At 37.9% G+C, this 288,358-nt stretch overlaps 3 protein-coding genes across 6 annotated transcripts; 1 reads left to right on the top strand and 2 right to left on the bottom strand.

The window, feature by feature from the left end:
* Positions 1 to 29,256: 29,256 nt before the first annotated feature.
* Positions 29,257 to 67,028, bottom strand: LOC149776926 (uncharacterized). 4 transcript variants are annotated; one of them, XM_089941647.1, is made up of 7 exons: positions 66,929 to 67,028; positions 62,515 to 62,683; positions 54,193 to 54,655; positions 43,179 to 43,394; positions 42,052 to 42,162; positions 36,947 to 37,253; positions 29,257 to 34,920 (listed from the first exon to the last, which is right to left on the bottom strand). In XM_089941647.1, exons 2-7 carry the CDS (start codon positions 62,649 to 62,651, stop codon positions 34,469 to 34,471), a joined length of 1,686 nt encoding a protein of 561 aa, XP_089797773.1. In that variant the 5' UTR covers positions 62,652 to 62,683; positions 66,929 to 67,028; the 3' UTR covers positions 29,257 to 34,468. The 4 variants fall into 4 exon arrangements, with proteins under 4 accessions (XP_089797773.1, XP_089797774.1, XP_089797772.1 ...); XM_089941648.1 differs by having other exon boundaries at positions 66,937 to 67,022; XM_089941646.1 differs by lacking the exon at positions 66,929 to 67,028 and adding an exon at positions 66,790 to 66,928.
* A 67,078-nt stretch (positions 67,029 to 134,106) lies between these two features.
* On the top strand, positions 134,107 to 167,498 carry LOC149776925 (uncharacterized). Its single transcript, XM_089941645.1, has 4 exons — positions 134,107 to 134,227; positions 142,809 to 143,539; positions 146,581 to 146,732; positions 155,200 to 167,498. The coding sequence occupies exons 1-4, from the start codon at positions 134,180 to 134,182 to the stop codon at positions 155,382 to 155,384; spliced, it is 1,116 nt and encodes a 371-aa protein (XP_089797771.1). The 5' UTR covers positions 134,107 to 134,179; the 3' UTR covers positions 155,385 to 167,498.
* A 2,365-nt stretch (positions 167,499 to 169,863) lies between these two features.
* On the bottom strand, positions 169,864 to 235,958 carry LOC149776924 (protein moonraker-like). The gene is made up of 20 exons (XM_089941644.1): positions 235,905 to 235,958; positions 232,244 to 232,320; positions 223,830 to 224,269; positions 221,727 to 221,882; positions 216,497 to 216,708; positions 212,012 to 212,236; positions 210,545 to 210,728; positions 209,563 to 209,622; positions 207,085 to 207,269; positions 201,233 to 201,378; positions 196,751 to 196,876; positions 195,900 to 195,933; positions 188,884 to 188,972; positions 183,739 to 183,790; positions 182,289 to 182,372; positions 181,539 to 181,709; positions 179,785 to 179,863; positions 178,463 to 178,547; positions 176,536 to 176,802; positions 169,864 to 172,873 (listed from the first exon to the last, which is right to left on the bottom strand). The coding sequence occupies exons 1-20, from the start codon at positions 235,911 to 235,913 to the stop codon at positions 172,573 to 172,575; spliced, it is 2,982 nt and encodes a 993-aa protein (XP_089797770.1). The 5' UTR covers positions 235,914 to 235,958; the 3' UTR covers positions 169,864 to 172,572.
* Positions 235,959 to 288,358: the final 52,400 nt, after the last annotated feature.

Below are 288,358 nucleotides of genomic sequence, written 5' to 3'. Positions count from 1 at the left end.
AGGGAAGGGTAGCAGTTAGGGACGAAGCCAGTACGAGTTCTGGAGGGACAGGACGACCTTTCATCGACCACCGAATGGTTCAGATAAAAATGCCGCGGTTCAACGATAAGGAGGAGTCTATCGACGATTTTCTCGTACAGTTTGAGAAACTCGCTCACGCTCATAAAGTTCCTGAGCAACATTGGGCGATTAATGTCTCAGCCTTTCTGCAAGGTGCAGCTCGTGAAGTCTGCCACGGCTTAGCTGCAGACGATGCTGACGACTATAATGCGCTCAAGAAGGCCCTTCTTTGTCATTATCGGCTGACCGACGAAACGTACCGTAAACTTTTTCGGGACTCGACGAAAAAGGCCACGGAGACCCACTCTCAATTCCACAACCGTGTTCTTGGGTTATTTGAGAAGTGGGTGAAGATGGCCGAAGTCGAACGATCGTACGACGGGCTACGCGAGGTTATACTCAATGAACATATCCTGAGTACTTACCGTCGCCAGTTGACAGTCTTCCTAGCAGAGCGAGAGCACCGGACGCTCGAAGAGATCGCTAGCATGGCGGAGCGATATGAGCAGGCACACTCGAAAAGTGGAGGTTCCGGGGGTGCGGACCGACCCCGACCCACTGAGTCACGCCGTGTGGTTGAGGTAGAGCCGGCTGTCCGTAACCGTCAGGGCGAGGGGAGGGTCGGAGGGGTATCTACATGTAAGGATGCCAACCATAGACCTGGACAGGCCTCACCCACGAAAGCGGGACTTGCAGGTCGGCGAGGGCCACCGACGTGTTACAACTGCAAGCGCCCGGGGCATATTGCCAGGGACTGTCCCAAGGGCAGGCAGACCCAGGTGAATGCCGTCGCTAGGAAGGAGCGCGAGCCGGAGGCAAGCTGTAACCCATCAAACCTTGCGTCTGCTACTGTCAACGGAGAAGGTGCCACCATCTTGTATGACACTGGGTGTAGCGTCCCAGCCCTTGTTGACAAGAAGTACGTTAAGCCCAATGATTACACAGGGGAGGTAATTGAAGTTCAGTACACGAACAGCGCGCGTGACTCACTGCCAGTGGCTGTCATTGACGCTGTCATTGACCTCGATTCACCGTACGTGAAGGGGAAAATTTAAGCTGCGTGCTTGGATGGTCTATCACATGACGTCATACTGGGATGTCGTTATGTGTTGCCACAACCGAACCCCGAAACCTGCACACCGATGCCGGTGAGTGATGTGGAAACCAAGTCCAAGAGTCGACAGACGAAAGCGAAGCCGATGGAAGTTACATCGACACCGGTGAGTAACGTTCTTCCGGCCGAGTTGAGGAAGCTGTAACAGGAAGACGCAACTCTGGCGCAGTTGCACAAACACGCTGCAGCAGGAACGGAGAAAGAAACTCCGAATAGCGTGGTGAAGTTCGCATACAAGAAGGGGATCTTGTATCGCCACGCCAGGAATGGTAATGAACACTTTAAGCAAGTCGTTGTGCCAGAGGAGAAGCGAGGTGAAGTGTTGAAACTGGCGCACTAGAGTCTCATGGGTGGACACATGGGAATTGCCAAGACGCGTGACCACCTTGTCAAAGAATTCTACTGGCCAGGGGTCCAGGGAGACGTCAAACGGTTCTGTCTCTCCTGTGACAAGTGTCAGAGAATGGCACCGAAAACGGATCATCGACCCGTCCCCTTGGGGAGTACGCCCCTTATCGATGAACCATTTAGACGCGTCGCGATGGACTTGATCGGACCGATAAAACCCGCGTCGTCGCACGGAAATCGGTTAATCTTAACGGTCGTAGATTACGCTACACGCTATCCGGAGGCCGTCGCGCTGCGTAATATTGATTCGGAAACCATCGAGGGAGCGCTGTTTGGGATTTGGTCAAGAGTCGGAGTGCCCGACGAGATCCTGACCGATCAAGGGACACAATTCATGAGTCGCGTGATGGCAGAGGTAAACCGACTGATGTCGATTAAACATCTTACGACTACACCGTATCACCCTCAATGTAACGGGCTGGTCGAACGGTTTAGCGGGACATTGAAGTACACGCTCAAGAAGCTGTGCGAAGGCCGCCCCAAGGATTGGGATTGGTATATTTCTGCCATGCTTTTCGCATACTGGGAAGTACCACAAGCGAGTTTAGGGTTCTTTCCCTTTGAACTCTTGTACGGGAGGACAGTACGTGGCCCAATCGCCGTACTGAGACAACTGTGGACGGACGATCACGCTGTGGAGGAGGTACGCACTACCTACCAGTACGTCGCGGACTTGCGTAACAAACTGGAGGAAGTTTGTCCCCTCGCACAGGAGAAACTCAAGCGAACGAAGGCGAAGAATTATAACAAGCGTGCAAAACCACGCCAGTATGAAGTAGGGGACAAGGTGTTGTTGCTGTTGCCCCAAGAACACAACAAGCTGCAAGTTTCCTGGAGAGGTCCAAACGTTGTCACCGAGAAGGTCGGATGTCAAACATATCGGATACGGCTACCAACGAAGGAGAAATTGTACCATGCCAATCTCCTTAAGAAATACCGGGAAAGAGACACCGTCAGCGATTTTGTTATCGCCACGATAGTCACCGAGGACGCCGAAGGCGATACGGAAGGTGCCAACACTGTTCCGAGCTGTCCGTTAACGAGGGCTGAGACTCCCTCGGACGTGGAGTGCGACCCCATGTTGACTGCGGTACAGCGGGAAGAGATTGAGACGTTGCTGGCCGGGTATTCCGATGTGCTTACGGAAATACCCGGGAGAACGTCGCTTGTCCAGTTCGGGTTAAAGCTGGTTGACGACCGGCCAGTCCAACGGAAACCCTACCCCTTGCCCCACGCAAAACGACAAGTCGTAAGGGAGGAGATCGAGCAGATGATTGCTCTGGGAGTAATCGAACCCGCCGACTCTCCGTACAGCTCGTCGGTAGTCCTAGTGCAGAAGAAGGATGGCACACATCGGTTTTGTGTCGACTACCGGAAGCTGAATCAGGTGACGGAATTTCAAGTCGACATGCTACCTGACCAAGAACATATTTTCGCTTCTGTATCGAAAGCGAAATATTTCTCGAAGTTGGATTTGTCCAAGAGCTATTGGCAAATTCCGGTAAGGAAGGAGGATAGGGCAAAGCTCGCTTTTGCTACTCCCGACGGGACCTACCAATGGTTGGTCATGCCGTTCCGGGTACAGAACGCGTCCAGCGTCTTTACTAGGATGATGCGGAAGCTGTTGGAACCCTTGCGCGATAGGGGTGTCCACAGCTTCATGGATGACCTCTTGTTAGCCACAGAGACGTGGGGTGAACACCTCACTCTGTTAGCTGACGTTTTGGAGCGGCTACGTCAGGCGGGATTGACAGCTGGCCCTTCTAAATGTCACCTTGGGTTCCGGACATTGGACTATTTGGGACATACCCTGAGCCAAGGCACGCTGTCCCCAGAAAAGTCAAAGGTGGAGCAGCTGCGAAACACTGCACGGCCCACCACAAAAACTGAGGTGAGATCATTCCTGGGATTGGCCGGGTATTACCGGAGGTATGTGGCCAATTTCAGTGCGATTGCGGGGCCGTTGTCTGACCTAACCAAGAAACGGGCCCCGAGTAAAGTTATTTGGACTGATTCGTGTGAGCACGCTTTCCAAACGCTAAAGGATAGGCTTACATCCGACGCGGTTGTCCGTCTACCAGACCTGTCCAAAGACTTCGTGCTTCGTACTGATGCATGTGACATGGGACTTGGAGCAGTACTACTGCAAGAGCACGAGGGTACGCTTTTTCCTGTCGCGTACGGCAGTCGGAAACTGTCTGCTGCCGAGAAGAACTACTCCGTATCTGAGAAGGAATGCCTCGGAATCGTGTTCGGAATATCACGGTTCGAGCAGTACTTGTACGGACGCAAGTTCATATTGGAAACTGACCACCAACCTCTCGCCTATCTCGCGCAGGCGAAATTGTCGAATGGACGCTTGATGCGATGGTCGCTGTTCTTACAGCAGTACCAGATGCAGATTAGATACGTGAAAGGAACCGAGAACGTAGGCACTGATTTCATGAGTAGGAGCGCTGAAATGTCATAGATCGCTTTGTAGATAACCGTATGTTGTGTGTATATTCGTGTCCGTAGTCAGCGCGTAGTGTCGCTATAATTTTGTTATTTTATTACGCGCAGTAACGCGCATTTGCATTTCAAGTAATTTGTTGAATAAAATCCCGATTTTATTCTCAAGCATGGGGGGATTGTCACGTTTGCCTGCCCGCGATTACGTAAGTCAGGAACAAAGGAATGGGTTAGCACAATGAGTATGTCGACCCTGCACTGTTATGGCGATTTTTGTTTCTACAAAAGCCGCCTAGTTAGGTGTTAACACTCGCATATAGATGTTAGAAGCTTTGTTCTAAGAACAAAGGACCCTCAACGCTATTGTAAATCTCCCCGCTTTGACAGATGGCCTGAGGTTCGTCTGTTAAGTTGGACCAACGGGGGGTGGAATTGATATCCAATCAGAACTGAGGAAGGGTGGGGCCATCAATTCGAACCAGAACTTAACAGTCATTTGAATTGACAACGAAAGTAGTGAATGGGGCCACTTTACGTACAATGGGAATTAGCGTTACAGACCCACCCACCCCCCCCCCCGGCCACTTTACGTACAATGGAAATTTAACATGGCGAAAAATCGTGGGCCACTTTACGTACAAGGGGAATTAACATGGGAATAAATCGTGGGTCACTTTTACCGACAAGGGGAATTTAACATGGAACTATAGTGTGGGTCTGTTTAGCGACAAGGGAAGTTAACATGGGGGAATAGAGTTTGGGCTTGTCTAGGGACAAGGGGAATTGAACATGGGATTTTTTTTTTTTAAATTTTTTTAAAATTTAAATTTAAATTTAAATTTAAAAAAGGGGTAGGCAATTGAAAAGTCATTCTCTTTTCGAGAAATATGCGTGGCCCTGAAAAGGGCCTTTTGTTTTTCTTCTTCTTCTGCTTCTAATTTCTTCTTTTTCTCCACCAACTTCTTATTTTCTCACCTACACTTCTTTCTTCTCTTCCTCCTCCTCTTCTTTCTTCCTCTTCTCATTTTCTTCATCTTTTTCAATTTTTTCATTCCATTTTCTTATTCTTATCCTTTCCTCTTCATCCTCCTTCTCCTCCTTTATTTCCTTCATCACACCACTTATCATGTCCTTTGCTTTTCTTAAGTTATTAATCTCCATTTTTACTCTATGCGGATTATAAGAATAGTGGTCTTCATTGAGTCGTACTAGCATTTGTTCTATCATGCCCAAATTGTCAAGGACGTCTTGCAATGTTTGAAATTTATCGAGGTGGTTCGAAGCCATCTTCTCTGTAGAATGGTTTGAACGACGAATACTGTGGGTTCTTATACTTAAAAAGCGTACGTGAAGGAAAACATCCCCCTAAAACATAAAATTGATCTTACCTAGATCATGACCAAACAACGCGCGGACGTGAAGGAAAACATCCCCCACTTTTCTCATTTCATATAATAAAACCCAAACTATACTCTCCACATACGCTAAGAAACAATAAAGAAACTACTATTCACACAAACTTTACTGAGCAGTTACAAACACAAACACAAACACTCGCACTATTAATAATGAGTTAGTGTTTATATTCACACTACTCTACCTACACACATTGGCAAATTGATAGTTATTTCTTTTCTTGAGTATTGTGTAGCTATGAAAAGGGCTGGGGTTTTTTTTGGAACTTCATGGACACCTGGTTAATGGTGGCACCTTCCAGGCCTGGCGCCACATACACATCTTGTTCCCCAGTTGCTTTTTACTTTTTTGGGGTAGAGAGCAGAGGCAGGATATGTGGCTTCAGAATCCCAATTTTCGGTTTCTGGGATTCTGAAATTTCTTCTTCTCGCCTTTTCCTCCTCCTCTTCTTTGTATCTTCTCTCCTCCTCTTTGTATCTTTTTTCCTCCTCTTCTTTATATCTTCTCTCCTCCTCTTCTTTGTTTCTTCTTTCCTCCTCCTCTCTCATCCTTCCTTCTTCCATAATGGCCTCCGCGGCCAGTTCGTTCAACAGGCGCCTGGCATATTCCAGATGCACGAGTTTCAATTGATAGTGAAAGCGCGGACGTGAAGGAAAACATCCCCTAAAAAACATAAAATTGATCTTACCTAGATCATGACCAAAAAAAACAACGCGCGGACCTAAAAGAAACACTCACTCACTTTTTAATGCTACCCATCACTATTTTAAAAATTTTTTATAAATCACTTCAATAGACTATTTACATACGCAAAGCAATCTAATCTAACCCCAAATCTACACCTCAAACACCAAAAAAGACATTATTTTAATCTACTATCCTCACCAACGTACGTGAGCACTTACAAACACACAATCCTATACACAAACACATACCCTCACATTTTTTTAAAAAAGAGTTAGTGTTTATTTTCACACTACTCTACCTACACACATTGGCAAATTGATGGTTATTTCTTTTCTAGAGTATTGGGGTAGCCCTGAAAAGGGCTGGTTTTTTTTGTTTTTTGTTTGCTATGGCAATCTTTTTTTAGTTTCTAAGAATGCGATGTCCTCTGAGGATAGACTTTCTGGCGATAGGTCTGCTTCTTCGGAAAGAGAAGAAGAACTCTTTGGTGTCGATACGGCAATCGACAAAGCCTCTGTCAGGTTCAGGTTGCTGCTGCTGCTGTTGTTGTTGCTGCTGTTGCTGCTGTTGCTGCTGTCTCTGAAGTCTGTACTTCTCTGTCCATTCTTCTTTCTCCCTGTTCACTTCTTCTCTGAAGAGCTCTTCTATCAGGTCTTCAGTGACTTTTAACATTCTCACATTCTCTATTTCTTCTGGCTTCGGTATCAGACTGTGTCTGACCCTATGCAAATTCACGTAGGCTTCGTTGAGCTTAGCTAGTTTGGAACACATCTTTGTAGGAGGATGAGTCGACAATGGATGGTTAGACTGGAAACAACCCCGGTTCTTAAAGTCAAAGCGCGGACGTGAAGGAAAACATCCCCCACACGGTTTTCGAGCCGCAACGTTCAGTGGGTGTCATAAGAGGGATAGAGAGAAGTCAAAGAGCATGAATCAAACATTCTTATAGCCAAACAAAAGACAAAGGCATTTTTTTCAAAACACAACATTTTTTATTCAAAAATCACTTAACACTAAACAGCAACTCTAACATTTTTTAACAATAATCCAACATTATAACATCAAACATTTTTTTCAAATTGACAAACATTTTTTTCTCAATTTACAATCTACCTTAAACAGGGCTGACAACGTTGTGAATGAAATTGTGATTTCCACTGTTGGAAATCATTAGGCCATTGATGGACATTACGTTTCCTAGCTTGAGACAAAAGATAAGCATAATGGTCACAAAACCATCTATCTACTTTCACATCGTTTCTTGAAGAAGAACGAGGATCAAAATGAGTCACTAAATGTTCTAAGGAATAGCCCAGGCTGCGATGATGCAGAAAATACACACAGTATTGTCCACACACCAAGGAATCTGTGCCTTGTAATTTCACATTATTGAATCGGGTGGTCTGAGCATTTCTTCTCATAAAGTCGATGATATCGTCTTCCAAAGGGGGCAATCCGTACGAATCGAAATATTCCACACATCCTTCTTGAGGAAAGTAGACGGCTACCCAGTGGGTTCCTGGGAGATGACTGTCGTCCGTGTTGATCACGTAAGCTAGATGGTCTTGAGGTTTGCGATGAGGGAGTTCATCTTTAGCACAGACGACAGGATTCCAAGAAGTTGTATACGAACTGTGGTTCAGAAGGTAATAAAGTTCCCAGGTATCCATTTGTGTGGTTCTTTTTTTCTTCACAGGTAATAATAAGTCGTCAATTCGATCCTGACTTTTTGCTTGAAAATGTCTGACAAATAACCGTTTCTTCGTTTCGTCTCCTCACTCTGATTCAGGAGAGCTTCGATACGATGGATCTCTTGAGTGGTTAATGGTGGACAAGAATGTTCACGCAAGTCTTTATACCACTGATGAAACACGTCTTCGTCCGAGATGAGACTCCAAGCCTCGTCCAGATACTCGTCCAATTTTTCTTCTTGACTCAACATCAGGCATTTATCGTGTTGAATTTGACTGGGATGATCGTCTTGACATCCATAGCAATTTTTCTTGATCAATTCCGTCATTTTTTCGACCAAGTGTTTGGCAAAACAGTAGACTAAATTGGCTTCTTGTTCTGGCCATCTCGACTTCATCATGATCACTTCTTCATTTTCCACGGTCTCCTCACATTTCATCTCCAAAGTTTCTCCACTAGGTAAAGAGGGATAACAGTCTTCCATGGCTTCTAATAGTCTAGAATGACTTCTCTCAAACTGTTGATTTCTATCGTATTATCAAATTCTGCATACAGGATGACGTTCACTGTGTTCCCTGCATCCAGTGGACTCGCAAACTGAATTTCCACACGAATTTGGCCGGATTTTATAGGGTGGAAATGTCCCTCGTTGCTGCCTTGGTCAGGAGTGAAATCGAAAGCCCACAAAACGTAGCCTCCTGCATAATCGTCGTACGTAATGCCGTGACTGGTGTTGGTTCCTAACTGTCCGGTAGCTTCGTACAGGGACAAGTACGATCTCAAATAATTCTTCTCGGCACCAAAGTTAGGCTCGAAAGGTCGGGTACACAAGGTCTTGCCATCGCGACTGACTTCAATCTTGGACACATTGTAATGATGAAAGTTGAAAGGATTTTCGTGGTAGGCTCCGTTGAAGGCTGAATTCTTGACGATACCAACAATCAAACGCTTGGGTAACTGTCCTTGGAACAGATGATCTTCGATCATGGATCACTGTCCAGCAGGAATGGTGAAGGTTTTCACTTCCACGCGTCGGATCGGATACTTGGCGGTCGTTCTGCTCAACGTCTGACTGATGTCGTTTCCCACTTTAGGTAACACTTCTACGCGACGCACGTAGAGTCTGGCTTCTTCGATTTTGGTTTTGTAAGTGGAACCATCAGCAGCCATCAAATGGAAAGCGGCACTGCTGCGATTCAGTCTCAGGCGGACATCCACCCCGTTCAGCAAATACTTTTCTTGTAACCACATGTCCAAATGCAAGCGATCCATCAGTTCTAAACTACGACTTCCAGCAATTTTCTTTCGTCGTTCTACAAATCCCGATAAATTTTGAGCATCCCCAGCAATTGTAACGGCGTTGAACCTATTCACATGGTCAGGTTTCCATACCACGCAAGCATCCAGATGAGTGTTCTTGGCTTCTTTTCCGTACGTCAAGAGATTTTCCAGGTAGGCACGGTAAGGGTAAGTATCCATGCTGCTGCTGACTAGTTTGTTATTCAAGTACAAGTCCACCTCGCTAAACAAGGAATGCATGAAATTGTTGACGGGAGCTACTGCATCATCATCGGCTAGGTTATCGTTGGGTGGTTCGAACACTTTCACTTTTAAGTATAGGTAACTGCTATTCAGATCGATGTAATCTTCGGGCTGTCCTTTGATTTCAAACTCGATGGGAGCGGAATCGGTCAATGAGGAGACGGGATGAAATTCCACCCACTGGGATTCTTGCATCGTCATCATGGTGGGGGGCATGGCAAACATATCCAGTTCCGTCTTGGAACAAGCGCAAGACTCTCGGTGCATCATTCTTTTTTGTCTCTTTCTCAATAATCGAAAACGTCTAAGTCTCGAACGGTTCTTCTTTTCTTGGCCTTTCTAGCTTGAAGTCTGGTGAAAGGGTGTTTTCTTCGTCGTTTCTTTCTGCTTTGTCCTTGCTGAATGCCTGACTCGGTAGCGTGCAGGGCATTGATAGGTGTGTCTCGTCGGCCTAAAATGTCTTTACCCGTTTGCAGCAAGACATTTTTGCCTGCCCTCATGAAGGCTTCTTTAGGGTTTTGTTTGTCGATGATGACATTTTGGAGAAATTCTTTGCCTTGCGTCAGTGCCGCATCTTTCAAGGCGTGGAATCCGCGTGTCACCATCGGTTTTAACACCGGGGCCACCGAACGAAAGGCGGATTTTAACATATCTCCTAAACCGTGTCCTCGCTGTCGTGCAACCCCTCGGTACACTGGATACATGACTTACGAGTCGTGAGAGAACCGTTTTCGAAAATGGAGTTTCACCGTGACTTTTCCTTTGGTGAATGGAATATTTTGTCCCAAATCTTCTTTTATAGTAATGTTGACCGTGTCCAAATACGACTTGCTGACGGCAAATAGTGAGGATGGACAAATTCGCGGTGGACGTGGTAAGTGTTTCCACCTTCCTCGTCAGCGTTCGCGGCAGAATCCACTTTGAAAGGAATGACACGCAGTAACGGTACGGAGGTGTGTCCCACCACGTTGTATTCCACCACATCGGAATACACGAACATCAAATTCAGTCCTTGATTCAGTTCTACTTGGGTACGAAAGAACTTGCTAAAAGACTCGTTGTCGTAAATCACTGCTAGCTCACCTTTTTGCTCAAATTTCTTTCTCATCTCCATGTCTCCGCCCAACATGTCAAACAATTCAGGACAAAATAAGAAAGACATGATTTTACGCCCCTCAGGAAATTTCATCAGGAAGCGACGAGCTGTTTTGTGGTACTCCAGGGTGATGACACCTTTTTTGACATCCACCAAAGCTCTCAGAAACACGCCATTAAACCTGGTGGCTATGGTGCTGACCAAATGTTGACCACTAAAATAATAGCCTGGGGGAATGAACAAGTGGTAGGTCCACGTTCGAGTTTTGTCATTATAGGTTTTCTTGTCATATTTGACATTATTCAAGTTCTGTTGCACTTGCTCGTCATGAACTTCCACATCAAATTTATTTTGATTGGGAAGGACATTGAGGACTTGGGTCGGGTGAATCATTTCTACTAAAGCCACTTCCCAATGGGCTTCGTGATCTAAGGGGATGGCCTGAGGTAATTTGGCCGTGTAACAGCACAACGTGTTGTGGGGAAACACCTCCATGGAACTGTCACTGGGTAAGGTTAAGTAAAATTGGTTTTCGTGACTCATAATTCCAGAGTTCTGTGGCTCTCCGAGGGGTTACTGGACGTCAGAGGCGTGTCTCCGTCTAAAATGGGGTTCTGATTGTGGTTGGAGTGGTGACTGACACTGGCACTGGACACAAGGTTCCCGTTCGAGGAGAATTTCAGGGAGCGATTAGGAAGCAGGTAACCGATGCAACTGCTCAATAAAATGGTCCACAATTGTTTGTCTCCTTGTTGCAAACTCAAATTGGCGATGGCTGCCCCGATGACACAATACACCACGAAGATTTGGCAGAAAAAGACGATTTGCGTTTTAGGCACACGTTCTCCACACCACACCCACAAGGGTTGTTTTTGTAAATCTTGCACAGAAGAACTAGGTGAAGGAGTGGTCGACGTAGCTGCGTCTGTGTGAAAAGGCATGATGGTCACTTCTTTTTATAGTCGATGACTTGCGAAGCGTCGATCCAAGAATCAAAACTGGGTGGATATCCTTTCCAACGTACTTTGACTTCTTTGACACGTCGTTTGCCCACTTTACGGGTTCTGCGTTCGAGAATGCTTTCGATGTCGTACACGTCGTCTTCTTTTTTTGGTGACACGTTGTAACTCGGGCAAATAAAACGTTCCTTTGAGCACTTCTCCGTTCATGTCTTCCAATTTATAGACGGCAGGATGACGGCCATGCACTCGTCCAGTGACACGAAACAATTCGGTCGTCCAGTTGGGTAAGTAACCTTTGTCGAAAGTGCGTTTGGTTTTGCCAATGCGCACCCAATCTCCTACGGCCAAGTCTCCACTTTTCTTGGGGACAGCCCTCGTCGGGGACGTACCAAACAGGCGCTCAAACACCAACACTTCGTTGTCGGGAGTCACTTCTTGCGGGGCACGTCCGATGCTTCGATGGTAAGATTGGTTGTACGCTTGCACCAGGTGAGGTAAGATGTCGATGTACTTCAGAGTGTGGTGATGCGTAAAATATTTCCACATGCGTTCTTTCAAAGTGCGTTGAAAACGTTCCACGATGCTGGCTTTGGTTTCGGGATTCTCGGTGGTAAAAAAATGAATGTCACGTTTCTTTAATTCTTTTTGGAAAGCTTGGTTCAGAAATTCGGTGCCTTTGTCCGTTTGCCATCGAAGAGGGTGACGACCGCTTTGTTTCAACACCCGTTGCAGGGCTCGCACTAACTCGCTGCTCGATTTGGAAGTCAAGGGCACGACCCAGGCAAATTTGGAAAAGACGTCGATGACACAAAACAAATATTTGTAGCCGCGATTGTAGCTGGCCAAATGAGAGACATCGGCTAAATCGGCTTGCCATTGATGATCGATGCCTTCCACTCGGGTGCGACTTCTGGCAAACTTGCGTCGAATGGGTTTGTGTAAAGTATAGGTAGCTTGTTCTTGTAACCATCGTTGCACTTGAGGTAAAAGGAGACTTTTCAGTCGAGTTTTAGCAGCACGATACAATTTTTGAACTCCTGCGTAACCTGCAGGATGCGAGGGATCGTAGTAAATGCTGGCTAAGACTTTTTCCATTTTTTGTGTTGGTTGGTGTGTTAATAAGGCACCCACTCTTGGAGGATGCTACTTTTTTTCTCTTGGGGTATTTTCTTGGATTGCAATGCTTTGCGTGTGCGACCGGCAATAGGTGTCGAAGAGGAGGATGTCTGAGCGGGGGATATCGGTTCTTGTTTCACTTCTGTCTTCACTTTCTTTTTCTCTTGTGATGAAGAAGGGGTGGCCATCATCTTTTTAATCCATCCAATTCTGGAGGTAGGTGGTGTTGTTAACTTGCGTACTTTTTCTGGTGGAGTTTGAAACCCTTCTTCTTCTTCTCCTTTTCCTTTTTCTGTCTTGGTCACTGGTAGTGGTGGTACTGGTACTGGTACTGGTGACGGTGCTGGACTTTTCATCAAGGTCTTAAAATCTTTCAAAGTGGGTAGAGCTGTTTCGTCTAAAGCTTTCTGGTGAAAGAGTTGCAGTCGTTGCAAGAGTTGACCGTACTTTTGCGATTTTTCTGTTTCGGACAAATCTTGGCGATCCATCAAGGACTGCAATTCGTGTTGTAACTGGGACATCTCGCTCAAATTGGGATTGGGAGGTAAATGCGGGGTGCGTTGTTCTTGCCACCGATGGTATTCCATCCATCGTTTGTAAGGCACTAAAGCCAGTTTTCGTCCTTCCATGGGGTTGTCAGGGGTCGATTCTGAGATCTTGGGACTTCCGAGGCCTTTTTATCTTGCTCCCACCAGTCCTCCCAACATGGTTCCCAAGACTCCATTCAGTATGGGACCTAACAAGAGGGGTAAAATACCTCCACGTTGGACCAACATCTTCTTTTTTTGACGAATGGGAATTTTCTTTTGAACCATTTGGCGAAGAACGTGACGATGTTTGCCTAAGCATTGTTTCTGGTGTTTGGACAAAGGGATCGTGCCTTTCAAGACGTTCAAACAACATTCGCACACGGTATCGGTGACCTCTTTGGAGGCCGATTGAATGAGTTTTTTTCGTAGAGGTGGAGAAGCTTTGGACATGACAGATAACATGTCCCCATGTTTGACTAAACGTGGTGGTAGTCCTTTCTTTTTCTTTCCTTGGGGTTTTCTGGAGGGTGACATCTTTGAGTCTTCAGGAGCACCAAAAAAACACTGATACCCCCGACTTGGTCACAGGCCGTTTTTATACTGGAACGCGTCGCCACTGATTGTCTTTACGTCGTATTAGTTTGAGGACAGGCATGACACGTCGTGCAGGGGTACGTAACGGACTAAATCGAGCCAGTTCTTGCTTGGACAAATCCAGTAAACTCTGTAACATGCCCGATCTTTCTTGAACTTTGATTTTGGGAGAAGGTACTTTGTGAGCAGCAGCCACTGCTACTAAATTGGAGGGTCCTGCCACTGGGGAAGTTCTTTTTGGGGTCATCAACGGAGAAGTTCTTGGTGTGATCAACGTCTCCAAGTACTCTTCAGTTCTTGGTGTCATCAACGGAGAAGTGGATGAACGTGAGGCTGCCGGAGACGCAGTCACCGCCGTGGCCGGTCGTGGTTTGCGAGTGTAAGGTTGCGTCCTGGCCGAAGAAGAAGTGCCTCTCTTGCGACTAGTTTTCTTCTGTGGACTTTTCTTTTTCTGGGGACTTTTTCTCTGTTTCTTTTTCTGGGGGCTTCTTTTCTTTTTCCGGGGTGGTGTCTGGTCAGAGGAGGGTCCCGCCACTGGAGAAGTTCTTCTTGGGGACCTGGTCTTTTTCTTCTTCTTGGAGCTTCGTTGGACTTTTTTCTTGGGTATAACTTTGGGGGCATTAGGATCCCATCTTAAGAGTGAGCGAATGATGACCCCTCCTAGAGTACCTCTCCCTCCAGGTTTCAAAATGATTTGTTTTTTAGTTTGAGTGTCGATGCGGGGATCGGCCAGTTGGACCAAAGCGACTTTGTTTCGATCGAAAAAGCGTTTGGTTTGATGAGGAATCTGAATGATTCCTTGGAGTATTTGACGTGCCGTCACCGTGAACCATCGTAAGACTTCTTTGAGACTAGCTTCTAAGACACGAATCAATTTGACGGGAAGATGCGACTGAAGGGACGTCATGTTCACACTGTGTGAGACAGACGAAAAAGGGTCTGAGGTTTTTATAGATTTTTTTATGTGGAGTGAAATTAAGTCGAGGACGGAGACGTGTACAGGACAGGCCCTTCGTCTTGGCACCAGTGGTGAAACAAGTGGGTACGAAATCGCAAATCCTCGGGGGTCGTAGGTTTCAAATCGACGAGTAAATAGGCGTGTGGCGTTTGAGTGGCATCGTCGTACGCCTGAGTCAGCCAAGGCGTTCCTAACTGTTTGGCTAAGACTTGCACTTGCGATTTATCTCGAGGGCTTTTAAACAAGACCACGTAATGCGCATTGAGATTGATGGTGCGATGGGCTTTACTTTGTTGAAACAAATTTTGGGTGATGTAAACGACACTGGCATTACGGTGATGCCCTTTGCGCGTGAACCACAGTTTAATTTCTTCTTCGTCTTCTCCTAACATGTCGTCGAAAATGACCATATGGGTTTGACGGGAGTCAGAGACGATGCCGTCGTCTTCTTTAGGAATGCCTTCCACAAACACGATGTAATCGCCTTGACTTTCTCGCAAGAGGCTGTACGCCGATTGCCACTCTTTGTAACACCACACGATCCGCTGAGGGGGCCGATCGATCAAATGATGTTTATGTTCGATCAAGCGTTTGACGAATTCGGTTTTGCCAGAACCGCTAGGTCCAGCAATGAGCATGTTAAAGGGATGGCGAAGATACAAAGCCTCCCAACTGGCACGATCTAAGTGTTCGTCGATGACTTTGACAGTAGAGGAAGAGGGAGCAGAGACAGCAGAGGTAGCCATTGTGTGAGAAATGTCACTTGTGACACGAAAACAAACAAGACAAGAGTTTATATACTTTTTTTCAGAACACGTTTATTGAATGTTTCAAACATGAATACGAAAGACAAAAATACATAAAAGCCAAAGGCTTAAGTACAAGAATAAAAGGCACATGATAACCATTAACGTGGAATAAACACAAGTGTCTGTACAACAACATGTTTTGGGTAATGTTCTAACCAGTTCTATAGTAGGGGGTAAGGTCACACAAGTGTCCTCCCGAAAGGGTCTTTCAGGTCTGTCCACGACAGTCCCGTCCTGGGTGACGGGTTCTTCTGGCACCGTCACTAACACGGGTTGAAAAGTAACTTTTTTCCTTGAACAACTCTCGTGCATACTGGGCCACTTCTTGGGTCCAAGCCTCAAAATCCCATTCTTTCCAGGCACGGACATCTGTCCAATGGGGATGTAAGTCACAAACTACACACACATCGTCATACACGTCTTGGGTAGCTAAAAGTTGACGAATCTTTTTTTCCCGTTGAGGTCGAGAAGTATCCAAATGAAAACGCAAGGCTTTGAGCAAAAGGAGTTTTTCGTGACCATTTAAGGCCATTGAGGTGGTAAGTACTGATCGTAAAGAGTCCACAAAGAATCGGCTGGTAAACGAAATCCCAGAAAACAAGTCACTAAGACACACACCACTTGTCGACCCAAATTGAATGGATAGAGTTCTTGTAATAATCGATGGTAATGATCCACGGTTTGAATATGGTCATTGAGTTCCTTCCACGGAATCTGTTGGATTACATACGACATAAGTCGTGGCATGGCAGCCTGTTTTTATAGTCTCTTTGTTTCGGAAGCAATACACGTACTTTCTAGCCAGAGATCTTCGTTTTCCAGTGGGGAATCTAAATGTTGCATACTGTAACCGAAACGTCAGACTTTGTTTAGAAGTTTCCTCTTCCGCTAAGTAGATTCCACGTAAAATATGTCGGTAATCCTTTACCTTGTCTTCCTCAATGTGTTGTACTAGGTGAATCTCGAAGTAACCAAAATGATCAACACGTGGATGATCGGGGGGCTGGAAGTATTGAACAAGATCTGACCATTGAAACAGTTTCTGACCAATCAGTTCTCTTATACCATTCAGGTACCAGTGGTTAAAGATCTGGTGACGTAACGGATGCAATTGTTCCTTACGTTTCACTTGTATTTTGACCAGCTCTCGGTAAATCCTTTCTCTCAATTCCACAGGCAAAGCACGAATGTTCTCTTGTAAAGTATTCATGAATAAGTCAGTCCGTACAATTCACAATCTTCTCCTAGAGAGCAAAAGTAATCCACATAGTGAGTAATTTCTGACCACTGCCATTCAGGGTAACGTCCAAGAATGTCACTGAACTCTTTTGATGTAAACGGTCTAAAGCGATATAATAGGATGAATGCACCCTTGACCCAAAGAAATCTAACACACTGGTTGACTTTTTTCACTTTCCTCTTATGAATTTCTCGACACAAAAGTTCTACAGTGACCCATTGAGATTTCACTCTGGCACGTCCCTGCCACACTTCCTTGTAAATCTTCTCTTGTAGTTCTTTAGGTAATGATTCAATATCGTTTTTGAAATGAAGTTTAAATACTGGTCTCAGTGATGTCCAACATTTGACTCCTAGCCAATCTGGTTTCTTCTTCGTCAACGACATGGTAAGTTACTTCAATGTCTCGGTCCTACTAAGGGTAAGTAATGACAATTCGGTGACCATCGAGCATGTTCTACGTAGGCCGAATCTTGCGGTTCCCAGTGGTGAAGTGACACACCGCAACTGAAGCACTTGACTTTATCTCCTTCGCCCAAGTAGAAAAATCCGGCTCTGGCTAATTCTTCGGGGGTCGGTCCTCCCAGATACTTAGACCATTTTCCTTTGAACGATTGAAGACGATTTTCAAAGTCGCAGTATTCCGACAAACGCACAGGGAACGAATATTCGTCTTTCACAGGTTCGTTTCGATGAGGGTTGGGTGACATGGGCAGGAGTTTGCTCAGGGCTGGATGACATCCGTAGGGGGGTAGACGTGAAGGTGAACATTCCCCTTTAAAACGAAACCCAGTAAAATGTCCAAGAGGACGAGCGGCATCACTTTCGCATCCCTCAGGTTTGACACGCACAGCATCCCTTTCCATGATAGGGGTCGTAAGAACAAAGTTCCCATGATGCTTTACGGCATCGCTCAGGTCACAACGTACAGCATCGTACCCATCGCAAGGCTCACAATCTCATTCCACTTCAGAAGCCTCACACTTGAAATGTGCCTTTCTAAACAACTTGTTTTGTGTTTCTCTGAAAGTATTCATCTTGTTCGCTCGGTCTTGGTAGTCACAATGAACTATCGATCTTGCCTAGGGTTCCTTTTTTATATACAGACCAATACCGACGTGTCCATACGGTAAGGTGAAATGATTGGGAAGTCGCACTCGCTTCTGGTACACGATTTGATAGACTTTTTCCAAGGGCCGACTGACGATGTGGTGAGTGGGTAAACGTACAATCTTGTTCGGTTGATAGGTGGTCACTTTAAAGTTTCCATCCTCTCCCGATTGCAAGGCTTCTTTCAATACCCCAAAGTTGACCACTCGACTGGTACGATAATTCAGAGTCAGTCCTTTCACTTTGCACGTCGTGTGCACTTCTCCTTGTTTGTCCCGGTATTCGTAGCCGTAATTTTTGGGACCGCCACTGACGAAACTTATAATCTTGTCGTCGGGATGCTCGTCTGTCCAGGCTCCTAAACGGTCTCCTTCGATGTCAGGGTGCTGTTGACTCGGGTGATGGATGTAAATGCAACTGTCCGTGTCAAAGTACAGGACGCGTTCTCCTAACAGTTCTAAAGCTTCGTACAATTTTAAGCGAGCATGAGCTGTCACGTAAGCCGCAATGATGACATTTCCAAAAGGGTCGTCTTGTACAAAGTCCAGATCTTCTTCGTAATTGACCAAGATCAAATCCTCTCGAACGACGTCCACGTGTTTCATGTATTTGGTTTTGTCGTGAATCATCTGGAAGTAGCGGGAAGGTTCGGTCAAATAGTCCGTCTTGGGTAAACACGGTCGTTGTGCCATTTTACCCCACAAGCAATTTAACATCACTTTGGCAAACGATCGCCTGCCTTCGTTTTTCTCGATTTGGTCTAAAGTGATGCCTTCTTGTTCATAGTATTTCTCTTTGAATTGTATTTGGTCTTCGGGAGTGTGACACCAGGAAGGATAGCCGCTGGCTTCTTGTTTCAGTTTCAAAAAGGCATCCACGTAGTCGGCGAAAATGCCTTTCTGACTGGGATCACCCTTGTGGTATTGTTGTGTCTTGGGAAAGTGGCAAATTTCGTACACTTCTAACAGTTGGTATCCCATGTCCAGAGCTTTGAACAATTCTACGCTGACCCAGGTTTCCGTCAAGGCCCGTTCTTCCTGGGTGTGCTGACAAGGCTGATCTTGGTTGCACGTTTCGGCACAAGTACGGCACAAGGGAAACATCAGTTTGCCCTGACAATGGTGAGGTAAGACGGGATGGTATAGGTTCGTGGGAGGCAAAACTTTACACTTGATCAAGCCTTCGTATTGTCGAATGTTTTTCAGGTCGATGTGTTCCGTCAGCAATTGCGGGTGCCCTACAGGAAAGCGACAATATTTGCACACGTAGGGATACAGCGAACACACGTCCAAGTATTTGATTTCTTCTCCTTTCTCTTCGTCGGCTTGGTACAGCAAACAGGTGGCATTGGTCCTTCCTCCCTACAAACTATCCCTCGGGTTCAGCGGGTCCATGAACTGGTAACTTTCCACGAGACGTTTAAACTCGGGATCGGTTTTCATACGGTGATCGTACTCGTGTTCCCACATTTCCACCACTTGGTATCCTTGCTGTTCTAACTTTAGGCGTCGCTGACAAGTGTCCTGGTACAAGTCTTCCATGGTTCGTTGTAAAAACTGATTTTTAGTGCTACGGTCAGGGTAACAGACGGGACATCCGTGAAATAAGCAACCGTTAAACTCGTACACGATCTTGGGGTTTTCTAAGTCCCAGCCATCGACCGAATACGTTCCGATGGTCTTTTCGCCCCTTCCGTTGCGGGCATGCTGAATCCACTTGTCTTCCTTGTCGCACAAGTAATGTAACCAACGTAGGGCTTTGACCGAGTATTGACGTTTGACAAAGTGGGTCGTTTGAGGGCTGATGACAGCCACGGTGTTTTCAGGCATGAATCGTTGTCAATACACTAAGGAACACGCTTTGGCAATGGTACAAGCTTCTTTCAAAGGATCGACCCCTCCGTGTTCCATGAACAGTTCTCGAAATTTTCCACAGCAACGCCGTAAAATGTCCACGTCGGAACGACAATACTTCAGCATTTCTTCCTGAAAGTCGAAAGGGTCCGAGGCGTGAGCCTGGTACCAAGCGTAGAAAGCTTCTCGTTGTTCGGTACGCATGTTGTCGGGGTCGTAATAGTGAGCCTCAGGTAAATGGGGTAGAACGGCGTGTTGATTGGCTTCCGTATTGAAAAAGTGTGGAAAGTACCCTTTAGCCATTTCTGTCATTCCAAACGTTTTAGGCATTCGACTCAAAGGCATGGCCAAATAGCTCATCGAATCTTTAAACTGCACTTGTCCCACTTGCATGAAAATGATTTTGGCTCCGTTCAAAGTCACTTTAGGACGCTCGGTGCCTTGTTCCGTATAGTATCTCAAAAGAAACTGTCCATCGTATCCGGAGAAATTGTGAGCCATCACCGTGACATGACGATGACAATCTCCGTAACGTTCGATGTCCTCTTGGCTCCACGTCTTGTCGATGGGGTCTAAAACCCATTGGGCAAAATCGGCTAGCGTGTTCGGTCCCCGAAAGATTTTTTCACGTCCTCCGGGAATCTTGCTGCAGAGAGGGCAATGACTGAAGATAGGTTCTTGAATGCACTTCTCGCACGCTCGATGAGCCACGCAGAAATTAGGAATGTGAATGCCGGTCTCTTGCATACATTCGAAATCGAAAAAGATGAAATTGCCTTTCTTCTTGTGACCGTCCTCTTTCTCTGGTTGGGGTTGGTATTTTTGCACGTAGCATTGGTGTTCCAAGTCCACGATGTGGTGACAAATGTGACATTTTTTCTTTCCTCGACATACGTGTGCCTTGGCAACATTGGTACGTATGCCTTGTCCACACGTAGGGCACAATCTCAGGAGTTGACAAGCACATTTCTGCTGTGAACCTTGCGTCTTCAGATGTTGTTGGTAACAGGTAGGGCTGACAAACGTGCGCAGACAAGTTGAACAAGGCACTGGTTCTTCGCTCAGACAGGGTGGAGAGGCCAAACATCCTGGGCATTTCATTCCACAATGTCTGTGTTGCTCTCGATTATTATAACCAGGGTCACATTTCTCACAGTAATATCTGTATCCCAGGAATCCGGTGATACTGGTAATGGTATCGAAATGGTCATCGTGATAATAAACATGAATGTATTTTCCGTCCTTAAAATCTTGGCCTCGAAACAACAGAGGTCCGCGCATTTCTTGAGGGTGCACTTTCAAGGTGTATCGTGGAGCTAGGACATCTTGCAATTTTTGCATCTCAGGAATGCCACAGGGTGTGTCTTTGGACAGGTCAGTTTGTTGCAACAGGAGTTCTGCTTCGTTTCGTTGTTTGGCTCGATCGGAACGTTGAATAGTGTTCCAGGTTCTTTTCCATTCTACCGTGTCTTTCTTGTTGGCATAGGTTCGTCCCACCACGATGGCACGGGCTAAACACATCTGGTCATGTGTGTTGTTAATTCGGACGTGACTCTTTTTGGTGTTGCGAAGGTCGTCCACCAATAACATCTCTTTGTGTCCAGTCCCTTGAGGAGGAGAGACGTGGGTCATGTCCAGTGTGGCTTTACCATCGGTGATGTCAAACTGATCATTAGATTGTTGTACGTGTTGAATCTTGTCCATGACTTTGGAAGCGGTCAATTCTGCAGGGGTGCTAAACTCGATCCAAACAGGGGATTTCAAACCGTCGTGTTGTATGGAAAGTCTCAAGCGATCGTCTTCTTTGGGTTGACATTGTCGCTTGAGTGCAGTGAGCAAAGAATCCCACACCCCAGTGATGAACACTTCTGCTTTCTCTAACGGCACTTCAGCCTTGAAATCTTTAAACTTCACCGTGTATTTGTAAGCCGTGGTTCTAAATTTTCTAGAGGAGCGCTTTTCCGTCTCTCGAATGGAATAGTACTTTTCAGGGTTGACTAAGGGTGGTGAACTTGGTTTAGAGGGTTCGGATTCTGGTTCACTCATGTCCTCTTCAAAATCACTGGCATGAATTTGTGCCAAGACTTCAGCTCTGGTACGAGGCGATAGATCACGTTTCTGCCTCTTACTTTCTTCTTCTTTCTTCTCAAATGAATAGGATCGTTTCATCTTGAGTGCAAAACGTCAAATGACTCAAGTTTAAACACCATAGACTAATTTATAGTCATGGCAGACCAGCATATATAAAAGGGTGTGTGTCTTGTCCTTTCACTATTCATTTCACTCTCAAGCTGATCACAACGATGGAAGAGACTAGCCAAATCGAACGTTTCGTCAGAGCTTTGCGAGGGGTCATTAGAAAATTCTCTTCAGACCAGCCCACGGACTACTCTCCTTCCTTTCGAGATAAAAGTCAAGATACTTGCTATATCTGTCAGAAGAAAGGGCATTGGTCTTCAGAGTGTCCAGACCGTCAAAAAAGAAAAAAAAACAGGGACTAAAAAAGACAAAAGTAAAGATACCTGTTATTATTGTCAAGAAAAAGGACATTGGTCTCCAGATTGCCCAAAAAAGAAACAAGAGGAGTCAGAAGAAAAGAGGAATTCTTCAGAAGAAGAGAGGGATTCTTCGGAAGAAGTGAGGGATTCTTCGGAGGAAGAGAGGGATTCTTCAGAGGAAGAAAGCAGACAGGTGAAGAAAAAGAAACAGGAGAAGAAAAGAAGAAGGGAAGAAAGCGAGGAGGAAGAAGTGGAAAAGTGTGACGGTGAAGAAATTTAAAAAACAGACTAAATAAGGAGAAAGAAGAAGTCAATGAACTTTTTATTAAAGTGTTGTATTGTGAATTGTGAATTGGATTGTAACAATGGATAAAAGAATAAATTAATGATATAAGGTAAGTGTCTTTGTGTTTTGATTTTAAAATAAGAAGCTACACTCACGCACTCATACAAAGACACGTACTATAGGGGGTAAAATGGGTTGGTTTATTTTTTTCTGAGTTATTGGCAAATTGAAAGGCTATCTCTTTTCGAGAAATGTGGGTGGCCCTGAAAAGGGCCTTTTTATTTTGGTGTAGGGGTGAGTTTAAGCAATCAACTTTAACTGCCTTAAGCCTTTGCCACGGCCAAGGCCTACTTCTGGACTGCGTAACGTTGATGATGATGATTGGGTTGAAATCACTAAGGGTGGTACGGTAGGCTTAGTCACAGGGTTGACGTGTTTAGCTCGGGAAGGTCGTATTCTCTTCGGTCGTAATAAAGAAGTCTGATACATTTGTTTCAGACTTCTTAACTCCGCTAAAATGTCCAACAGTACCGTGACCGTTTGATTTTCACCCTCTTGTTTCTTTGCTGCTACTTCTTCTTGCTGTTGTTGCTGTTGTTTTTTTCCTTACCTCTTCTTCTTGCTGCTGTTGCTGTAGGAGAAAAGCTTGTTCCGCTTCCTTTTGTCGTTGTATAAATTTCTCCAATTCTTCTTTCTGTCTCTGTCTAAAATTCTCCACTTGCGGTAATGAAGAAGGTAACGAAGGTTCCGGAACAAATTCTTGCGAGGAGAGAAAATCCACAAAATCCCAATTCACCTCTTCTGAAAGTAAGTCCGGGTTCCCTTGGGCAGTCTCCCCTGCTGGTGCACCCAAATGGATCGTTTTCTGAATTTCCGTCATGTTGAATCACTGTCACATAGATTGACTGTACACAAGCACTAGCGAATCTATATAGACCACGTGACGTCACAGACTGCCCTCTTCGGATTGGATGTGGGCTGACTGAATTTTGTAACGCGTGTTTGGATTGGTGAATGAACTCAATCCGTTTCAATCCTTCCTCTACCTATAAATAAGCGCAGTTCACTGCATTGATTCACCTGTTCTCGTCGCTTCAAGATGTGGACCACAGTTGAGTCATCCACCCTTGTGTCTTCCATGATGTTTAGGACGGACATGCTCATGTATGTCCGATCCAAGTGGACCGTTGTCCACAGGACAAACACCAGCCTGTGGATACGTAGGATCTACGTTGAAAGACAAGGATGCCTGAAAAGAGTGCTGATTTACGGGCCAACAGTGAGACGCAGCCTAAGGACAAGAAGAAGACCAATGCGGTGCCCTTTATGTTAATGAATACATTAACATAAACCCAAAGGCCCTTTTCAGGGCCACCCATATTTCTCGAAAAGAGATAGCCTTTTCAATTGCCTACCCTTTTTTAAATTTAAATTTAAATTTTAATTTAAAAAAATTTAAAAAAAAAAAAAAATCCCATGTTCAATTCCCCTTGTCCCTAGACAAGCCCAAACTCTATTCCCCCATGTTAATTTCCCTTGTCGCTAAACAGACCCACACTATAGTTCCATGTTAAATTCCCCTTGTCGGTAAAAGTGATCCACGATTTATTCCCATGTTAATTCCCCTTGTACGTAAAGTGGCCCACGATTTTTCGCCATGTTAAATTTCCATTGTACGTAAAGTGGCCCGGGGGGGTCCGTAATGCTAATTCCCATTGTACGTAAAGTGGCCCCATTCACTACTAACGAATTAGTGATTTGAAAGCCGTCGTACTGGTAAAGCAGAATATACTCACTCCGAGGGAGCCACTCGTGATTTGGCGGGAAAACTCTTAGTACATTCTAAGGACAGAAAGCTTCGTAAAGGAAGCTTTTGGGGACAGAGTAGTCGAGTCCCGAGTCTCAGAGAGACAGGATAGCAGTAGGCGGAGAACGCCGGAAGGAGAAATAGAGAATAGAAGTAGGCGGGGAACAAGCCTCGTTGAAGGAGAAAGAGAGAAAGAAAAGGAGGAGAAAAGAAGACAAAGGGGAAGAGGACAGGAAGAATCGGAGAACGCCGGAAGGAGGAAAGCAATTGGCGTAGTAAACACAGATGAGTAGAACCAAATACAGGAAAGCCATCTCACACTATATCACGTGATGAAATAGGTTGTCACATGGTCGAGAGGAAGTAGATTGGTTGAGAAATTAATATTGTTTAATTTGTATTAAATTGTTATTCTTTTGGATTTCACCTTTGTGTTCTTAATAATTTAATTGTCGGTATTGCTGACTGGGGGCTCGGAGCTTTACCTCTCTCTATCACTAATTTCACTTCCTACAAAAACGAGCCAGGGTGGAAATTCCACAGTAATTCAAATAAATATTGGGAGCACCCCACCCCAACGCATAACAGGGAGTCACATAGAACTTCACAAGGTCCTTATTAGAGGTTGATTCAGACATTGTGAAATATTAAAGGAAAACAAAGGAACAACTGATTTATATCAGTAGTTAGTACTGTTTTCGCATGCACAATAACAACGTAAAACGATTTTTTCAAGAAATTATGTGATACTTTCAGTTGTTTGTTGTTTTGTAATGTTGTGTTAATCTCATTTGACAGTTATAACACTGCTAGGCAATTATTTACTTCAAATGATTCTAAAAAGAATTTAAATAAAATGCAACGAAGAAATATGTCACAGGATGAAGCCGGGTTGGGATTGGATTAGGGAAGACACCAAAAGCAACTGCGTTTACAAGATGTTTATTTATAAACGCAATTTAAATATAACAAATCTGACACCATTATAATCAAAAGATAAGGAAAATTATAAAGTTCCTAACATGGAACTATCAACAATTAACTCAACAAGGAAAACAAAACTCCACATTAATTTAACGAATGGAATTTCAAAACAAACGTGAATTCCTATCACTGATCAACAAAATAAAAGTGACCTACACCTCAATATAAAAAATCTTGAAGGTATCGTTCAAATAACGATTTAGAAAAGAATGTAATTACGTATCGTTCAAATAACGATTCAGAAAAGCAGTGTAAATTACTAACCTATCGATCGTAACCAGATATTGAAATATGAATGAATGAAATGATGAAACCTATCAATCGTTCACACAACGGCATTGCAACAGGAATGAATAACATTATAAACCCATCTATCTTTCACACAACGGCATTGCAATAGGAATTAATAACATTATAAACCCATCTACCTTTCACACAACGGCATTGCAATAGGAATAAACCTATAGATCGTTCACACAACGGCATTGCAATAGGAATGAACAACGTAAACCTATCGATCGTTCACACAACGATATTTTCATATAACGATATGAATGAATAAAACTATTCGCCTATCGATCGTTCACATAACGTTATAGCAATACGTGTAATTATTCGCCTATCGATCGTTCACATAACGATACAGCAATACGTGTAATTACTCGCCTATTGATCGTTCACATAACGATACAGCAATACGTGCAATTACTCGCCTATCGATCGTTCACATAGCAATACGTGTAATTACTCGCCTATCGATCGTTCACATAACGATATAGCTATACGGGTAATTACTCGCCTATCGATCATTGACATGACGATATAGCAATATATTTATGAACGTATCGATCTTTCATATAACAATTTAATAGGGATGAATGACATGAACCTATCGATCGTTCATATATCGATAGTACTGAACGGAATGATGAATCTATCGTTCATATAACGATAGTAATGAATGGATTGATGAACCTATCGATCGTTCATATAACGATATAACAATAGGAATGAATGACATGATCCTATCGATCGTTCATATAACGATAGTAATGAATGGAATGATGAACCTATCGATCGTTCTGATAACGACATAGCAATAGGGATGAATGACTTTAGCCTATCGATCGTTCATATAACGATGCAACAATAGGAATGAATGACATAATGAAATGATGAACCTATCGATCATTCATATAACGACATAATAGGGATGAATGACATAAATGCAATTGTGGAAATATCGTGGAACACTACAACTATCTTGGCGCCCATTTGACGACCAAGATGTTAACTCTGGTTCCACGCGCTCTAGTAATGGTCAGAGAAGCACCCACGCATGGTCCGCTCCTCTCGGTCTGCTGAAGGATCCCTCACCTCACAGACCCGTTGGTCGCTAAGACCTGGTCCCTCGCACAGAAGAAAACCAGTCCCCTCTTCCGATCCAACGTCACCAAACACAGCGCATACTTCACAGTAACCCCCACGGGGTTCTGTGACTCCACATCAAACGATGTACAAGGCATGGCAGGCATGTATATAGCAGCTCTACAGCTGGTGACTCCACATCAAACGATGTACACGGCATGGCATTTAGACAGCTAAAATGATAACTAAACCGTGTAGTACATATAACACGGTTAAGTACTTCTTCAGTCATATATGTAGTACATGTGCGCACATGAATTCATTATCCAATACATTAATTGTTTAATGCAAACATTGTATAATTAAATACAAGTTGTCTGTTCGGTTGCAACAAATAGCTAACTCGAACCAGACCATAATAGTTATAATATAGCGTTGTATAACCTAGGTATTGACTCTCCGTAGAATTTAGAATAAATATGTTTCCTGCTCATTAGCTACTGCATTCAATGAATATGTTTGCAGATAGAAGTCTTTTTGAAACATTAAGGTTCTAAAACATCTAAAGTATAAAAACAATTCTGTCATATAGACGAATAATAATAAAGAATTTCATTACCTCTACAGCTGGAGATTTGCTCCCGTAAATGGGTGAGCGTCCTGACAAGACTTGGCGTAATGTGATGTTTTTCGAGAATTTGCTCTATAAGTACACTAGTTGTGACAGATGCGCAGCTAGGTACCTAGTTTCCCCGCTGCAAGCCATTTGTTCGTGCAGCATGTTCTGAGTTTCGCTCAGGATTTCGAAATAACTAAGCCTAAAAATATACCACCCTCTGGTGACGCTGTACGCGGCAACGAAACCAGAGTACATTTTTGACAACATATACATATTGATATCACTCCTACCCAATTCCGTGACAAAATACAATACACCGCTTTTGCCCGTAACGACAACCAACTGCTAATAAGGACAAGTTGTACAAATGAAAAATTGCACAAATACTTTAGGAAGGTAAGCCCTTCCAAATAAATGTAATTGTTGAATACTACAAAATATGAAAGATAATTATGTTACAAATCTATAAAATGGTTATAAAATAAAACATAAAGGTAACATGCATAAAATCCTTAAAACATATGGTCCACTTCTGTTGTATAAACCACATTCCATTAAAAAAGTCCAGGATTTTATCTCATAGTAAATTATCATAAAGATAAAAGATTTTTCATTGAGCTCACATCAAAATCTTTTGTCCTATATGATGGAAGTCAAAACACTTTACAAGAATGTGTTCCCCTGTTAGTGGATACTGACAGAGTATGCACTCTGAATAAGGTTCACCTTTCAGGAGGCATGCATTAGTCAAGTATGAATGTAAAATACATTATTAGAAAAATGCCACCTCATCTCTGTTCTATGTTTTATAGTTTGATATTCTGAAGCTAGTTTGTGGCGTTTCCATTCCAAATATTTTGCCATGCATGAAGAAAATGCTGATTAATATAATAGTTTAGGTCAGTATATGAAATATTCCATTCAGAAGCAACTGACTGTGAAGCAGCTGGTTTATCTGCAATTTTAGTACTCATAATTCCAATGTAACCAGGCACTTTTAGTACCCATAATTCCAGTGCAACTATGCAGTCGACAGTACAGTATACTTTTTCCAGATTATATAAGTAAAGCAAGTTTTGTAAATTTTTGGATTTATAAATGTGTTCTCAAATTTCAAGTTTTGCAATTCTTTCAGTGTGGAAAGTGAATCCAAAAAGATAATGAAATGTGAAGTTTGGGAGGTTCTTATGTAGTTGAAAAACTTGAATATAGTTATGATTTCTTAAGTAAAATTGGAGATTTCATCCATTAACAGGTTTGAGATGGTACCAGGGAGCTTTCAATGGCAGCACCAATCTTGTCCCCACTTTTTGAACCTCATTTATACAGCAATGTATGGTCATGATAGAAGACTATCATTTCATTGAATTTATTCTAAAGAATAAGGCATTTGTTGATGATATTTTGAACTCACAAAGATCAGATATTATTTCAAGGAGTTTTAACAACCAAAGGAGTAATTTTGGAATGCAGAAGTTTGCAGGATTTCCATCTATGATCATAGATAATAACAGTTTGTTAGAGACGATGAATTTGTACGCCATAAGGTGGAATGAAATTTGGTTTCTGAGTGTACATGGTTTGGTATTTGGGCCTAAAGATCATTTCATATGCTACATTAGATGGATTAGAAAATAATTTGGTAGAAGAGTTGATTTTATTGGTTTAATATGACTGAAAACACTACAAGGTGAAATATGTTATTCAAACAGTACATTATGTAAAGTAGAACACGGAAAGTCTTGTGGCATTGCTATGGCACAAAAATGGGCATGTGTGATGAAATGGTTCAAAGAATGGTCAGTCAAATTAGAGTGAAACCATAGAATACCTGTCTTAAATGAAGTTATGAGAGACCACGTGTCTTGAGAAACAATTATGTTTTGGTGGAAGGGATGGTCTTTCAAGACAGGTTTTATTTTTTCATCATAATGAGTGCTTAATTTCTATAAAATGGTATGAAGTAAATGCAATGATGACCTTTTGTCATACAAAGGGCTAATACATGTAGTATCAAAATGTCTTTGTTTTGTTACTGGATTGTCCTTGATATTACAGTATTGTATTGTCTTTGATATTGAATTCTCCTGGATAATTTATTGTAGTCTCCTTCATATTGTATAGCAGTTTCCATCACATTGTACAGCAGAGTCATTTGTATTGTATTGTCTTTGATATTAAATTCTCCTGGATAATGTATTGCACTGTCCTTTATATTGTATTGTATTATTTTTTATATTGTATAGCAGCTGCCTTCATATTGTATTGTCATTCATACTGTATATTATTCTTCATCTTGTTTTGTATTGAATATTATAAATTAGAACATATATTACTAAAAACATGCTATATATCAGTAATATACCAAGGTCTTACAAAAATGCAAATGTTTTAATTGCATGCTATAATTAACAATGAATATAGCATGCATATTCTTCAATTACTTTATCACAAATATAATATACATTTATAAAAGGAACAAAATATGTACATCAGTAAAGCTCATTAATGGATATTGACTGTCAGATTTACTATATACTGACACTTTTCACCATTATTATCAATTGAAAAATTGACAAACGGTTGCATATTTTAAAATATTTACAACAACCATTTCAGTAATGCAACAATTAGCTGGTTGAAAGAAAATGGCAGACATAAACACCTTGAGGTGTGTCTAAATACAGTCACTGGCTCATGGTTAATAGGTCAACTGCATTACATATATTTATGTTTTTCATTTGCATACGTACTTCATGGTATTTTGCTACCAGTAATACAGAAATGAACATAAATTTTTATTAAAACATAAAGACAAAATCACCATCTACTAGATATTTATACCATTTTAGGTCATAATGATTGCCTAATTTCTGTAATGTTATGAAATACAGGTTACGATGACCCTACTGTATAACCAAAGTTATTACTATGCCTCTCATGCCACATGAGAAGATCTTTATACTGTCCTGTACATTGTACTTTATTAGCTAGGAAATTATTTTATATTGTTCTTTATAGTGTATTGTATTTTATTATCCTTGATAATAAACAGTATTGTCCTGGAAAGTATATTGTATTATCCTGTCCATCATGCTGTATTATATTGTGCAGGATATTAAACTGTCTTGCCCTGGAAATTGTATTTTATTGTCCTTCATACTGTATCATATTGTCTGTCCTGTATACAGTACTACATTGTCCTGGAAACTGTATTATTCTTTATATTGTTTTTATTTTATTATCCTGGATAACAAGCTGTATTGTCTTGGAAATAGTACTGTGTTGTGCTGTATATTATACTGTATTGTCTTGGAAATAGTACTGTGTTGTGCTGTATATTATACTGTATTGTCTTGGAAATAGTACTGTGTTGTGCTGTATATTATACTGTATTGTCTTGGAAATAGTACTGTGTTGTGCTGTATATTATACTGTATTGTCTTGGAAATAGTACTGTGTTGTGCTGTATATTATACTGTATTGTCTTGGAAATAGTACTGTGTTGTGCTGTATATTATACTGTATTGTCTTGGAAATAGTACTGTGTTGTGCTGTATATTATACTGTATTGTCTTGGAAATAGTACTGTGTTGTGCTGTATATTATACTGTACTGTATTGTCCTTTATAGTGCACTGCATTGTACTGGAAATTGTATTATATTGTCCTTCATACTGTATTATTTTTCCCTGGAAATTGTGCTGTATTGTCCTTCATACTGTATTATTTTTCCCTGTATATTGTAATGCATTTTCCTGGAAATTGTATTTTATTGTCCTTCAAACTGTATTGTATTTTCTTTTATATTGTTTTTCATTGTCCTTCATATTGTATTGTATTGTACTGTATTATCCTAAATATTATACTGTATTGTCATGGAAATTGTATTTGTATTCTCCTTCATACTGTATTACAGTAATACCTCATGCATTCGCGTTTCTGGATTCACGGATTCGAGAAATTTTTATTGGTACCCTCTATGTATATGTTTGCTTTATTTTATTGAATTGTACCTTCGTTATATGACTTCTGTGACATATGAAGTTTACCTTGTTTGCCTTCCTGACAATGACAAAGAAAACTAAAGTCATTAAGTTTACAGTCCCATTCGTTACTTGGTTTTACCTTATTATGAGTGCAAAAGAAAATGGCAGCCAGTGAATTAGTATACTGGTAATACTAGTATACATGTACCCTACTGTAAATGCGCTAGTCTGGCAAATACCGATTAGGCGATACTGTACTCTATTTTTACGTCAACCATTTATTTCTCTTTTTAAGGGTAATGTATTAAGCTAACTTTTAAATGAAATTAAAGTGCTTTGGGAGCATGATTTGGGTCATATTTAGGGCTTAAACCCTAGAAATAAGCATTTATTAGCATTTTTAGTGACTCGTACCAAACATTCACAATTCCTCCTGATCCGTGACTAATTCTGGAACCTAACCTCGCGAATGTTTGAGGTATTACTGTATATTGTATATTGTACAGTATTGTCTTTTATATTGAATTGTGTTGCCATTCATACTGTATTATACTGTTTTGTATACCATCCTGTATTGTTTGTTATATTGTAGTTTATTGTCCTTCATACTGAATTGTATTGTCCTCATTATTATATAGTACATTATATCACTGCACATATACGAAGTACCAGTAATATATTAAGACTTTTTTTTTTAAATGCGGATGTCATGATTGCTGGTTATGATTAACAACACTCTTTAATTACTGTATTATTATACCAATACAGAATATATTTTTTAGAAAAACAAAAACAAACAGGAATGTAAAATAAAATTATCCTTATTTTTAATGTGACAAAGATGTTGTGTATACATCAAAGGTACTCCATAAATGACTTTCAACAAAGGACTTGTGATGACATTTGATAACACAAAATCTTAACAATTATACAGGGAAAATGCCAAAGAAAACAAGATTTTGTTTCAAAGATAGCAAATTAAAAAGTTAAGTAGAAGAATTGATTGGAAAAGGATTTCTGGTGAAACTTATACTATATTGGCAATCTGCAGATAAATGAAAATAAATAACAGCAAAAAAACACATATATTTACATATCACTTAGAAAAGAATTGATGATAAATAGGCATAACTATCTAAAATAGCTCACAGAAAAGTATCTCTTTATGCAGATACCCTCCCTTAATTTTTATCATTATTTTAACAAGAGTACCATGAACAGCCCATCATATGCCTTCCACATGTTTAAAAGTCCTCTATGTAGGTCTGCCACATGTTTTAAAGTCCTCTATATAGATAATTGAAATTTTTATTGCAGAGACAATTTTTCTTCTTTCAGAGTGACCTTGACCTTTGCCCTTTTTACCCCAATATGAATACACTTCTTCCTTACCCTAAATGCAAGTCATCTACAAAGTTTCAGCCATGTATGTGATGCAGAAATGATTTTAACAGTTTTCTTCTTCAGTCAGTGTCCTTGACCTATTACCTTCTAACTCAAAATAATCACTGATATTGATCTTTGAACTTTTGACTCTAAAATCAATAAGGTTCTTCCTGACACTAAGTGCAAGCCAAGTGCAGTGTTTGGTAGCCACATATTATGAATAACTCAAGTTATTGTGCAGACATTTTTCTTCTTTCAGCCAGAGTGACTTTGGCTTTTGAAAATAAATTAGGACTACCCTATTACTAAAGTGTGCATTGCCAGGAGCCTCACAAACTATAGTTTGCTTCACAAGGTCTCAAGCTGAGGAACTTATTCTGAGAAAGCAAAGTTCAGACAATGGTCATTCAGGGGTCATAACTCCTCTATATGATGACATGGATTGGTGGCTGTCCAACAGAGTTAGGGACTGATCAATATAATGGTGTACAAACAATTTGGTTCAAATCCAAAAACATTGAAGATATCCAGTGAAAACAAAAATTAGAAGGAATAAATAAGGGCTATAACTCCTTTAAATGATAATGTGGAAGACTGCACATGAAACTCATTTAAAGTCTTATCACGCTGCATGCCAAACTCATGTAGATGATGTAATGGAATTCTGGAAAATGAACTCATTCAAAATGTGATCAATATAAAACCCCATGCCATTTTGGATTAAATCAAATCAAAACTTGGTGAAATTATACTTTGTAAACTAAGTGGACCATCAGGGGCACATAACTCATTTAAATGATGTCATAACGTGCTGAAAATCGAACTTGCTAAATTAAGTACTCAATAATAGAGAGCTGCATTCCAAATCTGGTTGAAAGCCAACAATCCAGGGTAAATTTTAGAGGCAGAAACAAATTTTAGAATGGCAGTCAGGGGCCATTACTTCTCTAAATGATGAAATAGGAGGCTGGAAATATAATTAATTCTACATTTCATCAGTATAAACATGCATATCAGATCTGGTTAAATTCCAACACTTCACAGTAAAGATATATTGTGGAAACCAAACTGTTGATGGAAAAAGAGATGGATGGACTAACAATGAATGGACAGATGTTATTACTATAGGTGCACCACTAACTTTGTCCATTAGGAACCATAATAATACTAATAGAATCTTTGCTGGGGTTTGTACCAAGACAAGGAAATCACAGTGAAGGGGTTACATTATTTGCCTCCCCATGAGGCTTGCTGAGTGGTAAGAAATAGAACGTAACCCCGAGACTTGAATGTCCTTATCTTCTTTAAAGTGAAAATAATTTGTCCATTTTGCAATATAGTTCACATGGAAATATTTACATGTGGTGCATTAATACAAATATGTTAATGAGGTTTGTGGCATGACCATTCCATCTGAAGTACACAATTTTTATGTGTGACCATAAAACTAACAACATGAAACGATTGATAGCATTTAACATATTGATGTTATATGAAATTAACAATAATTAATATTTATTACAAGAAAATGTTTCATTTTCATCAGTTCCAATTTAGAAAAGTTATACTGTAAATAATAAAATGATACTGGGTACACAGCTCTGTATTTGCCATAACAAAGAGTAACTTGTAGCATGAGTGACCATGATCAATGTAAGAGACTTTCCAATTAAAACTGAGCAATACAGTGAAAATGTATTGGCACTGATGGAAATAAAGCCATGTGTGTTTGTGTATACGTGTGTGTGTGTGTGTGTATAGAAAGTCTGAATATAAAAATTCAAAAAAGTATAAAAATTATGTTTAAAAATCATAACCTCTTGTTTGGCAAGCATTAGACACAGAATGAAAAACAAATGTGGGTGTTTATATACGAGACTAGGGATAAATTAACTTCATGGAAGAGATTTTAGGTATTTTTCCCTCCCTTTCTCTAGTAAGTTCTTCAAAGAAATTTGACTAAATTCCTTCCAGACATAAACTGGATTCTTTACTCTTATCCATGAGGGTGACCTTTCAAAATCTTCCTCCTTCAGATAAACAGGAATGACTCTTGAGCCTTCGTTTTTCTGAAAAGTGTTATACATAACTATTTCTGCTTGAAATTTAGACAGATTGTTCTGCACAAAGGCTTGTGTACAAAGGATGAAAACCAATCTGCAATCTTCAAGCACATAGTCTAATGCCGATACGTGACTGGTACCTGATACCACATACTCATCATACAAGATCGTCTTTGCTGGGGGGTTGAGATCTTTAAGAACATCAAGCTTAAGTTGTCGGAAGTTCATTGCTTCATTCCTGTCAGCTTCACAGTGTAAAATGAGGACATCATACACAGTTGCAGCTGAAAAGTATGAAAAACAACTAGAGACAAAAAGATCTTAGATTTTAACATAACTTCTGTTAAACTACCATAATATACTGTCTGAAAGTCATGACAACAACTTCCATATAATTGAATTTTTACTGGGAATAAACATGGGTGTGCCATCATACATTTCAGATACATGTATAACCATTCAAATTTAAATTTTAACAATAAATATAACAAGGATATGAGCAGTAATAAATAATCACAATTTCCTGAAGCCAACAACATAATGTGACCAAAACCAAGATCAAATTACTATGGTAATGATATTTTTATATACCTATTCATTTTTAGATAATTTAATTAAAAGAAATTGCTTTACATTTCATACTTTTTAATACAAACTGCATCTCAGATCAGAAATCAAATTATGTTTCATATGTTAGTATGTACATGAATGTCAGTTTTAAAAATGATTCACTTATAGTTTCAGCCTCGTTTGAGAGTATGGTGACAGTATCAGAAAATATATTGTTTTCCTATTTTTAGAAAATAACAATAAAATTCTGTTTTTCTTGAGTAAAGTACTTACAGGTATATAACATACAAGAACTTTTGATATGGATTGTAAATGGACTTCATTTTAAAGTGGATATGGGGATTCTGTTAAGGTATGGTACAATGCATTTGTTTGTTAAAACATGTGCCCAACTGAAATCATAGCCCCAGATCTGCAACTGAACAATAAGCCAGCAGAGCAGTGTCTATTATGCTTGCTTAAAAATATTAGATAAATAAAAATGCATAGACCTTCATCTGCCAGAATTTTATGTGCCTGAAGATCTGGGTCTATAATATAACTAGCTGGATGACAATCACACACATTTAACTGCAATCCCTTCTGAATGAGTACCATATTTACTTTCTTATGAGTCAGATCCAGCTTCAAACTGCATAGACCCAGTCTGTGATGCATAATGCACCATGCATAGACCCAGTCTGTGATGCATAATGCACCATGCATAGACCCAGTCTGTGATGCATAATGCACCATGCATAGACCCAGTCTGTGATGCATAATGCACCATGCATAGACCCAGTCTGTGATGTATAATGCACCATGCATAGACCCAGTCTGTGATGTATAGTGCACCATGCATAGACCCAGTCTGTGATGCATAATGCACCATGCATAGACCCAGTCTGTGATGCATAATGCACCATGCATAGACCCAGTCTGTGATGCATAATGCACCATGCATAGACCCAGTCTGTGATGTATAATGCACCATGCATAGACCCAGTCTGTGATGTATAATGCACCATGCATAGACCCAGTATGTGATGCATAATGCACCATGCATAGACCCAGTCTGTGATGCATAATGCACCATGCATAGACCCAGTCTGTGATGCATAATGCACCATGCATAGACCCAGTCTGTGATGTATAATGCACCATGCATAGACCCAGTATGTGATGCATAATGCACCATGCATAGACCCAGTTTGTGATGCATAATGCACCATGCACCATGCATAGACCCAGTCTGTGATGCATAATTCACCATGCATAGACCCAGTCTGTGATGCATAACGCACCATGCATAGACCCAGTCTGTGATGTATAATGTACCATGCATAGATCCCGTCTGTGATGCATAATGTACCATGCATAGACCCAGTATGTGATGCATAATGCACCATGCATAGACCCAGTTTGTGATGCATAATGCACCATGCATAGACCCAGTCTGTGATGCATAATGCACCATGCACCATGCATAGACCCAGTCTGTGATGCATAATGCACCATGCATAGACCCAGTCTGTGATGCATAATGCACCAGCAGATTTGGGTCTGTGCAGTTTGTTAGGAATAATCGTTAGAACAACCAACATAGACCCTAATCTGCTGGCACATTATGTGATGACAGATCAGGGTTTGTATTGCTTGTAGCTGGGTCAAACTAATAAGTGAGTATACACAGTACATATTTAACAAGTATGATCATTTTTCACCAATTGTTTATGTAAATTTCCATAAAGATTGTCCTACATGCTATGGCAGATGTCCTCTCCAATCTTTTCTTCCTTTCCATCATTATTAACTTGATGGGTCTGAAGTCTTTTTCCTTTTGTAATGGCTCAATGAGCTGCAGTAGGGCTTCCACTTTTTCTGCCTGGAACATTTCCTTTTCTTCTAAACCTGCTAGAAGGAACGGAACATCATCAGGGTTTGCTTCAATTATGAAGGACTGCAAAGCCTCTTGATTTTGAATCCTCTCTTTAAAGTCCTTGCTGCGCTTTTTGTATAACTTCTTTAAAAAACTGAAAATCCATCTAGTTTCATATCGTAACTGAACCTGAAGAAAAGAGAGACTTTTGTTGTCAGGATCTAATACATTCTGAATCCTACCACCACCCACCCATTTGATCTTGGAAGAAAAATGACCATCAAAGTGATAAAATTGTGTCAAAATTTATCTAATAAAGTACAGTGGATTGATGGACTCATGCAGATAAAACATTCAGTACATATGCACTGTATACAACAATATCCTGCAAAAAGACTGATATTCATTATGAGAAATGACAACCTCAAAACTTGTTGCTTTCATTTTTATATTTTTCTGTCACTAGGTACATTAATAGATCAAGAGAAAGATTTAATTACAGTAGAATGTAAAAAAGATAAAATTCACAAAGCATAATGTAATTCCATATTGTTTGTGGTCTGAACCCATTTTCATTTAAATCCATCATTGAATCAACATCACGCAAGTAATCATGAAATGTCTGCTCATCCTTGAGCCAACCTCTGACTGTCAACTCAGCAACTTTAAGTTCACTACAAACTTTTGATCTATCTTCAACATTAGGAACCCTATCTATGTATCAAAGCTTTTTATTCACCAAGGACACCTTCGCTTGATTTCTTTACTCCCCACGATCAAATTTACAAATGGTTAGGATACATTACTGATTAATATATATATATATATATATATATATATATATATATATATATATATATATATATATCGATAAAAAAAACAACAATAAAGCAATAAATAAATTACAGTTTGTGTGTGCCTCATAACCAAGAAATGTACCATATGGCCTTGACTGGCTTTTGCTATTTTGTATCAGTGGTATTGTGAACACAGTATTGGAATCCCATGGAAAGTGAACAAATACCTTTACAATGATCCAGGTTCATGTAGTGGCGTGAGTTCAGTTTCAAGGTTTTTCTCTATCACTCCACAGATTTCCATATATTTTGTCCCTCATGAGAGAGAGAGAGAGAGAGAGAGAGAAAGCAGAAAGGACTTGTGAGTGAAATTCTATACCATGTTTAATTCATTTAGGAAATGGGTATTATTAACATTTTCTTGATATCATGTTATTATGGGTACTAATGATTACTCAATGGAAATTTGTCACTGAAGAGTATAGAAACAACAGCCTACCATTAACACATATCCAACTGTTGAAACATATAAATGCACAATAGGCAGACCACAATTTTATATACCAACAGTACTGGTATCTCAAATTGCTTTATACCAACACAATAAAGCCATGTTATTTCTAATATATATATTTGCCATGGTCGGTGTGATATGTAACAAATTAAATTGATGAATGGGTCTAGGTACCATGTTAAATCACTATACTGCAGTGGTTTTAATTTCCCTGCATGGGGCATGGTTGATTTTTAATTGTGTCCATTTAATAACAGTCACAGAGATGGATGAGGCAAGGTGAATTTGGGATCTAAACATCAGAAAATGACATAGTTAAAATGATGTAGAGACAACTTTGAAATAAGTGTCATAACATAAGATGAAACTTTCCAGAAATCAGTTCATTAAGAAAGTGATATCTGGATAGGCACTTGTTAATTTTCAGTGGTTAGATAAATTTAATCCATATTAACTAAGCTAAATAACTGGTGTGTATTTCCCAGGCAAAATTTAATCCTTATTAGCTAAGCTAAATAACTGGTGTGTATTTCCCAGGCAAAATTTAATCCTTATTAGCTAAGCTAAATAATTGGTGTGTATTTCCCAGACAAAATTTAATGTTGTTTTAAGTATTCTCCATCATAAGATTAGTCAGAAGAAGGTGAAATCTTATCTCTGAGTAAGAATAGCAAGTATTTTGTTCTAGTTAAACAAAAGTCCCGGGGATGGGTGTCTGGAAGTATTTGAGAGACAAGGAAATAAAGATAGAGACTATTCTGTTACGATAGAAGCGAGTGAGTCTTGAAAGCACAAGGGAAATAGCTCTATATATGCACCATCCAGAGTGCAAACACCAAAATTATGGCTGATGACCCGAAAGAGGCTGAAGTGAGAAATACACTGACTCTAACCTGTCAATACACTGACTCTAACCTGTCACCAACATTGAATTTGTCAGACCAGCAAGTAACCAGGTTATGCAGGCATTCTGGACAACTGAGTTTGAGTGATCGCTTTATCTCATGATGAAATTTGTCTTATTGGTATAAACAGAATGGCTAATTGCATTTTATGAACTTGATAATTTCTAAGAAAGTGTATCATTCAAATGCTATGTCCAATTTCATTTTGTCTATATAACTGTTGTGTATACAGGGGCTTGTGTTGTTCTATTCTATATCTCTGCTCTGATCTCTGTTGTTGTTGTTGTAGGGTTTAATGCCATTTTTCAGCACACGATAGGCTATACATGGCGGCCAGTATTAATGGTAGAGGAAGAACCCGGAAAAACCCCGGAAAGAACCACCGACCCACGAGAAGCTACTGGCAAGCTTTCTCACATACCCACATTGGCTGAATCCGAGACTCAAACCCACGCAGACAGAGGTGAGATGGTAGTTATCCGTAACGGAGAGCGCTTTAGACCACTCTGCCACTTGGGGACCCGATCTCTGTTTATTCCATCCATGCCATATTTTTACTATCCACTTGATCTGGGCAATAACATCATGGGCATTCATCCCCTTGAAAACTATAACCAACCCCAAAACCTCATTACAATATGTATACAGGTACTCCCCAAGATATGTAAGGGTTATATTCCTGGGACATATACATACATCAGTGTGTATGTAAGTGGAGTTTTACTAGGCAACACATGGCTTTGACATCGTGGGGAAGAGTAACTTTAATAAAACATAATAAAAACCCTTAAAATTATGAAAAAATGTAACAGAAATGATTTACACATCTACACGAGATGAGAAGCAGAACTATATACTGTGGGTGCACTCAGTTTGAAGATCGAAAGCTGTGTGCATGTTTGCAGTTCATTGTGTATCTGCAAATTTGCAAATGTTGCAATTTATGTACAAAATATACCTGAACATTTGTAAAAAATACCATATATACTCACATATAAGCCAAATAATTTATGGAAAAAAAGGACTGGAGGGGGGGGTCAGCTTATCCACAGGCCAAGGTCTAAATTTTAAGATTTTTTTGTTGACTACCATAATGGTTGCAAATCTTTGGACACAAAGAAATATTTTTTTCCATGTATGTGGGGAAAAAATACATTCTTAGCATCCCAACTTTTACTAAACTGTTATAAACTGCTGTGATTGCTTTTGTTATTACTTTGCATGTGCATATTTTTTTATTTCTCCAACATGAAATTAAATAAAGGTAAATAAAGATTTCATAATTCATGGGCCAGTTCAAGTTTACCTGGGAGATCAGGCTGTACTATAATGAACAGTACTTACAAAGTGCAAATCAAGCCTAACATCACTTTAACCCTTGTTTATTCCCAAAAATATTTGAGGCAGATTTAGCTTTATTCATTTTTTTGACCAAATTGCATTTTTCCAGATAACAATTCTGCTAGTCGGTAATATAAGTTGCTTCATTTACGTTGATCCACATGCTCACAAGTTACTTAAAAGTTACTCTTTTTTCAATGATATAAATGATGCTACAAATTGAGATAATCTTTATGAAAAGGTACACACATTCAATTGTGCAAAGCATAACTGGCATAACTGTTACATGTTCATGACAGATTTGGTAAAAATAAAGGGTAAAATTCTGAATACAGATCAACTAAGATTATCACCAATCTATTTTACTTTTGTGTTTTGGCTGAACAACATCATAATTTTCCACACAACTGAAAGCAGGATGTTTAGACATAACCTTTGTTTATAACTGGCGGATTAGTCTTTTGTTTTCCGACAGCAATACAGGCCCAGTTAATCATTAAAACCATGAAACTGGCTTAGGTTAAGAGGGAACTTTGACTGGCAAATAAACCAGTACAAGGATGTATAACTGCCTTTCACTCCATAATTTTAGCACGATTACCATAATTTTGTAAAACAGGGTGTAAGGTGGCTTACATCAAAGCAAACTACAACTCAGTTTTTACGGTATTAACATTATTTTTGAAGTGTTTTTTCTGTAACTGCATTATTGTAATTTGGATTTATCATCAGAATTTAGGGCAGTTGTGCCCGTGATTCGAATCCAAGGGATGTACTTTATTCAGAAGCATGTACTTCATTCAGCGCTTGTTCAAACCTACCATATACATTCAGTGGTGCCATTATGTACATACACTCACTAGCCTAGCTTAGAACATTGAATCAAACCCTATTGTTGTTCATTGTTGTTATACTGGGATAATATTTTAATGAGTTAGGTATTTACAATCTGAAAGCAAAATAAAAACATAACTTATGGTGCACTGATTAAAAAAGTCTAATGCAATAACACATAAATAAACAATAATCGAGTCAAAAGGGAGAAACAGTGTTACAGCAACCTGCGAATGCTCAATTCTTGTTCTCGTTGAATCAAGTTATACACGAATCTGAATTTGGCAGATTCAATAAGAAAACAGAAAATTAAATAAATTTCTTGACTTTTCAAAGAAATTTTTACCATTTCTATGTAATAATCGTGCATGCCAACCCCAAGAGAGTTATACGTGTAACTTTTGCTACTGTAAGTTTGCCAAAATAAATTCATATAGAACTTATCATGTGCATCTTGTGATGTCATCTCTGACTTTTGGGTCAGCTTACATGCAGGTCATGAGCTTTTTAGTGTTTATACAAATTCAGTCTGGGGGGTCAGATTATATGCGAACAGGTTTATATGCGAGTATATACAGTGCTTTTCTACTAATGACCTTTGCTAATATTTTACGCTGAGTTTCATCTGATGCTTCATATGCCCTTGATTTGCATATATCCTTAACGACAAGCTCTCTCATCACATCAAAATCCGTGTCAGTCATGACCTGTAAAGACAAATGTAAATCTCTAAGTGACCATAGTGAATCACAATGTAACCACAGCTGAACTGACCTGTAAAGACAAATGGCCATAGTATTGCTAAAATATGGTCTTAAACTAAGTAATAGAAAAGAGTGAAAAGTAATAATAAGTTTTGTGAAATTCAACAAATAATTTATTTCCCTAGAATATAAAGTGAAAAATGTATAAAGAACTTACAGCATTGCTAATCCCAAATAATCCTAGAATTTCTAACACAAGTCAAAATGATTCATGTTCTAAATAAGCTTTAGTGGTATTCCAAATAAATACAACACTGGAAGTGTTGATGTGCCTGTGGTGGCTTGTGTCATGGTGATGAACCAACAGTCTTCTGTTGGATCACAATAATACAATCCAAAAATATATCCTTATTTGGATTTCATATTTAAACAGATTGCATCTACAAAACAGTACCTGATTGCAGTTTCATTTAAAATTGTAAATTCATTCCTTGATTTAAGATTTCTATATTGGTTGAAAATAATGAATTATTCACGGAACAGACATCCAAGGTTCAAATGTAAATTGAATTCACCTTTAGGACATATATATGTATGTTCAACTTTTCAAAATGTTCATAATAGTTTAAAATATCCAAAGTTTCAACCAGGATTTCTATCAGTTAAAGAATCTGCACAGTTTTGATGACTGCTTATAAAGCTTTTGGTGCTAAATTTTGCTCAATATGGCTATATTATAATATTTTTGTAAAGAACATGTGAAATATGAACAGAAAACAAATTCTTCAACCACACTCAAAATCTATCAAACAAGAAAAGAAAAAAGGTAACATAATTCTTCATTGCCTGAAATTGGGTACAACCATTGTTCAGTACTGCCCATCACAGCCTTGACATGTACAACTGTCTTTCCTTGCTTAAACTGCACCTTTGTTTGTATGCCACCAGAGTAAGATATATTAACATATGACAAATACCATTATAGAATCCATAATGAACCTTAAAATCGAATAATTTACCTTCTCTACACTGTATAATGCATCTTCCATCTTCTCCTCTGCTTTCTGATATACTCTTTTTTCATCTTCTGAAACATCCTCATCATCAGCAAAGCTTTCAAATTTCTGCTTCATATGCTCCAGAAGTATTTTGATCTGTTCAATGCCGTTTTTCATTTCCTCCTGAGAGCAGCACAAGCTATGAGAATGTGCTACTAAATTACGTACTTTCAAAACCTGTATAATAAACAAACACACACATTTCTTACACATGTCAACTGAAAACATTTGCCGTATTACTCTACTGTTGTCAGGTTCTCAATATTATGGAATAAAGTCCAAAAACAAAAGATGAGGACACACTGTTCCAATAGGGAAATCACACTATTATGAGGTGATGTTTGTACTAATTATTAAATCGTTTTGAGTAAAATATTTCAATATTTTAGATCAAAATGTAGAATATTTTATTTCAAATATTGTGGATGATTTCTTATATGAACAAACTGAAATTTTGATATCGACTATATAATTTTTTAATATAAAAATATAGCATATTTTATAATTAATAAAAACCAAACCCTTTCCTCCAAATCAACAACTGCTCCCCTTCTCTGCAATGCCATCTAGTGCACCCTACACTGTAATACATGACACTAAGTTAACATGATTATTTCCTTAAAATTTGCATTCAGTGTCATTTGTCTGAAAGCAATGTTTTGGCAATACAAAAATCCACTGTATGTCTAAAATTATTTTTCTCTCTGAAGACAAACAGAATCACCAATGTGAGGATTTAACAATTAAATTCAGACCAAATCAGACTGAACTAGACAAGATCACACCACGAGAGTATATATATACCATCAAATTTTATGTGACCATTTTGAAGAAAATCAAAGTACTGAAAACGTTTAGACTCTCCAATGGGAATTTTCCTTTTTCTGTAGAGAGAAATCATTGCGTGTAATAAATTTTTGACCAAAAATTGTGAATTTTTTATATAAAAGAGTATGCTGATAGATTTAATATAAAAATTTTAACATCAACTTCAAGGAAATTTTTTATACCATAAAAATATTCTTTTTATCATGGAATTCTATTTTTTATATATAAAATATATTTTTTTGTAGAAATTTATTTTGTATACTAAATAAACAGTAAAACAGTGCTTCATAAAGCATAACAAGTTTACGTCAAACATAAATTATTGGCATAATATGAAATGGCATGGCTCACAAAAGTTTACAACCTCTTCACAAATTTCTCCCGACTAATATCTATGTCCCTCCATGATAGTAGATAAATATATCTTTACATTGTCCATCCATCATTCGTACATAACATCATAAAAAAGTTCTTCTTTTTAAGGTCATTGTGTGTGTGTGTGTGTGACACATCTTTGATTTTCAGATAAAACAATAAACATCATGGCAAAAAGTCTCCTTGTAACTGAAATCTTTATCCATGCAAACAATCCAGCAGGTGCAGAGCTAAACAGGTGCTGCTTTATCAAAAACACATATAATTAGGTGTGAGCTCTCAGACATTTTCTCATGGGGGATCCGGTAACTTGAATTTGACCACTCCTAACACCAAGACTTTTGGAATGAACTGAAGGTTCGACTTTACAGAATGTGGTTTAAGTAAAAGATCCTATACAGATGTTCTTTAATTATCCTCTGGCTTGAAGCTGTTGGCTGCATCACCTCTGCTTAATGCTGAGCACTCGAACAAAAACACGAGGATCTGATGTTGACAGATGTTTGAGTATCATACCAGCAGTTTCATTGTTTTAACTGTGTGCTATTTTGATAGAATTCTCATTGATTCGCTTTAAATGATCCAATGAAATTGGTTGGTAAGTATAAATAAGAGTAAACTATTCAATTTACAATGGCAGTATTTGAACCTTGGCTGTCTGTTCTGCGAATAATTCATTATCTTCAGTTGTTGAGTTTCTTATTATGTATTGCAGCCGTAAGACGACATAAGCACAGCAGCAATTATACATTGTAATTCATTATAATTGATAGGAGTAACCAGATTACATCATTGTAATTCATTCTAATTGATAGGAGTATCCAGATTACATCATTGTAATTCATTCTAATTGATAGGAGTATCCACATTACATCGCTGTAATTCATTCTAATTGATAGGAGTATCCACATTACATCATTGTAATTCATTCTAATTGATAGGAGTATCCAGATTACATTATTGCAATTCATTCTAATTAATAGGAGTATCCAGATTACATTATTGCAATTCATTCTAATTGATAGGAGTATCCAGATTACATCGTTATAATTCATTCTAATTGATAAGAGTATCCAGATTACCTCTTTGTAATTCATTCTAATTGAGAGGAGTATCCAGATTGCCTCGTAATTCATTCTAATTGATAGAAGTATCCAGATTACATCATTGTAATTCATTCTAATTAATAGGAGTATCCAGATTAAATCACTGTAACTCATCCTAATGGATGGGAGTATCCAGATTACATCATTGTAATTCAGTCTAATTGATAGGATTATCCAGATTACATCAATGTAACTCATTCTAATTGATAGGAGTATCCAAATTACATCACTGTAACTCATTCTAATTGATAGAAGTATCCAGATTACCTCGTTGTAATTCATTCTAATTGAGAGGAGTATCCAGATTATCTCATTGTAATTCATTCTAATTGATAGGAGTATCTAGATTACTTCGTTGTAATTCGTTCTAATTGATAGGAGTATCCAGATTACATCATTGTAATTCATTCTAAGTGATAGGAGTGTCCAGATTACATCGTTGTAATTCATCCTAATTGATAGGAGTATCCAGATGACATCATTGTAATTCATTCTACAGTCAAACCCGGTTATCTCGATTACGTCGGGGGTGTAAAAAAATCGTCGACATAACCGGGTCCCGAGATATCCGGGTTCATAAAAACCGGTAATTTTAAAAATGTCCTTGAGCATTACTCCTGTCTCTTGCTGGTGTTTACTGGAATCCCCTCCCACTGCATGTTACAATAAAATAAACAAAACGCTTAATTGATAATAAAATGAAATGAACTAACCTGGTGTTGTTATCATTTATTCCTTTTTTATCATCATAAGTAATTTATTAAAGAAAAAATATATCTATGAACTCTTTATATCACATGTAGCGTATGCATCCATTACTGTAGTGTGCATCACTTATGTCAGATAACACACGACGCATTTTTATAATTGATGTGAATATTGAAAAACAAATCATGTTTGGTTGTACTCAGAGGTTTGAATATGTTATCAGATTGAAAAATGGATCAAAGAAAATCACAAACGAGAGAGTGAGAGAGAAACATCCACCGATTGTTTTCAGGCACCCGCCATTCACGCATAACACGGTGTTAGGTGCAAAATAACCAAGATTGTATTATATCCAGGTTAATATATGACAGTATCTCGCAGATAAAGATCAATAAATGTTTTTGAAAATACATGTACATGTACATGTACATTGACTGTGAGTGCAAATGACACTCCTTTCGCTAGCATAGGTTACAAAGAGTATTTATTAAAGCAAGTTAATGTTGAGTAGACTACTTACCCCGCAGGCATCAATGCGAGTTTGTATCAATTATGATTCCAGATGGCAAATAAATAGATGTGTGGGTGGTGAATAAACACATCCGGTAGCGAGCAGTAAACTAATTCTTTGAACTTACCGGCAGGATATCAAATACAAAGGTTATTTTATTGCAAAGCAAACTGGAAACTGGAAACTGACTTTTGATTCTTTCAAGTGTGCCGATTCTTATTTTCTTTTCTGTTTTTCTTTTTGCCGTAACGGACCAAAATTGTGCCTGAAAATCGATCGCTTTTGCTGACTATTTCTTGTACAATTTCTGTGAGATTGACGTTAAAAAGTTGCATTTCGTCGAATTAAGCGGGTCCACATGTTACTTCGGACCGAAACTTATGCCCGACATAACCGGGTTATCGACTTAACAGAGGTCGAGATAAGCGGGTAAAAAATAGCATAACAAAGAAGAATTTTTTCGGGACTGGACCAAAACGCTCGACATAAGCGGGTTGTCGAGATAACCGAGGTCGAGATAAGTGGGTTTGACTGTAATTGATAGGAGTATCCAGATTACCTCATTGTAATTCATCCTAATTGATAGCAGTATCCAGATTACATCATTGTAATTCATCCTAATTGATAGCAGTATCGAGATTACATCATTGTAATTCATCCTAATTGATAGGAGTATCCAGATTACATCATTGTAATTCATCCTAATTGATAGCAGTATCCAGATTACATCATTGTAATTCATCCTAATTGATAGCAGTATCCAGATTACATCATTGTCACTGCCAAGAATAGGTATAAATTGATATTGAACTTCCTGCACTAGAGCTTGCATATATATCACAAATTTCATAAAATGTTTGACTAAGTCAAAAAGGTTCAAAATTTAGTTTGAATTAACCCGCTAAACAGGTACATGCAATGGTAAAGATGAGGTTGTTTATTAGTAACATGTGAAGTGAACTTGAATATGATAATGCAAATATTGGAGGAGGGGAAGAATATGAAAAAGTTTGTCTTTACCGAAAGCATTGAGAAAGAGGAATGAAGAAAAAATGAGAATGATATATAAAAAGTTATTCTGTGATAGTTTGCCGATGATTTATAATATTTAAGATCTATGTGAGTGATAAACCTTCAAAAGTTCTAAACCTTCTACAAAAATATTGACTGATGAAACTGGTGATATTATCATGATGGTTGTACTAAAAGTTCGTTTTATTACTGTTTATACATCCATATTCTATCTAGCTATCAGTTTGAATGTAAATATCTCTCCATCCAAACAAACACACTTTTGAGTACCAATACATTATCTGAATATGATACAAACGTGTTTTATAATATACATAAACACAAAGAATTTTCTACCTGAAGATAAAGTGTCACTTAAAAACAATGTTAAATGTTTCATCAATAAACCCAAAAGCACACACACACATATCTCTCTCTCCATATCTCTCTCTGTCTGTCTATATATATATATATATATATATATATATATATATATATATATATATATATATATAAAATGCCTCCTTGTTTGCTGAATACAGATGTCTGTTTCAATTTCATCTTTCTGACAGCTCACATCACATTAAAGTCTTTTATATCAACACAAACAAGATTTATTTTTATAAATGCATCAAGAGTGTCGACACTGCAGCTTTATCTAGATAAACTTGGGTTCGAAACTCTGTGCTCACACTCCATCCTAAATATTATTCATCTAATAGTGAATATGTCTGAAGCAAAGACAAATCTGTGAGGTCACTAATCATGCAGTTCAGCAAAATTTCTCTTCACTTACATATCTTTTAATGACACAACTCTTTAACTCTAAAATAAGAAATCATTATAAAATGGTTGTACCAAGTGTTCCATTGTCAATCTGAGTGGTAATACACCCTGGGCTAAGAAAAGTTATATCGATGGTTCAGTATTATTTTTTTATAGCTACTGCTAGGCATTAATTTCTCAGATACCTCATTATATTAATGGAATTAAAAATCTATATTATCCATTACACAGTTTAGCAGCTAATGGTCATCAAAGAATAGATTCAAAATGTGATTAACAGGCCAAATACAAAAAACAGTCCCTAGAAGGAACATGTTCTACTGGCCAAAAAGAATTTCCATGACCTCAAGTTAAGACCGTTTCTTTCTTTAACTACTGAAACCATCTGATGTTCATCAGTGATTTCAAGATTTTTAAATAAGCTGTTGTGGTGAAGATAACTGAATATCAGTTTGTTACCATTTACATCATGTCTTGCAGTGAAAACACCATGCTGGTATGACCATCCATTTGGGAGGAGTAGCAATAACATGATTTTCCATGTGTAAGCATGACCATTTTCATTTAGTAATGAGACATTACAAGAAGTCTTTTGGTGAAAACCCCATGTCAATATGACTTTCCATTCAGCAGAAAGAGCAATAATAACATTTTCAAAATGGCTACTGTGGTGGCCATATTGGACATCAAATCAGCACGATTTTCATGTTGGACCAACAAGATCTCATACAAATTATTATAGTGAATTCATCCATTCAGAAAGAGAACAAGTGATAACATGATTTTCAAGATGGCTACTGTAGACATGATAGAGAAGCCTTTTTGTGAAAACTTGATTTCAACAAAGCCAGAAGAAGAAGTCGCAAAAACAAGATTTTTTAAATGGCTGTAAAGGTGACCATACACTCTGACTGGTACTGTTTTCAGTTAGACCAAACAAGGCATCATGTGTCAAAACCCCATGCTAAAACTACCATCCATTGAGGAGCAGCAATAATAAAATGTACAAGTCAACAACTCTGGCAGACATATTGGAAGTCCAGGCTGCACCATTTTCATTTAAGACCAACTAGACCATGAGATGAATTCACGTGTATGTACACTTTCATGACAGTCATCCAAGTAGATCAGAAGAAGTAACAATAAGAAATGAAAGACAATAGGACATCTGATAAGTTCTCCTGGTCTAAAAACTGATCACAAAAAAGGGAGAATAAAGAGAGGTTTATGAAAACAGCATCTGATTCAGTATAAAAAAATGGTGAACAAGTACAAGAAAATGCTAATTTTAATGATTTTCTAGATTGCTCAAAATGTTCACAAATTTGATCCTTGTGTTAGTTTTATTCACAATAATTTATATTACTGGTACATGTACATGACATTCTATTACTTTGCAATCTTTATTATTATTATATGTATTATTATTATTTACATGCTTTTCTTATCAAATAAATTACATTTCATGACAAACTCAGTTCCTCTTTCAATTTTCTGCCTCACTGTTAAAATAAATAAACTTTGCACACAAAATACTTTTTCTAGGATATAATTTCAGGAGTCAAGGTCTAACATTGATTAGTATCCTCTCTCTTCACCTTGATATCCCTTCTTTGTTAGAAGTCCCGAGTGGCAATGTGGTCTAAAGCACTCACCTTTACCAATCACTGTCATCTTACATCTGTCTATGTGAGTTCAAGTATTCAGAGTTCAGCCAGTGTAGGCATGTGAGAAAGCCAGTAGCTTCCTGTGGGTAAGTGGTTATTACTGGGGTTTTCTCTGGGCTCTAATCCTCCATCATTTATACTGGCCACCATATGTAACCTATCTGTGCTAAAAAATGGTGTTGAACCACAAGCAACAACAACATCCCCTTTTTGCTATCTTTTAATCCTGTTTATCTGTACTGGATCTCAAATTTGCAATTTAAATTTTCCGATTTAGAAAACATGCTTGGTACTTGTAACAGTGCAAGTTATACTGTATGATTTAACTTTATTAACAATTGGTTTTCTAACTGGAATCTTCTAAGAAATGAACTGATCTCTGGGTAGTTTATACAACAGATTATTGTAGAGACAATTAAAAGGTAAGGTGGTTGGAGATAAACAGTGATCCCTGGGTAGTTTATACAATAGATTATCATAGTCAATTAAAAGGTAAGGTGATTGGAGATGAAAACCATAACACAGCAAGACCCTGGACCACCTTCTGGTTTACAGATCTTTCTACAAGGAAACTTGCATTAATTTCTTTTTATAAGCTACATACAGCTTTTGTTAACAAAATCAGTTTGTGTTAAGAAACTTGTATTCATATTTGTATCAACTACCAAAAATACAATCCGAAATAAAAAAAATTAAAAAATGTAAGCAAGTTGGAAAATGCAAGAATTGTTTTAAACAAGCTTGTCACTCACTCACATAGTAAGGCTAGATCTTTTAATATGCTTGGCACTCACATAGTAAGGCTAGATCTTTTAACATGCTTTGCACTCACTCAGATAGTAAGGCTAGATGTTTAACATGCTTTGCACTCACTCACATAGTAAGGCTAGATGTTTTAACATGCTTAATGCATTCACTCACACAGTAAGGCTAGATGTTTTAACAAGCTTTGCACTCACTCACATAGTAAGGCTAGATGTTTTAACATGTTTAATGCACTCACATAGTAAGGCTAGATGTTTTAACATGCTTAATGCACTCACTCACATAGTAAGACTAGATGTTTTAACAAGCTTTGCACTCACTCACATAGTAAAGCTAGATGTTTTAACAAGCTTTGCACTCACATAGTAAGGCTAGATGTTTTAACATGCTTAATGCACTCACTCACATAGTACGGCTTGATGATTTAACAAGCTTAATGCACTCACTCACATAGTAAGACTAGATGTTTTAACAAGCTTTGCACTCACATAGTAAGGCTAGATGTTTTAACATGCTTAATGCACTCACTCACATAGTAAGGCTAGATGTTTTAACAAGCTTAATGCACTCACTCACATAGTAAGGCTTGATGTTTTAACAAGCTTAATGCACTCACTCACATAGTAAGACTAGATGTTTTAACAAGCTTGCACTCACTCACATAGTAAGGCTAGATGTTTTAACATGCTTAATGCACTCACATAGTAAGGCTAGATGTTTTAACAAGCTTTGCACTCACATAGTAAGGCTAGATGTTTTAACATGCTTAATGCACTCACTCACATAGTAAGGCTTGATGTTTTAACAAGCTTAATGCACTCACTCACATAGTAAGACTAGATGTTTTAACAAGCTTTGCACTCACATAGTAAGGCTAGATGTTTTAACATGCTTAATGCACTCACTCACATAGTAAGGCTAGATGTTTTAACAAGCTTAATGCACTCACTCACATAGTAAGGCTTGATGTTTTAACATGCTTAATGCACTCACTCACATAGTAAGGCTAGATGTTTTAACAAGCTTTGCACTCACTCACATAGTAAGGCTAGATGTTTTAACAAGCTTAATGCACTCACTCACATAGCAAGACTAGATGTTTTAACAAGCTTTGCACTCACTCACATAGTAAGGCTAGATGTTTTAACAAGCTTTGCACTCACATAGTAAGGCTAGATGTTTTAACATGCTTAATGCACTCACTCACATAGTAAGGCTTGATGTTTTAACAAGCTTAATGCACTCACCACATAGTAAGACTAGATGTTTTAACAAGCTTTGCACTCACTCACATAGTAAGTCTAGATGCTTTAACATGCTTAATGCACTCACTCACATAGTAAGGCTAGACGTTTTAACATACTTAATGCACTCACTCACATAGTAAGGCTAGATGTTTTAACATGCTTAATGCACTCACTCACATAGTAAGTCTAGATGCTTTAACATGCTTAATGCACTCACTCACATAGTAATGCTAGATGTTTTAACATGCTTAATGCACTCACTCACATAGTAAGGCTAGATGCTTTAACATGCTTAATGCACTCACTCACATAGTAAGGCTAAATGTTTTAACATGCTTAATGCACTCACTCACATAGTAAGGCTAGATGTTTTAACAAGCTTTGCACTCACTCACATAGTAAAGCTTGATGTTTTAACATGCTTAATGCACTCACTCACATAGTAAGGCTAGAAGTTTTAACATGCTTAATGCACTCACTCACATAGTAAGGCTAGATGTTTTAACGAGCTTTGCACTCACTCACATAGTAAGGCTAGATGTTTTAACAAGCTTAGCACTCACTCACATAGTAAGGCTAGATGTTTTAACATGCTTTGCACTCACTCACATAGTAAGGTTAGATGTTTTAACATGCTTAATGCACTCACATAGTAAGACTAGATGTTTTAACAAGCTTTGCACACACTCACATAGTAAGGCTAGATGCTTAATGCACTCACTCACATAGTAAGGCTAGATGTTTTAACATGCTTAATGCACTCACAATCTTTTAACAAGCTTAATGCACTCACTCACATAGTAAGGCTAGATGTTTTAACATGCTTTGCACTCACTCACATAGTAAGGCTAGATGTTTTAATATGCTTAATGTACTCACTCACATAGTAAGGCTAGATGTTTTAACATGCTTAATGCACTCACTCACATAGTAAGGCTAGATGTTTTAACATGCTTAATGCACTCACTCACATAGTAAGGCTAGATGTTTTAACAAGCTTTGCACTCACTCACATAGCAAAGCTTGATGTTTTAACATGCTTAATGCACTCACTCACATAGTAAGGCTAGAACTTTTAACATGCTTAATGCACTCACTCACATAGTAAGGCTAGATGTTTTAACAAGCTTTGCACTCACTCACATAGAAAGGCTAGATGTTTTAACAAGCTTAGCACTCACTCACATAGTAAGGCTAGATGTTTTAACATGCTTTGCACTCACTCACATAGTAAGGCTAGATGTTTTAACATGCTTAATGCACTCACATAGTAAGACTAGATGTTTTAACAAGCTTTGCACACACTCACATAGTAAGGCTAGATGGTTAATGCACTCACTCACATAGTAAGGCTAGATGTTTTAACATGCTTAATGCACTCACGATCTTTTAACAAGCTTAATGCACTCACTCACATAGTAAGGCTAGATGTTTTAATATGCTTAATGTACTCACTCACATAGTAAGGCTTGATGTTTTAACATGCTTAATGCAGTCTCACTCACATAGTAAGGCTAGATGTTTTAACATGCTTAATGCACTCACTCACATAGTAAGACTAGATGTTTTAACATGCTTAATGCACTCACTCACATAGTAAGGCTAGATGTTTTAACATACTTAATGCAGTCTCACTCACATAGTAAGGCTAGATGTTTTAACAAGCTTAATGCACTCACTCACATAGTAAGGCTTGATGTTTTAACATGCTTAATGCAGTCTCACTCACATAGAAAGGCTAGATGTTTTAACAAGCTTAATGCACTCACTCACATAGTAAGGCTAGATGTTTTAACATGCTTAATGCACTCACTCACATAGTAAGACTAGATGTTTTAACATGCTTAATGCACTCACATAGTAAGGCTAGATGTTTTAACATGCTTAATGCAGTCTCACTCACATAGTAAGGCTAGATGTTTTAACATGCTTAATGCAGTCTCACTCACATAGTAAGGCTAAGTATGATACCTCTTGAATTTTTTCATGTCCAGACGTGTCATCTGCCCCAACTTTCAGCCAGTCTTTAAACTGCTTGCAGCTAGAGATGAGTCTGAGAAGACCCATGATATCTGTGTCTTTAGGACAGCTGTTTCCTTCCTTCTGTCCAGATGGCATAAAAGCCTTACCTGTTTCCCAAGGTTGGGACTCCCATTTCTCTATGTTTACATTCTTTATGTAAATTTTGTTGCTTTCATCAACCGTATTCAAATATTTGTTTTTGAGATATTCATTCAAAATTTTTTCCTTATTGGCTCCACTTTTTGTCTTTTGCTTTTTATGTATCTCTTGTATCTCTTCCCTTAGTTTGTTATGCAATTTTTCTATTTCTGATTGCACAGGTTCATGTAATGGCTCCTTCAAGTAAAGTAGCGCCCTCCCTAATCGAAGATATCTATGATGCCCTTCACGGTCTAACACATACTTAGAATCCCTGAAAGATAAAGGTACAGCTAGATAACAACCAATCTAAAATACAAAACACCATGACATCATACAAAAAAGTCACTGAACTCTATATGCTGATGTCTTCTTTACTGCATGATAAAGAATCTGAATGTGCCAAGTCATCACAAAAGTATGAAACTGGTTCTCTTACTTAATTTTCAGATACCAGCTTGTCTCAAGATGAGACCACCCATCACATGTTTTTACCTCGTAATAATAAACAGAAACTGTGTAAATTTTTGTCCAGTCAGGCCTGAATCTGAAAGAATTTCAGAGTTTTTGTTTGAGCTGATATATTTTCATGAGCCATTTTCAAATGACTTTACTTTTTAGTTGTCACTTTTGATTGGTTGAGAGTTGAAATTCATACTCAAGCCCAAAGTTATATGATCTCTATGCCTGGTCTTGGATTACAAGAAACATTCTCACATTCAGAGTAAACAAAAAGCCTGATGTCTGATTGGTCAGTGATTTGACATTAGCCAATCAGACAGCAGAATTCCATGTTAAGTTTCGTTTGAATTTGCAAATTTTGTAAACCTGGAGCTTGCAGGAATCTGATCTGAGATTACAAACAAAATTATTGAACTCAAGACTCAACTCAAATTTATGTTGTCTGATTGGTTAGTGATTTCACTATAGCCAATCAGATGTCAGAATTCTAAAAATGTGTATTTCAGTTCATGTTTAACAGTTAATGGAAACCTAACTAATGAATGTATTTTTTAACATTGAAATTTTACTTATGCATGCAAAAAATATCACAACTGCAATGCAATTCCAGGTCTAGTGAATATTCAACCTTTGAGATTAAGTCTGAGCATAAAATTAATTGAATCCACCACTAAGGACTTTGTTTTTGACAAGTTAATTTTGATTGGCTGTTTCATAATTTAAAGTCAGTGCATTAATGATTCACATAAAAACATGTAAAATACATTCTAATATAATAAACTCAAGAGTTCTTTAAACTTTCTGAAGCCCTACTGGCAAAACAAAATCTGGAGGAATTCATCACAAGTTGTTTTGTTCCTTAATTTATCTTTATTAACTGCCGAGTATTTAAATCAACAAAGATTTTCTTAAGAAACTCCAACATACCAAATTTAGTAACACAAATATTTTCTTATATGAGTTAAAATGTTCATAAGTTAAATAAGTACAAAACTTTGAACCATAGCCTTTGACCAGGACATCATTGTTACAAAGATCAATGAACTAGTCTCAGATACTGAAATCAAGTATACCCACGAATCAAAATTCCCTTGGTTTACTCCATAATTAATTTTTTTTAAAGACACATTAGCACTTCAACCTTGAAATCAAAGTCAAAATTGTTCTCAGGTAGAGTTTATAGTTCCAAGATGGGAAACTTACAATATACCAGAAACAGAACATTCTAGATGAAGTCGGTTACTGACAGATATGGTACTTTGATAAATGTCAAGCTGTTGTTTTAAAATTAGACAAAACAGTGGATAGTGGAAAATATTAAGAAAATATTCATATACAGAAACGAATTTTAACAAACCAAGAAAAAATAGCTGGGTCTAGTTGTGCAATATTGTTTTCTAATCAAAATATCTCAAAGTATTAATTGCTTTGCAAACAGAATTTTAACATGACGTGGTATACATCTGGGTCTACAAAGCTTGTTAGGTGAAATCAGCAGAAAAAACTAAATAGCATCTATCTTCTGGTACATTATGTGAACAGAACCTATGCTGGACATGACTTATAAATCAATATATCTGGTATGTATCACCTTTATAAATCAATATATATGGTATGTATGACCTTTATAAATTAATATACATGTATATGATATGTAAAACATGACCTTTATAAATCAATATACATGTATATGGTATGTAAAACATGACCTTTATAAATCAATATACATGTATATGGTATGTAAAACTATGACCTTTATAAATCAATATACATGTATATGGTATGTAAAACATGACCTTTATAAATCAATATAATATGGTATGTATGACCTTTATAAATCAATATAATATGGTATGTATGACCTTTATAAATCAATATATATGGTATGTATGACCTTTATAAATCAATATAATATGGTATGTATGACCTTTATAAATCAATATATCTGGTATGTATGACCTTTATAAATCAATATATATGGTATGTATGACCTTTATAAATCAATATAATATGGTATGTATGACCTTTATAAATCAATATAATATGGTATGTATGACCTTTATAAATCAATATAATATGGTATGTATGACCTTTATAAATCAATATAATATGGTATGTATGACCTTTATAAATCAATATATATGGTATGTATGACCTTTATAAATCAATATATATGGTATGTATGACCTTTATATATCAATATATATGGTATGTATGACCTTTATAAATCAATATAATATGGTATGTATGACCTTTATAAATCAATATAATATGGTGTGTATGACCTTTATAAATCAATATAATATGGTATGTATGACCTTTATAAATCAAATTATAATATGGTATGTATGACCTTTATAAATCAATATAATATGGTGTGTATGACCTTTATAAATCAATATATATGGTATGTATGACCTTTATAAATCAATATATATGGTATGTATGACCTTTATATATCAATATAATATGGTATGTATGACCTTTATAAATCAATACACAGTGGAGCCTCATTAACCAGGACTCAATGGGAACGGAATTCCTAAATATTAATTTGCTCCGTTAATCAAGAAATCCGCGTTCCGGATCCAGAAATCAAAATCGGGGACCAAAGTGTAAAATTACATTAAAACCTGTCTCGATAATCCGGAAATAATCTGTCCAAAAATAAGAAAATTCGAAAAATCGTATGTGAAAATACAATCAGAAGAATAATACATAAAACACAGTAGTGAAGCCCTTGAGAATCTTAGTGGTCACTATCAATAACTAAGTAGCATGACCATATTGTAACCAGCGATTGTATAAACAATGTCTGTTTTAGCTAGTTGCCGACGGGGGTGTTAATAATTAAATAAACACACTGGGATCAAATCATCCACGCTTTTTGACATAACATATGGTAAATAAATTAAAAGTGTCATTGAGCCTCTTTGTTGTTTACCAATTGTATGTAACAATCACAGTTTATTGTTTGCTGTGCAAATACAGTTGACATTTTTAAGCTGTGGACAGTATAGGGCTTCAAAGAACCCAGGCAAACAAAGGTTACAGACTTCTTCAGGAAATTGACATAATAAATGTATGTACAGTACATACATGTACATGAACATAGTGTGATGTGTTCAATGTGTTAATTGTCTAAACTTCTATTTACTGTATATGTACGTACAAGCTCATGTTATGACCTTTATATATCAATATAATATGGTATGTATGACCTTTATAAATCAATATATATGGTATGCATGACCTTTATAAATCAATATAATATGGTATGTATGACCTTTATAAATCAATATATATGGTATTATGACCTTTATATATCAATATAATATGGTATGTATGACCTTTATAAATCAATATATATGGTATTATGACCTTTATATATCAATATATATGGTATGCATGACCTTTATAAATCAATATATATGGTATTATGACCTTTATATATCAATATAATATGGTATGTATGACCTTTATAAATCAATATAATATGGTATGTATGACCTTTATAAATCAATATATATGGTATGTATGACCTTTATAAATCAATATGTATGGTATGTATGACCTTTATAAATCAATATATATTGTATGTATGACCTTTATAAATCAATATATATGGTATGTATGACCTTAAACACTTGGATTAAATAGCTAAATATTTATACATGGTATAAAATGTTTTCACTTTTTAAAATGTAGCTGATTAGGAGTTATATATTGCACAGTAATGGATACTTTTTTAGTTTGATCTGAATGGTGTGATTTTAAGAAACTAATTAAACCTTTCTGTGAACTGTGATTATCTCCCCAATCATGGGCCCCGAGTGGCCAAGTGGTCTAAAGCACTCTCTGTTACGGATCACTGCCATCTCACCTCTGCATGGGTTCGAGTCTCGCATTCAGCCAATGTGGGTATGTGAGAAAGCTTGCCAGTAGCTTCTCATGGCTCGGTGGTTCTTGCCGGGGTTTTCCCGGGTTCTCCCTCCACCATTAATACTGGCCACCATGTATAGCCTACCGTGTGCTGAAAAATGGCATTAAACCCCACAACAACAATCTCCCCCATCAACTTCATGATATAAAATAGTTAGCATTTAAGGGTGGATTTGTCTCTATTTATTGAGTTGGGTTGTTGTTTTTTTTTAAGATTAGTGTCATGAAAACTTTTTCTGTTTCCAATTAAATAAAATTTCACATATTGGAAACAAGTTTGTTGTTAAACAGAATTTCTTGTGTAAATGTTTTTGCTGTAACATTAAAAAAATTATCTATTATATTAAAATTTGACAACTTGAAATATGTTGTAGAAATAGTCTCATTTTTATTTTATTTAAAAGTGCATTTCTACTTACTAGGTTTTTAGTGTACTATTTTACATTTTGGCCAAACTTCACCCCATACATTAACCCCCCACCCCTGACTAAAGCAATCCCATTTCAACCCATTTTTCAAAATACCCAATGTTTTAAAATATACAGCCAATTCAAAATTGTGTCTAGGGTGGCTCTTCTTCTGTAGCAGCCATATTGTAAACCCATTTAAAATTTCTTCTCTTGAACAGCTGAACTAATTTGGACAGTCATCTGAGTAAATCTCTACAAATAACTTACTTTGGTACAGTTGTACTGCCTATAAATCCTATCTGATTTAAAGGTGTGGGTGATACAGTATGTGGAAATGAATGGGAATTTCAACCTAAATAGAAAAGGACATAAAACTGGAGAAATAGTGGGCAGCTTGCAAACATAAATATACCACCATTTTTACCTCATCCCATCCCTACCCCCATATAGCAATGACTTTATAGTCAAACAAGTTCATCACTGGGTGACATATATATCTTATTTTAATGACCATTAAAACAGATTCAAAGCAATCCACCAAAAACAGAGTAAGTTGGATTCACGTAATTTGCATCCCACCATAAGTAAAAAGGGGCAATAACTCTGACTAAAATTGTGGGAACAAATATTTCTCATTACCAGTATATGCATGTTTCGATGCTTACCAATAAATATTTGCATTGCACGAATAATTTTAGTCAAAAGGCCACCACCCATGCAAGAGGAGTAGCAATAAGATTTTCAAAATGGCCACTATAATGCCAAGTTGGAGGTCAGGTTAGTACCATTTTCATTTCCAAAAGCTACATATGTTAAAGTGCTTAATTGAAAACATCATGGTGATACAAACATCAATTTAGCCACTTTGGAGGTTCCATCAGCATCATTTTCAGATAGGAACATGTACTATATACATTGCAGGAAAAAAACTTAAATAGAGTATGGTTATCCATTCTGAAGAAATAGCTGAACTGGTAACAAGATTTTTTGGTTTTTGGTAGGTCACGTCAGCATCATGTTCATGTATAGGGTTTATTCATGGCAGCCAAATCTAGGCTACAGAACTGACTCAAGTTTAATTCCATTCAAGACAAGCAGTGGCAAGAAAAGTTTCAGGAGCGATTGCACAAGCATAAGTGAATACATAAAAATATAAAATATAAAAAAATTAATTTGTAACATCTGTGAAAAAGATATATATGCATTGAAAAGTAGCAAGTATTAATACTGTTTGACTGTCTTAAGAAGAAATACCAGAAGTCTGCCTATTGTTTTTTGGAATGATGTTCTATACCAATGGACCAGTAAACTGAAAACTCATCATAAACAATTCCTTCTTTGATTTTGGTATAATGTAACTTCTAAGAGACCATCAAATTGGAGTACAATAAAACCTGTCTTGAAAGACCACTGTTATGTGAGACCACCTGTCTTGAGAGACCATATTCTCAATGCACATATTTAATGATCATATAGTGTTATGACCTGTTACGTCAGAGACCACCTGTCTTGACTTAATAGACCTTAATTTTATGGAGGTGTAGTCTTTCAAGACAGGTTCTACTGTAGCAGCAACATCTCTTTGGATAAAGATATTCTTTAGGTATATGGGAACAATTTTTCTGGATACATTTACATAAATTTGGTCTTTCTAAAGAATATACTTTCACATTTTGGTAACGTTTATATACATTTCACTGCATCCTTAAAATTGTGTAGACATTGATCTATGGCATGCCCTCCTTTGGAGTTTTGAATGTTTTCTTATGTTTGATTTAGAGACACTATGGGTGAATGTAACATTTATAAAAGATGACCCTACACTTAAAAGGAATGAAATGTTCTCATTTCTTGAGAAGTCCAAGATAAAAAAAAACAACTTTTAATGAAACCTGTTTAGTGTGAATAAACCAAGTTTTATTATTATCTACAAATACTCAAGAACTTTATCATGAGAGGTCAACTCATACAGTATTAAGGATACCACTGTCAGACTGAACTTGGAATTTGTCACTATCTAGTCTACATCATTTTTGTTTTCTTGTAACTAGTAGGGATTTTGTCTTTTCTGTACATATATTTATAATAATATTTTCTTTACACAATACTTTAATTTTGTTAAGAGCATATTTTAAGTTATTTTCAAGTTCAGTTTTAATTTTACATGACTCTGACAAATTTTATTTCCTCTCTTACGGGGTAACTGATGGTCAATAAATCGAACAGAGGTTGGTCCAAGAAAAAAGCCCTGTTGCTGAGTGGTCTATGGCATCAGTACATACTTGGCAGATTACTGACATCTCACCTCTCTTTGCATGGGTTTGAGGCTTTGGCTTGGTCAGCATGGGTATGTGAGAAAGCCTGCCAGCAGCTTTCCATTGGTGGGAGGTTCTTCAACTGGTTTTCCACCAGCTGTTTACTGGCTGCCATTTATAGCTATCATGTGCTAAAATTCCACAAAACCAACTCCAAAATTAATATTTTGGCTTCCAGAAAGGTGACTATTTAAGCAGACTATTGCACTCAATCAGTAAAGTATGAAGTAAACCAGTTTCAGAAATTTTCATTACACTGGTGGAATTTTAATCTTCAAGCAAACTTATAAGGTCTATAAAATCAAAAGCTTTATGAAAATCAACCACAACAAAAAAAAATTCTTTCTGGTGCAGTTTGCAGTTGAACTTATAAGCTTGTATTTATGGTAATTATCTTTTTATAACTCAGTCTGTCTTTAATGTATATAGAAAACAATACTAAATTATTTCCTAGCAAAGTTTTAACCTCACAACAAATGGAGGTCAAAGATCACCCCAAATTTCTACTTTAACATAATTCAACTCTGTGTTTGAGCAAGCTGACAACTTTAAAACTACCCAAAGGAATTTTTATGCAACTCGCAACGTTTAATGTTTAGGGAGAGAAAAAAACTCATCAAAGTGAATTTCATACACAGGAGGAAGGAATGGAGAGGCCAAATTCACCCTCTGATTTCAAAATATTTCAAGAGAATTAAATACTTCATACTGATAGGTAGTCAGTTGACCTTCTACCCCCTTCATCAGTCCTTAGCCCATTGGGGCTGATGCTAGTCAGGTAGGAAGGTATGTGTGTATGTAACAGACAGACAGATGAACTTAAAACATTATAATATAACATGCTCCACTATAAATAGAATTTACTTCATGTTAACCAGTGGTGAAGTGGGAAGGCTACTGATGAAAACTTTTTTGGGCAATACACTGTATTATATTGGATCCATTGCTCTGAACTTTCACTACCATCTGTATTCAACAGGCAATGCAATGTTGTCATTACTCACCCGTTCCCTGTAATCAAGGGGTTCTCCTCTCCTGCTGTTAGAGAAACTGAAGAATCAGAAACAGAATGTAGATGTTCTGGAGGTATGGGAACCTCACCTTCTGGGGCTCCATGCTCTATGATCAGTTTGGTTGCCATGCCAATAAGTTCACTGCATCTGGATTGCTTTGCTACAAAGTAAAGTTGCAATCAGCAGCAGCAGACACACAAAAGTATGTATCGTAAGATGTTGATGGATTTATATTTTTGGAAGTTAATGTTTTTTAATAGTACTGACTGGACCTTTCTTGGATTAAACTATTTTAAATGTCTTCGTCATGTTCACTTATCAAAAGAGTAAAGTTCAACTAATTCAAACATTTTGATTCTAAATGTTTTCTCAAAGTTCAGACCAATAACACTCGCATGAAACAGTTGAAATCTTTATTAAAATAGCACATTTAAATGATGTTTGTTTTTCGTACCTCCTCTCCCTAATAATAATAAATGCTAAACTGTTATAATGTAACTCCTACAGACAAGCTCTGTTTCCAAGGTAAAGATAAAAAAATGCTTAACACTTACAGTATATACTCACTTATAAGTTGTGTCTAACTGTAAACAACATAAACCATGCTCTAATTTGCACAATGTACTGGCAGATCAGGGCCATTATGCAGTTTGCAGTCAGATTTGATTTATAAACAAGTATATATGGTATCTACAACCATAACCCAAGGTTTTAAAGGAATGATCTTAAATGATATTAACAAGTTGTGCAACGTTCATGCAAGCATGCAAATCCAGAAAAGTCCAGGATCACAGAATACACTTTTTCTTCAAAAAGCACAAGGATATGAATAATTCTGCCTACCTTAAAATGTGCATTATTATAGGCTGAAGTGGTTTCACACATTGAGCTTGTTTAAACATCTGGCCAGCCACTTTCATAAAACATTTCAATATTTAAGAATCATGAAGTATTTAGCTCAAAATTATGTGCCATGTTACAGCTTTTTGAGAAAATTTTTTTTTTGAAATGAGGGATTATCAGCTTAATTCACCAACATTTTTTCGTCCATAAGCATTTGTAAAACTGCAAAGAGCTCCCATCCTATGTACCAACCAACATTATTAAACTTGTTATAAAAACAGGTTTAAGAAAATTTTCTGTTCATAATATTCCTACTTTCCAAATAACAAGGACTAAAATTCAAATATTTATTAAGAAAGTTCTAAACTTTGAGCAGTTTTATCAACAGCTTTTATAACACAATAACCTGCTTGACTGTGAGATATTTCACTGTCATGTAAGACGTAATTTTAATTGAGATATTACACTGTCATGTAAGACAGCTTGACAATGAGATATTACACTGTCATGTAAGACTTCTTTTTCCTGAGATATTACTGTCATGTAACACTGCTTGATCATGAGATATTACACTGTCATGTAACACTGCTTGATTATGAGATATTACACTGTCATGTAACACTGCTTGATTATGAGATACTACACAAGAAAGACTGCTATGTCACTGTCATGTAAGACTGCTATTACACTGTTATGTAAGACTGCTATTACACTGTTATGTAAGACTGCTATTATACTGTTATGTAAGATGGTCCAATTGTGAGATATTAAGCAGACACTTAAATCCAGTGGAGTTGCACTGCCCAGAGTAAATACACATATAACTTTATTAAAAAGGACAAGTTTTAAAATATATTCTCTCAAACTAAAGTTTTTAAAAAATTAAAAAAAATGCATTGAGCTTACCATATTTACTTTGTGGAAAGTATGTCCTTGTAATAAACATGTAAACTAACCCCTTCCCCACACCAGAAACTCCAGTTTGAATTGAAAAAATAATAACAGCATGAATCTTGTAAATTCACACTGAAAACCAGGTAGTAAAGAAATGGTTTAACTCAAAATGATTTTATTGATTTATAAAACAATAACCTCTGCAGCTAATTGTTGTCCATGCCACTGGTTAGATTAAGAATTAATAGTTAATATTCATTCTAAGTCAAATTTGCCTTTCTATTCACAACAAAAGACCACTCTTAATGTATAAAAAAACACTAGTGACCTCATCTGTATATTGATATATACAACTTCTCAACATTCTTCTCATTCCCTTCTTCTTCTTTGACATCTTTTCAACTATTAACACTATTAACTCTATATACTATAGTGTCGGCTTCAAACTTTCCACATTTAATATAACTAGCTGTTATAGCTCACAAGGACATAGTATTAGTAGTGGAGGTAAAAACATTCACTAATAAGTTCACAATTACTGCTTTGCAATTAAGTTGTGTTTTGACAGGAAATGGTGAATGAGATAATATTAAACATAGGATATCTCCATGAGTACCTTGAAAACTCCTAGATCAAGAATAAAATTTGTAAAGAAAAAAATGTCATAACTGGTAATCTCCTTGAAGTTAATCAAGCATCTGTCTGTATGTGTGTGTGTGCCTGTGTCTGTGTGTTAATGCAGGACATATTTCATCATCTAGCACACAAAAATGGACGTTTTAACATGAGGCAAACCCATTAGTTCAAATATGTCATTTTATATTTCACAAGATTAAATATACCTGCTATTATATACCAAACTTACTCATAAATTGAAGCTGACATGATTAAAGTCGCAATTCTAGCACACCACCCTACACTTTTTTAATACATTTACCTCCCTTTCGACTGTATTTATTGGCTGATTATATAAATAGCAATGATTAAAGAGAGCAGTATGATTGGGATTACCTTGTATATTGGAAGTATCTTCACAGAAACTTGATAAACACTGAGTCAGATTTCTTCAGCAAAAGATTATTTCGATGAGTAAAAGGTACCCTAATGTATTTTCCATTTATTTCATCTAGCTCACAAAGGGATGATTTTTCTTCCTGCAGGTACAACATATGCTGGCACACATAATCAAGCATTGCCCAAAATGATTAGAATTTTTTTCACACACAAAAATATAGGAATATTAAAAAATGAAAATTACCTCATTAATCATCATTTTATGTTTCACTGGAACAGATTAAATCTATCAATCATGTATGTGTGCATGCTTGACCTTAGTCCATGATTGAGGATTGAATTTTTGTGTTTACCTGATTTTTGTCATCCTTGTAAGTTACAAAGAAGTTTTATGATGATATTTGAGTTCATGGTCTAGCCTTATTTAAAAAGATTTAAATGTTCTGGAAAAGAGCTTTTAACCCACATCCTGGTCATTTTAATGTTATCTTAGGTTTTTATATCATGTTGTCAAAAACAAAATTATTCATTTTTATTTTAATATCAGTCTGTATAATCACTTTAAACTGTGTTCAGATACACGTTGAGAATAACTATTTATTTAAATTATTCATTGAAATTACAACAGTTCACTGTCTCCTTGGACTAAATACTTTGGGATTATTGAGGACTCATCCGAATACATTATAGATTACATCATTGCAGCACATCAGGACATTCAGGACTATTGGAATTCATTTGTAACATTCCATACTCTAGGACTTTAGATTGAAAATTTAGATTTATTTGAAATTTAATTCACAATACTGTTAAGTTCCCTTATTTTTATTTTGTAATGCACACACAGAATTAAAACTGGCTTGTTGAATGTTATTAAACTTGTGGATTTGCTTCTTTCTATTACATAGTTTGTATCAGAAAATGTAAATAATTTGTTGAGCCATGCATGGTTGTTCATTTTTACTACTATGACTGGAAACTTTATGAGCATTCACGATGAACATCAACCAAATGGAAGGGTGCAGAGATACAGTATTTCTTCTTAGATGTAACCACCCCCACCCCCATCCCTGGAAGGTGTGTGTACTGGGGGAGGCATTGAGAAGCAGGCAAAAATACCATGTGGAGGGGCTTTTAATTAGATACATGAATATTGAAGTTTTGGGTACACACGTCCATTCCAATAAGGATTGACAGTGTTTTGTTGTGTTAAGTCTCTCTTAATGCTGTGTGTGTTAGCATTTTACTTGCAGTATTATGGATTTCTGCTGAAGGCTGAAATACAAGAACACGTACATAAAAACTGCATCTGGTTAAAAAAAAAAAAAAAGTTACTTTCGGTTTCAAGTAGCCGCCATTGTGACCATACTTCTAATGTAGACCCACAGTGTAAGATGTCGACTTAATTGCCTACGATCTTCTAGGCATCTGGGTCGACGTCTTACATTCATAAGCACTAGTTTATGTTAGTATAAAAAGGAAACTGTTCACAACATCCACTCCCCGTCTGCTTACATTGTAGTGCTAACTTCCACTGCAACTTGAGGAAGTTCCCACAACACATTAAAGTTCCTTATGCCACAGCTACATCCTTTGGAAAGGCTGAAAGTAAGACTTAGTTATTCATGCTGTCTTTAAAGTAAAAGAAATTTACCTTAATACCTGATTGCACGTTATTTTCGATGTTTAAAGCGAACGAATTCTTTTACGTTGTTTAGTAATGACTATTCAATGCGGTAAAATGTTGATAGTCACGTGATATTTATTTTTAATATTTACCCGCGACACGTTGAGAAAGTAGGCGGGTGAGTGGCAGAGTATCATTCATTGGACGGAATAATCGTTGTCATCTTGACTTCATCCTACTTACGTTGGGTTTATTATTAAGCCCTTTCGGCTGCATAAGGTTAATATTTAAAAACGGACATATCAATTTAATGCATTCATATATCAGCAAACATTTGTGTCAAATAGATGAGCAAGGTACCCATTTATGCAGGGCTGGGTTAAGGGGGGGAGGGGGTACAGGGTGCACGTGGCACTCACCCCCAACCTATAGTCCAAGCCCGGCCCTACGGCAAGGCGAACGAGGCAACCGCTTTTGCTGCCTTTGACCCCGCATTCTGCCTTGGACCCTGCATGCTACCTTAGGGCCCGCACATCCTAGGGCCGTGGATTACGTGTTTAAAAAAAAACAACATATACAGGTCTGATCCGCCCAATACGTAACCTAATATAGCTACAATAATTATACACATATCAAGGACAGTTTAAGGACTGCTTTCAGGGTGCATTTGTATCTTGCAAGGACCCTGCCCTCCCCCCTCCAAGCCCCAATGTGGCCATGTCAGAGAAAATCTTCTTTGAAATAAAATGTTGTCATTTGATAAAGTCCTTTCGTTGTTATAGGTATACACAGGTCTGGTGATACATCCAAGTTCTGCCAAAATAAGATAATTTTTCTTTTAAATTTCAGACTATATATATACCAAGAATTTCATATCCATGTTTAGAGAGTATAATGGCTATAAAAACATGTTCATTATGCGTATTCATACGCCATTGGCAAATCACAATATCAAGTTGCTTTATACCAACACTTCAAAGGCAATGTTATTTTTAATGTATGTGGTATAAATAAATAAATAAATAAATAACATGGCATTTAAAGTGTTGGTATAAAGCAAATTGATATATCAATACTACTGTTATATCAAATTGTGATCCACCCATGGCTACGAATATATAAACATTCTATTAACCCAGGGCCTATAGGTCAATCATGAATTTCTCTACTCATTCATTAATTATAAATGACATATGAAAATAACGATAAAAAGTATTATTAGTTCCTGTTTTCTAAATGATATTAAAATGGTAAACAACTTCATCGAAATCCTTTCTTTTTTTTCCGATATCCACTCGTGCGTAAATGACAAAAAAAAAACAAAACACACAGATCTGGAGTGAGAGAAAACATAATGTGCTGGACGAAAACATTAAAACTGAACTTGTACCAAGTAACATACAGTAATCTGGTTCGTCGTAACGGTATGTTTACGTTTTCCTTGGGATCTGTCTACAGTGTTCATAATATCAATGATACATAGTTGCAATAGCCAGTGACACTAGGCCTGTAAGTTAAATCTGTCGGTTACGAAACACACATACTGTATTGTGTTTAAATACTTAGTTCTTGTTTCTTAAACCTATTATAATGTTCTAAATAACGATTATTGATTATTAAATATAAAAAGTTCCAAATGATCGCCCCCCCCCCCCGCATCCCACTCTCTCTGTCTCTCTCTCTCTCTGGATAATCGTAGCTATATACGGGCGAAATTCCATGAAAATACGAGCGTTGGGGATTTTTTTCTTGTGCTATACGACGGTGTCTCTGGACCTATGAATGATGGTAATGTTAGTCAAGCAAAGAGAGAGAGAGAGAGAGAGAGAGAGAGAGAGAGAGAGAGAGAGATTTAATTTATAGTCTTTAGAAATGTTAACTACCTCTTGTTGGTTCTATTCCAAAGCTAGCTTCCATACGCCGGTACATGAATGCCTGACAGTTCAGGTTCGGTGTACAAGAGGCTAAGCGTGTTTGCAGTGCACTACTTTCTTCATAAAAACCATATTTCATGTTAAATCATGAGTGTGTCTTATATTGATTGGATAAATAAGAATAAAAATAGAAAAAGAAAAAGAAAACAATCAGCTTATCAATTTGCATATGTGATTGTGAACAAGAAGAAAAATAGTAGATCTACATTTTGTAGCAGACACACTTGCAGGGATGTGAGGAGTTCATTCACTCGGTCAATACACAGTTGCCAGGAGCATATCGTAAGTTTATTCAAAGTGCAAATATGTGTATTTGTATGTGATATAAATATTATATATGTATAGTATGTACGCTGTACATTAAAAGGAAACTAGGGCAAGCTTGTTTCCTTTGAATGAAAACTGTATACATCTCTTGGTACATCATTGATACAGCGTACATACTATATACATGCATTAAAAATAGCATGGCATTTAAAGTGTTGATACAAAGCAAATTGAAACACCAATACTACTGGTATATCAAATTGTGATCCGCCCATGGGGCAAAAATATAAATATATAGACATTCTTTCAACTGCAGGACTATAGAAGTAGTGAATAGGGATAGTATAGCCTCAATGGGAATTAGCATTAAAAACACCCCTGGGAACATATAGCCTCAATGGAAATTTAACATGGAGAAAAATCGTGGGAACATATAGCCTCAATGGGAATTTAACATAGAGAAAAATCGTGGGACGATATAGCCTCAAGAGGAATTGAACATGGGAATTGGGACGTTATAGCGTCAAAGGAATTTAAACAGGGTGGGACTGTATAGCGTCAAGGGAAATTGAACATGGGATTTTTTTTTTTAAATTTTTTTTAAAAAAGGGGTAGGCAATTGAAAGGCTATCTCTTTTCGAGAAATATGGCTGGCCCTGAAAAGGGCCTTTGGGTTTTTTTCTTCTTCTTCTTTTAACTTCTTAACTTTTTCCACCATCCTCTTATTTTGTCCATCATTCCTTTCTTCTTCTTTTCTTTTTCCGGCAGCCAGTCCGGGTGGCCCATGGCCCGGAACTTCTCTTGGATTTTCATCCAGTTTGTGTTCAGTTTTTCGAATTCATCCTTTTTTTATTTTCTTCTTCTTTTCTTTCCTTTGACCACTTTTCTTTGATCTTCTTGACCTCTTCGGTCAGCACATTCCTCATTAGTTCTTCAGCTTTCTTAAGTTTTTCTAACCCCCACTTCGCGAAACACCAATCTGTCCATTTTACAATGTCTTCTATAAAACACCTTGCACTCGTCACATGATCTATCGCTTCTTTTTAAACCTCTGATTCTCTTCTCCTCATCCTCTATCATTTCTTTTACAATATTTACGGATAAGTGTAGGCTGGTTACTTGTCTTGAGACGAAGTCTTTTGTCACTGCATACCTCCATTCATGTTCACCCCTTTCTGCTACACTCAATCCATCTACCATCCAATACCAGCTTCCCATAAGATCGTTGTATAAAGCTGAAGCTGCTGGCATCTTCTTGTTTGCTTATTCCGTAGAATGGGCTCCAATGTTGTTGTTGTTGTTGAGTTGGATTATAGTGGTGTGCGCTCGCAATGAGCATGTACCACTGGTTTGTGGTGCCACAGGCACCTTTTTGATTGCTCCTGGGGGAAGGAATGGTGCCACTTCCTCCAGGCATTTATGTGTTCACAGAACACTTTTTGATTGGGCCGTCAGGTCGAAGTACTTTTGTGTACATATCAACCTGATTGTAAGGCCTATTATTTGTTTGTGTTTGTAAGAGTGGGATTGGACCCAGCACGCACTCTGTCATTCATTTGCATTGACGAGCGACCAGTGGGATTGGACCCGATCTAGTTCGCGTTTTAATTTATGATGCGTGCACTGCACGTATGGGTTTTGATGTCTGTCCGTGGTAAGGGGTGAAAGTGGTCGGGCTCGGGCGGAGTTGTCTTGCCACAGGTTAGCAGGGTTTTTCCGATCCAGGATATTTGTTCTAAATTTCCGTCTTTTGGAATTTGAATAAAAAAACTCTGTGCTGTTTTTAGGAGAGGTAGAGTTTATCGAGGTAGATGTTAGCTAATAGGTGACAGCAATTTGATTGGTTTGTTTTGCAGCATTGTGCTGCTGGCCCTGGATGGAATTGGTGTTTTTTCCATCTTATTGAGTAATTATTTAGGGTCCTATTTTTCTAGTTATAAGTTTTGGTTGCAGCCTTGTGCTGCTGGCCCTGATAGTCATTGGGTTTTTTGACTACCTTATGCTTGTAATGTTTTGGGGTATTGTTCTATGTTATTGTTATATTTGCAGCATTGTGCCGCCGGCCCTGATAGTCGTTGGGTTTTTCGACTACCTCATAAGTGTAAGTTTTGGGGTCTTAATAAGGGTATCCCTGATGGTCTATTCTTGCGACCACCTTATGCGTTCTATTTTTGGGATTACATAGTTATATCTAGGTTTTTCTTGGCTGTCACCTATGTATAGAGAAAAGAGTTTTTGTAGCTGTTGGTTAGGATGTTAGGAGAAGGATAGGTAAGGAGGAGTGGAGTAGGATTTTAATTTCACCACCTACCCCCCTGTACTTTTCATCCTGGTTTTTGTACTATATTTTATTTTTTTTTAAGGTTGGTGTTTTTTATTTTATTCTTGTTATTTGTAAAGTTTTATCAGCCAGTGGGTTTGTTTTGATTATAATTGTTTGGATTTGTCCTTAGTTTGTTTTAGTTTATCAGGTCCCTGAACGGTCGTGTTAGTCTGTGAACCCACCAGATCTATCCGACCGTCCCAGTTCCTAATTAATTGTATTTAAATTTCTGTATAAAGCCCGGGTTCCCCATTTTTTTTTTTTTTTTTTTATATATTAATTTTTATATTTTTTTTTTTTTTCCCTCTCCTCTTCTCTTTTTTTTTTTTTTTTTTTTTTTTTTTTCCCCCAAAAAGAAAACCCGAGCCTTATACAAAAATTCTTTTCTTAGTTTGTTTTAGTTCATCAGGTCCCTGAACGGTCGTGTTAGGCTGTGAACCCACCAGACCTATCCGGCCGTCCCAGTTCCTAATTAATTATATTTAAATTTTTGTATAAATTTCAGTTTTTTTAAGGAAAGTAATGATATTGTTGTATGTGGTGTTTAAGTTGGGGTTTGTGCTATTGAGGAATTCTGGATATGTACTCGTCCATCCTATTTTATTCTGTTCAGTTTTGAAAATTTCCCTTTCTTTCCGTAATTTATAACATATGTTAAAGATATGGTGCAGGTCTTCAGGTTCCCGACAGTAGTAACAATTTGGGTTGTGAGGTTTTGGTCCTATGTGTTTTCCGTAGCTGTTGGCCAACTTGGTTTTTCCTGTATAAATTCTATTTATTACTTTTTGATCTTTCCCTTTAAGTAAAGGCGGTTTTCTATTTCTAGTGGTTTCTTTGAGTGTGGTATGTAGTTTTTTGCCTGTCTTGCTATTGTCCCAATATTCCTGCCATTTCTGATTTATCATGACTGTGATTAGGCTGTAGATTTCACTAACACTGTAAGCCAGTGGTACGTGGTTTAGCTCGCTCAGTTTTAGTTTAGCTAAGTCATCTGCTAGATTGTTTCCTAGTATGTTTATGTGGGATGGGACCCATAGGAATTCTACTTGTTGTTTATTGCTTTTTAGTTTCTTTAGTATTAAGTTGGTTTTATTTAGGAAATTTTCTCTACTGTTGGTGCTGTTATTTAGAATGGTTGTAAGGACGCTTAGTGAGTCGCTTATCATTACTGTTTGGGGTGGGTTGTTTTTCTCCACCCATTCTAGTGCTTGTAGTATTGCCCAGAATTCTGCTGTGTAGATTGAACAGTGGTCCGGTAGTCGGTGACCAACTTGTATTTTAAGTTTGGGGATTACGTATGCAGCTGCTGTTTTTGCGGGTTTAGTGGTTTTTGAACCATCTGTGTATATTTGTAGATGGTTTGCATATTTAGTTGCTAAAATTTCTGATGTTATAGTGTGCAGCTGCAGTTCTTGATTTAATTTATTACCATGTTTGGTGATAGAGGTATTGATGTTTGGATCTTCGTTATACCAAGGTTCAGGGTCGAAGTTATTGTATTTTTCTTTTTGGTTTATGTCTATGGGAAGTAGTTTTGCTAATTCGTGCACTATTTTTCCTGTTGGTACGTGGTGCTTTTGGGTGTTACTAAAGGAGATGTTGCATTTCTCTATTGCTAATAAGGTGGGGTGAGTGTTTGATTGTGTTCGTAATCGGGCTGCATATCTCAGTATTAATTCCTGTCTTCTGAGATGGAGCGGTAGCTCACCTGTTAGTACTTGGAGTTCTGCTAGTGAAGTTGATGGTAATGCTCCAGTTATTGTGATTAGGGCTTTTCGTTGGGCTCCAATGAATGAATGAATATTGAATTATAGACGCTTACGTACTAGTACTTTTGCGTCTTGTTAATGCCTGATGACCAGGCTATTTATTTGATCGGGTTTGTAGGAATGGAGCCACTACATCCCCGTGTTTATATGAGATGACCGCATTACTTAATTACAATGTCTGTCCGTGGCAAGGGAGGGAAGGCAAGAGTCCAGGAGGAGCCCGACGTCACAGGTCCATGTTGTTAGAAACGCCAAAGCCTATTGTTCAAATCGAGTCCAGTTGTACTAATGAACGTTAAATATATCAATGTCGTGTTAGCCACTGTAATTATCCTGATCTTGATAGTTGTTAGATTTGTTTATGTTAACCTATAGCAGTTTTCTTTTCTTTTGTTTATGTACAGAGTGTACTTTTGTGTATGTATATAAAAAATAAATGATGCCAATCAATTAGGTGTTTGTCACCCGTTACTTTCAGTTCTTGTATTGTAATTTTTAAGTTTTGAATTTTGATGGCGGTGTCCAAAAATGATCATATTGAATTAGGGCCAAAAAAAATTTGGTATGTCTGAAGAGCCCTCTAATAGCCAATGTGAGAGCTTCTTTTGAGGCAATTGACCGATGTCTGTGTCTTCTTTCTGTCATCGTTGTTGTGGGTTGCTGGTCTTTTCTTGTTGGAGTCCCCTTCTGCTCAACTGCCACACACCATTATCTTAATTATCATTGTGCCTCAAACTCTAATATAATAATAATATTTTTTTTTTTTTTTTTTTTTTTTTTTTCAATAGTTGAAATTGTCAGCACGTGGTCTGAAAAAGTCCTGTGCTCCATGTGTAGTGTGTTATTAATGATAAGTTTTGTTGTGACTTTAGTTTAGTTCCGCCTTGTGCGGAGGGTCCTGATGACTGGGCTTATGTCACCTTATATATATCTAAATTTAGGGAGTTAATGTATTCTGTTCTTGTTGTCAGACCTTAGATGTTATAGTTAGAATATAGACATGCAAAGTTGGAAGGTAGAGAAGGGAAGATTGGTACATGCATGTATTTTAATAATTTTATGGGTGCAGGCACCTTTGCTGAATACTCAGGTCCGGGTGGACTTATCAAAGGTGCCTGTCTCCCCATTTTCTTAAAGATAGTTTTTTTGTTGTTTTTTTCCCTTTCCCTTTTCGTTAGTTTATTTTATTTTATTTTTAGTTTTTATTTTTAAAATTGCTATTTTATTTTATTTAATATTTTTTTTTTTTTTTTTTTTTTGTAAAGATTTGTATTGTTTGTAAAGTTAGTTATTCTTCTTTTTTATATATCGAGTATGGAGGCACCTTTGCTGAATAATCAGGTCCTGGGGACTTCTCAAAGGTACCTGTTCTCGTTATTGATGTGTGTTTGGTAGCCTGTATTTTGTGTTATCCTGTTTGTATTTTTTACCTTGAGTGTGCTTTTCAGCTAGCAATTAATGCTCTCAACTCATTGGGTTATATCTTGTCATACTTGTTTATTTGTTTTAAGTATGTTATTATGTTTTTGTATGTTAGGTCTTTGTTGCTGTTTGTTTTGGGATTTATGAAGTCTGGATATTTGTAGGGCGATCCGATTTTCTTTTGTTGTTTTTGAAATTCCATTCTGTGCGAGTGGTAATAGGTGCACTGATTAAAAACGTGTTCCAGGGTCTCTGTGCTGGTGCAATGGGGACAATGGGTGTGGTTGTCCATTCCTTTGTTGAGATGTCTTCCAAAGCTTCCCTTGAGTAAGGTTTTAGCGGTCCTTATTCGATTTATGATTCTGATATCTGGGCTTTGCAGTGTTCTAGGTATTGTAATATGTCTCTCCACCTTTTTTTGCCATTGGTATAGGTGTCTGCCCTTGATGCTATTATCCCATGTTTGTTGCCATTTATGGTTGATTTTCTGAGTTATTTGACTATATATTTCTGTAACGCTATATTGCATGGTCAGATAGGTATTTTTTGTGAGGCTGGATTTTGCACTTAGGTCTGCTTTATCATTTCCTGGTAGGTTAATGTGTGAGGGTACCCACAGGAATGTTAGTTTCTGTTGTTTGGTATCTATTTCCCTTATTGTTTGTAGCGCTTTTTCCATGAGATTTGCTCTACTTTTGGAAATACCAGATTCTAGTGATTTAAGTACACTGAGGGAGTCGGTGATGATTACGTGTTGTTTTGTGGTTGAAAGTGTAATCCAGTTTAGTGCCTCATTTATGGCCCAAAATTCAGCTGTGTAGATTGAGCAGTCGTCTGGGAGTCTTTCAGTTATTTCGATGTTATATTCTGGGATAACCACAGCTGCTCCCGTTCTTTTTAACTCTTGCGATTTGGAGCCATCTGTGTAGATTTTAACATGAGTCGGGTACTCTTCCGTTACGATCTTTTGTATTTCTGCTAAGAGTCCTATTGGGTTTTCGTTTTTGGATCCAATTTTTTGTGCTGTCAGGTTGATGTCTGGAGTCCTATTTTTCCATGGTGTTATGTCTATTAATTGGTGTTGTTCAGCTTGTAGTCCCCATTGTCCTATTTCGGTACAGAGCGTATGTACCTTATTGGCTGCCGGTGGATTTGGGACAAGTTTTGGCCTAAATGTTATTCGGCATTTGGTGATTGTACTTTTGGTGGGGTTATTATCCGAGTGTATGGAGTTCCTGGTGGCATACCTAAGGGTTTGTTCCTCCCTTCTTAGGTATAGGGGTAAATCCCCTGTAAGGATTTGTAGTTCTTCTAGGGCAATGTTTGGAAGTGTTCCTGTGCAGAGCCTTAGTGCTTTATACTGTATGTTGTTTAGTTTGTGAAGTAGTTTTGTGCTTGCCGATGCATATACCTGGCAGCCATAGTCTAATTTGGATCTAATTAGTGACCTATATATCATTAACATACTTTGTTGATCTGCTCCCCATGTTGTTCCCTTTATGTTTTTAAGTAGATTTAGATCTTTATTGCATCTCTGTATGATGTTGGTAATATGAGATTGCCAGTTTAATTGTTCATCCAGCAACATTCCTAGAAAGTATGTATTTTTGACAAAGTTTATTGGTGTTTTTTGTAGATATAATTTAGGGTATGTTATTTTACACTTATTCGTTGGGGAAAAAAGCATTCCTACAGTTTTGGTTTTGGATATTTTGAAGCCCCAATTGTCAGCCCAGGTTCCTATCTTATCTAGGTTGAGTTGAATTTGTTTGATAATTTCTTGGCTGTTTGGGTTGCCTGCTTTCCAGATACCACTATCATCAGCAAATTGTGAAAGTTCCACTTGGTTGGTGTTGACGTATTTGCTGAGTTCATTGATCATGATGTTGAATAGAGTGGGGCTAATCACACTCCCTTGTGGTGTTCCATTTTCCAATGTGTGTTTTTCTGAGTGTGCATCCCCTACTCTTGTTTTAATCTGTCTTCCAGTTAGAAAGTTAGAGATCCAGCAGTGCATGCGTCCTGTAATACCATACTGGTTGAGTTTGGATACGAGTCCTTTGGTCCACACCATGTCAAAGGCTTTTTCTAGATCTAAGAAGATCGCAATAAGATGTCGGTCTTTCTTCCTTTTTGCACTGAAAGCAAGTTTGATGTTGGCTTCTAGCCGGATTGGGCTCCAATGACCAACACTGTTAGTTTTATAGTGAAAGCGTGGACGTGATGGAGAACATCCCCCTAAAAACATAAAATTGATCTTACCTAGATCATGACCCAACAACGCGCGGACGTGAAGGAAAACATCCCCCTACTTTTTTCATTTCATATAATAAAACCCAAACTATACTCTTCACATACGCTTAGAAACAATAAAAAACCCATAATCTACTATTCACACAAACACAAACACACAAACACATACACTTCCACTATTAATAAAGAGTTAGTGTTTATATTCACACTACTCTACCTACACATTGGCAAATTAATAGTTATTTCTTTTCTAGAGTATTGGGTAGCCCTGAAAAGGGCTGTTGGTTTTTTTTGAACTCCAGATGCACCTATCTAATGGTTGCACCTTCCTGCGCCACACACGTATCTTCTTCCCCAGTCTTCTTTCACCTTTCTTCTGGGGAGCGCAGAGGGAGGATGATTCGCTTCAGCACCCCAATCCTCTGTCTCGGGAATATTGTACGACATCCTCTCTCTTATTTTCTTTTCCTCTTCTTCCCTCTCTCTTCTCTCCTCCTATTCCTTCTTTATTCTTGCTTCTTCTACGATAGCCTCTGCTGATAGTTCATTTACTATGCGCCTGGCATATTCCAGGTGCATCTGGAGTTCTAACAGTTTCACTATTCTGGTGTTCATTCTTCTGGTGTTGATCAATTAACAAGGGTAGCTAGACTGCCGAGCGAGTTTCAATTTATACTGAAAGCGCGGACGTGATGGAAAACATCCCCCTAAAAACATAAAATTGATCTTACCTAGATCATGACCAAAGAAACAACGCGCGGACCTAAAAGAAACACTCACTCACTTTTTATGCTACCCATCACTATTTTAAAATTTTTTGTAAATCACTTCAATAGACTATCCACATACGCAAAGCAATCCAATCTAACTCCAAATATACACCTCTAACACCAAAAAAAACAACATGGTTTTAATCTACTATCCACACCAACGTACGTGAGCACTTACAAACACATACACTCTCACTATCAATAAAGAGTTAGTGTTTATATTCACACTACTCTACCTACACATTGGCAAATTAATAGTTATTTCTTTTCTAGAGTATTGGGTAGCCCTGAAAAGGGCTGTTTTTTGTTTGCTATGGCATTCTTTTTTAGTTTCTAAGAATGCGATGTCCTCTGAGGATAGACTTTCTGGCGATAGGTCTGCTTCTTCGGAAAGAAAAGAAGAACTCTTTGGTGTCGATACGGCAATCGACAAAGCCTCTGTCAGGTTCAGGTTGCTGCTGTTGTTGTTGCTGCTGTTGCTGCTGTCTCTGAAGTCTGTACTTCTCTGTCCATTCTTCTTTTTCCCTGTTCATTTCTTCTCTGAAGAGCTCTTCTATCAGGTCTTCAGTGATTTTTAACATTCTCACGTTTTCGATTTCTTCTGGCTTCGGTATCAGACTGTGTCTGACCCTATGCAAATTCACGTAGGCGTCGTTGAGCTTAGCTAGTTTGGAGCACATCTTCTTAGGAGGATGAGTCGACAATGGATGGTTAGACTGGAAACAACCCCGGTTCATAAAGTCAAAGCGCGGACGTGAAGGAAAACATCCCCCACACGGTTTTCGAGTCGCAACGTTTAGTGAGTGTCATGAGAGGGATAGTAAGAAATCAAAGAGCATCAATCCAACATTCTTCTAGGTAAACAAAAGACAAAGACATTTTTTTCAGAACACAACATTTTTTATTCAAAAATCACTTAACACTAAACAACAACTCTAACATTTTTAACAATAATCCAACACTATAACATCAAACATTTTTTTCAAATCACTAACATTTTTTTCTCAATGGACAATTTACTTTAAACAGGGCTGACAACGTTGTGAATGAAATCGTGATTTCCACTGTTGGAAATCATTAGGCCATTGATTGACACTACGTTTCCTAGCTTGAGACAAAAGATAAGCATAATGGTCACAAAACCATCGATCTACTTTCACATCGTTTCTAGTAGAAGAACGAGGATCAAAATGAGTCACTAAATGTTCTAAGGAATAGCCTAGGCTGCGATGATGCAGATAATACACACAATATTGTCCACACACCAAGGAATCTGTGCCTTGTAATTTCACATTATTGAATCGGGTGGTTTGAGCATTTCTTCTCATAAAGTCGATGATATCGTCTTCCAAAGGGGGCAATCCGTACGAATCGAAATATTCCACACATCCTTCTTGAGGAAAGTAGACGGCTACCCAGTGGGTTCCTGGGAGATGACTTTCGTCCGTGTTGATCACGTAAGCTTGATGGTCTTTAGGTTTGCGATGAGGGAGTTCATCTTTAGCACAGACGACAGGATTCCAAGAAGCTGTATACAAACTGTGGTTCAAAAGGTAATAAAGTTCCCAGGTATCCATGTTTTGTGTGCTTTTTTCTTCTTCACAGGTAATAATAAGTCGTCAATTCGATCCTGACTTTTTGCTTGAAAATGTCTGACGAATAAACGGTTATTCGTTCTGTTTCCTCACTCTGATTCAGGAGAGCTTCGATACGATGGATCTCTTGAGTGGTTAATGGTGAACAAGAATGTTCACGCAAGTCTTTATACCACTGGTGCAACACGTCTTTGTCCGAGATGAGACTCCAAGCTTCGTCTAGATACTCGTCCAATTTTTCTTCTTGACTTAACATTAGGCATTTATCGTGTTGAATTTGACTGGGATGATCGTTTTGACATCCATAACAATTTTTCTTGATTAATTCCGTCATTTTTTCGACCAAGTGTTTGGCAAAACAGGAGACTAAATGGGTTTCTTGTTCTGGCCATCTCGATTTCATCATGATCACTTCTTCTTCTTCCACAGTCTCCTTACATTCCATGTCCAAAGTTTCTCCACTAGGTAAAGAGGGATAACAGTCTTCCATGGCTTCTAGTAATCTAGAATGACTTCTCTCAAACTATTGATTTCTATGGTATTATCAAATTCGGCATACAGGATGACGTTCACCGTTACATCAGGGTCTCGGTTTGCAAACTGAATTTCCACACGAATTTGGCCGGATTTTATAGGGTGGAAATGTCCCTCGTCGCTGCCTTGGTCTGGAGTGAAATCGAAAGCCCACAAAGCATAACCTCCTGCGTAATCCTCGTACGTAATGCCCTGACTGGTCTTGGTTCCTAACTGGCCGGTGGCTTCGTACAGGGACAAGTACGATCTCAAGTAATTCTTCTTCTCAAAGTCAGGTTCGAAAGGTCGGGTACACAAGGTCTTGCCATCGCGACTGACTTCGATCTTGGACACGCCAAAGTGTTGAAAGTAGAAAGGATTTTTTTCGACAGCTCCGTTGAAGGCTGTATTCTCGACGATACCAACGATTAAACGTTTGGGTAGCTGTCCTTGGAACAGATGATCTTCGATCATGGATCGCTGTCCCTTGGGAATGGTGAACGTTTTCACTTCCACGCGTCGTATGGGATACTTGGCGGTCGTTCTGCTCAACGTCTGACTGATGTCGTTTTCCACTTTAGGTAACACTTCCACACGGCGTACGTAGAGCCTGGCTTACTCGATGACAGTTTTGCAAACAGTAGTACCTATCAAATGGAAAGCGGCACTGCTACGATTCAGTCTCAGGCGAACATTCACCCCGTTTAGCAAATATTTCTCTTGCAACCACATGTCCAGATGTAAACGATCCATCAGTTCTAAACTTTGTCCGTTTTTGATTTTGTCTCTTCGTTCTACAAATCCGTCATTGTTTGGTGTTTTGCTTGCATCAGTTTCGAATCTTTCAAACTGGCCTGCTTCGTCAGCTTCCCATAGCACACAGGCATTGAGATGAGTGTTCTTGGCATCTATTCCGTACGTCAAGAGATTTTCCAGGTACGCTCGATAAGGGTAAGTATCCATGCTGCTGCTGACCAGTTTGTTGTTCAAGTACAAGTCCACTCCGCTAAACAAGGAATGCATGAAATTGTTGACGGGAGCTATTACCTCATCGCCATCTAGGGTCGAATTTTCCTCATCGACAACTTTGACTTTCAAGTACAAGTAACTGCTATTCAGATCGATGTAATCTTCGGGCTGTCCTTTGATTTCAAACTCGATGGGAGCTGAGGCTGTCAATGAGGAGACGGGGTGAAATTCCACCCACTGGGATTCTTGCATCGTCATCATGGTGGGGGGCATGGCAAACAGATCCAGTTCCGTCTTGGAACAGGCGCATGACTCTCGGTGCATCATTTTTTTGTTCTGTTCTTTCTCAATAATCGAAAACGTCTAAGTCTCGAACGGTTCTTCTTTTCTTGGCCTTTCTCGCTTGAAGTCTGGTGAAAGGGTGTTTTCTTCGTCGTCTATTTCTGCCTTGTCCTTGCTGAATGCCTGACTCGGTAGCGTGCAGGGCATTTATAGGTGTGTCTCGTCGGCCCAAAATGTCTTTGCCCGTTTGCAGCAAGACATTTTTGCCTGCCCTCATGAAGGCTTCTTTAGGGTTTTGTTTGTCGATGATGACATTTTGGAGAAATTCTTTGCCTTGTGTCAGTGCCGCATCTTTCAAGGCGTGCAATCCGCGTGTCACCATCGGTTTCAACACCGGAGCCACCGATCGAAAGGCCGATTTTAACATGTCTACTAAACCGTGTCCTCGCTGTCGAGCAACCCCTCGGTACACTGGATACATGACTTACTTACGAGTCGTGAGAAAACCGTTTTCGAAAATGGAGTTTCACCGTGACTTTTCCTTTGGTGAATGGAATATTTTGTCCCAAATCTCCTTTGATAGTAATGTTGACTGTGTCCAAATACGACTTGCTGACAGGCAAATAGTGAGGATGGACAAATTCGCGGTGGACGTGGTAAGTGTTTCCACCTTCCTCGTCAGCGTTCGTGGCAGAATCCACTTTGAAAGGAATGACACGCAGTAACGGCACGGAGGTGTGTCCCACCACGTTGTATTCCACCACATCAGAGTACACAAACATCAAATTCAGTCCTTGGTTCAGTTTTACCGGGGTACGAAAATACTTGGCAAAAGAATCGTTGTCGTAAATGACCGGTAATTCGGGTTGTGTTTTTTGTTCTACTTTCTTCCTCAGCTCAATGTCACCGCCCAACATGTCAAACAATTCAGGACAAAATAAGAAAGACATGATTTTGGGCCCCTCAGGAAATTTTATCAGGAGGCGACGAGCTGTTTTGTGGTACTCCAGGGTGGCACTTTTTTTGACACTTTCCAAAGCTTTCAGAAACACACCATTAAACCTGGTGGCTATGGTGTTGACCAAATGTTGACCACTAAAATAATAGTCTGGAGGAATGAACAAGTGATAGGTGGTCCACTTTAGATTTGGTGTACGGGTTTTCTTGTCATATTTGCTATGGGTATCCATCCACTGTTGCATTTGCTCGTCATGAACTTCCACATCAAATTTATTTTGATTGGGAAGGACATTGAGGACTTGGGTCGGGTGAATCATTTCTACTAAAGCCACTTCCCAATGGGCTTCGTGATCTAACTGGATGGCCTGAGGTAATTTAGCCGTGTAACAGCACAACGTGTTGTGGGGAAACACCTCCATGGAACTGTCACTGGGTAAGGTTAAGTAAAATTGGTTTTCGTGACTCATAATTCCAGAGTTCTGTGGCTGTCCGAGGGGATATTACTGGACGTCAGAGGCGTGTCTCCGTCTAGAATGGGGTTCTGGTTGTGGTTGGAGTGGTGACTGACACTGGCACTGGACACAAGGTTCCCGTGGTTCCCGTTGGAAGAGAATTTCAGGGAGGGATTGGGAAGCAGGTAACCGATGCAACTGCTCAATAAAATGGTCCACAATTGTTTGTCTCCTTGTTGCAAACTCAAATTGGCAATGGCTGCCCCGATGACACAATACACCACGAAGATTTGGCAGAAAAAGACGATTTGCGTTTTAGGCACACGTTCTCCACACCACACCCACAAGGGTTGTTTTTGTAAATCTTGCACAGAAGAACTAGGTGAAGAAGGAGTGGTCGACGTAGCTGCGTCTGCTGTGTGAAAGGGCATGATGGTCACTTCTTCTTTTTATAGTCGATGACTTGCGAAGCGTCGATCCAAGAATCGAAACTGGGTGGATATCCTTTCCAACGTACTTTGACTTCTTTGACACGTCGTTTGCCCACTTTACTGGTTCTGCGTTCGAGAATGCTTTCGATGTCGTTCACGTCGTCTTCTTTTTTGGTGACACGTTGTAACTCGGGCAAATAAAACGTTCCTTTGAGCACTTCTCCGTTCATGTCTTCCAATTTATAGACGGCAGGATGACGGCCATGCACTCGTCCAGTGACACGAAACAATTCGGTCGTCCAGTTAGGTAAGTAACCTTTGTCGAAAGTGCGTTTGGTTTTGCCAATGCGCACCCAATCTCCTACCGTCAACTCTCCACTTTTCTTGGGGACAGCCCTCGTCGGGGACGTACCGAACAGGCGCTCAAACACCAACACTTCGTTCTCGGGAGTCACGTCTTGCGGGGCACGTCCGATGATTCGATGGTAAGATTGGTTGTACGCTTGCACCAGGTGCGGTAAGATGTCGATGTACTTCAGAGTGTGGTGATGCGTAAAATATTTCCACATGCGTTCTTTCAAAGTGCGTTGAAAACGTTCCACGATGCTGGCTTTGTTTTCGGGATTCTCGGTGGTAAAAAAAATGAATGTCACGTTTCTTTAATTCTTTTTGGAAAGCTTGGTTCAGAAATTCGGTGCCTTTGTCCGTTTGCCATCGAAGTGGGTGACGACCGCTTTGTTTCAACACCCGTTGCAGGGCTCGCACTAACTCGCTGCTCGATTTGGAAGTCAAGGGCACGACCCAGGCAAATTTGGAAAAGACGTCGATGACACAAAACAAATATTTGTAGCCACGATTGTAGCTGGCCAAATGAGAGACATCGGCTAAATCGGCTTGCCATTGATGATCGATGCCTTCCACTCGGGTGCGACTTCTGGCAAACTTGCGTCGAATGGGTTTGTGCAAAGTGTAGGTAGCTTGTTCTTGTAACCATCGTTGCACTTGAGGTAAACGGAGACTTTTCAGTAGCGTTTTGGCAGCACGATACAATTTTTGAACTCCTGCGTAACCTGCAGGATGGGAGGTATCGTAGTAAATGCTGGCTAAGACTTTTTCCATTTTTTATTTTTTGTGTTGGTTGGTGTGTTAATAAGTCACCCACTCTTCGGTGATGCTACTTTGGGTGGGTCGAAAGGGTGGTTTGGAAACGGATTTACGTGTCCGATGGGCTACGGGAGTAGAAGTCGAAGGTAGTGGTGGTGGTGGAGGTGGCAATGGAATGGCTTTGGTTTTCTTTTCTTTTTTCACTTCTGGTTTCCCTTCTTTCTTTTTCACTTCTGTCGAAGGAGGAGTGGACATCATCTTTTTAACCCAAGCTTTCATTTCTTCTCGTTGGGGTGTGGGGACGGGGTCAACAAGGATGCTGCAATCTTACTCGAAATGGGAGCTGCTGACGGTGTTTGAAACACTTCTCGCATCTCTTCTTCCTCAGGCCTTCGTGGGGTAGCATCTCTGGTGACCCCTGGGGATGGTAGTGGTGGTGGTGGTGGTGGTAATGATGATGGTGCTGGACTTTTCATCAAGGTCTTAAAATCTTTCAGAGTGGGTAAAGCTGTTTCGTCTAAAGCTTTCTGGTGAAAGAGTTGCAGTCTTTGCAAGAGTTGACCGTACTTTTGCGATTTTTCTGTTTCGGACAAATCTTGGCGATCCATCAAGGATTGCAATTCGTGTTGTAACTGGGACATCTCGCTCAAATTGGGATTGGGAGGTAAATGCGGGGTGCGTTGTTCTTGCCACCGATGGTATTCCATCCATCGTTTGTAAGGCACTAAAGCTAGTTTTCGTCCTTCCATGGGGTTGTCAGGGGTGGATTCTGAGATCTTGGGACTTCCGAGGGCCTTTTTATCTTGCTCCCACCAGTCCTCCCAACATGGTTCCCAAGACTCCTTTCAGTACGGGGCCTAACAAGAGAGGTAAAATGCCTCCACGTTGGACCAACATCTTCTTTTTTTGACGAATGGGAATTTTCTTTTGAACCATTTTCCGAAGAACGTGACGATGTTTGCCATAGCGTTTGGTTTGATGAGGAATCTGAATGATTCCTTGGAGTATTTGACGTGCCGTCACCGTGAACCATCGTAAGACTTCTTTGAGACTAGCTTCTAAGACACGAGCTCGTGTTTGTGGATTTTTTTCTCGACTGATGCCATACAAGGCACGAATCAATTTGACGGGAAGATGCGACTGAAGGGACGTCATGTTCGCACTGTGTGAGACAGACGAAAAAGGGTCTGAGGTTTTTATAGATTTTTTCATGGGGAGTGAAATGAAGTCGAGGACGGAGACGTGTACAGGACAGGCCCTCCGTCTTGGCACCAGTGGTGAAACAAGTGGGTACGAAATCGCAAATCCTCGGGAGTCGTAGGTTTCAAATCGACAAGTAAATAGGCGTGTGGCATTTGAGTGGCATCATCGTACGCCTGAGTCAGCCAAGGCGTTCCTAAATGTTTGGCTAAGACTTGCACTTGCGATTTATCTCGAGGGCTTTTAAACAAGACCACGTAATGCGCATTGAGACTGTTGGTGCGATGGGCTTTACTTTGTTGAAACAAATTTTGGGTGATGTAAACGACACTGGCATTACGGTGATGCCCTTTGCGCGTGAACCACAATTTAATTTCTTCTTCGTCTTCTCCTAACATGTCGTCGAAAATGACCAAATGGGTTTGACGGGAGTCAGAGACGATGCCGTCGTCTTCTTTAGGAATGCCTTCCACAAACACGATGAAATCGCTTTAACTTTCTCGCAAGAGGTTGTACGCCGATTGCCACTCTTTGTAACACCACACGATGCGTTGAAGTGGACGATCGATCAAATGATGTTTATGTTCGATCAAACGTTTGACGAATTCGGTTTTGCCTGAACCGCTAGGTCCAGCAATGAGCATGTTAAAGGGATGGCGAAGATACAAAGCCTCCCAACTGGCACGATCTAAGTGTTCGTCGATGACTTTGACAGTGGAGGAAGAGGGAGCAGAGACAGTAGAGGTAGCCATGGTGTGAGAAATGTCACTTGTGACACGAAAAACAAACAAGACAAGAGTTTATATACTTTTTCAGAACACGTTTATTGAATGTTTTTTTTTCAAACATGAATACGAAAGACAAAAATACATAAAAGCCAAAGGCTTAAGTACAAGGATAAAAGGCACATGATAACTATGAACGTGGAATAAACACAAGTGTCTGTACAACAACCACATGTTTTGGGTAATGTTCTAATCAGTTCTATAGTAGGGGGTAAGGCCACACAAGTGTCCTCCCGAAAGGGTCTTTCAGGCCTGTCCACGACAGTCCTGTCCTGGGTGACGGGTTCTTCTGGCACCGTCACTAACACGGGTTGAAAAGTAACTTTTTTCCTTGAACAACTCTCGTGCATACTGGGCCACTTCTTGGGTCCAAGCCTCAAAACCCCATTCTTTCCAGGCACGGACATCTGTCCAATGGGGATGTAAGTCACAAGCTACACACACATCGTCATACACGTCTTGGGTAGCTAAAAGTTGACGAATCTTTTTTTCCTGTTGAGGTCGAGAAGTATCCAGATGAAAACGCAAGGCTTTGAGCAAAAGGAGTTTTTCGTGACCATTTAAGGCCATTGAGGTGGTAAGTACTGATCGTAAAGAGTCCACAAAGAATCGGCTGGTAAGCGAAATCCCAGAAAACAAGTCACTAAGACACACACCACTTGTCGTCCCAAATTGAATGGATAAAGTTCTTGTAATAATCGATGGTAATGATCCACGGTTTGAATATGGTCATTGAGTTCCTTCCACGGAATCTGTTGAATGATATGTGACATAATCCGTGGCATGGCAACTTGATTTTATAGTGTCTTTGTTTCGGAAGCAATAAAGGTAATTTCTAACCAAACACGTTCGTTCTCCAGTAGGGAATTTAAATGTTACATACTGTAATTGAAACGTCAGAGTTTGTCTAGAGGTTTCGTCTTTTTCTAAGCAGATTCCATGTAACAAATGTTGGTAATCCTTTAACTCGTCTTCCTCAATACGTTGCAGTAAGTGAATCTCCAAGTAACCGAAATTACGAACGTCTGGTCCATCCTCATCCATAAACTGAAAGTGTTCAACAAGGTCTGACCACTGAAAAAATTTCTGACGAATCAGTCCTCTTATACCATTCAGGTACCAGTGGTTAAAGATCTGGTGACGTAACGGATGCAATTGTTCTTTACGTTTCACTTGTATTTTCACCAGCTCTCGGTAAATCCTTTCTCTCAACTCCTCAGGCAAGCCCAAAATGTTCTCTTGTAAAGTATCCATAAGTATATACACTGTTTTTGGAATCGTTGGGTGGTGACCAATAGCCTCGTTTACCTTTGTGCCTAATGTAATATCCACTCATAATCAGTCTTCTTGTACTTTGGAACATAGCATAATTTAAAACCGGACGAATCACTTTGAGTTTGCGTTTCACTTCTATTTTGATCAGTTCTCGGTAAATGCGTTCTCTCAACTCCACAGGCAAAGCACGAATGTTCTCTAGCAAAGTATCCATGAATAGGTCACACTAAATCCTCTTTGGTCTGACACAAGAAATGTACTCTTTGCACAAACATGGTTTTACTTCAGTGTCGAATTTAAATCGTTGAGTCACTAATCTACACATTATAATTCGTTCAGAAGTTTCCTCTTTCACTAAGTTGACATTGTGTTGAAGATGTTGGTAATTCGTTAACTCTTCCTCTGGAATTCGATGCAGTACGTTTACAATGATGTAGGTAGAATCGTCCATACCAAACCAATCCTTTTTAAAACTAGAGGATCGTTGATCAATGTCTGTCCGATGGAACACTTTCAATTGAATCAATCCTTGTATAGCCTTCAGGTACCAGTGGTTCAAAAACCGGTGACGTAACGGATGCAATTGTTCTTTACGTTTCACTTGTATTTTAACCAGTTCTCGATAAATGCGTTCTCTCAACTCCACAGGCAAAGCACGAATGTTCTGTTGTAAAGTATCCATGAACAGATTATTATGGTAAGAAGTTACTTCAATGTCTCGGTCCCACTAAGGGTAAGTAATGACAATTCGGTGACCATCGAGCATGTTCTACGTAGGCCGAATCTTGCGGTTCCCAGTGGTGAAGTGACACACCGCAACTGAAGCACTTGACTTTATCTCCTTCGCCCAAGTAGAAAAATCCGGCTCTGGCTAATTCTTCGGGGGTCGGTCCTCCCAGATACTTAGGCCATTTTCCTTTGAACGATTGAAGACGATTTTCAAAGTCGCAGTATTCCGACAAACGCACAGGAAACGAATATTCGTCTTTCACAGGTTCGTTTCGATGAGGGTTGGGTGACATGAACAGGAGTTTGCTCAAGGCTGGATGACATCCGTAGGGGGGTAGACGTGAAGGTGAACATTCCCCTTTAAACCCAGTAAAGTGTCCAAGAGGACGAGCGGCATCACTTTCGCATCCCACAGGTTTGACACGCACAGCATCACTTTCCATGATAGGGGTAGGGACACTAAAGTCCCCATGATGCTTTACGGCATCGCTCAGGTCACAACGTACAGCATCGTACCCATCGCAAGGCTCACAATCGCATTCCACTTCCGAAGCCTCACACTTGAATTGTGCCCTTCTAAACAACTTGTTCTGTGTTTCTCTGAAAGTATTCATCTTGTTCGCTCGGTCTTGGTAGTCACAATGAACTATCGATCTTACCTAGGGTTCCTTTTTATATACATACCAATACCGACGTGACCGTACGGCAACGTAAAGTGATTGGGAAGTCTCACTCGCTTCTGGTACACGATTTGATAGACTTTTTCCAAGGGTCGACTGACGATGTGGTGAGTGGGTAAACGTACAATCTTGTTCGGCTGGTAGGTGGTCACTTTAAAGTTTGCATCCTCTCCCGACTGCAATGCTTCTTTCAATACGCCAAAGTTGACCACACAACTGGTACGATAATTCAGAGTCAATCCTTTCACTTTGCACGTCGTGTGCACTTCTCCTTGTTTGTCCCGGTATTCGTAGCCGTAATTTTTGGGACCGCCACTGACGAAACTTAGAATCTTGTCGTCGGGATGCTCGTCTGTCCAGGCTCCTAAACGGTCTCCTTCGATGTCAGGGTGATGTTGAATCGGGTGATGGATGTAAATGCAACTGTCCGTGTCAAAGTACAGGACGCGTTCCCCTAACAGTTCTAAAGCTTCGTACAATTTTAAGCGAGCATGGGCTGTCACGTAAGCCGCAATGATGACGTTTCCAAAAGGGTCGTCATGTACAAAGTCCAGATCTTCTTCGTAATTGACCAAGATCAAATTCTCTCGAACGACGTCCACGTGTTTCATGTATTTGGTTTTGTCGTGAATCATCTGGAAGTAGCGGGAAGGTTCTGTCAAATATTCCGTCTTGGGTAAACACGGTCGTTGTGCCATTTTACCCCACAAGCAATTTAACATCACTTTGGCAAACGATCGCCTGCCTTCGTTTTTCTCGATGTGGTCTAAAGAGATGCCTTCTTGTTCGTAGTATTTCTCTTTGAATTCTATTTGGTCTTCGGGAGTGTGACACCAGGAAGGATAGCCGCTGGCTTCTTGCTTCAGTTTCAAAAAGGCATCCACGTAGTCCGCGAAAATGCCTTTCTGCGTGGGGTCACCCTTGCGGTATTGTTGTGTCTTGGGAAAGTGACAAATTTCGTACACTTCTAACAGTTGGTATCCCATGTCCAGAACTTTGAACAATTCCACGCTGACCCAGGTTCCCGTCAAGGCCCGTTCTTCCTGGCTGTGCTGACAAGGCTGATCTTGGTTGCACGTTTCGGCACAAGTACGGCACAAGGGAAACATCAGTTTGCCTTGACAATGGTGAGGTAAGACGGGATGGTATAGGTTCGTGGGAGGCAAAACTTTACACTTGATCAAGCCTTCGTATTGTCGAATGTTTTTCAGGTCGATGTGTTCCGTTAACAATTGCGGGTGCCCTACAGGAAAGCGACAATATTTGCACACGTAAGGATACAGCGAACACACGTCCAAGTATTTGATTTCTTCTCCTTTCTCTTCGTCGGCTTGGTACAGCAAACAGGTGGCATTGGTCCTTCCTCCGTACAAACTATCCCTCGGGTTCAGCGGGTCCATGAACTGGTAACTTTCCACGAGGCGTTTAAACTCGGGATCGGTTTTCAAACGGTGATCGTACTCGTGTTCCCACATTTCCACCACTTGGTATCCTTGCTGTTCTAACTTTAGGCGTCGCTGACAAGTGTCCTGGTACAAGTCTTCCATGGTTCGTTGTAAACACTGATTTTTAGTGCCACGATCAGGGTAACAGACGGGACATCCGTGAAATAAGCAACCGTTAAACTCGTACACGATCTTGGGGTTTTCTAAGTCCCAGCCATCGACCGAATACGTTTCGATGGTCTTTTCGCCCCCTCCGTTGCGGGCATGCTGAATCCACTTGTCTTCCTTGTCGCACAAGTAATGTAACCAACGTAGGGCTTTGACCGAGTATTGACGTTTGACAAAGTGGGTCGTTTGAGGACTGATGACAGCCACGGTGTTTTCAGGCATGAATCGTTGTCGATACACTAAGGAACACGCTTTGGCAATGGTGCAAGCTTCTTTCAAAGGATCGACCCCTCCGTGTTCCATGAACAGTTCTCGAAATTTTCCACAGCAACGCCGTAAAATGTCCACGTCGGAACGACAATACTTTAACATTTCTTCCTGAAAGTCGAAAGGGTCCGAGGCGTGAGCCTGGTACCAAGCGTAAAAAGCTTCTCGTTGTTCGGTACGCATGTTGTCGGGGTCGTAATAGTGAGCCTCAGGCAAATGGGGTAGAACGGCGTGTTGATTGGCTTCCGTATTGAAAAAGTGTGGAAAGTACCCTTTAGCCATTTCTGTCATTCCAAACGTTTTAGGCATTCGACTCAAAGGCATGGCCAAATAGCTCATCGAATCTTTAAACTGTACTTGTCCCACTTGCATGAAAATGATTTTGGCTCCGTTCAAAGTGACTTTAGGACGCTCGGTGCCTTGGTCCGTATAGTACCTCAAAAGAAACTGTCCATCGTATCCGGAGAAATTGTGCGCCATCACCGTGGCATGACGATGACAATCTCCGTAACGTTCGATGTCCTCTTGGCTCCACGTCTTGTCGATGGGGTCTAAGACCCATTGGGCGAAATCGGCTAACGTGTTCGGCCCCCGAAAGATTTTTTCACGCCCTCCAGGAATCTTGCTACAGTGAGGGCAATGACTGAAGATAGGTTCTTGAATGCACTTCTCGCACGCTCGATGAGCTACGCAGAAATTAGGAATGTGAATGCCGGTTTCTTGCATGCATTCGAAATCGAAAAAGATGAAATTGCCTTTCTTCTTTTGACCGTCCTCTTTCTCTGGTGGGGGTTGGTATTTTTGCACGTAACATTGGTGTTCCAACTCCACGATGTGGTGACAAATGTGACATTTTTTCTTTCCTCGACTTACGTGTGCCTTGGCAGCATTGGTACATATGACTTGTTCACACGTAGGGCACAATCTCAGGAGCTGACAAGCACATTTCTTCTGTGAACCTTGCGTTTTCAGATGTTGTTGGTAACAGGTAGGGCTGACAAACGTGCGCAGACAAGTTGAACAAGGCACTGGTTCTTCGCTCAGACAGGGTGAAGAGGCCAAACATCCTGAGCATTTCAATCCACAATGCTTGTGTTGCTCTCGATTATTATAACCATGGTCACATTTCTCACAGTAATAACCGTATCCCAGGAATCCGGTGATACTGGTAATGGTATCGAAATGTTCATCGTGATGATAGACATGAATGTATTTTCCGTCCTTAAAGTCTTGGCCTCGAAACAACAGAGGTCCGCGCACTTCTTGAGGGTGCACTTTCAAGGTGTATCGTGGAGCTAGGGCATCTTGCAATTTTTGCATCTCAGGAATGCCACAGGGTGTGTCTTTGGACAGGCCAGCTTGTTGCAACAGGAGTTCTGCTTCGTTTCGTTGTTTGGCTCTGTCCGATTGTCGAATAGTTTTCCAGTTTCTTTTCCATTGTACCGTGTAGTTCTTGTTGGCATAGGTTCGTCCCACCACGATGGCACGGGCTAAACACATCTGGTCATGAGGATTGTGAATTTGGACAAGGCTACGCTTAATGCTGCGAAGGTCGTTCACCAATAACATCTTTTTGCGTCCGGTCCCTTGAGGAGGAGAAACGTGGGTCATGTCCAATGTGGCTTTTCCATCGGTGATGTCAAACTGGTCATTAGATTGTTGCACGTGTTGAATCTTGTCCATGACTTTGGAAGCGGTCAATTCTGCAGGGGTGCTAAACTCGATCCAAACAGGGGATTTCAAACCGTCGTGTTGTATGGAAAGTCTCAAGCGATCGTCTTCTTTGGGTTGACATTGTCACTTGAGTGCCGTGAGCAGAGAATCCCACACTCCGGTGATGAACCCTTCTGCTTTCTCTAACGGTACTTCGGACTTGAAATCTTTAAACTTCACCGTGTATTTGTAAGCCGTGGTTCTAAATTTTCTAGAGGAGCGCTTTTCCGTCTCTCGAATGGAATAGTATTTTTCAGGGTTGACTAAGGGTGGTGAACTTGGTTTAGAGGTTTCAAATTCCGGTTCACTCATGTCCTCTTCAAAATCACTGGCATGAATTTGTGCCAAGATTTCAGCCCTGGTACGAGGCGATAGATCACGTTTCTGCCTCTTACTTTCTTCTTCTTTCTTCTCAAATGAATAGGATCGTTTCATCCTGAGTGAAAAACGTCAAATGACTCAAGTTCAAACACCATAGACTAATTTATAGTCATAGCAGACCAGCGTATATAAAAGGGTGTGTGTCTTGTCCTTTCACTATTCATTTCACTCTCAAGCTGAGCACAACGATGGAAGAGACTAACCAGATGGAACGTTTCGTTAGAGCTTTGCGAGGGGTCATTAGAAAATTCTCTTCAGACCAGCCTACGGACTACTCTCCTTCCTTTCGAGATAAAAGTCAGGATACTTGCTATATCTGTCAGAAGAAAGGGCATTGGTCTTCAGAATGTCCAGACCGTCAAAAAAGAACAAAAACAGGGGATAAAAAAGACAAAAGTCAAGATACCTGTTATTATTGTAAAGAAAAAGGACATTTGTCTCCAGACTGCCCAAAAAAGAAACAAGAGGAGTCAGAAGAAAAGACGAATTCTTCAGAAGAAGAAGAGAGTGATTCTTCAGAGGAAGAGAGGGATTCTTCTGAGGAAGAAAGAAGACAGGTGAAGAAAAATAAACAGGAGAAAAAAAGAAGAAGGGAAGAAAGCGAGGAGGAAGAAGAGGAAAAGAGTGTGATGGTGAAGAAATTCAAAAAACCGAGAGACTAAAGAAGGAGAAAAAGAAGAAATAAATGAACTTTTAATTAAAGTGTTGTGTTATGAATTGGATTGTAACAATGGAGAAAAGAATAAATGAATGATATAAGGTAAGTGTCTTTGAGTTCTGATTTTAAAATAAGAACGTACACTCACGCACTCATACACAGACATGTACTATAGGGGTAAAATGGGCTGTTTAATATTTTCTTTGAGTTATTGGCAAATTGAAAGACTATATCTTTTCGAGAAATGTGGGTGGACCTGAAAAGGGCCTTTTTTCTTTATGGTGTAGTTTAAGCAATCAACTTTAACTGCCTTAAGCCTTTGCCACGGCCAAGGCCTACTTCTGGACTGCGTAATGTTGATGATGATGATGATTGGGTTGAAATCACTAAGGGTGGTACGGTAGGCTTAGTCACAGGGTTGACATGTTTAGCTCGGGAAGGTCGTATTCTCTTCGGTCGTAATAAAGAAGTCTGATACATTTGTTTCAGACTTCTTAACTCCGCTAAAATGTCCAACAGTACCGTGACTGTTTGATTTTCACCCTCTTGTTTCTTTGCTGCTACTTCTTCTTGTTGTTGTTGCTGTTGTTTTTTTTCTTACCTCTTCTTCTTGCTGCTGTTGCTGTAGGAGAAAAGCTTGTTCCGCTTCCTTTTGTCGTTGTATAAATTTCTCCAATTCTTCTTTCTGTCTCTGTCTAAAATTCTCCACTTGCGGTAATGAAGAAGGTAACGAAGGTTCCGGAACAAATTCTTGCGAGGAGAGAAAATCCACAAAATCCCAATTCACCTCTTCTGAAAGTAAGTCCGGGTTCCCTTGGACGGTCTCCCCTGTTGGTGCACCCCAATGGATCGTTTTCTGACTTTCCGTCATGTTGAATCACTGTCGCATAGACTGACTGCACACAAGCGCTAGCGAATCCATATAGACCAAGTGACGTCACAGACTGCTCTCTTCGGATTGGATGCGAGCTGACTGAATTTTGTAACGCATGATTTGATTGGTGAATGAACTCAATCGGTTTCAATCCTTCCTCTACCTATAAATAAGCGCAGTTCACTGCATTGATTCACCTATTCTCGTCGCTTCAAGATGTGGACCACAGTTGAGTCATCCACCCTTGTGTCTTCCATGATGTTTCGGACAGACTTGCTCATGTATGTCCGATCCAAGTGGACCGTTGTCCACAGGACAAACACCAGCCTGTGGATACGTAGGATCTACGTTGAAAGACAAGGATGCCTGAAAAGAGTGCTGATTTACGGACCAACAGTGAGACGCAGCCTAAGGACAAGAAGAAGACCAATGCGGTGCCCTTTATGTTAATGAATACATTAACATAAACCCAAAGGCCCTTTTCAGGGCCAGCCATATTTCTCGAAAAGAGATAGCCTTTCAATTGCCTACCCCTTTTTTTAAAAAAATTTTTAAAAAAAATCCCATGTTCAATTTCCCTTGACGCTATACAGTCCCACCCTGTTTAAATTCCTTTGACGCTATACAGTCCCAATTCCCATGTTCAATTCCTCTTGAGGCTATATCGTCCCACGATTTTTCTCTATGTTAAATTCCCATTGAGGCTATATGTTCCCACGATTTTTCTCCATGTTAAATTTCCATTGATGCTATATGTTCCCAGGGATGTTTTTAATGCTAATTCCCATTGAGGCTATACTATCCCTATTCACTACTTATAGATCAATGATGAATTTTCACTCTTTAATTCGTAATGACGACGTCATTGACGTATGAAAATAACGATAAAGAGTATTGTCTTCGTTTTCTAAATGAATTTAACATGGTACTGAACTTCATTGCAATCCTTTCTTTTTTCCGTTCCCCTCTCCCCATCATGCATTTAAAAAAATTTGGGGCACCAGACAGATGCCCCCCACCCAGTTAAAAAAAATAAAGTATTTTATTTTGTGTGTTTCCCCCTCAGATGTGCTGTATGTTTTATTTAAAACAAACTTTTATATCAAAAATTTTGTTTTTAGAATATTTGATAGGGTATTTATGTTTCCTTAGTGTTATCAGAAGCAAAATAAGAAACGTTGTTTCAAAGCAGGCCGGCGTAGAACAGTATGAAGAATTCCAGTTATCTCACTTATTTCGGTTCAACAATTTTAAAAAAAATCGACCGTTAATTTAGATAACCTAACTCAAATCCCTATTAATTCGTCAACCTTTGTGTCAACTATCCAGGAGATACCTCTGCGTATTGCATTATTCAATGCCCAGTCAGTAGGACCACCGGAAAAGCGCACAGAAATAATTAATTTTATCAACGACCAGAATATTGACTTATTTTTCCTGACAGAAACATGGCTAAAACATCACGCGATGAGCCCAAGTGTGCAGATCTAACACCCACTGGTTACTCCATCAAGTTGTTCCCTCGCAATTCTCGCGGAGGTGGAATTGCTGTCATCACAAAGAACACCATGATAAAACGTCTTAACCACACCACAACATTCAGTTTCGACCACACATCGTTTGAACTAGTCCAAACTACACTCACACTGGAGCAAAGGGCAGTCCATTTTTTATGTTTATACCGCCCTCCTCCTAGTAGAAAAAATAAGCTGGCTGACTCTCTCTCTCTCTCTCTCTGGAGAGTTTCCGAATCTCCTGGACTATGGAAATTCGATAGGTGGCAACCTGGTTATTCTTGGAGATTTCAACTTTCACTTTGACTGTCCTGGAAACCAAAATACATCAAAACTCATAGATTCCATTAATGTTTTCAACCTGTAACAGTCAGTTAACCAACCCACCCATAAACACGGTTACATTTTAGACTGGATTCTTCATATCAGTCCCTAACCCTCCACCTTTATCTGCTACTAAGAGAAACCTCTGTATGATAAATAGAACCAAACTAATGCACGACATCCAAGTTAACTTAACAACTTGCTTACCTCCTACCGCAGAACAACTCGATAACTGCCTGCGTTCATTGCTTGACAAACATGCCCCAGCTACCAAGTGCAGAGTATCAATTCAAAAGTGTTCTCCATGGTATAGGGGGTTTCACGGTAGTATCTCCCCTTGAAAACACCAGAGGGCATCTCGGTGCAACTCACTTCCGGATAGTTCAAACAATTAAGATGGCAGATGTAGATCAAGAAAATGTGACAGACCGCTCACATTATGCAAGCATGATCGATATCTCACTATCTTAAAAAGAAATTCTATCAATATTTTATCAATTGTTTTTACATCTTTTATTTAGTGTTAGGGACCAGCTTCGCGCTGGTAAAAGAGACCGCAGTAAAGCTGAGAGGCTTTGGCTTTCCACCAGACTCACTTTTCGTAAGCAAATCTATGAAGCCTCTAAGAAGAATATCATAAATACAGTCCATGCAGCGAAATCAGCCCACTACACTACTGCAATCATGGAAAGTTACAGCTGCAAAGAGCTCTTCGAGATTACTAACAAGCTAATGTCAAGGAACAAATCTACACCACTTCCAACTACCTCCTCTCCAGTCAACCTTCCGGACATGTTTGCAAATTTCTTCCATGACAAAGTACAAACCATTCGAGATAAGCTTGACACCACAATTTCAATTGACTCGTCGTCACCATACAGATGGGATACAGAATTTGAGCGGCAACCATTAGCAGCATTTGAACCTGTCTCTATGGATTTCGTACGTACAATCGTGATGAAGAGTGCACCAAAGTCATGTGAACTTGATCCAGTTCCAACATCACTGCTGCTTGAGTGCTTAGATCCAGTATTGCCTTCACTAACTGATGTTAATAAAACCTCTCTCTCATCTGGGGAATTCCCATCATTTTTAAAAACTGCCATTGTAAAGCCTCTGCTGAAGAAACCAACACTAGACCATAACAATTTAAAGAACTACCGCCCAGTTTCTAATCTCCCATTCATATAAAAAATCTTAGAAAAGGTTGTTCTATCCCAGCTTGTATCTCGTCTAAATTCAGTCTTTTTAGCAATGTATAATCTGCATATCGCCCTTGCCACATTATTGAAACTATTCTTCTAAAAGTAGTTAATGACATTCTCTATGCTTTGGATTGCGGAAAGATTACAGTCCTCACCCTCCTTGATTTGTCTGCAGCATTTGGCACAATAGACCATAATATATTACTTCACCGTCTACATCATGTATTTGGCATTCATGATACAGCCTTACTGTGGTTCAAGTCCTACTTGGTCAACATTACACAAATTCTGCAACTGGAATACACTCCAGGCCAGTTGATATATGTTGTGGTGTTCCACAGGGGTCTGTTCTTGGACCTGTTCTCTTCATTCTGTACACTCAGTCGCTTTCAAGTGTCATAGATCATCATCCAGTGTCTCACCAATTGTACGCTGATGACACCCAAATATACAAATCTAGCCACCCAACTGAAGTTGATGCTACTATCCAAGGTGTAGAGAGGTGCATTCTGATGTGAAATCATGGATGACATGTAACAAGCTGCAGATGAATGATGATAAAACTGAGGCCATTCTGATCACAACACAAAGACTTTCTCATTCACATCCTTTACCTCAAGCAATAAATATCAGCAACACCAACATTAAATTCACACAATCAGTACGAAACCTAGGTGTTACTCTGGACAGTACTCTCACATTGCACCAACATGTCATGAACATATGCAAGGCTGCATATCTTGAGCTGAGACGCATCAGCTCAATTCGCAAATATCTTTCTGTTGATGCCACTAAAACAGTTGTGTGTTCATTAGTACTTTCAAGACTGGACTATGGTAACTCAATTCTGTCTGGTTCATCTCAATATCTGCTCCAGAAACTTCAAAAAGTTCAAAACACAGCTGCTCTGATCATACTTTCAGTACCACGATCAGAGCACACCTCTCCACTGCTCTGTACCTTACACTGGCTATCCATTCGATCCAGAATCAAACACAAAATTTGTTCTCTGTGCTACGTTTCACTGTCAGACTCTAATCCAACATACCTATCCGATCTCACCCATGTGTACACACCAGCAAGATACTTACGCTCCTCTTCTGACAATCGTATGCTCATTATTCCCACTATGAAAACAAAGTCATATGGACAGCGTTCTTTTGCATACCGGGGTCCAGCAACTTGGAATGAATTGCCCACTGAACTTAGACACAAAAACACACTGATCACATTCAAAAGAGCTCTCAAAACTCAGTGATTTCGACTGCAAGAACAAACTTAAAGACCTAATAATGTTTCCTTCCTTAAATATTCTCGGCATGTTTATTTTTATAATGTTTTCTAATTTCATGGTGTTTGTTTTTGTAATCATATCATTATATGTTTTTTATCTTATTTGTGTTGTTTAATGTTGTAAAGCGCTTAGAGCTTCTAAACATTATTCGCTATACAAAGTCCTAATTATTATTATTATTATTATCTAAAGGGTTGTTCGTCCGAGCCTGGTTTCCCTCACCTTGCTCGAAGTTTCTTCCCTTGAAATTGTGTGACCTTTGCTATAGGTCGCCTAGGTCTCAGTGGTTGCTATATGTATTGGTGCTATATTGTGTGTATGCTATATGTTCTGCATGTTTGAGACAGCAAGTATAAATCAATATCTTTCCCAGTTGTATTTCTTCCTAATTTAGATTTAAGATCCGTTATGATATATTATATTTTATCTTTTAATTTGTTTTATGGTTTTCGAATTTTGACGATGGAACGGTGTACTTTTTAGATTTTGTTATTAAAAAAAATTAATTCCTATTGTATTATTTGAGTGATAATATGTGTCGTTCCTCGTAATAGTTTTTAAAGATGTTGATAGGTAGGTTACGCTCGATCCAAGGTCCACACTTCTTTTATTCTCAATGTGTTTCTCCTGGGTCGAGTTAGGCCTCCTTTATTTAGTTTATCTGATTATTCATTATTGAAAGATCCAAAATTGTTTAATGAGACCACATTTTTGTATAGTGTTCAACCATACAGTGCGGGAGCTGTATGGTTTTTATGATATAGAAGAAGTTAGTAGGGTTTTAAACTAAGTGTTATACAGTATGTATTTGTGTCTCTGTTTTGTCTGTTTATGTTATACATGGGGTGTTTTCAAAGACTCTTTCATGGGCCTGTCCACCTCGCGTAGCGCCATGTGACTTAGCCCCATGATGTCATCGCCTTTTACTTCTCCCATATAGTTTCCCTGTATCCCTTACTGTCTTTAGAATTTTCTGTCAGAAAAAATATCTTTCCTTTTCATTCCTTTCTTCCCTTTTCTTTGTTAAAAAAATATTTATATGGTTTTTTTTTTGTGGAAATATTTGAAATATATTTGAAATTTTCTTTGAAATATGGCTGTTGTGGGGTGAGAGTAGGGGGTATGGGTATGGCATCGGCTCGCATTTGTGCTACTCGACCCTTCGGTCTGTAATACCGATTCCTCCCTCCCCCTCTCTCCCCCAATTCCAATATAAATTGCGTTATATCAGCTTGACGGAAAGTATCTGTTCGTCGTAAGACGTATTGGGTTCATATTGTGGTTAATATTCTTATTTGTACCACGTATGTTATTTAAACATCTTTATCACCTGTCCACAGGATAGCATCGTAGTTACTATATAGTCTATAATTTTTAGAACGATTTTGTTCTCGTAGTCTACATCTATGAATAAAATATTATTTTTGTTATATTTTTTGCATATTTCAATTATTAACTTTATCCTATTATGTTTAGTTTTATCACATTGGGCAATCGTATGTAGTTTGGTGAAGTTCGCTGTTTTGCATAAAGGGCATTTCGACATTATCCTGATCATACGACGTTTGATTGCTTCTTCGCCTGTTAGCCAGGCGTTGTGCATGTATTTAAAAATTATACTTTGTGTTTTGACAGATATTCTTTCCCCCCAATTTTTCCAAGTTTTTGTCCAATTTACCCCCCAGTTGTCCTGCATAAGGGGCAACATACGCAGAAATATGGAGTGAGAGAGAAAAACAATGTCAGCTGGATTGAAACCTTAAACTAAAAACTGCACCAAGTAACTTACAAGAATATGGTTCATATTAACTGTAGGTTTACGCTTTCCTTGAGATATATCTACAGTGTTCATAATATCCATGATACATAGTTGCAATAGTCTGTCGACACTATAAGTTAAATTTGTTGGTAACGTAACGTATTTTCTGCTTTATTGTTGTTTATGTTTCTTAAACCTATTATGATGTTCCAAAAATCGATAATTATTAATTAAATATGAAAATGTCCAAACTGCGGCCCCCCCCCCCCCCCCCCCGCTGGATCATCGTAGCAAACATCCGGCGAAAATCCACGAAAGACGAGCGTTGGGGACTTTCTCTTGTGTCAAACGACGATTTCTCTGGACCTATGAATGATGGTAAAGTTAATTCAAACCGTCCAAAGGGATAGTAGAGAGAGAGAGAGAGAGAGAGAGAGAGAGAGAGAGAGAGAGAGAGAATGGTCAGTGGTATGTTAATTAAAGTAGGGTAAAGACTTAGATCAACTGAAAATATATTTAAATATTTTAGTTTCCTCTTGTTGGTTAGTCATTTCGCTTAGTTTCTATTCCACTCTAATTTTCATTACTCAGTACATGAATGCCCGAGGGTTCAGTGTGTACATATAGCTAATGTGTTTGTAGTGCTCTACTTTCTTCATAAAAAAATCTTTCATGTTTAAATTATAAGTGTGACTTATATTGATTTAATCAATATGAATAAAAAGAGAAACTTAAAAAGAAAACAATCAACTTATCAATTTGCAAAGGTGATTGTGAACAACAACAAAAAAGGCGTGGAACTACATTTTGTAGCGGACAAACTCGCAGGGATGTGAGGAGTTCATTCACTCGGTCAATACAGTTGCCCGGAGCATATCTTAACTCCGTCCAAAGGGCAAATATGTGAATTCATATGTGATATAAATAAAATATATGTATAGTATGTACGCTGATTCAATGATATACCACTTGTTGTATAAATGTTTCATTACAAGGAAACTTGGCAAGCCCCGTTTCCTTTCAGTAAAAATGTATCATCTCGTGGTATATTATTGATATTGAGAACATACTTTATATATATATATATATATATATATATATATATATATATATATATATATATATATATATATATATATATATATATATATATAATTACTTCTTTAAAAATTAATACATTATAGTTTACAAACATCTTAGAAGCACTGTTCATTCTTGGAAGGCTTAATAGCAAACGAAGACTATTATTATAACCAATAACCTGTTTTCTTGTCACACATTCTCTAAAGTTTGTCCACAAAGAGTGCAATACATTGTGTAGCAATAAGATTTTAATAATCTAATTTTGATATTCAAAGAACAATTTCTAAATTTACGTAAAAGCAAGTTTATGCGAGTACACAAAATCTATAATGTCTCATTATATCTTCATCATCTGACTTATTAGATTTTTAAAATATTACACAAAGAGATAACTATTGACATATGTAAGAGCATGGTCGTTAAGATGTACAGAGAGAGGAGATGGTAATTTGAAAGAAGTTGACTGAAAGATCATGCATTATGAATGATATTATTCTCAAATGCGTATCGTATATCTACAAAAATTCCCTTAAACCTGTGACAGAATGACTTATCAGTGACATATCGTCAGCAAAACTAAAATTATTAAGAAATAACACATTTAGTATCAAATATAACACCACGATTTAACTCATCTATGTATATATTTAGAAAAAAAACAAAGGGGAAAGAACACCTCCCTGCTTCACCCGATTGTCAAAGTAAAAAAGATTTATGTAAAGTTTGCATTCGAGTAAAATAACATTCTGGTTTCGCTTTGGCATCTGCACAGTCTTGAAAATATCGGTGAGTGGGGCCAAGCGCATCACTCGCAAAAGACTAATTCGAATAATTGGGGAATATCTTGCTATTATAACTACTGACATGCCTAAATCATAAATATGTGTGACAATTCTTTGAATAGGAAGATTATTCCACATTTCAATCAAGTACAACTAGTGTATTCGACGTGTCACCGTAGACACGAATATCACGAGGAAATCTATGGTTAGATGCGAAACTGCAAATGCTCGAGTTATAAACGTTGTCTTTTATTCTATACTTATCTAAGGGTCCATGCATTGCAGGGTTTCAAAACCACTGACCTTGACTCAGAACACACTTTATTCTCATGATTTTGACCTAATTTGTTTTACTAAGATTGGCTCGGTACCTGCGCAGGGATGGGGTTTTAGTATTTTGAGGCATCTGTGAAGGAATGGAGTTTGTAAAATATAGTATTCGCGGGAATCTGTGAAGGGATGGAGTTTGTAAAATACCGTATTTTGAGGCATCTATTAATGGATGGATACACGTGCTAAATTTTCACAGTACAAGGGTAGTGAATAAAAACCTACTTGAAAGGTACATAACCCATCTTCAAAATAGCATACCACTATACAAGTATGCACATATCTTGCACGTAACATACATACGACCAAATCAACCCATAACATCTCATTATATCCATACAATCACATGCTATCACATGCTCAGTAGCTGATTGAATGGCTGTTATATCTGGAAGTTGATTCGCCCCGTCAGAATAGTTAGTAAGGAATTTCTTGAGCTCTTACTGATTGTAAACAAAGAGAAACTTAGTTAAATCGAGTTATTAGTGTGGTATTTATATTTGTTTCAAATGTAAAAAAAATAAGAACAGGATTTTCTTCAAAATACTCTGACCACGTGAATGCATGTTAAACAAATACTATTGTGTCACGACGCCATTGAAAGATGCACTCTCTCTCTCTCTTTCATATCACAAGATGAGGTACTATTTGTTATTTCTTTGGAAGAGGATTTCAATAATTACTCGTCTTTAAATTTGGCAGATCAAGAACAAGTTTCAATTGGTAAGAATAAGGGGAGTTCCAAAAAGAATTTAAGTCTTGAAGACAGGAGAGGTTGCTAAGAAGTGTCTAGAAGTCTTCATCAAAAGCACATACAGCACAAAAGCAGGTAGGTAATCAATAAAATCATCCAGCCTACACTAAAATTATTCATGCTCGTATTTAACTACTTTTACTTCATTATTGCGAATATGGGAAGTGAACTATTTAACAAATGTAGAAAACACAACACAGCAAAATGTTTGGGAACTGGCAGGTAATGAAATATGAGAAAACGTTTGCAAAATGAATAAGTCAGTAAAAACCAATATTGCCTGCTAGAGTAAGCTTGGGCGTTTCTTCATTATCAGTGTTATTACCATGCAGCATGGGTATCATCTCTATAATTTCTCTCCTACCCCACACACATACATAGAAAGGAAACTCCGGAAGGACGATCTACTTTGTAGTAAAAACCCACGCAAATATTGGAAGTCTTCCGGGATTGCTCATACGCTTTATAACAAAATGTCCCTTGCCTGAACAGCCAAAGACACCTGCTATTCAATTAGCTAAGAAATATATACAAAGACTTTGAATCATTAGATGATTTTAAAAAAACAAATTTAATTGGCTCGCCAGACAATATCGAACCATCTCTCGATGAAATGTGTGTGATTAGTATCACAAAGTTTTGAATATTAATGTGCTGTACAACATAGTTCTTTAACAGTGAACAGTACATAAGTACATCCTCTCAAAGTACTCTCCATGCACTTCTACAAGCTTTCTCAGTATGATTATCGCGGACAATTGTTAGGTATTGTTCAACTTTTTCCAACACTTTGGAGGCATAAAATGGCTAGTGATACTAGCAAAGTCAGGCACGGACACCTGGATGGCCAGGTCTTTTGGTTGAAAACTAATGTGTACAAATCTCTTTACAGTTCGGCTACGTTGAGCGATTTATGGTCTCCAATTCAAATTTTATTTTTTCGCTTCAGTCGGTTCAGAAGAAATAAATCCATGTCTTATCACCTGTGACTATCTCATTTAACCTCTTGGGTTACTCTTTTTGTGTCTGGTGAGTTGCTGTTTGATGATTTCACACAGAGCCTGTTTGTGTTCTATCATCAACATATGCGGGATCCAACTTGCACAAACCTTTCTGAATTCCAAACAATACCTCGTTATATTGGAAACAAATTACGAATTACTTCCCATAATAATATAAATATGTTCCATTATTAATACAGCTTCTACAACAATTTGTACCTTCACAGCAACATCTTCCTTTTAATCAATAGCAGACAACGGTTTTCCAGCACTTGGGGTATCATCTATAGACTCGCGGAAGTCTTTAAAAGTATATAGACTCGCGGAAGTCTTTAAAACAATGAAACTGTTTTAGTATATTTGGTTATGACAGAGATTTACTTCGTTTAAGTCGGCCCTGTTGTCAGATGGAGACTACGGAAGAACGCCCGGATTTTATAAAGTGGTTTTTGCACAGTAGCATACTTGTTCTTCTTCTCCGATATTGTGACGTCACTGTCATTTGCATACGTTACGTCATATGTATATCTGCAAATGTCTGCGTGCTGCAGATTATATTAAAGACTGTTATTTTGTGTCAATCTGATCGGATCAAAGAAACATGAAAAGTTATAATCCAATTGTCAGAACTTCACAGATACTCATCCTATATGAAATATTGTCTGCAAATAAGGCAGAAGCCACAAGATACACCGAGCATACATATAGCCGTTCACAATCGATTTTCAGGAGGAAAACGTACTTGTGAAAGAATTCTTGTATGCTTTGTTGATGACATTATGAGGAAGCAGGTGAAAAACCCTTTGCTAGAGGAATAGCAGCAGTTCATTAATACCTCCAGCATCTTTTCACAGTTCATTAATACCTCCAGCATCTTTTCACAGATCATTAATACCTCCAGCATCTTTTCACAGATCATTAATACCTCCAGCACCTTTTCACAGATCATTAATACCTCCAGCATCTTTTCACAGTTCATTAATACCTCCAGCATCTTTTCACAGTTCATTAATACCTCCAGCATCTTTTCACACTTAATTTTCAGGAGTAAAACGTGGCTGTGAAAGAAGACTTTATTGTGGTATGATACTGTGAGGAAACAAGTATATATATTAATTTAACGCCACGAAATTTTACGCACATCATCTTTTCGAATGTTGATTACCCAAGTAAATTTGTAGGCCATTATTACACTTTCTTTTAGTAATTTTGATATATTTCTAAAACTTGTTTGGCTCAAATTTTGTTACAAATATAAAGGGGGAAAAAAGCATATATTTTCATGGTAAGGAGGTGGATAATTTTGTCGACCAGATAGTTGCCTTTTCGCGACCGAATTTATTAGCTGATCCACATGACACATGTCGTGTACTCAACTTGCAAATATTAAAGAAGTTAGCAAAATATAATATGTGTGTCAAGCAGAGGAAAAAGAGAAATAAAGAGTATTCAGTGTCAAATGCTTTCATGTGAATATAACTTGTCTCACAAAAGACCTTACATTTAAACAGTTAAATGTCTTAATACAAAAATGAAAACTAAATGTAAAAAGACAACTGAAATAATTATATTGTGAATTTAGTTTTAAAAACTGTGAAAGTTTTGTGTGCGTTTTGCGTTACAGAGTTTGTCGTTTAGCGAAAACAAATTAAAAATTCATTAAAAATTTGGTGTAGTTATTCTACCAGCAGTTAGTGTTATAAAACACAAAAGACTCTTTTGTTCCAGACAAGGCAGTGACAACGACGACGTTGTTTTGGATTTATTAGATCATGGTCACATCTTCATAAATTTTCACCTGGACTGGCGTACGTATACCAACAAAATAACGACACATTATTTGCTCAGAAAATAATTATGCATTTATGAATTATTTGGAACGCTTACACATGTTCTTGATTTTTTTTTCCAAGTGTGCTTACTTTATTCACTGAGTATTTATTTGTATAATCATTATTTCAAGAAAGTTATTAAAATAAAGTTAAACTTAAATATTTTGGCACCTAAACAAACAAACAACGAATTAAGCCTTTGATTGCATTTATTTTGTTGTTTTCCTATTATTTATTCTGTTTTCAGCGCACAAACCTTTCCTCCCTTTTTTGAACTGTAATCTTCTTTATTCCCATCAACCTTTCCTATCTTTTACATTTTTATGTCTTTTAATAATATTTTTGTTTCATCTTTTTCGTTGTACTTCTGCTTTACCTTCCCCGTTGTGTTTCCTTTCGTTTACTGTCTTCCGCCTCTCCTTTCTAATTTTTTTTACCGTCTTTGTTACGTCTTTAAGAACCGTTTTTGTTTTTCTTTCCTTCTCTGTTCTTTTTCTCTCTTTTCATCATATTACCTTCTGATTTTACTTCCCCATCTAATATGAACAGTAACACACACACACACAAATATATATTGAAACGTTGCAAAATTAAATAAATCAAAGTCAGCTGTTCAGAGAAAACTCGTATATAAATTTGTCAAAAACGATTAAGAGATTAAGAGCCAAAAAAAAAAAACCAAAAAAAAAAAAACAAACAAACAAAACAAACTTTATCGCAATCATAATAATATAATAATACGGATAATATGTTTTTTCTACGCTTCGGAATTTCGGAATCAAGTTTAAAAAGATCCCAAAATATTCACATAGACCATCCAAGTACACTTAGGAAAAATAGAGTAAGTGGAATGTATAATGGAGTATTAAGACTTAAAAATGCAGACCCTACGGTGTTCACAGTGAAAGACAGCGACAATTTAAATCAACACTATAGATGGTACATCATTGAGAAACAAAATAACTGAAGCGCAAAATTGAGACTCACATAACTTTTACATAGAGAGATTCGGTACAATGTTAATGGCATTTGAATTATAAAAATCTAATATATATATTATTATTCATGCATAACATGTCCGGTTATGGCAATCATTTATTCGTCAGGACAAAATATTTGAAAGTCCAGTGTATGATACTCGGCTTGCATTTGAGCTCTTCTGGATGTGAAACAAGACTGCCACTGAAACATACCTAAACTATATGTTGTTATTTTATTGTTTTGAAACTCTGCCAGAGCATAATTATACATTATATATGCATCTACACTCTTTCTCTTTATAAGCATGCGGATGCCTTGCTAATTCATTACCACTACCATGCAGTCTTTTATCGTGTGCACTGATGTGCATGGGGGTGGGGGTGTGAGGTCTGGGCTTGACGTCCCGCTCGCCAAAGGAAAGTGAAGCATCTCTCACAGCCTCTCCTTTCCCGGTGTAGTGATCTTCGCGGGACCACTGTCTGGCTCTGCTGGGCTGGAGGTTGCTTGCATATGGCCTCTCCCACACTATTTTGTCCACATCAGCACTTTCAACGCGGGGCCCCTGTTTTCACAAAGCCTGCTGTGTTGCGCGACCGAGTGCCAGGCGGTATAACTGGGTGGGCAGAATGGGTTTGTTAGCCTTGGCAGGCAGCCAGTCAAAGAGAAGGAAAACTCTTGACTACAAACCCAAGCAGATGGAGCTCGTTGGCCTTGTCAGGCAGTTCGTCTAAGAAAAGGAAACTCTGATCCCAAACACACCAAGTCTCAGCCATTGGATGATGGCTCCGCTGCCTTGTAGATATCTTCGGGAGAAGGAAAGGCTACGAGAGTAAACCCAGACAGAAAATCTGGAGTGGAGCCCCTAAGGTGGCTAGGTGTCAACTATGACTCTTTCAGACAGCTCCTGCATCCGAACTAGTGCCAAATGTCATACTCAGCATTCCTTTGGATTCCACCAGCAAGGATGAGAGGGGGATCCTGACGTCTGGGCAGTCCAGGATCTCCATACTCCACGCCCAGGCTTGCGCCCTTGAGAGGCTACTCCATCTTCGTTCTTGAGTGAGGAAACAACGCAGAAGCTGACAGTCTACAGATTATAAGTCCCACCCGATTTGCATAGGGAAGGGGCGTCAAGGGTCAGCTTCGACGGTGGGAGGGATCATAGTGTCCACTGGCCGACTACCGCCCGTCTCAAGCCGGGCAACCTACGGTCAGGAAGGTGTTAACCCGACAACGTCTGCCTGCTCCAATGGGTATCTGGAGCTCAGTGTGATGCTCAGCATGACAAACAGGCGGAAATTTCACTCCAGACAAAAGAAAAAAGAAAACAACAAAGAAGAATTCAGCTCTTCGATTCGCAAGCTGGAACGTGAGCACCAGGTTCACAGGCATCTCTGACGACCTCTGGGAGGTAGAGGACATCATGATAAACCGTCATCATCGACAGCGAGCTCACCAGACTAAATGTCAGCATAGCCGCCCTTCAGGAAACCAGGCTCGCCTCAAGTGGCTCCTTCAGAGAGGAAAAGTATACATTCTTTCGAAGGGTCGAGAATCTGAGGAGCCCCGCCAGCACGGAGTGGGCTTCGCCATCAAAAACACCATCCTAGCTTCGGTTGAGCCTCCCTCAGGGGACACTGAACGTCTAATGTCCATCCGCCTTGCCACTGATGAAGGTTCTGTCAACATTCTCAGTGTCTACGCCCACACCCTCGGGTCTTGAGAAGACACAAAGAATCAGTTCTATGGGCAGCTGTACTAACAGATCAAAGGATACCACAAACACGAGCCACTATTCCTCCTCGGCGACTTTAATGCCAGAGTAGGTGCGGACCACGAGTCATGGCCTACTTGCCTTGTACATCATGGCACTGGAAAGACCAAAAAAAACGGTCAGATACTGCTGAAGCTGTGCACCTACCATAACCTGTGCGTTACAAACACATACTTCAAGTGTAAACCACAACACAAAGTGTCATGGAAACACCACAGGTCTCATCGCTGACATCAGCTCGACTTGGTCATCACCAGGCACTCTGTCATGAACAGCTTCTTCTCTACCAGAAGCTACCACAGTACATACTGCGATTTCGACCATACCCTCGTGAGTAGCAGGGTGCGCCTACAGCCACACACACTACACCGCTTAAAGTAAAAAGGTCGCCTTCGTATCACAACAGCACAGATGTCGGTCCACCTCCCAAGGTGGAGGAGTATGTGTCTGCCCTGGACCAAGCTCTCCAGGACCTGCCAGAGCACGATTCCACAGCCAAGTGGAAAGCCATGAAGGGTGCGATCTACAGAATAGCCATGTCCACGTTTGGCAATAAGGAACGGCCCAGCCAGGACTGGTTCAACGTACACCTTTCAAGAATGGAGCCACTAATCGAGGACAAACGACAAGCCTTTATAGATTAAAAAATGCCCTAATGAACGGACGCTTACTGCCCTCAGAAGTGCCCGAAACATCACTCAACGCATCGCTAGACATTGCGCGAACTAGTACTTCATCAACTGTTTGAAGGAATCCAGCGCAGTGCGGAGTCTGGAAACATCCAAGGTATATACAGTGACATCAAGAAGGCTCTAGGTCCTACAGTGAAACGGGTCGCCACCCCCACCCCCCCAATCTCTGAGGGAAAGAAGATCATAGACCATGAGCAACAGATACCCAGATGGGCGGAGTACTACTCAGAGCTATACTCCCGAGAAACGTCAGTCACCGATGCGGTCCTTAGCAGCATACAGAAACTGCCCATCATAGAGGAGCTCGACAAAGTGCACACCTTAGAGGAGCTCAGCAAAGCAATCAATTTCTTCCTAAACGACAAAGTACCAGATAGCGACAGCATCCCGCCTGAACCTATCAAACGTGGGAAACCAACATTGCTTCAGCCGCTGCATAAGCTACTCTGCCTCTGCTGAGAGGAAGGAGCAGTTCCCCAAGACATGCGCGACACCACTATTGTGACCCTGTACAAAAACAAGGCGACCACAGTGACTGTAAAAATTACAGAGGGATCTCGTTCCTGAGCATCGTTGGCAAAGTGTACTTCTGCATCATCCTCAACATGCTACAGCTGCTGATGGACCGTGTGTACCCGGAATCCCAGTGCGGCTTCAGAGCAGGCATGTGGACAACATACATGATCTTCGCCCTTCGACAACTCCAAGAGAAGAGCAGAGAGCAAGATCAGCCACTCTACATAATGTTCATCGACCTCACCAAGGCCTTCGACCTGGTCAGCAGGAATGGCCTATTTTAACTTTTCAGTAAGATCGGCCCCCACCCTCCTCAGCATGATAATCTCTTTCCATGCCGATATGAAGGGAACAGTCCTATATGATGGATCCTCCTCAGACTCATTCCCGATCAACAGCGACGTGAAGTATGGTTTTGTGCTGGCGCCGACCCTTTTCGGGATCTTCTTCTCCTTGCTTCTGTCATTTGCCTTCGACTCTTCCATTAATGGCGTATATCTGCACACCAGGTCCGACGGGAGGCTGTTCAACCTGGCACGACTACGCTCAAAGACCAAAGTGAGGTCGATGCTCATCAGGGAGATGCTCGTTGCGGATTACGTGGCTCTTGTGACCCATATTGAGGATGTTCTCCAGAGACTGGGAGACCGTTTTGCTGATGCCTGCAAGCAGTTCGGGCTCATCATCAGCCTGAAAAAGACAAACGTCAGCGTGCAAGACACCACCATTGCCCCTTCCATCAAAATCGACGGTGTCACCCTGGAAGCAGTCAACAACTTTACTTACTTGGGTTCAACCATCATCAACACTCTAGCTCGATGTGGAGCGGGACAGAAGGCTTGTAAAGGCAAACACCATCATGGCACGACTAACGAAGAGGGTGTGGGAAAACAACGCGCTGACAGAGCACACCAAGATCCAATTCTACCAGGCCTGCATTCTCAGCACCCTCCTATATGGAAGTGAGACCTGGAGCACCAACATGAGGTAAGAGCGCTGGCTCAACTCCTTACATATACGGTGTCTAAAACGTATCTTGAAAATCAGCTGACAAGACCGCGTCCCACACAGAGAGATCCTGATACGTGCAAGTATCCGCAGCATGCACTCCCTGCTGAACAAAAACCGTCTTCGACGGATGGGACACGTCCGACTCATGGTCGATCGGAGGCTGCCAAAGGACATCCTATATGGATAGCTGGCCACTGGCACCAGAAGAATCAGCCGCCCCTCACTCCGTTTCAAGTATGTGTGCAAGAGGGACATGAAGGCATACAACATTTCACCCGACGGCTGGAAGTGCAGGCCGAGGATCGAGGCACCTGGATACTGGCGGTCCGCAAGGGCATATCAGTCGCTGATGTGAGGAGAAGCCAGTTGGCGGCAGAGAAACGTGAGAGAATGATGAGCACGGCATTAACCACAGCAACTCAGACTTCCCAGTACGTCTGCGCCAACTGCAATAGGGACTGTCACTCGCGCATAGGCCTGCACAACTTCAGCAGGCGATGTTAAAACCCCAGAGACAGACGACTCTCCAAGGGCGCTATTCGCATGGCTTCTCGAGAATGAGCCGCTGTAGTGTTTAATTTTGACCCTCGTTGAATTCTGACCCGCCGGGTCATTTTTTAGCGACCGTGATCAAAATTTCACGTTAAAATCTGACCCTTTTTTAAATGTCCTGTTAAATAACGACCCAGACGTAGTATCACATTTTGACCCTCGTTGAATTCTGACCCTTTGTTGTTGTTGAGTTTAATTATAGTAGCGTTCGCACAATTGTGCATGTGCCACTTTTTTCTGACTGCACCGCAGCCTGCTAGTTGTTCCTGGGGAAGGGGATGGTGCCACCTCCCCCAGGCTTTTATGGATTCAAGGAACCCTGATAGTTTGGCCTCAATCTGTGGGTCCATAAAGGTCCCTACAGTTGAATGGTTGGCTTTCATTAGTGGGAAGGAGAGCTCGGGAACGGTCCTGCTTGCTTTACATCGCTGGTTTCTTGTCGCATTTGCCTGTTGTTTTTTGTTTTTTTCTTTTTTTTTTTCTTCTTCAAAATGTTCTAAAAGGAAGGGGGATGTTCTATGCTGTTTATAGAGGTTCTTAGTACATATCATGTATGAAGAGAGATTTTCAAGGTTATTATGGGATTACTAGTCGAGGTGTTTAGGGTGTGTTTCCTACGTTATGTTATTTATAAGTTTTTAGATATTACCTCTTTAAGTTATTTATTAATTGATGTTTTTAGAGATTGAATGTTATTTATACTTTTTATTTAGCAAGAGACCGGAGTCCTAGCCGATTACACGGTTCGTTAAGAACATCTAGGAGAGGAATCCTAGCTGATTACTCGGTTCGTTAAGGACATCTAGGACATCCGATTTTGCGGTTTCCTTAGTTTTTTATAGGTGCTTCGTAAGTGAATTATTTATTACTACTTTTATAAAATTGAATAATATGTTATGGATTTTTATGTGGTGGCTTCTAAATTTATTTAGCTAGTTACTGAGTCTTTTGGTTTTGTGGGGATAGTAATTATATTTTGTTCCTAAGTCCTGCTGAGTCTATGAATTGATTTATATTTTTATATGCTGATTGTTTATTTTTATTAAAGTCCATAAATAACTCTGGGCATGTGTGTGGTGATCCAATCTCTTTTTGGTTTTTGATAAATATTTTCCGAGCGGGTTGATATTTTGGGCATATATTGAATACGTGGTGTAGATCTTCGGTGGTGTGGCAGTTAAACAGTTAATGGTTGCTGGTTTGGGTCCTATAAACCTTCCAAAACTGCTTGCTAGTTTAGTTTTTCCAGTTCCAATTCTGACCCGGTCGGTAATTTTTCAACGTGATCAAAATTTCACGTTAAAAGCTTACCCTTTTTTTAAGTGTCCTGTTAAATAACGACCCGTTCAGGTGAAATTATGACCTTAGGGTAAAATGTTCTGTTATCAAAACTCAACGTTGATTTTTGAACCACTTCTAAAATGAAATCAACTTATTACTCACTGAGTTGTGTCTTTCTTATTTTTTTTCTTTTTTCTTTTAAGGAAACAATTGTGTGCAATAGAATGTTGTTAGTCTGTCACTATCGTAATTCTCCGTTATACTTTTTTTTTAAATGTCCCAAAATGCGGAACAGGACAGGTAAACAACTGAACAGTATATTAGCGATGATCAGGAGCGTAGCTGCCTACACAGAATTTTGACGATATTTTTCAATGGTTTAAGTTTCACTCACGAAACCGATATGAAATCTATATTTATATAATACAATACATACGGAAAATAGGATTCATTAGTAGCAAAAACACGAACAAGATAGTATCAAACTCGATTTTATTGAGTCTGTTCATAAGAATTTGATGTTTTATTTTTATTTTTACAGTATTAAAACAGTACCAAGGTGCAGAAAGTCTCAACAAGATGCATGAAATGCTATCTCAGAGCCTCTAGATTGTAACAATGTTGCCCCGTACTCACCCCCCACCCCACTCCTCTAGCAGTTCGAGGCTTCGCCGTTCAACATGCCTAATCATCAATCATATACTAGATACGTCCCTGAGGATAATTATAACAGTAAATAAGAACCCGTGAATAATGAATAAACCATCTACAGTCGGTTTAAAAATGCATACTAATGAACGACTTTGTATATTTGTTACTTTAGGTAAATCGGGTAAAATTAGGATTTTATTAAATGAAAATGCAGGTTATATATATATATATATATATATATATATATATATATATATATATATATATATATATATATATATATATGTTTAGTATGTGTGTAAGCGTTCGAATCCCAGTGAGGGCACTCTTTTATTAATTTATTTCAAATCGAATTTTGAAGTATTGATATGCAATTTGTTCTAACGTTTTCCTGTTTATAATGTATTTTTGAAATTATTTTTGGGAAATGCATCTTATTTTATTTTTTATAAACATTCTGCATTTTAAATTACAAAATAATATTCAAGCGATACGACATAAAAGGCGTGGCGATGTAATTCCTGTTAGACCTAATATGTCGTGTATGTTTCTGAAGTGACCGCGCATTCGCTTGCGGTTTATATATATGTACATTTAAATACATTATAATACGATCTTAAAATTGCACATCGGTACTCTTAAAATCGATAATGCTAACTGTTTTGTCATGATATTATATCAAATAAAAATCTCAGATATGCATCGGCATGTATTATGTATTATATATATATATATATATATATATATATATATATATATATATATATATATATATATATATATATATATATATAGATATAGATATATTTAAAAATCATATCGATTGGGAATAGAACCAATGACCCTTTCTTGATAGACAAGATTTTAAAAAGCTTACAATGGCATGCATTTTAATGCGAATCATTTCAACTGTTATCAATATACATGGGTATAACTTATCTCACTATAAATACACCAATGTTTATAACGGTTATCATGTAACTATCGGCCGACAATACAGAGAAGCAGAGATCAATTGACAATGTTTACGTTTAGACCAAATGTAAACAACATATATATTTAAATTTTAAAAATACATTTCTTAATTTTATTACAAGAAAAACGTAAAACCCGCGGCCGTAAAATTTCGCTAATTTAGCACGATTTACCTGTATTAAAAGATTTTCAAAAATGGCTTCCTTCACTTGGAATTAAATTATATTGTGCTTGGGTAGCGAACATTCCATTAATCTTTTAAATTCTGACGAATGCAATTGAATAGTTGGGAGCAATCAAGTTTCCAAAAAGCAGGCAAAATCTCTTAAGTTTTTGCTACATTTAAACTAGTATTACGTCTTATTTGTTCAAAATCCATTAACATGTAAGGGTGATATGGAGCGGAAACCAAATATATAGTATATTGGACCATGACTAACAGGTATATGTAGAGTTCCAAAAACAGCCCTTTTCAGGGCTAACCAAAATCTCTAGAAAAGAAACACTATTCAATTTGCCAATGTGAGAATGTGGAGTAGTGTTTATATAAACACTCCCTCCTTTCCTGGTGTGTGTTTGTGTGTGTGTGTGTGTGTGTGTGTGTGTGTGTGTGTGTAAGCGCTCACGTACGTTTGTGTGGATGATAGATTATTGGGTTTTGTAATCGCTGAAGTACGTTTGTGTAGATAGTAGAGAATATGGTTTTTTAAACCTTCACGTGTATGGATAGTATATTATTGTCATGTTTCTGCTTTTCAGTGTGTGGATAGTAGATTGTGGTTATGTTTTTAGCTTCTCTCGTGTGTGGATGGTAGATTTTGGGGTTTGATTTGGCTCCTTTTCGTGTGTGTTGTGGTTATGTTTTGGCTTCTCAGCGTGTGTGGATAGTATTATATGGTTATGTTTCTGCTTCTCCGTGTGTGGATAGTAGATTGTGGTTATGGTTTTAGCTTCTCCCGTGTGTGGATGGTAGATTTTGGGGTTTGATTTGGCATCTCTGCGTGTGTGGGTAGTACATGGTGGGTTTGTTTCTGCTTCTTGACGTGTGTGAATGATACATTTTGGGTTTGATTTACCTTCTTCTCGTGTGTGGATGGTAGATTATGGTTATGTTTCTTCTTCTCCGTGTGTGGATAGTAGATTATTGGGGTTTGTAAGCGCTCACGTAGGTTTGTGTGGATAGCAGAGTGTGTGGTTGTTTAGCTTTCCTTTTGTGTTAATAGTATAATTGGATTTTGTTTTTGCTTCCCGGTGTGTGTGAATAGTATAGTTAGGGTTTAATTGGCTTCTCCCCGTGTGTGGATAGTACAGTTTGGGTTTGATTTGACTTCTCGGCGTGTGTGGATAGTAGATTTTGTGTTTAATTTTGCATCTCTGTGTGTGTGGATAGTAAATGGTGTGTTTGTTTCTGCTTCTTGACGTGTGTGAATGGTAAATTTTGGGTTTGATTTGGCTTCTCAGAGTGTGTGGACAGTATATTATGGTTGTGTTTCTGCTTCTCAGCGTGTGTGGATAGTAGATTGTGGTTATGTTGTTAGCTTCTCCAGTGTGTGGATGGTAAATTTTGGGGTTTGATTTGGGATCTTTGCGTGTGTGGATAGTAAATGGTGGGTTTGTTTCTGCTTCTTGGCGTGTGTGGATGGTAGATTTTGGGGTTTGATTTGGCATCTCTGCGTGTGTGGATAGTATATAATGTGGTTAGTTTTTTGTCTCATTACCTTTGTGTGAATAGTAGATAATATGAGAAGACAAAAGTAGGGGATGTTTTCCTTCACGTCCGTGCTTTAGATATAAATGTAAAAAGGGCCCGTCATTCGCGCCATTCAACGGAATAAGCGAAAAGAAGATGGTAGCAGTATCTTACTTGTTTAACCAGTTGAAGGAGTGTTGGTATTGGATGATAGATACGGAGCATGTAGTGGAAAGACTTGAAAGAGAATGGAAGTTTCCAGGCAGATTGGACTTTGCAAACAATCTGAAAATAGCCAGGGAGAACATTGAAGGGATGATAGAAGATGAGGTAAAGAAGTTGAGAGGTTTCATCTTGCCTGAATATGTAAGAGTCGGAACATTGAAGCAGTCTCTTGAAATTGTTATCAAAGTCAGGTGTTTTTTGGTTGATGTCTTCAATTTGACAGAGTGGGCTTTTGTCAAAAGAGGACTAGACCAAGTCCATAAAGCAGAAGAAATTATGAAAAGGGTCTTGGAAGAAGAAGTCAAGAACGTTAAAGACACATGGGCAAAAGCAGCAGGGAGGGCGAATCCTACAAAATACTTTTCCGAAATACCCCTTCCACTGAAACTATTCCCGATAGAGGGCTTATTTCGACGAAATAACACTTTTATTCAGAAAACGAGACAAAAAAAAATGTCCTTGAAAATGCTTTGTATTTCCGCTGATATAACGCGAGTTACTTCAATAAATCCGACTCGTATCCGACATAATTTCCACGGTGAGGTATCATCGAAAAATCAGGTGTAGTTTGCGCCCCCCCCCCTGCTGCTCTACGAAGACGAAGATTTCCAAGGAAACATTTTTATGTTAACCATACAATGTATCAAGTCCGATACGGTATCGTGTCCGCGGGTCGTGTAAATTTATTGTTACAAATCCATGCGGGGTTCTTTGAGCGCGACTAAAGAAATTTTTGAATTTATTTATGTCCATATCACCGCTACACCATGTCTGATGAATGTTTCTCAGCGTGTGAACATCAACTCCATTAAACACCGCAAGAAGATTACAGTTGTCTCTAATTACTTTAGGAATTTGTGTATAACGCTGAGTAACATAAATCACATCAGTGTTTTTATGACGACCTCGTGAAAATATTCTTGCAGGATTTTTTTGCTTGTCCAGCATCACATCATCATACACTACTAGGTTATTTATTTCCCCGTTAAGGTCTTCCACGGACGGAGCTTCTTCAATATCAGTTATAAATTCAACAACATCCTCGCCGTCTTCACTCAGCGCTTTTGCACTCTCATTAAAATCTTTTATAACATCATAACAACGTTGATCATCCACAGACGGAGCTATCAAGTATAGTTTGTCCCATTTCATCCACTTCATTATCATGTTCAGCAACAGCTGTGTTTTACCTGATCCTGACGGTCCTATGATGATCATTCTGATAGAATTTGGTAGCGCGGAATTATGCTTGACTGGTTCTTTCCTTCGCGTCGCAGAAAAATCAGTGATCTCCATTTGTATATAAGGAATAATAATTATGGATCTATATTGTGTGAAGTGTAAGGCACAAACCCCTACGAATGATCTAACAACCATTACAACAAAAAATAACAGACAAGCACTTTCTGGTAAGTGTGCGCGATGTGGCACAAAAAAATTTAGATTTCAAAAAAAAAGCCTGACAAAGTCAGCGGAGGTGACATCGCAGCAACCCTCGGACGACTTCCAGGTACCCCTTGGGCTAAATATCCCGGAGAAAAACATCTCCCAGGATACAATTACTGCGGTCCAGGGACACGACTAGATATCAGACTTGATGAACAATCTAAACCAAAACCGGGAGAGTATCCGATAAACGCTATCGACGCAGCGTGTCACATGCATGATGTTGCTTATCGAAGTAAAGATCTGCAAGACAGGCATATCGCGGATGTGAAATTAATTCATGCACTAAGCGCCATAAAAAATAAATCATTTAAGGAGTCACTCGCTAATTGGTTAATAAGATCAGCGATGAAATCTAAATTAGCATTAGGCGCTGGATAATTAATAACAATGGAAGCGATTTATTATTCCCCGGCCGGATACTGGAGAGGTAATGCAGCAATTAATAAACTCGCCAACGCGGCATCAGTAACACGCGAGGTTGCCAAAAAATGGCTGTCAAAACAAGCAATATGGCAAATCTACTTACCACCACCTCGACAAATCAACTTTGCACATTTTGATGTTAGTACCCCCAATGAAGTTCATCAGGCTGACATACTATTCCTGCCTCATGATACTGTCCGCAGAAAAATATACAAATACGCGCTAACAGTAGTTGATGTTGCCAGTAGATACAAAGAAGCAGAACCGTTAGCGACTAAAACAGCCGCTGAAGTTGCCTCTGCGTTTAAACGAATTTATCAACGAGGACCTCTAAACTGGTCACGATTATTACAAGTTGATCCTGGCAAGGAATTTCAGGGCGCGGTGTCATCACTGACAAAGCAGCATAACGTTGTTATACGACGAGGACATACTGAAATTCATCGGGATCAGGCAATTGTTGAGCGATTTAATAGAACACTCGCTGAGAGATTATTCGGATACCAGTACGCGAGGGAATTCATTTACGATACGAGATCTCGTGAATGGGTTGCAAGACTGCCAAACGTGATAGCCGCACTGAATAATGAAATTACCAGAACAACAAACATGAGACCTGTAAATGCAATCACAAAAAAATATATACCCCGCGTCAGTGAACGTGTTTCAACGCAGCCAACGACGCTAGCGTCCCCGTTGCTGGGTAATGTCGCCGTTAGGTATTTATACGAACCAGGCGAACTAGAAGGAGGAAAAAAAAGAGCAACCGATCCCACATGGAGCGTTACAACACATAAGATATCCAGCATAACCAGATCAACTGGGAGAAACGCAATCTACAGATTAGATTCGACTGCTCCTCAGCGTGGATTCACACGCGAGCAACTTCAGGTGATTCCCACGGATACACAATTACCACCTCGATCACTTAAATAACTGCAGCAACACCTCTGCGTCGATTACACTCAAGACAGGTCAGCATTACATTTTCACGCGTATGACCGAGATTGCTGTCTATTCTATCCACGGTAAATTGTCTTGGGTCGTTTTTCGGATACTGCCACAGCAATAAACAATTACAACTCGCACAGTGATTATTCTGACGCTCACGTAACGACAACACAGCGTTGATATCCAGGCTAAACTCTCTATTATTTTTCCTGTCGCTTTGTCGGTAACTGTCTAATTTTTTTCTTATTTGATCTTTTTGCGTTAACTCAACAACGGCTGACTTCGTTGACGTATCTAATACAATTCTTCGTAACTGAGCCATCTTTCTTACTCTGGACACGGCTAAATAAACTAAATTTGACCATTCGATGCGGTCATCAACGATCCAAACAGTTGTATCAGAAATAGTTAATCCTTGTGCTGAATGAATCGTCATAGCATATCCTAGTGTCCACGGTGATTTATTTATTGCTAATGCATCTTCGACCGCATCGACGTTAACTGTTACTATATCATTCAATACTAAATTTTGCTTCTCTGGCCGTGACTGAGTCCCGCGTCCTGGAATATCAACATCAATATTCTGCAATCGTGTATCATCTGGTCTATAACATAACGGCACTTCCAACGTTGGAAATTTCTGCCGCTGTAACTGAAATAGTCGCCGCTGAAGTGTATCTCTGACTGATTTTCTACTTGCAACAATTAAATCATCTGGTTTCCACGCCGTTAAAAAGTTATCAAATGAAGTCTCTGGAATTATTTCACGCATTATTTCACATTGTACTTTATTGGTTTGTAGCCTAATTAGTTTTTTAAACTCCTTTAATGTGTCATCAAGCGCTCTGATGTCATCACGCATTTCCTCGTAATAATCAACAAACCCTCTCAACCATTCGTGGGGAGATTCGCCGACAAATGGTGGTGGTTGACCATGATCGCCGCACATCACAACTGCGGTATTTTTCGTTAACAACCACGTCAGGAACCGTTGTAATGTATCCAGCGGCACAGTGTCTATTTCATCCCAGATGATTTTCTCCGGGATATACTTCGTTCCCATTCGCGTAGGAGTCCATGTACCGCCGCTGTATTTGAAAAAGCCGTGATAAGTGCAGGCCTTTACTCCGCGTTGTATCATTTCTCTGGCAAGTCTGTGTGTTGGTGTTAGCACGACTAAATCAGAACCGCGAAATAGTTCGATTGCACGAGTTGTCTTACCACAGCCTCCAGGTCCGTTCAAATAAACTGTTCTGTGTCTAGCAATTGGATCGTACACAGAAGGCAACGACAAAGTTGTCCACGACAAGGTTGTTGATTTACGATATTCATCTTTAATTTCAACATCAGCTGATTCACAGTACGCGTGCAACTCTTCCTTTTTTACTCGCCATGTTCCCCATTGATCATCCGATGTTGGTAAATCTAACGCTGTTAAATCGTCTTCGTTAATATAAAACGAATCTGTTGCAACCCTTACCGCGAAGGGAACTCTATTCACCATCGACAATAAATTTATAGAAACATAAGCCAGCATAGAGGATCTCAAATGAGTGTACTGAGCTGAATCACCGTCGATATAACTAACAACTGTTCCTAATCGTTTTCCAGGCATCCCCGGCAATGATATTATTATATCCTCGCGGCTACAAAATGTATCTTTCGCAGTAGTATCAGCGATAATGAAATTTAATTCTTCTTCATCCATAATTAATCGACTGTGATGTCGTTTATGATCATATGCTCCACCTTGAGTAAATTTACCTATCAATCTTCGGCCGAGATCTTTACAGTTGCGCTCATCATGTTTATACGCCAGTGTGCGTAATTCTTCTTCAGACGCTGTAGGATAATTTAATTTTAAGTCAGAATAACACGCAGTATCAGTTGGAGTTGGTAACCAAACTGAGGTTTGTTTTGAGTAACAAATAATCCCCTCACTGACAACAACAGATGTTAGTATTGTTTTGTCAACCATAAACCGCAACAACGGAAACGGCACCCACTTCCTTTCGTGGAAATGTCTGCCAAACCAAGCATAATTAATAGGATGTAACCGTGTTGCAAATTCGAACGATTCCACGCGAGCAAATCCAGTCAGGTCAAAATCAGGTAAAGGTCCGTTAATAGCTACTCTTGTCATTAAATTTGTGGGATGTCCAAATCGTTTAAAGTATTCAGCGCATTCGCCACGGCCAAGAAAACTTCCTGGATAGCACGCAATCATATCCACCGATACCATATTATCACTAACAAATACACTATTCCATAAACCGCCGTGTCCGTATTCGATGCAACTCTGCTGAACATTCTCGAGAAAACTCTTCATGGTTGGTTTCCAATTATTTTTTTGTCGTGCTATATGTGCGGCAACACTTGGAACAGTAAAACAATTAGTTAGTAATTGATCAACTTGCTCAGTTGAATATTTTTCTGTGAGCGCTTTCATTTCATTTTGTAACTCCGCAGTTCTATATATTTCTCCGTTCGGGGTCACGAACTGGTCATAATCACCAACTTCAGAACTTCTAAACAACCATACCGATACCGGATCGGTTTTACTCATTTGATAAATACAATCAAACATACCCGCGGAATAATACCTTATAACACGATCGCGTGGAAATATTTTAACTGATTCCGTCCAGGCGTGGCTGTTATGATCAATAATTGTTATTGAAGCTCCACTACGGTTGTATTTCGATTTATACAATTCCTCGCCTGTTAGCGATAATACCGTTATAGGAAATCTTAATAATTTTTCTAGCGCGGCAACATCCTTAATTGTGGCCCCTACATCTTTGACTCGATTAGCCCATGTTGTTATTTTATTTTTTCTGATCTCAGTTAGACCATTTCCACGTGCTGCGTTTTTAAAATGTTCCATTACTCGCTCAGCTACACAATTTAACACCACTGATGTTTTCATTGGCGTGAGTTTATCTACACTTGGTTTCTTTATCGGATATATTCCGTAAACGACTGCAGTTACTGGATACGATCTGGCGTAATACGGTATATCAACCCCCGTCAACATTCCTGGTCTAGAATTATTGCTCAACAAAATAGTTTTCCTTTTAATGTCAAGGATAGGATCATTTTTATCACGGATAATCCACGTGTCATCGTCGTTTTCGTTGACCACTTTGATAATAAATTTTATCTGTATGAAATATCTTCTATCGTCGAGATACCCAATTATGTTACGCGCGATTGTATCGTTCATGGTAGCATCAATGATAACGCTCGCGTGAGCGATGCTAGCATCGCCAAAAACTCTTCGAGTTTCGGGGATAATTTTATATGTCGACCACACATGCGCGGCACCATCACGACGAAACTCTTCTTTGGCATTCTTGATAACACCAAGCAGTTCCTTTAACTCTCTTCGTCGTGGATCAGCGGTTAACCGGTCAAGATCGAATCGACCTCGGGAAAATTGGAGATTTCCAGGTTTTATTCTGGATAGTCTTTCAAAACTCATTATTATAATTAAGACAAGTATTTAAATAGACAAAAATATTATATATAATGAACGGAAACTCAAAGAGTTTCTCCGGCGATGCTAGCATCGCTCATGCAAAGCATTTTTCATGCAAGTGGATTAAACTAAATTCATCAGCGCCGTGTGGCAAACCATGCAGACACGAATACTGTGGACAACATGCTCAACAGGTCCGCCGGGGAAGTCTAGGACCGATACCGTGTATCAGATGCGGCATTGGAGTACGAGGAAAAACGCAATTATGTTCAGCGTGTGGTGGAAAACGCTATCGAGAACTAAAACGGTATTATAATAAAAAATACTGCAATAACACACTCTCCGAGCACGATTACATAAATAAGTTTTCAGACAAATTATGAATTAGACAAATAATTTGCCTGTATTATAATGAATCAATTTGTTCCGCATCCAATTATTTCCAATTATGAGGCAAACCGAGATGGCATAGTACGACACTGCACGCGAAGACGACCAGTTGGTACAGTTGATAATTGTGGTTATTCACGATTTACTGCCACGCCGAGACATGCAGGCATTTCCTCGAAGAGGTATTTATGTCATCGTTTCGTCTATGAATGTTTTCATGGAGTGATCCCTAAAGGTTTTGTCATTGATCACATTAACGGTAACATACTTGATAACTCCATAAACAATCTTCGCATGGTCACTCAGAGCAAGAACTGCCTACTGGGTAACACAGGGCGTTGTAAAACAGTTGCAAGAAGAGCTATTAAATCCACGAACACAATTACAGGTGAAGAAATTATATTCCAGTCAATAAACGCCGCCAGTAGGTATTTCGGTATTTGTTCACCTGTTGTACAGCATGTCGCAGATGGGATCTACAAAACAGCGTTTTCCAAGAAGCTCAAACAGAAGATTTCATTCTGTTATATCATTGACAACAACGATAACTCAGTATAAGACCAAGAAAAACGCTAGCGTTTCCCAATTTAAAAATATAAAAATATATAATAATATGAATCACGAAAACATAAATGTCATAATTGTTGAACTCGAAAAATTGCAACAGCGGGGTTTTAATATTTTAACAGACGCTGAAACAATTATGTCAGATTTTGAATCCTTGAATGAGCTATCAACGAAGAAGAATACTCTTCCTGCGAGATACAGGTTCATTAAAATGCTGCAAAATTGCATTTATAGATCACTTGCCACAGTTACCCACGAACAGGTATCTGAATTTATTCCGTTGACGCGTGCAGTTGAAAGTATTCGTCTTACACTATCACACGAGTATGAGACTCGAAAATTAATTAACTCGAGAGTGAGATTGTTAAAAAGTCAAATAAAGAATTCCGACGCAGAAGTCAAAGAGACTTCTCAGGAAATGCAAAGCATTCCTCAAGTCTCTGACTTCTCATCCACGCTCGCGTTGGAAGTCCAAGAGACTTAGAAACGCTCGCGTTGGAAGTCTTTGACTTCTCAGAAATGCTTTGACCCCCCCATTGTGAGTTTCCAAGGGTAAAAAAAAGTATTATTTTTTTTGTCTTTGAAATTCTACTGTGGAAATGCAAGCATTTCTCACGCTAGCGTTTCTGGAAATGTGAAACATTTCTGAGCAATCGTGGAAATCTCTGATTTCTCAGAACTCTTTGAGTTCCAGGATTTGCTTGAGTGTTTCAGCATCAATACACGAATGAGAATAGTTCATGATGTGTTCTTGGTCACAAAAAACTGTGATCGTGTGATACTTCTGTAACTGTTCTTGTTGTGGCCGTGTCAACAAGAAGTCTTCGTTGCCGTACTCGTCAACGACTATTCCGACGGGGAAATGCAAAGCATTTCCAAATGCGGTCCTGATTGCCGCGTTGAGAATTTGTTTGTCATGTACGCGAACTCGGACATGGATATACTCGTGCATTATACACAACTGTAATTTTTTAAATGTGAAACGCTCTGCGTTTTCAGAAATGCTATGCGTGAGCGATGCTAGCATCGCCAAAAACTCTTCCAGAAATGCTTTGCATTTCCAATTTGGAAACTCGAAGAGTTTCAGGACTTCACCAGTAAGTTCACGGAGACAGTCTCGCCACGCAGGTCCAACAAATTCCCCCGTTGGTCGGTGAGTTTGAAATTTATCGTTGACAACCACGGATTATTGCACCGTAGATAGACCACATTGATTGGTTCTTGCACAATCAGAAAACCAGGGGGGTCTTTTGGTGTGAACGTATACAGGATAAACCCCTGTTGTGCCGTCGTTGTGTCAGCGCTAGCGCTGCCAGCGCTGTAACTGCCATCGATGACGTCACATACAAGATTGACCGCGACCACATCTGTGATATTTACGATCCCGGGTGAGATGTGTCTGCCATCGGATGCTGTACTGTTGTCGTGTCTTAAAATAACAGGTTGTGGTTTTGTTCGCGCGTACGCGTCAGTGATATCTTTGTAGGATTCCTCGATGAGATCCCGGACTGATTCTCGCAGCACGGGTGCGTTATACCCAGGAAATTTAAAACTAGGAATATCCTTCACGGGGATACCATACAAGGTTGCAAATTTTATTCCTTTGTCGGGATCATCCAGAAATTTTTGAATTACTATTTGATTTGTTTTTTCCATTGCGGATGCGAGTTTGTTTAGTTTTTCTATGGTCGTGATAATGTTCGTGCGAGAACTGCTAGCGTTTCCACTTGTCGTATCAGAGATATAATCCTGGAAATATCCCCGCAACAGTTTTAGCTGTTCTTGATGCATTTGTTTGATCGGAACAAATATCTGAGGTTCTATCTCGGTTACATGTAGAATCTCGAGATAATGATTCTCGGGCGTGGTAAATTCTAAACCCAAACCGTCTTTGTAAGTTAAAGTTGAAGTGAACTCAACTTCTTCTATTAGTGGTTGGATTCGAATTAAAACAAAACCGTCGCTGCCGACCCTGTTGACAAGGTCGTGTACTTCTTCCTTCGTGGTCGTGAAATCCGACTTCGGTGGCAGTTCCGGACCCGGCACGAACCCGGGTTGTTTTTGTGGCCATCCTAATACTGTTCGGATTGAGCTATTGTATATATCCACGGCGTATTCCGGTGTTGAGATTTCAATGACCGCAGACAGCGTTGGTTCGTGCGCGGCTATAGATATTTTGGCTTCCTTGCCGGTGATTCGTTATATTTGGCGTTGTATCTCATTGTTGATTTCTTCGATCTGGTAACTCCCAGTGGGTAGCGTAATTGTATCCCAGTCGAGTTCGTCAGAGTCGGCTTTGGTTTTCCACGAAAACACAAATGAATTATTCGGCTGCTGACCGGAAAATGATTCCGACCTGACATTAGGCCAGCTGTGATACACACTGAGCTTCGACAACGCGATTTCGCTCACACGAATTGGAGTTCGAAAATTAATGCTGAATTCTGGTGTCGTCGAGGACACTGAGATCATTGTGGTCCTTACCGGTGTTGTGTTTGTGACTATTTGCTGAAGCAGTTCTTGTGGCGTTGCCATCAGTGACATTATTTATTTGTTTAGTTTTCAAATAGTCATTGTACGCATCTGACATTAGTTTAAATTCAGAATCTGATATCGACGTAGCGTCGCTGGATTGCACGTCTAACGATGATGATATCAGCGATGATAATTTCTGATATGCGGTCGTGGCTGTATTTAATTTTGTCGTGTAATCGTGTAATTTTGTGTTAGCACACGAGGATATTTTTTTTGCTATGATGCCGAAAACTCCTGCCGCGGTAGTGGTCGTACAAACACAGATCGTGGCAGCGACTACTGCTGTTACCGGAGTGACCGCTGATAGTATTACTCCCGCGGATGCAACAACGGCGGATACTGAATAAACCATAACGTCTAACACTGTTATGCGTCTGCGGTATTTTTTTACTTTTTGGGACGTCGCGTCGATGACAGTTTTTAACTCAGATTGCCACTCACGGACTTGATTGTATCGATATTGTTGAGCATCTGGAAATGTTTCGGATGGAAATCCTTTGGATTTCAACGTTGACATATTATTTAAAAATCGCTGCCGATTTTCAATTACTGGTAATTTTCAATTACGTAACTAATTGAGGCGTTGCAGCGACGAATTCCAAACACCACCAGTAAGATGTTGCTGTTAAACTATCGTCGGCGGCTTCAAGCATAAATGTTTCCTCGGTGTTGCTGTTTAGTATTACAGTGCAAACCCCGGAATACTTATCGGTGGAATGTCTCCAAGGATATGTTGTGAAGATTTCAAATTTGGCGGCTGAAAACACAGACAACCTGTAAACACCGGTGGCTGTTGCTGTATATTTGATAGTGCTATTTTGTCGTGACCATGTTGCGAATCCCGATGATACCGTGTATACGATGTTGGTGATATGCCCGGGGGTAACTCCAGTGGGGACTTTAATCAGATTGGTTTTGTTAACGATCTCAGGAATTCCCCCTACGATATTCTGCTGTGTTTGTTTGATCGTGTTAATGTCGGTCTTTACATCAGCGAGTTTTACATCGACGACTGGAGGAGTCCCAAAGAACTTATTCACGACCTCATCAGTTTTTACGAAGTTTCTTCGAACTCTTGTAAACGCACCCACGTGAACATCATACTCAGCACGCAGCGTATTTAGTTTACCGTTGATGATGTCCACGTATTGTTTGTTTGACGCATCCTGGTCGGATTCGGGATTCGCTAACGCGGTTATTTTGTTGCCGCTCATGCTGAGTTCGCCTGTCATCGTGTCACCGTCTTTTTTCACGCACTTGTCAACACCTTTATCAATACTGTCTTTGATGCTTGCGATTGATATATTCGAGTCCTTGATCCGTCCGCCATCACTAAATGCAGCGAAGTTATCCTTGGTAGCTCCAAGAACTCTGCGAATTATATCATTCCACTTAATGTTGCTCGTTCTTAGTTTTCCCTGCTTGTCCTGAAAAATAGCAACTTCATCTGGGTCAACTCCAGCTATATTCAAAAGATTTTCGACTTCATTTCGGGTCGCATATTTTGAGAGATCAGCATCTGTGCCAGGTTTGACTTTTCTTGTGAAAGGTCTTCCGTAAATATCCACCATTATTCTTATTGCTGTTTTTCAAATGCTAGTGTGAGAAGTGCTTTGGACTTCCAGAAACGCTAGCGTTTCTCGATGCGGTATATTCATGCACTACTCGATGCGGAGACGTTGCTGAATTTCTTGAGATCGCATCAAGAACATTTAAAACCTCGTTCCCACAAATGGGCGGATCAATTAATGTTTGTGTTGGTAGCGTCGACTGCCACACTGGAATATTAGAAAATCTGGAAACATACCTGAGAAACTCAGTTGGCGGTGCTAAACCGTACGAATCGAAATAGATAATTCCACGTGGATCGATCGCGTAAGCAACCCAGTGAGTTCCCGGACCATCTTTGTTGTCGAGATTGATAATGCCAGTTTCTGGATTATTCGGTTGTTGCGGTAATTGATCTCGCATGAATACACCTCTGAAATGTTTTATACGCAATTTTTTAACAGCATCGAGTAAATCAAAATTGGACGCTGGAAGCGTCAACGCTGGAAGCTTCAACGTTTTGTGTTTCAGCGTTAGAAATTTTTTGGATACCATGATGCGGGAGTTCCCGGTAGTCTTAGACCTGATCCGCGAGTGGATCTTCTCTTTTTTTTGTACCCGGATCCAAGGGATTTCCGGGCTGCCAGCGCGCTAAGAGCTGGTGCAACAAGACCTGACATGAGTGCTCGCTTTGCGGGGGAAGCTGATGACGATGAAGCTAAAAGTGCCGGAAGGACCTCAAATGGTAACATACCACCCGTTGCCGCGCCCCGTTTGCTATATCGTCCCCCGGTTGCTTTCTTTAGTGCCATTCCAGCTGCGGTTCCAACTGCACCTAACGCTGCAGCTTTTGCTACGGCTGGTGCTGCCGCGGCAATCAACGCTGGTATTGCTGCGAGAAAAGGAAATATTCCACCGGTTTTAGTCATGTCCTTGATAGCTGCAGCAGAGAAATCAAGTCGGACACCGGTTTTTGCTGTTAACGCCTTATTAAAATGGTTAAGCTGAGTATTAGTCAACGACAGCTTGTTTGGACCACCAACAAGTTGATCTCGTTTTAGTGTTATTGATGTCCCGCACACGCTTGCGTTCTTCGATTGCAATTTCTTTGTCTGACCGGAAGTCAAGGTGACATTAACGTGACTGTATGACATTATATTTCATAAACTAATCTAATTGTTACATGTTTTCTACTGGAGCGTCAATAACTCTCATTCGTCCGCCAACACCTTCAAGCAGCATTGCTTTATCGGAGAGTATAACCGCGACAGCTCTAAAACCAGCAGGCGGGCCGAGGGGAAACTCACCTACACGAGCTTTGAAGTGTATATCAACGACAGATTGTTTTGTTAGATCCAAATGTTCCAGCGAAAAGTAATAAATCGGATACAGCGTTGTAAAATCCAGTTGTGATATCTGCAACCCGGTATCAATATTCTGATCACGTCCCATAAATGTCATCAAACGATGATACGCCCGTGCAACTTCATTTCGCTCATAATTTATTAATATATCCTCGGATGGTTCCTGATGCCCGTTTATTCGCAGCGAAACCTCAGAGACACCAAGTTTGTCAAATATCATATGACTCTGTAGTTGGGAAGTCAACCTCGCATTTTGCTGGAGTGCAACAAAAATATGTCGCGGCGCTGATATTCCCTGTTGTGATGCTATGTGCCACGTAAACTGCCCAGCACCGGCACCCTGAATGGAATCTGTTGTTGTTGTCAACCATGATATCAGTGATTTACCACCTGTGTCCATGAAAGAGAGTAATCGTTGCTCTTCAGTGATTGATGGGGACATTACTGGCATCCACAACGCAAGCTTGAATAATATTACTTTACCGGCAGCAACACCAGCAGTATCCTCTCGCCAGATGGCGTCAACGTCATCACTTTTTCGGTTAAGTACAACTGTATGATTGGCTCCAAAAATAACCTTTCTGACATTTCTGCAAAATCCAAAGATGTGAGATAGTGGAATTGCGCATGAAAATCTCCTACGGTCACCTGATAACATTAATTTACGTGTAGCAAAACCAAGATTGTAATTAGGGTTGGGAAATGGTAAATTCTCTATTGTATCAACAGCAACAGGAGGAGCAGCACGACTTACTGCTTGTCTAAAAATGCTAGATCTATGATCCGGATGATCAGAATTATCCTTAGCGAACATCATAGTCGGACCAGCTGATCTAGTGTAATCATCTGAGTATCTCGCTAATCCCAAGATTGTTGTAGCAACGTCGACATTATCCTGAATTATTTCAATTTCTCTTCCGTCAATGCTGTATGAAGCACTTTTGAACAGCGCCATGATACCGTTGTTAACAAAACCAACTCGAACATTAGCTCCGTATTCTGTATTAGCGACAACATCTGTTACAAGTTCACCCGTGACTTCAAGAAATGCTTCAGCGGGCAGGAAATATCTACTTGTATCCTGGACTCGTAATTCAATTCGTCCGCGTTGATTAGGTACTGTTGCCTCATAAGAATAATACTGATAATCACGCACGGACTCATCTTTGAGTATTGGTGCATCCATGTCAAATGCGGGATCGGATATGCGTTTGAACATTTTTATATAAAATCATCGCCGTCTAAAACGAAGTCCGCTTCCTGATATCAAACTTGTATTTATTTGTTCGGGTGTTTGGGTTATTAATTCCGCGAGTTTTTGATTGGCAGCCTGATTTATTACTTTACTGACATCCGCGGGCATAAGCGTAGTACTTGGTAGTTTCACCGGTGGTGGTTTTTCTGGTCTACGAATTAACCGCGCCAGTCTATCCTTGATTGACGCGAATGCCTTCCCGGCGAGATCACCAACAGATCCAAGGGCTTTATCCTTGACAACATCAATAGCTTTCATCGACAATTGTTTCGCAATCGGGATCACTTTAGGGGCTATTCTTGAAAACAAACCAGTAATTGTATCACCGAGACCATCTCCGTAGGTTGCTCTGTAGACTGGTAATCGCGAGTTCACTACGCGGACTTGCATCACGCGCGGGCGAGAATTGTGTATGATCATTTTATTTAATTATTGTTTCTCTAACTAAATTTACTAGTCGCTGTGGTAATCGTCGACGAGTTCATTAATGAGTCCCCGGTATGTGCTTATATCCATAATGCCACGCTGAAATAGTCTCTGACAGATATCTGCGGCTTCATTTATAATTTCCGGAGAGTTGTTTCCGGCACGTCTTCCTCCGATGAGAACTTCCAACCGTGAAACATCATCGATGATATTATTAGGGCAGGCAATAAAACCGGATCCTAAACCACTCCCGGATATTTCCGTGGATGGCGCCGACGATGATTGTTTTTGTTGTTGTTGTTTTTGTAGTCGTTGTTGTCGTTGTCGTTCAGCTACCTCTTCCATATCATCCTGTAATTTTATGTAACCAGGATCGTTTACATCAACGGGCAGATCACGATGACCGAAATATACCGCTTTTGCCCAATCTTCGAAGGAGACAATTTCTGGTAAATTTTTTACTCTTAAATATTCTTTTCGTTTTTTAAAATTATTTATAATAAAAGTGGGAAGATCCTTATTCCGAACTTCTATCTTATTAAGACCAACTTTCGTAAACATCCTCCGTGGAGTTTTTTGTGGAACTTTAGTTTCCGGAGTCTGTTGCAACGGAGGAGGAAGTTGATACTCTATCTCGGGTTGATCGATTTTCGTCTCCGAGAAAGGTTCTTGTGGAACTTCATAATACTCTCTCGTTGGTTCCGTTGTCGTTATGCCGGCTTGTGGTTTAGCTATTTTTCGAGTTGGTTTTTTATGCCGTTTTGTCTGTCGCATTTGGATATCATGTCGATCCGATCCTGACATGTACTCTCGATAAAATACATCACTGGTATCTAACCGTTCGATGTCCCGTTTTATTTTATAAATCCCATCGAGAAATTGTTGTTTAGATACCTTTTGATTAGGATCTTTCATAAGCATTTCTCGATTGTGATAAGCCCCAGCGGCGTCAGCGCCAAAAGTAATTATTTCATCTCTATTTCTGACTGGACGATTTTTAATTTCATCCACAAACTCTTCAACAAAATCCGTTTTATAATTAAATCCCTTAATCGGTTTTGGTTGAGCCTGTTTAAGTCCTTCTATCGCCTGAAGAAGACTTTGCTGCGGTTTATCAGAATCAGATTTTCCTACGATAGCAGTTTTTATTGTTTCAGTAGCTTTGGTCACGGGTTTAAATAATTCCTCCGCGGATTCTGCAAAGACTTCCCCCGCTTGCTGTCTTAGTTGTAATTTTTGTCTGACACTATCACGGACAGGAAGAAATTTCTGAATTGCTTCGAGACGTTCTCGAGCTAATCTAGTAGTAAGTGCTTCTCCGATATTTGCCATTATTTATTTGTCAATGATTTAATTTCCCCGCATGGATTTGTAACAATAAATTTACACGACCCGCGGACACGATACCGTATCGGACTTGATACATTGTATGGTTAACATAAAAATGTTTCCTTGGAAATCTTCGTCTTCGTAGAGCAGCAGGGGGGGGGGGGGGCGCAAACTACACCTGATTTTTCGATGATACCTCACCGTGGAAATTATGTCGGATACGAGTCGGATTTATTGAAGTAACTCGCGTTATATCAGCGGAAATACAAAGCATTTTCAAGGACATTTTTTTTTTGTCTCGTTTTCTGAATAAAAGTGTTATTTCGTCGAAATAAGCCCTCTATCGGGAATAGTTTCAGTGGAAGGGGTATTTCGGAAAAGTATTTTGTAGGATTCGCCCTCCCTGCTGCTGCAAAAGATAGGAAAGAACAAGAGAACAGAAAGAAAAAAGAAGCATTTGAGAGAATGAACAAAAAGTGGATGAATGTCGAGGAGAAATGTAGAGCGATAGGTCATCCAGACTAGATTCCCGAGTCTGAACACAAAAAGAAAAAAAAATATTGGAAAAATTTAGGAGATGGACAAAGAAATGGAGAAAGTAGAAGAAGAAAAAGCAGAAGAACCAAATGACTTTCATGCCTAACCCTCCAAAAAAATTATTTTTTAAATATGGTATCAGTGTTTATAATCCACGATATATTCCCATGTTTATTTCCCCTTGACGCTAGGCAGGCCCATGATATCTTCCTATGTTAATTTTCCCTTGACGCTATACAGGCGAAGGTTGTACTTCAAAGTACATGTCGCTATATCGTCCCACGGGACCTTGTAATGGTAATTTCCATTGTCGCTATAACTCTTGTCGCCATATCGTCCCAGGGTGGTTTGTAATGCTAATTCCCATTGTCGCTATAAATCTTGTCGCCATATCGTCCCAGGGAGGTTTGTAATGCTAATTCCCATTATCGCCCTATCGTCCCACTATACTACTCTGATGTCTTTCTTTAAATGTTGGTCTACATATGAAAGTGCTCTACAGGCGTAGGCAATAATCTTTCCATTATTAGTTAATAATGTGCTTAGACCGACAGGAATTGCATGTACAAGTAATTGCGTTTCATTAGGATCGAATTACGTTATTATGTTTGAGATTTTCAAACGCTTTATCGTTTTTCACTCCATTCCCATGGTTGATTTTGTTTGGTTAAGGCTCGAAGAGGGCCATTGATTGTTTGATGGAACGCAGCAGGCGAAGTACAAACAAAATTACATTATATCCATTTCAAATATGGAAGATAACTATATTCATAATGTCATTACTACATGTACTGCATTACATTGCTTTTGTTGATTTTATACATACTAAGCATTTCCTTCTTGACGATTCATAAACCCATGTATGCATAACTTAAAACAATATCCGTTAAAAAATGACCCCGAAATCTGATCAAAATTCAACGCTGCGATCAGTTTTCAACGACTGTGAAAATCAAAATTCAACGTTAAGGACTGACCCTGGGTCAACTTTCAACGTTAAAAGCAGACCCGGAGGGTCAGAATTCAACGAGGGTCAAAACATAACACTACACCGCCAATGATGATGCTCTCTTATCAAGCCAGGTGCTGTTATTGTCAAGATAAAAACTGGTCACATTAAGGTTCCTAGTTACTATGTTCACCTGTTGTTAATTAAATAAACTATGTTTGTGGCTTCTGTGAGTTCTTACAATAACTGGATATATTGCAAAAATAAACCATGTTTGGCAGGCCTTCTGTACCATTCAGATTTTTCAGATGTTGTGAATCCATACAAAAGAGCAATTCTAAGCATAATTTTATATATGCCGTTAACCGACTGCTCAATAGATTCTTAAGTAATCGCATCATACTATGAACAAATCTTTTCTAGTCTATGTAGTCTTTTACAAGTATTTTCTTAAATGTAAAACCCCGCGAAAGAGCGTTATATTCCGGTGTTTTTTCAAGAGCGATTACTTAGCGGCGATGGTGCAGTGTGTATATTTAGGTATAACGGCTCTAATCGATGTTAGGGCCTAATGACGTTACCAATTATCGACAGATATTGGGTGCACGAAATGATCCGATGCGAAAGTGATGAATACTGTTTTCCTATTCTCGTGTTTCGTTTCAAAACCTCTAAGTGTAAGATGTTTTCTCTTTAGCTTTCTTAATACCTGACTTCTTACTCCCATACAAAACTGGTAATAAAGGAATGTTATGTATTTTCGAGGGATAGGTAAACGCCGTAGGATATCTGTCGTTCAGGTTCATCATACTTTGGTTATTACACCATGTTTTATGGCCATATAACTTCATACACGTACAACAAAAACGATATAGTGTAATGGTTCTAACTGCTGGTAGTACCTGTATGACATTATGTTAATGAAGTGGTAGTACCTACATGACATGTTAGTGAACTGGTAGTAGTGATAACAGGCCAAATTTAAGACTTCATCTCACTTAATAAATATGGTATTGTTGAGAAGGTCAAAGCATCAGAAATAACAAATTAGCAAATAAAGTATGCTCATTTTCATGGTTTTTGCTCATAGCAAGTACAAACAACTTATTTTATTGCCTGCAAAAAAAAGGAATTCTCCAAAGTGAGCATTTTATTTACAGTGTATATACTAAAAACAAATCCAGTAATGGAATGTTTTTTGGGGGGGTTAATTAATGAAACAGTCACATGAGAATATAACCAAACTGTTCTTGAGGCAAATTTATAAATGTATGTGGTATATAAAATGTAAATGTGCCTCGGCGAGCCAATCCAGAATTTGCAGCTTTAATTACTCAGAATTTACAATTATGAGTGTACGTCCAATCCAAAGCCAAACTTGTTTTTATTCATGTTTTATTCATGTGAAAGTGAAAAACATAAGGGATTGGTAACATCTGCCTCCTTATGTTTCAAAAGAAATCTTTAAGGACAATGTAACAAGACAATCCAGGCATTTATTTATTCCTTTTAAATGCCTACCTGTATGAGAATTTGTTTAGACTAATTCATCTCAAAATATTGTTTTTATGACTGTATGTTTACATGAAATATTTATTTTCCTCTAATATTTCCTATGAAAAGTTCAATACAGTACTGTATATAATTTTTATTTTTATTTTTTTATTTTGCAGTTGTTTTATTGCATAGTTGGATAGTGCTGGCATTTTTTGTCATAATAATATTAACTTATTTTTTAAACAGTATAAAATAATAAAATTACAGACAAATGAAGATGGTTTTGCAGGGTGTATGGATGCTACTACAGCCTGAGCTGTAAGTAACCTTAACAACTTTAAATATTTCTTTTAAATTATTACAGGGTGGGTTGGTGGGGTCTTATTCTTCAAACAGAAAACAATCACAAATCATCTGTGAAGATACAAGTACAAATTTGTATTAAACTTTTTTACTACTACATTAATTTCTTACCCAAAGGTATCAAGCAGGTTTTATACTATTTTATAGAAGTAATAATAAAAACAAACTGCTGGTTACTGGTAGAAGTAGCAACGATATTTATATTTGTTGAGTATATAGTTGCTACAAAAGGAGTCTCATGTTTTGTCAGTTAAGTACTTTACAGTAAATCACCTTAATGTACTTTAAATATGTGTATATTTATTATACAGATAAGGTGATTTTGTGTTCGCATAGATTTTGTTGTACTTTATTGATAAAACGTCAGACTCTGTGGTTGCTACCTCAACCAGCTGCGCAAGCGAGAGAACTGACATGCATTTCTGGTTAAAGATGAGACAGAGGGTATGTTGTAGGACACATGATACTAATTATGTGGAAAAACAGGAACCAGCCTGGAAATGGGTAAACATAAGATAGAGTATATATGGGTTTTGCTGACCAGGATTGGTCAATAATGTAAGTTATGTTTTAGGAAAAAGAATCTCTTGAGAGCTTATCCTAGTTGTAAGTGAAATAAAATAAGGACATTGTTTTATTGATGGAATTTCAGTCCTTTAACAGTCTTGAGTTTGGAACACTCATTACTAAAATTAGCACCTGACTCTTTGGTGCAGAAATGAAAGCACATGTTTGAAACACATGCAGGTCCAGAAAACGCTGCAGCTAATATCCTTTCCTCTACAGAGAAGCTGACATCCAGGTTTCATCTATACTGGTAAATATAGGTTTGATCATGAACACTTAGAAATTTTAAGTTATTGAATTTTTAATATCATGGTGTTTGCATAGGTTTGCTATGGGAATTGAATTAGTACCACGAGTCCTTATGGTACAAAATAAATTTCTAAAGTAATTTTTTCTGCACTGTATGTTTTGGAACAGATCTTTGTTTTTGAGTTGTATGTTTTGAAACACTTTTCAATCACAATGCTTAGCTGGTAAAATAATTAATAAGGATATCTAATGTAGGGTTCAAAAATGAAATAATTTGAACTTGCATGTCCAAAAACACACTCTGATCTAGATTTTATTAAAAATAATATAAAAAAAAACTAGTCTGTTTTTTGCACCTTTCTTCCTAACTGCAGACCTTTGAAGAACAAAATTTTATAAATCTAGATGCAATATTGCAAACTCCAAAAATTAGCAGTAAATATGAAATACTTTAAATTCAAATATTTTTGCATTATCATGCCACTATTCTGATAAAAAATGCACACAGACTATGGTATGTACTGCATTTATGTTTTATTACTTCATTCATTACAGGGTACTAGTGCCTAAAATTATTTAGATTTTAATAATTTAAAAAATTGCCACAGAATTAAGTGTCTATCAATGTTGTTTATCCTTGGGTGTTTGCTAATAGGCATATTGCTTCCATTTGTATGTGTTCCGGTTGTCCATTTGTTGACAGAAGCCTATAGAAAATTGTTCAATGCATGCCTTGTTTTGGGTGTTCAATTCATGCCTTGTTTTGGGTGTTCAATTCATGTCTTGTTTTGAGTGTCCAATTCATGCCTTGTTTTGGGTGTTCAATTCATGCCTTGTTTTGGGTGTCCAATTCATGCCTTGTTTTGGGTGTTCAATTCATGCCTTGTTTTGGGTGTTCAATTCATGCCTTGTTTTGGGTGTTCAATTCATGCCTTGTTTTGGGTGTTCAATTCATGTCTTGTTTTGGGTGTTCAATTCATGCCTTGTTTTGGGTGTTCAATTCATGCCTTGTTTTGGGGGTTCAATTCATGCCTTGTTTTGGGTGTCTGATAATGTTGTGTCATCTGCATAGAGATCTGTAGATGAAATAGTCACCCAGTAAAATGGGTATGACATGGATAAATAATAAATAGTAATAGATCTAGAATCGAGCTAAATTGAGTCAGTGAACTTTGAAAGTAACTGGTTAAGACAAGAATTAGAGGACTCAGTAAAGAAAGTGAAAATTAAAGGAAGAAATTAAAAATACTGGTTATTGTTCTAAGGAAGCCATGAAGACTGCAAACCATAATGAACAATACTCAAGAAAAAATAACATTAAAAGTTTAAACTTCTGTAAATCACAGAACGAAAATGCCAGAGCAACATTTGCAGAGCTGGTGAAGAATGTAACAGTCAAATAGTAGATGAGAGGGATATTCTTGCAATACGTTAGGAAAAGTGGTGCCCCAAAACCATTAATTGTGAAATTTTGGCATGCAAATCCAAAGTCAATATTGCCAGGAAGAACGGGGATTTTAAGAGCAAATACAGTGTAAGAATAGTGGAAGATGTCACTCAGCAAAATATGGGACTCATAAATAGATTGACCACCCATCCAAAAATTGAATCTGTCTGGCATTACACTTGCAGTGTATATGCCAAAACAAAAACTAGTAAAAGGTAAAACTTGGACCTTTTTGATGACATCAGTAAAACAATCAATCCCAATCCAGAAGTGAGATAATTTTACATAGTGATTCTGGATACAGTTGGAAGTACAAAATTTTTTACTAAAAGATGCGAACAATTTTTATTTTCATTGATATATATTCTGATTTAGCAAAATTGGCTTTAATAGTGCTAAAACTGTGCTTAAATCTTGAAATGAATGAGCAATAGATGTTGTGTTGGTCATATATTAGTCATATGCATAGGTGTGTGTATGTGTATGTATATGTGCAATACATTCAGAAATATTCGACAACAGGTGGAGAACTTGTATATAATGGTTTTTATTCTTTTGGTACATGAAGAAAATGGATGAGCAAAAGTGTTTTTTGTGTTTTTTTTTATATAGCTTCACTATATTGATGTTAAAACTTTATAACTATACCAAATAGAACAGACGTCATGTGTCTTTACTTTAGGCAACATCATATATATACCCAGTGGTAATAATAATAATACTAATAATGAGGACTTTGTATAACGCCTAATCTTTAGAAGCTCTAAGCGCTTTACATTAGACAACACCTATAAGATAAAAAACATATATAATGATATGATTACAAAAACAAACACCATGAAATTAGAAAACTTAAAAAACATTCTGAGAATATTTAAGGTAGGAAATATTATTAGGTCTTTAAGTTTGTTCTTGCAGTCGAAATAAGTGAGTTTTGAGAGCACTCTTGAATGGGATCACTGTGTCTTTGTGTCTAAGTTCAGCGGGCAATTCATTGCATGTTGCTGGGCCCTGGTATGCAAAAGAACGCTGTCCATATGACTTTGTTTTCATAGTGTGAATAATGAGTATGCGATTGTCAGAAGAGGAGCGTAAGTATCTTGCTGGTGTGTACACATGGGTGAGGTCGGATAGGTATGTTGGACTAGAGTCGGTCAGTGAAACGTAGCACAGAGAACAAATTTTGTGTTTGACTCTGGATCGAAGCGTACATGACATTGTGCTACACTAATCACTTTCTTAAACATACTGTGGTTGTGAGTGTAAGAATGTATCACAAGGTGTATGCGAGTTCTTTTTATGATATTGGTTGTGTGATGCATTGTTATATAAGCTCTGTTAAACTTCAGCTAAAAAATAGAACTAGTAATGGATACCGAGATTAAAAAATTATCAATGAATGTTAGAGGTCTACAGAGTTTCATTTTAAACAAAAGAGATATTTTCTGCAGGGTAAAACAAAAGAAGGCTTCCATTATATGTCTATGGGACACACAATACAGCTGAGATTGAAAAATACTTGGAGGCTGTATGGGATTATAAGTGTATTTTTAGCCATAAATCTGCCAACAGTGCAGGTGTTGCTATCCTGTTTAGAAATAATTTTGAATTATGCTTAATAGAAACAGATGTGATGGTCAAGGCAGATATATTCTTTTGGATATGTCCATCAGTGGACTGAGATTTACTCTGGTGAATCAATATGAGATTTACTCTAGTTAATTTATATGAGATTTACTCCAATGAATCAATATGAGATTTACTCCAGTGAATCTATGAGATTTACTCTAGTGAATCAATATGAGATTTACTCTAGTGAATCTATATGAGATTTACTCTAGTGAATCAATGATATTTACTCTAGTGAATCTATGAGATTTACTCTAGTGAATCAATGAGATTTACTCTAGTGAATCAATATGAGATTTACTCTAGTGAATCAATGAGATTTACTCTAGTGAATCTATATGAGATTTACTCTAGTGAATCAATATGAGATTTACTCAGTGAATCAGTATGAGATTTACTCTAGTGAATCAATATGAGATTTACTCTAGTGAATCTATATGGTCATAATGATCATGCTGAGTTTCTTTTAGGAATTTGAAAGAGGATATTATTCTTCTGTTATTGTTTGTTGTGACTGGAATGTTGTTCAGGACATGGAGATTGACCCTTGTAATATCTTGCATGATAAACACTCCTTGGCTCGAGCAGCAGTCCACGACATCAGGAAGTAAGTTGACTTAGTGGATCCATGGAGAGCTGTCAACCCAGACAGTGGAATATTTACCTGGCAGTAGACAAATCCTGTGGAACAGAGTAGACTGGACTATCATAAGAATCAATTAGTTATTCTCAAGCCAAGGCAAAACACTAGAGATGAAATTTAAAGAAAATTTAAGCTGAAATACAGACTTTACATGCTTTAGTGAATCAAAAATATAACTCCACTATTACAAAAGAATTGAACAAAAAAACTGGCAGATTTAGAAGAAATGAGAAAAGAGGTGGAAGGTGTAATTTTAAGATCAAAAGCAAAGTGGTATTAGTCTGGTGTAAAAGATTCGATATGTTTCCTTAACCTTGAAAAAAGAAATTACATAACAAAACAATAAAATAGTGACTTGAACAAGGGTAATCAGTCAAAATGAGATATTAAATGACCAGAAAGTTTGTTATAAAAATTATACAAAAGCCAAAACAACAATAATGTACAAACTCGTAATCACTTTTTAAATCATGATAGAAAACTTTAAGATACTGAAAGATGCCCATGTGACGGTAACCTAACTTTTGAAGAATATGGTTTAGCACCAAAAATATGAAAAATAAAACTATCCCTGGATCCGATGGATTTACTGTTGAATTCTACAAATTCTTTTTGGAATGCTCTAGGCAGCTTTCTCTTTAGGTATCAAAATGCTGGATATGATATGCAACATTTTTCAGAATTGCAATCTCAGGGAATTATTACTTACATTCCAAAGGAAGATAAAGACAGATATTTCATTAAAAATTCAAGACCATTTTCACTACTTGGTTTGGCATCAATTGCTTCTAGGGTCAAGAAAGTCCTCCCTTCTGTTATTAGTGTCACAGTCAAAATGGTTTTATGAAAGTGAGATTCATTGGTCAAAATACAAGAATTTTGTATGACCTGATGTTTTATCTTGAGGGAAAAAATGAATCTTGTCTTTTACTGGTAGACTTTGATAAAGTTTTAGACTTGGTTGAATAAGACTTTCTGGAAAATCAAAAAGTTGTGTCATTAAGAACATTTATCCACATTTTTCAATTTGGAGATAGGCAGTTGCTAGGGAGACCCTTTAACACCCTATTTATTTATAATAGGAATTTAACTTTTTGCAATAGAACAAAAAAGAACACAAATATTACCTGTCATTTTCTATCATGAAATGGAGTTGAAATTAGGGCAGTATGCTGATGATGTTTTTCTATTATTAGACAGTTCTCCTTTGTCCTTGAAGACAACCTTGCAGATTTCAAACAACCTTTGCAGCAGCATCAGGTCTGCACTGCAATGTTTTTCAGTAAAAACTATCTGGATTGGAAATTAAAAATTCTCTAATGAAAAAATTTGTCTTGAAACTGATATTAACTGGTCAAAACTTTATTCATCTTTTTGCTGCTCTATGAAGTCCTCCATCACACAGAGACAGTGAACTGAATACATTATTTTTCAAGTGGAGAATAAATGTTACTGTAAACACCTTTTTGATGCACACAGATCTCTATTATAAGTTTTTATGAAATAAACAACACAAACTAATGATACTATTCTTTGCACTTATCTCAAAGATATTAGTGAAGTGGAAAAACAAATTGAAAAGTTTTTTGAAAGTGGAAATACTTTCCATGTAATATTCGAAAATACTTTGCTCCTTAGGCTAAGAGCAAAGAATAAGTTTATTTGTAAAGATCTGATAAGAACTAAGATACAAAAGCCAAAAGATAGATATGAAACTTGGTCCATGCAGCTTAGGTGTGCAGTTGGTGTAAATGAATGAGCCAACTCTTTTGTTTTGGCTGAACTTTGTACAAAAGACAACAAAACTGATTAGCTTTAAGTTTGGATTTCTAAATAGAACTATAATTGCCAACAAATGAGATTTTGAAACAGTTTAAGTGATAATGATAAATGCACCTTCTGTAAGGAGGGAACACAACAAACTGAGCACTTACTCTGTGACTCTTCAGTTACGGAACATTGTGGAGTGGATCTTACCTCCCAGATTTTAAAATTACACAGAAAGATGTCCTTATGGTAAATACAAACTTTGATGATCTTATCAACTTTCTAGATTTCCTTGCAACATATGTCATATACAGATCATGTGCATGAAAAATCACAAATCTCACCTGTTGTAAAAGATGTGTTTTATTGTGCAAAAGGCTGGAAAAATGTCTTGTCAAAGAGCATAACAGAAGTAATGTGTTGAAGAATAAGTGGACACTTTTTTTCAGCTATTGGTTTAATTTCTTAGTTTTTCTTTACTTTCACACAGAAAAAACCAAACAGGCAATGTAAAACACCTTGAGGTTTGTTAATGATTGGTTGTTTTATGTACAATACATGTGTGTGTGTGTCTAAGTAAAGGAACATGAATAAAGATCAGGATGGAAAATAATTTTAAGGTAATGCCCCATACACCTGGTCAGGTGGTGATGTAGGGGAACATGTAAAAGCCTGAACTCAAGTTCAATAAAAAATAAAAAAAAGATTTGAGCTATGTACTCAGTACATAAATGTTGCAGGTTCAGACAGAGCTTTGTTTACGGATATGTATTCAGCCATATAAATATGAAGTAAATGATTTAATTAAAACATTGGTAAATTTCATTTTGCACAAAAGGATTTCATGATCAGCCATGTTAAAAGCTTTCATTAAATCTACAAATGCGCATCCTACAAAACTAGAAGTACTTTTGTAAGGAATGTTGACTTACTTTATATACTTTTGTAAGGAATGTTGACTTACTTTATATAGTTTTAGTGAAAGAACTGCATTAAGATTATTTTTTATCATCTAATTCAGTCTTTCAAAATGACTTATTTATTCTAATTTGCAAAGACGACAAGATGTTTAATGTGTTCTTTCATTTCCTTACAGCTTGCCCTAGTGGCTTTAACAACAGAAATTCAGAAAGATGATGGCATCTCATTGCCCAAATGGAATTTCAAAAATCACAATGAACATTGGGATGCAAAGGAAAGACTGTCAACTCAAACAGAAAGGGAAGACAACCAAGTTATTCCAGTTAATATTCCATCCAACTTAGTACAGAAAATGGAGGACATTGTCATGACAATTCCTGTTGCTATGATAGATGTACTGAATAGTATTAAAGGAAATTCACAGAACATTTATTTTAAAAAATTACATTTGAATTGCTTGTTAAATTATTTTAATGTTGCATTATTAAGAAATTTGAAATGTATAAAGCGTTGTGATGAATGGTCCAGAATAAAATTTCAGAGACACCTGGTTCAAAAAGCTAGATCAAAATGTAAACATGGCAATCCAAAATTGAAATACTGCTTTGAAAACTTGAATAGTCGACGGAAGAGGAGTTTATCAAATTCTTTTACATTCAATGACAACAACAGGTTGTCACATTCATCAAAGGAAAGAAAGGGTAGCACCAGTTTTAGGAAACCAGTAAGTAGATTGGTTGCCAAGACATTGGCAGATGACCCTGATGCAATGGAAAACAAAGTGACAAACAAAGAAACAAGTCATTCTAGAATACCGACAAAGCATGACTCTGCTCATCGTCATATATCATCAAAATTTGATAACTTCAAGTACAGGCAACTAGGACACCAGCTAGAACTAGAAAGGTATGGAAAATACACATATTTTTGCTGATACTTAAATTTGTGGCTTGTTCCAACCAAGAAATTCACGATTATATTGGTAATCCATGAAAAATAGTGGATTGTTGTTAAAAATTAATTTTGATGTCTACTAGAAGAGCTTATGGGATGGTCTGATTTCTGTCCTTCATCATCCATTAGGACAAGTTAGTTATGGCCACTCCTCCTAAAGTACTTGGAGGAATGCCATGAAACTTTACAGACACATTAATTCCATGGTCTAGTTGGTCCTAAATGAAACTGCAATCAATATGGCTGACATAGTGGCCATCTTTAAAATCTTATAGCTACTCCTGAATTGATGGCCTTATCAACATGTTTTTTTCTTCTGAAAAACTACTTATGATGTCTTGTTAACCAAAATATAAATGGTGCCAAGCTAATGTCCAGAATGGCCACAACAGCAGTCTTCTCCAAATTCTTGTTATCACTACTCACCCTGAATTGAAAGTCATATTGTCATCATGATACCTTACTTGCACATCCAATATGGCCACCACAGTGACCATCTTGAAAATATATTTTTGCTACTCCTCCTCAGTGGATGATCATATCAACTTGGAATTTTACTAAATGACTTCTTATGATATCTAGTTGATCCTAAATAAAAATAGTGAAACTAAGTCAATATCTGGCTTCCTCAGTGGCCATCTTGAAAATCTTGTTATCACTTCTCCTGAATGAATGGATTTTCACTGAAGGACTTCTTGTTGTATTGGTAATAATGAAAATGATGCTGATCAGACTTTCGACAGGGCTATAACAATGGCCAGCTTCAGAAACTTGTTATCACCATTTCTTCATGATGACTGGTCATATTGATATTGCGATTTCACATAATTACTTTTTATGGTGTGTAGTTGGTCGGAAATGGAAATAGTTCCAATCTAATATTCAGTATAGCCACCATGGCAACCATCTTTAAAATCTTGTTATGAATACATATCCAAAACAAATGTTATGTCAACATGGGCTTTCCATCAGAAGACTTCTTGTTGGTCCTAAATGAGGTCTTGTTGGTTCTCACTGAAAATGGTGTCAGTCTGAAAATGGTGTCAGTCTGATATGCAAGATGCCCACCAACTCATCCAATTTGAGAGTCTTGTTATTGCTAAAGAATATAATTATTAGATATGTTTTGGGCACACAGCAGTTAAAAGGAAGAAATGGTCTCGTCTTGAATTCCTGTAGATTCATTTTGGCATGTATAGCAAAAGTCCCTTAGAAGGACTTTTCTTTATGGTTAATTAATATGGAAAAAGCTTTGTGAAAAATAGCAAATGTATTTGGGGGAGGATAACTCTGTTCAACTGTCTCCTTGTGTCTCTCACTTTAAATAAGTGATTCAGCAGACTGAATTTACCCATGATTCTAAGCAGTTATTCAGAGGGTCTCTCTTACACTTCCTGCACATTGTAGACCTTCAAATACTAGTATTAGATCCCCAATATTATCAGGTTGTCTGCATCATGTGGACCCTAAGTAACTAGCCCTAAACCATCAGTTTTAAGAACTGTTAGAGCTTGAAATCTACAGTATCCTTAACAAGTTATAAGAAGAAAACCCAACTTGAAAGGTTGGTTATTACAGGAACAGAAATAAAGAACTTTCATATTTGAAAATTTAGGAAGATAATGTGAAAATGTAGATGAAACCAAAAGATAGTAACACTTATAGTCAGAAAGATTAAGTTTCCCTTGAATATAATGACTTTATCTCCATTAATGAACTCCAGATCATCTCACCAGGAAGCCCCGAATATTCTTTCAAGATTTCCAAGTTATGGAGACTGAGGTGGGTAGACACACACACACACACACACACACTGGTTGCCCAACAAATTTTACTGGTTGCTTATTATTGCAGCTGCCCCCAAGATTGCTCTAATCAAATTATGTACAAACTTTTGTCATGTATATAGCTAGTCTTAGTTGCACACAAAACTCATAGCTCAACATCAGTCCTGCTCATGGAAGGGGTTGTACACATATTTAATCTATTTCAGGTCAGCAAATAAAAAAGAATTGAATGATTGCCCTATTTGCACTGTCTTTTTGTCTATCAGCTTTCTAGTAGTTGTCCTCTCTGACCAGTAACTTGTCCAAATTTTATGTTTAGCTGAGTTTACATTATTATGGTTGTCATTAATACTATTAATCCAGCGTGTAAGGGAGGAAATAAGATTTCCATTAGAGCCTTCTTGAAAATCTTGTTACCCTTTCTCATGGATGTAAAGTCATATTGAAACAAGGTTTTCACCACAGCAGCCATCTTGAAAATCTTATTATTATTATTCCTCCAGAATGGGAAGTCATATCAGCTTGAGGACTTAATTGGAAGGCTTTTTGTGGTGTCTAGTTGGTCTTTATTAAAAACAGTGCCAATCTGGTATACAGTGTGGCTACCACAGAGGCCATCTTGAAAATCTTTCACTACTCCTCATTTATTATTGGGTCTTCAAATGATGTCTGACTGATACTAAATAAACATGATACTGATCTGACATCCAGTATGGCCATGATGGTAGCCATGTTGTAAATCTTGTTATTGCTATTCCTTTTAAATGGAAAGTCCTATGGAAATGATGTTTTTACCAAAAGTTTAATTATGATCTCTGGTTTGTTCCAAATGACAGTTATGCTAATTTGACCTCAAACATGGCTGCCACAATGAACATAATTGAAAATCTGGTCACCACTTCTCCTGAATGGATGGTCATATTAACATGGGGATTTCACTGAAAGTTTTATAATGGTGTCTAGTTTGCCCTAAATAAAAAATGGGGCTGATGATCCTACATTCAGCATTATGCAGTTAAAAAGTCTTGTCTTGAGAGACTCTTATTTTCTAGCCTTGTTTACTTTCACTTTGAAAGACAAAATATTTTAATTTAAAAATGAACAGCTTGCAAAATGAAGATGAATATATTGAATTTATTTATATGAGGAACATTTTAAATTTTAGTAGAATGTTATTATTATAAAGAATGCTTTGTGTTTGAACAGATCTAAAGATCCTCAGTGGGCCTTCATATGTATGGTGGGACTAATGCTCCTTCTAGCAATTTGCTGTTACTGCTGTAGACTGTCACGTATAAACAGAGAACATGACATCCATGTGGATTTTGATCAGAGTTTCCATTATGTTTCACTTAAAGGTAATTTTTTTATAAAAAATATGCCATGCCTTCTAAGTTTACTGTGACCAGTTTGGAAGTGCCATATATACTCACATATAAGCCAGTTGCAAGTTGGAGTCTTTTACTGTCTTCGCCCATTCTGTTCAGTAGGAAAATTTGACTGTTGCGTATCATTTCCTGATAATAAATAAAGTACTGACACAGTATATTTGTATGAAACTTTAGGCATGTCATGATGTGTACCCAAAAATGATCCTTATTTATGGGGGCGATGGGTAACCTTTGAGGTCAGTGTTGCTGTAGCTGTTGCTAAAAATAGATTTTCCTACTGAATTCCATTCAGGACCAGAATGTAAGTATTTGTCAACCGATTTTAACAAAACTAGCCACATAAGTTATAATTCTTTTACCTAAGAAAGAGCCCTGTTGATAAGGGAGTGTGGCTTGAAGATCAAAGTCTTTGTTATTTGAAACTTATTTAGACCCTGCATTTTTATTTCTGGAGAGTAATCAAACTTTTTTTTTCCTATGGTCCACACCCAAAACTCCGAACAACTCAATTCTTGGAAAATTTTAGGTCAACAGCAAATCCCAAACTTGGTAGATTGCCCTACTGTATACACTTGCTTGTAGGTTGAGTCCAACTGCAAACAATATAGACCCTGATCTGCTATTACATAATGTAGGAGCAGATCCGGGTCTGTGTTGTTTGTTCTACTGGTTACTCCTAACAGACTGTATTGAACCAGATCTGTTGATGCAGTATACGATGGCAGATTTGGATCTGTGCAAGTTGCATTTGGACTGGATGTTGAAGTGAGTATTTATGGTAACAGCACTGTTGGAATAGTGTCTGTTAGTGTCTTTCCATGTGTGCTCAAGGTACCTTACAAAAACTACAACTAAGTAACTAACCTTACGCTGGCAGGGTATTGTGTGCCATTTTATTTTTGTTATTTTTTAGAAGTAAATGTAGTCATGGTGTGTATCATTGACAGAAAAATGTTTAAAGTCACAGAGTAATATTGAGATTTCAGTGGGTACATGTGTATTTGTTTGTATACATATGTATTTGTTTGTATACATGTGTATTTATTTGTATACATGTGTATTTGTTTGTATAAATGTGTATTTGTTTGTATACATTTGTATTTGTTTGCATACAAGTGTATTTTTGTGCACAAGAACACAAGCTTTTTATATTTTTGTATTTGTATACAGAAATAATACTTCCAAAATGTTTTTCAAATTCCTATGTGTTAATGTTTATATTTGTTTATTAACATGTTTGTATGAGCACATATCAGCACTATGTAATAGCACAGTTTTATTCAGGTTTCCTTGTGGAACCGTATCATGAATAGGAATTAGATCCCAACCTAATAACTGTTTCCTGTCAGTTCTCCCTCACTCTAACATTGTGGTCTGTAACTGCTCAGTTCTTTCTCACTCTAACACTGGGGTCCATGACTGCTCAGTTCTCCCTCACTCTAACATTGGGGTCCATTACTGCTCAGTTCTTCCTCACTCTAACATTGGGGTCCATAACTGCTCAGTTCTTCCTCACTCTAACATTGCAGTCCATAACTGCTCAGTTCTTCCTCACTCTAACATTGCAGTCCATAACTGCTCAGTTCTCCCTCACTCTAACATTGCAGTCCATAACTACTCAGTTCTCCCTCACTCTAACATTGGGGTCCATAACTGCTCAGTTCTCCCTCACTCTAACATTGTGGTCCATAACTGCTCAGTTCTCCCTCACTCTAACATTGGGGTCCATAACTGCTCAGTTCTCCCTCACTCTAACATTGTGGTCCATAACTGCTCAGTTCTTCCTCACTCTAACATTGGGGTCCATAACTGCTGACCACATCATGTATCAAACTGTTGTTTAAGATGAAAGTCTGAAAACTCTAATAAAGCATATGTTTGGTGGGTGGAGGCACATGGAGAAGGAAAATGCCTTACTCACAACAGTAATTGGATGTGCACAAATTTTTAATTGTTGCATACACTGTCATGGTCAAATGATTGGATTTATAAAATAGAGATGTATTGAAACTGAGTTTTTTTCTCAAGTCTGTAATCTTCATACATTTGATAGATCCTCATCTCAGGATAATTGTTAGAAAATAGACAGCTTTGAATATATTTCTCAATCATATTATAGGAATACAAACCTGCTACCTCCTGAATCTATCCCTGCTAAAAAATTAAATCATATAGATACAGAGCATGTTACATCCCCTGCTGCTGCTAGGCATCACCAGTATTTAAGCTTCATTGTCAGACAGTCAACATTGTACAAAAAGACATCCAGTCAATCCATGCCAGTATCAATGTGAATATTAATCATCCATCCGGGAATTTGGATTAATATTGTGTATTCTGTTACAAGCTGCTAAATGTTTACAATGTTTATCACTTTCTCAGACCTTATCTATCGTTGTACCCGCATGGTACAACATCCTATCATTGATGCATGTTGTGATTCACAGTTTTGCACACTCTGTCTGTTGTTTGTTCACCCATTTAGTAATGGCTGTTGTTTTAGCAACTTGTTAGCATGCATTGTTAATTTAGACGTACTTTTTGCATTTCATTTTATGGCTTTATCTCTACAGTTATGGGGATCTTAGTGATATAACCATTTGTCTCTCCAGGCCTATGGCTTTATCTCTACAGTTATGGGGATCTTAGTGATATAACTGTTTGTCTCTCCAGGCCTATGGCTTTATCTCTACAGTTATGGGGATCTTAGTGATATAACCATTTGTCTCTTCAGGTCAGTGGCTTTATCTCTACAGTTATGGGGATCTTAGTGATATAACCGTTTGTCTCTCCAGGCCTATGGCATTATCTCTACAGTTATGGGGATCTTAGTGATATAACCGTTTGTCTCTCCAGGCCTATGGCTTTATCTCTACAGTTATGGGGATCTTAGTGATATAACTGTTTGTCTCTCCAGGCCTATGGCATTATCTCTACAGTTATGGGGATCTTAGTGATATAACCGTTTGTCTCTTCAGGTCTATGGCTTTATATCTACAGTTATGGGGATCTTAGTGGTATAAATTTTGTCTCTCCAGGTCTATGGCTTTATCTTTACAGTTAGGGGATCTTAGTGATATCACCATTTGTCTCTCCAGGCCTGTGGCTTCATCTCTACAGTTATGGGGATCTTAGTGATATCACCATTTGTCTCTCCAGGCCTATGGCTTTATCTCTACAGTTATGGGGATCTTAGTGATATCACCATTTGTCTCTCCAGGCCTATGGCTTTATCTCTACAGTTATGGGGATCTTAGTGATATCACCATTTGTCTCTCCAGGCCTGTGGCTTTATCTCTACAGTTATGGGGATCTTAATGATAGATCCATCTGTCCAGCGATGCCCACAACCTACAGTATGGCTGGTACTACACCAACTGAACTGCCTTCGGCATAGCCAGTATCAGTACGAACCATACTCCCAGCAAATCAGCCATCCATACCAGTATGACATATTCATTTAGCAGAGGTGGCTTATGATATGTTTACGGTTTACCCACAGGGAAGCTTCCATGATTTATTTAGAGATGATGACAATAGTCATCCTTTGTGTAGTTTATCCGGAAGTACAACCATAACAGGACATAATACACTGAGTGTGAAGATGCTCCTCAACAACAGTCTTACTCAGATTCAGCCATGAGTGCCTTGAGTTCAGGTTTAAACATGCTGTTGAAGAGATATACCAAGTGTTGTTGGTTTCAGAATGCCCTCCACCCTCTACCACCACACATGACTACATGGTCAAGGCATCAGTATATATTGACAATGAACAAGAGACTCCATGCTTTCAGCTGCTTCCCCAATCAGCAAAGATCAGGGAGATTCATTACTCTCAGTTTGGAAGAATCTGTGATTCAGGGACTATAAGGCTTTCTTTTCTGAGAGGAAGTGAAAATAAAACAATTATCATGCTGGTACAAAACACACTCTGGCACTTCCCATACTGATTGCCTGGATTTAGATAAGAATTCCACACTTTTTATAAAGTGGACAAGAATGTTTTTCAAGCCACATTGAAGCTGTTTTGGAACATAGTCACCACATCTTTGATATTGACTTGGCCTCATTGTAGATTTTCCGACTAGTAGAAAAATCAGACATCCAACATTCCATGAATGAATGGCCCAAATTGTTCAGGTCATTTAGCAAAGTATCTCACCATTCATTGGTGAATGCATTGACTGCCTCTGCAAATCTTGACCTGATACAATTGGGATGTGTGTTTGTATCTTGATCTGATACATCGGGATGTGTGTTTGTATCTTGACCTGATACAGTCGGGATGCGTGTTTGTGCTTCAGTACATAAAAGCCAGGCTCTGACTTTAAAGAACATTCGCCACTGCTATTTTGAGGTAAAACAAAATGCAAGAAGTTCAGAGGCAGGCTGCTTAAGGACTACCTCTCCAATGTGCTGCCCTACCTGCATCCACCTAAACCCATCCACAATGGAGGGATGATAGGTGAACCAAGCAAAAGGAATATTTTATGTCCCAAATGTCATTTAGACCTCAACCTTTTGCCAGTAGGCAACAGCCAATTTAAACCATTCTAGGAAGCACCATTCCAGGGGAGGTTTCTCCACCTCCATGCCTCCTGTCTCCACCACTGACTTAACACCCAAACCACCAGCAGTCTACTGGTGGGTGCCAGACTCCTGCAATTCCAGTCATATTGGAGTAATCCATTTCCAGAAAATGAATGAGTGATCAAAGTCAGTTTGGAGCGGCTTCTGATTTTGTTTATCCAACTCAGTCCTCTTTCTTCCTTGCCACTTTTAATGGATGTGTCATCAGATTAGAAGGAAGATATTCTTCAGCAGACCATACACTAATTGACCAATGGGCAGTGAGATTGTGTGAAAACCACAGCCTCCAGGATTCTATTCATGGCAGCATTTCTTTATCAAAAATGACATTAACAAGTTCAGGCTGATTATAGACCTGAGTCTCCTTTACAGATTTATTCTACAGCCAAGCTACAGACGCCAAATTTATATGACTCTTGATCTGAAGGTATGTCATCTCATCAAAGCCTGCTTTCATGTTTGTATTCACCCAGCATTCGAAAGGTTCTTTGGTTTGCTTCCTGTGACAAAATTTACCATTTTCAAGTTCTTCTGCTCAGTTTAGGTATCAGCTGCTGGGGCTTTTACCAAAATTATAAGTTGCTTTGTCACCCTTACAGCTGTGGCAGCGTATTTGGAGGATCTCCTTCAAGAACATGGTAAATTCTATTTTACTCATAGACAGAAGGATCTCCTATCCCTTTGAATCTTTTCATTTGCTCATGAACTGGGAAATATTCAACCTTCACCCAGCCCATTGTTTTTTCCATCTGGGTATGGAGTTTTTATAATGTCAATCTTGTATGTCTCCCACATGTCTGTGTCATTCAGGTCAATGAATTCATAGCAATTGTCCAATGGGATGTGGATTTCAGTGAGGAAGTTCTTGCAGCTCCACTCGTTATTCAGTACAACAGCAGATTTGATCCCACTGGACCACCTTTATATGCGCCTATTACAAATGACTTCAGGATCATTGGTTCCCTTTTTCCAGTCCATTTGACCTAAAGGTCAATATCATGAATGAAGATCATTCATGTGTCAGTAGCACAACTACAGTTGGTTCATGACAGGAATTCCTCTGGAGAAACCCCAACCAGAACACCAGTACATGCAGTTTGGGAGACCACTTGGTGCCGGACTTCAATACAGTCAGGGGCAAATGGTGACCATGGGAATTGCCCCCTTATCAACCTCCTCAAAATGAAGGCTCTCATAAAAGACTTTTAAGTTCTAGATGGACGGACTCTGTGGAAAGTCAGTTCTGATTATCCATATGGAATGGTCCCCTCATCCATTGGTTTTTCATCTGATTTGTGCACTTTGAGAATGTCCAGTATTAAACTTTTTTGTAGCAAGGTGGAACCACAAATTGCCCACCTTTACATTACTGGTTCTGGATGTAGAAGATTTGGCAAAGTATGCTCTGTCAATCATTTAGAAGGGGTTATGGGCCTTTGCATCCCCCTGCCCATGGTCTTGTAAACGAATATAATAGAGAAATATTGGGTCAGAATTGCAAGAACATTTTGATGGATGGTCTCAGATGGGACAAAACCTGTGGCAGTGATCTACTCGATCCTGATAGGCCTATCCAGGAAGATTATAGACAAACCAAATCTTCTCAAACAACCATGGTCACTGGTGTTCCATGTCTGCTTGAGAACTGATGAAAAAATTCAAAACTTTGATTGTGGAGAGAATCTTGAGAGCAAGAAGGCCCTCTACTCTGAAGGCTTATGAGGGAAAGTGGCATGTTTTCAGTAACTGGTGTTGAGTCAGTAACATCATCTCTTTAAGAGCTCTGATTCCTCAGTTGGCTGACTTTTTTGTCAGGCTTCCATATTTCCAAATAGTTTTTTTTATCATGGCTCAGTTCAGGGAAATTTAAATCATTAGCCCAAACCTAAATGTAGCTGTTGTCTTTCAAACCCTGTTTCCTGATAGCTTAAGCTACATATGCAGTATGTGTGAGTTACCTGCCCTTTAAGTCGACCCAGACTATCTTCAGTTCAGATCAGATGGTTCAGCGATCATCATGACAAAACCTGACTTTGTAGCAAAGAAATGGTTACCATTCATGGGGCAAATCAGAGAGTCATCAAACTTAAGCTCTTCCTGTCCATAGATGAGAGCAGTGGCCATGCAAGATCCTGTCCACACCCTCAAGCACTACTTGAAGTGCACAGAGACAAGTTATAGGTGCATAAAACTCCTTCTCCAGGTGAAGGTGGGAAAGCAGGATACCACCCCTCAAGCCCAATCTTTAAATGCTTAAGTGGGTACATACTTAGTGTACACTGATGTCTCAAAAGACCAAGAGTTATCTCATGAAAGTTTTGCAATCTCTGTGAGCCTTGCATTCGAACACAGTGTTTAGATCTAATTCATCATAGAAGTTGTTGACTGGCGTGCAGAGTCAACCTTCTTGAGTTTTTAGCTCGGGGATTTAGCTCCACAAAGACAAAACCTAAATCTGGTGGGTCATGTGACTGCAGCCCAGATGACCACCAAACCCAATTAAACCAACACAGTCTGTTAGCTTCACTGGATTTGCAAGTGAATTTTGATGGTAAGATTATTTCAGTAATCATCTTCTTAACCTGATAGAGTGGTTATGGAGAACGAGACCATAGCCAGTGTTGCTTAAAGTAGGAGAGCAGGTTATCATGCAGATAATGAATCCAATCTTTCTTGCCTGGAAGGATACCCAAAGTATTGGTAGGATGCTCAGCATTCCCTCCTCAAATTACCTATTCTGCTGATGTTAATGTTTTAGGTGAATGTATTCAAAGGAGAAAGCACATTTTTCTAGTAAATTGTTTCTCCAAGAATACTTACCAGATCACGTTACTTAAAACCTAGTGACACATAGCAGTGGCAAAGGGAGGTAATGAGCAAGAGTTAGTGCCCTTTGTCTATTTGATATAGACAGAAAAGGCACAAGCAAAAAATCCCATTTGCATCTTTTAAAGTCTGGATGACATAACTGGGGTCTTTTTGCGATCATCTCCATGGAAAAATTCCATTCATGTATGGTTAGCTTGTTTCACTGAGATGCTGAGCTGAGCTGACTTACTATGTTATCTGTTTTGCTCCAGTGGCAACAGCAGTATGCTAGGTAGGTAGAGACAGCATTACGGTATATAAATGGGGCATCTACTGTTCCATATAGCTTGTTTTAACATGTATTTTCAGATTTGTACTGTGTGAGTCATATAAATTAATATGGAAACCAGAGATTCCCAACATGAAAATAAATATACATGTATTAAGAATCCCCATGAGCATTTTGTTTAAGGTATTATTTCTGGATCTTGGCTTGTAAACTATCATGGTCAGATCCCATCCCATAACTTTACCTATATTTTCAACTCAAGAAAAGACAAACTACAGAAGGGACATGTACAGCTGATACTGATCCCAGGGTGTATCTTTACCCTCAGGGACATGTATACCTGCTATTGACCCCAGGGTGTATCTTTGCCCTCAGGGACATGTACAGCTGATATTAACCCCAGAGCGTATCTTTGCCCTCAGGGACATGTAAAGCTGATATTGACCCCAGGGTGTATATTTGCCCTCAGGGACATGTACAGCTGATATTGACCCCAGGGTGTATCTTTGCCCTCAGGTACATGTACAGCTGATATTGACCCCAGGGTGTGTCTTTACCCTCAGGGACATGGGCAAGGGGATTAAATTATGGTGTGGCAGGTAAGTATATAAATGTAGAGATCTGATATGAGTTTTACAAACTATATTTTCTTTATTTAATATCGTAAGCAAAAGGTTTTCATTTAGCAGCTGTTGACCTTAATATGATTATTCAAAAAAATATCTGTTTATATCTTTTATTTTCTAGATATTTTAAAGGGAAAGAAAAGATTTTTGCCCATGTTTAAGAAGAAAAAACCCAAGAGAAAATACAGACAGTTGAAAGAAGTTGATTTGGCCAACCCTGATTCTGACACAAGCGAAGAGGAATTGATGCTGTATGGTACAAGTCATCAAACATACACAGGTCCAGAAAGGAAACCAAGAACTTGATGGTTGGAATAAATACATTGCTCCCCAGTGTTGCACATAGTATTCCAAGGGCTGCAGGGGACATTGTGTATCCCTGTCCAAATTTGGGGATACACAGAATTGCATGAGAAATGAGAAAATCTTATCACAAGCATTGAAAAGAGAGCATAAGGAATTTTACCTATTGCTTGTGACAGTGCAAGTGCTCAAGTATAAATAACATGTTTTGATAATCGGTATACCTGAGAAGAGTGTTACTATAGAATTTTTCATTTGAGATCTTGCTTTCATTTAACATTAGTGTTCACTCTAAAATGTAATCCCTTTTGTTAAACAGTCAACCTCAAAAATATGTTCCACTAGTGGCTTTCAGTGACTTTGCAATACAAATTGGCAAACTACTACAAATCTTGAATGTTTTGATTGCCATGTTAAAGTTGTTTTATTCCTTAGCAACTTTGCATGTATTGGCCAACACAGACATGGACAGATGTGAACTACAAAAGAATAGGTTGCAGATTTTCTAAAATATTTCCTCGAAGAAATAGTTTCATAAACAGGGTGCATAGTATTTAAGATTTGGGGAATATAGGACAGAATTGTTTTGACAAACCAACACTTAGGGTGCAATACTGGGCTCCTCACTCTAAGGTGCCTCATATAACACAGTTCCTTATATAATGTGGGCATGGTCATTGATCCCATTGTACTAGCTTAAATATTTTTCCATGTAATGTATGCTTATGATAAGGTACACTCACCTACATCATCATGCAGATTTAGGACTCACCTGAACTGTATGGTACATGTGTACCAAATATGACTATATGATGGTCCAGTTGCAAGACCCAGACCATCACAAAATGTGTTATTCATTGTATAACAACAGGTCTGGATTTACACTGTTCTGTGCTGAGACCCAGACCACCACAAAATGTGCTGGCAGTTCATAGTTCATGTTGTTCATTAGTTAAAGACAGCCTATCTCTAATCTGCTAGCAAACTATTCATTAGGAAACAACAGGTTTGTATTTACACTTTTCCCAGCTGGGTATACATTATTCATTATACAACAACAGGTTTGGATTTACACTGTTCTAAACTTGGTATACATTGTTCATTATAAAACAACAGGTTTGTATTTACACTCTGTCCAGTTTGGTGCACATTATTCATTATACTACAACAGGTCTGGATCTACACTTTTACCAGCTGGGTGTAAATTATTTATTATACAACAACAGGTTTGTTTTTACACTCTGTCCAGTTGGGTGCACATAATTGATTGTACAACAACAGGTCTGGATCTACACTTTTCCCGGCTGGGTGTAAATTATTCATTATACAACAACAGGTTTGTATTTACACTCTGTCCAGTTGGGTGCACATAATTCATTGTACAACAACAGGTCTGGATCTACACTTTCCCAGCTGGGTGTAAATTATTCATTATACAACAACAGGTTTGTATTTACACTCTGTCCAGTTGGGTGCACATAATTCATTGTACAACAACAGGTCTGGATTTACACTGTTCTAAACCTGGTATACATTGTTCATTATAAAACAATAGGTCTGGATTTACACTCTGTCCAGTTGGGTGCACATAATTCATTGTGCAACAACAGGTCTGGATCTACATTTTTCCCATCTGGGTATACATTATTCATTATAAAACAATGGGTCTGGATTTACACTGTTCCCAATTGGGTATACATTGTTCATTATAAATCAGTAGGTCTGGATTTACAGTTTCCATTTGGGTACACATTCATTTGGCAACACATTTGGATTTACTTAGCTTTCAGTTATTAGTGTACTTTATATATGAATTAATGCAATATTGGAAATTGCTAAATTTCATTGAGCACAAAATCATCACAAGTAAACAAGAACCAGGCTTGAATGTTGGTTACCTTATAAATAGCAACACAGCTGTATACTATGCATTTGCTAATAAGGACATTACAAGAAAAATATTTGTTAATATTCTGATTTATAATTTTTTTTTTAAACTTCTAGACTGCTAGATTATAGTAAATCAAAGAATATTAATAAGCATAAAATTTCAATAAATTCAGTGAGTGAACTGATTGTTACTAAACTTCTATTCAAATAAAGTTTCTTATAGAAAGATTGTAATGCTATAGATGCTGGAGTCCATTCAGCTGGACAGTTCCAGAACCAAGGTTAGATAGTTACATTACTGTATATACTCACTTATAATTGAGTCCAACTGCAAACAAAACAGACCCTGATCTGCTGTAACTGTTGCATAATGCATGAGCATATCAGGATATGTGTTGTTTTTCTTTTCATTACACTAATAAATTGCATAGACTCAGATCTGCCAGTGCATTGCCATGGCAGATCACAATCTGTGCAGTTTGCAATGGGACTCAACTTATAAGCAAGTACATACAGTAACTATTTTGAAAGTGACCTAGTTTACTTATAAACAAGCACATACAGTAACTATTTTGAAAGTGACCTAGTTTACTTATAAACAAGCACATACAGTAACTATTTTGAAAGTGACCTAGTTTACTTATAAACAAGCACATACAGTAACTATTTTGAAAGTGACCTAGTTAACTTATAAGCAAGCACATACAGTAACTATTTTGAAAGTGACCTAGTTAACTTATAAGCAAGCACATACAGTAACTATTTTGAAAGTGACCTAGTTAACTTATAAAAGCCACATACAGTAACTGTTTTGAAAGTGATCTAGTTAACTTATAAGCAAGCACATACAGTAACAGTAACTATTTTTAAAGTGACCTAGTTAACTTATAAGCAAGCACATACAGTAACTATTTTGAAAGTGACCTAGTTAACTTATAAGCAAGCACATACAGTAACTATTTTGAAAGTGATCTAGTTCAGTAAAGAGCAAGCAGATAGACCTCTGGATGTTAACTTGTAATAAATAATACAATCCATGCTTTGTTCATAAATTTCATTTGAATCTCCATTATAGCAGTGAGTCGTATTATTGACATTAGAAGCTGACCATTTGTTGGAATAAAGCAGTGACCTAATTTTATTTGTGTATACAAAACACAAAATAACTTTTATTTTAGAGCATTAAACAATTGCTACAAAAATTGTATGATATTATAAAATACATCATTAATTGAGCTGAAAGTGAGTGACTTTAAAATATTGTTTGATATGATCATGGTGTGCAATATTCATATGTATCTATCATAATTAAGGTATTATTTGTTGTTGATTCAGTTTTTAAATGAAGATGGAAGAATGAAATGAATGCATAGTTTTGATTAGTAATTGTTTTGATGCAATTTTTTCTCCTGTGAATTCATTTATTTATGTATATATAAAATTTCATCATTTTGCACATACAGACATTTTCATATGTGGATTGGGGATTGGGGTACAGTTTGTTTACAGAATGAAAATTATTCTATTGGGCTTTTTAGTAGGTGATTATCAACAATGATGAAATCATAAAAATTGGTACACTACAAAATAATATTGAACTCACAGTATTTTGATTTGATCCTATCCTTCTGTCTGTCCAGTCATTCATCTGTCCTGACAATAGTGTTAACAAAATAGTGTAAAAAGTTTCTTTATGTAGACAAATAATATGGCAAGCTTATTTGTGTCCATATGTAGATAATATGATACAATTTTCAGACCATTACAGGAAGTGTTCAACTTTTCACACCTTTTTGAGATTGTTTTTGACAAAAACCTTGGTGGCACAATTGAGCAGAAGTTGCTAGAGAAAGAAATGAAATTTGAGAGGCAGGTTTCTGTTCATGCATAGATGGGCTGATTTGATTTTCAGACCATTGCAACAGTTTTGATATGCTGCCATAAGGAAGAGCACATTAAGCTGTATTATTGTCCATCTGCCTGTTATCGCTTTCACTTCTGCACAATAACAAACTTTGTGGATGGTTTCTACTTGTGGCAAGGAAGATCCATATCAGAGGTCAAGGGTCAAAGTTACAGTGAGTGAAATAAGATATAAAGTTTCTGCATAATAACTTTAATTCTACATCATGTTCTTGGACCAAACATTAGGAATGACTTGCACTTGGGGAATGGAAGAATCCTATTGATTTGGGGGTCAAAAGATCAAGTGTCATGTTCACTGTGACCAAAAAGAAGAAAAATTGTTTTTACACTATAACATTAGTTCTTAGTTACATACCGATAAGGGACACCCTGTAACAAAGTCATCTAAAGCGCTCATCTTTACCAATCACTGACATATCAACATGTCTGCATGAGTTTAAGTCTTGGGCTTAACCAGTATAAGTGTGAGAAAGCTTGCCAGTAGCTTCCCATGGGACAGTAGTTCCTACCGGGGATTTTCAGGGTGTTTTTTCCACCAGTTATACTGCCAGCCATGTATAGCCTATCATGCAGTGAAGTATGGCATTAAACCCTAAACAACATTACATTCCTGGTACTTCGTGGATGGCTTGCACTTTGCATATGGAAAAAACCTTAGATTTTAGGGTCAAAAGATCAAATATTGAGGTCACTAACTGAAAAAATGTACACGATTTCAGTACAATAACATCAGTTCTACATCACAGATACAGGCCAAATATTGTATATGGGTAGTACAAGTGGCAGAAAAGAAACTTATCAGTTTGGGTTTTAAAAGGTAAAAGTCAAGGTCACTTTGAAAGAATGAAACTAGTTTCTGAACAAATATTTTGGTTCTCAGCTAAGTAACATCACTAAAATTTATGGATATCTTGCTCTTTGGATAAGTAAACCTGTTGATTTTGAGGTGAAAAGTTCAAAGGTCAAGACCACTGTGACTGAAAGAAGAAAAATGGTTTTCACTTTATGAATTTAGCTCAAGACCATATAAATGTATCTTGACCAAAGTTTGTGGAAGGGTTGCACCAGAGGCTGATATTTCATTATAGATTTAGCTAAACATGGGTATGTCTTAACATTCTTAGACCAGTTAAATGATTTTCTGTCCATGATATCAGGTTGAAGGCGAAAGGCTATGGCAAATAACTTTGAACTGCACTTGGAATTTTCAGGAATATCAGAGATGGTTTAAATTCTTAGCAGTGAAAAAGAATAAAGAGAAAAAGATGAGCTTGGGTTCCTTGAAGTGTTTTTGGCCAGTAGAGCAGTGATCCCATAAAAGGACTTTTTTACCTTATATTTAACTGTATCGTTAGAAGTCCAAGAGATACTGAAACATGTGTCTCTATGTTGTTTGAGGTTTGATATGACTAACATGGGAGTGTACATGTTACTTTCAGCACTATGAAATAGATTTTATTAGTAGGATGATTCCTCATAAGGTTTCAAATTAATTTGACAAAATATAAAACCAGATTTCAAATTAATTTTTGGGTGTAGTTTTTAATTATCAAAAAGCTTATTGCTTTTGCATTTGTTAGGAAGTAGTCAGTACAGGTGGTAACGTTAACCATCTTTGTAAGTCATCTGAAGGTTTATACACCTTTTTTATTTTCACAGTATCAGGTCATGAAATACATAAAGAAGAGCAAGCAAGTTAAAATTAAAAAGTATCTTGTAAATAAAGCTACCCTGCATTTTTGCCGTGTTTAAAGTTTCAATTTACAAAGTATAGGGTATATGGCATTCAAAACACAAGTGAAGAACAAGTTAGCATGTTATTTTTAATTGTATTTTTATGTTTACTGCATATTTACCATGCATCAGATTGGAAATTGAAGAGTAAATTTATTGTTGATTTTGCTATGCATATATCTGATTTATCTTTTGAAAATATAGTTTGTAGATAATGTATTTTAATTGTTTTGAAAGAAATAGCTATTTTTAGATTATTTTTGTAGAGCCTGCTTTTTTGGAAGCCTGACATTGCTACCATTTGCATCCATGTCTGTGTCCATATGTCAGTCTATACCACAGATTAAGGCTTATAAGCTTGACATGGCAACCATTTGCATCCATGTCTATGCCCACATGTCTGCCTTCGCTACAGATTTAGTTTTATAAGCTTGACATGGCAATCATTTGCGTCCATGTCTATGCCCACATGTCTGTCTTCACCACAAATTTAGTTTTATAAGCTTGACATTGCAACCATTTGCATCCACATTTATGCCCATATGTCTGTCTTCGCCACAGATTTAGTTTTATAAGCTTGACATTGCAATCATTTACATCCATGTTTATGCCCATATGTCTGTCTATACCACAGATTTAGTTTTATAAGCTTGACATGGCAATCATTTGCATCCACGTTTATGCCCATATGTCTGTCTATACCACAGATTAAGGTTTGCAAGCTCAGTGTTCAAGATTTGTTTTTCTATACAAAAAAGGCAGGCTTGACAAAAAGGGGGTCTCTTGTTTGTATTTGCTACATTAGACTAAAACTATTTTTATGATTTATATTACAGCATTAAGTTACATACAGTTTTGTCACATAGAAACAGATATGTCATCTGACAAATTTCACATATACATAAAAAGTAAGTTTATCTTTAGGACTTGTAAGATAGTCTTTTAATTGTGATGTCTCATTGTATGGTTGTTATTCTGTTGTTTTTTGTTATTTTATTTTATATGCAGTAAATTTGCATATGGTAATTGTGATTTGGTGAGTCCAGAGACATACACACCTTAACAGTTTATACCTTTTATGTGTTACATACATACATACATACATACATACATACATACATACATACATACATACATACATACATACATACATACATATAATAAAACTGATTGTAACACAAAGTAGATGTCAAAAAAGTATGCATTATCATTGTGATTCGTGACTGTTACATGACTGTCAAAATGTTTGAGAAGAATGATTTTATCACTTTAAAACAAATGTGGGATCAGAAAAAGGAAAAAGTCAAGAGTGATGTGGAGAAAGTAAAGATTTGACATTTAACTGGAAAATAGTATGTTTTTGTAAAGTGTATATCATTATAGTCATTTAAGAGTATAGTATTAATTGATGCCAAATAAAATGAGAATTGTTCTAAATGATTATGTTTTACTGCCTATTTACCATGCATTAGGCTGGAAATCAGTCATAATTCCTGACTACACTGTAGATGTCATCACAGAACCAGTCTATAGTTGAAAATTATCTATCTTAGTAGACTACTGCAATGGTGTCTGAGCATTTAGCTGGCTTAAGAAAATCAGGCATTGGGTTTAATCATAACCAGTACAAGGGGTGTTGTTTTTTTCTTCTGGTTTACATGAGATCACACTTCTTGGTTGGCCGCTTCATCAAACAATGTTCATGTACTTTAACACTGACTTTGTGAGCTGTAATTCCAAGGGTGGTTATTAAATGATATTGCAAAGAATACTGATGGAGATTCAAGCAAAAAAAGCTAAATGGTCGCCATCTAAAGTCATGTATAATCAAATTCTGAAAAATAACATCTTTAGCTGAAATAGTCTACATTTCTACCTGACCATGTATGACTGATACTTTGAATATGTTTTGCCCATTTGTGTTATTTGATACTGCCTAGACTTACAACATACCAATATTGCATACCTTTTATACTCATGTATATGCCTTCAGACAACATAGACCCTGATCTGCCATAGCTTAATGTTTGTTAATAGAAATAAATTCTAGTCATCAGAGGAAAAGATCTCATATTTTTTATCATAATTGCCTCCCCTGCACAAAAACAACTGGAATAATGCTGATGCTTAGAACTCCTGCAGATTAGTTTCACGTCATGCATATGAGAATGTACTATGCACTTTATACACTTTTATTCAGTAATTCGCCCGTAAAGTACTTGTTGTGACATTAGTCAGTAGAATTATTATAGTGCTTGTCATGTGTGTGTTTATAATATGAGCTATCTAGAAGACCAAAAATGGCTGATTCCCATTGGGACCTTGTGGAGCCACTTTCTTACAAGCTTCTCGTGGCACATACAAAAAATTGGTATGCACCATTGGCTTGCAAGGGTCCTGTGAAAGCAAGCAATTAGTCTGAAATTGATTTTGCTAATTCTTCATGAAACAACGCCATTGTATAGCTATCCAATAACTTGATATATTTGTTCACTTTACTCCAAGTGTGTTGTATGGAAAGGTTATATAAAAGGATCAGCACTGCATTTTTGTATATACAACCACATGACAGTCTTCCTGTACTTATGCAGAATTTTTTTTCTTCAGAGATGGTGCTGTCGTGTAGTGCATGAAAAACAGTAACACAGCTTTGTATATGAAAGTCATGAAGTTTGACTTAATGAGTTGCTTACCTTCTGCCATGTATGGGTTTAGTCTTCTAAACTTGTGTCTTTCCCTTTGGTTTAGTGCCTGGTTGCCTTAATCACATGCATATTCATCGTTATAAATGTACAACCTTGGCTTGGTCTTGATTCAGCTGCATATTCATCGTTATAAATATACAACCTTGGCTTGGTCTTGGTTCAGCTGTAAAACCATGCTGACTCAGCACCACATAGATTTTTATCATACTCATCATATTCATCTATCCAACACACTTTGTGGTCATTCTTCTGTTGTTTATTGTACCGTAACATATAGGCACAGCAAAATGTTTTGATTGCAGGTTAAGATTTTTATTTTAAAATGTCACAGTATTATGACTAAAATGTGCACTTAATGTTGTTATTCCTTTGGCAACTTTGACTCAGCAGCCAATTTGTAGGCAGTTTTGAAATTTACACATCAAAGCAGGTAGTTGCTTCAACAAATATTGACTGTGGCATTGGTTGTTCACAACTTTCTGTTGCAGACTCACTCTAGATGAGGTTGTTGGTACATGAGGTTGATATCATTTTAAATTGACTTAAACTGACTTAAACTGCAGGTGAAAATGAAAAAATTATCCACTTTGGCATCACATTTTGTGTTTGGTTAGTACTGAAAAACTAAAATGTATGCTGGATGTGTACAGAGAATAGACCTTGAGTAAAAAAACTAATTTCAATGGGTCTGTCATTTTTTTCATCCAGCATACAACATGCAGGAAGAGTGAGGGACGGGGGGGGCACAGACTAACTTCTCTAAGCTAACCATAAATGTCATCTGTATCGAAGCTTATTTCTTCAGTTTGTGCAAGCACCTACTCTTGAACCATCTTAACTGTGTATTTTGCCCTGGAATGGTGTGCACTAGCCTTCAAGCAGCGCACTTTTACCAGGTGAACACACTGGAGTTATCAAGCATCTCCAGGCAATTGGCACTTTATATCACCTTCTTGTAAGCCCAGTCTGTTGACAATGTCTCATTCAGCACAAGTACAAAGCAGTTTGTATGGTTGCCTGGCTGCGTTGTTGGTGATTTAGAGCCATGGAATGTTGCTAGTGATGGGAATCTGAATTTCATAATCAATAATCAGTTTCACTTGACTGATAATCAATTATAATTGGTTACTAAGAGCAAATTTTATTTTTTGTTTGTTATACATTTATAATTTTGCACAAGAGTTCAAAATATTAATAAATGTAGGGGAGTAATCTCTTTTAAAGACACATATACTTTTACTGGATAAAAATATTACATTTTTTCAGTTGTGTTATTTTTGGTCTCCAACTTTGTTAAATGAAAGTCACTTTTTATGACTGATCAGTCTTATGTAATTGGAATATTGTTGCAATCCCCCAAAACAATTTCATTCATATGTGATGTGTCTATAATTTAAAGTACAGAGGGACATGGTTTTCTTGTTTGCCATTATTTACAAATACTATAAAGGATTTTACATTTCTAATTATCAAAGTTTGCACCAACAAAATATGGTATGGTTTTATATTTGTAAGTTGTGAAGGGAATAATTCAGATCAACTTAAGTGGACTGGAAGCTCTATTTAGCTTACCATTTACACAGGAGTTTTACTAACGTTTGTGTTTTGCATTCAACTAAAAATATATAGAATCCCTTTACACACAATCGATTATGGAGTTTCACAATCGATTATCTTATCGCTTCACTCAACCAACTGATGATCAATTATAATTGATAATTGGAACAACACTCTGCCTGTTGCAGCAGTGGGGAGTTCAATGAAAACAGCCACTGTAACTGCACAAGACTTGGAGCTAAGAAATTCTCCATGTCATTTATCTCCTGTCATGCTTTGTTGTCCAAGCTGTTTTATTAGGATTTAATTAGGGAGACCAATTTTTTAATGGAATTTTTAACTCTGTTGATTGGAAGGGCAAAATAATAAAGGTCAAAGTTTCTTAACATTGTACCTGTACTGAAACAAAATTGATATTGAGAATAAGTAGAGAGGGCCTGTTTTAAATTTTCTTTGCCTTAATTTACATAGAAGTCAACATGGAGTACCAATTCCAACTGTTATTAACTGTAAGTACAGAAATGCCAAACATTCTGATTTAAGCAGAATCATTCCTATTTTTAACCTCAAATTACACAATTATTACAATCCCTTCTGTCAGATTCCAATTTCAAATCAGATTATTCTGTTGACAAGTGCAACATCACTGACATATCTTTGCCTTGTCTTAAGGATTATATTTCTGCTCCTCCATCTTTTATTTTATTGTATATACATTTTACATAATTCTAACATCTTTACTATACATATATATATATATATATATATATATATATATATATATATATATATATATATTCCTACAGTTTTTGTTCAATTCATTCTTATATTTTTGGAACTTTATAGTTGGCATTATATAGCCTACATACATGCTCAGAGAAATGCTTGTAATGTCTTTTCTGAAAGAAAACTAAGTCTTTGTTTCACAAAAGCAAATGACTATTGGCCAATTTACCTGAGAAAGTTCACAAAAAGTGTTCAACTGAAAGTAGACAATGAAGATTATACCATTCTTTAAAAAATGCTAATATTTTTAATGAAATATGCAACACACGACGGATACCATGCCTTAAGTCTTCTATTAACAGACTTCAGCATGTCACATGGTGGGAAGGATAACCATAAGAAGTGTCACAAAATAAGGCAAGAAATAACTTGGTTTTGCCTTAGAACAATTTGACTATTTTTCATTGTACATGCATACGTTACCTAAGATGAATAATTGTTTTTCCAGGTAAGTGACTGTACTAGCATGTATCTCGTTGAAAATTACTTGTGACGAGAGACATTAAAAGCATGATATACATGGATAATTTACCCTATTACTCACTCTTCTATGGATTTAAGGTAGATTCCGTTTCTAACTGACACTGGTCATTTTGGATCTTGTCAAGGAGTGAACTTTCTCCATTGTGTTCTCCAGCCATAGGGTAAGTGTTAAATTCATATTTTATTTGATATGTGAAGCTTATTCAGGTTTATAATGTCATATCGTGTAATGATGCATTTACTACTACACAGATTTGAAATGTTGTGAACTTTGAATTACAAGTTGCTATTAGAGTTTAATTTATTAGCATATATCTAAAGATTTTTCAGAACCCATTATTATGACCAGTTTGGTTTTATTGTAGCTGTTCAGGGCTGTTTAGAGCTGACTGAAGATGTTCAGGGCTGTTTAGAGCTGACTGATGATGTTTACGTCCGACGGTAGCTGTTTAGGGCTGACTGTAGCTGTTTAGTGCTGCGCGCTGTCTATACGTTTGTAAATGTGGTGGAGCCACGAATGTAGACATAGCCAATACAAGGGTGCTTGTATGCTGTCTGTACGTATGGGTATACGCCTGTCTGTACATGTGGTGGATCCGTGAAGGGTGTGAGTGGCCGATAAGTGTGGGCCAACCCAAGGACTCTGTGAAACTGTGTGGTTCATCAGTTTATGAATCATATGACTGTACAAGTGTCAAGAGTCATATGTTTGTTCCAAGTGATGTTTCAATTGAGTATATTTTCAATTGCATGAGATTATTTTGAATCTTATTTGTAATATAGGAGATTATGTGAAATCTCACTTACATTGCATAATATAGGAGATTATGTGAATCTCACTTGCAGTGCATAATATTATTTGAAACATATTTGCAGTCCATGAGGTTATTTGAATCTCACTTTCAATACGTAAGATTACATGAATCATATTTTCGTTTTTCAATTTGTGAATGTTTATATAGAGTGATTGGATCAATCATATGTTGAGAGCTTGAGAGAATCATTAATTAATTTCATAAATTTCCATCGTCCGTCACGTGTTCGTGTTATTCATTTAATCCAAAACCCACTCCGTTGTTATTCTGTTACAGGAAGCACATTTCAATCAAAAGCCACTTCATATCAGTAAGATTTATTGTGTTATTTATGGATAAGACTGTGAAGTATTCCTATATTTATTTCAAGTTGGCATTCCTATTTCACATTAGATTGGACTGGCATCTATGTAATGGAGACCATTTAGGATCCTTTTTCATGGCCGATCAAATCAAGTGTACCATATCTTTTTACTTACAAGTCGAGGCAAAGCACAAGGCAGGGATAAATTTTAAAGGCAAAAGTACTGAATTATATGATGAAAAATACGGCACATGTATTCATAACACAGTAAATGGAAGAAGTAAAAACAAGTCATTTTCTTGCTGGCCGTGTTAAGAAAACTCAATCTGAATATCATATTACAAATACATTACAAGACTGTGGTAGATAAACAATCTGGAAATAACATATATACTCGCTTATAAGTCCAACTGCAAACTGCACAGACCCAGATCTACTGGCACATTATGTTATGGTGGATGTGGGTCTGTGCAGTTTGTTAGTAGGTGTATTATGTTATGGCAGATCAGGCTATTTTGTTGTTTGCGGTCTGACTTATAACCAAGTGTATATATGGTATGGTCCTGTCAGTGGCAAAAATACATGTTTAGCTGTATAGAGAAACTTTCATAACAATCAGTGAATGAATCAAAATTAAAATAAGTGCCTGCTTTCCTACTAGTTTTGTAAACAATCCTAGCAACAATGGGATTTGTAAAGGCTTTCTATCAGGGGTGGCTTCTTATGCTAGCCATTCTTACATTCAGTATGTATATTCATAATTTGCAAATGACTGGTCAAAATGGCCATCACATTTGATAGGTCACCAGCTGTAATTATCTGAGGCTGTGAGGCATTGTATTTTATTCACTTTTCATGACAGCTTATGGTTCTCTACATAATGGATTTCATAGAGAGCAAGAGCTCTCAAGGTACTATAGTGTTTTTAAGCAATCTTGAATAAAACTTGTAAAAAGTCACTGACCCAGTGTTTATGCACAATGCATTTATTTGAAATGCTTACATATTGCAACTTTATTGTGTATTGCATCCTGGTGACAAAAGTATTGAGATTAAACCCTGGAAAGTAATTTTACATATGTATGGCGACTATACACTGGAAAGTAATTTTACATACGTATGGCGACTATACCCTGGAAAGTAATCTTACATACGTTTGGCGACTATACCCTGGAAAGTAATTTTACATATGTATAGTGACTATACCCTGGAAAGTAATTTTACATAACGTATGGTGACTATACCCTGGAAAGTAATTTTACATACATATGGTGACTATACCCTGGAAAGTAATTTTACATATATGTATGGTGACTAAACCCTGGAAAGTAATTTTATATATGTAGGGTGACTATACCCTGGAAAGTTGTTGTTGTTGTTGTGGGGTTTAACGCCATTTTTCAGCACACGATAGACTATACATGGCGGCCAGTATTAATGGTGGAGGAAGAACCCCGTAAAAAACACCGGAAAGAACCACCGACCCACAAGAAGCTACTGGCAAGCTTTCTCACATATCCACATTGGCTGAATCCTAGACTCGAACCGCCGCAGACAGAGGTGAGATGGCAGTGATCCGTAATGAAGAGCGCTTTAGACCACTCGGCCACTCGGGGGCCCCTACCCTGGAAAGTAATTTTACATAAGTATGGTGACTATACTCTGGAAAGTAATTTTACATACGTATGGTGACTATACCCTGGAAAGTAATTTTACATAGGTATGATGACTATACCCTGGAAAGTAATTTTACATAAGTATGGTGACTATACCCTGGAAAGTAATTTTACATACGTATGGTGACTATACCCTGGAAAGTAATTTTACATATGTGTGGTGACTATACCCTGGCAAGTAATTTTACATATGTGTGGTGGCTATACCCTGGCAAGTAATTTTACATACATATGGTGACTATACCCTGGAAAGTAATTTTACATACATATGGTGACTATATCCTGGAAAGAAATTTTACATACATATGGTGACTATACCCTGGAAAGTAATTTTACATAAATGTACACTATACTCTGGAAAGTAGTCAAACTATCCACTTTTGGTGCACAACACACCTTCGTATAAAGGTGAAAATTTGATTTCAGCAGAGTAGAAGTACAGTGAAATTTACACCCCAAGATAGGAGAAATAAAAAGAGATCTATGAATTGGATATACAAATAGAATCCTGTATACCACCATTTTCAACTGGGTAAAAAAATGCTACTGTAACTAATGATAAAAGTTCTTGAAATTATCCAATAATGAAAAGTTAAGAGCTGGTGATTGATTTTTTAAAATCCATTTATTGATAAATAGGATGCATATCACAGATGGTGTATATTCCTGACAATGGATGCAATATATGAATGAAAAACATGTACAGAGAGGATGGAATACATAATTAGTTGAACATATCTTTTCATTAATATTTATGCAATTTTTTAAAATTATGTTTATCCAGTTAGAGAAGCCTACAGTTACATCTATCCAGGTACAAGTATACTCACTTGTGCAGTATACTGTATGTACTTGATTCTATCCAGATACAAGTATACTCACTTGTCAATATACTGTATGTACTTGATTCTATCCAGATGCAAGTATACTCACTTGTGCAGTATACTGTATGTACTTGAGTCTATCAAGATACAAGTGTACTCATCCAATTACTGGATGTACTTGATTCTATCAAGATATGAGTATACTCACTTGTTAGTATACTGTATGTACTTGATTCTGTCAAGGTGCAAATATACTCACTTGTGCAGTATACTGTATGTACTTGATTCTATTCAAGATATGAGTATATTAACTTGTCAAAATACTGTATGTACTTGATTCTATCAAGGTACAAGTATACTCACTTGTCAAAATACTGTATGTACTTGATTCTATCCAGGTACAAGTATACTCACTTATGCAGTATACTATATGTACTTGAGTCTATCAAGATACAAGTGTACTCATCCAATATACTGTATGTACTTGATTCTATCAAGATATGAGTATACTCACTTGTCAATATACTGTATGTATTTTATTCCATCAAGGTGCAAATACACTCGTGCAGTATACTGTATGTACTTGATTCTATTCAAGGTACAAGTATACTCACTTATCTAATATACTGTATGTACTTGATTATTATAAGTTGGGTTTAACTGAAAGCAACATAGATCCTGATCTGTGGTCACATAATGTGCCAGCTCATCATGGTTTATTTTGTCTGTTCTACTGATTATTCCTAAAAAAAACTAAACAGACCCAGTTTTGCAATCACATTATGTGATGGCAGATCTTGCTCTATGCAGGTTGCAGCTGGACCTGAATTAAAATCAATTATAAACAAATATTTTTAACCTTTAAGTTGCTGAAAAATGAGTAACATACATACAGAAAAAAATACAATGAATATTTATCACTATTAAAACATGATTTCCAATTAAACAATTCTGTTACATATCATACAATTGATTTAGATGAGTTTAACGTTTATACTGTTACTGTTTTGACACAAAATATACCTCTATGCAAACAGACTGGTTGTGTGTTAAGAAAAAGATAAACTTTCAAAATAACATGACTGACTGGGTCATATATTGACCTGGCAAATTGTTTTAAAATGTTCAAAATTTTATCTATGTTCTGGATTTTAACAAATATGCTATGGGTTTATTGCAGCTACAGTGACCTATAAATTTTATTTAATTTTTCAAACACTGATCTCATTTACAATCTCTCTGCAAAGTATTTGCAGCATGTGGATGTAAGAAATAGATAACATGTTGTAATAAAAACATTTGTACAGAATAATTTATCTTCTTGGAGAAGGGATGTACTACTAAGTATTGAACAAAATAAAATTATCCTTTTGATAATTTGTCAAAATAGTGAAGGAAGCATAAAGAATACTTCCACTAAAGATAAATAACATGTAAATGAAGGTGTCATTAAATGGAGAAGGGTAGATCTTTTGGTTTATTTTAGCTCATTCATACAGTTAAAAGTAATACTGCATGTTATTTTAAAAATTTACTTCTTTGTCTGTAAACATTACAGATGTCAGCAACCTTTGGCATGGGTGCCAACAGTGGCATGCCTAACTCTTTAGAAAGGCATGTGGTACTTGCAGTTTTGTATTGTATGTACTGAAATTGCCAATTATATTAAATGCGCAGCACTCTAAAGGTGTGCAGGCTGTGTACAGAATGCTTGATTAATACTGCGCTTTCTGTGAGGCCGTCAGGCTGTGGATAAAACTAAAGTCACCAACCTCCCACTGCTTCCACCATATTTATTAAAAAAATCTAACTTCTTGATCTGAGACCAATTTACTTTGTAGGAATTCATTTGGTTTTCAAAGATTACATTCTGATATTCTTATCAACAATATTTATGACTATATGTAATTATCCAACATGTACAATACTAATCAGGGCTATTCAGAATAAAAAGTCTCCAAGGCATAGATGCTGCATACAGATTTGGTCTCCTTAGTAAATCAAATGAATAACTTTTCCTCTCAACAAATTCAGTTTCACCTTTTCCTTAGCTCCAATCATTCCAACTAAGTGATATATTATCAAACTGATATTTATAAACTGTTCTCACATGTGGCATCATTTGAAAGTGATATTTATTAAACTGTTCTCACATGTGTCAATATACGAAAGTGATATTTAATTATACTCACATGTGGCATTATATGAAAGTGATATTTTGAGGAGAAAAAAAAAAGAGTCAGATTTAAAGGCTAGACTTTGTACCCCTTTGATCCCAGGTTTGATTCCCAGTTTTATCACATGCAGACACAGATGATTACTGTTGAAGGCAAAAGCTTTTCTCCATGACCTCCATGTTTCATAACCTTAAACAGCACAACATGCAAGCATCTGGGGCATAAAAAGAAAAAGTTTTAAAATTTACTTAGAAATAAATAAAACTCAGTTTGATTACCAATTTTGAAAGTAATGTATTTAGTAATTTAAAATTTCAGTGGCTGGGTGTTTCTAATTCTTCCGTATCCAGAAAAGAAACCTCTACAGATTCATCCTCTGACTGGCTTTGTTCCTGAGATAGCGATTCTTGAACCTCATCCTCCTCATATTCCACTGGCTCCGAGTAGTCTGGTTCAGCTGGTTCTGGGTAGACTTGTTCTGGTGATGGTGTCTCTGGCTGGACTGGTTCAACAGCAAACTCTGTCTTACAAACATGATGTACAATGGCTTCTTCAATGTCAGCCAGTTCCTTGTCAATGTCTTTGACACAGTCATCCAAAATCGTGTCAGCAATTCTTGAAAAGAAGAATGCTTTAAATGTGCAACTTTGCTTATGACATTATACATGTAACCTTTATGATTTTGACCTCTGATCTTATGACCTTTGTATTATTACTCCTCATTTTCCATGTCTTCTGGTGAACTAATTAATAAGACAGATCTGGATCTAACCAACAGAAATTTGGACTTGATTCTGATTTAACAAAATTTAGGTCTAACTTTGGATTGAAAAATCTTAACATAAACTTAAACTTTATGAGATGCTAATTAAATATTCCCAGCAGGTATAATGAAAAAATAACAGAATGCAAACAGAACATCCATTTAAAAATATTGTCAACCAAAATTAATCTTTCTTGTGAACACATCAATAAAATTTTAAATGTCATTTACTTTTCGAAGCTTTGTGTTAAGGTTAAGAAAAATCCATGTAAAAAATTTTAAACTTTTTTTTTGTGCTTTTCTAATGAATATGAAAAGAAGGCAATTTCTGTATAATGGAAAGCCTTGGTTATCAATACTGTGATCTGATTGGTTTATTCAAACCAGCTGTCATCATAACAAACTACTTTGACTGCATACCTGTAACAAATTACTTTGAGCTCATTCTTCTAAAACTATAAGATATCTTTATTATCAAAACCATTTCTTTGACTCTTAATGTGTTTTGATCACTGTAGCTCTATTGTGAATATTCAAATAAGTCTGAGACATGAAATCAATAAACGACATTGGAGCTTAGTACCTAACAGCCAATATTTGCCCTTTTAGTAGGGTACTCACTAAATATTGCTCCATGAGCAGGGTACCATGCAGTATTTCTCCTTGGAGCTGCGTCCCAGTCAGTAATTGTCTTTTGAACAGGGTACAAGTCAATAATTTCCCTATTAGCAGGACACAAGCCCATTATTGTCCTTTGAGCAGGGTACCAGCCAATGATAGCTTTGTGACTGGGACAACTGCCAAAAATGAGCCTTTTAAGCAGGGTACCAGTCTAACAGAATTGCTTATATGCATGGTAACATCCAATATTTGCTTTTTGACTGGAATACAAGTCAATAATTATCCTTTGAGGAGGGTAACAGCCAATATTTGCTTTTTGACTGGAATACAAGTCAATCATTGTCCTTTCAGGAGGGTAACATCCAATATTTGCTCTTTGACTGGAATACAAGTCAATCATTGACCTTTGAGGAGGGTAACGGCCAATATTTGCTTTTTGACTGGAATACAAGTCAATAATTGTCCTTTCAGGAGGGTAACAGCCAATATTTGCTATTTGACTGGAATACAAGTCAATAATTGTCCTTTCAGGAGGGTAACGTCCAATATTTGCTCTTTGACTGGAATACAAGTCAATCATTGTCCTTTGAGGAGAGTAACAGCCAATATTTGCTTTTTGACTGGAATACAAGTCAATAATTATCCTTTGAGGAGGGTAACAGCCAATATTTGCTCTTTGACTGGAATACAAGTCAATAATTGTCCTTTGAGGAGGCTAACAGCCAATATTTGCTCTCTGACTGGAATACAAGTCAATCATTGTCCTTTGAGGAGGGTAACAGGCAATATTTGGTTTTTAACTGGAATACAAGTCAATAATTGTCCTTTCAGGAGGGTAACAGCCAATATTTGCTATTTGACTGGAATACAAGTCAATAATTGTCCTTTCAGGAGGGTAACGTCCAATATTTGCTCTTTGACTGGAATACAAGTCAATCATTGTCCTTTGAGGAGAGTAACAGCCAATATTTGCTTTTTGACTGGAATACAAGTCAATAATTATCCTTTGAGGAGGGTAACAGCCAATATTTGCTCTTTGACTGGAATACAAGTCAATAATTGTCCTTTGAGGAGGCTAACAGCCAATATTTGCTCTCTGACTGGAATACAAGTCAATCATTGTCCTTTGAGGAGGGTAACAGGCAATATTTGGTTTTTAACTGGAATACAAGTCAATAATTGTCCTTTCAGGAGGGTAACAGCCAATATTTGCTATTTGACTGGAATACAAGTCAATAATTGTCCTTTCAGGAGGGTAACGTCCAATATTTGCTCTTTGACTGGAATACAAGTCAATCATTGTCCTTTGAGGAGAGTAACAGCCAATATTTGCTTTTTGACTGGAATACAAGTCAATAATTATCCTTTGAGGAGGATAACAGCCAATATTTGCTATTTGACTGGAATACAAGTCAATAATTGTCCTTTCAGGAGGGTAACGTCCAATATTTGCTCTTTGACTGGAATACAAGTCAATCATTGTCCTTTGAGGAGAGTAACAGCCAATATTTGCTTTTTGACTGGAATACAAGTCAATAATTATCCTTTGAGGAGGGTAACAGCCAATATTTGCTCTTTGACTGGAATACAAGTCAATAATTGTCCTTTGAGGAGGCTAACAGCCAATATTTGCTCTCTGACTGGAATACAAGTCAATCATTGTCCTTTGAGGAGGGTAACAGGCAATATTTGGTTTTTAACTGGAATACAAGTCAATAATTGTTTTTTGAGGAGGGTAGCAGGCAATATTTGCTTTCTGACTGGAATACAAGTCAATAATTGTCCCTTTGAGGAGGGTAACAGCCAATATTTGCTTTTTGACTGGAGTACAAGTCAATAATTTTCCCTTTGAGGAGGGTAACAGCCAATATTTGCTTTTTTGACTGGAATACAAGTCATTAATTGTCCTTTCAGGAGGGTAACAAACAACAATTGCTCTTTCAGCTGGGTATCTGTCACTAACTGCTATCAAGCAAGATACATGTAACTGCCAACAATCAGCAATTATTACTCATTAAGCAGGGACCTTGCCAATTATTACTGGTTAAGCAAGAAACCAGCCAAAAATTGACTCTAAGCAGGGTTCTATCTCATATATGCCATTTAAATATGGGCCCAGTCTAGTGGGGTGGGTACAACTTTATATCATTCATAATACATGCAAAGACCATTTGTTATAATATCAGATAAATGTTTTTATATTTTGATTTTCAGAGACTTTGATCATTACTCTCAACTTTACCAGATTCTCTTTCAGATTTTTGTTTTATATCCATTTTCTTGACCAAAAATTTCACTGAAAATCATTTTAGAAAGAAATGATACAAATCACCTTATTTTAAAAACCAAGACTTTGTGTTCCCTGGATTCAATACCTCCATATGTCATTGACTGGAACATCAGGCACGTATCAGATCTTCAAAAAGTGTAATTTTAGATACCAGTCTATCATCACATGTTTCTGAATGTATGGTTAATGTTACACTGTAATGTATTTATAACCAACCTAATTAATTTCCAGACATAGCAAAATACAGATTATTATAAAATCTAATTATTTTATGCCCATGAATCAGTAGCTTTTCCAAGAGTAATAATTTTGATAATTTACTGAAGGGAGTGATACATTTACTCAAGAATTTGATTTCAATAGACATTAATAACATTATGACCAAAAGCATTTCATCTGCCACGTTTTCAATCTCATGGAACAACAGCAGCATGACAGCCTATAATGTAAAAGCATTATTGTTTGAATCCCACTATAAACTAAAAACAAAAAATTAAATTTCTTTTCCAAATATGTTTTTTCTTTTACAACGACATTCAGGATTAATGAACAAATTTTGGTGCTCTGATGAGCCTCATAATTTGCAGGTTCCTTTGTACTTACTCTTCCATAAGAAGCCAGGGGTCAAAATGACCCTTGCTTTGGTGAGCTGTACTCCTGAGGTAGCTCTCATACTTTTCTTTGTGGCCATGAATATCTTGCAGCACTCTGTTGGGAATACTGATTTTTATTTTGGGTGGCCCACCTAAAGTTTCATGCATGTCTCCAATCTCACTTTCCTCCCCAACTACGGTTCTTTTTTCATCCCATTTTGTTGCTTGTTTCACTTTAGTGAAAATAATAGGGCTGTCTTTATCCTTGGAAAATTCCCTGGGAAAAGAAAATTAGAACTTGAAATATGCAATATGACTTCCATTTAAATACAGCCAAACCTGTCACGATGAGATTGGCAGACTCCAGCCACAATGGCCAATCTCATGGTGAAGTAGGTCTTTCAAAGCAGCTGAAGTTGCATTATGTTCAATGGGAATTTTGTGTACCTGACCTTTAACATACAGGTGGTTGGTATATAGAGGTGACAGCTATAGTAGAACTTAAATAGAATGCCTCTTTGCTATATAAGGTTCCAATATGATAACCTTATCTACACCATGGCAGATCTAACAGATATATTGGTGCTTTGTTCTAGTGACATGTACTGGATTTAATGAGTTGCCTCCCTTAGCATGTAATGCCAACTAACCAATAGTATGGTACATTGTACATCAGCCAAAAATGGTGGAGGCAACTGACAAAAAATGAATAATTTGTAAGTTTAATATCAAAAATATGACTAGGTACCAGAGGGAAGCCATTACACATGTATTTGAGTGAAAGGTATTTGTGCAAACATGGAGCGGCAGTGTAAAATTGCTTATTTATCAGTCCATTCAAGTTGTGTGCTCTCCTTGTCTCAATCACTTAAAAACAATGTTCAAATTTGAACGATGTACTTTTGATTGGATGTAGTGGATTGTTGCTGCATCCAATGAAATTAACAAACCCAAAGCACAGAAATATCTGCTCGATATGCCAAGGTGAAGAGAGGGTTATCATACTGGAATCTTGGCTAGTGAAGATGATTACAAGGATGCAAGTCAAAATCCAATCATAAAGCTTACGATAAAAATCCATTTGTGGTAAATACAAGTATCACAAATGGATATTTATCTGAAGTTTTCTTTAAAGGAATAAACATGACTAAACTACTTCTAATTTGCCCAAAAACTAATACATGTTGATTTTAACAAGAATAATACAAAGCATACATTATCTGAAGCAAATCACTTCAGAGTCAAATCAGTTACCATGTGCACCTGCATATAAGCTGTGTTCAACTGCATACAAAATAGACCCTGCTCAGTTGCATAATGCATCAGTACATCAATGTTTATGTCGTTTTTCTACTGATCCCTCCCAAAAAAATGGATAGTCCCAGATCTACCATTGCATTATGCAATGGCTTATCTGGGTCTATACAGTTTGCATTTTGACCAAACCTATAAACAAGGATATGTGGTACCACATTTAAATTAACAGCTTAGCAGTTTTCTTATTTCCAACCACTTGGCAAGGCAGTTTTTCTGCCCAAACTTTATTTCAATTAATGTGTGAGTGTAACAAAATAGGGATTAACAGCACATCAGCACAAAACTGGCTATGAGGCTCTGATTAAAAGGTAGGTTCTAAAAACATAAAAGGAAACAACTGCAAAAAAATATCAGAACTCAAAAAGGTATATAAAATAAAATCTGAAGGTTACAAATATAAGCTCCTTAAAATATACAGATATAGGATTTGAATATTAATGTCTGTTACTTAATTTGTTGATGACTTCTGTCCTGTCTGGTATGTATCAAATGCACTGCTTCCCATCACTTGACTACTAGCTTATTAGTGCCTGTAATAATACACAAGTTAAGAATGTAGTTTTTATTCAAATTCACCTAGAAACAAATTTTTGTTTAAAAATTGCATTTGCTGTGCTTACATGTTTTGGGATCTTGACTTTGTCTGGACATGTCTTGTGATTTCCATGGCAATAGGAGCTGCTGGCCTCTGAGGCTGGTTGGACACTGGAATAGAAAGTGGTCATTATTGATAGTTTTCTATGATATTATAGTCCCTTAAAATTACCTCCCTTAAATCACTATTTTTATGGTGTATTTTTATCTTGCCAAACTTAATCCATAAGTTACTCTGTTTATCACTGCACAGAAAGATACAAAAGTAGATGGGAATAAAACTTAAGTATAGAAAAGAACATTATACCATATGGTAACTGTTTCATGTGACATTTCATTAACCCATTGTTGTTCAATTTTATACATTTATTCATTATTTGTGGAAAATGAGTTAATAACAAAAGCAATGCATTTTAAAATGTTATCTATTTTATTCAGTCATAATGTTTGATGTTCCCTCAGTTAAATTCAAGGAATGTTCAAGGCAACATCTCAAAATTCAAGGAAGTTTTAAGGCAAACCTTTAAAATTCAAGAAATTTTCAAGGTAACCCCTCAAAATACAAGGAGTTCAGAAGCAAACCTTCCAAATTAAAGGAATTTTCAAGGCTGTATGAACCATGCCATTTCAGATTTGGAATGGAATAAATCTTAGCCAAAATTTTCATTTACAACCATCTTTGTTTACTGTGTCTAAACAAAATTAAGTTTTCTGTATGACATATGGCAAGATTTCAAACTAAACAGGTGGTAGTATGACATGGAGAGAGTCAGGAAAGTATGATACACACATATGCTGAATGGAAGATTGTCAGTCATTGCATATAAAAATTTAAAAAAATACAAAGTGGATTTAGTTTCTTTGCTTGTCTTATTTAATGTTTGAATCACCAACAAATATATATTTACACATCTGCTTTAATGTCTGTATCGCCAAGAAATATACTTAATTCATTTACTGCTTGATTAAGAATAAAATACCTGGGTTTATGACTGTTTGAGAAAAAGCTAGGGTGCAACCTCTATTAAGCAGTCACAGAAGGATCAAATAATTTGGTTGTTAAGGGAGGTGATTATTGAGGACAGGTAAAATAAATAGATGAAATGAAGAAAAGAGAACACCAGATTTTGACTAGATATGAGTGGTTTAGCTTAAAGTATCTGACCATTACATGAAGGAATAATTTTTTATAAAAGCTTTGAAACTTAAAATTAATCAAGATAAAAAAGAAACCATTCTTAAAATGACTTGGGTAGTAATTATCAAAATGACAGAAATCATAAACCTTTTATAGAATGTATTCTGCAGAGTACAAATGTAATATAAATCATAACTTATTGATTCTTACCTCCATCTCTAACTCTTGAAGGTAAAGGTTCATCGTATTCTATGGTTCCCCATCTTCTTCTAATATCCATTTTCTCTATCTGAAAATTATGTATCGAAAAGCTCATCAACATATAAAAGACTATCTGAGCCATGTTGACAGGAGTTAAAAGATTTTGTCATGACTTTATGGTCTCAAACAAAGTAACAAATAAATTCATGTCCCTAGAATACAATATTGTGAATTAAATCCCAAATAGTCCTAAAAGTTCTAACAAAGTGCAAAATTACAGTGTTATTCTGAAAGAATTTTAATCTTGAATGTGTTGATGTACCAATAGTCTAGAATTGTGTTGATGTGCTAACAGTTTTGATGTATCAAAATGATATAATCCAAAATGTCTGCATGAATTCACAATAATCCAAAGACAGTGATTTAGTCCAAAAGTATTAATGAGCACACTGTAATTCCGAAGAAATATTTAAATAAATAAATGCTCTCATTAAAACTGAACATGACTAAAAGACCGATTCCACTTAAGATGTTAAGATAGCAACAAGTAACTGAGATGTAAACAGCCTTGATACAAAAAAACTAAAGACCATGAAATCCGTGTGAGAAAACCAATGTCCTGAACTCAAATCCAATACTTATCGTATATATTGTAATATATAATATACAATCATAGACAAAAATCAGCTATGTAATATGCTGCTTACAAAAAAAAGATATTAGTCAGGTAGGTCCAAACTCCTACCCTCAATTATGGACAAAGGTCACTCACACAATACAAATTAAATACATAACACTTTGTCCAGAGACACACGTCAGTATGCAATCATGGCTGGCTTGTTTAGGATTCAAACCTGCAACCCACTGATTGTAAGTCAGGCACACTACCAAATGAGCCACCAAACTCCCTTAACACAGTAATACAACATGTTTAACATATTCTTGTTTGTTAAGATGTTGAAATGTTGTAGTCCTTAAAGTGTTAGAAACTAGAGAACCGGCCAATCCTTGATGGATGACCACATGCCCATGCACATATCAGAACTCAGGATCAAACAAGGACCCGAAATGGTCAAGAACTTCAACTCATTTACACAAGCCTGTATTAAAACAAAAACATTTTAATCTGATTTACTCCTTCGTGCTTCATTATAATATATGTGAATTACAAATGTAGAAAAAATATGCTGAAGATTGGATATCATGATGCTTGTGAAAGGAACTCTTTAGAGTAAGTAATGGTTTGAAATTTCTTTAATGCAAATTTATCAGTTTCTGTTATTTTGGAAAACCTCATTTATGTCCAGTCAATGAAAGTAAACATGAAAAAGTGTTAATGAATAAAATATGTGCTTTGAAAACTGAAACAAAAACAATTACAGAAGTCACCCAGTACTTCCATGAAATAACTGAAGCATCCACAAGCTAATGTACATATTTACATAAAATCAAAATCTCTTTCCTAGTTTTGTGACAAAAAAATGACATCATGTAAAATAGCAAAATCCTACACATGGAATACACAAAAATGAAGTCTGTAAAACACATGTAAGAAATCTGCTAAAAGAAGGACCTATCATGTGCATTGGTAAAGAATTTAAAATAACATCCAAGATGTTTGAGTATGTGAGCTGGAATAAGACACTGGCAAAGAGTGTAAAATATCATCCAAGATGTTAGAGTAGGTGGGCAGGAATAGTTTTATCTTTTGTCAATTTCATCAGACATAACATAATGACAAAATAAAACAAATGATAGCCTACCTCCATCTGTTCCAGCTTAAGAAAGATGTTCTCCAGAGTTGGGTTGTCCTGCATCCTGACCGCTTCTTTCCTTGTTGATTCATTCTCCTCCAGGTACCCCAGCTCTTCTGCTGTGTCCCATAATACATCGTTCAGGATCATATCACTCAGCATGTCAGCATCCACTTCCGTCTGAAACATTAATTCATGTGAATTCAACTGAGAACAAACTGAAACTGAATCTGTATCCTCGTTCTGAATAATTATTTCAAATGCATCTTACATAAAGGAAACCTGCCATAAAGGACTGATTTTTCTGTCCACTTATTGCCCTTTATAGACCTATTTCACTTAAAGAAAGAAAATCATTTATCTTTTGTCATATTTTCCAAAACAGTACTAAGTCTGCACCTAATCTGAGAATTTTACACATCCTTCTTGGTACTATGTTTTGTAATGAGCACATTCAAGATCACTAAAATGCCTCCTATATTATTATCATTATTATTATTATTGAACACAGAATATATGAATTAAGGTGTTTTTGTATGTTTTACTCACACACCCATGACATCCTAAATGTTGTAATTACATTAAGTCATATGGTTACAATTAAAAATTCCTTTGGTTACAAAAATTTACCATTGCTCTAAAAAGTGTCCCTTCATTTAAAAAAGAATCCCTCTTCCTGGCTGGAGTACTGAAAAAAGAATATTTGTTAAATATTGCAATGATAATCCCAATGTTTATTGGTTCAAACATCCAACTTACATTTGCCAATGACTTGTCATTCAATCTGCCTTGAAGTTTAATTTCTGCAGCTTCTCTAAGTTTTTCCTTGGCGCTCACAGCATCCTGTTGTAATTAAAATGCATACAACTGAACCAGGCTGTTCTAAATTTTACACTTATTACATTACATTACACTTATTACATTACACTTATTACATTACATTACACTTATTACATTACATTACACTTATTACATTACATTTATTACATTACAAATTTATTTATATAAATTAAAATAATCTATGCACAGTATATTAAGCTTTTCAAAATGTTTACAATTATAACAAGAATCAACTATGGACAAAATATCTACATGTCTGCTTGCTTATTTAGACTCCCACTAAAAGGATTCTATGCTCCAGAACTTTCAATTTGTGTACTCATTATATTATTATCCTATGCTCCAGCATTCTCAATTTGTATACTCAACCAGACTTATAAGTATATACAGTATAATATTTAAATATATACTGTAAAATGTACACTATAAATCATCTTAAGTGTTAAATTTATTTTAAATAAATTAAACAAAAAGAATCAAAAATACAATGTACTACTAGCAGCTTTGATACATGGCAAGGCAGTCATTGCAATAGAGGTCTAGGATATTGGCTCCTCCTTAAATTTTAACTTAAATTTTGTTGACATTTAGCACCCAGATGTAATAACAGCTGAATTTTTATAAATTGCCTGACCAAACAGATCATTGGCAGACAGATTCATTGAATCATAGGTTATTCAATTTTGTCCTTTGCCTTTTTGTAAAGAAAACCCCCAAATAGAGGGGACATTGTATTTGTTGTTTCTTTGTTGTTCCATCCATGGCTGTTAACCCATCCATGTGCCTGTCACACTTTCTATTACACACTGTATTTTTATGCCATTTGATATAAACTGACAACACTTTGTACACTTAAGGATGTGTGGTGTACAACATCCGAGGTATTGTCTTCAGTGTTTTCAATTTTTATTGCTACCTATTAATTTGTATAACTGTTTAAAATAGTAGGATTCAACCAGAAGATATGTGAAGTATCACATTTAAGTCACATCTTTAAGGTCATAGTCACTGATCAAAGTACAGTCACTACTGTATTCCTCTAATGATGCAAAGTGTTGTTGTTGTTGTAGGGTTTAACACCATTTTTAGCACAAGATAGGCTATACATGGAGGATAGTATAAATGGTGGAGGAAGAACTCGGGAAAGAACTACCGACCTACAAGAAGCTACTGGCAAGTTTTCTCACATACCCACATTGGGCGAACCTTAGACTAGAATCTGCGCAGACAGGTGAGATGGAAATGATCCATAATGGTGAGCACTTTAGACCACTTGGCCACTCGGGGCCCCGATGCAAAGTGTGGGTTATAAATTAACTGCAGATGCTTAGGTTACAAAAATTATAGTAACAAATTAAATACACTTTACCTCAGCACCATGTAAAATCTTCTGTAATCTTTGTCTTGGGGAAAGTGCTCTTCTACAACCAGAAACATAAATAATTTAATAAATATACAATGAAGCTGATGTGACATATTCAGAGATTCACTTTAAATTACAAGTTTTCTTAGATATAAAATTCAAGAAAGTTTTTTAATACTTTAAAGTGTTGGCAGGAAAAGATGTATAGTAATATTCAGAAATTTTCATGACTTTAAACTACTTAATAAACAAGATTAAGGTACCCTCAGATTCAAAACATAGCTCTACAGATTTCCCATAATCAACACCATCTCCAGGTGATGTTACAGGCTGTTAAAAGAAATAATGTCTTTGCCCTAATTTTTCCAACATCCTTAATTTTGTCTGGACAATTTTAATGCACCCTAAGTTTGTAGAAGGTCATGGATGGTAATTTTAATTCTGAGCCTAATTTTCAAACACACTAAATAATAGTGTGTTGTCACTGTGAAAGTGATAGGTAATTGTATTTATTACAGATCCGGGAAGTTCTCAAACAAAAGCAAATGTACAATATATGATGCCAATAGAAGGCTGTCAATAGTTACCATTGTATGATTATCGACCATAGTTTTAAGATTTCTTAAATAGTTATGAGTTAACATCAATTGATAAGCATAATAAAAGAGTAATGACAGGACTTACATAGAATGGATTCAAATGATTTTCACATTCAGTTACATGGTATTAAGAATACAAGTTGATGCAAAACCCTTTTAACAGTATATCCTTTCTTTTTTAGCAACTGTTGTGCTTTTTCTGAGACATAATTATTTTAAAACAATTTTTTTTATATACATAACATACAAATGACTCTAAGATATTTGGTCTTCTGAAAGTTGCACTGTTTATTACCTGTCTAAATCTTAACATGCATAAACTTACTTAACTGCCTCTTTATCCAAATGATATATTGTGACTCAATCAAAGAAACAAATCTTTGTTTTATAGCTTAGATTCAAGTAACATTTACCCTTCTGCAAGTCTGACTACTGCTTGTTTTATTCCATTCTAATCAGTCAAATTAATCTTTTACTTTGCAATTGAAGTAAATTTTTATAATTTAAGATAATCTTAGAATCAATAGTTTCAACCAAGGTTTTTTTCTTCAATATTCAAATACACATGGAAAGAGAAGTGAGAGACTTAGACTACAATGCTCAAACATAATTAACATTCATGCTAATGAAAACCAACTAACTCATTTAATGTATGTATGTGTTGACATACTGGACTAAATGGCAGTTAGCAATTGGTCTCAACTTAGAAGCATGTATATACAGTGCTCACACCTCATGTTGATATGCTTTATAAATTGTCCATTACAACATACTGCTCACATGTCATGTTGATATGCTTTATAAATTGTCCATTACAACACAATGCTCACATGTCATGTTGATATGCTTTATAAATTGTCCATTACAAGACACTGCTCACACCTTATGTTGATGTGCTTTATAAATTGTCCATTACAACACACTGCTCACATGTCATGTTGATATGCTTTATAAATTGTCCATTACAACATACTGCTCACATGTCATGTTGATATGCTTTATAAATTGTCCATTACAACACACTGCTCACACCTTATGTTGATGTGCTTTATAAATTGTCCATTACAACACACTGCTCACACCTTTTGTTGATATGCTTTATAAATTGTCCATTACAACACAATGCTCACATGTCATGTTGATATGCTTTATAAATTGTCCATTACAAGACACTGCTCACACCTTATGTTGATGTGCTTTATAAATTGTCCATTACAACACACTGCTCACATGTCATGTTGATATGCTTTATAAATTGTCCATTACAACATACTGCTCACATGTCATGTTGATATGCTTTATAAATTGTCCATTACAACACACTGCTCACACCTTATGTTGATGTGCTTTATAAATTGTCCATTACAACACACTGCTCACACCTTTTGTTGATATGCTTTATAAATTGTCCATTACAACACAATGCTCACGTCATGTTGATGTGCTTTATAAATTGTCCATTACAACACAATGCTCACACCTCATGCTGATGTGCTTTTTAAATTGACCATTACAACACACTGCTCACACCTCATGTTGATTTGCTTCATAAATTGTCCAGTACAACACACTGCTCACACCTCATGCTGATGTGCTTTTTAAATTGACCATTACAACACACTGCTCGCACCTCATGTTGATTTGCTTCATAAATTGTCCATTACAACACACTGCTCACATGTCATGTTGATATGCTTTATAAATTGTCCATTACAATATACTGCTCACATGTCATGTTGATATGCTTTATAAATTGTCCATTACAACACACTGCTCACACCTTATGTTGATGTGCTTTATAAATTGTCCATTACAACACACTGCTCACACCTTTTGTTGATATGCTTTATAAATTGTCCATTACAACACAATGCTCACATGTCATGTTGATATGCTTTATAAATTGTCCATTACAAGACACTGCTCACACCTTATGTTGATGTGCTTTACAAATTGTCCATTACAACACACTGCTCACATGTCATGTTGATATGCTTTATAAATTGTCCATTACAACATACTGCTCACATGTCATGTTGATATGCTTTATAAATTGTCCATTACAACACACTGCTCACACCTTATGTTGATGTGCTTTATAAATTGTCCATTACAACACACTGCTCACACCTTTTGTTGATATGCTTTATAAATTGTCCATTACAACACAATGCTCACATGTCATGTTGATGTGCTTTTTAAATTGTCCATTACAACACACTGCTCACACCTCATGCTGATGTGCTTTTTAAATTGACCATTACAACACACTGCTCGCACCTCATGTTGATTTGCTTCATAAATTGTCCATTACAATACTGCTCACACCTCATGCTGATGTGCTTTTTAAACTGACCATTACAGCACAGTGTGCACAAATCATGTTGATGTGTTTTATAAATTGTCCATTACAACACACTGATCAGTGTGCCTTATAAATTGACCATTACAACACAACTGCTAACATCTCATGTTTATGTGCTTTATAAATTGTCCATTACTGCACATGTGCTCACACGTCATGTTGATGTAACCATTGAAATTATCCATTTAATCAACTCATTGCACTGAAATGGTATAATCTTGAACACATTGGGCTGAAAAAGAATGGCAGTTCTGACAACTCAAATTTCACTTACACCAACAGACTGCAGTTTCAATACAACTATTTTCTTGTTTGAATTTACAGAAAAGATGTAAGACTAAAATTACAGAGACTACAAAATATTTTCATTTCCATGTATTTATATTGCAAATGTAATTGTTATTTTGCTGTCTTTAGAAATGAAAACAGCAGTCAACTGGCCCATCCCTACACCAACCAAAATATTTCTGACAGTTTTGTTGTTAATTATTTTCTCTGTGTCTTTGATTTTGGACATAAAAAGAGACAATTATTTCTAGCATCCAAAAAATGAAGTCAGCTGGCAGAAGAATTCTTGTTTCCTTAATATAGTAAAGACTGTTTATGTCACCTGGTGGTTTAAACAACTAGCAACATACCCAAAAATATTAAAGATGTCTGTAAGTTATGTCATGACTAGAATTATTACTGTGAAAGATGTCTGTAAGTTATGTCATGATTAGAATTATTACTGTGAAAGATGTCTGTAAGTTATGTCATGACTAGAATTATTACTGTGAAAGATGTCTGTAAGTTATGTCATGACTAGAATTATTACTGTGAAAGATGTCTGTAAGTTATGTCATGACTAGAATTATTACTGTGAAAGATGTCTGTAAGTTATGTCATGACTAGAATTATTACTGTTAAAGATGTCTGTAAGTTATGTCATGACTAGAATTATTACTGTTAAAGATGTCTGTAAGTTATGTCATGACTAGAATTATTACTGTTAAAGATGTCTGTAAGTTATGTCATGACTAGAATTATTACTGTTAAAGATGTCTGTAAGTTATGTCATGACTAGAATTATTACTGTTAAAGATGTCTGTAAGTTATGTCATGACTAGAATTATTACTGTTAAAGATGTCTGTAAGTTATGTCATGACTAGAATTATTACTGTTAAAGATGTCTGTAAGTTATGTCATGACCAGAATTATTACTGTTAAAGATGTCTGTAAGTTATGTCATGATTAGAATTATTACTGTGAAAGATGTCTATAAGTTATGTCATGACTAGAATTATTACTGAGTAATGGCAGAATATTCAAATTGATAATTATCTACAGACAAGGAAATTTATCCACAAAAAAACATTCAAGATTTCATCTAAATGATGGACATTATTTTGAATTTCAATAAAGCTGGAATTTGTAACACAAGAATCCTCAATGGTAAATGTTTTTAAGAACTGCCAGAATCCAGATCTTAAGAATCAAGTAAAATATAGTTTATCCCTCCATTCTATGTCTCACCAGAATGAAGTTATTAATAATGAAGTTATTGATAATGAAGTTATTGATAATATATAAAACAATTACATAATGCATTTTCAGCAGATGGAAATGAAGCTTACACCATTTTCTGGCCAAGTAAGAAGTGAGAGAAGAATTTGACCAAGTGACCAAAACTGTCTCCTTGTAAATAAATATGGCTAACCAAGCTACACTGAAACTAATCAGGTACCTGGGTGTTTGTGGTCTTAAATTTACTAAGCCTTAATACAAAGGCCATTGAGTCCCATTAATCCTGCTGCTTACTTGATTTATGATGTATGCACCATATATACTCACTTATAAGTAGCATCCAACTTCAAACCACAGAGATCCAGATCTGCCATCACATAATGTGCCAGTAGATTTAGGTCTATGACATTTGTCAGGAGTAATCATTAGAACAAATAACACAGACCCTGACAACTTAGTGCATTATGCAATGGCTAATCAGGGTCTATCTTGTTTGCAGTTGGACATGACTTATAAGCGAGTATATAGAGCAGCTATTCCAAATGTTACATATCCTGATATCATGTATTGCAATGGTGTCACTAGGACTTTGTTTTACTGAGAATTTGGAAATGAAACAACAGTATGTGATGAACAACAGTATGTGATGAGTACAAAACAGAAATCCTAGTGTTCCTGACCCGTGGGGCACTGGAGACCTGGATGCACTTCTGCTCCTCTGTGACCTGTGTGACTGATGTAATACAGGTGGACTTCTTGATCTTGAGATCTAGAAAATTAACTTAGTAAATTAATACAGTGTAAATTAAAAAAATGTTCACATGCACAAAATTTTTGTAAATTGTCAAGAAACTGAATTTGCTAAAATATTTAACCTTAAGGTGTTTCTGAAACAATATAACATGCATTAAACCAGTCGCTAATTCATGAAAATTTTCTTAAATAGTGTGCAGTCAATCCAAGTCAAGTGTGCCATCAGATCAGATTCTACAGGTGCATGGATCTAGGTCTGCTGGCATGGTCATGTAACAGCAGGTCAGATTCTATTTGTACATAGATCTAGGTCTGCTGGCATGAGCATGTAACAGCAGGTCAGATTTTATTTGTACACAGATCTAGGTCTGTTGGCATGATCATGTAACAGCAGGTCAGATTCTATTTGTACATAGATCTAGATCTGCTGGCATGATCATATAACAGCAGGTCAGATTATATTTGTACATAGATCTAGGTCTGCTGGCATGATCATGTAACAGCAGGTCAGATTTTATTTGTACATAGATCTAGATCTGCTGGCATGATCATGTAACAGCAGGTCAGATTTTATTTGTACATAGATCTAGGTCTGCTGACATTATCAAGTAACAGCAGATCTGGGTGTATGTTGTTTGAAGCTTAGTGTATGCAGCCCTGCCATAATTTAATAAGTTATAGGGATTTTATTAGGAATTAGGTATCTAAATATAGGGATTTTATTAGGCATTATGTATCTAAATATAGGGATTTTATTAGGCATTAGGTATCTAAATATAGGGATTTTATTAGGCATTAGGTATCTAAATATAGGGATTTTATTAGGCATTAGGTATCTAAATATAGGTAGTATTTACAATATTTTTACAACTGCTGGGTTGTCATTTGGGCCCAGTCTTCCTAACCTATGGAAGGGTTGCCCGTAACTAAACAGGAGTTCAACCAATCCTTGCCCACAGTGCTCATATTATGCGGTTTTAATCATAAATTAGTCAATACTCATAGATTTAGGACTGGGGCAGCAATGGAGGGTGCTAAAGCAGGGTCTATCAGACAGTCTTATTCAGGTCTTAAGTAGGTGGCAGTTGTTGTTGTTGTTGTTGTTGTGGGGCTTAACGCCATTTTTCAGCACATGATAGGCTATGCATGGCAGCCAGTATTAATGGTGGAGGAAGAACCTGGGAAAACTCTGGGAAGAACCACTGACCCACAAGAAGCTACTGGCATGCTTTCTCACATATCCACATTTGCCAAATCCTGGACTCGAACCCACGCAGACAGAGGTGATATGCCAGTGATCCATAACGGAGAGTGCTTTAGACCACTCGGCCACTCTGGGCCCCTAGTAGGTGGCAGTCAGAAGTCTTTAAGAAATACATCCTCCTAAGCAATAGCATTTCTAGTTTGTAATTCATTGCTGACTTTGGTCGTTCTACACATTACCATAGTACTTTCTACTGTCTGGTTCTGCTCTCCAATTTTTCTGCTATCAGGTGTCGTGGGTGCACAGATCGATACAGCCATCCACTTCATACAGGCACTGCACTTCATGTGTATTCATTGTAGAGCACTTCACTTCAAATGGGTTCAGTAAAGACATGACTATCTTACAACACTTTAATCTTCCACTGGTGTTCTGTGACATGGAATACAAACATTTCTGGATATTGCGTGCACAGTTTGGCAGTCTCATGGGTACAGAGACAGATACAGCCATCCATATCATGTGGCAATGTACTTCATATGGGTTCACTGAAGAGCACTTCATATGGGTACATTGAATTCATGACTATCTTACAACACTTCAATCTTCCACTGGCATTCTGTGACATGGAATACAATCGTTTCTGGATACTTCATTCCCCCGACTTCAGAATTCATGCTATTTTGACACAACATGTGCAGGAGTTTGTGTTTTTCTGCATCCAATAATATTAGGTCGGTATACAGAACTAGCTTCCAGTGTGTGTTGAATTTTTGGCCATGTCAGGCGTTGCTCACTTGTACTCTTTACATGAACTCTCAGATGTTTTATTTTGTCACATGCTGTCACACCTTGCTGCAGCTGCAGTACTCCACAATTAATCTGTACCTTGCAGGAATTAGATTCCATTACCTACAGGCTGGTCATAGTAACCCTTTTCAGGAGTCTGATAGGTCACAGAGTACACTTTATGGGATGAAAAGGAATAACATTCCAAATAGTAAGCCCAGATTTCCTATTACATACAGGATGGTGGTGCAGTTGTCACCTATGTTGAGAGAGGGAGTTCACCAGCTGTGGACATGTCACTGCGGTGCATGTGTCTGGTGGCATTTCTTAGATTCTTTAAATGGGGGGAATTTACGGTTCAATCATTGAACTGCGATTTCTCATTCAACTACCTTAGGATTTGAGATGTGACATTTTCATGAGGACAAATCTATGCCATACTCACCTTGCCATCTTTATTTTTTTTTAAAAAGTGAAAAAAAGACCTTTTTCATGCTGGTGTCAACATTTCAATCCTTCGGAACTAGTGGTTGTGTCCCGTGTCCTGTCTGGAGCAGTATTTGAGTCTGGGGCAGCAAGGTGCTTTGACTGGAGGTCATGGTGCGAATGCTCCTTTATTTGTTGATTCCATGGGACGACTGTTTAGTAGATAACTTTCTTCAGTCTTACTTCAAGCTCCAGCTGGTACACCTGATGAGCAAAACTTTCTGGTCATTCGTTTCATATTGAGCTGCCACATCTGCAGCTGGAGGACCATTTAATTAACATTTTAGGACAATAGTCTTCGTTGTGTTATACGTGCATCATCAGAGTTCTCTCTGACCATCTTCTTTCTGCTCAGAACAGTTGTGTACATACATTTTGTGTCATGTGCTTTGGACACCATTCGTTCCAAACGGACTGTCACATTCAAACTGACATCCTCTTGGGGGTCTCTTTTTTTATATATTTTATAACCGAGTACACTAAACTCTTACTACAGACTACTTGTGCACTGGCTTCTGATGTTTTTTCTTGTGTTGTGGATAAGTTGCTGTTCGTGGAGCCCATTTTTTCTGCAAAAAAAAATCTGTGTATGTCAAACATAATATTTCATATGGAGAAACGTCTATTCATTCTGCATTGTAGGGCATCTAAGACTGACATTTTCCGTCAAGGTATGGATATCATATTTATGATATGAACTATGATGTTGTTGTATTTCCTTTTCTTTCCATGTGATGAGGAAATTCCATCATATTCGGATATTAGCTGGAGCTCGCCTTTGTGATCCACTGTTCCTTATGACCAATGGTTGTGCCTTAAGTAGGTCTTTCTTTATCACTACGATTAAGACCGTTTTGTCCAGGTTAGGTTATGATTCACATCGTTATAATGCACATACCTTCCGCATGGGGGCAGCTACCAGTGCTGCTAAGGCTGGAATTCCAGACCATCTGATCCAACCTTGGGTCGACGGTCCTCTAATGCATATTGTAGATATATGCAGGTTAACCACAATAGAGTTACCTTTGTGTAGAGGCAGATGTCACAGCATGTGCCTCACTTGTCGGTTCACACTTGTGTCAATCAATGCACTATTCTGCTTCTTTACTTAGGGAAACTATCATACAAATTTTGGAACACTTCAGACATGTTGTATAGCTAGCTGTACAAGCCAGTCATTCATTTTCACATCTTATGCATCACTGTCACTTCAGCTGTATCTTCTATTAGTGGACATTTGAATTCCTAACTGGTTATCTAATACATATATCTAATATTGATACCTTTAGGCACATCAGGATTATCATCCGTTCGAAACCTAGTTCATGCATTCTCCATGTTATTGCATTCTCAATCATTATTATCTGTATTTATACTAACATTTTCTTAAATTGGGAGCCTTCGTTATATAGTCAAGGAGCTCCTTTCACTCCTTTCACTTTCTTTAGGCCATTGCTGAGTTTCATGCATTCATAACTTTGCTTTTGACCCCCAATTTGTGTCAGTACTCAACTATTATGCCCTTATACTTCATACCCGATTCCTACAGTGCATGTACGGAGTACTGGCTGATGTTTGTTATCATAGCAAACCTCAGGATCAGACTTTTTGAGTTTCGGTTATCAGTGTCCCTATATACCTTGTATCAACCCCTTGCAGCTCCACAGGTGTCAGACACTCTTCATATCCATACAACCTCCCCCAAGTCTCCCCTGAGGTATTCCTACAGCAAAAATTCAGAGCTCTGCTGGTGCAGTGTGCTTTGACAGGATTTGCCCCCATTATGCCAAAGATTATTAAGATTATTTATATTTACAATAAAGTTTATATTGAACCTATGTATTGTGCATTATTTAAATTAGGCATTTAATATATAAATATGGGTAAAAAATATAGAGATTTTATTGGGCATTTGGTATCAAAATATATGTAAAATATTGGAATTTTATTAGGCATTAGGTATCTAAATTTAGGGAAAACATAGGGATTTTATTGGGCATTTGGTATCCACTACAAAGAGAAAATATAGGGACTTAGTTTAGTTCAAACCATATTTAGTTGAGAAAATTTGTCAAATACAATTACAAACATATGATTTGGGGGATTCAGTAGAAAGCATAAGCTTATTAGCACTATCTCCCCAACTGTAACAAGAAAGAAAATATAGCATGAAGGATCTTGATGCCAATACCAATGGTTTTAGAGAAAATATGCATACACTTATATACAAAGCATAACAATGAATACAAACTGATTAATTATGATTTGAATGGTTGTGAGTCAATTAAGTAAATGTCTGTCATCCTAATATAATTCTGCACAGCTAAAACTATTTGTGTGTTGTTTTCTACGGTTAATATAGGGTTGCAATCATACGAGCAAAAGGGAGTTTGTATAGGATTTGATCTCTACGATTTTAATATTTGGAACAGTCTGGAAAAAAGTGTTTTGCATTCTCAATTTCACCGCAGGAGCAATACTTATCATCAGATATATGATTCATATATAAATTGTAATTAAAGTTACTACAATTTGTTCTTAGCCTAGCATGCATGATCTGAGACATTCTATCATCAGCATAGTAGTAACATGAAGTGGTGAGACTTTATTGGGTATTTGGTCTCAAAATACACCACTCCCTCAATAACTCACACCATGATTACTTTGTTGTTGTTGTTGTTGTAGGGTTTAACGCCATTTTTCAGCACATGCTAGGCTATACATGACGGCCAGTATTAATGGTGGAGGAAGAACACGGGAAAACCCCGGAAAGAACCACCGACCCACGAGAAGGTACTGGCAAGCTTTCTCACATGTCCACCTTAGCCGAATCCGAGACTCGAACCCACGAAGACAGAGGTGAGATGGCAGTGATCTGTAACGAAGAGCGCTTTAGACCACTCGGCCACCATGATTACTTGTGGATCCCATTTTTATAAATAAAAAATACCAAAATAATTGTTCCCTATTTGTTAAATATGACGAAAATCACAATGAAAATTGTTAAGTGAAACCTTGATATATCACGTTTTACCATCAAAAATATTACATAGTACCCATAAATTTAAATAACATCATGAAATTCCACCATAAATAACAATATTTAATGAAATTCAATAATTGAAAATGTCACTAACATCTATGGAGGTGACACTTTAATAAATAAATACCAATTAAATAACTTTTGTCAAGTGAAATTTGTGTTTAACGTCTATCTTTTAGTTTGGTTTAAGTGTAACGAAAATGAATACAATGTGTCCTCTTTGTCCTTTTGTTCCATTCTATTATTAGCTGTAAACATTTAAGTGAGAACCTAACAAAGTACCAGCCATATTTTGATATCTGAATTGCAGAAGTATTTGTTATATTGTTGCAGTGAATTAAAAGCGGACCTGCGTTGGATTATAATGTTAATTACATCTTTTGCATCAAATTAAATAAATTAAGTAACTTGCACCCTCGCTTAAAGTGCAGTTTATGTTTTTGGACCTCATTGTATGCAAGTTATCGAGGGAGAGGTTAAAGGGATTATAGAAGGATTTTATTGGGCACATGGTCAAGTACGGTTTTACAGTCCATAATTGATGAATGAGATCTTTGTTACATTAAAACGGAGTGGATCTGTCACTAACTGCCTCTGAAAACATCAGATAAGCCAACTGTCAGATAAACACTTTCATTGTCATTTTCCATAAATTGTTGAAATTTTTATACTGCTGTATCAGTGCAGTGAAAATAGGATTGAGATACCATAAAGTATTTGAGGAATGCAAAATTTAAAACTTGGGCTCAGTCCAACCTGCATTACCTGTCACCACCACATTCAAATCATCTGTTCATGATGGTCAGGTTTACTTGGTCCAATCTCTTTTGTGTTCAATAATCACTACATTCTGGTTGTTATTGGTTTGGGTTTAATGCCATATTTCATTGCATGCTAGGATATACATGACGGCCAGTATGACTGGTGGAGTATGAATCTGGGAAAACATCTGTAAGAACAAACAACCCATGGCAAGCTTTCTCACATACCCACACTGGCCAAGCCTGAGATTCAAACCCATGAGCACATAGGTGAGATGGCAGCGACCGATAAAGGTGAGTGCTTTAGACCACTCAGCCATGGAGTCACCATGATTGATCCCATAGACATATAACTTCTGTTTATACAGGTCAGGAGGAAAGTACATGTGTTTATTAACTTAAATTCATTTATTTCTTAAGACTTGAGACATTAGAGTTTTGTAATTGAAGATATTGTACATAAAAATATCCACACTGTCTTTATACTTATAACTGTATTACTTCTGCTTTCTCTTACTATTCTTTGCTCTACCGCCACAGTTTTATGAACCATAATGTCATAAATGTGACCGGTCTCTAAAGGACAATGCAGACCAGCCTCAAGGCGAACCACTAGGCACTGATTTGTTTATTATATATCCAGAAGTTATCAATACTCACCCTGTTTCTTAACTTTTCTCCTGGAAACAATTTTCTGAAAATAAAAATTTCTCTGATAAGAATAATATACAATATACAGAGATTTCAAAATCGTGGATTGCCTTAAGATATGAAAATATCACCAAGGCAACAAAACTAAATGGATCAAACATTTAGATGAATTCAGAATTTAAAGTTCTAGATATTTTTAAAACCACACAAAAACTAAATTCATTCCATTCAACAAGAAAGAATTTGTTTTTAGAGGTGATTACCAATTGTTCTTGCTTATCAGTTGAGTCCTACTGCAAACAGCACAGACCCATATCTGCTGCCACATGATGCACTGACAGATCTGGGTTTATGCAGTTTGTTAGAAGTAATAAGTAGAACAAACAACACAGACCCTGATCTGCCTGTGTATTATGCAGTGGAAGACCTGGGTATATGGTGTTTGCAGGTGATCTTGATTTATAAGTGAGTATCTATGGTTGGTCTTTCAGCAATACATTACAACTCTGACTGCCCTTGTGGCCTGGTAGTTATAGCATCCATTTTGGATGTGGGAGGTTGCAGGTTTGAACCCTGGTTGAGTCATACCAAAGACTTATAAAAATGTTACATGCAGCTGTCTTGCCAGGCATTTAGCATTAAGAAGTAAGATGCCCCAGTGCTAGACATCACTATAAACTATCACACTGCAGACATTGTAGCAATATGACTAAAAAAAAAATTATTAAAGCTACGTAAAAAATCCAAATCACACACACATATTACAACTTCAGAAGTGCAAACAAACAAAAAAATTACAAAACAGTGTGTGGTAATCTTGTTACAAGCACAAATTGAACACATCATGGAGGTTTTCTTACTTGATCAAATCTTTATCCAAATTTGTCAGCAACTGAACCCTACTCTGGTCTCCTGGGCTCTGTGAGCGACTTCTCCTTGGTCGATTTGAGGATTTATTTGGTGTACCACCAGGCTTCCAGGGTTGTCTTAAGGAAACAAATAAAAAACGCATTTAACTCATAAAGATGATATTATCAACAAACACAGTAATAACCACAAAAATGTAGTGTGGTTCCATTTAAACATACATAGTGCCCAGGGAAGCATTTAAAATAAATATATATGCCAGGGTACAGAATTCTAAATTGCATCTACAGGTGAGTACTTCACATTAAAAATGCCTTTCTTGGGCCCCAAGTTTATTTTACTGGAACAGCCCTCATCACAGAACAAGTGATCAAAAATAACTAACAGTCTCAAATGAAAGTTTTCAAAATCTCATTGTCTAAATATTATATACATTATACTTAACAGCAAACAATAAATTGCATTAATTTTAAGAACTTATTTATCTATATATTTATTTATATATTGATATATTTATATTTGTTATATTTAGTTATTTATTCAAGTTGTAGTTACCTTTCAATGCAGTTAATTGGGACAGCTTTCCACTGCATCATGATAGTTACATACATTACTTTAAAACTCTGGTTGGAATCTCACAAAACTGGAATTTTCAAATGTGGTCAGATAACTATGGAAACTGCTAACAAATTACTGCCAGGGAAGCAAAAAGCAAAACAACAGCATGTTCTGGATGTTTCCAGACCAGAAAATTAATATATTGCTCTAACAATAAATACAGTACAACCTGTATCTAAGGGGTTCCCAAACACCAGGTCACAACCCAAATCAGAGTTGTGAGGATGTTCTGGAGGGTCATGAAGGGTCACTATGATTTTTTGGGGGAGATGGCAAAACCTATCAATATGTGGAAACATGTTTGTGAGGCTCAGAAAAATATTTGTTAAGGTCACAGCCAAAAAAGATTGGGAACCACTGCTGCGTATATGAACTGGTTGCAGCCATTATTTGATTATAGCTAAGTACAAATAACATCTGAGTTATCATGTAAATTCACAGGTCATAATGAAATCGGTCTGTAACAATTACACTTGCACATGAGGTTTGATGTAATCCATGTAAATTTCACAGGTTATAATGAAATCGATCTTTAACAATTACATTTGTACATGACGTTTGTTAGTCAAAGTGTCATATCCAAATCATTAATTTTGTAACAGGTCATATTGGTCTGAATTCAGTGGAAAAACATAGCACAATAATGTAACGAATGACGAAGCACATTTACTCTGAAGTACGTTCGAAGTCGGTAAAAGTAAGTTTACGTTTTAAGCATAAACTTTGTCCCTACAAAAAGTAAACTTTCACAGCACAGTTAAAGTGTTCCAGTCACGTTGGAAAATGCAAAAATCCATCAGATTCCATCACTTTTATTTAAGTTTGGTACTGACTTCCTTTGAAGAAAACTTCTTTGCTGTTATTGAAAGATTGTAGTCGGCTTTCTTTGATGAAGGGTGCATGCACTTTTTAAGTCACCGCTAAAGAACAGCTTTGGAGAACCAAACAAATGCCCATTTCTTATTCTGGTGGCAACATCAAATAACTGTATTGCATGATTGAGACGGGGATTTTTTCCATTTGCTGAGTACTTTTTCATAACAGTCGGTGCTTCAAAGGTAATCTGTTTCCTTTGAAATTTCAGCAAATTGTTTTATCTGGATACATTTTTAAAAGGAATTGGCCGTCGTTTAGACTATTCTAGTTACTGTCCCTCCATGCCTGCTGAATAAACCAATAAGTTTTTTTTTTTTTTTACATTTGTCGTAGCAGCGTGATGCTGCCTTCTATGCATGTGTCTGAAAATTAACAAAGGGTCTATGAACGATAGAGACACAGGTGTTCTGATGACATAGATTATTACAGAAAACGTGAGTGTTCTGAAGGATTTAATTCAGAGTGAAAAGAAGAGGAATTTTACTTACCATCCACATGCAAATGCCAGTCTTTGTAAATATATTAATTACTAGCGAGCGGCCGAAAATCCAATGAAAGACAGATTACGAGATAATGCCTCGTTCAGTTGATCTCCATTACCAGAAATGTCAACAACAAAAAAGCGGATATTTCACAACATACCGAACTCATGCTAGATGTCAGGATAAGCAGATTATGATATAACAATGCACTGTTTAGATGGTTTGTCAGTATAGACAAAGAATTTGTTTATGTAACAATAGACAAATTTCAGTGCATTTTATATCCAGTTTGCGGCTTCCTTTCATGAGGCCTCTGAATTTCTGCACTCCAAACCAATGGTTGTATATAAAATTTTAAACAGCCAACAATGTCACCAACAAATAAAAAATCCACATGGTATATTTTGCAGCCAATAAGGAAAAATAATCCAAGTTTGCAACATTGGCTAAGACTTACGCGATCCCAGAATAAAATTTTTATGCGTTTTTTTCTTCTTCTTACTTTTAAGAAGAAAGAAAAAGTACTTTTTCGTGTACGAGAAAAAACATAAACTTTCAGGAGCCAAGCCATGATCATCGTGCATTTTTTTTATTCATACATGATCTCTATCCCAAAATGATAAGCAACTTTTTACATTTTTTTTGGTACTTTTTAAGAAATTTTATTTTGTACAAAAAAAAAAATGTATATGAAATTTCAGGAGCCACGCCACAACCGCGTTTTATCCGAATTCACGTTATAACGGAGCGCATTATAGCGGGGCCACACTGTACCTTCTTATTTAGGTGGCGCTCTACAGTTTTGTATTTCGCATAGCATTAGAATTTTAAAGAAAAAGAATTTTCCCAGGTTTCCTCACTGGTTATACTGGTTATTTAAAAAAGACATTGTATTAATTAGGTATTTTTTCAAAGAACCTTTAATTCCCTTTATTTTTGTGTATTTGTTGTTGTTGAGTTTAATTATAGTGGAGTGCGCACAATTGTGCATGTGCCACTTTTTTCTGACTGCACTGCAGCCTGCTAGTTGTTCCTGGGAAAGGGAATGGTACCACCTCCCCCAGGCTTTTATGGGTTCAAGGATCCTAGCCGATTACACGGTTCGTTAAGGACATCTAGGACCTGAGTCCTAGCTGATTACTCGGTTCGTTAAGGACATCTAGGACATCTGATTTTGCGGTTTCCTTAGTTTTTGATAGGTGCTTCATAAGTGAATTATTTATTAATATTTTTGTAAAATTGAATGATACGTTATGGGTTTTTATGTGGGGGCTTCTAAATTTATTTAGCTAGTTACTGGGTCTTTTGGTTTTGTTGGGGTAGTAATTATATTTTGTTCCTAAGTCCTGCTGAGTCTATGAATTTATTTATATTTTTATATGCTGATTGTTTGTTTTTATTAGAGTCCATAAGTAACTCTGGGTATGTGTGTGGTGATCCAATCTCTTTTTGGTTTTTGATAAATATTTTCCTAGCTGATTTATATTTTGGTCATATATTTTGGTGTATGATTGATTGGAGTGATATGGGTTATAGAGTATACAGCTTGGCTTTACTGCAGATGTGCACCTTTATAAAAAAAACTGCTAGCTCCACTTGGTCATTTTCAATTCCTGAACTTCAGAGGTAAATTGTCAAAAAAGAGCTCATCACTTTTTTATTTTTATATATATTTGGTAATTCATTCATTGCACTTTCAGAAGCTGGTATTGCATAGTCTGGCAAAATTCATTTTCCCTATTTTAATAGCTGCTATGTATAGTGTACTTTAGACTAATTCAGGCTGATTTTTTTAGCACAAGGGAGCAGTCATTTTATTTAGCAGTGTGCTAAGATCATGTACAATTTCCACAAGTACATTATCCAAAGAAAAATCAGTTACATTACATCAAAGTAGCATAGAGGTATGTCAACATTCTCTCCAATGTGCATGTTTCAAATGCAAACAACTTCACCTTACATATGTCACTCTCTCAAAAGTTCATAATAGCTGGTGAGCACGCCCTTAATAACTGATTGCTGTCAACATTTTTGTTTATTGCTGTGAAGGGATATTTTACTTATTTTAATGAGCTTTGAATATAGTGATATATTTCCTGTAAAAATAAATTAAAATCAACAAGTGTCGCTATGTTGTTTAAACTGTTTCTGCATGCTTTAAATAAAAGCATGCATTAAATCATAGCAACATTTACACAGATTCATAGGGGACGTACTTGGTCTGCCTAGCTGTCTGAATACAGATTACTGAATCTCATAACACAACTGAGCTCAAGTCTGTGCTTGAATTTTACCACCAGCCAATCAAAAAAGATGTTACAAAAGTAGTCTTGTGATTGGTTGATCATAAATCTCTAGCTCAAACTCATACTCAAGAGTTTTATGATCACCAGGCTCAAGTCTAACCTGACGTTATACATAGATCACTACAGGAAACAAAACAGCCTTTGAGTAATTTTCCAGTAAATTGACCGTGCATTTAAAATCAATTTTAAATACCGTGGTGAGGGTGGAGCTGACATGGAATCATTTTCCTGTTGTTTTGCAGGGATGACAGCCTTCAGGTTGGAGGACACAGTGGGATCTCTGAAGTGCACCTCTGGCAGATCCAGACTTACGCCCTTCCGGGCTCGTTCTCTCTTACTCTGTAAACAAAATATATCAGTAACTCATCAAGTAATACTGTACTAAACATGTTTGTCAAAATTATGTGAATTGAAAGTTCTCAAATTAAAATGTGAACAATTTTTACTCTCACATTTCTATAAATACAAAAAGAATCTCCAGCAATGCCAAGATGCTGCAAGTTTTTTTCTGAATGTAAGGGCGGGGGGATCCGAAACCCTAATCCAAAATCAAGGAAAAACAAACGCCAAACACCGAGGACTGGGGTATGGAGAGGGAAATATGAGATTTAAAAAAAGATTGCCATTACAGCTTTATTTATTTGAAAAAAAGTATGATTAAGTGTTACATATGGTATAAGCATCAGTGTGGAATAGGGAAATCCCACCTGAGAGTCAGTATTTGTGGAAAGGAATGAGGCACTGCAGATCCTGCCCACAAATTCTGATCCAGAGAGTGGAATTTGTCTATCCCACACCAACACATATGACTGATTGTTTTTCTCTTTCTTAATCAGTAAAGGTAGTGCATGAAGAGAAGGCAGACTACTGCTATGGATGTACATATAGCAAGACGGCATTTTTTTAAAAAGCTTTTCACTCCATTTTACAGGGCATAAATAGTAAAGTTTACAACTAAGAATTTAGAGTAAACCAGAATCTTTGTTTACAGACCTGAAAAATGTATCTTTTATATATTAAAAATGCTACAGTCATAATGTGCCACATGTATATTGGAAATAAGAAACTCTTCCCAATCTACTGATTCAAACTTAAAGTTAAAAAGCATGGCTCACTGAACACTGCTGTGATTTATTTCGATTGTAAGCTTAATTACTTTTCTCTTTGGGGCCCCGAGTGGCTGAGTGATCTAGAGCGCTCTCCGTTACGGATCACTGCCATTTCACCTCTGTCTGCATAGGTTTGAGTCTCCGATTCGGCCAAAGTGGGTATGGTGGCGCTATACAGTTTCGCATTTTCTATAGGGTTAAGATTTTAAAGAAAAAGAATTTCCCCGGCTTTCCTCACTGGTTATACTGGCTATTTAAAAAAGACCTTGTATATCTTAGGTACAATTAAAAGAACCTTTAATTCCCCTTATTTTGATGTATGATTGATGGGTGTACTATGGGTTATAGAGTATACAGCTTGGCCTTACTTCAAATGTGAACCTTTCAAAAAAGTGCTAGCTCTACTTGGTCATTTTCACTTCCTGAAGTTCAGAGGTAAATTGTAAAAAAAGAGCCGATAACTTTTTTTTACATTTTACATATTTGGTAATTCATTCATTGCACTTTCAGAAGCTGGTATTGTCTAGTCTGGCAAAATTCATTTTCCCTATTTTAATAGCTGCTATGTATAGTGTTCTTTAGACTAATTCAGGCTGATTTTTTAACACAAGGGAGCAGTAATTTTAGTTAGCAGTGTGCTTAAATCATGTAAAATTTCCAAAAGTACAATATCCAAAGAAATATTATCCACATTACATTACTGTAGCATATAGGAATGCCAACATTCTCTCCATTGTGCATGTTTTAAATGCAAGCTACTTCACCTTACATACGTCACTCTCTCTAAAGTACATATTAATTGGTGAGAAAGCTTGCCAGTAGCTTCTCGAGGGTCAGTGGTTCTTTTGGGGGATTTCCCAGGTTCTTCATCCACCACTAATACTGGCCACCATGTATAGCCTATCATGTGCTTACAAATGGCGTTAAACCCTACAACAACAACTTTTCTCTTTCATGTCATAATTACATGAAAATATACATTTATCAAATGGTCATATAATGACAAGAGTGTCACATGATAAATCATAATTCAACAAATACTTCTTCAAAAGGGATAAATACTGTAAATCAGAGTTTCAAACTTAAAAAAAATTTCAACAAATTTTGAGCAAAGATTTGTCATTCAACAATATATAAAAACTAAATAATGATTATTTCGTAAGGTATATTTTCACGTGACCATGCCAGCGATTTGTGATAAAACATTTTGTTTTGTTCTTACTAATAGTGAAATATATATAGACAAAATTTTCCTTTTCAAAAGTACCAGATATTATTTTTCAGGTCTATTGTCATCTGAAATCTAAGCCATATATCAAGAATCCCTGACATGGTTCACTGATTCCTCCACATCTGTCTTATTACAAATTGTTTATTTGATATGTTGAATAGTATGCAAACTAAGAATGTTAAAAAATACTTAATTTTTTTCAAGACATTCAAATAAAATTTAATAATGAATCAACATAAAGTCTCTTAACAGCATCCTTTTCAAAACCTATATAAATATATATACTTTTATTTGTATACCTCTTGTATGTAATGAAAAATGTTTAAAAAAATATATGCAGTATCAAGTCATACAATTAGCCACACTTCCTACTTTAAGAAAGCAATCAAATATCTTTATTTCAAAATCACATTCCAGATATTAAGACTGGTTGAAGAAATTCACTACCACTATTTCATATTCTTGTATAAGCAACTTTAGTCCCGATAAAATTATCTATACAGACCATGAAACTTATCAATGATACTGAGCAATCACCAATCACTAGCTGCATGGAAATAATTAATCATAGCTGCATGGAAATAATCAATCACTAGCTGCATGGAACTAATCAATCACTAGCTGCATGGAACAAATCAATCACTAGCTCCATGGAAATAATCTATCACTAGCTCCATGGAAATAATCAATCACTAGCTGCATGGAAATAATCAATCACTAGCTGCATGGAACTAATCAATCACTAGCTCCATGGAAATAATCAATCACTAGCTCCATGGAAATAATCAATCACTAGCTCCATGGAAATAATCAACCACTAGCTGCATGGAAATAATAAATCACTAGCTCCATGGAAATAATCAATCACTAGCTCCATGGAAATAATCAATCACTAGCTGCATGGAACTAATCAATCACTAGCTGCATGGAACTAATCAATCACTAGCCCCATGGAAATAATCAATCACTAGCTGCATGGAAATAATCAATAACTAGTCTCATGGAAATAATCAATCACCAGCCCCATTGAAACAATCAAGCACTAACCCAATGGTAATAATCAATCACTACCCCCATGGAAATAATCAATCACTAGCCCCATGGAAATAATAAATAACTGACCCCATGGAAATAAAGGCTCAAAGTAGGATGTTGTATTGCACATAAAATTTCCAACAATTACTTGAGTTTCATATTGGTATACACAGTCATTAAACCTTGCTGGCTGGGTGACATAACACTGTTTAGCACACCAATTTCAAAGCTGCAGTGTTTTACAGAGTTTGACATTCAGCAATTTTCTCTGATTTTCTCATCTGTTGTAACATTTATTTTGGTTTATTGATTTTTCTCTCTGCTCAAATCCTTAAGCTCGGTACAGTGATTGACCTTTAGCTAGAGGACTGATTTACATGTAGATCATGCTAGGTAGACTATACATTTATGTTTGCTATGATGGAAGAAAGACACTATTAAAAAAATTTACTTCAAGCTCTCTAATGTACAAAAAATTACACTTTATTGGGTAGAGAAGTCTTCAATATTACATTTGCCAACAGAAAAATTAATTTTGTGGGTGAAATATTAGTAGCAAATCTAGCTTGACTCTTGTTCTTAATAAATTTTATAAGCATGTGTTAAAATAGAAACAATACTTATTATGAAAACAAGTTGTTGTTGTTGTTGTAGGGTTTAACGCCATTTTTCAGCACACGATAGGCTATACATGGTGGCCAGTATTAATGGTGGAGGAAGAACCTGGGAAAACCCTGGAAAGAACCACCAACCCATGAGAAGCTACTGGCAAGCTTTCTCACATACCCACATAGGCTGAATCTGAGACTCGAACCCACGCAGACAGAGGTGAGATGGCAGTGATCCATAATGGAGAGCACTTTAAACCACTCTGCCACTTGGGGCCCCATGAAAACAAGTAACAGTAATGTCTAACATGTGACTTTTATTGAAGAGCTAAAAATAACCAAGTCCACTAGTCCATAGAAATGTGACATGCAGAGGTTGTTAGCATAGTTATTTATTTTATGTCATGCAATTATTACACATTACTCACTGATATGGTCTTTGCCTGGCCATTTTTACACATCACTCACTGATTTAGTCTCTGTCAGGTATTTATTACAAATAACTCACTCATATCGTCTGTCAGGCCATTAATACACATCACTCATATAGTCTGCCAGGTAATTATTACACATCACTCATACAGTCTCTGTCAGGCCATTTTTACACATCACTCACTTATTTAGTCTCTATCAGGTATTAATTACAAATAACTCAGCCATTATTACACATCACTCATAATCTGTCAGATAATTATTACACATCACTCATATAGTGTCTGTCAGGCCATCATTACACATCACTCATGTAGTTTCTGTCAAGAAATTATTACATATCACTCACTCGTATAGTCTCTGTCAGGCCATTATTACACATTGCTCATAAAGTCTCTGTCAGGCCATTATTACACATCATTTACTGATATAGTCTCTGTCAGGCCATTCCCACACATCACTCAATGATATAGTCTCTGTCAGACAATTATTGCACATCACTCATACAGTCTGTCAGGCAATTATCACATAAAACTCATATATTCTGTCAGGTAATTAGTACACATCACTCACTGATAGTCTGTCAGCCCATTATCGCACATTACTCACTGATATATAAGATAATTATTACACACCACTTGTAAAGTCTGTCAGGCAATTATTACACATCACTCACTCATATATTTCTCTGGCAGGCAATGATTACACATCACACAATGATATAGTCTCTGTCAGGCAATTATTACACATCACTCACTCATACAGTCTCTGTTGGGCAATTATTACATCTCTCGCTGAAATAGTCTGTCAGAAAATATTACACATCACTCACTCATATAGCCTCTATTGGTCAATTATTACACATCACCGATATAGTCTCTGTCAGGCCATTATTAAACATCACTGATATAGTCTCTGTCAGGCCATTATTAAACTTCACCGATATAGTCTCTGTCAGGAAATTATTACAAATCAGTCATTTATATAATCTCTGTTGGACAATGTTGCCCATAGGGGTTATCATCCCTGACATTAAACTGAATGGAAGACAATAGTATCCAAAATTATCATAGAACAGATACCAAATGAATGCCACATATATGAGAGAGTCGGCATAATAATAATAATCTTGCTGTCAACTTCTTAAGTCATATATCCATAAGAACAATAGGCTTGTAAAGGCTGCTACTTGTTTGGGTTGGCAAAATGTCTACTTGTTTGGGTTGGCAAAATGTCTACTTGTTTGGGTTGGCAAAATGTCTGCTATTCAAAAGGAGATTTGTTCTGACATCACACATTGGCAGAGTGACATTAGATTCTAATAGGCTTCCACATGAATTTTATCAAGCAGACTCACATGCTAACAGTCTTTGGAATGATTCTGTATGTATATGTAGGAGTATCAAAACTTGCTTTGTTGACCTAAAAAAAAACCATGGTAATGATTCATGGAATCCTTTTTTGTGGCAAAATTTCATACAAGCAAGCTCTGATGACTTTTCAGATATCACAGCTTTTGGTAACACAAGAATGAGAATCCAAAGCAATCAATTTATAGGCTTTAACTTTAACCTATCTGCAATAATACTGCATCCAGAAATGAAATTCACTGATGAAATTGAGAATGTACCTGTAGATCCCTAGGAATAATCAGACTCTTGGAATGTTGATCATCAGCTGGGATATTCCATGCCATTGGTCGTGACCCTCCCTGCTGATTATTCTGAAGTGAGGGAGCCTCATATGACACATCTTGTTTTATTAGGGCTTCTAACCCTGCCCGCAACACTGCCTGTCTCTCAGGGGTTAGTTTATCTGTTGTAATTTGCAGATAAGACTATGAAGTAAATATTGAATACCAATTGTTCTCAACTTTCTACCTCAATTTTATAAGCATTTAAATTTTAACCTGTATTACTATAATTATTCTCCTTCTCTAACTCATTGAGTGTTTCCACTAGACAAGATTTACATGTACTAGAGAATAAAAGTTGTTGTTGTTGTTCTACGGTTTAACGCCATTTTTCAGCACAAGATAGGCTATACATGGCGGCCAGTATAACTGGTGGAGGAAGAACCCTGGAAAACCCAGGGAAGAGCCACTGACCCACGAGAAGCTACTGGCAGGCTTTCCCACATATCCACGCTAGCCGAGCCTTGGACTCAAACCCATGCAGACAGAGGTGAGAGAATAAAAGTTAAAAATTAATGTATGGTAATGTACAACAGTGCACAGAGCTGAACAATGCTGTATTGTGCTGAACAATACTGTATGATGCGAAACAACAATGAATAAAACTGAACAAGCAAAGGTCTTTGTTTGGAAATACAGCAAAAAGTGTTCAGCTTTCATAATTTTGTTGTATTTAAAACAAGTAAACAATAATCTCTTTCTACCAGATGTTTGCATAGTGCCATGAAATTTCAGTCACTTAATCATCCCAATGACATATCATGTCACCTCATTACATCAGCAAATGAAATTACCATTGCAAAATTCTGGGAATGCCTCATTCTGGCACAACAATAATACTCAGTTGTTTTCACCAAATACTCTTTTTTTGGAGAAGTTATGGAGCCAAAAGTGAGGCCTGATCAAATAAGTTTTTCATGTTTATTCACAGCAATTAAATTTAACACATAATTAGATAATGGTGCTTTATCAAAAGAAATGATTAACAGAAAAAAGTCAGAATAAGAATGATAAGTCATTCTAATCACCTAATTAGCAGATCCACCACATTAAAGTTGTGGTCTTATAATTTTGTGGGTTTCTTCGTTTTTATACATATATGTGCTTAAGTTTTGCTAACTAAATAACTGTAATATCAATTAAACTTGATCGTGCTTCTGATGTGACTTTAAAGCTGGAACATTTCCACGAGGATTTCTTTCATTTTAGGGGTTATAATTATCAGGTAAATTACCGTATGTACTCATAAGTGGAGTCAAACTGCAAACAAATGAGAACCTGATCTGTGTCTATGTTGTTTGTTCTACTAATTACTCCTAGCAAACTGCACAGACCCAGATCTGCCAGTGTATTATGCAGTAGGGCTCAACTTATAAGTGAATATATAAGGTATGTCTATTAGGATTTCAATGGCAATTTATATAGAAATCAATGATATTAAAAAACATCATATCAAATATACATACAAATCAAAGTACAGAGTATACAGATGGCTTCAAGGGTTTAAGCTACAAGAGATTAAACAGGATCAAAGTGATGAACATAACTTGCAAATTAGTGATCAACATGTTCCTCTCTGTACAATCCAAAACTAATTACGAATGCTTCAGTTCTTTTCTTGTCTTTATCTCTCAACAGAGAAATGGTTAACAATTCATAGAATATTTTTTTGAAGAGTATTTTGTAATGAAATGATTCTCAATCATTTGCTGTGCTTAGCAGCAGCTGCCAAGCTAAGTCAAGGGAGATAACCACTCAAATAAGTTTCTCATTTGATTAGAATCTGAGTTATGCCCCTTTACATCTCTTTTACTGGCTTCTTAAGGTCTAAGGCCAGAAGGCTAAATATAGAAAAGTGCCTCATTATTAAAGAAAACAATTCAAAGTAACAGAGAATAGACAGCATGTTGTAGACTTTCAGAATAAAATCCCTCCAAACTAACAAAGCACAAACTTTGCTATACCAATAAAACAAAACCACTACCAAAGGTCCTTAGACAAAATTATGCATTCAGACTCCACAAGAAAAATCCATTTTTTGTTTGTTTTGAAAATTAATTCTAAAGCTTAAAAACTCAAAATACTATGAGATTTCAACTTCTAAAGCTCTCAGTCATGTGAGTCCCAAGTTCCAGGACTTCATTTAAAAGACTTTGCACGCTTCTTTATACCAGACATTAGAATATGGAGAAACATTGTTTTGGACTTCCATTCTTAACATCCTACATATTTCTGATCTTTGGTTTGCATGCTGCATGATGCTAAATTACTTTGAGAATACATTTTACATTTAACTCATCAGTAAGAGTTAAAATTTTGTGCTTAGTTTAAACCTTAGCAGTTACTTGGTAATTGCAAGAAACAAGGTGATTTTTATAAAATAAAAATAAAAATTAAACAAGAAAATACACACACCCTGTTTCTCTGGTTTTGCAACAGTCCTGTTGCTTTTAAAATATGTCTTCTTCAGTAATCCTGAAAAAGAAACAATGAGTAAATGTCAAAAATGTTTTCATTCAAGCTGAAAATTATGACAAAGACAAGATAAATTCACTGTAGGTGAAGTAAGAAAAATATTGGGAAACTTTATAATTTTTTGAAGAAAAAAAAGCCGAATAAATGAAGAAAAATATTGGGAAACTTTATGCAAATCTGCAGATGATCTGTCATTTTGCCTGTTTTTCTCTTACACCCAATTCCTGGCTTGTTTTCTATGGAAACTCTTTCTGCACACCACTGCTGAAATTTTAATGATATTGTTTACCAATTTACCAATTTCAACTCATTAACTGTAAAACAACCAAATCCCTCATATAATTTTTAAATAAATTCTTTTATGTTGGTGGTCAGGTCTTTTGCTCTCAGGGTCATGTTTACCAGATGAAGAAAAAAAAAACAGGTCAAAAAGTACTGAAACACCAAGGTAAGCAGGGCACAAGACATAACTAGTGATCCATACATTTTGTATATGCCTATTACAGTCCCATTCTTCTTTGTACTGTATAGTAAAAATCATGAGGCAAACTTATATGACTGATATCATGTGCATGATGTCTGCCATTTGGGACGTGAATTATGGCATGAAAGTGGAGCTGTGTGATTCTAATGATCAGCCAACAAGTGCTTTGTCTGTCATACTTTAGCTAACTGACAAGCATTATGCAAAAAAGATCAATTATAGCAAACAACCATTTATATTGGAAACCTCTATATAGAAGTCACCTGCTCAAAAGGACATTTATAAACTCCCATTTGTATCATTTTAAACTCTATATAATGGACAATGTTTAAAATGGACACTTTCTGGAAGTTCCTTGAATGTCCTTAACAGACAAGAATTAATTGTAAACATAAAGGTGTCTTCTCATTCTGACCAGTAACTTAAGTAGATGCTGACCTTTAGGTCGATTTTCTTTTCCCCTTTGTTGAAGTGGTTTCTGCTGGACAAGCCTCCTCCTGGTCGGGTCCTCTGTCCTCAGTGGGGGATGACCAGGTGGGGACTTCCGCCGTGGCTGGTGTATGAAAGGATCACCCTCTGTTGTATCAATATCAGCCTCCTCAGACCAAATCTTGTTTAATTCCTTGTATTGAATACAGAAGTTAATATAATGCATTTTTGCCCATGTTCAAAACACACATATCCACCAATTTTCACAACTTTTAGCAAGCAAGTTCATTTCTATATTTCATATTCAAATTTCTGTTTGTGGTGTTTTTGACTTTTGCATTAAATATCAACAACCTCATATTTTACCTTTTGCAAGAAATATTAAACAGTCCTAAATAAATTCTCACCTATTGTATATTTACCATACCCATTTATAACCATACCATAAAATTTTATTTTCAGTGTGGCTTTACCTGTTTCTAAAACTATTTTTTTCTTCTTCTTTTCAATGTTCTTTTTGTCATGACCTTAAGAGATGATAAGTACACAGAACATTTGAGAAAGTTATATGGTAGGCTACTGTGCTTATCAAAAGGGAAAGGTAGTACTTTATATCCAGTACTGAGGACTGGTTATTTCTCCAGATAGAAAAATATAGATTGTTCTTCTTTTGTTCGAATTTGTATGTACATTCTGATGAGAATGCACTGATCTAAGCTGGACTGGAAGCCAAAAACAGACTTAATATTCTGCGAGATACTCTGAATTCACTAGTATTTGTGGGATACAGATGTTCAGTTTTCATGGTTTCTACAAACAACAAAACATACCGATATGACCATCTATTTAAACAGTAAACACAGCAAAATATTCAGGTTGGCTCTTGTGGTGGCCACAGTGGATGTCCAAGCAGAACCATTTTCTCACAGGCCATTTAGACATAACAAGAAATCTTCTGGTGAAAGCCCTATGTTGACATGACTTTCTATATAGCACAAATAGCGATAAGATTTTCAAAATGACTGCCAAAGGGTCCACACTGAACATCAGATCAGTACCATTTTCATCTAGAATCAACTATACATCATAACAAATCTTCTAGTCAAAACCCCAGATAGATATAAGCATCCATTCTAGACCGGTAGGAAGAATTTTTGCGAATGGAAGGACAGATGGACATCAGATGACTGGCCATCCATAAGCTTTTCTGGTGCACGGCCAGTACAACTAATAAAAATAGTAATAAATGAGTTTCTCTACAGGCACATCTGGATTTATAGGCTCTTGGCATTACCTCTGGTCAATGCAACCAGTATGATTAAAACTGCACCAATATAAAGGTCTGTAGGAAACACACATTAAATAACATAAAATACAGAAAGAACCAGGTCAAAATACCTATATATATATATGTATCACCAGGTCAATTTAAAATTGGCAAAATTTCATTCATAAGATGAATGTCAACAAACGTACATCCACTCTGTCTACCATCTTAATGAGCTCCTCTCTGACTTTGGCTTCATCTCCTGTTCCAACTTGTGTGCTCAAAAGAGAAAGCTGTCGTATGAGTAGTGCTAGTTCATGGTATCCATTTGGAAGCCCTCGACGCAGATCCTGCTTTGGAAGCTGGTTAACAAATGTCTGTATTGTTCTCACCGCACTGCGGTGAGCTGCTGCTAGTCTGGACACAGCATGGCTCTGAAGAAAAAAATCAAAATGAGGGAATAACTACATAATATTTTCAGATTTGCAGGCATGTATGTGTGTGTGTCTCATATACATGCATTTTTCTTGTACATGAAGACAATTTCTTTCTTAAAAGTATGAAAAATAACATGCAAAAAGTTTATTCAGGGATCACGCTAGACTTTGCCAATGTTGTTTCCTTACTGGTGACAAAATATACCATCTTACAATTTTTTTGTTGTGCTATTTATCTTAGATTTGGAAATTGAAAATTCAGAGACACCATGAAAGAAAGCTGCAAACTTGATGAATATAAAATGCACTGGAGTCTATCTATTGTTACATAAACAAATTCTTTGATCAAACTGACAAACCAGTGGGGTGCACTGTTATATCATAATTCACATCTGGCCTGGGTACTGTATGCTGTGATACAACCCAACAGCCATGCTATCAGGACTAGTTACAATTGATCAACTTTTTAAGGCAGGAACAGTAACTGCTATAATCAACCAAATGATTACTAATTCCTTTTTTTAATATGAACCAGAATAAATAGTTCTGCTGAAACTTCAAAGAAACTGATTAACTTTGAAGCACCAAACATACTATGCAAATAAAAAAAATGTCACCCTCAATCAATATTCTACAATTATTTGATGTTGCTGCTGCAGTAAGAAATGGGACATTTGTTTGGTCCGCCAAAGTTGTCCTTTAGTGTTTTCTTCAATAACACATGCATCCTTCATCAAAGAAACCTGACTACAATCTTCAATAAAAACAAAGAACCTTTAATCTGAGGAAGTAAGCACCAAAACCTAAATAAAAGCAACGGAATCTGATTTTTGCATTTTCCAAAGTGACTGGAACACATTTATTGTAAAGAGAAAGTTTCCTTTTAGCAGGCAAAAAGTGTACACTTACGATCAGGACCAACTGCAGCATAAAATGTTTTAAATTGGATCCAATCTTTTGAAACAGCAGATATCTGGCCCTCAAGCAAACTAAAGATGGGGCATTTTGCAAAGATGTTTGTTAAACTTTTTAACTTATTCACATGTTTTCGTTTTCCTATGAGTAGCCTTATCCCCTGGGTAGCCTCAGAAAGATGATAGCCCTCTCCAGCAGACCAAAATCTAGGCATGTAAACAACTATAGCCTCATGCTACTCGTGAAAAAAACTGGCAAATTGTTTAGTGTCAATCATAAATATGTTATATGTGGTTTCTAACGAGTTGTGACTGATACATTAATTTTATAACATGTAATTTATACTCAAATTCATGGAATGTTTCTATACATGTACAGTACTTAACAAATATTGGATTGTACCACACACATATAATTTGTCCATATACAAGTCTATTTCAGACTAGTTTGTCTTCATTTAATCAAAAACACATATTTTTGCACCCACTTTATAACCACCACTTTCCTGGCCAATTTTTTGGTACATGCATCGTTTTCTTCTGCTAACTGACTTGGCTTGTTATAACATGGTTCGGTCTATAACACAGTTGGGTTCACACTGTATATATACACAAACACACACTCACAGGTATGTAAGTATTCAAACTGTTACAAATTTAGTTTTATCAGTGATGCATTAGTGGAACTGATAAAACACACATTTTACAGCAATATGTCCACACATACGTCAGAAAATCTCAAAATGTACTGGAGTTATTCATATACTAACACTCTTGAAAAATTTGTTAAAAAAAAACAAAACATAAAATTGTCCATGGTACAACATCAAAGAGCCATAATTTTTTATTGCATATCTTTCAGTCAGTTAGTAAGCTTGCTGTATTCACAGATGTGCTAGAATCTATGATCAAGCTTGCATCTGATAAAGGTGTGAATATAAATATTAGAGTGCTTGGCTTCCACCACTTTATGTTCTTTTATACTACAATATCAGACTACAATGAATATTGATCACTTGGACAGTTCTGATAATATGGTGTAAACAGGATAAAAATGGATGAACATAAACTATGTCATGATAATAATCATGCTCCTTTTTTATAATAATCAGCAATTAAAAATATCGCTGTGGAAACATATAACCTTAAAACCAAAATGTTCAAGTCTTTCATTCCCTTTAACTCTCCTCAAAGAACTGATAAAAATTCTGAAGATATCACTGAGAAAATATTTAAGTAATTAACTTTTATGAGCAGTTTCTTTCAAAATGATGTATTTGTTCCAGTTACCAAAACGTCTTTAACCTGTAAAGGGAGGCAACCACTCTGGAGCCACTTAGTATTACACTTGTTTTAAAGTTATGTCCCTTGTTTAACTGACCCTTTTCATGAAGAAAGAGTCCATAGAGTTAATATAAAAAAAATAATCTTATTAAAATCAGATCTCCACTGTCTAACATGAAGAACTGACAGTGACCACTTAGGGGTCACATTCTGGTGACCTATGTTATTTCCATAATCGCTAATTTTATCAGCTAATCATATCTTTGCATTTGGGAGACTGAGTTGTTGTTGTTGTTGTGGGGTTTAACGCCATTTTTCAGCACGATAGGCTATACATGGCGGCCAGTATTAATGGTGGAGGAAGAACCCGGAAAACCCGGGAAAGAACCACCGACCCACGAGAAGCTACTGGCAAGCTTTCTCACATGCCCACATTGGCTGAATCTTAGACTCGAACCGCCGCAGACAGAGGTGAGATGGCAGTGATCCGTAACAAAGAGCGCTTTAGACTACTCGGCCACTCGGGGCCCCTAGGGAGACTGGGAGACTGAGTAGTATGGCCAAAGAGCATCAATGTGTGTCAAATGATTTGATTCAATTTCTGAAAGCTGCATTTCTATTGGCTATTTCAAAGGTCACCAGAATATGACCCCTAACCAGTTGACGTAGGATCTTCACATAGGAAGTGGAGATCTGATTTTTATCAGATTGAAATAGAAAAGTATATATTATTAGAAACAAGCGATTCTTAAGAAGTGTTGACAGAATCTCAGGCCTGGATGGATCCTGCTTGGAAGGGTCAACCACCTTTGAAACCAAAAAGTGCCAGCAGTTATGTTTAATTCATTACTTTATCACCAGAATGGCCAGAAAGACATTTAGGCTACTCTGTGAATTTCCAAAATGATACTGTATTTCCTCAATTTGAAGTCCAGGCACATTTATGGATGTTAAAATATGCATAGAAAGCAATAGTGACCTACTTCTTTTTACATTCATTAATCATGAAATTTCTGTGTCAGTATCCCAGTTTATATGGTCTTGTCTCATTAATCAAGTACAAACCATGTCCCTTAAAAATGCTGAATAAATAGATAGGATGAGAAATGGAAGCCAAGAGATTGTTCTCAGCAAGGCAATGGTAATGGTCTGATCAACAAAACTGGATTTATATCTGTTTACCACAAACCAAAGTGCATGAGTAGTTGTAGTAACCCATTTATAATGTCATCACCAATCATAATGTCATCATGTCACCCCTTGCTATTCAAGTTAAATAGTTTTAAGTACACATACCTCAAAAACTATCTAATGTGACCAGCATTTTAAATTTCCAACTGTCTGGTGGTCTGAAACCAGTAATTTCCCAAGTGCAGATCCAAGATTTTTTCTATCAGAGTCTGATTTGAAATGGGGTGCTTCAAATGGCAAAATATCTGTCCGACAATGAACAAGCAGCATATGGCATCTTGTGACCTTTTCTCTACCAATGACCATGACCTCTGAGCTAGGGACTTGGCTACTATATGATAAGGTGTTGACCTGGCTACAAATATCTGTAGGGATTGTTAAGTGACCACCTAGATGGTTGAAAACAGGCTAAGGACCTACACTATTTATTGTTATCTTGATCCTGAGGACAAAAGTGATGACTGTGAATATGCAAGAAACTGTATGGCTTAAGTTTCAATAACACATATTCATTGTTCAAAATTTATATCCATACACCCAGTCCAGGATGGGAGAATGTCCCCCTGAGCTCACTCAAGGTGCAATATCACTATGAAAACAGAGTGTTTTGTCCAATACAAAATGAATTTGTGAAAAATTGGCAAAGAATTGCAACTCTGACAGGAAAGTGTATCTTTTCTTTCAATTACGTCAGAAGCTATGCTCCACAGTTAGGGACAAGTTTTTAGATTAAGCAGCATTGAGTTTACCATGTCCAGAACTTGAGATGTATCAAACCAAGTCAACATCTGAAGATAACACAAATTTTAAAGTAGTCTAATGAAGTCTTGCAATGTATTCTGTCTTATAATGATCTTACTTTATTTACCTTTTTAGTATGCTTGATTTTTTCTGGTCCAACTCTTGTTATCTCATTTTGCAGTTCCCGAACTTGTTGCCGAAGGAAGTAAATTTGTCGTGCCATTCTTGTGGCTTGTTCTTCTGTTCTGATTGCCTTTCGGACTTCATCTTCCTCATCAGATAGGTACCCCTCTTTTTTGCGACTCTTTGCAGGCTGTTGCAGGAAACCTTGTGACCGCTCTGCAGGAGAACAGACCATGAAAAGAACTGTGATGGAGATGTAAAACTAGACTAAAATATTCTATCTGAAACATTTAGATATTATTCAAGTTTACTTTTCTTCATAAATTTGTGGGCAATGTGACAATTCTCAAGCTTTCTCTCAAATTAGTTTGGTTTGGCATTTTATTATTATCCATTTAATCTTAGATGCTTGAGGGGCCTCGAGTGGCCGAGTGGTTTAAAGCGCTCACTGTTACGGATCACTGCCATCTCACATCTGTCTGCGTGAGTTCAAGTCTCAGGCTCAGCTAACGTTGTTGCATGAGAAAGCCTGCCAGAAGTTTCTCGTGGGTCAGTGGTTCTTCCTGGGGTTTTCCAGGGTTCTTCCTTACCAATTATACTGGCTGCCATGTATAGTCTATCTTGTGCTGAAAAATGGTGTTAAACCCTACAACAGCAAACTAGATGCTTGATCTTGCATTCAATAATCTGTTCATTCCGTGTTTCCATATCACACACAAAAATTCAAACTACTTATGTAAATTCTTTTATGTCTGTGCATATATATTTTTAGATGCAGTGAATCAAACTTTAATAAATTTCACATTGTTTGTAATTTTATTAATAAAGTTATAAATATTTTAAAAGCATAAAAGGGTATGTGATAAATACAAAACTGCATTCATTTTTAGTGTTGAGTGTGGAATGTGTTTGATGTGGCTTATGAATATGTCTTAGTCTGATAGCCTTGATTAGAGATGACAAAATTTAGGAAACTTCTACATGGTACTCATCGATCCTAACAATCTAACCTGGGTACCCGATCAAAGGGAAATTGTATTAAATATGAACCTGAACTGCTTTGTTGTAGGTTCACACATGAAAACCGCCATGAAAGGTATAAGCATAATTATTACTGTAAGTGTCAAAAGATCACAGTCTGTGCATAAAAAGAGCAATCTACATATTACATGCCATAATTACAGAAAAGTGTATGAAAAACATTTATTTTTGCAGCTTACCTGGATCTGCAGTCAACATTTTTGTCACAAATTGGCTAAATGCATGTGGATTAGTTAGTACAAGAGTACAGACACAAAAGAAATTGATAAATTATTTATGCATAACACTCACTTTAACTAGTCTAAATGTCTTACAGTAATTTTTGCAAACAGTCGTTGTATTACATCACTGTCGAATTCTGCTTTCAATTTTTTTAAGTGCTATTGATTTGTCCTTCTCCAGATGCAACATAATTTAAGTTTAACAAATTCCCTCTCGTCTAACATTTTCCAGTCACATAAATAAAGCTAGTTTATTACAACAACTGGCACAAATTATTTTCAATTTAGACTGGTCCACAAAGTATGTGGTATCAAAATAGAATGAATTTGTTACACGTGGTTTCACATTCAAGAAACCTGTCTGTTTTCTTGGGAATGTTTCATGTACATACTATAAATAGAAAATAAGAAACAAGGAACACAGGTGCTCGTATCATTGTTTCCAATTTAATGATCTCTCATATATGTACTATATAATAAAATAGAAATAACTTGTAAATAGGTGCAGTACTTCATTAGCCTTTGGCCAAGGAGAGGGCAGTGTTCCATTCAGTAACTTGCACTTGTATATTAAGTGGGTGTGATCATGTCAGGCAGTAGCATGGGAAAATGGTCTGGCATTACTTAAAGGTATGATAATAAGCCAAACTTTGGACAGGCATACAAGTCAAACACCAGAGCTAAGCATTGGTAGAAAATTTATTATACTACAAGAAACATAACTTGAAATATCAACGTTGATACTTAAATGTGAGAAATGGATATTAGTGTCCTTCCTTGTATTATTGTATAGTACATGTATGACAAGTAAATGATAAGCAATGATCCAAGTCCCTTTGACAATGAACGAATGCGCATACAACACGAGCCTCGAACTGTAATCATTATTCTATGTCAAGAACTGAACCTGGAAACTATTTTTAAGGAGTACCCAGTTGTCAGTTTTATTACCTGTCTTATTATCAATGGGTGGGTACTCAAATACCCAGATACCTGTTGGTATCTTTAGCCTTGATACATCCCAATGCCACATTGAACTTGTTCTTTACACCTACTCAGCACAAAACACCGTAAATGCAGTTTTGTGTACTGATGGCACAGCAACAGAAGTAAGTTAAACAGTACCAAGGAAACTGAAGTGAAGTACCTTTCCCAAGGGTACACCATGGCAGCTGACCTGGGTTGATCCAATGGTAAGATCTGAACCCACATCATTTTCAGATGCAAGTCAGATTGGTAACCACTGAGTCCTACCATATCTCCTGCCTCCATTAGTTTCCTCTTATGACATGGTATCCTGTCAGCATAAGGTTAGTTGTTCAAATGTATTTTCTGCAGTATTTCTTTGAATAGACATGAAGAGATATGTATAGATATGATTCCAACAGTACCCTAGATCAGTCTTTAGGATTTGTTTGTGGCCTACAGTTTCCCAAGAAATGAGATATTATCCTGTATGCAGCTAATTTGATTATAAGTAAAGATTTGTAGCCCACATATCTTAGGACAAAAAGTTGTACTGTGTAGTAGCAGCAATGTTAACACTGAATATACACAACCTAAAATCAACAAGGGTCAAAGGCTGCATTAACATAACTGTGACTCTGTCCTAGAACACATGGACAAAACAGTTTGTGCCCTGTGTCAACCAGCTTGAATAATCATACATACTGATTACTGGTAACTAATAAACAGTAAGGCATTTACTGAGTTTTAACTAAGCAGCTACTCAAATTCGATGCCTCCCAGCAATAATGGTACAAATTTCTAAAGCCCTTTCTGGGAATGGAGGAAACAAATGCAATACCTCTGAAATCTGTTCACTAGAACTTAAGTTATCACGTGGAGATAAGATACATAAGCAAAATCTATTTTAATCAAAGATCTTAATCTTGAAGTTACTGACCCCAAAATCAACAAGGTTTTTCCCTGGACTGAGGAAAATAAACATACCAAGTTACTGACCCCAAAATCAACAAGGCTCTTCCCTGGATTGAGGAAAATAAACATACAAAGTTACTGACCTCAAAATCAACAAGGCTCTTCCCTGGACTGAGGGAAAAAAAAGATACCAAGTTGCATGAAACCTGTTCACTACAATTTCAATTATCATCCAGAATTGAAATGCATATGCAAAATCTATTCTTCGCAAGTCACACTGACCTTGTAGCTAATACCCCTAAATGCAATAAGATTCCATCCATAAGAAAAGGGGAATATATGTATCTAGTTTTGTCAAAATCTGTTCCCTTGAACTAATGTTATCATCTGCAAATTGAATGCATCAGCAAAATCTATTTTTCAGTACAAGTGATCTTGATCTTGAATGTAATGGCCCCAAAATTAATCACTCTTCATTAGGCAAATGAAAACAAATGTACCCAGTTCTGTTTGAACTTAAGATATGATTCTGAAATGAAATGCATAGACAAACTCAATTTTTTGCAACAATAATCCTGAACTTTAAGTTCTATTGAAAAAACCAATTCCTCAGAATATGTAAAACACATAACATGTTGGCTTTGAATCTGTTGTCTGGAACTTAACGTATCATGTAGAAACCAAAACAGACCCACCAGCTCTGATATGCAAAGTTAAATTAGAATACCCAACAAATTTTATCAGGGTAGTAAAGAAAAGCATCAAAATAAAATTACTACTGTAGACCAAAGGGTGCATACAAGTGTCCATTTTCAAGAAAATGCAGGCAAGAACATGAAATAATATATAAATGTTACATTTTTGGGCCTCAAGAAGACAACAACATCCCAAGAAAGGCATCAACAACCATGAAACAAGAAGACAACAACATCCTGAGAAAGGCATCAACAACCATGAAACAAGAAGAATGACATTTTTCCCGAAGATTTGGTTTTCACCAAAAAGAAATTGCCAAAAATAAAGGCTATGGTAAAACTTGAGCTAAATTTTCACTCCACTGCTTCAATAACACACCTATGTAAATGATAAAAATTCTGCAATAGTTATAAAACAATGATATGGTCAGTTAGTTCCCCAATTAGTCCATGGCTGCTTAGCAAACCCAGGCTAAACAAATCTTGCACTTATTGCCCAGGGGTAACCAGAATGCTGGGTCAAGGCTATCATATACTGAAGACAGATATTCAAGTGGTTTTCTGTATGATATGAATTTTTCTATATTTTTAGCACATGCAACACTTACAAAGGATAATTATTACTAATGACACAAAAGAAGGTAAAAGGAATGTTTTAGAACTAAGAGTTTCATATTTAGGCACCTTTTTTGTATCTTGAAGGTTAATGAATTTAAGTTGGGCTGCCAGATTTGTTTCCAAGCAACCATCTGATTTTGAAATTTGTCAGACCTGCAGACCTTCTTTAAAATTCCACAACCCTCTTGAAAATGTTAGAAACAATAACTGTTATCAAGATCTTGCAATATGAATTTACAGATTTACTTGTTTTATTCCTAGGACTTTTTATTTGCATTCAGTAGTTCAGAGTTCTATGAACATGCAACTTAAACTTACAATCTAGTTGGTTTATACACTTTTCTCCAAGTCTATGCAAAAGTTTTCCTTAAAATTAAGCTGGTTCATTAACTCTACAATTCCATTTTAAGAGAACCAGAAAAACTGCCTGTTGAACAAGGTTTTATTTCTTAAAAAACATTGTATGTAATCAAAACTGGTTCACTACTGAGAATAAATCAGAACGTGTACAAAACTACAGTAGCCCAGAACAATTTGCAAAATATACTGGTTTAGTCAAATATTATTTCATTAAAATTTTCCCAGGATGTTATGTAGAATATGAAGGAAAAATCCAATTTGTGTGCCCTTTCATTAAAATCTTTTCAGGTTATTTCCTGAGAATTATTTAAGGCAAGCAGAAAAGATTTAGATTTAATAACACTCCTTCTCCACATACAGACCAAAAATAATAATGTCCCTCCTTTCCACAAGCTTATATACTGTAAATTTACCGTACCTTGCATTGCCCTTTGTTCTATGACTTGGATCTGTTGCAAGTAGCTCTCAAGTTCTCTCTGAAGACGGGAGATTTCCTGCTGAGGGTTTTGTGGTTGGGATGACTTATGAATTCCATAAATGTCTGTATCACGTGTTGGTGGAGAATCTGTGGTCACTATAATTTAATGAATAGAGAACGGTTCATTATCACATGAATGTCCTACCTAGTATTGCCAAAATGACAAAAATCATTTGAAACAGTGTGATTTAACATTAGCAAACATCACATACCAATGCCAATAGTAAATACAATCCAAAATTTGTGTTCATTCAAGCATGAAATATGTGTAAAATATGTGTTCATTTGAACATGAAATATGTATAAAACTTGAAAAATAATATATCTGCCAACTCCTGAAAGCAGCTTGTGGTATAATTATGTGCTCACCTGTTCTAGCAATGTAATATGTCACTCATGTATAACACTAAGAAAAATAAACTAAGTTACACAAAAAAAAAAAGATTGAAAATTTGCTGGTATCCAGCCTAAATTGGCAAGCTAATACCTTAAGGTATTAATGAGTGAGAACTACTGGTATGCCTCCCAACCGTTTAGTCAGTGACACAGTGACATCATTTGCACAACAACGATGTAATTGGTTTTGGAAGCTTCCCCCTGAACTGCAGTGATTGGTTGGTAACTTTACATGGTGTGGTGCATTGTGGGAAACAATGTCAAGATTCTATATATTCACTATGATAAAGGATGAGAGTTATATGCAGTTTCACGAATAATGGATGTTTGCAAATCACAGCAAAGCTTGAAAACTATAAATAAACATGTACACCAATATACTGCAGAGAAACCATTAAACTGCATTAATATCAACTTCATATATTTTTATTTTAAAAAATCTATTTTGATCAGTTTATTGCAAACATGCAATTCATTAACTACACTCAAAGTGGCTTTTAAGACAAGTCTTCCAGGAAAATCTAAGTATCCATAAGTTTCAAATAAATACTTTTCTGCCACATTTCCATTCGTGTGGAGCCTCAGTGGCTAAAAAAACTCACAAATAGAATGCTTCAGTTTCAAATCCCATCCAGTTAAGGCCAAGTGGGCCAATATGGTATTTCTTTTGCAAGCCAGTTTACTTCAAGTGCCTTGGAATGATATAACCTCTCATGTCTTGATGTGCATTCAAATTATAGTCAATTAATCCAAGTTCACTAAAGTCAATTAAGAATGAAGAACAATGTTAATCTGGTTTCCCCTTTAAGTCTATTAAGAATGAAGAGCAATGTTAATCTGGTTTCCCCTTTAAAGTCTATTAAGAATGAAGAACAATGTTAATCTGGTTTCCCCTTTAAAGTCTATTAAGAATGAAGAACAATGTTAATCTTGTTTCCCCTTTAAAGTCTATTAAGCATGAAGAACAAAGTTAATCTGGTTTCCCCTTTAAAGTCTATTAAGAATGAAGAACAATGTTAATCTGGTTTCAGCTTTAAAGTCTATTAAGAATGAAGAGCAATGTTAATCTGGTTTCCCCTTTAAAGTCTATTAAGAATGAAGAACAATGTTAATCTGGTTTTCCCTTTAAAGTCTATTAAGAATGAAGAACAATGTTAATCTGGTTTCCCCTTTAAAGTCTATTAAGAATGAAGAACAATGTTAATCTGGTTTCCCCTTTAAAGTCTATTAAGAATGAAGAACAATGTTAATCTGGTTTCCCCTTTAAGTTTTCAAAATAGCTGACATAGTTACCAGCCATGTTCCTAATACAAAGGTATGACAGAAATTACATCTTGTGTCCGAATAGAATTATTTTCCAACATTCATTTTCACCTTTTATATAATGAATGTATAACTTAATAATCACTGCTTTTAGACTGCTATAGCAATAATACACCTGTTTGCTTAACGACTTTAGAGGAACAGTTCAAAATAGAAATATAAATTATCCTAAATCCAATGCTCCTTTTTACTATCTATAACAAATTCACTATTCTTGTGTGTCTGTATGACTTGTGAAAGATGTGGCTAAGTGAGACAGTAATAATGCTAGATCTGTCACTTATAATTGCCCCATCTTCTTGCTTTAAAACAGTCCTCACCAACCTGGGAGATGATCTCTGGTAGACTGGCTTCCTCTTGGTGGAGTCTGTGTACCCGAGTCTCTTGGCTGAACATTCTTTCCATGCTCCTGAACCCTGAGTGGTACTTGTCCCTTTGCTTGTGTCTTTTTCAGTCTCTCTTTATACTCTTTGCTGTGTACAATTCTTGTTCTACCAACCCTGGGAGGTGATCTACTTTTTGAGTCAGAAGGACTTGGTCCCTTTTTCACTGACAGGAGTGAGGCATCCTCTTCTTTTCTCTTTTTCAAGTCTCTCTGTGCAAGGCGTACTGCTAGGGCTAGTTTTTCCTGCGATATGGTCACAAAGTGGACCCCTTGGGATTGCTGATGCAAGCTAGTTTTGGTCACATGTGTTGCCTGTGAGCCGCCAAGAATAGGACCTGGTCCTGCTCTCTCTACGATGATAGGATGAGGTTTATGGAACCTGGAAAAATATTGTATTTTAAAACATAATCTAAATGCATTTAAATATCTAATGATTGATATCTACACTGTAGGTCTTATAAGTGATATTACAGTGCTCAAAGAAATTTTTATTCAGACACAGGCCAAGGGCAAGTGGCTTTTTATAGAAAATCATTTGCCATGGCTCAAAATTGAATTGCCCTAATGACACAATGTTTAAACTTCTTTACTTTAATGTGAACTAGTACTAAGTAGTTTCATTTCTGAATGCTGCAAAGTCTCCATATTTTCTCGATCAATGCTGAAAAAAGAAATAAAGTCAGAGAGGCATTGGTCTTTCTTTTCACTCTGATCAGTAAAAATAGCAGCTTCAAATTCTGTAATTAAGATACCGGTAGTCCATAGTACAGTGTGGATGAATCACATGAACAGAAAACACTCTCTCAACAAAACCAGCAACTACCAATTTTTAAAAAAATTAAATGGATTTAAATACAATCTATCTCAGTTCCTGTTGTTTTTACAGTGTAACCCCACTACAGCACTCTGTTTTAACACAAATTCAGATATAATATGATCGGGGGGTGTTCTCCCAAAATTTCAAATACAAGTATTTTTCTTGTACATAAAAGAAAACTTAATTCTGAAAAGTACGAAAAATAGCATGTTAAAAGTTATTATCATTTTGGGGAAGAGATCGCACATAATTTCTAACATAAGATAATCATGATGTGGCTCCTACAATGTCATGTACATGTATTTTTCTCATACATGAAAAATATTTATTCTTCATAAAAATATGAAAAATAATGTGCATAAAGTTTATCCAGGGATTGCACTGGGCTTTGCCAATGTTACAATTGTGATTGTTTTCCTTATTGGCGATAAAATATACCATCCAGAATTTTTTTGTTGCAACAATACTGGCTGTTTAAACTTGTATATTACAGTTTTAGGTTTGGAGTAGGGGAAATTCCAAGGCACCATGAAAGGAAGCTGAAAACTTTATATAAAATGCACTAGAATCTATCTACTGTTATACAAAAAGAAGTCAGCTTCAAACTTAAGTAAAAGAAATGGAATCTGATGGGTTGTTGCATTTTCCAAAATGAATGGAACATGGCTCTTGTGCAGTGAAAGTTTCTTTTTTGCAGGTAAAAAGTTTATGCTTACAAACGCTACCAACAGCGGCATAAAACAAAAATTAAATTTCCAATCTTTTGACACTACAGATATCTGGATGTCAAGTTAATTGAAGATGGGGTTATCTCAAAAAGATGTTTGTAAAACTTTAATTTGTTCACATGCTTTCATTTCCCTATGAGTAGCCTCATTCCCTGGGTAGCCTTGGCAAGATGATAGCTGTCTCCAGCTGACAAAAAACTAAGGCCAATTTAAGTGCATGTACATGTAGCATGTAAGCAAATACAGCCATGTGCTACTGCCAAATGTCTTAGTGAACTGTTTAGTGTCAATTGGATATAGATCAAATGAGGATAACCATTTTTTATACATGTTTTATTTGTGTTTTATAATAGGATGTTGCTGATAAATGAATTTTATAACATGCTGTCTCTACTTGAATTCATAGATTTTTCATATACATCTACAGTACTTAAGAAATTATGGATTGTAGTACACAAATCTAAGTTGTCAATATACAAGTGTATCCCATGCTCACAAAATATGACAGTCCAATGCCCCGGGCCCCTTTAATTTTTTTATCGGGCCCATCCTGTATTCTAGGTGTGATGCCCATCAGGCTTGTGGAAAATAAATTTAATTTGCCTGAGGAAACTTTGATGGCACTGATGAAATGTAAATGCATTTTCAAGATGTTGACATACCTGCCAAAACATGTCACAATCTAAATCAGATCACCACTGTGACTATGAAACTGAGATCTGATTTTGATTAAATTGAATCATGGCATATCATGCTAAAAATATGATTTTATACTCCCAAATGCATTGACATAATTGTGTTTCAAGAAAACATAATTTTCAGTCATTCTTAAAAAAAAAAAAAAAACCACACCACGACTTTCAGTGCGTGTCAGTTACATGTAACATGTATAAGCTGTAAAGTGTCATGATTGGAGCTGACGTAAAATTATCCCATGGGCAGTGTATATAGTTACAATTTAATGCAAAGAGTTCAGCTATAAACCACCATTTCACATACAGTGTGACCCCGCCATAACATGGTAATTGGGAGTCAAAGAACCTGACCGTGTTATAAACAACCAGGTCAGTTATGGGGTGGGGTGGTGGTTTGTAGGTAATAAATGCAGACAGTAAAATATGTGCTTCATTAGCACAGTTACCATCTTAAATCCCTGCATATTAAATGGGGAATACACCTGTAGCGAAAACAGAGAAGGCATAAATATTTTACTTTATTTAGAGAACCACGGATTGGTACATATGTGTATACTGTTAATATATACATGTCTAATATATAGTATGAATAGCATCAACACCATGTACTGACTCGCGAAACTCATCACATACATTGAATCCACAATACAAGTAATTCCGTCTAAATTATGCACACACAAATTTAAAATATTCAATAATTTTGTCGCAGGTCGTAAAGTCTGAATTCAGTAGATAAACATAGAACAATCACATAATGAATGATGAAGCACATTTACTTTTTAGTACGTCCCAAGTCGGTAAAATTGTTTGCATTTTAAGCCGCCATTGGTACCGTTCGTAAACATAAACTTTTTCCCTGCAAAAAGAAAACTTTCACAGCACAGTAAATGTTTCCAGTCACTTTGGAAAATGAAAAAATTCATCAGATTCATTGCTTTTATTTAAGTTTGGTAATGGCTTCCATTGAAGAAAAGTGCTTTGTTTTTATTGAAGACTGTAGTCTTCTTTCTTTGACGAAAGGTGCATGCGTTATTGAAGTCACTGCTAAAGGAGAGATTTGGTGAGCCAAACAAATGCCAGTTTCTTATTTTGGCAGCAATATCAAATACTTGTATTGCATGATTGAGACTGGTTTTTTTTCCATTTGCTTAGTACATTTTCATAATTATAGTGCTTCAAAGGTAATGTTTTCTTTGAAATTTCAGCAAACTATTTTATCTAGGTGCATTTTTAAAAAAGGAATTGGCCATTGTTTTGTTGATTGTAGTTACTGTTCCTCCCTGCCTGTTGAATAGACCAACAAGATTTTTTTTTTTTTTTTTTTTTTTTTTTTTACATCTGTGGTAGCAGAGTGATGCTGCCTTCCACGCAGGCAGTTAGAAATTAACTAAGGGTCAACAGACAATAGAGACACAGGTGTTCTGGACTGATGACAAGGATTAGTGCAGAAAATGTGAGTGTTCTGAAGGATTTAATTCTGAGTGAAAAGAAGAATTTTACCTACCATTAACATAAAAATGTCACTCTATGCAAATATATTAATTACTAACGAAGGATAGATTACAAGATAAAGCCTTGTCTGGTTGATCTCTGCCTACCAGAAATGTCAACAATAAAAAAGCAGATATCTCACAACATACAGAACTCATGCTCGATGTCATCATAAGCAGCTTATGATACAACAATGCAATGTTAAGACGGTTTGTCAATTTGGACAAAGAAATTGTTTATGCAATAATAGATCAATTTCAGTGCATTTTATATCAAGGTCGTGGCTTCCTTTCATGGGGCCTCTGAATTTCTCCACTCCAAACCATTAGTTGTATATGCAAGTTTAAACGACCAACAGTGTCGCCAATAAAAAAAAATCGCCAGATGGTATATACTGCCGCCAATAAGAAAAATAAAATCACAGTTTCTGACATTGGCGAAGCCCTATGTGATCCCATAATAAACTTTTTACACATTATTTTTTGTACTTTTAAAAAGAAAAACTTTTTTGTGTATGAGAAAATTTCAGGAGCCATGCCACAATCATTTTGTATTATTCATGCACGATCTCTCCCCCAAAATGATAATAAACTTTTCTATTTTTTCTCCATACTTTTAAGAAAGTATATCTTTTTCATGTACAAGAAACATACATGCATATAAAATATCTGGAGCCAAGCCACAATCGTGTTATATCCAAATTCATGTTATAACAGAGTGTGTTATAGCAGGGTCACACTGTATTACTCAGTTAGCTGACAATAGCTAGTGAGATGTTTTTGAAGGCTGCACTGGGTGAGCACATTGTGCTAATTTGCAAAGGTAGGATCAGGATGAGGAACAAACCATTATAGGTAAATCAAAGAGATGCTAGATGCATGTACAAGAACAAAAGTTATTACATATTATTGCCTTGAATGAGAATGTTTAACAGAGATCTAGAAAACGCTTAATTATGCGTATATGGATGCCAATTTTTGACCTGGAATGCAGAAAATCACTGAGATGGGAGTCCTCCATACGCATGTAATAGGTGTGTGGCAAAATTCAAAGACTTGCCAGTCCTGCTTCAGCCACCTGTTTTGTGGGAAAAGGTGTTGATCAATTAGCTGTGCTGATATTTACAATGATAGAATTCAGTTAGTGAAAGACCCCTTGATGTACATGTTGCCATCTTATAAGAGTACATAAAAAAGAACATGATGCAATAGCTGGGTAGCAAGTTCAAAGGCTTTGACTGGAGACCGTGTGGGAAAATGTAGATACTTACAGTAATTGAATTCAGAGGCAGAAAGACCCAGAGATGTACATGTGGTCATTTATAAAAGTACATCAAATAAACAACTTTAGCTTTCGTTATTGTGTTCATTTCCGAATGTAGTGGAATAAGCAGTGCACGTGACCTCAGAATCAAGACATGTTGAGACTTAGACAAAATGCCATTCGGAATTGGGTGACAAGTTGCCTAAAAATGTAAACTTTGCCTTCTTCTGTTAGGAAAGCAAAAATGACTTCGCCCAGTGATTATTTAAGAGGTACATTGACTATACCATAATTTTTTTAAATACCCCTCGCCTTAGCCCAGTTAGTTCTAGTGTTGTAGCGAAATGTATTCATCAAAGCATCAGTAGCTAGTCCTAGTTTTGATATCAATTACATTGACAAACAAACTCTTGCCCATTCACAAGCATTATGTTTTGATAGTAGACCAACAAGTTGTTCTCCACCTTTTTCTTTTTTGTTTTTGTTGGTCAAGTTTTGATAGCTGATTGACCATTAACCATTTTCCGAGTAAGGTAGCAACTATCAATTTCCTGCATGCTATCCTTTGATGATAAAACAAACTTGTATTTTAGGATCAGAATCGGTGATCTGGATATATATTTACTGCCTCTTATACACTATTTGGTCATAAAATTAGTTTGAAACTGTAAGTGAACCAGTAGGCCTATTGGGAAATAATGGCAGACTTTGCTAAATCTGGGATGTACCAGTTTATTAGAACGCCTGTTTTCTTAAATCATCGGGCAAATATATTCAGAAAAAAATATACAAATCATTGAAACCAAAGCCTAGCAATTATTTTATTAAAGATTTAATTTTAAAATGCAAATTATGTAGGTCTGAAACATATGGGGCAATGCTATGTTGTGGAATTCACGAGATGCGCTTTAAGGTCTAAGCTGTTTTCTGACTTGGCACCTATTTTTGCGAAAATACTAAGAGAAAAAACCCAGAAAATCAGATACTATTTATTTCCCTAAAATTTTACAAGTATGTATACAAATAAATAAACCATAAATTTGCAATCCTTTCAATAGACTGTTGTAATGAAGCTATATTATAGTGAGTGATTACATTACAAAAACCTCTACATCTAAAAATAGATGTACTCACCTCAGTGTTGATTCTGTAGGAAAGAAGGGACTGCAACGTTTGATGGTGGGACTCCTATTTTTATCGAAATGAGAGTCCTGAACTCCTTGTTTTAAAATCCTAGTGAGACCTCTGGTTTAAGCCATATGTATCAAGTTTTGACAAGTTTGTGAACAGCAGCAATGTTGTTATTGTTGTTGTTGTAGGGTTTAACGCCACATTTCAGCACACAATAGGCTATACATGGCGGCCAGTATTAATGGTGGAGGAAGAACCCGGGATAACCCAGGAAAGAACCACCGACCCACAAGAAGCTACTGGCAAGCTTTCTCACATACCCACATTGGCTAAATCCGAGACTCGAACCCACAGCAGCATTGTTTCTTTGAAGTCGAATTTTACTGCATATATAGAATGCAAAGCATGATCATTTCAGATGTCAGAATAGTTTACAAGTGTAATTCATTTCTGAAACCAAATTAGGAAGCAATTAGCAATTAATATTCCAAATATGAATTAAACTGTGAAAGGAGTTACCAGTCTGCAAGTACTGGAGAAAACTGGAACAAAGCTGTCCACTGACAGATGCACACAACCCTAATGAGGTCATCGAGAACAGAAATTCAAAATGACAGAAGTAACTCAGAAAGTAGGTAGATTTTTTAAAACATTCTGACTCTGAAAATTCTTTATTAGTGAACTATTTTATTAGTGATATAACATTAGTGCATCCTTTTTATTAGTGAACAGTACAGCAGTGGATTCCCTCAAAGTGCTCCGCATGCACCTCTTCATGCTTTCTCTGTCCAATTATCTAATTATTAAATGCCATATCATATTCAACTTTTGGTTTGGCATTCATGCCTTGCAATGAAAAGCCACTTTCAACCACTTGGCATCTTCCCAATCGTCAGCCATACAGCAAATCTTTAATAACCAGATTCAGCAAACACAAATAAAAACTACCTGGAGCTAGATCACAACTGTATGTAGGATGTGGCAAAGTGCTGTGCTCGTTCACTTAGTCTATCATGACAGTGGATTACAAAATTTTGGCAACACTTTGAACACACGTCTATTGACACTAACAGATACCTGGAAAACTAAGCCTTTTGCATAAAATAAATGTGTATAATAACTCTCTAGACAGTCTGACTACACTATTAAAGTAATTTGCAATCGATGTTTGTTTTCTCTTATCCAAACTCATTTTGCACTTGAGTTTGTGTCTGAAAGTAATCTATATCACATCACATGTGATAATCTCATTAAAATGTATCTGTTCATTCTTTTTATATTTGGTGAGTCTGGTGATTTCAACCAGAGACTGTTTTTGATCAATCATCAACAAATGCAAGACCCATCATTCACTAACCTTTCCATGCTTCAAATAATCCTTCAATATATTAAAATTAGCTGATGAAATAATGCCCATGGTAACAGAAATATCTTCAACTGTATCTATCAGCTCCATGAACTGACCCCTTCACAACCAACACTTCCTGCTTACCAATTACAGACAACAGTCTTCCGGAATGTAGGTCATCTTCCATGGATTCACAACATCTTTAAAATGATGAAACCACCTCAAAACTGTAGGATATTACAGAGAATTACATCGGTAAACTTTATCCAAGCCAGCCTTGATATCAGTTGGAAAGTAACCTAAGAGTAAGCAGATTTTACAACATCATCTTTGCTCAGTAACAGAAATGTACTCCTCGAGCGTTTTTATATAATTTACCTACATCACGTCACATGCATAGATCTGCACATGGCTGGTGTACTGCATGTACAGCTGCAGATCATTTTAGAGAACGTTTTTAGTCTATCAATCAGTATTAAAGTCATTGACAGGTTAAAAGAAACAAAAATGTTATAATAACAAAACAGAACTTAACAAATACCCCTCTATATGACCTATTCAATGGCTAGTGGAATGAACTAGTTTGGTATTATAATAATGATAATGCATAATAATAACAGTGCTGCACCTAGGATCCCTTGTTCAAGGGACATTGTTCCCCCAATTCTGGAGGGCACACACATTATTGTTTTCATTAAATATAAGTTACAAATCATGCAAAATGTGTGCACAGGGGTCAAGATTGGAAAATGAGTCAAACAATTGTGGGAAACCTGCAACCAATTTCCTCAAAATACAACACAAAATAGAACGATCAAATCTGTGAGTACTAAAATTATTTATGGACACAATTTGAAACTTCTGACAAAGCCCCACTCACCTGGTGGCAAGATTGTTGGAAGAAAGAGGCACATCTAGGTTAAACTGCAGCTGGTTTTGCGGTCCTCTTGAAGCCATCTGAAATTAAAATGAATAATCAATGTGTATTTAATGATACATGTATCTGACTTAAGAACAATTTCTCTAGTTTAGTTCAAAAGTGTCTTAACAAGTTTATTCATTTTAATAGCGTATTGAAGAAACATGTACAAATTTATACATGTACGGTCACATTACTAGACATACTTATGTGGATATTTATATTTTGCACGAAAATGAAGTCTAAAATCTAAAGATCGATGTGCTTGAGGATTAGTAGATATGAATTTGTAAAACTCAAAATAGCCAAAATAATGTATATCTATACTGAAAATGTATTTGATGCATCACTCTTTTTGTCTGAAAGTTTTATGTATATTTATTTTAAGATGTAAAAACTGGCTCTATCTAATTTGGGAGTAAATCATTCGATTTGACACTACAACCGTGCAAAGGCACTAATACTATGATTAGAACAGCAACCAATTCAACTAAATGGTTCTGTTTCAGTCAGCATTCAACAACAACACATTAATTTACTACTATACTAACATGTGGCCTGTGTATAAATGAGTCATTTGAGGCTGATGTCCACATTTTTAGTAAGAAAATGAAATAGACTGAGTAAGATTTTAAGCAAATGAGTATAGTCATATACCTGAAAACTTAAAAACAAACGAGATAATGTGGGTGCATTTGTTTGGCAATGACCAAAACTGCTCTTGAGAATTTGGCTGAGAAACTTATTTCAACAATGCCATTATTTGAGACATAGGAACTGGTTATTTTTTTTCCTTTAAAATGGCATTTACATCATTAATTTACAAATTTTGATCAGAAACATTTTTTGGACCACTGTATATTTTGCCACCTGGTTGTGCATATGACTGAGAAAACATCTGTTCACTATTGGTCAACCTGGATTGAGCAATGGTTGTATATGGCAGGAATGTGCACCTACGGCCCACAGGTTGCATCCTGCTTTTATTCAGTTACATTTACATCACCGTGACATTACAAATCACAATGCAGCCTATGCACTGGATGCACAGATGTGGCATACAAGATGCAATGAAAATAAACACAAAGAAGACTTAATGGCTTACTTTTTGAGGGTTCAATAATAATTAACATTTACTGCCTTTTTAATGAACCAGTGTTTTTCGAAGGCAAGAAAGAAACAGTCATCAGATTTGTATTCTCTTCACGAAAACAATACATGTCGAAAAATTTTTAAATCAAATCAAACTCATTTATTTTGGCATTAAAGTTTTAAAATGACTCCAACAAATGGTGAAATGATTGTAAAGGTTTGGGACACATGCTGCAAATGTGCTACATGTATATTCAAATTTGTTTCATAATGAAGCATATTATAGCAGGGTTCCACTGTAATTGAAAACAGAAAGTAAACATCCTTAGGTATGTGGCCAATCAAGAAATGAGACTTGAAGCCATGAATGTAGAACAAAGGAATAAAATGAGGTCCCTCTGCCTGAGTTTTATTATAATAGTGGAGTGAATATACTGTTTCCATAAATAACTGGAAGGCTGAAAGAGGAAAATAGGTCAGTTAGAATCAGAACTGCAGAGGAAGTAATAGAAACCATCATAAATGTTTATAAGAAAAAGGTTGATAGTTTACATATAAAAAATGTTATAGCACCTTATTAGAATTTAGTTACTAAACTTCAGCTTCTCAAGTTACCAACAGTACAATATCCGATCAAAATCAAGAGCTCTAACTAGCAAAGATCTGACAGACACTGATTCATGTTTTGTTGACCTTTGGAAATATCTCTCCACCTTGTTTTGTAAGCTATCAAACAAAGCACTGCCTTTGTCTTTTTGAGAGTTATTATTAGCAACCACATGTTCTGAATGATGTCTTACCCTTTCTGCAGGATGAATGCTGCAACCTGATTGATAAAACACTGGTCAAAAGAACCATGGGTGCTTGCACATAGGGACAAGGAGAGGGGGGCAAGTGCCAGATTTCACCTCAAAACATGTTTTGGCCTACATCTGTAAAACTTAATAGCTGACCACTACATGTTTGCCGCCATCAATCCCAAAAATAATTCTGTGGGCACTCCTGAAAAGAACATAACATGGCGAATTTGCCTGTCTATCTGTTTATTGATAAGCTGATCTTGATTTTAATCACACTGTCTTTTCATCACACAGTCCATGTATTAGAAGTCTTAACGCAGTCCTACAATGAAAGAGATATCACATGATATTTTTGTTTTGGAGCTGTATCATACTGCCTAAATAATGGTGTTGTATAGCGTTTTCTGATGTTGACTGACATCAGAACGAGAGACCAAATTTTCAAGAATAACTCACACACTTGGCAGTACATACTGAAGCTTTTTCCAGATTAAAGTCATGTCGATTTAGACTTTAAAAAATTTACTCTGTTTATTTGGTAATAAATTCAAATTCTCACACAAGCAAATGGACATGTTTTCAAGTTCCACTGACCTACATTTCAGTTGGTTGGAATGCAATGGAAGCCAGGAATGTGAAAATTAGTTAACCCTTTACCTCATAGAGCATAGTGACAAAGTGCAGTTGACATCGGAACAAGTAGTCAAAGTTTCAGGAATATCTCACACATTTGGCAGCATATATCAATACTCTTCCACTAATTTATGTGCAGTTAATATACTTACTGTGCTGTCTTTATCCTGGTGGAATGAAAATATGACACTAACAAATGGACGCATTTTTATGTTCTGTTGACATACATTTGAATTTGCTGCACTGCGACAGTAGTCGAGGTATGACGAAGTATGTTTAAGTAGGTTCATGTGGTGGATATGTTTCTTGAATGAAACAAAACTTTGCTTTACAGTTCCAATAGGCATAATATATTTTTGTTCATTTCGTTAAAGAATTATATGTCAACTTAACCTAATTTTGCCATTCCCGGCTTTCATGCCAAAAACTGAAATGTAGGCTAACGAAACTTGAAAACAGGTCCATTTCTTTTGTGAGAATTTCAATTTATTAGAGAAAAGACACCAGGGTAAGAAAGTCTGACAAAATCATTATAACTTTACTTTGAACGAAAGCGTCGTTATCGGTTGCCAGTTGTGTGATATTTCTGAAAATGTGACTTTCATTATACTGTTAGTCGACATCAAAACGCGCTACGCAGCGCCGTTATTTAGGCAGTAAGACCCACCCCCCAACAAAAATATCGGGTGATGTGTCTTACGTTGTAGGACTATAGTTTGGCACATTTCAATCTCAAGCTTAACTCTGATGTCTGTTGAGTTTATTTAAAGAAACTTCAAGCTTACGTCTGGTGTCTGTTGAGTTTATTTAAAGAAACTCAAGTTTCCTAATTCGTTCAAAATTACTGTATAATAAATAACGTTATCGTTATTCTACCCTTGTTTACATATTGAAAACGAGGAGCAACTTCTAGTGTCATGATTCAACATGTTTTGCAAAGATCGCGTGCATTTTAAGTCGCATCCTCTGTGGTGAACCGTACATGCCATAGTAACATATATTAAATATCTGTATTTATGACTAACACTTGCTCAAGGGGTCTTTAAGATTAGTAAAAATTCGTGTAAAACATTATTTGATTGGGTCCTGTTACTTACGACCGCCATAAATGTGCGCCAACAGGGATAAAAACAAAAGCTTATTCGAGTGATGTAAACATTACTATTTTACAAAGCGACGAGAGTTGCTGATACGGGGAGTAATCACTTAAACACCATAGTCGGTTTGTAGGAATTCGTGGAATTAAATTTATTTATTTATATTTAGCATTCAAAATCTAATGAGGCATACGTATTGCATTAAGCCATTTTTACTTTTAGGCCTCAAAGTAGACGATAGTAGTAAATGAGGATACCGTAGGGACTAGGGGACTTATCAGTAGTAAATGGGGTCACCCTAGGGACAATGGAACTTTAACATGGAGAAAAATCGTGGGTCACTCTAGGGACAATGGGAATTTAACACAGAGTTTGGGTCTGTCTAGGGACAAGGGAAATTAACATGGGAATAGAGTTTGGGTTTGTCTAGGGACAAGGGGAATTGAATATGGGATTTTTTTTTTAAAATTGTTTTTAAATTTAAATTTAAATTTAAAAAAGGGTAGGCAATTGAAAGGCTATCTCTTTTCGAGAAATATGGCTGGCCCTGAAAAGGGCCTTTGGGTTTATGTTAATATTAATATTAACATAGATGGCATCTGTCACATCTTCTTCTTCTTCTTCTTAAACTCCTTCTAACTGCCGGTCCATACACAAGTACCCTCTTGAGACATCCTTGTCTTTCTATGTAAACTCTCCTCATCCATTGACTAGTATCTGTCCTATCAACAACAGTCCACTTGGACCTGACATACATGAGCATGTCCGTCCTAAACATCATGGAAGACACAAGCGTAGAAGATTGCACATCGGTCCACATCTTGAAGCGACGAGAACAAGTGAATCAATGCACTGAACTGCGCTTATTTATAGGTAGAGGTAGGATTGAAACGGATTGAGTTCATTCACCAATCCAAACATGCGTTACAAAATTCAGTCAGCCCGCATCCAATCCGAAGAGATTAGTCTGTGACGTCAGTTGGTCTATATAGATTCGCTAGCGCTTGTGTGCAGTCAGTCTATGCGACAGTGATTCAACATGACGGAAATTCAGAAAACGATCCATTGGGGTGCACCAACAGGGGAGACCGCCCAAGGGAACCCGGACTTACTTTCAGAAGAGGTACATTGGGATTTTGTGGATTTTCTTACCTCGCAAGAATTTGTTCCGGAACCTTCGTCTCATTCTTCATTACCGCAAGTGGAGAATTTTAGACAGAGACAGAAAGAAGAATTGGAGAAATTTATGCAACGACAAAAGGAAGCGGAACAAGCTTTTCTCCTACAGCAACAGCAACAGCAACAAGAAGAGGTAAGAAAAAAACAACAGCAACAACAGCAAGAAGAAGTAGCAGCAAAGAAACAAGAGGGTGAAAATCAAACGGTCACGGTACTGTTGGACATTTTAGCGGAGTTAAGAAGTCTGAAACAAATGTATCAGACTTCTTTATCACGACCGAAGAGAATACGACCTTCCCGAGCTAAACACGCCAACCCTGTGACTAAGCCTATCGTACCACCCTTAGTGATTTTAACCCAATCATCAGAAGTAGGCCTTGGCCGTGGCAAAGGCTTAAGGCAGTTAAAGTTGATTGGTTAAACTCACTCCTACACCATAAAGAAAAAAGGCCCTTTTCAGGGCCACCCACATTTCTCGAAAAGAAATACAATTTCAATTTGCCAATAACTCAAAAAAAAACCCCCACCCATTTTACCCTTATAGTACGTGTCTGTGTATGAGTGCGTGAGTGTAGCTTCTTATTTTAAAATCACAACTCAAAGACACTTACCTTGTATCATTAATGTATTCTTTTATCCATAGTTACAATCCAATTCACAATTCACAACACTTTAATTAAAAGTTCATTGACTTCTTCTGTTTCCTTGTTTAGTCTCTCTGTTTTTTGAATTTTTTCACTGTCACACTCTTTTCCTCTTCTTCCTCCTCGCTTTCTTCCCTTCTTCTTTTTTTCTCCTGTTTCTTTTTCTTCACCTGTCTTCTTTTTTCCTCAGAAGAATCCCTCTCTTCCTCTGAAGAATCCCTCTCTTCTTCTGATTCCTCTTGTTTCTTTTTTGGGCAATCTGGAGACCAATGTCCTTTTTCTTTACAATAATAACAGGTATCTTGACTTTTGTCTTTTTTAGCCCCTGTTTTCTTTCTTTTTTGACGGTCTGGACACTCTGAAGACCAATGCCCTTTCTTCTGACAGATATAGCAAGTATCTTCACTTTTATCTCGAAAGGAAGGAGAGTAGTCCGTCGGCTGGTCTGAAGAAAATTTTCTAATGACCCCTCGCAAAGCTCTGATGAAACGTTCCATCTGGGTAGTCTCTTCCATCGTTGTGCTCGGCTTGAGAGTGAAATGAATAGTGAAAGGACAAGACACGCACCCTTTTATATACGCTGGTCTGCCATGACTATAAATTAGTTTATGCTGTTTACACTTGAGTCATTTGACGTTTTGCATTCAAGATGAAACGATCCCATTCATTCGAGAAGAAAGAAGAAGAAGAAAGTAAGAGGCAGAAACGTGATCTATCGCCTCGTACAAGAGCTGAAATCTTGGCACAAATTCATGCCAGTGATTTTGAAGAGGACATGAGTGAACCAGAATTTGAAACCTCTAAACCAAGTTCGTCACCCTTAGTCAACCCTGAAAAATACTATTCCATTCGAGAGACGGAAAAGCGCTCCTCTAGAAAATTTAGAACCACGGCTTACACCTACACGGTGAAGTTTAAAGATTTCAAGGCCGACGTACCATTGGAGAAAGCAGAAGGGTTTATCACCGAGATGTGGGATTCTTTGCTCACCTCACTCAAGAGACAATGTCAACCCAAAGAAGACGATCGCTTGACACTATCCATAGATCACGACGGTTTGAAATCCCCTGTTTGGATCGAGTTTAGCAGACCCGCAGAACTAACCCCTTCCAAAATCATGGACAAGATTCAACACGTACAACAATCTAATGACCAGTTTGACATCACCGATGGTAAAGCCACACTGAAAATGGCTCACGTCTCTCTTCCTCAAGGGACAGGACGCAAAAAGGTCTTATTGGTGGACGACCTTCGCAACACCAAAACAAGTCTCGTCCGAATTAACAACCCTCATGACCAGATGTGTTTAGCCCGTGCCATCCTGGTGGGACGAACCTATGCCAACAAGAACGACACGGTAGAATGGAAAAGAACCTGGGAGAACATTCGAAAATCGAACCGAACCAAACAACAAAACGAAGCAGAACTCCTGTTGCAACAAGCTGGCCTGTCCAATGACACACCCTGTGGCATTCCTGAGATGCAAAAATTGCAAGATGCCCTAGCTCCACGCTACACCTTGAAAGTGCACCCTCAAGAAATGCGCGGGCCTCTGTTGTTTCGAGGCCAAGATTTTAAGGACGGAAAATACATTCATGTCTATCATCACGATGAACATTTCGATACCATTACCAGTATCACCGGATTCCTGGGATATGTTTATTATTGTGAGAAATGTGACTATGGTTATAATAATCGAGAACAACACAAACATTGTGGATGGAAATGCCCAGGATTTTTAGCCTCTCCACCCTGTCTGAGCGAAGAACCAGTGCCTTGTTCCACTTGTCTGCGCACGTTTGTCAGTCCTACCTGTTACCAACAACATTTGAAAACACAAGGTTCACAGAAGAAATGTGCTTGTCAACTGCTGAGAATGTGCCCTACCTGTGGACAAGGCATACGTACCAATAGTACCAAGGCACACGTATGTCGAGGAAAGAAAAAATGTCACATTTGTCACCACATCGTGGACTTGGAACACGAATGCTACGTGCAAAAATACCAACCCCCACCAGAGAAAGAGGACGGTCACAAGAAGAAAGGCAATTTCATCTTTTTCGATTTCGAATGCATGCAAGAGACCGGCATTCACATTCCTAATTTCTGCGTGGCTCATCGAGCGTGCGAGAAGTGCATTCAAGAACCTATCTTCAGTCATTGCCCTCACTGCAGCAAGATTCCTGGAGGACGTGAAAAAATCTTTCGGGGACCGAACACGTTAGCCGATTTTGCCCAATGGGTCTTAGACTCCATCGACAAGACGTGGAGCCAAGAGGACATCGAACGTTACGGAGATTGTCATCGTCATGCCACGGTGATGGCTCACAATTTCTCCGGATACGATGGACAGTTTCTTTTGAGATACTATACGGAACAAGGCACCGAGCGTCCTAAAGTGACTTTGAACGGAGCCAAAATCATTTTCATGCAAGTGGGACAAGAACAGTTTAAAGATTCGATGAGCTACTTGGCCATGCCTTTGAGCCGAATGCCTAAAACGTTTGGAATGACAGAAATGGCTAAAGGATACTTTCCATACTTTTTCAATACGGAAGCCAATCAACACGCCGTTCTACCCCATTTGCCTGAGGCTCACTATTACGACCCCGACAACATGCGTACCGAACAACGAGAAGCTTTCTACGCTTGGTACCAGGCTCACGCCTCGGACCCTTTCGACTTTCAGGAAGAAATGCTAAAGTATTGTCGTTCCGACGTGGACATTTTACGACGTTGCTGTGGAAAATTTCGAGAACTGTTCATGGAACATGGAGGGGTCGATCCTTTGAAAGAAGCTTGCACCATTGCCAAAGCGTGTTCCTTAGTGTATCGACAACGATTCATGCCTGAAAACACCGTAGCTGTCATCAGCCCTCAAACGACCCACTATGTCAAGCGTCAATACTCGGTCAAAGCCCTACGCTGGTTACATTACTTGTGCGACAAGGAAGACAAACGGATTCAGCATGCCCGCAACGGAGGGGGTGAAAAGACCATCGGAACGTATTCGGTCGATGGCTGGGACTTAGAAAACCCCAAGATCGTGTACGAGTTTAACGGCTGCTTATTTCACGGATGTCCCGTCTGTTACCCTGACCGTAGCACTAAAAATCAGTTTTTACAACGAACCATGGAAGACTTGTACCAGGACACTTGTCAGCGGCGCCTAAAGTTAGAACAGCAAGGATACCAAGTGGTGGAAATGTGGGAACACGAGTACGATCACCGTATGAAAACCGATCCCGAGTTTAAACGCCTCGTGGAAAGTTACCAGTTCATGGACCCGTTGAACCCGAGGGATAGTTTGTACGGAGGAAGGACCAATGCCACCTGTTTGCTGTACCAAGCCGACGAAGAGAAAGGAGAAGAAATCAAGTACTTGGATGTGTGTTCGCTGTATCCCTACGTGTGCAAATATTGTCGCTTTCCTGTAGGGCACCCGCGATTGCTGACGGAACACATCGACCTGAAAAACATTCGACAATACGAAGGCTTGATCAAGTGTAAAGTTTTGCCTCCCACGAACCTATACCATCCCGTCTTACCTCACCATTGTCAAGGCAAACTGATGTTTCCCTTGTGCCGTACATGTGCCGAAACGTGCAACCAGGACCAACCTTGCCATCACAGCCAGGAAGAACGTGCCTTGACGGGAACCTGGGTCAGCGTGGAATTGTTCAAAGCTCTGGACATGGGATACCAACTGTTAGAAGTGTACGAAATTTGCCACTTTCCCAAGACACAACAGTACCACAAGGGTGACCCTACTCAGAAAGGCATTTTCGCCGACTACGTGGATGCCTTTTTGAAACTGAAACAAGAAGCCAGCGGATATCCTTCCTGGTGTCACACTCCCGAAGACCAAATACAATTCAAAGAGAAATACTACGAACAAGAAGGCATCTCTTTAGACCACATCGAAAAAAACGAAGGCAGGCGATCGTTTGCCAAAGTGATGTTAAATTGCTTGTGGGGTAAAATGGCACAACGACCGTGTTTACCCAAGACGGAATATTTGACAGAACCTTCCCGCTACTTCCAGATGATTCACGACAAAACCAAATACATGAAACACGTGGACGTCGTTCGAGAGGATTTGATTTTGGTCAATTACGAAGAAGATCTGGACTTTGTACAAGACGACCCTTTTGGAAATGTCATCATTGCGGCGTACGTGACAGCTCATGCTCGCTTAAAATTGTACGAAGCTTTAGAACTGTTAGAAGAACGCGTCCTGTACTTTGACACGGACAGTTGCATTTACATCCATCACCCGATTCAACATCACCCTGACATCGAAGGAGACCGTTTAGGAGCCTGGACAGACGAGCATCCCGACGACAAGATTCTAAGTTTCGTCAGTGGCGGCCCCAAAAATTACGGCTACGAATACCGGGACAAACAAGGAGAAGTGCACACGACGTGCAAAGTGAAAGGACTGACTCTGAATCATCGTACCAGTCGAGTGGTCAACTTTGGGGTATTGAAAGAAGCCTTGCAATCGGGAGAGGATGGAAACTTTAAAGTGACCACCTATCAACCGAACAAGAATGTATGTTTACCCACTCACCACATCGTCAGTCGACCCTTGGAAAAAGTCTATCAAATTGTATACCAGAAGCGAGTGCGACTTCCCAATCACTTTACGTTACCGTACGGTCACGTCGGTATTGGTCTGTATATAAAAAGGAACCCTAGGCAAGATCGATAGTTCATTGTTCACTGAAGTAACTTACCATGTCGTTGACGAAGAAGAAACCAGATTGGTTTGGCTTGGACCCAAGAGGTGGCCCAGTATGCACGAGAGTTATTCAAGGAGAAAAGCTACTTTTCAACCCGTGTTAGTGACGGTGCCAGAAGAACCCGTCACCCAGGACGGGACTGTCGTGGACAGGCCTGAAAGACCCTTTCGGGAGGACACTTGTGTGACCTTACCCCCTACTATAGAACTGGTTAGAACTTTACCCAAAACATGTTGTACAGACACTTGTGTTTATTCCACGTTCATGGTTATCATGTGCCTTTTATTCTTGTACTTAAGCCTTTGGCTTTTATGTATTTTTGTCTTTCTTATTCATGTTTGAAACATTCAATAAACGTGTTCTGAAAAAGTATATAAACTCTTGTCTTGTTTGTTTTCGTGTCACAAGTGACATTTCTCACACAATGACTACCTCTGCTGTCTCTGCTCCCTCTTCCTCTACTGTCAAAGTCATCGACGAACACTTAGATCGTGCCAGTTGGGAGGCTTTGTATCTTCGCCATCCCTTTAACATGCTCATTGCTGGACCTAGCGGTTCAGGCAAAACCGAATTCGTCAAACGTTTGATCGAACATAAACATCATTTGATCGATCGGTCACCTCAACGGATCGTGTGGTGTTACAAAGTGTGGCAATCGGCGTGCGTACAGCCTCTTGCGAGAAAGTCAAGGCGATTCCATCGTGTTTGTGGAAGGCATTCCTAAAGAAGACGACGGTATCGTCTCTGACTCCCGTCAAACCCATTTGGTCATTTTCGACGACATGTTAGGAGAAGACGAAGAAGAAATTAAACTGTGGTTTACGCGCAAAGGGCATCACCGTAATGCCAGTGTCGTTTACATCACTCAAAATTTGTTTCAACAAAGTAAAACCCATCGCACCATCAGTCTCAATGCGCATTACGTGGTCTTGTTTAAAAGCCCTCGAGATAAATCGCAAGTGCAAGTCTTAGCCAAACAGTTAGGAACGCCTTGGCTGACTCAGGCCACACGCCTATTTACTCGTCAATTTGAAACCTACGACTCCCGAGGATTTGCGATTTCGTACCCACTTGTTTCACCACTGGTGCCAAGACGGAAGGCCTGTCCTGTACACGTCTCCGTCCTCGACTTCATTTCACTCCCCATAAAAAAATCTATAAAAACCTCAGACCCTTTTCGTCTGTCTCACACAGTGTGAACATGACGTCCCTTCAGTCGCATCTTCCCGTCAAATTGATTGGTGCCTTGTATGGCATCAGTCGAGAAAAAAATCCACAAACACGAGCTCGTGTCTTAGAAGCTAGTCTCAAAGAAGTCTTGCGATGGTTCACGGTGACGGCACGTCAACTACTCCAAGGAATCATTCAGATTCCTCATCAAACTAAACGCTTTTTCGATCGAAACAAAGTCGCTTTGGTCCAACTGGCCGATCCCCGCATCCACACTCAAACCAAAAAACAAATCATTTTGAAACCTGGAGGGAGCGGTACTCTAGGAGGGGTCATCATTCGCTCTCTCTTAAGATGGGATCCTAATGCCCCCAAAGTTATCCCCAAGACAAAAGTCCAACGAAGCCCCAAGAAGGAAAAGACCAGGTCCCCAAGGAGAACTTCTCCAGTGGCAGGACCCTCCTCTGACCAGATACCACCACCCCGGAAAAAGAAAAGAAGCCCCCAGAAAAAGAAACAGAGAAAACGTCCCCAGAAAAAGAAAAGTCCACAGAAGAAAACTAGTCGCAAGAGAGGCACTTCGGCCAGGACGCAACCTTACACTCGCAAACCACGATCTGCCACGTCAGTGACTGCGTCTCCGGCATCCTCACGTTTGTCCACTTCTCCGTTGATGACACCAGGAACTGAAGAGTACTTGGAGACGTTGATCACACCAAGAACTTCTCCGTTGATGACCCCCAAAAGAACTTCCCCAGTGGCAGGACCCTCCAATTTAGTGGCAGTGGCTGCTGCTCACAAAGTACCTTCTCCCAAAATCAAAGTCCATGAAAGATCGGGCATGTTACAAAGTTTACTGGATTTGTCCAAGCAAGAACTGGCTCGATTTAGTCCGTTGCGTACCCCTGCACGACGTGTCATGCCTGTCCTCAAACTGATACGACGTCAAGACAATCAGTGACGACGCGTTCCAGTATAAAAAAGGCCTGTGACCGAGTAGGGTATCAGTGTTTTTTTGGTGCTACTGAAGACTCAAAGATGTCACCCTCCAGAAAACCCCAAGGAAAGAAAAGGAAAGGACTGCCACCACGTTTAGCCAAACATGGGGACATGTTATCTGTCCTGTCCAAAGCTTCTCCACCCCTACGAAAAAAACTCATTCAAACAGCCTCCAAAGAGGTCATCGATACCGTGTGCGAATGTTGTTTGAACGTTTTGAAAGGCACGATCCCTTTGTCCAAACACCAGAAAGAATGCTTAGGCAAACATCGTCACGTTCTTCGCCAAATGGTTCAAAAGAAAATTCCCATTCGTCAAAAAAAGATGTTGGTCCAACGTGGAGGCATTTTGCGTCTCTTGTTAGGCCCCATACTGAAAGGAGTCTTGGGAACCATGTTGGGAGGACTGGTGGGAGCAAGATAAAAAGGCCCTTGGAAGTCCCAAGATCTCAGAATCGACCCCTGACAACCCCATGGAAGGACGAAAACTAGCTTTAGTGCCTTACAAACGATGGATGGAATACCATCGTTGGCAAGAACAACGCACCCCGCATTTACCTCCCAATCCCCATTTGAGCGAGATGTCCCAGTTACAACACGAATTGCAGTCCTTGATGGATCGCCAAGATTTGTCCGAAACAGAAAAATCGCAAAAGTACGGTCAACTCTTGCAACGACTGCAATTCTTTCACCAGAAAGCTTTAGACGAAACAGCTCTACCCACTCTAAAAGATTTTAAGACCTTGATGAAAAGTCCAGCACCATCACCAGTACCAGTACCAGTACCAGTACCACCAGTACCAGTGACCAAGACAGAAAAAGGAGAAGAAGAAGAAGGGTTTCAAACTGCACCAGAAAAAGTACGCAAGTTAACAACACCACCTACCTCCAGAATTGGATGGATTAAAAAGATGATAGCCACCCCTTCTTCATCACAAGAGAAAAAGAAAGTGAAGACAGAAGTGAAGACAGAAGTGAAACAAGAACCGATATCCCCCGCTCAGACATCCTCCTCTTCAACACCTATTGCCGGCCGCACACGCAAAGCATTGCAATCCAAGAAAGTACCCCAAGAGAAAAAGAGTAGCATCCTCCAAGAGTGGGTGTCTTATTAACACACCAACCAACACACAAAAAAATGGAAAAAGTCTTAGCCAGCATTTACTACGATCCATCCCATCTTGCAGGTTACGCAGGAGTTCAAAAATTGTATCGTGCTGCCAAAACTCGACTGAAAAGTCTCCGTTTACCTCAAGTGCAACGATGGTTACAAGAACAAGCTACCTACACTTTACACAAACCCATTCGACGCAAGTTTGCCAGAAGTCGCACCCGAGTGGAAGGCATCGATCATCAATGGCAAGCCGATTTAGCCGATGTCTCTCATTTGGCCAGCTACAATCGTGGCTACAAATATTTGTTTTGTGTCATCGACGTCTTTTCCAAATTTGCCTGGGTCGTGCCCTTGACTTCCAAATCGAGCAGCGAGTTAGTGCGAGCCCTGCAACGGGTGTTGAAACAAAGCGGTCGTCACCCTCTTCGATGGCAAACGGACAAAGGCACCGAATTTCTGAACCAAGCTTTCCAAAAAGAATTAAAGAAACGTGACATTCATTTTTTTACCACCGAGAATCCCGAAACCAAAGCCAGCATCGTGGAACGTTTTCAACGCACTTTGAAAGAACGCATGTGGAAATATTTTACGCATCACCACACTCTGAAGTACATCGACATCTTACCGCACCTGGTGCAAGCGTACAACCAATCTTACCATCGAAGCATCGGACGTGCCCCGCAAGACGTGACTCCCGACAACGAAGTGTTGGTGTTTGAGCGCCTGTTTGGTACGTCCCCGACGAGGGCTGTCCCCAAGAAAAGTGGAGAGTTGACCGTAGGAGATTGGGTGCGCATTGGCAAAACCAAACGCACTTTCGACAAAGGTTACTTACCTAACTGGACGACCGAACTGTTTCGCGTCACTGGACGAGTGCATGGCCGTCATCCTGCCGTCTATAAATTGGAAGACATGAACGGAGAAGTGCTCAAAGGAACGTTTTATTTGCCCGAGTTACAACGTGTCACCAAAAAAGAAGACGACGTGTACGACATCGAAAGCATTCTCGAACGCAGAACCCGTAAAGTGGGCAAACGACGTGTCAAAGAAGTCAAAGTACGTTGGAAAGGATATCCACTCAGTTTTGATTCTTGGATCGACGCTTCGCAAGTCATCGACTATAAAAAGAAGTGACCATCATGCCTTTTCACACAGACGCAGCTACGTCGACCACTCCTCCTTCACCTAGTTCTTCTCTGCAAGATTTACAAAAACAACCCTTGTGGGTGTGGTGTGGAGAACGTGTGCCTAAAACGCAAATCGTCTTTATCTGCCAGATCTTCGTGGTGTATTGTGTCATCGGGGCAGCCATCGCCAATTTGAGTTTGCAACAAGGAGACAAACAATTGTGGACCATTGTATTGAGCAGTTGCATCGGTTACCTGCTTCCTAATCCCTCCCTGAAATTCACCTCGAACGGGAACCCCGGGAACCTTGTGTCCAGTGCCAGTGCCAGTCACCATTTCAACCACAACCAGAAGCCCATTTTAGACGGAGACACGCCTCTGACGTCCACTAACCCCTTGGACAGCCACAGAACTCTGGAATTATGAGTCACCAAAGCCAATTTTACTTAACTTTACCCAGTGACAGTTCCATGGAGGTGTTTCCCAAGAACACGTTGTGCTGTTACACGGCCAAATTACCTCAGGCCATCCAGTTAGATCACGAAGCCCATTGGGAAGTGGCTTTAGTAGAAATCATTCACCCGACACAAGTCCTCAATGTCCTTCCCAATCAAAATTTTTTTGATGTGGAAGTTCATGACGAGCCAGTGCAACAGTGGATGGATAGCAATGTCAAATATGACAAGAAAACCCGTACACAAAAGTACACCACCTATCACTTGTTCATTCCCCCAGGCTATTATTTTAGTGGTCAACATTTGGTCAGCACCATAGCCTCCAGGTTTAATGTCGTGTTTCTGAAAGCTTTGGAGCATGTCAATAAAAGTGTCACCATGGAGTACCACAAAGCAGCTCGTCGCTTCTTGATGAAATTTGAACGAAGTAAAATCATGTCCATTTTATTTTGTCCTGAATTGTTTGACATGTTGGGCGGAGACATGGACATGAGGAAGGCCATGCTCAAGAAAAACGAATTACCCATCGTTTACGACAACGAGTCTTTTAGCAAGTTATTTCGTGCCCCGGTAGAACTGAACCAAGGACTGAATTTGATGTTCGTGTATTCCGATGTGGTGGAGTACAACGTGGTGGGACACACCTCCGTACCGTTACTGCGTGTCACTCCTTTCAAAGTGGATTCTGCCACGAACACTGACGAGGAAGGTGGAAACACTTACCACGTCCACCGCGAATTTGTCCATCCTCACTATTTGCCTGTCAGTAAGTCGTATTTGGACACGGTCAACATTGCTATAAAAGGAGATCTGGGACAAAATATTCCATTCACCAAAGGAAAAGTCACGGTGAAACTCCATTTTCGAAAACGGTTCTCTCACGACTCGTAAGTAAGTTATGTATCCAGTGTACCGAGGGGTTGCTCGACAGCGAGGACACGGCTTAGGAGACATGTTAAAATCGGCCTTTCGTTCGGTGGCCCCGGTGATGAAACCGATGGTGACACGAGGATTGCACGCCTTGAAAGATGCGGCACTGACGCAAGGCAAAGAATTTTTCCAAAATGTCATCATCGACAAACAAAACCCTAAAGAAGCCTTCATGAGGGCAGGCAAAAATGTCTTGCTGCAAACGGGCAAAGACATTTTAGGCCAACGAGAGACACCTATAAATGCCCTGCACGCTACCGAGTCAGGCATTCAGCAAGGACAAGGCAGAAAGAGACGACGAAGAAAACACCCTTTCACCAGACTTCAAGCGAGAAAGGCCAAGAAAAGAAGAACCGTTCGAAACTTAGACGTTTTCGATTATTGAGAAAAGAGACAAAAAAACTGATGCACCGAGAATCTTGCGCTTGTTCCAAGACGGAAGTGGACCTGTTTGCCATGCCCCCCACGATGATGACGATGCAAGAATCCCAGTGCGTGGAATTTCACCCCGTCTCCTCACTGACCGATTCCGCTCCCATCGAGTTTGAAATCAAAGGACAGCCCGAAGATTACGTCGATCTGAATAGCAGTTACTTGTACCTGAAAGTCAAAATTCTAGATAAGACTGGAGGTGCTATAGACGATGAAGCAGTAGCTCCCGTCAACAATTTCATGCATTCCTTGTTCAGTGGAGTGAACTTGTACTTGAATAACAAACTGGTCAGTAGCAGCATGGATACTTAGCCTTATCGTGCCTACCTGGAAAATCTCTTGACGTACGGAATAGATGCCAAGAACACTCATCTCAATGCCTGTGTGGTATGGGAAGCTGACGAACCTACCAAGTTTGAAATATTGGAAACTGATGAAAAGAAAGACAACAATGATGGATTTCTAGAACGAAGAAAGAGAATCACGGGAGCCGACACAAGTTTAGAACTGATGGATCGTTTGCATTTGGACATGTGGTTGCAAGAAAAGTATTTGCTGAACGGGGTGGATGTCCGCCTGAGACTGAATCGTAGCAGTACCGCTTTCCATTTATTGGCTGATAGTGACGGTTACAAAACCAAAATCCAAGAAGCCAGACTCTACGTACGCCGTGTGGAAGTGTTACCTAAAGTGGGAAACGACATCAGTCAGACGTTGAGCAGAACGACTGCCAAGTATCCCATACGACGCGTGGAAGTGAAGACCTTCACCATTCCCAAGGGACAGCGATCCATGATCGAAGATCATCTGTTCCAAGGACAGTTACCCAAACGTTTGATCGTTGGTATCGTCGAGAATACAGCCTTCAACGGAGCTGCCGAAAAAAATCCTTTCTACTTTCAACACTTTGGCGTGTCCAAAATCGAAGTCAGTCGCGATGGCAAGACCTTGTGTACCCGACCTTTCGAGCCTGACTTTACCAAGAAGAATTACTTGAGATCGTACTTGTCCCTGTACGAAGCCACCGGACAGTTAGGAACCAATACCAGTCACGGTATTACGTACGAGGATTATGCAGGAGGCTACGCTTTGTGGGCTTTTGATTTCACTCCAGACCAAGGCAGCGACGAGGGACATTTCCACCCTATAAAATCCGGCCAGATTCGTGTGGAAATTCAGTTTAAAGACCGAGACCCTGATGAAACGGTGAACGTCATCCTGTATGCAGAATTCGATAATACCATAGAAATCAACAGTTTGAGAGAAGTCATCCTAGATTACTAGAAACCATGGAAGACTGTTATCCCTCTTTACCTAGTGGAGAAACTTTTAGTGTTGGATTATTGTTAAAAAATGTTAGAGTTCTTGTTGTTTAGTGTTAAGTGATTTTTGAATAAAAAATGTTGTGTTTTGAAAAAAATTGTTTGATGTTATGATGTTGGATTATTGTTAAAAATGTTAGAGTTGTTGTTTAGTGTTAAGTGATTTTTGAATAAAAAATGTTGTGTTTTGAAAAAAAATGCCTTTGTCTTTTGTTTAGCTATAAGAATGTTGGATTGATGCTCTTTCATTTCTTACTATCCCTCTCATGACACTCACTAAACGTTGCGACTCAAAAACCGTGTGGGGGATGTTTTCCTTCACGTTCGCGCTTTGACTTTAAGAACCGGGTTGTTTCCAGTCTAACCATCCATTGTCGACTCATCCTCCTACGAAGATGTGCTCCAAACTAGCTAAGCTAAACGAAGCCTACGTGAATTTGCATAGGGTCAGACACAGTCTGATACCGAAGCCAGAAGAAATAGAGAATGTGAGAATGTTAAAAATCACTGAAGACCTGATAGAAGAGCTCTTCAGAGAAGAAGTGAACAGGGAGAAAGAAGAATGGACAGAGAAGTACAGACTTCAGAGACAGCAACAACAGCAGCAACAGCAGCAACAACAGCAACAGCAGCAACCTGAAGCTGACAGAGGCTTTGTCGATTGTCGTATCGACACCAAAGAGTTCTTCTTCTCTTTCCGAAGAAGGAGACCTATCGCCAGAAAGTCTATCCTCAGAGGACATCGCATTCTTAGAAACTAAAAAAAAATGCCATAGCAAACAAAAAAAAAACAGCCCTTTTCAGGGCTACCCCAATACTCTAGAAAAGAAATAACGATCGATTTGCCAATGTGTGTAGGTAGAGTAGTGTGAAAATAAACACTAACTCTTTTTTTAAAAAATGTGAGGGTATGTGTTTGTGTGTTTGTGTTTGTAAGTGGTTAAGTAGGTTGGTATGGATAGTAGATTAAAATGATGTCTTTTTTTTTTTTGGTGTTTGAGGTGTAGATTAGGAGTTAGATTGGATTGCTTTGCGTATGTGGATAGTCTATTGAAGTGATTTATAAAAAAATTTTAAAAAAGTGAGTGAGTGTTTCTTTTAGGTCCGCGCGTTGTTGTCTTTTTGGTTATGATCTAGGTAAGATCAATTTTATGTTTTAGGGGGATGTTTTCCATCACGTCCGCGCTTTCACTACAAATTGAAACTCGCTGGGCAGTCTAGCTACCCTTGTTGATTGATCAACACAAGAATGAATAGCAGAATAAGCAAACTTCTTGAACTCCAGATACATCTGGAATATGTCAGGCGCCTGTTAAATGAACTGGCCGCGGAGGCTATAGTAGAAGAGGAAAGAATGAAGAACGAAGAGGAGGAGAGAAGACAGAGGGAAGAGGAGGAAAAGAAACTAGAAGAGAGGATGTCGTACAATATTCCAGACAGAGGATTGGGGTGTTGAAGCGAATCATCCTCCCTCTGCGCTCCCCAGAAGAAAGGTGAAAGGAGACTGGGGAAGAAGATGCGTGTGTGGCGCCAGGCCAGGAAGGTGCAACCATTAGATAGGTGCATCTGGAGTTAAAAAAAACAGCCCTTTTAAGGGCTACCCAATACTCTAGAAAAGAAATAACTATTAATTTGCCAATGTGTGTAGGTAGTGTGAATATAAACACTAACTCTTTATTGATAGTGAGAGTGTATGTGTTTGTGTTTTTTGTTTGTAAATGTTCAAGGAAGTTTGTGTGAATAGTAGATTATGGGTTTCTTTATTGTTTCTTAGCGTATGTGGAGAGTATAGTTTGGGTTTGATTATATGAAATGAGAAAAGTGGGGGATGTTTTCCTTCACGTCCGCGCGTTGCTTGGTCATGATCAATTTTACGTTTTTAGGGGGATGTTTTCCATCACGTCCGCGCTTTCACTGCAAGAACCCACCACGTTCGTCATTAGAACCATTCTACGGAATAATAAAAAACGAAGATGGTGGTTGCAAGTGACTTGTTCAACAATTTGATACATATATACAACTGGATAATAGATGGTATCTATGTAGTGGAGAGACTAGAAAAAGAATGGAAGATAGCAGAGTACCTGGACTACGCTAAATGTCTAAACATAGCAAAAGAACTGATAGCAGGAATGATAGAAGAGGAGGAAAAGAGATTGAGAGGTATGATAAATCCCACCTATGTCAGAGTGGGAAGCCTAAAGGAAGCACTTGACAATGCAAGCAAAGTCAGGTGTTTTCTTGAAAAAATGTCACATGGGACAGAGTGCTCTTATGTGGAGAGAGGTGAGGAAAGACTTAGGAAAGGAGAGGAGTTGATGAGAATAGTGATGGAGGTAGAGGTAAAGAAGATTAAAGAGAGATGGTATAAAGAAAGAAAAGATCAGGAAAACAAAAAGAAACAGGCTGATTTTGATAGGCTAAATTAGAATTGGATCAAAGTCCAGGAAAAGTTTAGAGCCTTGGGCCATCCATACTGGATGCCAGAGGAGAAAAAGAAGAAGAAAGGAATAATGGAAAAAGTGAGGACTTGGTGGAAGAAGTTAAGGAGTTAGAAGAAGAAGAAGAAACCCAAAGGCCCTTTTCAGGGCCAGCCATATTTCTCGAAAAGAGATAGCCTTTCAATTGCCTACCCTTTTTTAAATTTAAATTTAAATTTAAAAAAAATTTTTAAAAAAAATCCCATATTCAATTCCCCTTGTCCCTAGACAAACCCAAACTCTATTCCCATGTTAATTTCCCTTGTCCCTAGACAGACCCAAACTCTATGTTAAATTCCCATTGTCCCTAGAGTGACCCACGATTTTTCTCCATGTTAAATTTCCATTGTCCCTAGAGTGACCCAGGGGTGTTTTTAATGCTAAGTCCCATTGTCCCTAGGGTGACCCCATTTACTACTCTTATCATTAAAACATGGGTTTTGTACCGTAGGGACTATAGGAAAAAATCCGTTGTACTATAGGGACAACATAATGTTATTTTCCCATAGTCCCTAGAGTACAAATAACTTTACAAAAAATCATAGGTATTATAGGGACAAGGAACTTGAACATGGGGGGAAAATAACATTAGTTTTCCATTGTGGCTCTACAGTCCCAAGGGAATGGAACATGGATGGGTTTGTATAGGGACAATGGAAATGTAACATAGGAATACAGGACCGGTACTTGGGGGACAATGGGATTGTAACATGGTGGGTTTGTCTAGGGACAATGGGACTTTAACATGGGTGGGACTATAGAGAGACAAAAGGTATTAGGACTGTCTAGGGACAATGGTAAAAATCACGCTAGAAACAAAACAAACTCTTGCTTTACTATTCACAAGCCCCTAACCAGGGTGTATTGCCTATGTTAAATTTCCCCTTGTCGCCAGGGACTGTCTAGCGACAATGGGAATTTAACATGGGAATTTGAACAGGGATGGGTCTGTATAGCGACAAGGGAAAATGAACATGGGAATATATCTTGGGTTTGTATAGCGTCAAGGGAAAATGAACATGGGAGATGGAAATAACACAGACAAGAGACAAACACTGAGTTGACAAGCCAAATCTAACCCCAAGCTCTATTATCCACACAGAAGGGGAAGGTTAAATAACCACACACTCTACTATCCACACAAACGTACGTGAGGGCATACAAAACCCAATCATATACTATCAACACAAACGTACGTGAAGGCATACAAAACCCAATCATATACTTTCCACACACGCTAATCAGCCAAATCAAACCTTAATCTACGATCCACACACGCTAAGCAGCCAAATCAAACCCCAATATACTATTCACACGCTGAGAAGCTAAAAACATAACCACAATCTATGGGCAGGATTATACATTGCAATGTCACTCGCGTCATTCTTCAACATTGTTACAATTTTTTTTCCGAACGTGTGTTTTGGTTTTAGATTTCAGAGTTAACCATAGGCAGGGTTATACAGCGCAATGTCACTCGCGTCGTTCTTGAAAAAGCCTTGTGTTTGTTTCCTTTCTTGAAAAAACGGTAGTTCTAAGGTTAGAATTTTTTCGTGACAAATTGCAGTGCCAAAATAAAGAGAAAGCTACGATACCTGAATTGTACAAGCTCGTCCACTCCAGATTTTATTTCATCCACCGATTTACTGATTTACAATTTGTAAGGATGTAAGTGTTTCCAAAAAAAAATTAAAAAAAATTACATGACAAACGGAACATTTCACAGAAATAGGGTGACTACTGGTCACAATTTTGGAGAGGTATCTTCACACGGGAACAGATACCTTTAAGATTTCAAACAACACTACTATGACGGAGAGAGAGAGAGAGAGAGAGAGAGAGAGAGAGTTATTCCTACTGTAGAACATATCAAGACACTTACGTTTGTTTTTACAGTCTATTTTCGTGAAGAAAGATTCAAAGAAACACCCATTCCACTCAGATAATCACAGCCATAGAAAAATTTCACAATTATTAAATATCACCAGAGTGAACTGCAGATTTAGGCAACTAAAATTCCCTCCTTTTTTGATAACGTGGATGTAAAGTTCTCACAGAATAGTTCATCCAAAATATGCTGTGATGTATTTGACTATAAAACTGATACAATTTCTGCCGGATCGCCCAGGGTACGATTGTTCTTGCGTTAGTTTTACTTTTTTTAATTATTTTCTTAATCGACTAGCAGTGAGACACGACTTATCTCGACACTGTGTGAAGAGATACTGAAGTCAATTCGTAGTGAACGCGGTCAGAAAATAAGTCTAGCCAATGAATGATGAGCGATGCATTGTTTTGTTCGAAGTTAGTGTGGCAAAATAATGCCTACGCTCTTGCATTGTTACCATTGCAGTGCAGACAGACTGAATATGAACTTGAATCGCTCTGTTGTGTATTGTACCATTTCTTCTAACCGTATCAACTACTGAAAGGTCACAGTACTGGTTCACTTTTCTGAAATTGTCAATTTCTTTTTTACCTCACTTAAACATTTTGACATACACACTCACATAGGTGGAGTCAGAAGTGTACTGAGTTGCATGGTTTTGTTTTTTAAATTGTGAATCTGGGGTTTTTATGAAGTAAATAAACTAAAGTATAGTGAACCTCAAGGATGGTGACCCAAGCTGTCTTTCTATTGATGCGTGTATTTACGTCAGAAGAAATAGGACTTCTAAAATAACAAAGATATACGGCAAGCATGATTAGAATGAACACATCGGCAGCTAACTGTAGGAACAAAGGGGGTGTTTTCCTTCACGTCCGTGTAACTTAGAGTTTCAATCCTCTTTCAAGACAAACTTGTATCCTTTTGTAGGGCTTGAAATAAAAAAAACTGAACAAACGTAAGCACTTTGCTCTAGATATTTCCTTTTGCAGCAACAGATCGAGTCGGAACGCTAAATTAGTGACATGGGAGGGATAGAGAGAAGTCATAGAGCATGAATCATGATACCCATAGCAAAACAAACGACAAAGGCATTTTTTTTCAAAACACAACATTTTTATTCAAATCACTTAACACTAACAATTCACAATTTTTTTTCAACAATAATCATTCAATTTAACAATAAACATTTTTTCAACAATAATCATTCAATTCAATAACAAACATTTTTCACACTCTTTTAGGTAGACAACATGGTGAATGAAATTGAGATTTCCACTGTTGCAAGTCATTGAGTCATGGATGGACACTACGTTTCCTAGCTGAAGACAACAAAATAAGCATACTAGTCACAAAATCAACGATTTACTTTCTCATCATTTCTAGAAAAATCACGATCAAAAATAAGTCACTAAATGTTCTTTTGCTGATAATAAGTGATCAATTTCGATCTCGACTTTCTCTTTGAATTTGTCAAAGAGGGCTTTGATGTAATGGATTTCTTGAGTCGTTAATGGAGGACAGAAATGTTCACGCAAGTCTTTATACCACCAACGTAACACGTCTTTTTTAAACAGACTCCAAGCTTCGTCCAGATATTCGTTGAATTTTTCTTCTTGACTGATGTTTTGACATCCATAGTAATCATGCTTCATCCATATCGTAATTGTGTCTGCCAGGTATGTAGCACAGTAGGAGACCAATTGCTGTTCTTGTTCTGGACATCTCGACTTGATCACGATGTCCTTTTCGTCTTTGTCTTGGGATTCTCCTTCCACGGTCTCCTCACATTCCATCTTCAAAGCTTCTCCACTAGGTAAAGAGGGAGAACAGTCTTCCATGCTTCTAATAGTCTAGAATGACTTCTCTCAAACTGTTGATTTCTAGGGTATTGTCAAATTCGGCATACAGGATGACGTTCACTGTGTGATCTGGAGGTGGATTTGCAAACTGAAGTTCCACACGAATCTGGCCGGATTTTATAGGGTGGAAATGTCCCTCGTCGCTGCCTTGGTCTGGAGTGAAATCAAAAGCCCACAAAGCATAGCCTCCTGCATAATCCTCGTACGTAATACCGTGACTGGTGTTGGTTCCTAACTGACCAGTGGCTTCGTACAGGGACAAGTACGATCTCAAATAATTCCTGTCACCAAACTTAGGTTCGAAGGGTCTGGTACACAAGGTCTTGCCATCGCGACTGACTTCGATTTTGGCTACGTTGTAATGTTGAAACTGGAAGGGTTTTCGTTGTGAAGTCCATTGAAGGCTGAATTCTTGACGATACCAACGATCAAACGTTTGGGTAATTGTCCTTGGAAGAGATGATCTTCGATCATGGATCGCTGTCCAGCAGGAATAGTGAACGTTTTCACTTCCACTCTTCGTATCGGATACTTGGCGGTGGTTCTGCTCAAAGTGTGACTGATGTCGTTTCCAACTTTAGGTAACACTTCCACACGACGCACGTAGAGCCTGGCTTCTTGGATGATAGTTTTGTATTCGTTGGCATGGGCCATCAAATGGAAAGCGGCACTGCTCCGATTCAGTCTCAGGCGGACATCCACTCCGTTTAGCAAATACTTTTCTTGTAACCACATGTCCAAAGGGAAACGATCCATCAGTTCTAAACTTCGCCCTTGCCGAATTTTCTTACGACGGTCATTAAACCCCACATTGTGAGGATCGTCATCTGCTGTCAGGACTGTGTCGTTAAACGTGTTCTCACCCGCTGTGTCAGGTTTCCATACCACGCAAGCATCCAGATGAGTATTCTTGACTTCTTTTCCGTACGTCAAGAGATTTTCCAGGTAGGCTGGATAAGGGTAAGTATCCATGCTGCTGCTGACCAGTTTGTTATTCAAGTACAAGTCCACTTCGCTGAACAAGGAATGCATGAAATTGTTGACGGGAGCTACTCTAGCATCGGCTCCTGGATTGATGTTGTCAGTTTTGATCACTTTGACTTTCAAGTACAGGTAACTGCTATTCAGATCGATGTAATCTTCGGGTTGACCTTTGATATCAAACTCAATGGGAGCTGATTCCGTCAAAGAGGAGACGGGATGAAATTCGACCCACTGGGATTCTTGCATCGTCATCATGGTAGGGGGCATGGCAAACAGATCTAGTTCCGACTTGGAACAGGCACAAGACTCTCGGTGCATCATTTTTCTGTGTCTCAATAATTTTTAGTAATAAAAAACGTCTAAGTCTCGAACGGTTCTTCTTTTTCTTTGTCTTTCTAGCTTTAGAAGTGTGAAGACTGGTGAAGGGGTGTTTTCCTCGTCGCTTTTTCTGCCGTGTCCTTGCTGTGGAGTCAGGGAAGCGGGAATGCCTGAATAGGTAGCGTTCAGGGCATTTATAGGTGTTTCTCGTCGACCCAAAATGTCTTTGCCCGTTTGCAGCAAGACATTTTTGCCTGCCCTCAAGAAGGCTTCTTTAGGGTTTTGTTTGTCGATGATGACATTTTGGAGAAATTCTTTGCCTTGCGTCAGTGCGGCATCTTTCAAGGCGTGCAATCCTCGTGTCACCATCGGTTTCAAGACGGGAGCCACCGAACGAAAGGCCGATTTTAACATATCTCCTAAACAGTGTCCTAGCTGTCGAGCAACCCCTCGGTACACTGGATACATGACTTACGAGTCGTGAGAGAACCGTTTTCGAAAATGAAGTTTCACCGAGACTTTTCCTTTGGTGAATGGAATATTTTGTCCCAGATCTCCTTTTATAGCAATGTTGACAGTGTCCAAATACGACTTACTGACGGGCAAATAATGAGGATGTACAAATTCGCGGTGAACGTGATAAGTGTTTCCACCTTCCTCGTCAGCGATCGTGGCAGAATCCACTTTGAAAGGAATGACACGCAGTAACGGTACGGAGGTGTGTCCCACCACATTGTACTCCATCACATCGGAGTACACAAAGATCAAATTCAGTCCTTGGTTCATTTCTACCGGGGAACGAAATAACTTGCTAAAAGAATCGTTGTCGGAAATGACTGCTAGCTCACCTTTTTGCTCAAATTTCTTTCTCATCTCCATGTCCCCGCCCAACATGACAAACAATTCAGGACAAAATAAAATATACATCGTTTTACCTCCCTCAAATTTCAACAGGAAGCGACGAGCTACTTTGTGGTACTCCAGGGTGACAGTTTTTCTGACACTCTCCAAAGCTTTAAGAAACACGCCATTAAACCTGGAGGCTATGGTGCTGACCAAATGATGACCACTAAAATAATAGCCTGGGGGAACGAACAAGTGGTAGGTCCACTTTTGAGTTTTGTCATCATAGGTTTTATTGTCATATTTGACATGGGTATTCAAGTACTTTTGCATTTGCTCGTCATGAACTTCCACCGTTAAAAATTTTGATTGGGAAGGACATTGAGGACTTGGGTCGGGTGAATGATTTCCACTAAAGCCACTTCCCAATGGGCTTCGTGATCTAATTGGATGACCTGAGATAATTTGGCCGTGTAACAGCACAAAGTGTTGTTGGGAAACACCTCCATAGAACTGTCACTGGGTAAGGTTAAGTAAAATTGGTTAGGGTGACTCATAATTCCAGAGTTCTGTGACTGTCCGAGGGGTTACTGGAAGTCAGAGGAGTGTCTCCGCCCAAAATGGGGTTATTGTTGTTGTTGGAGTGGTGACTGGCACTAGCACTGGACACAATGTTCCCGTTGTTCCCGTTCGAGGAGAATTTCAGGGAGGGATTGGGAAGCAGGTAACCGATGCAACTGCTCAATACAATGGTCCACAATTGTTTGTCTCCTTGTTGCAAACTCAAATTGGCAATGGCTGCCCCGATGACACAATACACCACGAAGATTTGGCAGAAAAAGACGATTTGCGTTTAAGGCGCACGTTCTCCACACCACACCCACAAGGGTTGTTTTTGTAAATCTTGCAGAGAAGAACTAGGTGAAGGAGTGGTCGCAGTAGCTGAGTCTGTGTGAAAGGGCATGACGGTCACTTCTTTTTATAGTCGATGACTTGCGAAGCGTCGATCCAAGAATCAAAACTGGGTGGATATCCTTTCCAACGTACTTTGACTTCTTTGACACGTCGTTTGCCCACTTTACGGGTTCTGCGTTCGAGAATGCTTTCGATGTCGTACACGTCGTCTTCTTTTTTGGTGACACGTTGTAACTCGGGCAAATAAAACGTTCCTTTGAGCACTTCTCCGTTCATGTCTTCCAATTTATAGACGGCAGGATGACGGCCATGCACTCGTCCAGTGACACGAAACAATTCGGTGGTCCAGTTAGGTAAGTAACCTTTGTCAAAAGTGCGTTTGGTTTTGCCAATGCGCACCCAATCTCCTACGGCTAACACTTCACCTTTCTTGGGGACAGCCACCGTCGGGGACCTACCAAACAGGCGATCAGAAACCAGCACTTCGTTCTCGGGAGTCACCTCTTGCGGGGCACGTCCAATGCTTCGATGCTAAGATTGGTTCTACGTTTGCACCAAGTGCGGTAAAATATTGATGTACTTCAGAGTGTGGTGATGCGTAAAATATTTCCACATGCGTTCTTTCAAAGTGCGTTGAAAATGTTCCACGATGCTGGCTTTGGTTTCGGGATTCTCGGTGGTGAAAAAGTGAATGTCACGTTTCTTTAATTCTTTTTGGAAAGCTTGGTTCAGAAATTCGGTGCCTTTGTCCGTTTGCCATCGAAGAGGGTGACGACCGCTTTGTTTCAACACTTGTTGCAGGGCTCGCACTAACTCGCTGCTCGATTTGGAAGTCAGTGGTACGACCCAGGCAAATTTGGAAAAGACGTCGATGACACAAAATAAATATTTGTAGCCACGAGAGACATCGGCTAAATCGGCTTGCCATTGATGATCGATGCCTTCCACTCGGGTGCGACTTCTAGAAAACTTGCGTCGAATGGGTTTGTGCAAAGTGTAGGTAGCTTGTTCTTGTAACCATCGTTGCACTTGAGGTAAACGGAGACTTTTCAGTCGAGTTTTGGAAGCACGATACAATTTCTGAACTCCTCCGTAACCTGCAGGATGGGATGGATCGTAGTAAATGCTGGCTAACACCTTTTCCATTTTTGTGTGTGTGTTAATAAGTCACCCACTCTTCGGTGATGCTACTGTGGGCGGGCCGAAAGGGTGGTTTGGAAACAGATTTACGTGTCCGATGGGCTACGGGAGTAGAAGTCGAAGGTAGTGGTGGACGTGGTAATGGAATGGCTTTGGCCTTCGTTTCTTGTTTCACTTCTGGTTTCCCTTCTTTCTTTTTCACTTCTGTCGAAGGAGGAGTGGACATCATCTTTTTAACCCAGGCTTTCATTTCTTCTCGTTGGGGTGTGGGGGATGGGGTCAACAAGGACGCTGCAATCTTACTAGAAATGGGAGCTGCTGACGGTGTTTGAAAGACTTCTCGTATCTCTTCTTCCTCAGGCCTTCGTGGGGTAGCGTCTCTCACGATCCCTGGGGATGGTGGTGGTACTGGTGGTGGTAGTGGCGTTTGGGATGTACTTTTCATCAAGGTCTTAAAATCTTTCAGAGTGGGTAGAGATGTTTCGTCTAAAGCTTTTTGGTGAAAGAGTTGCAGTCGTTGCAAGAGTTGACCGTACTTGTGCGATTTTTCTGTTTCGGACAAATCGTGGCGATCCATTAACGACTGAAATTCGTGTTGTAACTGGGACATCTCGCTCAAATGGGGATTGGGAGGTAAATGCAGAGTGCGTTGTTCTTGCCAACGATGGTATTCCATCCATCGTTTGTAAGGCACTAAAGCTAGTTTCGTCCTTCCATTCGATGTCAAGGATCAATTCGGAGATCTTGGGACTTCAGAGGTCCTTTTTATCTTGCTCCCACCAGTCCTCCCAACATGGTTCACAAGATTCCTTTCAGCAATGGGCCTAACAAGAGGGGTAAAATTCCTCCACGTTGCACCAACATCTTCTTTTGTCCAATGAGAATTTTCTTTTGAACCATTTGGCGAAGAACGTGACGATGTTTACCTAAGCATTGTTTCTGGTGTTTGGACAAAGGGATCGTGCCTTTCAAGACGTTCAAACAACATTCGCACACGGTATCGATGACCTCTTTGGAGGCTGATTGAATGAGTTTTTTTCGTAGGGGTGGAGAAGCTTTGGACAGGACAGACAACATGTCCCCATGTTTGACTAAACGAGGAGGTAGTCCTTTCCTTTTCTTTCCTTGGGGTTTAGAAGAGGGATGTTTTCTGGGGGGTGACATCTTTGGTTCTTCAGGAGCACAAAAACACTGATACCCAGGCTTTGTCTCAGGTCATTTTTATACTGCAACGCGTCGCAACTGATTGTCTTTACTTCGTATCAACTTGAGGACAGGCATCACACGTCGTGAAGGGGTTCGCAACGGACTAAATCGAGTCAGTTCTGGCTTGGACAAATCCAGTAAACTCTGTAATATGCCCGATCTCTCTTGGACTTTGATTTTGGGAGCAGGTACTTTGTGAGCAGCGGCCACTGGCACTAAGGAAGAGGAGGAGGGTGTCACCTCTGGAGGAGAAGTTCTTGGAGACACGGGCTTCCGTGGTGTCATCAACGGAGAAGTGGATGAACCTGAGGCTACCGAAGACGCGGTCGCCGCCCTTGCAGGTCGTGGTTTGCGAATGTATGGTTGCGTCCTAGCTGAAATGGGTACGAAATCGCGAGTCATCGGGGGAAGTGGGTTTCAAATCGACGAGTAAATAGGCGTGTGGAGTTTGAGTGGCATCATCGTACGCCTGAGTGAGCCAAGGGGTTCCTAACTGTTTGGCTAAGACTTGCACTTGCGATTTATCTCGAGGGCTTTTAAACAAGACCACGTAATGAGCATTGAGACTGATGGTACGATGGGCTTTACTTTGCTGAAACAAATTTTGAGTGATGTAAACGACACTGGCATTACGGTGATGCCCTTTGCGCGTAAACCACAGTTTAATTTCTTCTTCGTCTTCTCCTAACATGTTGTCGAAAATGACCAAATGGGTTTGACGGGAGTCAGAGACGATTCGGTCGTCTTCTTTAGGAATGCCTTCCACAAACACGATGGAATCACCTTGACTTTCTCGCAAGAGACTGTACGCCGATTGCCGCTCTTTGTAACACCACACGATGCGTTGAGGTGGTCGATCGATCAAATGATGTTTATGTTCGATCAAACGTTTGACGAATTCGGTTTTGCCAGAACCGCTAGGTCCAGCAATGAGCATGTTAAAGGGATGGCGAAGATACAAAGCCTCCCAAATGGCACGATCTAAGTGTTTGTCGATGACTTTGAAAGTGCAGGAAGAGGGAGCAGAGACAGCAGAGGTAGCCATAGTGTCAGGAATGTCACTTGTGACACGAAAACAGACAAGACAAGAGTTTATATACTTTTTCAGGACACGTTTATTGAGGTTTCAAAAATAAACACGAAAGACTAAAATACATCAAAGTCAAATAGTTATGTACAACGATAAAAGGCACATGAAAACGATCAAAGTGAAATAGAAACAAGTCTCTGTAAAACATGTGTTTGGTCACTAAGATGTCTTAGGGACAGAGTGTAAAGTTCTGACAGTCTTTACATGAGGTATTGTCACACAAGTGTCCTCCCGAAAGGGTCTTTTGGTAATGTAAACGACAGTCCTGTCCTGAAGGGAATGGTTGTCCTCGGTAACGGGTTCTTCTCACACTTGACCATTTACTATTGGCATTGCATATGATTCCTTTTGATATACTGTCCGATATCGATGTGACCGTACGGCAAAGTAAAGTGGTTGGGAAGACGCACTCGCTTCTGGTACACAATTTGATAGACTTTTTCCAAGGGTCGACTGAGGATGTGGTGAGTGGGTAAACGTACAATCTTGTTCGGTTGGTGGGTGGTCACTTTAAAGTTTTCATCCTCTCCAGAGTGCAAGGCTTCTTTCAATACGCCAAAGTTCACCACTCGACTGGTACGATAATTCAGAGTCAATCCTTTCACTGTACACTTCATCAGGATGTTCGTCTGTCCAGGCTCCTAATCGGTCCCCTTCGATGTTAGGGTGGTGCTGACCCGGGCGATGGATGTAGATGCAACTGTCCGTGTCAAAGTACAGGACGCGATCCCCTAACAGTTCTAAAGCTTCGTACAATTTTAAGCGAGCATGGGCTGTCACGTAAGCCGTAATGATGACATTTCCAAATCGATCGTCTTGTACAAAGTTCAGATCTTCTTCGTAATTGACTAAGATCAAATCCTTACGAACGACATCCACGTCTTTGATGAATTTCGTTTTGTCGTGAATCATCTGGAAGTTGCGGGAAGGTTCTGTCAAATATTCCGTCTTGGGTAAACACGGCCGTTGTGCCATTTTGCCCCACAAGCAATTTAACATCATTTTGGCAAACGATCGCCTGCCTTCATTTTTCTGGATGTGGTCTAAAGGGATGCCTTCTTGTTCCCAGTATTTCTCTTTAAATTTTATTTGGTCTTCGGTAGAGTGACACCAGGAAGGATAGCTGCTGGCTTCTTGCTTCAGTTTCAAAAAGGCATCCACGTAGTCTGCGAAAATGCCTTTCTGAGTGGGGTCGCCCTTGTCGTATTGTTGTGTCTTGGGAAAGTGGCAAATTTCGTACACTTCTAACAGTTGGTATCCCATGTCCAGAGCTTTGAACATTTCTACGCTGACCCAGGTTCCCGTCAAGGCTCGTTCTTCCTGGGTGTGATGACAAGGTTGGTCTTGGTTGCACGTTTCGGCACATGTACGACACAAAGGAAACATCAGTTTGTCTTGGCAATGGTGAGGTAACACGGGATGGTACAAGTCCGTGGGCGGCAAAACTTTGCACTTGATCAAGCCTTCGTATTGTCGAATGTTTTTCAGGTCGATGTGTTCCGTTAACAATTGCGGGTGCCCTGCAGGAAAGTGACAATATTTGCACACGTAGGGATACAGCGAACACACGTCCAAGTATTTGATTTCTTCTCCTTTCTCCTCGTCGACTTGGTACAGCAAACAGGTGGCATTGGTCCTTCCTCCGTACAAACTATCCCTCGGGTTCAGGGGGTCCATCAGCTTGTAACTTTCCACGACACGTTTAAACTCGGGATCGGTTTTCAAACGGCGATCGTATTCGTATTCGTGTTCCCACATTTCCACCACTTGGTATCCTTGCTGTTCTAACTTTAGGCGTCGCTGACAAGTGTCCTGGTACAAGTCTTCCATGTTCGTTGTAAAAACTGATTTTTAGTGCCACGGTCATGGTAACAGACGGGACATCCGTGAAATAAGCAACCGTTAAACTCGTACACGATCTTGGGGTTTTCTAAGTCCCAGCCATCCACGGAACAATTTCCGATGGTCTTTTCGCCTCCTCCGTTGCGAGCATGTTGAATCCATTTGTCTTCTTTATCGCACAAGTAATGTAACCAGCGTAGGGCTTTGACCGAGTATTGACGTTTGACATAGTTGGTTGTTTGAGGACTGATGACAGCAACGGTGTTTTCAGGTTTGAATCGTTGCCGGTATACTAAGGAACACGCTTTGGCAATGGTGCAAGCTTCTTTCAAAGGATCGACCCCTCCGTGTTCCATGAACAGTTCTCGAAATTTTCCACAGCAACGCCGTAAAATGTCCACGTCGGAACGACAATATTTAACATTTCTTCCTGAAAGTCAAAACTTTCGGAGGCGTGAGCCTGGTACCAAGCGTAGAAAGCTTCTCGTTGTTCGGTATGCATGTTGTCGGGGTCGTAAGAGTGAGCCTTAGGCAAATGGGGTTGAACGGCGTGTTGATTGGCTTTGGTATTGAAAAAGTGTGGAAAGTACTCTTTAGCCATTTCTGTCATTCCAAACGTTTTAGGCATTCGACTCAAAGGCATGGCCAAATAGCTCATCGAATCTTTAAACTGTACTTGTCCCACTTGCATGAAAATGATTTTGGCTCCGTTCAAAGTGACTTTAGGACGTTCGGTGCCATGTTCTGTATAGTATCTGAGAAGAAACTGTCCATCGTATCCGGAGAAATTGTGAGCCATCGCTGTGGCGTGACGATGACAATTACCATAACTTTCGATGTCCTCTTGGCTCCACGTTTCGTCGATGGGGTCTAAGACCCATTGGGCAAAATCTTCTAGCGTCTTGGGTCCTCGAAAGATTTTTTCACGCCCTCCAGGAATCTTACTGCAGTGAGGGCAATGACTCACGATAGGTTCTTGAATGCACTTTTCGCACGCTCGATGAGCCACGCAGAAATTAGGAATGTGAGTGCCGGTCTCTTGCATGCATTCGAAATCGAAAAAGATGAAATTGCCTTTGTTTCTGTCATCTTCCTCTTGTTGGGGTTGGTATGTTTGCATGTAACATTGATGTTCCAAGTCCACGATGTGATGACAAATGTGACATTTTTTCTTTCCTGAACATACGTGTGCCTTGGTACTATTGGTACGTATGCCTTGTCCACATGTAGGGCACAATCTCAGCAGTTGACAAGCGCATTTCTTCTGTGAACCTTCCGTCTTCAGATGCTGTTGGTAACAGGCAGGGCTGACAAACGTGCGCAGACAAGCAGGACAATGCACTGGTTCTTGCCCTTCGCTCAGACAGGGTTGAGAGGCCAAACATCCTGAGCATTTCGATCCACAATGCTTGTGTTGCTCTCGATTGTTATAGCCATAGTCACATTTCTCACAATAATAACCGTATCCTAGGAATGCAGTGATGGTGGTAATGGTATCGAAATGTTCTTCGTGATGATAAAGGTGAATGTATTTTATATCTTTAAAATCTTGGCCTCGAAACAACAGAGGCCCACGTATTTCTTGAGGGTGCACTTTCAAGGTGTAGCGTGGAGCTAGGACATCTTGCAAGTTTTGCATTTCAGGAATGCCACAGGGTGTGTCTTTGGACAGGCCGGCTTGTTGTAACAGGAGTTCTGCTTCGTTTCGTTGTTTGGCTCGGTTCGATTTTCGAATGTTGTCCCAGGCTCTTTTCCATCCTGCCGTGTCGTTCTTGTCGGCATACGCTCGTCCCACCACGATAGCCCTGGCTAAACACATCTGGTCTTGAGGGTTGTAAATTTGGACGAGGCCGTTCACCATAAAGACCTTTTTGCGACCACTCCCTTGAGGAGGAGAGGTATGGGTCATTTTCACTGTGGCTTTTCCATCGGTGATGTCAAACTGGTCGTTGGATTGTTGCACCTGTTGTATCTTGTCCATGACTTTGGAAGGGGTTAGTTCTGCGGGTCTGATAAACTCGATCCAAACAGGGGATTTCAAGCTGTCGTGATATATGGATAGTCCCAAGCGATCGTCTTCTTTGGGTTGATATTGTCGCTTGAGTGTGGTGAGCAAAGAATCCCACACCTCGGTGATGAACCCTTCTGCTTTCTCCAAGGGTACGTCGGACTTGAAATCTTTAAACTTCACCGTGTATTTGTAAGTCGTGGTTCTAAATTTTCTAGAGGGTCGCTTTTCCGTCTCTCGAATGTGATAATACTTTTCAGGGTTGACTGGTGAACTTGGGTTAGGTGCAGACTCACTGGTTCACTGGTTCTGGTTCACTCATATCATCTTCAAAATCACTGGCATGAATTTGTGCCAAGACTTCAGCGATGGTACGAGGCGATGGATCATGTTTCTGCCTCTTGCTTTCTTCTTCTTCTTTCTTCTCGAAATGATTCAATCGTTTCATCTTGATAGCAAAACGTCAAATGACTAAAGTTTAAACACCATGGGCTACTTTATATCCATGGCAGACCAAGCGCCTATATAAAGGGGGTGTGTCTTACAGTCCACTATTCATTTCACTCTCACTGGATCAGAATAGACCTGGCATAAAACGTAAGTGTCTCTTTGTTGTAGAATAAGAACATAGGGGCTAACTAAAACCCTAGAAAAGAAACAGTATTCCATTTACCAATGTGTGAAAGTCGAGATTACTTTTTTGCTAGAAGATTTAAGGCTTTCTATTGTTGTAACAGTATTTATGCTGTATAGTTTGTTGCTGCAAAATGGAAATATCTATAGCAAATGCTTACGTTTGTTCAGTTTTTTATTTCAAGCCCTACAAAAGGATACAAGTTTGTCTTGAAAGAGGATTGAAACTCTAAGTTACACGGACGTGAAGGAAAACACCCCCTTTGTTCCTACAGTTAGCTGCCGATGTGTTCATTCTAATCATGCTTGCCGTATATCTTTGTTATTTTAGAAGTCCTATTTCTTCTGACGTAAATACACGCATCAATAGAAAGACAGCTTGGGTCACCATCCTTGAGGTTCACTATACTTTAGTTTATTTACTTCATAAAAACCCCAAATTCACAATTTAAAAAACAAAACCATGCAACTCAGTACACTTCTGACTCCACCTATGTGAGTGTGTATGTCAAAATGTTTAAGTGAGGTAAAAAAGAAATTGACAATTTCAGAAAAGTGAACCAGTACTGTGACCTTTCAGTAGTTGATACGGTTAGAAGAAATGGTACAATACACAACAGAGCGATTCAAGTTCATATTCAGTCTGTCTGCACTGCAATGGTAACAATGCAAGAGCGTAGGCATTATTTTGCCACACTAACTTCGAACAAAACAATGCATCGCTCATCATTCATTGGCTAGACTTATTTTCTGACCGCGTTCACTACGAATTGACTTCAGTATCTCTTCACACAGTGTCGAGATAAGTCGTGTCTCACTGCTAGTCGATTAAGAAAATAATTAAAAAAAGTAAAACTAACGCAAGAACAATCGTACCCTGGGCGATCCGGCAGAAATTGTATCAGTTTTATAGTCAAATACATCACAGCATATTTTGGATGAACTATTCTGTGAGAACTTTACATCCACGTTATCAAAAAAGGAGGGAATTTTAGTTGCCTAAATCTGCAGTTCACTCTGGTGATATTTAATAATGGTGAAATTTTTCTATGGCTGTGATTATCTGAGTGGAATGGGTGTTTCTTTGAATCTTTCTTCACGAAAATAGACTGTAAAAACAAACGTAAGTGTCTTGATATGTTCTACAGTAGGAATAACTCTCTCTCTCTCTCTCTCTCTCTCTCTCTCTCTCTCTCTCTCTCTCTCTCTCTCTCCGTCATAGTAGTGTTGTTTGAAATCTTAAAGGTATCTGTTCCCGTGTGAAGATACCTCTCCAAAATTGTGACCAGTAGTCACCCTATTTCTGTGAAATGTTCCGTTTGTCATGTATTTTTTTTTTTTGAAATACTTACATCCTTACAAATTGTAAATCAGTAAATCGGTGGATGAAATAAAATCTGGAGTGGACGAGCTTGTACAATTCAGGTATCGTAGCTTTCTCTTTATTTTGGCACTGCAATGTGTCACGGAAAAATTCTAACCTTAGATCTACCGTTTTTTCAAGAAAGGAAACAAACACAAGGCTTTTTCAAGAATGACGCGAGTGACATTGCGCTGTATAACCCTGCCTATGGTTAACCCATAGATTGTGGTTATGTTTTTAGCTTCTCAACGTGTGAATAGTATATTGGGGTTTGATTTGGCTGCTTAGCGTGTGTGGATCGTAGATTAAGGTTTGATTTGGCTGATTAGCGTGTGTGGAAAGTATATGATTGGGTTTTGTATGCCTTCACGTACGTTTGTGTTGATAGTATATGATTGGGTTTTGTATGCCCTCACGTACGTTTGTGTGGATAGTAGAGTGTGTGGTTATTTAACCTTCCCCTTCTGTGTGGATAATAGAGCTTGGGGTTAGATTTGGCTTGTCAACTCAGTGTTTGTCTCTTGTCTGTGTTATTTCCATCTCCCATGTTCATTTTCCCTTGACGCTATACAAACCCAAGATATATTCCCATGTTCATTTTCCCTTGTCGCTATACAGACCCATCCCTGTTCAAATTCCCATGTTGAATTCCCATTGTCGCTAGACAGTCCCTGGCGACAAGGGGAAATTTAACATAGGCAATACACCCTGGTTAGGGGCTTGTGAATAGTAAAGCAAGAGTTTGTTTTGTTTCTAGCGTGATTTTTACCATTGTCCCTAGACAGTCCTAATACCTTTTGTCTCTCTATAGTCCCACCCATGTTAAAGTCCCATTGTCCCTAGACAAACCCACCATGTTACAATCCCATTGTCCCCCAAGTACCGGTCCTGTATTCCTATGTTACATTTCCATTGTCCCTATACAAACCCATCCATGTTCCATTCCCTTGGGACTGTAGAGCCACAATGGAAAACTAACGTTATTTTCCCCCCACGTTCAAGTTCCTTGTCCCTATAATACCTATGATTTTTTGTAAAGTTATTTGTACTCTAGGGACTATGGGAAAATAACATTATGTTGTCCCTATAGTACAACGGATTTTTTCCTATAGTCCCTACGGTACAAAACCCATGTTTTTAATGATAAGTCCCCTAGTCCCTACGGTATCCCCATTTACTACTGACGATGCGGAACATGCCCTATTTTATTTTATTTTTAGAAATGCAACAACTTTCACAAGTCATAGTAACAATCAAAAATTTGCAATTAAACCAAATTTATCCTGCGATGCAAAGAACATCATTTACCTAATAACATGCGATGCTTGTGGATAAACATTATATAGGACAAATTAGTCCGGCACATACATGCCATCGATTTGACATAATTCATAAAGAAAATAAGGCAGTTTCAAATCATATTAATAGCGACTGAAAGTCACTAGACGAATGTTCGATCCTCCTTATTATCTCAGCCGGAAAGAATAAAAATCTCACTAAAAGAGAGGCTTATTGGATTAGAAAATTAAAAACTTTAAGTCCATCTCGCCTCAATTTACACAAAGAAACTGAAGAGATTATTCCTTTTGTTATTACATACAACACTAAAGCAAACCCATGAGACAAAACTAATTCACTAAAATTGAACCAGAAATTTTCATATTTTTCGTCAAAAGCTTGTAACTGCTAGTCGGAAAAATAAGAACCAATTTGATATCATTATAAAGTGTTATGCATATTTGATTTAATTCATATCTGATTTAATTGTTTGTAAGTTTTTAAAAAAATTAATTCATTATATGTCAAATAATGTTGTTCTGTTTACTAGGAACTCGATACTTTTCCAGAAAATAGTTTGACCTTGACTGTTCATTTTAGTAAACACATAAGGCTGACCTGGTGCCCGACCTTAATTCAAATTTAATAAAAGTCACGTCAGCAAGTTCTCTTTTTTATTTATTTTTATTGTGGGAATAATAAGGTGGAGATTGAGGCTGTATTGAATACGTGACACTAGGCTTGTAAAACGTTTTAGTGAAGTAAACAACTTTTTTTCGGAGTAAAATGACTGGTTTTTGTCAAGGTCATACTGGGGTTACGTGATTTTTTTTACGTAAACATGATCACGTGATCCTCTATTTCGCAATTCAGGCATTTCCAAAATTGCGCATTAGTTAGTTTTAACAAGTGATGCTTAGACAGAATTTAGTCAGAATGGGCTTATAACACTTGATGTCAAGGTGTTCTTTTGTTGTGTCGGTTTGGAGTTATTGAATTATTTGGATTCAAAAGGACTAATTATTTTTTTCTGTTAATATCTGCATGCTCATTCAGAATTCTTGAACAAAGACATTCTTTTTTGTGTTGCTGTTTATTCGAGTCTAAACACGTAACATAAGAAAGGAACAAAATAAGGAGAAAGCGTGAGTCTAGTCTAGTCACGCGGGAGTCCTACAAGTCCCTCCCCCAAACCCCCAACCCCCTAACGATTCGAGAAACGGTGTTTACTAATTTCGTGGAAAAAAATATGGTAAACAATTCATTGGGCAAACAAGTCTGACACTTCGAGACAGTTTCACCAGACAACGATTTGATAGTATTCACAAAGAAAATAAACTAGTGGCGAATCACTTCATTCACTGAACGATTTGTCAATCCTTCCGATTGAATCATCTGCAAAAGAGGAAAGTCACACCAGAAAAGAAAACTATTGGATCCATAAATTGAAAACTTTAAACCCCTGGGGGCACAATGTACAAGAAGAAACTGAAGAGATTTTACTTTTTGTATAACATTTATTTCAGAAGCAGTTGTCAAAATGTTATTATAAAGGGGTAAAGAAAAATACCCACGTGTGTTTAGATACAAACGTTTGACAGACTACCAGAAAAATACCCACGTGTGTTCCGACACAACCGTTTGACAGCATACCAGAAAAATACCCACGTGTGTTCAGACACAAACGTTTGACAGCATAACAGAACAACACCCACGTGTGTTTCGACACTAACGTTTGACAGCCTACCAGAAAATACCCACGTGTGTTCAGACACAAACGTTTGACAGCCTACCAGAAAATACCCACGTGTGTTCAGACAGAAACGTTTGACAGCCTACCAGAAAATACCCACGTGTGTTCAGACACAAACTTTTGACAGCCTACCAGAAAAATACCCACGTGTGTTCCGACACAAACTTTTGACAGACTACCAGAAAAATACCCACGTGTGTTCAGACACAAACGTTTGACAGACTACCAGAAAAATACCCACGTGTGTTTCGACACAAGCGTTTGACATCCTACCAGAAAAATAAGAAGCAAAGTCATATACTGATTGGGTGTAAAATAAATAGCGCGAGTAATCCTTCCCAGGCAAGTGTACATGGAAGCCCTAGGAACTCCTTCCTAAGTTGTTTTGCCTAACTCTAATCCAATAATTTTATCCCTGCCTTCAGAACGAGTTATTTGCAATGAAAAAGTCGATACTGAATGTATTTGTTATACTCGTTGCTCTATTATTTTGCTATACCAACTCCCTTAAATGTAGACATACTTTCACTTTCACTAAGCAAAACATACAACAAAACGTTATAATATTATAATTAACTATATATGATGGTGGTGATGGTGGCGATGGTGGTGAAGGACGTTGCTATAATATTCAAGACCTTGACAATGAAAGGTTAATTAACCTTTCGACGAATGTCAAAGTCCAACACGTGTCGATACATGGGTTGCCACCTGTTATGCATTGTAATGAACCATTTCATACTGAATATTAAAAGTATCTATTGTAACAGGTGAGTTCCTTAATGTATTCTGGCATTCTGAAGCTCCTCGGGTTGCAACTCTAATCAATAGAGTAGGCCCCCAACAAAGACCCGAAAAGTTGTTACATATTATGTTATCACAGGCACAATGCCAAACTTGACAGCAGTTTGGATCAAATGTTTGTCACATTGCTTACTGGCATTACATAACACAATCTAAGCAAAATGCGCAATATTGTATCAATACCGTCTGGATACACCTCATTTTAAAAAGTACTATACCTCTGGATTTTGGTGGAAGCCGCTGTAGTGTACTACTTAGAGTCTCATACCAGTAATCATAGAGTTCTGGTTCTATCACCGTTCTGGCCAGCTCGGTTTGGTTGTCTCAGTGTGTTCTTGGGGAAAGACAATTATTTCTCATTTTATCGACGTAATAAGGAAACTACTGTGTTGAAAATGTAATAATAAACAACCCAAGCAAACAAATTTAGTTTAGTTATGTTATTAAATTCCTTTTGAAATGTATAAATGTCTTCTTTTGACGTCCTTAATTCAAGAATGTAGGGTTTTTTTTATTTTAAAAAATCCATTTTAGCTTTGAAAGCGTTTGTTTCAACTTTTGTTCAAAGTTAATAAATCTTTTGTTGCGAATTTTATCCTCTTATCAAATTCGTCAGAACAATACTATGTAACACATCACTATTATTAACCAGATCTCTGTCAAAATATCAGCATGTAGCTCGTTTGATGGTTCCAGAAGTAACCTTATCATTTAGAGTTTGTAGGGTCTGATAATTTAACATTTTAATTTGTTTTTGTCCTTTATATTAGTAACAAACAACTTATAAGTTGTTCTCATTCTGTTTATCATAATTATCTTCACCTTTCTTTTATTGATATTGTCTTTCAATTAGTTTGGGTTATTGACGTTGAAACATTCCTTTTCTACGGCTTTGAGACAAGACCTTATTACACACTGGTTGTACGGTTTACAACATATCAGGATTATAAGAAAAATAACATGAAAATATCGTGTGGTATGATAAAATGATCCTTAACAGGGATTAGCAAACTCGGAAAACATAATCTGAAAACCTAAAAAAAGAGTGAAAGGCCTGTTACCTGAGTTCATTAAATGACTATATTTATACACGTTAGTCTTGGAAATGCAATCACTGAAATAAGAACACGATAGGAGACAAATATATTCGTCACATATTTTTGCGACTGACAGAGTGTACTACTACTACTACTAAAAGGGTCTTGATTTTGGTCTCACTAACGTTAGTCTCACCTCCTAGGGACCACATACTGCACTTCGATACGACAAGCGAACTCTACATGAAGGATTGATCAGAACAGATAGGAGGAAGTGAAGCTGGTTCCACAGGTCTTTGACTTTCAGGCACAAGTAACTTTTATTCATATATGTGTAGTCTTCGGTTTGCCCTTTGATTTAGAATTCGATGAAATCTGATGTTCTGACAGACGACACTGTGTGCAATTCAGTACTCTGGAATTCTTGCATCGTCATCATCCTTGGTGGCAGATCAAACATCTCTACGTTCTCTCTTCTAGTATTCGTCCGAATCTCGGCGCATCATTGTTTTGATTTTGTTTTAGCAATACAAATGTCAAAGTTTCTCACTGTTCTTGGCCTCTTAGTCTAGCCTCATCTCTACGATCTTGTGGTTTTCTACCCTTTTTTGCATTGTCCTTGTTGCCACGCCGATGATGCCTGTAATACTCCGTCGGGAGCCTGAAGTGAATTTATTGTTTTTACTCTGGGTGGATAGAGCTCTGGATGAACACATTTTCACCTGCATTCAATAATACTTGTTTGGGACTATACAGATTAATACATTTTGGATGAATTCGTTCCCTGCGTCAGAGCAGAATTCTTCGATGCAATCCTTGGTGAACAAAAGGTTGCAAGACGGGTGCCACAGTACAAATGAACTATGAGAACATACCACCCAAACTATGTCTTAGTTGTTGTACTACTCTTCGGAAGACGGGATGTATGAGTTGCATCTTGGTCGAGAATCGTTTTCGAAAATTTATTTTCACGATGTCTTTGCCTTTCCAGGAAGGAGGAAACAGGTGTCACGTAGAATGTGAGCATCCCCACTAACTTCTTGTAGATCAATCTTATTAAGACTGTGTCTATATTGGCATAAAAGGAGATCTTGGTACAAATATTCTATTCTGGAAAGGTAAGAGGTTGGCTCACAGTCGACTAGCACATTCTGTTGGTTTTCTCGAGTTTCTTCTGACTGTAGCTGTAATCGTATTGTTATGATGAAAATGCTTTGATTCCATGTGATACTGGACACTTCAGTCTTGAATCGGATGAATAGTTTTCACCACCGCCTCTTCCGAGTGAGCTTCATAGTCCAGTTGTACGGAGTGAGAAGATTTTGTCGGGAAACACGTTCAAGGAACTGTCATTTGGTACGGTCAAATACTAAAATTGATTATTCATAGTTTGATCGTTTTTATCTCTGAGGCGTCACCCATTGTTTTAGGAATATTACTTTCCAAAGGTCCAATAGTTTGCTGTGAAGAGATTGGTTGTGACTAGATTTTGCCTGGTTGCTTTAGTTGCTACTGTAGGTATATTTCAACGATGGATTGGGAAGAATACTGCGGAATTAAAAATTCCGCGTTAGTTTATCCCCTTGTTACAAACTCACATTTTTACACTTTCCAGTTTAGTCTTCCCCCATAGCCAGCAGCTTGGGTAGGATATAGTAAATGCTTGCCCAAAGTGTTACCCATACAGTGGTTCAGTAAGTCGGTCAATCTTCGATGCGATTAGGTTCTTATGGTAATTTAGACTACGATGCTTTAAGTATCCGACGAGCATTAAGAGTGGGAAAGGGATGATGCCTCCACAGAAGTGATCGGCTCTTTTCTCTTGACTTCGTTTTTAACATATTTGTTCACTACATTTATGCCGCGTCAATCAGAGCAGTAGAAAAAAGAGGAAGATTGAGGAGAATTAGAAGGTGTCACTTTAGAGGTGGGTAACCATGTGGGAGACCCTTCAACAAATAGGGAAACATTGGTCTTAAATCATGTTTCTCTGGCATCATCATTAAAGGAGATGACGAAGAGAAGACCACACGGAATGTTGATTTGATTATAGACCGTGGTTTCCCTGGATACGTGCTCGTTCTTGCGGCTGTGCCTCTTTTTTCTTGGTATCATGGTAACAGTTTTCGTCTATTCCTTTAAGGGAGTGGATATTTAGTTTATAATGTCTGTAACTCTCTTCTTCGGTTTCTCGTGACTTTGAGCTTTGAGTTTACTTCATTTACCTTGGCAATAGTATTGGTATCACATATCGTACAATGCAAAGGAATAATCACTACTCTAAAACAAATCCTCTTCCATCCGGTTTTAACATAATTTGTTGTTTTTGGTTCGTGTATTGATTATTGTATCAGTGAGTTGTATCAGTTCTGCGTTAATTTTAACAAGAGTGAGCAAGTTCTGAGAAAGGATATAGTAAACAGTCTAAAACAAACTAATAGTAGCTGATTTATAAAAAGAGAATGTGTAGGAATAAAAGAAAGTCTGTATCAATTGATTAGACCATAATACAAATTACACTAAATAAAATAAGTTTCAAGGATTTTTATACCAACAACAATTTTAAAAAATCTCTTCTTTCATATGGTGAAACAAACTTTGCATAGTCATTAGGATTGTCCGAGAAGAAAACATCTGGAATACTCTGAAAGAAAACGTGGAAAATTGACTTGCAAGATGTTCCAGAAAGGTGTTACCCAAGCTGCATGAACAGCGCAGTGAAGACAACTAGTTACAAATTTCAATGAAATAGAAATGGAACCAGTTGATCAACAATCAAGAGATTTGAAGACTTTATTTAAAGATTTTTGAATATTATATATCAGAGAAGAATAAATGGAACAAAGAGGTTATATTAATACTGTTGAAAAATGTAATTAAAGTAAGCTCGTACTTAGCTTGTCTGAGAAATATTGGATGTAGAGGTAAAACGAAGTTTTCAAAAATGCTACTACGTATTAAACAAATTAAAAATATCAGTTACTAAAATACTAAAAGTTAAAGGACACATATAGTTGAACATTTAACAGACTTGGAAAATAGCTATTATAGAAGATATTGATAGCATTGCTTCAACAGGTTTATATATATGGTGTTGGTATTGCGGACAGAGAAGGAAATCTAAGAGATATTTTGATCAATATATTAGACATACATGATAACATGGGATTGAAAGTTGATAGACATAGCAGTTTTGAGTTTTTCACGGGCTGATTTAAGTATCTTTTCTATAAATTTACTTATTTGTTTCATTTTGCAAATAAATAAATTTGTATGCATAGCATTTTAAGATACGTGTTACTTATATATTAGTTTGTTATTTCAGCAAAATATAGACACTGAAAAAGATAGTGAAGTGGGAGGCACATAATTCACCTTTTTTCTTTCAGACATACCTAAATTGTGCTACCTTCTAGTTTCATTTGAAAACATAATTTCTCGTGAGGAACATTTTTAAAATTAGTCTCCACTTTGTAATTCACATGTTAAAAATGGTTCAAAATATATTTTAAAAATGTTGAAAAACCTTAAATACCAAGTTTGTGTATATTTATTTGTCAGCCAACAAAAAAGAGGTTAATGGCTAAATCACGCAGAAGTTGTTTGATATATGAAAGCCATTTAAGACCGCATAATCAGAAACAAATTAGAGTAGAATAATGAAATACAATATTTTTGAATTTTACTCACTTTTTCGCTCACAAGTGTAGCCCAAAATAGAACATCTTAATTTTTGATACAATCAAGGCTCATAGAAAATGTGCATGCCTCTCGACATAACATATACAGTGTTATATTTTGTTTGTTACAGATGAAACGTTTCGTAAGAGATCATCAAGTACATGGTCGATAACGCAATTATCACAAAAACTCCAGATCTTACATCAAGGTAACAGTAACGGCAAAGCAATAACAAAACTATATTTTCAAAACGTTTCGATTATAAATCAAATGATAAAATCAATTTTGTATTCCTTTATGTGGGACAAACAATGTCTTAGCCTTTACAGCGAATCTCGTTTTTACCGAATAAAATGAACGACTGTGTATAAGAAGCAGCCATAAAAATAAAAAACTAATCAATTGTTTGCCAGGGATGTGTTTTCAAATACACAAGAGATTGCCATAACACTAAATATTGTTATCTTTGATAAGACTGACTTTGAATCTCTATTCCCTGCATTATATACACAATTCATTCAAAATTTTCTGATGATTTTGATCGTTTTCTGCAAGAATGACACCATTTTCAATATAAAATATACTTAAAATTTTAAGGTACTCGTTATTTAAACTAATTACCTTCCATCATTAATTAAACTAATTATCTTCCATGCTTATAATAGGATTATTAGATAACCAAATCAATTTACCGCCACCTGCCTGTCGGTCATAAGATATTATCGATTTCTGATTTGTAAAAACTGTAACACTGATGATACCGCAGCAGCCGCCTCCAGAAAAAGTGATACTTATATTTCACCATGCAACACAGGGGAGAGAAAATTATAAATAGATATAATAGGGAACAAGCTTTTGAAATTCTGTTTTGCTTGGTACGTGGTCAATAACTAGGCAATATTTTATGAAAGGGACACGAAAATTGTTATTCAATACCATCGCACAAGTAAGCAACAATTAATATTTGGGGGTTGAGGTTAGATTGTTTTGTAATTCAGGTTCGACCCCTCCCTCGAAACTGTTTATAATAGATCATACCTTGTTAAGAACCATATAATTTCACCTTACCCTTAATTTTGCACAGTAATATACAATACGTTCCTTAAATGCGCAATAATGTGCCCATTGCCATATGTATATATATATATATATATATATATATATATATATATATATATATATATATATATATATATATATATATATTGAAAACTGTCTCCTAATTATTTATTGATAAGCTAATTGGGGAAATTGCCCTGAAATTAAGATTAACTTTGCACAAAAGAATTTAAGGTTGATTCTCCGACGGCCACTATTTTATTAGTTTTTCCTATCCAGGGAGGTGATTTTAATGCTTAAGAAGGCTGCAGTACTCATATAATCAATTCATAACTTAGTCGATGCGTCAATAAGTCCGATAGGCTTCCCTATACCCATGATTTGTTGCCGTTCATGTTGAAGTGACCCCACATGGCATCGCAAGATAGAAACAGTCCGTTCGTTGGCAAAGGTACGCCATATCCCTTGCTGACCTCCACGTCTCACGGTTTATACCATCAACATATGAGTTTGTAGTTTCACCTTGAAGATCTGTAGGCTCTCCTATACAAAGTACTTTATTCACGTTCAAGTTTAAGTAACCCTGCATCAGTATAGTTTAATCCAAGTCATACTATCACCAGCCTTGGAAACCTTTTTCTCATTTTGTCGTGTTACATACTGTTCTAAGGCTTTGAATGCATCATCTACGTACTATTTTCTCTGCATATTGTGGTTCCTCATAGGGGCGGCCACGCCCGTGATTGCTTGTACTGCCATGTTTAGACCACAGGTTACCAGCCTTGACCAGCCTAAGAGTGGTTTTCTCGTCAATATATCTTGTCGCGGACATTTCACCAAATTGGTCGTAGTGTTCTTTTCTATCCACGTCCATGTCGTCGGCATAATTATAGTAGGTAAAATTTTTGTCGCCTATGGTTGTATCCAGCAGTTTCATTTGTACAGTTCGTTTCAGCATTAAGTCCATTGATGGCAGGAAATGTTCGGGGCAATGGCATATCCTAGCTGAACGCCACTTTTGATATATCAGATGGAATGCATCTGATGGTGCCAGTATAAAGGTCCTTCATTAGGTTGACGAATCTGTCAGCAGTCTCGTGTTCGTGCGTGGAAGCCAGAGAGTGATTCGGTTAATCAAGTCGAAAGCAGCTTTAGGTCAACGTACGCTGTCCATAATGGTTCTCTGAATTCCTTGCAGGTTTGGATTGCAGATAACGCTGCTGTGTTTGTAGGTATTAATGCTCTGATTACAAGACTTTCACCCAAATTGTTTCCTTTTTGCGGCAGAATTCTTACTCATGTAAGTAGGTTTTGGCGTCCCGTTGTTTTCTTTTATTTTGTTTAATATCAGAAAATAGACTTCAGACTTAAAACACTTATACAACAAGTTACCTTACCTTAGTCCAGCAAATTCGGTTCGGCATGTTAAATTGATTAACTTACACTATATACTTTAATCTTCATTGATGATATATGGATGGAAAATAATATTTCACAATGAACATGCAAAACATAAAATTGTACAACAGAGTCTGGGAGAACCTCCACCATCTAACCTGGTAAGTGAATACCAAATGCTACTCTATTATGGACCATTCCTTCGCTTTTTACAAAACATGCGTTTGTCAGTTCTTAAATGTTCAGCGTTGATAAATGTCTGTCTCCCTTGATATTTATTTTGTTCTTCATAAATAGTAATGAAACTAGCAGCTAGTTATTTTTTCAAAATCTTCTTCTTTTCATTGTGTATCTTTACTAGTACATCTACTGTCAATTATGTGACAGGAATATATGCTATGTGTTAGCGCTCCCTTTCAGTTTTCATATATGCTTTATCCGATTTATTTCTTTCTCTTTACCGCCTAAATATCTCTGCTCTAGATTATGGTATCGTAAATGAAAAAGATCGATATTACTTGTTAATGATACTGATATGCACTTCACATGGGTTTAAATACAAAAAAGTATTTATCGCTTAATTAACTTTCATTGATATAGAGCTAAAAGGTAGTATGGTACATTTTTATAAAATTGTAAACTTTTAAACGATATTTTAAATTATACTGTAAATGTCAATATACAAAACAAAGCATAATTTATTTCATTTTAGTTTTTTTTAAAGCGACTATCATTTAAGTATTAAATTTCCTTACCTCAACTGTCAAAGTGGCATTGAAGCTATTAACAAAATAAATGTGTAATACCTTATTGTGGACTTAAAAACAAATTATACGCTTTAGTTTATATACTGCAATTACTTAATTGCAATAGCAACAGCTCTAGTTTTAATGTTAGTGAAAATGGTTAACTTCCGATACCAAAATTGCACAAGTCTGAGTAAAGTTTATGGCCAGTAAGAAAAGAACTATATAAATAATATAGTGACAGGACTAATATAATCACCATTTAAAACCACAATATTCAAATTTTTATAAAATATTTGTTTTTGTAAAATTGTTAAGTTCCGTTAGCAAAGGTATAATTAATCATCTTACCGCGTATTTGTTTAGTTATAAACTGGATACATGTTCATCTCATTTAATATTATGCCAATGAATAGATAACCCTTACACAAAGAATTTTATGTTTAAATCACCAAATGCCAATGAATCGATAACCCTTACACAAAGAATTTTATGTTTAAATCACCAAATGCAAATTGCGCTTGCGTGTGTAAATAAATCTGAAAAATTGATAACTTACTTGATGCCCTACGCTACGGAACTCTTTCAGTGTTTTGACATTTTGAAGTCACCTCTGAATTTTTCCATGAATTGTGATTACGACTTGCGGTTTCTGAGAAATAGTGGTGACCGAAGTTAAATCTATTTTCTCCATTACCAACGATTTAAAAATGATTGTAACCTTGATTTTGAAATTGGGACGTGCATATTCTATGTTCATGGTATTAAACTGGTCACAGGACAGTCGATTAAATACTGTGCTTGGAGAATTTAGAATGAAATTATGGAATTGTATTTATATCTGACGGTTAGGGAACTTATCATAGATTTTTGCGACATTGCTTTATTTCGTGGCACCGGTCACAATGTATTTCTAGAAGGGTGAATGCAGTTTCTTTATGTTTCATGAGCCGCATAGCCACACAGTAAATTTCAAAATAGAAATTTAAATTCCTTCATGTTCATTTCATATGCAAACGAATACCTATTGCCTTCAAGAGACAGGGAAAACTGCGAGGTTTGAGATATTAAGCAATGATAAATCGACTGTGGGGGTCTTTTCTATCATGTACCCTTGTAATGTTCAAATGCTCGTATATGTCAGTAAAAGCATACCGTGAAAGCAAATTCAGCACAATAGCTCCGGAAGACATTTAAAATGGTTACAAGTACTAAATAAAATCATTGAACGGGGAGAAAGCAAGAGTCAGAGAAAAATCCTTTTTAGTTTTGAATGGTATGAGAATCATTCCAAATAAACAATTAATGATGTGTATATCAAAGATGCTGAATGAAACCAGTCAATAATCCTACGTAAACAGGTTTACCATCTTTTAGTAGTCCACGTTTCCTCACAGATCACATGGAAATCAATGATAAATTGTAATATAGTCCTTTCCTTAAAACACAATTATCAGAATCTCAGCATAGATTTCAAAAAATGTATGAGTGAAAAATTCTGAATTTTGTGAAAGATAAATTGTATTTTCATAGAAAGAGATACAGATTAGTAAATATTTCTCTTTTCAATATGTTTCTGCTTACAAGATTCCAGAATAGTTTAGTTTATAATGTTTAGGTGGTGACTGATATTGTATGGTTCTCAATTTACAAAAGAAATATACGGATCCTGGGCTGCAAAAGTTTCATTTCTGGATAGTGTTTGAAGCAACTTATTTTGTTTTACTGAAAATCAGACTGAAAACGAAAAGTGGAGTATATATGGAAATTAAGTCAATTTCAAGGGAGAAAGAAAACCAAATCAACATCAAAACCATAAGGAGACGGAAAAGAGAGTGTTCCTAATATGTACACTGAACATAATTGTTTTATTGTAACGTGTTTTCCAAAACTGGAAACGGCGCGGTAGAAAGACGGTTTGGAAAGGTACACTGTTGGCCTGGTTGGGTGTCAAACCTGCGATCCTTGGAGTACAAGTATGGTGTTATATCAACTGAGCTGCCTCGTCTGCTTGGAATGGACATTTGTTTCACTGTGTGCATCTTGTCTCTTATTGTATCTATCTACCTACTTACATTCCTATATATCAAGTTAGTCACATAGTTGCTTAGCTTCCTACCCATGTATATATACGTATGTCTGTCTGTCTGTCTGTTTGTCTGTCAATCTATCGATTTAAATGCAAAAATGTGCATACAGTCAGATTCGTTGTGCTGGAGCTGTTCTCTCTTGAGATTGACCTGACATAGTTTGAAGCTCATCAAAACGAAAAAACAAAAAAGAACTCTTTAATTTATGATATATACAGACAATATCTTGATTATTCAAACACTTCAAAGCATGCTAAAAATCAAAGCGCATAAGTGGAGGCCAAGTTATTGTCGATTTATCCATGACTGTTGATATAAATTTTCCCCTCCACATTTTATGAATCCTCTTGAATATGCAAATTTTTTTTTACCAAAGAAAGCGGTGAGAAAATGAGACAGAGAAAATTATTATTAGTAGTAATAGTGATAATATTGTTGTTTATGGTTAGGTGTTTGCTATAGCCCTAGGGACAGCAAGACTGAGATAACTGAATCAGGAATGATACTGCAAGGTGAGCGTGTTTAGAGTTAGGCATCAGGGAAGAAATAATAACATACTCCATGATTGTTGCTGCAGGCCACTTTTAGTGACTTCAGTATAGATTATATATAGACATAAAACATAATTCAAGTCAAAAGATATACAAATGCATTTCAAAGTTACTGCTGTGATAGCATAGTTTCTCTATGCACACTTCATACATTCTTTAGCCTTACTTTACATACATGATGAAGCTCAAGTGCTTGTAATTTTGGGCTCCGACCGCCACCACACAGAGAGTGACTACTAATAATAATTTTCTCTGTCTCATTTTCTCACCGCTTTCTTTGGTTACAAATTTTTGCATATTCAACAGGTTTCATAAAATGTGGAGGGGAAAATTTATATCAACAGTCATGGATAAATCGACAATAACTTGGCCTCCACTTAAGTGTTTTGATTTTTAGCATGCGTTGAAGTGTTTGGATAATCATGATATTGCCTGTATATATAATAAAGAGTTCTTTTTTGTTTTTTAATGGACTGTTGATGCAGCATCAAGTAACAATCGCATTGTCATTTGAAAACAACTTTTGAACTTTACTGTTTATAGTAGTTAGCATTCCATTTGACAGATCAGAATAGTGATGTTACTTAAGTGTAAGCCAGGATGCAGGTATAGCTATATGATGCTTTGGTTCATTGGGTAAATCTAGCTTACCTCACTGATAAGTGTCCATGAGAGGCAGCTTACAAATAAATAGCCTTGAAAGGATACACATTCCAGAGCTCAAGTGTGGAGTGTGAAATATAGCTATTTTTAGTATGTCACCTTCTTTTAAAAGACATATTAACAACCGTATTTTCTCAAGTTGTGATATTTTAATAGTAAATGAACTTCATTGTTCGCCATTTCAAATCCCCACATTCTTTAAAATATGCGTCTCCATTTATACATTCACTCCAACCACCCACCATAAGAGCTCATTGTCTTGAATGCGTTACATTCGGGTAAGTTTAGTACAATTCATTACACTACCCATCTGTGTGTTTTGATAATCATATTTGTGGTGTACCAAATAATATAGATCAAATATGCATGGTTTTATGTTTTTACATATGTCACACTTCTTTCTCTTATTAACAATTGCTTTGTTCAGCAGTCTTAAATCGAATATTTCTTCTCTTGTATTATGTAACAAACGAATTACGCATCTTTGTTCTTCTCTCTCTTAACATGCGAGATCCTTTGGTCATATTAGCTTACTCTGCTATTCTAACAATGGATATTGCATACTCTCTCTCTCTCTCTCTCTCTCAAATTTTTATCGTTTTAAGTTTTTGAATTGAAGCAGGTAGCTACCAGTATTGCGGATGAAATGTACACGATAAGAGTGTAATTTTATGGCCAAACATCAACCATTAGAACTGTATATTTCTGCTTTATCTGAGAGGTATTTATGATTCTTTTATTTGAAAGGTATAAAATGCCACAAACCCACGGACGGATTTTTTTTAAGTGTTTCGAAAATTTATGGCTATCTTAATGCCAAAATAATAGTCAAACTATTTCTCCCTCTACATCGTTAGTGTGTCTGGTACACGTGATGCAGTATATGACAGATATATATATATATATATATATATATATATATATATATATATATATATATATATATATATATATATATATATATATATATATATATATATATATATATATTGCTTGGTGCTAGCAGGAAGGGCGATCAGTCCCACAGCCGGTGGTTTCAGGGTATAATCACAGCAAAGGACAAATTAAAATATTCTCTACCTTCTACGATAGTACTCTTTCTTCATATATAGTTTCACTATTCACATAATTTTACATCATCTTGTAGGATCCAGATATAGAACTTTCTGTACTGTCTGGTTTATATTTGTAACTTTCTAAGTCAATTTTTGTATGACTTGATTTCTATTATATGAATCCGGATGACTCTATATTAGACGAGAGTTTATTACTGGATGGCCATTCGAGTGTGTCTGCAACACATTAATGCAGTCTATATCCACGATGTGATTCCATTTTTATTAGGAGATGTGCGAATCAATCCCTCAGCGACTATCCAACGAAAAATGGAAGAGTATGTTGCACACACTATACTTAGATACATACAAACACTATACCCACAATCACAAGATGGGTAACTGCTTTAAGTTTTAGTTGGGCTATGAACATTGACATGGATATAAACATACACAAACACCCATACAAAAACTTGCAAATATTTTGAGTAGTATCGCTTTTTTCCTGAGATCTGAGTGGCCTAGAAAAAGGTTGTTAGAGGTGTTAACCAAGAAGGTTAATATATATCATACCTCTTCACAGTTATCCGCAAACCTCTCGTTACAAACGGTCCATAGACTAAGACACGCTTCAGGCACCATTGTCTTTGAATATAGCTTTATCTGTGATCCTGGCAATGGCTGCGATGCATTGACATATACAGGAAGTTTGGATTAAAGAGCTTGCTGGAAATAATGGTCGATGGATCAAGTTTCTACCCACCTCTTGACCTAGCTGCTTGAGAACAATGACCCAATGTGCCTCTATATATAGTTTAGTATCAGATCGAAAACGGATTATAACATTCCACCAATCAGAATGCATATAACGTAATTCAGTTAGTGCATGTTTTCTCGTTTCCAATGAAAAGACAAAGGACACTTGACCTCACTTTCAAGATATTTACGCACCCGCGTTCATATGATTTACCATAGCGGAAAAGTTCAAGTAAAATACTTACGGCTTATAAAATGAAGACAATGTATTGGAGTACGCTTGCCGCGGATACAGAATATACTCAGAGTGATAGTACTACTACTACTGCTATTTCTACTATTACTACCACAATTACTGATGTTGCAGCAATTCATTCAGAGGAATATGACTTTAATTTGGCTTTGTATCTCCTATCATCTCCCCAAGATTTTTGAATGCGGTGTGAACATCTGCACCTCTTTTTTCCATCAGTACCAGTCCATGATGATTTCAGAAAGAAGAAGAAGACGTATTTATCAACAAAGGAATGATGTAGAATGAACAATATGGAATGAATGAACAATAGCAACAAAAAGAGAGAAATAGAAGCAAGAAAAATAAGAAAGTAGGAAAATATTGGATAGAGAGATTGAAGAGAGTGAAAACAAGTTATGTTTTTTTACAGGACATTTTGTTGGAGTTAAAACAAATGAGAGAAATATGTCAGACTTCTTTAACCCAATGAAAGAAAAATAGACCTTCACGATCAAAGACCTCTAAACCCTTTTATCATAACATCGACTTTTACTACCATCAGTACTACAGCAGCAGGAATAAGATATCGCTGTGTTAAATGCTTAAGACAGTTACAGACGATGATGTCAGGTCCACGTTCTTTTACTTTCTTTCCTTTTTTGTTATTCAAAACAAACTCCAACGGTCCTTTTCATGGTTACCTATTTCTGTTAAAAAAGGGCTGCGAAATCAGTTAAAACTGAAATCACTCCATTATTAACTTGTGCGTGTGTGATTGTCTGAAGATCTTATCCATACAACAAGAAAAAAATTGCAACACATAGAGACACCTACATTTTCTTTTGGTATATTCTCTTTGAATAACAATCATTATGAAATTTCGTACAACAGAACACAATCCATTGTCTTCTTTCCTTCTTTCACTGACTTTCTCATTAGAAATTCATTAGTTGTATGGATCTTCTACCTGAGTTTCTTCAACTTGCATTCTTGAATTTATTTAAAGGCATTGGTTTCTTTCCTGTTTCTGCTAAAGCCTCTCTTCCGCCTTGTTCTCGTTTATCTTAAGATACTCGGAAGACCAACGTCATTTCTCTTGACATTGATAACACCGATAACATGTACCTTTACATTTGTCTCTCTTTCTTTAACGTTGTGAACATTCTGCATCCCAAGTGTCCTTTTTCCTGTCAGACGTAACATGTATCTTGACTTTTATCTAGAGTGGATTAGTTTGATGACTTGCTGAAATGAATCTCTGTAAATCTCTGACGAGTAGTGCTATCTGTTGTAACTCTCCCATCTTTGAAAACTAAATTAGTATACTCTCTAAGGGTAAGAGTGTCCCAATATAGGGAGAAAGTGTGTATCCTATTAAAATAACATTTTGAATCAAGATGAAAAGATCAACGAGAAACAAGAAGCCAAGAGACGACGATGACTTCGTTATCACCCCATGCGATAATTGAAGGAACATGCTCATGCTAGCGATTTTGAAGCTGACATGAATAATCTTGACCTAATACCATCTGCCTCCACTACAAGACCAAGAGAGGAAAGTTCAGTCAACAAAGAAAGTCGCTCGTTAGCTCTTGAAAATAATTTGTACATTCGACCTACCCAAAAAGTGGCTTCGAGAAAAATTTGATCGACGGCCTATATGCACAAGGTCTCGCAGGAAGTGGCGCAAAGCCCTAAGTCATCCGATCGAAGTGTGAACATGACTATCTTAGTCACGGCGATCTTTGGTATTATCGTTGTAGGGGTGTTTAATTTGCAGTGGTTGAAACGTACAAGACCTTGAAACCACAAAGTATTCAAAACACTACAATTAGAAATTTACTTGATCCCTTTTATATGGATAATGGCCGCTAGTGGAATGGAATACATAACTTAATATATGATGATGATGCATTGACCAGTATTGAAATAGCATATATGTTCAGTAAACCAGGGAAATGATAAGCGCATGTTGTAATAGTGTATGGTAAAAAGACTGCATGATGTGCTGCTTTCTATAAATGTCGGAGAACGTTTTTAGCGCGAAGAAACATTTGAAATTTGCCTATGATCTTTGCATTTCTTATGCTATGCAGATGACAATATTTTCCTAAGTTGCCCTCCTCTGCCATACCGGCGTGGATGTCTATAGTCTAGATTTATATCAGCATGATGTCTGCCTTCTCATTTATCATTTGTTGATGTTCCCATAGTAGAAGGCGTACAGGTAAAACTTGATGAGGTCAAAACACATATTCCAACGTAAATGGGCCTTTTGAACTGAAGGTTGTTGCTCCAGACTTAAAGACTGTATCGGCTGTAAGTTTTCTCTGCATATTGGATTATTCTGCAGGTCCTACCAGTACCAGGTTTATTCTCTTTCTATAATTTTCCCATGTCATACCAAACTCGTTCTTCTTCACCGCGGCCTTGGTGTATACTGCCTCAGAGCTTAGGGCTGGCTTTTCCATCTAAGCGGTAAGAATAAAGCTAAGCTTCTCAAGTCGAATGCGTTGAACTTTTATGAAATCTTGTCAAAAAGCTTGTCTTTCATAGTGCTTATGAAGGCGGTGGAGTCCGCGGCGATTTTCAAGTCGGCAGCAACAATCTCACTAAAGTCTACTAGATTTTATTTTATTTGCTGTTGCCTTTTGTAAATA

The sequence above is a fragment of the Sinohyriopsis cumingii genome, chromosome 18 (genome assembly GCF_028554795.1).
Source record: "Sinohyriopsis cumingii isolate HCF-2022 chromosome 18, ASM2855479v2, whole genome shotgun sequence".
In the NCBI taxonomy this organism is placed as follows: domain Eukaryota; kingdom Metazoa; phylum Mollusca; class Bivalvia; order Unionida; family Unionidae; genus Sinohyriopsis; species Sinohyriopsis cumingii.
The sequence above is the reverse complement of the archived record's forward strand: the minus strand, read 5'-3'. Positions and strand labels throughout refer to the sequence as shown.

Coding starts and splice junctions, on each gene's coding strand:
- LOC149776926 (XM_089941646.1), bottom strand. CDS start 66,838: ATGTGTTGTGGGAACTTCCTCAAGTTGCAGTGGAAGTTAGCACTACAA. Junction 62,684..66,789: donor GTGGAAGTTAGCACTACAAT/GTAAGCAGACGG, acceptor TTTACTTTGTAG/CAAAGCAATCCAGATGCAGT. Junction 34,921..36,946: donor GAGGACATCTGCCATAGCAT/GTAGGACAATCT, acceptor CATACTTTTCAG/CTGCAACTGTGTATGATGTC.
- LOC149776924 (XM_089941644.1), bottom strand. Junction 212,237..216,496: donor AAATCAAGCATACTAAAAAG/GTAAATAAAGTA, acceptor TTTTTTCTTCAG/AGCCATGCTGTGTCCAGACT. Junction 188,973..195,899: donor GAGAAAAGTTAAGAAACAGG/GTGAGTATTGAT, acceptor TTAATTTTCTAG/ATCTCAAGATCAAGAAGTCC.
- LOC149776925 (XM_089941645.1), top strand. CDS start 134,180: ATGAATACTGTTTTCCTATTCTCGTGTTTCGTTTCAAAACCTCTAAGT. Junction 134,228..142,808: donor TCGTTTCAAAACCTCTAAGT/GTAAGATGTTTT, acceptor ATTTCCTTACAG/CTTGCCCTAGTGGCTTTAAC. Junction 143,540..146,580: donor CACCAGCTAGAACTAGAAAG/GTATGGAAAATA, acceptor GTGTTTGAACAG/ATCTAAAGATCCTCAGTGGG.